The sequence below is a fragment of the Anas platyrhynchos genome, chromosome 1 (assembly GCF_047663525.1).
Source record: "Anas platyrhynchos isolate ZD024472 breed Pekin duck chromosome 1, IASCAAS_PekinDuck_T2T, whole genome shotgun sequence".
In the NCBI taxonomy this organism is placed as follows: Eukaryota; Metazoa; Chordata; class Aves; order Anseriformes; family Anatidae; genus Anas; species Anas platyrhynchos.
Genome location: NC_092587.1, coordinates 199407357 through 199686431, shown reverse-complemented (window position 1 = coordinate 199686431; position 279075 = coordinate 199407357). Strand labels below are relative to the sequence as shown.

At 45.7% G+C, this 279075-nt stretch overlaps 8 protein-coding genes, 3 long non-coding RNA genes and 1 pseudogene across 41 annotated transcripts in view; 9 read left to right on the top strand and 3 right to left on the bottom strand.

Moving 5' to 3' along the window:
* Nucleotides 1-7954: 7954 nt before the first annotated feature.
* On the top strand, nt 7955-13460 carry LOC119716501 (coiled-coil domain-containing protein 90B, mitochondrial). Of its 2 annotated transcripts, XM_072032824.1 has the most exons (7): nt 7955-8058; nt 8989-9090; nt 9793-9834; nt 9916-9987; nt 10093-10146; nt 10929-11043; nt 12169-13460. In XM_072032824.1, the coding sequence occupies exons 1-7, from the start codon at nt 8038-8040 to the stop codon at nt 12222-12224; spliced, it is 462 nt and encodes a 153-aa protein (XP_071888925.1). In that variant the 5' UTR covers nt 7955-8037; the 3' UTR covers nt 12225-13460. The 2 variants fall into 2 exon arrangements, with proteins under 2 accessions (XP_071888925.1, XP_071888926.1); XM_072032825.1 differs by lacking the exon at nt 9793-9834.
* Nucleotides 13461-36815: 23355 nt separating this feature from the next.
* Nucleotides 36816-64669, top strand: LOC119716481 (uncharacterized). 4 transcript variants are annotated; one of them, XR_011806569.1, is made up of 16 exons: nt 36816-39036; nt 41607-42456; nt 42637-42698; nt 43120-43276; nt 43768-44024; nt 44342-44427; nt 44755-44873; nt 45609-45729; nt 45927-46050; nt 46152-46298; nt 46673-46851; nt 47160-47288; nt 47618-49675; nt 51123-51396; nt 52777-52896; nt 54184-55780. XR_011806569.1 is itself a non-coding variant. In XM_038177250.2 (12 exons), the coding sequence occupies exons 1-12, from the start codon at nt 59302-59304 to the stop codon at nt 64639-64641; spliced, it is 1560 nt and encodes a 519-aa protein (XP_038033178.1). In that variant the 5' UTR covers nt 57520-59301; the 3' UTR covers nt 64642-64669. The 4 variants fall into 4 exon arrangements, 2 of the variants coding, with proteins under 2 accessions (XP_038033180.1, XP_038033178.1); XR_011806570.1 differs by lacking the exon at nt 36816-39036 and having other exon boundaries at nt 40329-42456; XM_038177250.2 differs by lacking the exons at nt 36816-39036; nt 41607-42456; nt 42637-42698; ... (11 more) ...; nt 52777-52896; nt 54184-55780 and adding exons at nt 57520-59377; nt 59558-59619; nt 60041-60197; ... (7 more) ...; nt 64081-64209; nt 64539-64669.
* Nucleotides 64670-64809: 140 nt separating this feature from the next.
* Nucleotides 64810-72257, top strand: LOC140001557 (uncharacterized). The gene is made up of 4 exons (XM_072033338.1): nt 64810-64867; nt 66536-66596; nt 69695-69814; nt 71102-72257. Exons 1-4 carry the CDS (start codon nt 64810-64812, stop codon nt 72255-72257), a joined length of 1395 nt encoding a protein of 464 aa, XP_071889439.1.
* Nucleotides 72258-72356: 99 nt separating this feature from the next.
* On the top strand, nt 72357-73551 carry LOC119716487 (non-selective voltage-gated ion channel VDAC2-like). The gene is given in 3 exon segments (XM_038177263.2): nt 72357-73235; nt 73237-73281; nt 73283-73551. Coding segments are annotated over 3 exon segments (1008 nt in total). The 5' UTR covers nt 72357-72407; the 3' UTR covers nt 73418-73551.
* A 1289-nt stretch (nt 73552-74840) lies between these two features.
* Nucleotides 74841-79611, top strand: LOC113841423 (uncharacterized). The gene is made up of 3 exons (XM_038177228.2): nt 74841-78291; nt 78464-78611; nt 78743-79611. The coding sequence occupies exons 1-3, from the start codon at nt 75808-75810 to the stop codon at nt 78859-78861; spliced, it is 2751 nt and encodes a 916-aa protein (XP_038033156.2). The 5' UTR covers nt 74841-75807; the 3' UTR covers nt 78862-79611.
* A 10838-nt stretch (nt 79612-90449) lies between these two features.
* On the bottom strand, nt 90450-99568 carry LOC140001377 (uncharacterized). The gene is made up of 3 exons (XM_072032812.1): nt 96843-99568; nt 93377-96241; nt 90450-93204 (listed from the first exon to the last, which is right to left on the bottom strand). The coding sequence occupies exons 1-3, from the start codon at nt 96909-96911 to the stop codon at nt 92950-92952; spliced, it is 3189 nt and encodes a 1062-aa protein (XP_071888913.1). The 5' UTR covers nt 96912-99568; the 3' UTR covers nt 90450-92949.
* On the top strand, nt 99353-99598 carry LOC140001378 (dynein light chain 1, cytoplasmic-like; annotated as a pseudogene).
* A 6069-nt stretch (nt 99599-105667) lies between these two features.
* On the bottom strand, nt 105668-228980 carry ME3 (malic enzyme 3). 5 transcript variants are annotated; one of them, XM_072032810.1, is made up of 15 exons: nt 192975-193102; nt 192476-192572; nt 163408-163541; nt 162171-162320; nt 143773-143848; nt 138746-138907; nt 134804-134907; nt 120358-120467; nt 110334-110431; nt 109543-109656; nt 108733-108838; nt 108013-108155; nt 107548-107721; nt 106800-106898; nt 105668-105943 (listed from the first exon to the last, which is right to left on the bottom strand). In XM_072032810.1, the coding sequence occupies exons 1-15, from the start codon at nt 193085-193087 to the stop codon at nt 105782-105784; spliced, it is 1842 nt and encodes a 613-aa protein (XP_071888911.1). In that variant the 5' UTR covers nt 193088-193102; the 3' UTR covers nt 105668-105781. The 5 variants fall into 5 exon arrangements, with proteins under 5 accessions (XP_071888911.1, XP_038033072.2, XP_027322844.3 ...); XM_038177144.2 differs by having other exon boundaries at nt 192476-192560; XM_027467043.3 differs by lacking the exons at nt 192476-192572; nt 192975-193102 and adding an exon at nt 228628-228980.
* A 209-nt stretch (nt 228981-229189) lies between these two features.
* Nucleotides 229190-234479, top strand: LOC110354162 (uncharacterized). Of its 2 annotated transcripts, XR_005264588.2 has the most exons (4): nt 229190-229953; nt 231504-231737; nt 232966-233133; nt 233705-234479. It is a non-coding gene; the product is annotated as an uncharacterized lncRNA (long non-coding RNA). The 2 variants fall into 2 exon arrangements; XR_005264587.2 differs by having other exon boundaries at nt 229190-231737.
* Nucleotides 233757-273256, bottom strand: LOC101789609 (uncharacterized). 17 transcript variants are annotated; one of them, XR_011806563.1, is made up of 8 exons: nt 272264-273254; nt 254538-254761; nt 248842-248964; nt 238712-241784; nt 235713-238217; nt 235564-235638; nt 234486-234729; nt 233757-233895 (listed from the first exon to the last, which is right to left on the bottom strand). It is a non-coding gene; the product is annotated as an uncharacterized lncRNA (long non-coding RNA). The 17 variants fall into 17 exon arrangements; XR_011806559.1 differs by having other exon boundaries at nt 234486-235638; nt 235713-235760; nt 236053-238217; XR_011806565.1 differs by having other exon boundaries at nt 234486-236125; nt 236228-236311; nt 238157-238217; nt 272264-273252.
* On the top strand, nt 242258-259285 carry LOC140001376 (uncharacterized). The gene is made up of 3 exons (XR_011806568.1): nt 242258-242921; nt 244965-245034; nt 258085-259285. It is a non-coding gene; the product is annotated as an uncharacterized lncRNA (long non-coding RNA).
* A 4124-nt stretch (nt 273257-277380) lies between the features above and the next one.
* The window catches only part of PRSS23 (serine protease 23), an 8250-nt gene continuing 6555 nt past the window's right edge, over nt 277381-279075 (top strand). Inside the window, exon 1 of one of the 6 annotated variants that reach the window (XM_027467066.3) lies at nt 277381-277687. Coding sequence is in view for 2 of the 6 variants with exons in the window: in XM_005027768.5 (XP_005027825.1) it covers nt 278383-278471 (89 nt within the window). In the remaining 4 variants the exon portion in view is untranslated. Of the gene's footprint in view, nt 277688-278262; nt 278648-279031 lie in introns of those variants that run through there. The other 5 variants (XM_005027769.5, XM_021277653.4, XM_005027770.6 and 2 more) reach the window with 5 other exon arrangements.

The following is a 279075-nucleotide window of genomic DNA, read 5'->3' as shown; positions in this document are numbered from 1 at the left end:
GTGATGAAATGTGACCTTCTGTCTTACATACCCTTGTATATTCGCCAATGATTTTTCCGGTGCTCTTCCTTTACTAGTGACCATAGCAAATCAGAGGGGATGACTAATTTCCCTTTCCCTTCTTCGGTAATAGCGCATCCCTCTTGGTTATACTCTCCCTTTTGACTTTTGATTAATTTTCTGTCCTTTTTGTTGTATACTGGCTCACTTTCAAGGGGGATCTACCCATCTGGGATCAGGGCTCCCTCAGTTGCTACCCCATCTTATGCTGCTTCTTTTGCCTCTCTATCCGCCAGATTGTTTCCTTCCTCCAATTCTGAACTCACCTTCTGGTGTGCCTTAATATGCATGACTGCTACCTTTTCAGGTCGTTGGACCGCTTCTAATAAGAGCGTTATCTCCTTCGCATGTTTGATGTTTTTCCCTTGTGAGTTCGACAGTCCTCTTTCTTTCCAGATGGCTCCGTGTGCGTGCACAACACCAAATGCATACCTTGAGTCCGTATAGATGTTTATTTTCTTTTCTTTTGCTATTTCTGAGGCACGGGTCAGAGCAATTATCTCGGCCTTTTGTGCAGAGGTATCTGTTGGCAAAGGTCCAGATTCTATTACCTCTTTGCAAGTGATAATTGCATACCCAGCATGTTGTTTTCCGCTGATGATGTAACTGCTCCCATCAGTGAACCAGATTTCCACATCATCAAAAGGAACTTATGGCTGGAGTAGGTAGCTTCAATGGTCTCCAGGCAGTCGTGGTGTACTGGCTCCCCTTTGGTTTCCGCTGAGGAAAGAAGCTGGGTTGACAATGTTAGTTACCACTATTTCTATATCACCTACCGGGATAGCATGGTATTTCAGGAACCTTTGTGGGGAAAGCCAGTGACCACCTTTCGCTTCTGGCGCTACGGACACTGTGTGAGATACCAGCACAGTTATTTTCTGGCCCAAGGTGAACTTGTGTGCTTCCTGGATATTTTGCACCACTGCTGCAACGGCTCTGAGGCATCCCAGCCATCCCTTGGCAGCAGCATCCAGCTGCTTCGAAAAATAAGCAACTGCCCTCCGCTATGGGCCCAGGTCCTGTGCTAGTATTCCCAGGGCAATCCCCTGTTTCTCATGGGAGAAGAAGAATGGTTTATTCACATCTGGAAGTCCCAGAGCTGGGGCTGACATGAGAGCCTTCTTTAGTTGAAAGGACTCCTTTGTCCATTGGAGGTCCCTGTTCCCATTTGCAATGAGCACATACAGCGCTTTTACAAGCAGTTGTGGTGGTTTTACTGTGCTGGGCAGCTAAACACCACAACCGCTCTCTCACTCCCCCTCCTTAGATGAGGAGGGGGAGAAGTAAAGCAAAGAACAACTCATGGGTTGAGATAAGGATAATTAAAGGGAAATAATAATAATTAAGGAAAGATTATTATGAACTAAACAATTTAACTAAAGGGAAATAAAAAGGGAAAGGGGAAAAGGGAGGGGGAAAGAGAAAATAAAAAAAAAAGGGGAGGAAAACAAATGAATAAAACAAATGAAGGCTGTGTGGAAGTGCAGAGGAAAGAAATTACTCTCTACTTCCCACAAATGAGCGATGATTGACCATGTCCTTGAAGCAGGGCCTCAACGCACGTAGCCAGTGTTCGGGAGGAGGACCGACGTTTTCAGGAGAGCCCACCCCTCCCTTCTTCTTCCTGTTTCCACCTTTTATTGCTGAGTGTGACATCACATGGTATGGAATATCCCTTTGGTTGGTTTAGGTCAGCTGCCCTGGTGATGTTTCTCTTCTCACTTTTTGCCAACCCCCTAGGAGGGTTAGAGAAAGGCCCGATGCTGTGCCAGTGCTGCTCAGCAGTAGACACAACACTGGTGTGATAACACTGCTGTTCCAGCTACAAGTGCAGAGTACAGCTCTGTATGGGCTGCTGCAGGGAAAGTTAACATTCCAGCCAGACCCAGTACAGCAGGCCATAATTATAGATCCGCAATCTGCACCACCTCGTCATTCCCAAAAAAGGTTCGCAGTTCCTTTATTGTCTCAGGTTTCAGGGTTTGACATATTGCTTCTTTGTGGTCTTGCCCCAAGGCCCATTGTCTGGCACTAACTTCATAACCCAGGTAAATCACCTTCTGCTTTACCACCTGAGCCTTCTTCAATATCCTGTACCCCTGAAGTCCCAGAAAGTTTAAAAGGCTTACTATCCAGGCCACACAGGCTTCTTTTGTCTGGGTGGCTATTAGGATGTCATCTATGTATTGCAACAGTCTTCCTCCCCCAGGTGGGGCTTCCCACGGCTCCAAGTCCTTCATGAGTTGGTCTCCGAATAAGGTGGGTGAATTTTTAAAGCCCTGAGGCAACCTTGTCCATGTGAGCTATGTTTTGTGCCCGCTTTTAGGGCTTTATGTGCGGAAAGCAAACTCCACAATCAGTAGGATTGTAAAGTAGGTATGTTTATTTAGTGCTGGGCAGCACAGGGGGTAGTCCCACCAAAGTCGTGTGCACCCCAATGCAGCACTTGCCTTGGTTATATGTGGTGAAGAGTTACATATGCATGAAGTTTCTCAAGATGCCTATACATATGCATGACCTATCCCCGCTTTGTATTAAAATTAGTTCCAGGGATTTGTTTTCATAGATTTCTCCTATCCGTGCTTGCGCAGTGTTTTCTGGTAGTGGTCGCCAGGGGTCGTGGGGATGAAGATTAGTGAGTCTTCCTCGTCACCGCTGGTTGACCTCTCATCTCAGTGCAGACTCATAAGCTTCTCAGCTTCTGCTTAAACTGCAGATTCGGTTTCAGTTGGTTCTTGAAACGTGTTTCCTGTTTTCTATCAGGATCTGTTTTTCGTGAGGAGTCCCAGAATTTCCTGCCTCAGTTTCTTTGCACAATAGGGAGCAGAAGATACAGTACATGTCCTTTACCTGCCTTATTTACTAAAATTCTTTTGGCTTCCTTTCATATGCTCATTAGCCTATCTTATCTACTAAAATTCTTTCAGCCTCCTCTCAGTCCCCCCTTTTCGAGAGGATTAGTAAATTATTTCACTATTTTAATACAGTGTTTCTTTTGTCCGACATTCTCTCAAAGTATTCATTGGACTCCAATTTTTGTCTTAATTGATTCTTCTTCCTCACTATAGGAGTCTCCCGTATTCTTAACACCACAAGGCACATCGTAGTGGAGGACTGGTTAGTATTAGGTCAGAGGTTGGACTAGGTGATCTGGGAGGTGTCTTCCAACCTAGACAATTCTGTGATTCTGTGTGATTCTGTATTACTATGCAGAGTGCAATGGACAAAATCATGATTATGATTATTGTGACAAATAGCTGTTTCAGCCAAGTTAAATTTGGTAGCCAGGAAGCTGATTTTTCTAAAAAACCTGTAATCCCGCAGGAGGAAGCATTCTGAGCTATTACATGAAGGATTTTATTTTTTCCTAAATCTGTCTTGATCTGTTTTTGCTTGTTTACATATACACAACAAGTCTGATTTATTACTGTACATAGTCTCCCTTTCTTAGCTAAAAGCATGTCCAGTCCCATTCTATTTTGGAGCATCACTTTATGTAGGGACGAAACCTCCTCTTGCAATGCTGAAAGAGCATCAGCTGTAGCATTCTTAATGGCTTCTAGTGTGGCTGAAATATTTACAATAGCTTTCTCTAATTCACTCACTCCCAAAGATGGGATCAACCATCTAATGAAACTGTGGAACCCTGTGGGCCTTATTACAAGGGGATTATCTGGGGACAGCATGGGTCTGCCTCCATAAAGTCTGAATTATTCCTGGGGGCAGGTCAGTACCTCCTCATGGGTTAAGATAGCCTCCGATACAATGACCTTCCCAATTTGGGAGGAGGCTTTTTCCGGGCGTGTCTGTCTCCACACAACCAATAAAACCCCTTCTGTAACTTGAAAATTTGTGTGACTCTTGCACCCGACTCTTTAATTTCAGTAAGAATAAAAATTCCCACGTTCTGACATGTTACAACTATCAGGTTCCTGGGCTAGCCAACTAAGTGGACCTGTACCCAGGCATGGGAACTTGTCATTTAAGCATTAACTTTCCCACATACGAGTAATTCAGATTTCTCACCTAAATATCCATGATCATCATCCTTACCAAACGGACATGTTCCATTTCTTGGGTGTGCAAAGGTTAGCGTCCAATTCGTACTGGGTATTCCCCATACAGGAAGTTCCAGGTTACCCTTAGTCAGTTGTGTACATACCTAACAATCAGAAAGGTTAAAGCTATTGCTTACAGCTTGGGTGAGTTTCACATAAGTCACACTGTTCAGTTTCCTGATTCAATAATATCATTAAGACCACAAAAAATGTATTTTTCCAGGCATTACCTGAGTAACCTTCCATGGAGTCCTGGGAGCCTTTTCCACTCTGGTGTGATGAATCCAGGCATTTTGCTCCTTAATCTTGATGGCCGTGAAAGAAGTAAGGAGCACTTGAAATGGTCCCTCCCACTGTGGTTTCAAAGTTTTTTCTGCAAGAGACTTTACATACACACAATCCCCAGGCTGTACATCATGCACCGGCCCGGCTAGTCCTCTACCCTGAGTCCCACTTACATGTTTTCCAGTCTCATTCAGCTGTTTGCCCAAGGCCACCATATAGGATGTCATAATTTCATCCCCAGCTTGCATGGATATTCCTCTTTGTATTCCATAGGGTCATTCATATAAGATTTCAAAGGAGCTTAGCCCTTCCTTTGCCCTTGATATACGCAAAAGAGCTAAAGGAAGAGACTGAGGCCAGACCAAATTTGCTTCTTGTCCCAATTTCACAATTTGCTATTTGATTAAGTGGTTCATTTTTTCTACTTGGCCATTCGACTGAGGGCGATATATGGTATGAAGTTGCCAGTGTATACCCAAATGGCAGCTAATTTGTTGTACCACTTTTGCCCATGTCAGAAGATATAGTTGCTGGAACTCCAAAATGAGGTATTATTTCTTGTGTCTTAGTTACCTCCCGAGCCTTGGCTGTTCTAGTCGGGAATGCTTCTGGCCATCCTGAAAAGGTGTCAGTTAATACCAATAAATACTGGTACTGTCTGGAGCTTGATTCCTGTCTGTGGTTTACTTTTCAGCTCCCCAGGATGCTTTATTTTGTTCTCCAATTACATTTCAATTTAATATCACAACTCTCTCATCATTCATTTGCATTAAACCTGTAAGTAACATTTTCCGTTTACATCTTAGAATATTCTACTTCATTTTCTAAAGCTTTTGTTAATGCCTGGTTTTCTGTTCCTGGTACTAGTGCCAAAATTTGACTCTCAGATGCCCATTCTGCCACCCTTTTGGCTCCTGCATCAGCCAATCTATTTTCCCTTTCAACATCAGTATCCCCTGCTTGATGTCCGTTAATGTCAACTTTAGTAGGCAGGTATACCACTTGGAGTAATTTCAGTATATCTTCTGCATGTTTAATTGAGGAAGATAAAAGTCCTCTCTCCTTCCAAATTGCCCCGCGTGCATGCACCACACCAGTCATATTTCAAATCTGTTCAAATGTTTACCAGCTCAAAAGCTCTTATCAAGGCTTCAAGATCACAGTGCCCAAATATGGTGGGGCTGTTCTTGAACCGCTGTGGTAGCACAGTCCAAGTAAGCTGAGTTTTCCGTCCTTTGATAGGATTTTCCCATTCAAAGGCAAAGAGTTTCTGGTTTTCAGTTGCCACAGGCAGGCAGGAAAAGGCATCCTTTCAATCTAGTACCATGAACCAAACTTGACTGTTTTTGTAATTCCATTCATTTTTCCCAATTTAAATTTCAAGCATTGCAAAAAATGCCTTTTCCTGTTGGCCAGTTGCTCCTATTACATTTATAGACTAATTAACACAGAGAAAGAAGCTCCCTTAACCAACAAAAAATTCAAGCCTCTCTCTTCGTTCCCTAGCTTTTTTTCAACCAGTGGACCTGGTAGGCTAGATGCCCCAGGTCCCTGTCATTCCTGACTGTTGTAAGTTTATCCTGCAACCTAAGACAATTTCTTTCTGACATCAGGGGCTGATTGCCCTAGAAAGAGGCTAGCCGATTGCTTCTGTTTGTTTTCTGAAGCCAGGTCCAAATTTCTGTTTGTTTGCTTTTCTGTGTGTGTGGTGTTTTTATATATATATTGATTATTATTATTACTTTTTCTTCATTACATTTCAAAGTTGGTCCAGAAATTCCATAGGAGTTTCTTTTGGACCTTGTTGGAACACATTCTCAATTCCCAATTTAACCAGATTTTAGTATTTAATTTCCAGGATGATTAGGGTCTCAGTGGGAGTTCGGTCAGGGGGATACAATCGTTGACAGTTCCCTGAGCGGTCCCATTGGCAATCTGAGCTCACACATGAACTCAAGTTGTTTTAAGAGTTAGCTGTTCCATGACAACTCTCTCAGACCCATCATGATCCTTCTGCCCCAGAAGGCTCACACCTGTGATTTTGAGATTTCCTACATCCTCTTTCCCTGCTCATTCAACTACAAACAGCTCTGTTAAATACTACATGCCACACCTTTAACACCTTCAACAACCCTTTTAACACTTCTTTTATCTTTCTCCTGCCTGTAGTTTTCTAATGCCAACACCAAAGGCTCAGTCAGGGGCCAACTTAATTCCATACCTTTTCCCTCCAAGATACTGAAACAACAGATCAATCAACATACCATATTTCATCCCATTTTCCTTCTTTCCACAAAAACAACATTGACTGTAATATGGTGTTATAATTAATAGTTCCAGTGACAGGGCTGTAAAGTTAACAGTTAAAAGAAATCACAAAAAAAGGTAAAAAAAAAAAAAAAAAAAAAAAAAAGTGAAAAAATTCTTTTACCTTTAAAAAGGTAAAAGAAATCACAAAGCTAAGGGATGCTTTTAATGTTTGTCAGACTTGCTGCAGGCAGTTTTCAGGCTCCAGAGTCTTAACTCTTGCACGTGTGAATTTCTTCACATTTTCTAAACTTCCAAGCAGCAAGTAAGAATAGAGGAAAAACAAAAGAAATAGCAAGAACCTAAGCAACCCTGAAAATTCAGAGAAACTGAAGCAATGCAACCACACCTCTTAGTGGAAGAAAAATGTCATAAAGCATGAGAGCTTTTGTAATACAAGTAATACAAGCCAGTGTTACAGTTCGAGTCCTGTACTTCAGAAGAGTTCACTGTTGTTTTTCTTAATAATTTGCCTTGAAAGCATATTTCAATGAAAAGTTAATTGATCCCAAGCTGGGAAATGGAGCAACTGAAATACAACACATCAAAGAGATTGCTGGAAATAGATTGTTAGGGTCCAAGCCCACAGCACTGAATCAGATTTAATTGACATGGCAGCTTTTTTTTTCTACTCTTTACCATACATCATCTTCAAACAGTTCAAAATTGCACTGAGCTATCAACAAAGTGTAATTTTTATCCTCAGAAAGCACACATCTTGTAGCCTGAATTGTAAAGTCAATGGATACAGCAGTTTTCAAATCAGTTTTACATGTATTCACAGCTGCACAGGAAACTTTGAATATATGCAGGTGAATATAAACTCAGCTTTTAATTTTATTATTCTGTAGGATACGTGGTGCATGGCCAAAGGTGAGTTTGGGTTTAGTAGAATTTGCAAAGGTTTATAATAAGGTAAAATTTTGCTCAATTATTTTTATAATGCATGAGCAGTTAAACACGGTACAGAAATTTGGTAGACCCATCAGCTGCTTGCAAAGACTGTTTCAGTGTATTGAACGTTAATGATCTTCAGGTTTTTGCAGCATTGTCTGTTTTTTACGTAGTAACATGTCACACCGACCAGCTTTCACCATCAGTTTTCAGTGACTGTGTGACTTCCCATTTGCTACTGTAGCTAAGTACAGCACTTGAGTGTCCCGATTTCTTATGGACCTCTTGCCCTATTCGTCACCCAGCTTTCTAATGTTACCTTAATTTCTCATCCTTCACCTGTTTTTCAGGCTTTGCAAAAGAACAAGCAGAGACCATCGTATCAGCGTTAATCACCCTGTCAAATGTCAGTTTAGACACAGTCTATAAGGATATGGTTACCCAGGCTCAGCAGGTAAGAACTTATTTATGGTGTGTATAAATAAATACTCAGCACTGTATAAGCACAATGGCACATGCTTGCATATTTGAAGGACAAGTGCAACTCTCTTTAGTACTACAAATACCTTACTGAGCTAGGTCTCAAGGTGATGCTACGAATACCCTCTGTCCACCTCTGCTGTGCTCTCATGAGACCCCACCTGGAGCCCTGCCTTCAGCTCTGGGGTCCGGGAAGGATATGGAATTATTAGAGCAAATCTAGAGAACTACATGGATGATGAGAGGGCTGTAGCACCTCTCCTGTGAAGACAGGCTGAGGGAGTTGGGGTTGTTCAGCCTGGAGAAGAGAAGGCTCCAGGAAGACCTTACAGCAGCCTGCCAGTACCTACAGTGTCCTGCAGGAAAGCTGGGGAGGGAATCTTTGTCAGGAGTTGCAGTGATAGGACAAGGGGGAATGGCTTTAAAAACTACAAGAGGGTAGGTTTAGATTAGATATAAGGAGGAAATTCTTCATTCAGAGGGTGGGGAGGCTGTGTAACAGGCTGCCCTGACAGAGAAGCTGTGGATGCCCGTAAGTGCTTAGTTAGGAGCTGGATTCAAACTGCCAACTTGTTTGATAGGCTACTGAACGTTCATTGAAAATGGAAGGACAAATCTGAATTTTTTTTGTTTCACTTCATAAATGCTTAGACTAGATACCTCTGGCTTTTTTGCTTAAATTCAGAGTTAACATAAAAGCAACTGGAAAAAACACTGTCTGCTTTTCTCAAGTCTGTCAAAAAACAGTTGCAGCTATGAAATTCTATGATTCTGTCACTTTCCTGTTGGAGACTCTTCATGTTTTAATGCTTTGCTGTAGCTAATTCCGTAAGTTTAAACATGAAATCTTTTCTTATTGGAAAGCGTGAAACTTAATCATTGACTTTTTGTTGTTGTTTCTAAGGAAATAACTTTACAGCAGATAATGGCACATTTGGACTCCATTCGAAAAGATATGGTTATTCTGGAAAAAAGTGAATTTGCAAACTTGAGAGCTGAGAATGAGGTACTAATAAATAAACATTTTTAATTACACTAAATGAACTGCAATTTAACTGTTTAATTAAATTGGATTATATCTGTTGTACATTTCTGTGGTGCAAAATATTTACGTAGAAGTAATTATGGATGGTTTTACCAGGAGTTGAAATGTTTATATGTTGCAACTCCTGGGATCGTATAAAAGTATATTTAATTCCATACAACTTGTTTAATTCCTCTGGAAGGAAAAAAAAATGTTCACATCTTATAATCACCTTCTGTATTTTTATTTAGGGGTGATTCCATTAGCCTTGTCACCATTAAGGGCATAATCCAGGGAGAATAGTCAGCCATTTCTTTGCAACAATTTAATTAAACTGGTGATTTAGACATGTTTCAGTTTTGCCTGACAGCATTTTAGTGTTTTTCTGCTCTCTTTAGTCTGAGAATCACAAGATCTTCATTGTATGTCTTCACAAAATGATTCCTTCGCTTTATGAAAAATTTCCAGCAGATCACATCTGGCTGTATAGATATACCACACAGAATATAGATAATCTATAGGATATAGATTAAATAGCCTAAGTAGCGTAGCTAGGAACAAATTGCTCTGCTGGGAGAAAAATTGTGGAAGAGTAATCACTTATGTGCAGCAGTAACACAGAACTGATTGGCTCGGCCAGCATTTTTCTGACTTTACTAAAAACTTTTTTTCCTCTTCATCTAGAAAATGAAAATTGAATTAGATCAAGTTAAACAGCAGTTAATGGTGAGTAAACAGCAAGTAGCTATACACTCATGCTGGGGGAAGTAAATAGTTATTTTCTTGATCTTTTTTTTTGTTCTACAGAATGAAACCGGTAAAATCCGAGCTGACAGTAAGCTAGATATAAACCTGGAGAGGAGCAGAGTGACAGATATGGTAAGCTGGTCAATGAAGATACTCTGCCCAGTTTTATGTCATTTTGTAATGACATAAATTGTAATTTATCTTTATCTACAATTGTAATTTATCTTTTATCCACAGTTTACAGATCAAGAAAGGAAATTGATGGAGGCAACTACAGAGTTCCATAAAAAAGTAAGTAGTGAATAAAAGCCATTTTATATTGAGCAGGATAGTTATACATTACATGTTGCATGAACACACAGCTTTTGAGAAGCTTAGTAAATACTTGAATGTAGTAAAACAAAATGTCAGCATGTATCACATACGCATGTTGTACGTGATTATTGCTTCAGTGTGGGGGATTTGTGCAAAACATCACCCAAGCAGAAGGCGTACGAGACTTGTTCCCTCCCTTCCAGAGTGCCTTTGTGTAGGCTGTTACAGGTGGGCATGCACCAGCATGCTGCTCTCCCCAGTGCTAAGGGATGAGCTGGTCAGCCCTGCCAGTGGGATGGTTCAGCCAAGCAAGCCAAGCAAGTTTCAAGGGCTGGCAGTCTTTAAAACCTCCTGGAAGGCACTGAAGTCTAAGAGGCTGATGATGGACGTTTCCCATCTTCAGCATCTCATCCATTTCCCAGATATGGCTCGTGAATTCTTAAAACTTTGTTCAGCAAAAATTCAGGGGTACTATCTGCACGTTGTAGAATGCCTCCTTTAGGAGGCACTTGGCAAATCAGAGATAAAACTTAGGTCGTACAGATTTTTTTTCTCTTTTTCTATCTCCATCCTTAATATCCTTCCTGGAATGTATTAAATGCTGTTCTGTGTTTTCGAAGATCACTTAGGTATTAAATATTTTACTTCACTGATAGGTTGGAAATTTCTCTTTCTTCTTGCTGGTAGTATGGTATTCCTGTTTGGTTTTGCAAAGCTTGAGATCATTGTCAAATATATGCCCTGTCTTAATGTTTCAGGATTCAAGTACCAACAGCGTTATTTCAGAAATCAGTAATAAAATTGACACTGAAATAGCTTCCTTAAAAACACTGATGGAATCAAATAAACTGGATACGATACGTTACCTGGCAGGTATGTGATAGGCAAGGAGGTGAGTGCCAGTGGAGTATTTTGGATGTGTACGTTTTTTTTCAAGACTTACTCAAGATTACTCGCCAAGTGAATTCAAAAAGTCAGCTGCGCAGCAGCTGATAACTCGAATTTGGTGGGGGCTTCCCCCCCGCCGTGATTGAAAGAAATGGAACACAGAGCACAGAAGAGGTGAGAACACAACAAACGCTGCAGTTGGTGTATGATTGTGCCCCAAACCGGGATTAGGAGGACCATGGACATTAAAATAAATAAAGAGATTGGGAAAGAAATCAAAATACCCTGTCTAGTCTGACAGTTTATGTGGCAGGGTTGCTTCAAAAGTTTTCCAGAGATTGCTTGAGAATGTTAGCAAGCTTTGAGGATTAGCCTGAGAGTGAGCAGTTCCATCTCCCATTCCGACTTCCACACAGTTTCACTGTGGCAGTACTTTGTAGAGTTCCTCTACAAAGCAGAACAAATTTAAGTCTGATTTGTGATGGAGTTTTCAATGTGTAACCAATGAAATCTGTATTTCATTTGAGCTGGATAAGAAGACAGTTACACATTATATTGGGAAGTAAGAACAAGTTCAGAGGGAAACCTACTTACATTTGGAAAAGAGAACAAGTTCAGAGGGAAAACACTGGTTCAACAAATCTGGAAGACAACTCATCAGACTTCAGAGATGATACCCTAGTGTCATGTGAAATGCGTGTTGTCGTTTTGCTCAGTGGAAAATCTTTTTAATCATGTTTAATGAAAGACTTGATACAGCCTTCTATTCTGTAATACAGTTACTGATAGATGGGCAACAACAGTAAAAATCACTGTAGTCTGTTGTGCTCTGTTATCCACCGTGACTCAGATGTGTTCCTGAAAAAATGGTTCTGCAGGCTGCTGAGTAGTTTGATCTCCTGTCTCACTGCCTAGGCAGTGCTACCATGCAGGATGCTGCACCTGAGACAAGTCATTGTTTTCCAGCATTTTCACTACTGTAACAATAGAGGAAGTTTCAGAAGCAGTACTTTAGATATCCTTCTATATGTTTGCAGTTAATTTCCTGTATTTAAAAGGTGATATGATTTAACATTCATCTGATTACTACTTTTTTTTTTTTTTTAACAGCTTCAGTATTCACTTGCTTAGCAATAGCACTGGGATTTTACAGGTTCTGGAAATAGATCTGAATGGAACGAGTGCATCAAATACAGCTGGAGAAAAGGCCACCCAAGCAACATCAAGTAGATGATCACAGTTGAGCTAAGATAACTTTGGTACCTTTTTGTTTTGATACTCTTAGTGTGCACTGAAGTGTTTTCTGACTTTGTAACACTAAAGATCAAAATAATTGAGTGCGGAGTAGGCAAATAATAGTAATATTTCATTGTCCCCTATTGAATAATGTATTTATTTCAAAAGATTCCCTATATAAAATCAGCAAGTGTTTCCTAATAGGTTTTAGAATCAAGTCTGTTGTATTTTAGAACACTTCCAGTGCTCTCAGCTCCACTCAAACTAGAGATACTACTTTAGTCTGTGCTTGTTTTTTGTGATGGGTTGAAGCTTGGCCCTTTGGTTTTCTATTTTCATAATTAAATATAAATATATATATATATATTTATATATATATAAACACACTCCAAGGCCTGTACTAAAGAATCTTTGTTCTTCTTGAAAAATGGTTTACATACAGTTAAAATCTCATGTAAAATGAAAATGTATCTACAGATGTAGTTATTTTTAATATCTCTTACAATCTCTGTAACCCCAGTGGCCAGTTCTCCAGTGGGATAATTTCTGTCCTCCTCTTTCTGAGGGGAAATGCCTCTGTTCTCACCAACTGCATACAGCCCAGGGGCTGACAAGTGCTCTTAACTCCTCCCTTCAAGGAGTACCAAGTATTTCCAATAAAAAGTTGTGTGTTTTCTGGATATCAGATCAGGCTTGTGGCACAGAAACTCAGCACCTCAGGTAGTGCCGTTGTGGCTCTGGTTGTCCTGCTCCCATCTCCATGCTCCTCTGGAGTGGTCCGTAATGCTGTGAGGCAGGCTCAACCTTCAGGTGGTGATGATCCCTCCTCTGCTTTCTGCAAGGCCTTCACAGCTGTAGTTCCAGAGATGGGATGTAAAGGGTGGATGCCTTCCCTGAAGCAGTCACATCTTGAGTACAAATGCCTATGCTTAGGTAGATTTCTTTTAATAGTAATAATAAAAAATAAAAAAGCCCTTGCTGGACTAAACTTTATCAGAGTAAGCCCTTTATGGGGTACAGAGTTTATAGTGCTGGTATAGTGGCAACTTTTGTATTGCGGTTCTGTTTGCAATTGAACTTGCTGCTATCCTGCAAGTTCTTGTATTCTGTGCATGACATTATGTATTTACCATCTACATTTATGAAAATAAAATTAATCTCTTATATTTGCTGTCTGAGAGACTTTAATACAGATTACCAGATTGTAAAAATGTGGGGTCTATAATGAGCACAGTGCTGTTGTGTTGAGACATGAGGCTGTTTTTTCTGTTGTGCTAGTGACATAGGCACAGGAGCCAGCAGCAAGAACTTCAGGCAGTGACTTGTCTCTTGTAACTGTTGCATATACAAATCCATCCTAGTATGAGCTATAACTATTTCTGAAGTTCGCTGAAAGACCTGTGTTCATCTTTTGCACTGTTCCTACATGAGAATAGCTCCAGCAGTGATGTATGAAATTTTATCTACTACAGCTTCCTACCACCATCACCCCCCTACACCTTGAGCAGGGCTCTGGAGACTGTTTTTCTCCTCTTTGTAACAAGGCTTAGGTTGTTCTGTTGCATGCCTCTCCCCCAGTCTCTTGTGTATGCACACAAATACAATTTGATTTTTTTCCAGTAACTTCAAAACTTGCAGAGATTGTTCCTTAGGTAGCTAAGAAGACAGATGAGGATTCAAGCACTAGCAAATTACCGTCTATCATACAAAGATTTATTGGAACAGAGACAGCCAAAATGTTAATGCATGGTGGGAGCTCCAGAGGAAAATAACTTCACAATAGCATGCAGATAAGAGAAAAAAAACTGTATTATATGTAAAGCCATTAAATGTTTTTTTAGGCAGGGATGTCAGGATTGCTATTTCTAACCACAACATGCCCTGTAACCTAGTGACATCCTCAGCCTTGATTTAGAGTCGGGGGCCCACCGCTGCAGTTTATCTGGCACCTCACAAAGGAATAGCTTCAGGGCTTATTTAGGAATGGCTTGAAGGTGGAAAGTGAGGGGCCTGGCACCTGTCCCCGCAGTTCAGCAAGTACTTGCCCCAGACACTGCTTCAGGACCATGTTGCTGCATCTGACTGAGGTCCCATGACATGGCTGCAGTTTTCTCTCAAATGCTACAGTTTGTAAAACTGTTAACTACTACCTGGACAGGAACAGAAGTCTGACAGTGTGGGGTTTTTTTATTATTTTATTTTTTTATTTTTTTTGTTTCGGTTTGTTTTTTATGCTGTTGCAGTGAACTAACAGTATATTCTATGCCAGAAAACTAGGAGAGTAGTTCAATGAAATTCAGTGAACCACAGCACATCTGTGGAACTGGGCTTCGCAAACACTTTGCACGGTGTAAAATATTGCCACTACCTCCTCAGGTCTTCCAGCCGCTTGTCTGATGTTCAGTCCTCAGCGCGGTCTCACAAACACTCTGCCAGAGTTGCAGGCTGGTTTCTTCTTTACTTTTTTTTACTCTTTTTTTTTTTTTCTTTTTTCTCTTTTTTGTGAGGATTGGAGATAGTTTCAGTTTTCTGAAACAAAGGATGTTACAGCCATTAAACAGCCATCACTGAAACTTGCTACCTCCCAAGACAGGCTTTAGAAATCCATGGCTTTAATAACCACAGAATACTGTATTTGTGCTGAAGCTGGGGTAGAATATAGTGGCAGGGCATGAGGTAGCAGTCACAGCAAGGATGCTCACACCTCAAACTGTCATCCATGTATTAACCAAGAACTACATGCATGTATTAACCAAGAACTATTTAAACTGCTTGTGCTCTTATCTGTGGGATAATCTGACTAACCACAATTCTTGTGCTTGTAACCTCTCTGCACTGAGATGTTTCAGGGTACAAGTTGTTTTTTTTTTTCTTTTTTTTTTTTTTTTTTCCCTGCAGTTCAGAAGTCCTGCTCTTCAGCCCCATTAGGCAGAAGAATCCAATACCCTGGAGGGAAACTGGGTTCCTTTGATGGGGCCAAAAAAGCACTCTGCATTTGAAGGCCCATTCCCAAATCAGATTTACAGGTGTGCACTGATAATTACATCTAAATAAAATCCATTTCGAGCTTAATTATCCTTGTTAGAAAGTTGCTGTCAATCCTCTTACTGCACAAGGATGTCTCAGCCTACGCCTTGAAACCTGAGTGAGAAGACTGGGAACATTGCAACTAACAGCACATTCACAGCTGATTTTCTACTTACAGCTGATTATTTCTGTTATAAGTTGCCCCCTTAATTAATTTTCAGAGAGCATTGCATTAATTATAGAAAGGAATTTATTGAGTAAGCAACAGCAAGCAAAACAGCGCTGGGTGGCCGGGGAGTCTCAGCTCCGCCAACGGCGCGCACCTCACCCCCGCCAGGGTCCCTTTTTATATCTTGGTAATTCCGGGATTACGCGGCACATCCTGGTATATTCTGCGACTGCGCACGCTGTTGCTAGGGGGTCGTCTCTGTCCCTCTGGTGGTCGTGAAGATGAAGGCCGTAGTCTTCCTCGGCGTTGTGGTCCAACTTCTTTTTTTATTTGGTCATGTTGGCCCAGCGTGAGACAGGAAGGCAGGACGTTGATACACTAGTTTAACAACTTATCAGGAGATGGTTACATGAGCTTTGCAGCAGTGTCTTTAAACAAAAGAGACAACTGAGATGCAGAATGAGAGAAGGGGGTGGGGGGGGTGTCTCTTTTTTTGTTACATTAAGCAAAAGAATTTTCATAGTGTCTAGCCAAGCATTATACAGCTCCTTACTTCAGCAGGGAGTTTTCACAACTCCCGTTCCTCAAACAGAACTCCTTGTTTTTATAATACAAAAGACAATGAACAAACATTTATTGTGTATTACAATCCCTCCTTTTTCTTTTAGTTACTCATTTTGTTCATTGAATCTCGGCAATGCCTGGCTACTAAGAACTAATGTTTCCTCGATTCCTTCGTTGGTACTTATTGGCTCGTATCTGGCATGTATGAGCATTATATGTGCCGCTTCTAAATATCCCTTTACAATCGCAATCAATTTATTAAAAATACATGGTCCAAAAGTTAGTGCTATTATTAAGAACAACAAAGGTCCTGTTATTGTTGATAATAAAGTAGTAAGCCAAGGTGAATAATTAAACCAAGATTCATACCAGTTCTGTCGGGCTTCATTCTCCCGTTTCCTTTTTTTTTTCAGCCCTTCCCTGGGTCTTGCCATTGTATCTCTTACCTCTCCAGTGTGATCAGCATACACACAGCATTCCTCTTTCAGGGCTGCACACAGCCCGCCCTGTTGTAAAAAATACCAAATTTAATCCCCTACGATTTTGTAACACTACCTCTGAAAGCGACCTGATAGATTTTCCAGGGCCGAGATGGATTGTTCAATTTGGGTCAGGTCCTCGTCCACAGCAATGCATAAGGAAGTAAATTCTTGATTTTGTTTAACCAATGAGGCTACCCTGGTCCCCACTCCAGCTCCTCCCAGGATTATTAGGGTGGCCAAAGTTAGAGCCGTGAATGGTTCCCATCTTTCCAGATGATGACTTTCCACTGTGTCTGGGTGTACATATAATCCTCAGGGTGGTATAGAATCCTTGGTATAATTATCACCTATATACAGAAATCACGAGACACATTAAAGAGTTTTAGTGATAGACAAGGAGTTATGCCCACTCACAAACAAACCCACCTAGCGTTGTTGGCTGGGATTAACCACTCGGCTGATTGTTTTCCATTCTCCATGATATTACATAGGTGACACTTCCCACTAGGAACCGTGCACACACACCTACCACCTCCAGTGACTTGTGTTAGTGTTACCCTTATGTCTTTTCCCCAACTGCATTGTAGAGGGTTGTTCTCGTTTGTGCGGGTGGGCTCCCCAGGATTCCCGATAGCATCATAATATGAAGGCCTTATACTAAAGCATAATCAACAGTGTTTTGTTACATTTGGGTTTGTTTTGTTTAATAATTGGTAGCTGGCATTCATGACCCCCCCATATGTTATTCTCAGCTATGTTATCATTCTCGGCTTTACCTGAGCTCGTAGGGCTGCCGAGGGTTGGAAGTGTAGTATTTTCCGCAGGCTGGATTCCCTGGACATTTTCTGACAATACCTCATTTGGTCCTACTGCCTGGGGCCTATCGGCATCCTCCTTTTTATTAGTATGAGTCCTCCCCTATCTGTTCTGTGTTTGTAAAATCTGACACCTCACATTTTTCCTAGTACCCAGCTAGTATCATCCAAGTTTGTTATATTTATATATAGAACCTTGCAAATTTCTTTATTTCCATGAAAGGTTCCTGTATACCCTATACCATGCCCTCACCACCTGTAACGGGGACGTGCTTGTTGGTTACAACCTTGCGGCCCATATCCCACTTGTAAGAATTTATTCCGACCAGCCCCGAGTGTCCAGTCCATAGCAATGGTTTCACACCCCCAGTATGCACAATAATACATGTTCGGGTAATTACAGTACCCCTTTCCTGGGTTAGAACTTGGGCAGAAATAAAATCCTGATCAGTTAAAGCATGGCTGCACTGACACCAGGTCACATAATGTGATGCAGAAACTGGGAGCACCTGCTGTCGTTGTTTGCTGGATGACGAATTGATCCTTCCATCTGATCAAGCTCCATTTAAAAGGCTGATGGGGATGCGCAGACCCATAGCTGACCAAAATGATGATACTGACTCCCATGTATCGTAGGAGGTGGTTGGAGCCCATCTAAATTGTCGGCCCCTCAGTCCCCCACCGTTTTCACTTCTCTGCCTCGCTTGTTAGTTCGGTTGCAGCAAACTACAAGGTATCGGTTCTTCTTAGCAGCAGCAGTGTTCTTCAGGGAAACCTACTAGGGAGCTTTTGAAACAGGGCCTCCTCCCCTTCCCACGATACACAGATAATATAAAATACTTATCGAGTCCGTCTTAGTGTCAGCTTCAAGTCGTCAGGGCCTGGAGCTGCCTCCCATTTACCTTCCCGGATTGGTCCTTTCACACGGCTGGCATGCGTCCATCCTTTCTCCGCAGTTCGAATAGCCGTTTCTGTGGTAAGCAAAACAACATAGGGGCCTTCCCCATCGTGGTGTTAAAGCAGTCTCTTTCCAAGTCTTAATTAGAATTGAGGGTGATCAAGTGGCAATTCCAAGTCATAGGGCATACCATACAGCACTTCAAAAGGAGAAATTCCTACATCAGTTCTGGGCTGTGTCCATGTCCTGGTTTCAGTTAGCACAGAATTAATTTTCTTCCTAGTAGCTGGTGGAATGCTGTGTTTTGGCTTAGGATGAGAAGAGTGCTGATAACACCCCGATGCTTTAATTGTTGCAGAGCAGTGCTTATACTAAGCCAAGGACATCTCAGCCTTTTGCTCTGTCCTGCCAACGGGCAGGCTGGGGGTGCAGTAAGAGCTGGGAGGGGACAGACCCAGGACAGGTGACCCAAACCAGCCAAAGGGGTATTCCATACCATCTGACGTCATGCTAAACAATATATAGGGGTGGCTAGCTGGGGGGAGGGGGCCGGACTGCTCGGGGTTAGGCTGGGCATCGGTCAGCGGGTGGTGAGCAATTGCATTGTGCATCACTTGTTTGTACATACTATTACTTTCGTATTATCACCATTGTATCATTATTATTATTATTGTTATTATTATTTTGTTATTATTATTTTCCTGTCTTATTAAACTGTCTTTATCTCAACTCACGGGCTTCACTCTCCATTTCTCTCCCCCGTCCCAGAGAGGGAGGGGGGAGGGTGAGCGAACGGCTGCGTGGTGTTTAGCTGCCGGCCGGGTTAAACCACGACAGTCCATATGTTTAACAGTGCAAGGGGTAAGCATTTTACCCAAGAAGTTTTAGTTTCCAGCACAAGTTTTGTTAGTTGTTTCTTAATTTCACCATTCATTCGCTCTACCTTTCCAGAAGAGGAGGGGTGCCAGGGGCTGTGAAAATCCCACTCAATCTCTAAGGCCTGCTTTAATCCTTGCAGTAAAGCTTTACACCCATTCAGTCACGTGGTCAGTTAGGACAAACAAGTAACTCAGTAAAGTCTACCTGGATACTTTGGAAAGGTCAAAGCCCTGGCTCCCATCCCCCTCTAGATAGGTTACAGAAGACCTTTTTATTTACCCTTTGACATATAGTAGTACATCCTCTACATGTGTGCTTCCCTAAAGTATATATTCCTACATAGACATGTTTTCTTAGAACAACATCACACATTGCTTGCACCTCCCAATGACTCTTCTGATGTAAAACAGTTAATATTTGCCTCATTATCACTTTATTCAGCATTTCTCTCCCATCAGGGAGTATCGATTTTCCTTAAAATGATCCACATATTTGTAACATTAATACCTCCTTGGGAAGTTGTAATTGCTCCAAAATATTTTTTTAGAATTTACCCAAATAGATAGGTGGCCCTGTAAACCCCTGAGGTAAAATTGTCCATCTATATTGTTGCTTTCACCCCCATTTCAGGGTCTTTCCAGTCAGAGGTGAATATACATGTATGTTTGCTCTCAGGGCCAGAGAGCACTCCATTAATAACACTGTTATTCCAGTCTAACAATTTACTAGTTGAATGCCCAATTTAATCATCAAATCCCTTCCCAACAAGTTAGTCTCTGCCTTGGATACATACAATAATTGCCCAGTGATCATTTTATCCCCTAGTCTCAGATTGGTATCCCCCAAAAGTGGCACTGTTATCCCAGTCCCTTCAACCCCCATCACATTTAGGGTTTCATTAGTTAATTTAATCCCTGATACTTTACAAGTAACAGCAGTTGGGAGAGCGAGAAACCCCCCTTGCAGACACCAAAGTCAGTGCAGAAGGAGGGGGAGGAGGCGCTCCAGGCGCTGGAGCTGAAGCCCCCCTGCGGCCGCTGGAGAGGCCCCTGGTGGAGCAGGCTGTTCCCCCCTCCCCGATGCTTGGGAAACTGAACAAACACCACAGCAAATATGCAAATATACCAAAACTTCTAGACTGTTGCTTAGATAATGCCTACATCACCTTTCCCTGCTCATTCAACTTCGAATACCTTTAACACTTTCAACAAACCTTTTAACACTTCCTTTATCTTTCTCTAGCCTTTACTTTTCTAATGCCGACATCAAAGGCTCAGTCAGGGTCCAACTTAATTCCGTACCTTTTCCCTCCAAGATGCTGAAACAACATCAATATACAACATTTCATCCTGTTTTCCTTCTTTCCACAAAAACAACATTGACTGTAATATGGTGTTATAATTAATACTTCCATTTAGGAGCCACTCCGCTCCATCCTCTAGTTTATAAAGTGGCCACCACTGATTACAATATTTGATAAGAGTTCTTTTACTTTCTGTACCCTTTCACCCCACTATATCCCTCCAATGTGTTAGTACACATCCTAGGAGGCTTTTCCTCGGGATTTCTTTGCTTTGAACTTTTCCTATTGTAATCTACAGTGGTTAATATTCCACCGTTTTCCTAGAAGCTCTTTACTAGTCAATCCCAATCCCTCCAAAATCCACAATATATAGATACACAAGTAAAATCAGACCACTGTAAATTAACTGCCTGTTGACAATTACACTGAGGACATTTAAACCTAATGAGCTGATAATATGCCTGGGCAAATTTTGTTCCCTTAGACATACACCTCAATGGCAGTTCTTATATTTACATATTTACATATTAACATATGTATAAAAGAACACTTTAACAAAAATGCCCGGGCTTTTATATATACAATATACAATGTACAGTTATTATTCCAGTTAGAATTATTCCTCAGCAGCTGCAAACATTATGCCAGTTGCCATTAAAGCTCGCTTACCCTCCTCCTGTCTCTTTCTTAAAATATCGGACATCCCTGGAGTTAATGGGGATGGCCACATATTCCTAGTCACTGGTCCCTGAGTGCTAGAATCAGAGTTGTCATTGGCATCTCCCTGGGGTTACAGATTAAGAAGCCCGGGAGTCGGAGGGGCTGCAGGCGGGGGTGGTGGAATATAGGGAGGCAGTGGGGCTGGGATCTCTAATTCTCGGTTTTTACTTACGCCTCCCATCCCCTCCTTTTCCTTTTAGAGGATATAAATTGGATTGAGTTTCCGAGCTGATCCACAAACGTGCATATTCACTTTCTTCCAAACTAAAAGGTTCCTTTGAGTTTACACAAATATTTAGGCCTGACAAACACAGTCTTCAAAAGACCCAAATACAGGCCAGTTAAAGGTGGTCTCCTCGAATCTGTTTACCACCCCAAACTTCAACATAATAATGTATCATTTTTACTTTATTCCTTCCCCACCTAAAAGGGGACTCCTGCCAATTTTTAATCATTAATCCTGGGGTAACCTAACATCAGACGTTACCCCACCCATGGGACCAGAAGGCTTACTCTTCTTCTCTCCCATCTTCCGGAGTGCCTTCACACACACACGCACGGATCGCTTCCCCCTTTTCGTGGCCCAGTCCCTCGTGGGATGTGGGAACCGCACTACCGAGGGGTCCACACTCGCTTCGTCCGCAATTGGACGTCTCGTTTGTTGTGTTCCGGGATACCCAACCCCAACCGACCGGATCACTGGCCTATACTTACCCACCCTGTGGGTCTTCGTTCCGGCTTTGTGCACAAAGGTTGCCTGAGGTTTACCGGTTTTATTTGCTTGTGTCTAATTTTGGGTTCATCGGTGAAGGATTTGAATGAAAGTAGTCCTAGCGAAGGCCGCTGAAATCAGCGGGGCGCCCCCTCCGAAGGTCTTTCAATCAGATTGCCTTCATCCGAGTCACGGCACCAAATTGTTATAAATTAGACCACACAATTTACTGGTCTATTGAAATTATTTTATTAATCAAGTAAGCAGACACAAGCAAAACAGCGCTGGGTGGCTGGGGAGTCTCCGCTCCACAACAGCACGCAACTTCCCTTTCCAGGGTTGCTGTTTTATAGCAGTTGAGTTCCAGCTTATCGGGACTTGTTGAACTGGCTGAGGCTGCGCAGTCTATTGTTGAGAGAGGGGGTCATTGTTCCTCTGCTGGTAATCACGCGTTGTGCTCGTGTTCAGGTGGGGGAAGTGAAGCGGCAAGCAGGATGTCTGGTTTCACTCAAGGATGTTTAGCCAATACCCCCCCTGCTATCTGCTTGCTTAATCCTCCCCTTTACCAAGGCCATTAAATTGTACAACCTTATCTCCTCAGTAGATTCTCCAAATTCCTCAAAGACAATGAACAAACCCCCACTAATTTATCACATTACTAAACTCAGATTGAGTTGAGACTTCATTTATAACACAGCCATGACCAGGTTGAGAGATTGTGGCTGAAAATCAAGGATCAGTCCAGTAAAGGACATCCAGTGGCTGGGGTCTGCTACAGGCCACCTGATCAGGGGGAGTCTGTTGACGAGGCCTTCTTGCTTCAGCTGCAAGAACTGTCGCGCTCGCAAGCTCTTGTCCTGATGGGGGATTTCAACCACCTGGATACCTGCTGGGGGTCTGCTGGTGGCAGCAGCACGGCGGGTTCCAGACAATCCAGGAGATTCCTCGAGTCTGTTGAGGATAACTTCCTAGTCCAGGCAATAGACGGACCGACCCGAGGTGAAGCCTTACTAGACCTGGTGCTCACCAACGTGGAAGAGAGCTTTAGAGAGATTAAGACTGGAGGCTGCCTGGGCTGTAGCGACTATGCCCTGGTGGAGTTGTGATCTTGAGGACTATGGATCTGGCAAAAAACAGAGTCACGACCCTGAACTTCAGGAGAGCAAACCTCCAGCTGCTTAAGGAATTACTGGCTGGGATCCCCTGGGAAACTCTCCTGCAGGGTGTAGGAACGGAACAGAGCTGGTGGTTCTTTAAGGACATGCTTCCGAGAGTGCACGAGCTCTCCATCCCCCAGCAGAAGAAATCGAGCAGAGGAGGCGGGTGACTGGCATGGCTGAGCAAGGACCTGCAGCTGCAACTGAGGGAAAGGAGGGAAATGTACAGGAAGTAGAAGCAGGGTTGAGTAGCCTGGCAGGAATACAGGCATGTCATCTGAATGTGTAGAGATGGGATCAGGAAAGCCAAGACTCAGATGGAGCTGAACTTGGCACGGGACATGAAAAATAGCAAGAAGGGGTTCTACAGATACATAGGTAGGAGGAGACAGGCCAAGGAGAGTGTTCCCCCGTTGATAAATGAGACGGGAAAGCTGGCCTCCTCAGACATGGAGAAAGCTGAGGTACTCAATAAGTGCTTTGCCTCCGTCTTCACTGGTGGTCAAGTTTCCTATGTCTGTCAGTACCCTGAAGCTCCAGGAGAGGGTGAGAGGAGCAGATTCCATCCCACTGTGACAGTGGAACAAGTCCAGGACCGCCTAATGAAATGGGATGTGTATAGAGAGGTGGCTGATGTGGTTGCCGAGCTGCTCTCCATCATATTTGAAAAATCATGGCTGTCAGGTGAGGTCCCTGGTGACTGGAAAACATGACTCCCATTTTTGAGAAAGGCCTGCAAGGAAGACCTGGGGAGCTACGGGCCGGTGAGCCTCACCTGTGTGCCTGGGAAGATCATGGAGCAGATCCTCCTGGAAGACATGCTAAGGCATGCACGAGATAAAGAGGTGATCCAAGACAGCCAGCACGGCTTTACCAAAGGCAGATCTTGCCTGACCAATCTGGTGGCCTTCTATGCTGGAGTGATGGCATCAGTGGACAAACGAAGAGCAATGGATATCATCTACCTGGACTTGAGCAAAGCCCTCACCACATTCCTCTCTCTAAATTGGAGAGGTATGGATTTGAAGGATGGACAGTTAGGTGGACAAAGAATTGGCTGGCTGGTTACAACCGAAGCGTTGTGCTCAACGGTTCTGTCTGGGTGGAGGCCGGTCACAAGCGGTGTCCCTCAGGGGTTGGTCTTGGGACCGGTGCTCTTCAACACCTTTATCAATGACATAGACGATGGAATCATCCACACCCAGGCCCAGGCTCAGTACTATTGTCCCGGGAGTTTCTGTCGACATTGTTTAAAAAGCTCCTTTGATAACACATAATATTGTAGACAGGATTATGTGTAGGGAGCTCAACTTCAAAATCTATTCCTTCTTGGGAGTGAGTAGGATCCAATGTTTTTAGAAACCTAGAGAATCCAGACACAGTCGCTGCTGCTAATAGAATAGCAATCAGAATCAGGGCTGTTTCTGTCTTTCTAGCCATCAGGGAGCAAGTCCAGCAATCCTTTTGAAATAGAACTCGAGAGATCTTGTGGCTTAATTGGAAATGATGATTTCCCCTCCTTCCCGGCTCACCTTCCCCCGTCCCTCTCTGGAATGGGGGAGAGAAACGAGAAAATTGAAGCTTGTGTGTTGAGATAGAGACAGTTTATTAGGACAGAAAATAATAATAATAATAATAAAGTACAAAACAAGTGATGCACCATACAGTTGCTCACCACATGATGACCGATGACATGCCCCCCCCCACCCTGGCCAGCCACCCCTATATATTTTTTCTTATATGTTGTTTATTGGTGCGTGATGTTGGATTGTCACACTTTGAAGCCCATTCTTGTTCCATCACATTGCTGTGCTTGTCCAATTCTATCAAAATTCATTCATCAGTATTTGTGTGTTTGTTACTGTGATACCATTAATAGGACATTGACATAGAAATCATAGTAGTGATGACATACAGTATTATATGATAATTAACATAACACAATTCAACTCGTGTTATTCTCACCCAGTATTAAATCCCCTTGAAGTACACAGCAGACCTCCCCATTCTTTTGCATTACCCACCAAGTGCATCCAGGTCCCTGAGCAAAAGCAATCCTAAGAATGTGTTTGCCTTTTCCTGAGGCAGGAGTAGCCCAGACTGTCTTCCCCAGCATGTTTCTTACATGCACTACAGGAACCTTATCCCCTTCTACAGTATATAAGTACGTTTGATTGGGCAGGTCCAGCTCGGTTGGCAGATCTGCTAACCAGGTGGCCTTTGCCAAATGTGTGTCCCAATTTTTGAATGTCCCAGCACCCATTGCTTTCAGTGTAGTCTTTAACAGTCCATTGTATCATTCAACTTCCCCAGAGGCTGGTGCATGATAGGGGATGTGATACACCCACTCAATACCATGTTCTTTGGCCCAAGTGTCTATAAGGTTGTTTCGGAAATGAGTCCCATTGTCTGACTCAATTCTTTCTGGAGTGCCATGTCGCCATAGGACTTGCTTTTCAAGGCCCAGGATAGTGTTCCAAGCAATGGCATGGGGCACAGGATATGTTTCCAGCCATCCGGTGGTTGCTTCCACCATTGTAAGTACATGGTGCTTGCCATTGCAGGTTTGAGGGAGTGTGATGTAATCAATCTGCCAGGCCTCTCCATATTTATATTTCAGCCATTGTCCTCCATACCAAAAATGCTTGGACTGTTTGGCTTGCTTGATTGGAGCACATGTTTCACAATCATGAATAACCTGTGCTATAGTGTCCATGGTCAGGTCCACCCCTCAATCACGAGACCATTTGTATGTTGCATCTCTACCTTGATGGCCCGAGGTGTCATGGGCCCATCAAGCTATAAATAATTCAACCTTATGTTGCCAGTCCCGAGCCACTTCAATCTTAGCAGCCTGATCCACCTTCCAGTTGTTCTGATGTTCTTCAGTAGCCCGATTTTTGGGCACATGAACATCTACATGGTGTACCTTTACAACCAGGTTCTCTACCCGGGCAGCAATATCTTTCCACAATGCAGCAGTCCAGATGGTTTTGCCCCTGTGCTGCCAGTTGTTCTGCTTCCATTGCTGTAACCACCCCCATAGGGCATTTGCTACCATGCATGAATCAGTATAGAGAACTGGCCATTTTTCTCATTCAGCAATATCTAAAGCCAGCTGGATGGCTTTCACTTCTGCAAACTGACTCAATTCACTTTCTCCCTCACAGTAGCTTCTGGAACTCTTCGTGTAGGACTCCACACAGCAGCCTTCCATCTCCAATGCTTTCCCACAATACGACAGGACCCATCAGTGAACAGGGCATATTTCTTCTCATTTTCTAGTAGCTTGTTGTACAATGGGGCTTCTTCAGCATGGGCCATCTCCTCCTCTGATGATATCCCAAAATATTTGCCTTCTGGCCAGTCCATAATCATTTCCAAGATTCCTGGGCAACTGGGGTTTCCTATCCAAGCCTGCTGAGTAATCAGTGCGACCCACTTACTCAATGTAGCATCAGTGGCATGATGTGTAGAGGGGACCCTTCCTTTGAACATCCAGCCCAGTACTGGCAGTCAGGGTGCCAGGAGGAGCTGTGCTTCAGTACTGACCATTTCCGAAGCAGATCAAACTCCCTCATATGCTGCCAATATCTCCTTTTTGGTTGGAGTGTAGTGGGCCTCAGATCCTCTGTATCCCTGATTCCAAAACCCCAGGGGTTGACCTCGAGTTTCCCCGGGTTCTTTCTGCCAGAGGCTCCACGTGGGGCCATTCTCCCTGGCTGCAGTGTAGAGCACATTCTTTACATCTGGTCCTGTTCGGACTGGCCTAAGGGCTACTGCATGAACTATTTCCTGCGTAATTTGTTCAAATGCTTGTCATTGCTCAGGGCCCCATTTGAAATCATTCTTCTTACGGGTTACTTGGTAGAGCAGGTTTACAATCAGACTGTAATTTTGAATGTGCATTCTCTAAAACCCCACAACACCTAGGAAAGTTTGTTTCCTTTTCGCTAGTTGTTGGAGACATAGCTGTTATTTTGTTTGTCACATCCATTGGGATTTGCTGATGTCCATTTTGCCATTTTATTCCTAAAAACTGGATCTCTTGTGCAGGTCCTTTGACTTTATTTTGTTTTATGGCAATACCAGCCTTTAGAAGGATTTGAACTATTTTCTTCCCATTCTCAAAAACTTCCTCTGCTGTGTCACTCCACACAATGAGGTCATCAATGTACTGCAAGGTGTTCAGGAGCTTTCCCCTGATCCAGCGCAGACTGGATCAGTCCATGGCAAATGGTAGGTCTGTGTTTCCACCCCTGGATTTCAGGTGTATTGGACTCCCCTCCAAGTGAAAGCAAACAGTGGCCTGCACTCTGCTGCTAGAGGGATGGAGGAAAATCACAGAATCACAGAATCTCTAGGTTGGAAGAGACCTCAAGATCATCGAGTCCAACCTCTAACCTAACACTAACAGTCCCCACTAAACCATATCCCTAAGTGTAGAGGAATGGCTTGAGGGTAGAGGTCACATAAACATTGAGCAATTAGATGAGGGCGATCTTGCCAAATACCGCACACCGCTAGTATAAGATTAGGCTAACCGTAAAACATAAGGCTTGCAGCTGACAGCTGTAAAAGGGATAGAAGAACAGTGTCCTTGGAGCAAGGAATACAGTGTCCTTGGGGCTATAGTTAGCTCTAAAAAGAGAACTTGTGGTTATAGCTGTCTGCACTAACAGGATATAGCAATAATCAATCATGAGCTTAGCTTTTGTAACATGTATGAGCTAATTATCTTGTACCGAATATATATCGACTGAGCTATCTAGTAAAGTTGAAGCATACTGATCACTCATATTGAGTGCTTGTGTCTTCCTTCCGTCGACAACAAATGGCGCCCGAACAGGGACCCTGCCGGACGGGGACTCAGTACGAATAAGCCGGAATTATAAGTCGACGGAAAACAAAGGGAAAGCCGGTCCTGATTGAAGAATTTAAGGAGTACTCGGATTTATAAAAGAACTGTACAGGAGGTGACGAAGAGAGGATCACCCGGGACGAACCCATAGTGGGTCCCGCCGGAACGCCGCAACAGGTCTGCCAGAAGTTTTGCAAAGGAGCAACGGTACCGTGAGTAAAATGGAGAGACAAGCGGCTTATGATTTACTTAAATGCTTTTTAGAAAAGCGTAAAGTGTTAGATATAGATTGTCCAAAAGAATTACCTGGATTGTTAGCATACGGGGTGGCAAAGGGTTGCTTTATCAATCCTGATACAGTGTTTGAACAAGCGGAGTGGCGAAAGTTCGGGGATAAGTTGTTTGAGGATGTGATTAATGAGCAGAAGGCAGCTAAGAAATTAATGAAGCCATGGAGGGCTGTGATAAATGCATTAGCAATACATAAAGCAGAACAGAAGGTTGCTGCTGCTGCGGCAGAGCGCTTAGGGGGAACTAACAGTCAGAAAGAACTGGAAATTAATCAGTACCCGCTTCCACCTTCAGTGAGAACATTTACAATAACCCAACAAGGTGGGTCAGTGCCCAGTGCACCTCCACCTCCGCCAGAAGCTCCTGAAGCAGAGGGTTTAGAAAAGAAAACGAGCATGAATCCATTTGTAGACGACGTGCAAGGACGAGGTAGAGAGGGACTATGGGCAAAAATAGCAGAAGAAGCCATGCAGGAGGGTAATTATGAGACAGCGGCACAATTAACTCAGGCGTTCCCTGTAGTCTATTCTCCCCCTGATGCTCAGGGTAATGTAACTGTTAATATGACCAATTTAGACTGGAAATTATTAACCCAATTGCGCTCTACAGTGAGTGATTTTGGAATAAAGGGAGAACCTACACGACAGATGTTGGACTATATTTGGGGAACGAATATACTGCTGCCAGGAGATATACGTAGCATTATGAAATTAATATTGACACAACATCAGCAGCTATTGTTTAATGCACACTGGCACTCGGTATGCCAGGAGTCTGTCGCTGTGGTACGACAACCAGGGGATCCACTACATGGGGTAACCTTAGAAGAGCTTATGGGCCTGGGACCCTACTTTCGTCTTGAAGCGCAGGCTTTGCTGGGCCCCGATAAAGCTAAAGAATCCATGGGGCTAGCAAGGAGGGCCTTGGATCAAATCAAAGAACCAGGGGGAATTCCATCGTACATGGGAATCAAACAAGGTAGGGAGGAGCCTTTTGGGCTGTTTATTGATCGGGTTGCGAATGCCATACAAGCGGCAGGGGTGCCAGACTATCTCAAAGGCACGATTCTTAAACAATGTGCATTGCAAAATTGTAACCCATCTACGCGTAATATACTGGCTACACTGCCGAGTACATGGACAATAGAAGAGGGACTTGAGAGAATGGCACAAGTGCCGGTAGGACCACAAGCTATGTTAATTGAGGCTATTAAACAAGTAGGGGAGAGTATCTCCAAGGGATTGAAACAGAATCAGGAACAAGTTTTCGCTGCCCTTGCTCCCTTGCAAAAACCGATGGGACCCCATGCATCAGGACGCCAAGCATTACGATGCTATAGATGCGGGATTGTGGGACACATGAAACGACGGTGCAAAACGGCAAACGTTTGGTGTCCGTCATGCCGCTCGAATACGCATAATGAATCCGCATGCCGCAAAGGAGGACAGGGAAACGGGAAAGCCAGCGGGAAGAGTCGCCCCGCAACGACACAAAAAGCGGCTTTCCCCACCACGGCAGCGACAACAGCAGCACCAATCGGAGCAACGAACCCTTTTGTCTCCAGCCAGCCACAAGCGGGAGCCTGGGACTGGACTTGGCAACGGCAGTAAATGTTACATTATGGGACTCTAAACCAACAAGAGTTAACTCCGGTGTGATAGGACCCGTGAAAATTAACGGCGAGCCCGTGGGTGCCTTGCTTATCGGAAGATCATCTGCCACTTTAAATGGAATACAAGTGCTAACAGGACTAATCGATAAAGATTATACCGGGGATATACAAATAATTGTTTCGGCTATGTTTCCGCCGGTATTTATTCCAAAGGAGACGCGCATAGCACAGCTAATACCACTACCCCATCTAGCGGCCAGCATTCCACCTGCAAGAGAAGCGCCGCGCAACAAAGGAGCATTTGGATCCACAGGTGGAATGGCCATGCTAACGGTGGGACTACAGCAAAGACCACGAAGGCCTGTCACCCTTAAATACAATGGGGAAACTATAAGAGTCAATGCCCTATTGGATACTGCGGCTGATATATCAATCATCAGCACAGAGAACTGGCCTCAGCACTGGCCAACAGTCGAGACAAGTACAACCATCAGCGGGGTCGGCGGAATGACTTTTGCTCGTCGATCCCCACCCCTACAATGGACATTGGGGGACAAAACAGTGGAATGTACAGTCTCTATATTACCGCTCCCGGATGGAGTGCATGCCCTGGTAGGTCGCGACATCCTAGCACAAATGGGAGTGGTGTTAACCACTGATCACATGAATGCCTGCCCTTTATAGATGCGGCCATTGCTTGGACTTTCCCGATCCCTATCAGGTGGAAAACTGAGAAGCCTGTTTGGGTGGAGCAGTGGCCTTTAAAAAGGGAAAGTCTGATACAGGCACATGAACTGATAAAGGAGCAGTACCTGCAAGGACACTTACAATTATCTACCAGCCCCTGGAATACTCCGATTTTGTAATAAAGAAGAAATCCGGAAAGTACAGACTGTTACATGACTTACGTACACACCATAACAAAGATCAGTCCACATGACAATATGTGGGTCACTTGGGCTAATCAAACAGGTCAATCGGCATTTTGTCTGTCCCTGGCTACTGCCAGAGACCCCTTCCGAACCTGTCTTTTTGGGGTCCCCATTGGAGATCCTACGGAGTTACAATCATTGTTCAAAGAATATGTTAATGTAAGCGCGGGTTCCTTTTACTATTATTGTAATGGCACTAAGTTTACCGGAGATGGAACAATTGAGAATCTGATTTGTAAGAATGATTCGACAGCAAACAATGTGGTGACACTACTAAAAAGATTACATAAAACGTTGCCCTGGGACCCGCAAGAATTAGACCTTTTGGGTTCGGTGGCCGTTGGTAATAGCAGCCAAAACTGGACTCGAACATGTTTTATACTAAGGACTGGAGGCCAGCGAGGACAGTGGACCAATATTACAAGCAAGACATATGGGTTTGATCCAGAGGGACCATACTGTGGGTATAATGACAGCAGCGACAATGTCACTGTGTTTGGGGCCAGGGTAACCGCTCGGGTTGGTCTTCGGGGATCTAAGGCATTACCCCCGGGAATATTCTTAATTTGCGGGGACAGGGCATGGCAGGGAGTACCAGCTAACCCAATGGGGGGTCCCTGTTACATAGGCCGACTAACACTTTTCGCTCCTAATCTACACGATCAACAATGGTTAAATTTAACTCGAGCAATGCAGATTTATAAACGATCCAAGCGTAGTCTAACGACATTAGGGTCTGACTGTAAAGATGATGTGCAGTTGTGGGGCCCCGCAAAAAGGATTTTCGCTGCGGCTTTAGCGCCAGGAGTAGCAGTTGCTCACGCTATGACTAATTTAGGAAAGCTTGCTTGCTGGGCTGTTAAGCAATCAAATGTTACAACAGAAATAATTACTGAATTGTCACAAGACATGGACAGCTTGCGGCATGCCGTACTGCAAAATAGAGCTGCTATTGATTTTTTGCTATTAGCACAAGGACATGGATGTGAAGACTTTGAGGGAATGTGTTGCTTTAATCTTTCGGATCATGGCCGATCAATCCATGACCAGCTAAAGTGGCTAAAGGTTCACACTCAGAAGGTTACGATAGAGAATGACTGGTTTGAAGATATATTTAGGAGGTTATTCGGCAATATCGGAGGTTGGTTTATGGGACTGATCAGAGAAGGTTTACGCATCTTGCTAATAATCATACTAATCATAATTGCCGCGAAAATAATCTTTAGTTGCTTAACCAGAAAGCTTGAACAGCTATCGGAGAAGGTTTTTCTGATCCAAAATAAAAACGGGGGAATTGTAGAGGAATGGCTTGAGGGTAGAGGTCACATAAACATTGAGCAATTAGATGAGGGCGATCTTGCCAAATACCGCACACCGCTAGTATAAGATTAGGCTAACCATAAAACATAAGGCTTGCAGCTGACAGCTGTAAAAGGGATAGAAGAACAGTGTCCTTGGAGCAAGGAATACAGTGTCCTTGGGGCTATAGTTAGCTCTAAAAAGAGAACTTGTGGTTATAGCTGTCTGCACTAACAGGATATAGCAATAATCAATCATGAGCTTAGCTTTTGTAACATGTATGAGCTAATTATCTTGTACCGAATATATATCGACTGAGCTATCTAGTAAAGTTGAAGCATACTGATCACTCATATTGAGTGCTTGTGTCTTCCTTCCGTCGACAACACCTAAGCTCTACATCTAAACGTCTTTCGAAGACTTCCAGGGATGGTGACTCCACCACCTCCCTGGGCAGCCCGTTCCAGTGCCTAACAACCCTTTCAGTAAAGAAATTCTTCCTAACATCTAACCTAAAACTCCCCTGGTGCAACTTTAGCCCATTCCCCCTCGTCCTGTCACCAGGCACATGGGAGAACAGACCAACCCCCACCTCACTACAGCCTCCTTTAAGGTATCTGTAGAGAGTGATAAGGTCGCCCCTGAGCCTCCTCTTCTCCAGGCTGAACAAGCCCAGCTCCTTCAGCCGCTCCTCATAGGACTTGTTCTCCAGGCCCCTCACCAGCTTTGTCGCCCTTCTTTGGACCCGCTCAAGCACCTCCATGTCCTTGTAGCGAGGGGCCCAAAACTGAACACAGTACTCGAGGTGCGGCCTCACCAGAGCCGAGTACAGGGGGACGATCACTTCCCTAGCCCTGCTGGTCACAGTGTTTCTGATACAAGCCAGGATGCCGTTGGCCTTCTTGGCCACCTGAGCACACTGCTGGCTCATATTCAGCCGACTGTCCACCATCACTCCCAGGTCCTTCTCTGCCTGGCAGCTCTCCAACCACTCGTCTCCCAGCCTGTAACTCTGCTTGGGGTTATTGTGCCCCAGGTGCAGGACCCGGCACTTGGCCTTGTTGAACTTCATGCAATTGACCTCAGCCCATCGGTGCAGCCTATCCAGATCCTCCTGCAGAGACTTCCTACCCTCGAGCAGATCGACCCACGCACCTAACTTGGTGTCATCTGCAAACTTACTGAGGGTGCACTCAATGCCCTTGTCCAGATCATTGATGAAGATGTTAAAGAGGACCGGCCCCAGCACCGAGCCCTGGGGGATGCCACTAGTGACTGGCCTCCAACTGGACTTGGCTCCATTTACCATAACTCTTTGGGCCCGGCTATCCAGCCAGTTTCTAACCCAACAAAGCGTGCACCAGTCCAAGCCAAGAGCAGCCAGTTTCTTGAGGAGAATGCTGTGGGAGACGGTATCAAAAGCCTTGCTGAAGTCAAGGTAGACCACATCCACAGCCTTTCCCTCGTCTACCCAGCGCGTCACTTTGTCGTAGAAGGAGATCAGGTTCGTCAAGCAGGACCTGCCTTCCATAAACCCATGCTGACTGGGCCTGATCGCCTGCTTGCCCTTCAAGTGCCGCATGATGACTCCCAAGAGGATCTGCTCCATGAGCTTCCCTGGTACTGAGGTCAAACTGACCGGCCTGTAGTTCCCTGGGTCAGCCCTCCGGCCCTTCTTGTAGATGGGCGTCACGTTTGCTAGCCGCCAGTCAGTTGGGACCTCCCCCGATAGCCAGGACTGCAGATAAATGATGGATAGGGGCTTGGCCAGCTCCTCTGCCAGTTCTCTCAGTACCCTTGGGTGGATCCCATCCGGCCCCATCGACTTGTGCACATCCAAGTGCCGTACCAGGTCACCAACCAGTTCTTCGTGGATGGTGAGGGCCACATCCTGCTCCCCATCCCCTTCCACCAGCTCAGGATACTGGGTATCCAGAGAACAACTGGTATTGCCGCTAAAGACTGAGGCAGAGAAGGCATTGAGCACCTCCGCCTTTTCCTCATCTCTTGTAACTAAGTTTCCCCCCGCATCCAGTAAAGGATGGAGATTCTCCCTAGTCCTCCTTTTTGTGTTGATGTATTTATAAAAGCATTTTTTGTTATCTTTAACGGCAGTAGCCAGATTGAGCTCCAGATGAGCTTTGGCCTTCCTAATTTTGTCCCTGCACAGCCTCGCTACATCCTTATAGTCCTCCCTAGTGGCCTGCCCACTTTTCCAAAGATTATAAACCCTCTTTTTTCTCCTAAGCTCAAGCCACAGTTCTCTGTTGAGCCAGGCTGGTCTTCTTCCCCGCTGGCTCATCTTTGGGTGCATGGGAACAGACGGCTCCTGCGCCATTAGGATTTGCCTCTTGAAGAGCGCCCAGCCTTCCTGGACCCCTCTGCCCTTCAGAACCGCCTCCCAAGGGATTCCACCAACTAGTGTCCTGAGCAGCCCAAAGTCAGCCCTCCGAAAGTCCAATACAGTGGTTTTACTGGTTCCCTTCCTGGCCTCGCCAAGAATAGTGAACTCCACCATTTCGTGGTCACTCTGCCCAAGACAGCTCCCGACAATCACATCCTCCACCAGTCCTTCTCTGTTTGTGAAGAGAAGGTCTAGCAGGGCACCACCCCTGGTAGGTTCACTAATCAGCTGCGTCAGGAAGCTATCTTCCACTTTCTCCAGAAACCTCCTAGACTGCTTTCTCTGGGCTGTGTTGTGCTTCCAGGATATGTCAGGGAAGTTGAAGTCCCCCACGAGTACAAGTGCTGAAGATTTCGCAACTTCTGTCAGCTGCCTGTAGAACTCCTCATCCGTCTCCTCATCCTGGTTCGGCGGTCTATAGCAGACCCTGACCAGGACACTAGCCTTGTTGTCCCTGCCGATCCTAACCCAAAGGGACTCGATCTTGCCATTCCTAGCCCCGAGTTCTACAACATCGAAAGACTCTCCAATATAGAGAGCCACACCGCCACCCCTTCTGTGCTGCCTGTCCCTTCTGAAGAGCCTATAGCCAGGCATCGCAGCACTCCAGTCATGAGACTGGTCCCACCACGTTTCCGTGATGGCAACCAAGTCGTAGCCTGCCCGCTGCACGATGGCTTCCAGCTCCTCCTGTTTGTTACCCATGCTGCGTGCATTGGTGTAGATGCACTTCAGCTGGGCCTTTACCTTATCCTCCGGCCTTGCCATTGCTCCCCCTGGCACAGCCCCAACAATCCTTGCTTCAGCCCCATCCCCCTTCTTATCTAGTTTAAAGCCCTCTCAATGAGCCCCGCCAGCTCCTGGCCAAGGATCCTTTTTCCCCTAAAGGATAGGGACCCGTCTACGGCCATCAGACCAGGTGCTGAGTAAACTGCCCCATGGTCGAAAAACCCAAGATTTCTGCGTAGGCACCAGCCCCGGAGCCACGCATTTAACAGGTGGGCTTTCCTTGTCCTCTCCGTACCCCTCCCTGTCAACGTAGGGATATGCATTGGTGATATCAGTTTTGGCTCTCCAGTTGATGAATTAGCTTATGGATGGTGATGATCAGGTAGTCTCAGTTGGTGCGTTATTGCCGCCAGTGCCCAGTTGTGGTAGCAATTGGCACTTGTTGTTCTTTGCCCTTCAGCAGCCCACAACAGAAGGGTCCTCCAAGAGACCGGGCAAGGTAGACAATTGTTTAATGTCCGCTGTCTCTAAGGCAGCTATGCCAAAAGCCCAGCAGAACCCTTTTGGGTCCCTGAAAAATCCTCTCCTGAGATAGTCTATGCCAAGGATGCATGGAGCATCCGGGCAAGTCACAACATGGTGCTTTTGCCACTCATTCCCAGTCAGACTCACTTCAGCCTCCAATACAGTTAACTGCTGGGATACCCCCATCAACCCATAAATACAGATGTGTTCTAGCCCTTCAGGGTCTGATGGCATTACAGTACACTGTGCACCGGTGTCTACTAAAGCTTCATACTTCTGTGCATCTGATGTGCCAGGCCATCGAATCCACACAGTCCAATAAACTCCATTGTCCCTTTCCTCCCCCTGGCTGGAGGCAGGTCCCCCCTAGTACTTCATACAGCTGGATGAGGGTATCGAGTACACCCTCAATAAGTTTGCAGATGATACCAAGTTAGGTGTGTGTGTCAATCTGCTCGAGGGTAGGAAGTCTCTGCAGGAGGATCTGGATAGGCTGCACCGATGGGCTGAGGTCAACTGCATGAAGCTCAACAAGGCCAAGTGCTGGGTCCTGCACCTGGGGCGCAATAACCCCAAGCAGAGCTACAGGCTGGGAGACGAGTGGTTGGAGAGCTGCCAGGCAGAGAAGGACCTGGGAGTGATGGTGGATAGTCGGCTGAATATGAGCCAGCAGTGTGCTCAGGTGGCCAAGAAGGCCAACGGCATCCTGGCTTGTATAAGAAGCAGTGTGACCAGCAGGGCTAGGGAAGTGATTGTTCCCCTGTACTCGGCTCTGGTGAGGCCGCACCTCGAGTACTGTGTTCAGTTTTGGGTCCCTCACTACAAGAAGGACATGGAAGTGCTTGAGCAAGTCCAGAGAAGGGTGACGAAGCTGGTGAGGGGCCTGGAGAACAAGTCCTATGAGGAGCGGCTAAGGGAGCTGGGCTTGTTCAGCCTGGAGAAGAGGAGGCTCAGGGGCAACCTTATCGCTCTCTACAGGTACCTCAAAGGAGGCTGTAGTGAGGTAGGGGTTGGTCTGTTCTCCCACGTGCCTGGTGACAGGACAAGGGGGAATGGGCTTAAGTTGCGCCAGGGGAGTTTTAGATTGGATCTTAGGAAGAACTTCTTTACTGAAAGGGTTGTTAGGCATTGGAACAGGCTGCCCAGGGAAGTGGTTGAGTCCCCATCCCTGGAGGTCTTTAAAAGACATTTAGATGTAGAGCTTAGGGATATGGTTTAGTGGAGGACTTTTAGGGTTAGGTCAGAGGTTGGACTCAATGATCTTGAGGTCTCTTTCAACCTAGAAATTCTGTGATTCTGTGGTTCTGTGAGAGTATCTGTTTATGCCAAGTGCTTTCAAGCACTCCAGAAGGAACCTTTCTCTTCTCTCAGGGGACCATGTGCGCACTCTTCCCCTTTGAGCTCTACCAGGAATCTTCTCTCCAAGAGAAAAACCTGCCCTTTCTGAGCCTTGTTTTCCTTCGTGAAGGATGAGGGCTCCTGCAAAGCCCGCTGCCCTGGAAGTGTTCTTGCCCTTAGCTTCAGAGGCTGTGGGCTGAGGCCTTTCATGCTGCCTTTCTGAGAGAAAGCAGGCTGCAGGGAAACTGCCCTGAGCCTGGGGAAACCCTGAGGGGACGACTGCCCCACTGCCATGGGACAGCTCCCACATTAGCACCTCCACCTGAAAACGTTCCTTGTTTCTGCTTTCCTGTAGCAGAAGACGCAGATGGAAATGCAGAGGCTGCAGACAGAGAGTGCATCCTCCATGGCACTTGTGGAACTGAAAAAGTCTCTGCAGATGGTACCAGTGGACATGAATCAGCAGCATGTCCTCATCCCTCACTCCCCCGAGAAGGCTGTACCAGCTCCATGTGCAAATCAAGTGCCAAGGAAGTGTTGGCCAGCTCCCACAAAGGCTGGGAAAAGCTGAGCTGCAGCAGGCTGCCCGAGGGATCCAGCATGCGGGTTGCTCAGCTCTGGGCTTTGTCCCTGACCTAGCTGCCTCGGGGAGGCAATGACCATGCAGAGGCCCTGCCTCCAGGCTTCCCTCTGCAGATCCACAATCCTAAAGCTCCCCTGCAGCTGACAGTCACGCATCCACAACGGAAGGAGGCTGTGCTCCCAGCTCCTGGGACTGGGGGAAGGCAGAGTAAAGAGCCTTTTCCCAGGTGAGGCTGAGAGGGAGCTGGAGGATGCAGCCCCTGGGCTCTTGTCCGTGAGTCAGCGAGCAGCTTTCTTTGGGCACAGAGTCTGGGTGAACTCCACAGGTGTTCTGACACAGGTCCATCTCATGCCTTGTTCCTTGCTGGGTGTCTGGTTAATAAGCAACAGCTTTTGCCACCAAATCCTCCACTTGTGTGCTTGCAGATTGCAAAACAGTGTTAGGGATTGCCTTCTGCTCTTGGCAGCTGGCACAGCTGCAGGTGTAGGGCAGCAGCAGGGCATCAGATGCTGTGGCATCAGTGACACACCATGATTGTGCTGCACCAGCCTCTTGGAGCTCTGCCTTTTAGGCATTTCCTTCTTTCCACAGGAGCCATCAGCCAGCCAGCTCTTTCACAGTGCTGGTGGACCCAACAGATGCCCATACGTGACTGCCCTCCTCTGCAGGCCAGTCTTAGTTACTCAGAAGCTCCTTGCTGCTTTTCCCTTAGGTGTACCTTCAGTTGGTGTCCTGAATTATGCCTGCCTGTCCTTGGACACCAGGACATGCTCCTCCGCAAGAGCAAAGTCCAAGCACAGTTTTCCACAGCCTGGAAAAACCATGGGCTGGGGGAATGGCTCTTCCCTTCCCAGCCCACAGCAAACCCCTCTCGGATGGCACCAAGACCAGCGCTCTACAGCATTGAAAGCGGTGCCCTGGAGTCACACTGCCTTAGTTTTGCTTCCATGATTGGGCTCCACATACCTCATGGAGGAGTTGCAGGGGAAGCTCCCCTCTGTGTTGCAGAGCACACACTTGTCCCTCAGGACACCTCAGAGACCATGCGTGATGTGGCCAGTACGCATATGGAACCTACACTAATGATTCTTCGGAGACCTGATGAACATACAAGAGACTTACAGGAAATTAATTGAATATGTATTTGTCCCACTACTATAAGCATGCTGCCAGTAACTGTTGGTGTGCAAGTGAGGTGGAGCTATCCCCCTTGCATCTGGCGTGTGTGCACAGCACCGAATAAACATACCTACTTTACAACTTTACAGGTTGTGGAGTCTGTTTTCTGCAAGTCAGTTTGTCAAGCCAGCCAGGAGACACTCTGCTCGGCTGCGGGATCGGACGCCCCTAGGCGCGCCCTGGGTATTTTCCTCAGAGGAGCCTCCGCTCCCAGCCGCTCCCTGTGGGAGCAGACCATGACCTCCTGAAGCTGCAGACAAGCGGTATGTTTAACAAAGGGGGCCAGTAAGTCATAGGGGGCACCTGCTCTTGGCCGGGGCCACCAATAAACCTTGCTGAGATGTCTGGCGTACGGCATAGTCCCTGTAAGGGAGGAGGGTACCCTACAGGCTGATCGACAGAATGGTCAGAGGGGATTTGCTGACCGATAGGGTGGCCGCTAGCAATCTTGGGAGCAGACTGAGCAAATCCAAGGTCACCGCTGCGTCCTAGTATTGGGAGCCAGGATGTACCTGCTAATGACTGTAGAAGAAGCAGGAGAAGGGTAAGCGGGCCTCTCCCAGTTGTGACAAGGTTACCTGGGTGAATTTTGCAGCTGCTGGAGGGATATGAACTGGAGTGGTAATACTGTATGTCTTATTTGTAAATGTCTGGTGACTGAGTCCCAAATAGGACTGCAATTAAAGTTTACAATTTATTAAAAGAACAGAGGCAAGCAAACAGCGCTGGGTGCGCCAGGAGTCTCTGCTCCAGCAAGACGCACACCAGTTACATCAAGCAGCTGATTTTTATGCTACCAGGCTAATACATATTCATTATTACTTCTAGAAAAAAAAGGGTTATTATAATTAGTTTCCGGAATCCAAGCCCTCCTACTGGAGCATGTGTATCAGTCTCCAGTGGTGTCTCTGGGGGTCTCTGGGGGTCTCTCGTGCTGAAGGCTCTTAGTCTTCCTCCCAGGGTTTTTTTCTTGTCCTTCTCCTTTGTCCATCTTGGCCGGATGTCAGACTTGCGCAGCGTCCCATGCAAACTTTGTCTTTTAGTTGTCCTTTGGCTTTCCCCTTCTCCTTAATCTCTTGGCCAGATATCAGAGACTTGTGTAGTATCCTAAGCAACAGTCATCATAGTTAGCAGTTATTCTGAAACCCCTTTGTTCTCTTATCCCCTATTGACACGAATTGCTGGACCATTCCTTTGCAAGATACAAGATCTATATACATTAACCACTCTGTTCTTCTTAGACTTGTGGTTATACAAGGGTATGTAAGACAGAAGGTCACATTCATCATACCATGCGGCCCTAGCATTTTTCCATATTGACACAAATCTGATGAACACATTTCTCAGGTGTGGAAAGAAAATTCTAGAATTTGCTTTTATTTTTTTTAAATCTTGAAAAGAAATAAGAAAGAAGCAATGTACTGTCTACAGTGCAGAAGCAGCACCACGAGAAAGAGAAGAGGCTTCTCCCTTGGATGTAGGCCCTGTGTGGGATGCCAAATAAGCCATTCTCTCTGAAGCAGCAGCTTCAGCGTCCTCCTCACAGGCCTCTCCTGAGGAAGTGTGCAGCTCATCCATATTCTCTCTGTCACAGGGTGCCTCCTCCCAGAGCAAAGACTGTAGACTGTACTTCCTCAGCCTCTTCCTTGGCTGGAGGCCCTGTGGGGGAGCCCAGCAAAGCCCCTCTCACTGCAGAAGCAGCACCATAAGAAGGAGAAATGGCTCCTCTCTCGGCTGGAGACTCTGTGTGGGATGTCAATCCTCACCACCCTCTTTGTGAAGAATTTTTGTGGCCACCAAGGAGCAGCTCTGACTAGCCTTGTCGTATTCTCTTTACAGGGATGCCTCCTGCTATTAAGAGCCGGCTGCTCACACACCAGAGTCTCTCTCCAGCCAGACTCTCCAGGGTGACAGGGGAGGCACAGCTGGGCCAGGCTGCTGGGGAAAAAGAGCCTTCTCCCAAATGAGGCTGGGGGGGGAAAGCCATAGAAGGCAGCCTTTTACTTTATAAATAATTTTACTTTATAAATAATTTGTATACTTTTGCTTTCCTCAAAGCGGACGGTTGTTCATACATTAATAGCATTTGAGTTGAGGTTCCAAATTCTAAGCAAAATATTGTTAGGGTACATTCTGTATGGATTAGGAGCCTGTGGAATACGGAGAGGCAGTGTCACAACAGTGACTCGGGACGTGTGACAGAAGAGGGACCATGGACCCAAGAGCAGATTTACAAAGGTTCTACTGAAGTTTGTTTCACGATTGTGTGACCCCTCTGCCATTAGGGAAGTGAGAGGTCACCATTAAAATATTCAGCAGTTCATATAAAATTTGCAACAAAATGCTGTGTGAACATACACAGTCACATTGTTACAGCAGTCCTGACTCCACCAATCGTCTTCCTCATTTCCATGCAACGCGGTGCTTTGGACTGAGGCCTCGGGTAGACACCAGTCCTTCATTTATGTCTCCCTGAGAGCTTGCTCTTCTCCAGAGTTAAGCTTTCTCAAAACAGGATTTTTGGTGTTTTGTCACCTAATCTGCTTGTTGCTCCTAGCATGTCCTGCAAAAGTTCTCAGGCGGGTATGTACAGCTTTTGCTAAGACCATACTGGGTGTGCCAGTTCTGCAGGCTCCACCAAGTGCCATCACTCCACGTTGTGGTCTGTGGCAGTTAACAAGCTACCTAAAGAGTCTGAGCCTGGTGTGGGCACTTGGCCTCATTAATATAGAAAGAACTGTCTGGAGCCCATTTTTCACGAGAATGCACACCTGGCTATGTAACATTACATTTTCCTCACCACTTTCCTTTATTTCATTTGTTTTATTTATAGTGGGTAGCTGCAACCACTTGGAAGAAAAAGCAGAAGAGGAGAGAGAAATGCTGCCCAAATCTTTGCAGTGTGATCAGTGTTAATAAAGATTCTGACTGACCTCTTTTAAAATGCACTTGCGTTATTACACATTTGGAGTCACAGTATTCCCCAACACTCTAGTGCAGTCTTTGGCCATCCACCCACTGGCTGCTTCAGAGAAGGAATGAAAACGAAGAGGCTCTAACTCCAGTGGTCACCCTGCTGGCTAAAAAATCACCAGAGCTGAGGGTCACGCACAGAAAGTGGAAGGGGACGGTGCTCCCTGCACCTATAGCTGGATGACGTGGGAAGGTTCAGCCCAAGGAAAAGTCCTGGACAGTGCTAAGAGAAGTTGCAGCCTCCTTTCCTGCTCCTGGGGCAAGGCCTGGGGCCAGTACCCTGCAGTGACCCTCACAGCCTGCGGACTGCTCTGCCCGAATCTCCAGGGTGCAGCAGTCTCCTTGGGGAGGCAGCTCCCTGACAGGGCAGGCTGCAGCCCCTGTTGTGACACGCGATGAGGCAACAGCGGGGCCGTCTGTGACATCACACCACGTCCTGCTCAAAAGCCCTGTGCGCCGCGACCTGCCCTCACTTGGCTGCGAGGCCTTCAGGAGGCAGTGGCTGGTGCTGCTCTGCTGGGGCTGCCGCTGTGATCTTGAGGAGCTGCCTTGCAGAAAGGAGCCAAAGGCACTGGGAAGCAGCGTCCCCGCGTGGGACAATTCCTGCTGACGAGTGGAGGAGGCCCGGAGCGAGATGGAGGCCAGGAGTGCTCCCATCCTGTGCAACGGCCGCCTCATGTGTCCAACACTCATGCACCTCCAGGACGATGGTGAGCCCAACAGGAGGTGCCTGAGGAACAGGCAGCAGCGCAGCCCACTTGAGCTGCAGTTTCTTGTGGGGAGAGAGAGGGAGGGTCTGGGGACATAGACACTGGCCCCATTGGCCACGAGGACTGTGCTGGACGAGAAAGCTGGCTTGCAGTATGACGTCTCTTGCCCTTGCTTTTCAGAGATTGTGAAAGTTTGGGATGCAGTATCCCACTTCATCCGCAGGCAGTTTGCGCTGAACAAGGTGAGCTTGGCAGCCTCATCCTGCCCTCTTACTCTGCTCTTTCCCACAGCCCGCCTCCTCAAGCATCAGAAACACCCCAGCGGTGGCCTGCAAACTGCAGAGGTGTCAGGGGCCCCTTGCTGCTCTGGCAATATGCACAAAAGAAGAGCCCAGCTCCAGCAGAAGGACGGGGTCCATTCTGCCTGGTGCTTGTGTGTTGCCCGTGGCCAGAGTGGGCAGGCCAGCATGTCGCTGGTGCTGGCACTCAAGGCTTTCCCTGCTTGTTGGGAAAATCCGTGACATTGAGGCCATCTCCAGGGTTCTGCAGAGTGACACTGCCTGGCACCTTCTCGTGAGCAGTGGCCAAGGCATGAGGGTCCATCTTCTTGCTTGGAGAAGCCCCAGAAATACTGACCCGTGTTCCTGATTTCTTGCTTTTCAGGGTGTCACAGTACCTGGGCTGGGCACCTTCTTTGCTGTTAAACAGGACCGGCCCATGGCAGGCGTTAAGCTCCTTGATGCAAAGAAGCCCGTCTTCCAGGTTTCGGAGCACTTTGCCAATGTTCATGGGCTCCCTTACAAGAAAGAAACTTTTCCTGGTAAGAAGAGAGATGATTGTCTGGGCTCCCACGCGCGGGGACTTTGGGCTGCATGCTCAGCTGCTGCTGGGAGGGCAGTGGAGGGGTTCCACAGCTCCTCCAGGAGGTCCAGAGAAAGGCCTGAGCTCCTCTCAAGCCAAGGCCCATCAATGCCTTGCACGTCCCTCCAGACACCAGCTCCCAGAAACGTCCCTCCCCATCCTGTTGGCACCCTGATGGCTGCGTTGGTGGTTGACTTCTGCTCTAAGCAGTTCGGACAACAGCAGGTGCAGGCTGACACTGGGCATCAGCTTCTATGGCATCAGCGATGCCCCACGACTGTGCTGCCCCAGGCTCTTGGAGCTCTGTCTTTCAGGGATTCTCTTCCTCCAGATGAGCAGTCAGCAAGACAGCTCTGTAGCAGTGCTGGAGGGCCCAGAAGCTACCCAAATGGGACTGCCCTCCTCTGCAGGCCTGTCTTAGTTATTTTCTCCTTGCTTCCTCTCCCTCAGGAATACCTCCATTTGTTTTCCTGAATTATGCCTGGCTGTCCTTGGACATCGGCATTCCTCGGGACACCGTGCAGCGCTGCATTCAGGAGACCCTGCTCTTTCTCTCCTACAGCCTTGCAAAGAAGCAGGCTGTGGATTTCATCTTCAAGGACATCGGCCGTCTGGTCTTCCGCAAGAGCAGAGTCCAAATGCACTTTTCCTCCGACTTTGTTCACAACCTGAATAGCAACGGCCAGCTGTTGAAATGCCGCCTCACTGTAAGTTTCTCACTGCACCAGCACAGCCCAGGGCTCCTGGGAAATGCCCCGAGAGGCCGTTGGGAGGGACTTCTCCTTCTGGGTCAGACGCGTCTCCTGATGAGGCACAGGAGTCTGGCCCCTGCACAAAGCCAGGCAGTGATTTGCCGGGTGCAGGCACTTGCTGGGCAGCTTGTGCTGCTCGTAAAGGAGGGGTGAACACTAAGCCCTGCAAGCTCTGCCTGCGGGCTGCTTTCTGCCTGAGCAGCCGCGATGCCTTCGTTGGCAAGGGCATCCCTTCCTGGCCATGGTCTCACCCACGACTGTCTCTCCTGCAGAGGTTAAGCACAACGGATTTGGCCACATCGGAGAGAAAAAGCATGGTCCCACACCCAGCTTCTCGAGGTGTCATCATCTTTCCCAGGTGGGTGCATTGCTTCTGCAGCCCTCGGCTGAGAGTTTTGGCAGCTTTTCAGCTCCTCTCCGGAAGGTCAGCAGTGCCAGGGCTTGCCCAGTGCTCATGGAGGAGCTGGAGGGGGACTTCTCCAAGCACTGTTTCCTCCTCCACTTCACACCGATTCTTGCTTGTTTTGGACGAGGGGTCATTCTCTTTGTGTAGCTAGGGCTGGGGGAATGTCTATTGCCTGCCCAGCCCACAGCAAGCCCCTCTCAGACGCTGGCACCAAGACTAGCACCCTACAGCCCTAGAATATGGTGCCCTGGAGTCACACTGCCTTGGTCTTTCTTCCAGGATTGGGCTCTACATACCTCGGGGAAGAGCTGCAGGGGAAGGGTCTCTCCAAGCACCCAAGGGTTCTGCTTTGGAGAAGAAGGGAGACGCAAGTGTGGAGGGAGAGTCTACCAGAAGAGGTAATGTGAGAGCGGGCTCTTGGGAGTGACAGCCCCTGGGAGACCTCTCTGCCCTTCCCTTCTGAATGTCCTCCTGAGGGCAAGGGGTACAGAGGCGAGGCTGGAAGGCTGCGCTTTGCACAGGATGTGGCCCCTGCTCTGACCCCAGTTCCCTGCGGCAGTAGCTCTGCTGGGCCTTCGTAGGAACCAGAATGGCAGGGCAGCCCAGAGCTTCCCGTAGCATTCGACAGTGCTCAGGCCTCTTCCACGCTGGCCTCCTGGAGCTCCTGTCTACTGAAAGCCCCACTCTGGATGAGATGTGTCCAAAGGTAGAATGTGGGGTACAGTGGCAGCAGGGAGTCCCAGGACTCCCATCCCCACCTGAGCAGTTGCGAGCCCAATAAAGACTGTTACTTCCTGCTGGAGGGACCAGCACGGGCTTCGTAGTGTGCCGATTTCACAGAACACAGAATGGTTTTAGGATGGGAGCTACCTGAAGACGTCAGCTTGGCCAAACCCCTGCTCAAACTGGGCAACCCAGCACCAGTGTCCAAGGAGCATGTCCTGTGCAGATGACTCCCATCCCCACCCGTGAAATGCCAGTGGCCAAGGAGACTCCCTTCTAGGCCAACCCATCTCCCAGCTTGCTCTGCCTTTTACAAGTAGCACAGGATCCAGCAGGGAGGCTCATTCCCTGCCTCTTTGTGTGGCCACCAAGGAGCAGCACTGACGAGCCTTCTCGTTTCCTCCTTACAGGGATGCCTCCTATTAAGAGCCAGCTGCTTACACCCAAGAGTCTCTCTCTATCCAGACTCTCCAAGATGAAAGGGGAGGCATATCTGGGCCAGGCTGCAGGGGAAAAAGTGCCTTCACCCAGGTAAGGCTTGGGGGGAACTGGAGGAGGCAGCCCCTGGGCTCTTCTCCTTGAGTCATTGAGCGGCTTTCCTTGGCTCAGGGACTTAGTGAACTTTACAGAGGTCCCAACACATGTCCCACCAACTGCTGTTTCCTCGCTGGGCACCTGGTTGTTGAGCAAAATCTCTAGCAGCAAATCCTCCTCTTGTGTGCTTGCAGAATGCCAACAGCAAGTCAGGAGAGCAACTCAAAGATGGCAGAAGAGGGGAAGGGCAAGCACTGTGCTGCAGCCTGGCCCCAAAATCAAGCCCCTGCCTGTGAAGGTCAACGGAGAGCAGGACAGGTAGCCACTGGATCTGTGTGCCCATTGCCGGGTTGTTTCACGGGTTGCCTTTGTGGAGATTTGATGTTTCTCTGATCGTTGCATGCCCTTCTCTCCTGTAGGAAATACGCTGCCTGTACCGCCAAGAAGATGAGAAAACTCTGCAGGCATTGTTGGTTGAGGAGCAGCTGAAGAAAGAATGGGAGAGACAGAACATGTGGGCACAGTGCAAGGCTCGTGGCAAAACGAACGGGGGAGAGAGTATCTGGGTATGCCAAGTGCTTTCAAGCACTCCAGAAAGAACCTTTCTCTTCTCTCAGGGGGCCATGTGAACACTCTTCCCCTCTTAGCTCTGCAAGGAAGCTTCTCTCCAAGAGAAAAATCTGCCCTTTCTGAGCCTTGTTTTATATTTTGAAGGGCGAGGGCTCCTCCAAAGCCCACTGCAGTGAAAGTGTTCTTGCCCTTAGCTTCAGAGGCCGAGGGCTGGGGCCTTTCATGCTGCCTTTCTGAGAGAAAGCAGGCTGCAGGGAAACTGCCCTGAGCCTGGGGAAACCCTGAGGGGATGACTGCCCCACTGCCATGGGACATCTCCCACGTTAGCACCCCCATCTAAAAATGTTCCTTCTTTCTTCTTCCCCTGTAGCAGAAGACGCAGATGGAAATGCAGAGGCTGCAGACAGAGAGTGCATCCTCCATGGCACTTGTGGAATGGAAAAAGTCTCTGCAGATGGTGCCAGTGGACATGAAACAGCAGCATGTCCTCGTCCCTCACCCGCCGGAGAAGAAGGCTGAGGCAGCTCCTCTGAGCAAACCAAGTGCCAGGTAAGTGTGGGCCAGCTTCCAAAAAAGGCCAGGAAAAGCTGAGCTGCAGCAGGCTGCCCGAGGGATCCAGCATGCGGGTTGCTCAGCTCTGGGCTTTGGCTCTCCATCCCCTGGCTGCCTCGCGGAGGGAATGACCATGGAGAGGCCCTGCCTCCAGCTGTCCCCCTGCAGACCCAAAGTCCTAAAGCTCCCCTGCAGCTGACAGTGACGCACCCACAATGGAAGGAGGCTGTGCTCCCTGCTTTTGGGCAGCCAGAGGTGGGGACCTTCAGAGCCCACCTGAGAGTTTATTTTCTCTGTTGCTGCAGCTGCCTTTCAGTGCGGACTGAGCGCATCAGGAAACAGCTGGTGAAGAGAAAAGAGGTCCTGCAGAAAGACAAGACCAAGAGCAGAGTTGTCCACATCCCTGGAAATTCTGCAGAGGATCTTCTGATTTGGTAAGCCTCTCCTGCAACAGCCTTCATTCCACTAGCAACAGTCCCTTCCTTGGGCAATGAGTCCCCTGGGCTCACGAGAACCCTTGCCCTGGCCTTCTGTAGCTGCTTGGCCAAAGGTCTCCAGCCCGGTCTCACACAGCGCCTCGGCCTGGCGCTGCGTAGATTCCCTGTCACTGGCTGGGACTCGAGGGGCCCCCGCAAGGCCACACAGAGCCTTGGGACTCCTGCATATGCACTCTGCACAGGACTGGGGCTGAAGGGAGCAGGGAGTGTCACTCCGCTGCCCTCACTGGAACAGAAACTTGAACCCTTTCTTTTTCTCTCCCTAGCGTTGGTGAGAAAATCCCTGTGCTTCCAATGCCAAAGATGACACGAGCATCAGGGAAACCAGCGAGGACCCCTCGCAGCTGTGAGCAGCTGCGAGCCCAATAAAGTCTTTTGCTTCCTGCTGGAAGGACCAGCACGGGCTTTGTAGTGTTCTGATTTCACAGAAACACAGAATGGTTGAGGTTGGAAGGTACCTGAAGAGGTCAGCTTGGCCAACCCCCTGCTCAAACATTGCTACCCAGCACCAGTGTCCAAGGAGCATGTCCTGTGGAGATGGCTTTCAAGTGTCTCCCCTTGAGGAGGGAGACTCTACAGCCTCACTGGAGAACCCGTGAGAGGACTCGCTCACCCACACACTACAGAAATGGATCCTGAGGTTCAGATGGAAGCCACTGTGTTTGCTTCTGTGCCCATCGCCTCCTGTCCTGTCATTGGGCTCCACTGAAATGAGCCTGGCTCCATTGCCTTTGCACCCTGCCCGCAGGCATGCAGTTATCCACTGATCCCCCCCTGAGCTTTCTCTTCTCCAGGCTAAACAGTCCCATCTCTCCCAGCCTCTCTTCATAGGAGAGATGCTCTGTTCCCTCAATAATCCACCTCACAATTTTTGTGGGACTGTTAAACAGTTCAAGTAGCACCACTCGTGGCCTGCCAAGACAGCCACGAAGGCCTCCTAGCTGAGGCTGCTGATTCTCCCTTGCTGAAAGCCAGGTGCCCTTAGGATCCAGCATCAGATCCTGCCTGTGCCTGGAGAGCTGGGAAGAGCTGGGAGCTCTTGATCCTTCCAGGGTGGAACTTCCAAGGTAACGGCTCACTGCAACCTTCCCTTTGGTCCCAGGAAATAAAAAAAAAAAGCATCAAGCACCTGCCCTCACTCCTCACTCAGCCCAGAATTAGCAACAAGTCTTCCTTCCCTGCTGGTACTGCTGCCAAGGGAGCTTTGGAGTTAAGAGCCTCTTTTTGGGAAACGGCTTTTCCATGACCTCTTGGGTCTGCACATTGCCAAAAAACAGAGAGAGAGAGAGAGTTTGAAACTTGGGAGAAAGGAAGGAAAGCCAGCAGGGCCAAACACTATCCCAGGGACTTTAAATCTGCACAGCACAAAACTGAAGGACAAGTTGATTTTTTTTGTCACATCACTCATACAAGAAAGTGAAGAGCTCTCTTTCTCTCACATGCTCTCACAATTTTCATTCTCTCCTCCTAAAACTTTCGGGGACTTTGATCCCTCATCAGGCAGCCTCGATGCAAGTTGCTGTCAATTCCACTTGGGTGGAATACCTCTTGCTGAATTGCTGCCTTTGGCCTTAGAGATCCCAATCTATAGGCATCCTTTGAACTGATTTCCTCAAATCCCTTTTAAGCACATCATCCTGAAGTCTACTGAACCCGGCCCATGTAATCTGCTACGTCACATAATGCTGAAAGCTTGTGACCGAGTGAGGGTGCCACGGAGAAAACCTCCGTGTTGTGGGGCACACGCTCGTCCCTCACAGACCACGTGCGACGTGGCCATCTGACACATGGAGACACTGAGGGAGGGTGCCAGGCACAAGCTCTATATTAAACACTCGTGAAGCATTCCTTCTTCCTTATTCCCTTTCGAGATTTCATGAATAAACAAATGGCAGTTCTAGCATTTCCTTCCCACACCCAAATGGATCACCTTGCACACCCCCTGGGGCACTCTCGAGGATTGTATGGGACTGAAAGGAGAGAGTTTCCTTCTCAGTGCTGGCATGCTCGGCTCAGCTGTGGCCCTACAGGAAAGGGGATCTACAGGAAAGTGCTCCCTGAGTGCAGGGAGAGAGAGAGAAAAGCTGCTCCCTGACAGGGCGGCTCCAGCCCCACCCTCTGACAGCCCTGGCAGCCATTTGGCAGTTCTGCCTGCCCCCCGCGCCACAAGCTGGCTGAGGCCTTGGGCTGTCCCCAGCACGGCTGTCAGTGGTGTCGGGCGGCATCTAGAGCCAAGAGGCCTTTCTTCTTCTTTGTGCTGAAGGAAACTTTGTGCTGTCTGGAGCGAGCAGTGCCGCTTTTCTCCGCATTCCGGGGCTGTCATGGTAAGTGACATGGCCTCTCACTTTGAGGGCCCTGTTTTTCGTCAGCATTTGTGAGGGGCTTCTGCATCCCCCCCGCTCACTTGTTGCGGCCAGGGCTTCCCCCCAGGATGTCTGGGCAGGCCCATGCCGCTGGGCAGGCTCTGGGTGGGCCTCGTCCCCTGCAGGGGCAGGCGTCTGCCGCTGAGCCCAGAGCCCAGGAGCGGCTCCTGCACTCGCGGCTGCCCCTGCGCGGGCTGCTGCCGCTGCTTCTGGAACCTTCCTGCAGCCTCTGGCAGCTGGCGCCTGCTTGGCGGCCGCACGTTGGGCTTGTCAGCGTGGGATGAGCGGGCCGTGCCAGCCCGCAGCGTGGCATTGGCGGCCTTGTTGCCATCCCCAGGGCACGGCTGAAGGGGATATTGTGGGTTTGATTTGCAAGGACGGGGAGAATTTGGGATGCAGTATCCCACTTCATGCGCAGGCAGTTCGCACTGAACAAGGTGGGCTTTGCAGCCTCATGCTGCCCTCTTCCTCTGCTCTTTCCCAGAGCTGCCACCCCACAGAACACACTTGTGGACCTGAAATCGAAGTCTCTGCAGATGGCAGCAGTGCCTATGAAGCAGCAGCATGTCCTCATCCCTCACCCCCCAGAGGAGGACACTGAGGCAGATCCTGTGAGGAAATCAATGCCAAGCAAGTGTGGGCCAGCTCCCACAAAGGCCAGGGAAAGCTGAGCTGCAGCAGGCTGCCCGAGGGATCCAGCATGCGGGTCGCTCAGCTCTGGGCTTTGGCTCTCCATCCCCTGGCTGCTTCGGGGTCAGGCAATGACCATGGAGATGCCCTGCCTCCAGCTGTCCCCCTGCAGACCCAAAGTCCTGAAGCTCCCCTGCAGCTGACAGTCACACACCTCGTGTGGAAGGGAGCTGTGCCCACTTGTCCTGGGACCAGGGGAGGCCGAGTTGGCGTGTTAGGAAACAGCTGGGGAAGAGGAAGGAGGCCCTGCAGGAAGGCAGGACCAAGAGCAGAGCTGTGGACAGCCCCGGGAAGACTGTGGAGGAGCTCCCGCTCTGGTAGTCCTCTGCTGCAACAGCCTTCTTTCCACAGCCCCTTGTTCAGTGAGGCCTCTGGGCTCTCACTGGCACCCTTCTCCCTGAAGGGAGCAGGGAGTGTCACTCAGCTCTCCTCACTGGAGCAGAATCTTGAACCTTTCCAGAGAATCACAGAATGGCTTGGGTTGCAATTGATGTTAAAGATCTTCTATTCCCTCCCGCCCCTTGCCATGGGCAGGGATGCCATTCACTAGAGCAAGTAGCCCAGTGCCTCATCCAAACAGGTCTTGAAGACCTCCAGGGATGGGGCATCCACGGCTTCTCTGGGCAAGCTGTTCCAGTGCCTCACCACCCTCTGTGTGAAGAAGTTTTGTGGCCACCAAGGAGCAGCTCTGACTAGCCTTCTCTTTTCCTCCTGTCAGGGATGCCTCCTGCTATTAAGAGCCAGCTGCTCACACCCCAGAGTCGCTCTCCAGCCAGACTCCAGGGCGACAGGGGAGGCACAGCTGGGCCAGGCTGCTGGGGAAAAAGAGCCTTCTCCCAAATGAGGCTGGGGGAAAGCCATAGAAGGCATCCCCAGAGCTCTTCCCCTTGAGTCATCGAGAAGCTTTCCTTGCACGCAGGGACTTGGTGAACTCCACAATGGGCCTGACGCATGTCCCACTGACGGCAGTTTCCTGCCTGGGCACCCAGCAGGTGAGCAAAATCTCTTGCAGCAAATCCTCCTCTGTAAGGTAGCCGGTGTGGTCCGCCTACCTGGGTTGTTAGAAGGGAAATGCTTCTGGAGATGTGACATTTTGACAATTATTGTGCCTTCTTCAGTGCCTTCTTCATGATTAAAGAGGAGCTCCCCATGGTGGGCTTTGAGCTCCTTGATGTACAGAAGCCCATCTTCCAGGTTTCAGAGACCTTTGCCAGTATTCATGGGCTCCCTTACAAGAAAGAAACTTTTCCGGGTAAGAAGAGAGATGAATGTCAGAGCTCCAATGTGCAAGGATGTGGGCTGCATGCTCAGCTGCTGCTGGGAAGGCAGTGCAGGGGTTACACAGCTCCTCCAGGAGATCCAGAGAAAAGCCTGAGTACCTCAGAAGCCAAAACCTGCCAATGCTTTGCACCTTCTGGCAGGCAGCAGCTGCCGGAAATGTCCCTCTCCATGCTGTTGGCACCCTGATGGCTGCGTTGGTGGTTGACTTCTCCTCTTGGCATCTGGCACAGCTGCAGGTGCAGAGCAGCAGCAGGGCATCAGTGCTGGAGGGCCCAGCAGCTACGCAAATGTGACTGCCCTCCTCTGCAGGCCTGTGTAGTTACTTTGCTCCTTGCTTCTTTTCTGTAAGGTGTAATTCGATTTGTTTTCCTGAATTATGCCTGGCTGTCCTTGGACACAAGGGCACATTGCAGTGCTGCATTGGGAGGGCCTTGTCCTTCTGGGTCAGACGCGTCTCCTGATGAGGCACAGGAGTCTGGCCCCTGCACAAAGCCAGGCAGTGATTTGCCGGGTGCAGGCACTTGCTGGGCAGCTTGTGCTGCTCGTAAAGGAGGGGTGAACACTAATGCCTGCAAACTCTGCCTGCGGGCTGCTTTCTGCCTGAGCAGCCGCGATGCCTCCGTTGGCAAGGGCATCCCTTCCTGGCCATGGTCTCAGCCACGACTGTCTCTCCTGCAGAGGCTAGGCACAACAGATTTGGCCACATGGGAGAGAAAAAGCATAGTCCCACATCCAGCTTCTGGAGGTGTCCTCATCTTTTCCACGTGGGCGCGTTGCTTCTGCAGCCCTCGGCTGAGCGTTTTGGCAGCTTTTCAGCTCCTCTCCGGAAGGTCAGCAGTGCCAGGGCTTGCCCAGTGCTCAGGGAGGAGCTGGAGGGAGACTTCTCCAAGCACTGTTTCCTCCTCCACTCCACACCGATTCTTGCTTGTTTTGGACGAGGGGTCATTCTCTTTGTGTAGCTAGGGCTGGGGGAATGTCTGTTGCCTGCCCAGCCCACAGCAAGCCCCTCTCGGATGCTGGCACCAAGACCAGCACCCTACAGCCCTAGAATGTGGTGCTCTGGAGTCACACTGCCTTGGTCTTTCTTCCAGGATTGGGCTCTACATACCTCATGGAAGAGCTGCAGGGAGAAGAGCCTCTCCAAGCACCCAAGGGTTTTGCTTTGGAAAAGAAGGGAGACACAACGATGGAGGGAGAGTCTACCAGAACAGGTAAGATTGACTCTCGTAAAGCTGACTCCACAAGCAGTAAGATTGTAAAGTAGGTATGTTTATGCAGCACTGGGCGGCACGGGGGGTAGTCCCACCAAAGTCGTGCGCCCCTAACACGGCAACTTGCTTTGGTTATATGCAGTAGAGATTTACATATGCATGAGGTTTCGCAGTATGCCTATACATATTCATAACCTGTCCCCGCTTAGTATTAAAATTAGTTCCAAGAAGTCATTTCCATAAGCTGCGCTTTCCATTCCCTCTGCGCTTGCGCGGTGCCTTCTGGTGGTGGGCACTGAGGGTCGTGAGGATGAAGTGAGATGTCTTCACCAGGGTTGAACTTTTCACCTCGTCTCCTTGCGCATGCTCTCTGAGGCCTTGGTCATAATCTGGGCCATAAGGTTGGTTTGGTCCAGTTCTCCGGGCCTGAGGGGCTCCTGTTATCTGGAGGCCTTGCATGTTTGACATTTTTTATCTTGTCCTTTTAAGAACAGTGCTCCTTTTCTCTGAGCCCTTGGTCACAGTCCGAACCATAAGGTTGGTTTGATCTGGTTCTTGGAGTCCCAGGGGCTTTGCCGATATTTATGGACTCCCTGAAAAGAAAGAAACTTTTCCTGGTAAGAAAGGAGATAACTTGCAGGACCCCCACGCGCGGGGACTTTGGGCTGCATGCTCAGCTGCTGCTGGGAGGCTCAGGGAGCGAGATAGGGACAGCAGTGTGACGGGATGGCACCGAGAGCACCAGGATGAGGAGAACGGTGCTGGAGCGAGTCGGCCAGCTGGCCCCGAGCCCCTCCGACCTGGACACAATTATTCCCAAACCTGGGGCTTCTCCAAGAAGAGCCCACCCCCAGGACAGCCAAAGCCCACGTGGCCCTGGCAGTTCTGTGCCCAGAGGCACAAAGAGCAGCGTGGCCTAATTCAACCTGGCTGTGCGCAGCCAGGAGCTGCCTCCACCGTCCCTCCATGCGGACAGGCTGCCGGTGCGGTCGTGCCCAGAGAGCGTGCGTCACACTGGCAGCTGCCACACGGAGTCGGGAGCCCCAGGAGGGTTCGGTCGAACATCTTTGGCAGCCCTGGCAGCCTGCGATGAGCAGGCAGCACTCGCAGGAGGAGACAGGCAGGGCATTACCCTGGCAGGCTGAGCCCCGCTCTGCGTGGGCAGCTGCCAGGGCGTGCCGGGGGCCGCTGCAGGGCAGCTCACAGCAGCACTTCTAGGGGGGACGTGGAGGGAAATGGCAGAAATGGCCCAAATAACTTGGACTTTCTCCTCGCCTTCTCTTGCAGATGGAGAAGAAACTGCCACACCGTGGGTTGCGGGGGGCCGAGAGAATCCAGCTGCCAGCCGTGCCGGCTTTCCCAAGGCTGGCAGCGACTCTCAAGCAAGTGCCTAAAGCAGAGACATCATCATCTGAAAAGGCCACTTGCAAGCTGCCCCCTCTGCAAGCAGCAGCCTCTGCAACTTCTGCCAGAGGAAGAGCAAAGGCATTGGGTACAGAGGCCCTCAGCCACCGAGAGCTTCTGCCACCTCTTCCATGCGTCTCTGCTGAGAGGGAGAGGGCAGTGAGGGCAGAGAGGTGGGAACGTGTCCCACACAGCCCTGTGGCCCCTGCTGAGGATGTGGAGTACTCAGTACGGTCCTTCGTCTCCACAGTCATAAGAAATGCTGTAGCCGAGAGCAAGGCAAGGCTTGCTCCATCAGGCAGAGGTCCCAGGACCACAGGCCACAGAACTCCAACTCTCCCCACAGCAGTGCCCCGGCATTTGAAGAAGAGCCGGCACCCTGCCCCACACAGCCCCACCGACTCTTTTACGGCGCTGCAGGACACAGCACTGTCTGTTGTGTCTGAAGCCATGTCAAAGGCGATGGCTAAAATGCGGCAACAAGGCCAACGACCAGCAGCAATGCTTTCTTTGGGCACAGAGTCTGGGTGAACTCCACAGGTGTTCTGACACAGGTCCATCTCATGCCTTGTTCCTTGCTGGGTGTCTGGTTAATAAGCAACAGCTTTTGCCACCAAATCCTCCACTTGTGTGCTTGCAGATTGCAAAACAGTGTTAGGGATTGCCTTCTGCTCTTGGCAGCTGGCACAGCTGCAGGTGTAGGGCAGCAGCAGGGCATCAGATGCTGTGGCATCAGTGACACACCATGATTGTGCTGCACCAGCCTCTTGGAGCTCTGCCTTTTAGGCATTTCCTTCTTTCCACAGGAGCCATCAGCCAGCCAGCTCTTTCACAGTGCTGGTGGACCCAACAGATGCCCATACGTGACTGCCCTCCTCTGCAGGCCAGTCTTAGTTACTCAGAAGCTCCTTGCTGCTTTTCCCTTAGGTGTACCTTCAGTTGGTGTCCTGAATTATGCCTGCCTGTCCTTGGACACCAGGACATGCTCCTCCGCAAGAGCAAAGTCCAAGCACAGTTTTCCACAGCCTGGAAAAACCATGGGCTGGGGGAATGGCTCTTCCCTTCCCAGCCCACAGCAAACCCCTCTCGGATGGCACCAAGACCAGCGCTCTACAGCATTGAAAGCGGTGCCCTGGAGTCACACTGCCTTAGTTTTGCTTCCATGATTGGGCTCCACATACCTCATGGAGGAGTTGCAGGGGAAGCTCCCCTCTGTGTTGCAGAGCACACACTTGTCCCTCAGGACACCTCAGAGACCATGCGTGATGTGGCCAGTACGCATATGGAACCTACACTAATGATTCTTCGGAGACCTGATGAACATACAAGAGACTTACAGGAAATTAATTGAATATGTATTTGTCCCACTACTATAAGCATGCTGCCAGTAACTGTTGGTGTGCAAGTGAGGTGGAGCTATCCCCCTTGCATCTGGCGTGTGTGCACAGCACCGAATAAACATACCTACTTTACAACTTTACAGGTTGTGGAGTCTGTTTTCTGCAAGTCAGTTTGTCAAGCCAGCCAGGAGACACTCTGCTCGGCTGCGGGATCGGACGCCCCTAGGCGCGCCCTGGGTATTTTCCTCAGAGGAGCCTCCGCTCCCAGCCGCTCCCTGTGGGAGCAGACCATGACCTCCTGAAGCTGCAGACAAGCGGTATGTTTAACAAAGGGGGCCAGTAAGTCATAGGGGGCACCTGCTCTTGGCCGGGGCCACCAATAAACCTTGCTGAGATGTCTGGCGTACGGCATAGTCCCTGTAAGGGAGGAGGGTACCCTACAGGCTGATCGACAGAATGGTCAGAGGGGATTTGCTGACCGATAGGGTGGCCGCTAGCAATCTTGGGAGCAGACTGAGCAAATCCAAGGTCACCGCTGCGTCCTAGTATTGGGAGCCAGGATGTACCTGCTAATGACTGTAGAAGAAGCAGGAGAAGGGTAAGCGGGCCTCTCCCAGTTGTGACAAGGTTACCTGGGTGAATTTTGCAGCTGCTGGAGGGATATGAACTGGAGTGGTAATACTGTATGTCTTATTTGTAAATGTCTGGTGACTGAGTCCCAAATAGGACTGCAATTAAAGTTTACAATTTATTAAAAGAACAGAGGCAAGCAAACAGCGCTGGGTGCGCCAGGAGTCTCTGCTCCAGCAAGACGCACACCAGTTACATCAAGCAGCTGATTTTTATGCTACCAGGCTAATACATATTCATTATTACTTCTAGAAAAAAAAGGGTTATTATAATTAGTTTCCGGAATCCAAGCCCTCCTACTGGAGCATGTGTATCAGTCTCCAGTGGTGTCTCTGGGGGTCTCTGGGGGTCTCTCGTGCTGAAGGCTCTTAGTCTTCCTCCCAGGGTTTTTTTCTTGTCCTTCTCCTTTGTCCATCTTGGCCGGATGTCAGACTTGCGCAGCGTCCCATGCAAACTTTGTCTTTTAGTTGTCCTTTGGCTTTCCCCTTCTCCTTAATCTCTTGGCCAGATATCAGAGACTTGTGTAGTATCCTAAGCAACAGTCATCATAGTTAGCAGTTATTCTGAAACCCCTTTGTTCTCTTATCCCCTATTGACACGAATTGCTGGACCATTCCTTTGCAAGATACAAGATCTATATACATTAACCACTCTGTTCTTCTTAGACTTGTGGTTATACAAGGGTATGTAAGACAGAAGGTCACATTCATCATACCATGCGGCCCTAGCATTTTTCCATATTGACACAAATCTGATGAACACATTTCTCAGGTGTGGAAAGAAAATTCTAGAATTTGCTTTTATTTTTTTTAAATCTTGAAAAGAAATAAGAAAGAAGCAATGTACTGTCTACAGTGCAGAAGCAGCACCACGAGAAAGAGAAGAGGCTTCTCCCTTGGATGTAGGCCCTGTGTGGGATGCCAAATAAGCCATTCTCTCTGAAGCAGCAGCTTCAGCGTCCTCCTCACAGGCCTCTCCTGAGGAAGTGTGCAGCTCATCCATATTCTCTCTGTCACAGGGTGCCTCCTCCCAGAGCAAAGACTGTAGACTGTACTTCCTCAGCCTCTTCCTTGGCTGGAGGCCCTGTGGGGGAGCCCAGCAAAGCCCCTCTCACTGCAGAAGCAGCACCATAAGAAGGAGAAATGGCTCCTCTCTCGGCTGGAGACTCTGTGTGGGATGTCAATCCTCACCACCCTCTTTGTGAAGAATTTTTGTGGCCACCAAGAAGCAGCTCTGACTAGCCTTGTCGTATTCTCTTTACAGGGATGCCTCCTGCTATTAAGAGCCGGCTGCTCACACACCAGAGTCTCTCTCCAGCCAGACTCTCCAGGGTGACAGGGGAGGCACAGCTGGGCCAGGCTGCTGGGGAAAAAGAGCCTTCTCCCAAATGAGGCTGGGGGGGGAAAGCCATAGAAGGCAGCCTTTTACTTTATAAATAATTTTACTTTATAAATAATTTGTATACTTTTGCTTTCCTCAAAGCGGACGGTTGTTCATACATTAATAGCATTTGAGTTGAGGTTCCAAATTCTAAGCAAAATATTGTTAGGGTACATTCTGTATGGATTAGGAGCCTGTGGAATACGGAGAGGCAGTGTCACAACAGTGACTCGGGACGTGTGACAGAAGAGGGACCATGGACCCAAGAGCAGATTTACAAAGGTTCTACTGAAGTTTGTTTCACGATTGTGTGACCCCTCTGCCATTAGGGAAGTGAGAGGTCACCATTAAAATATTCAGCAGTTCATATAAAATTTGCAACAAAATGCTGTGTGAACATACACAGTCACATTGTTACAGCAGTCCTGACTCCACCAATCGTCTTCCTCATTTCCATGCAACGCGGTGCTTTGGACTGAGGCCTCGGGTAGACACCAGTCCTTCATTTATGTCTCCCTGAGAGCTTGCTCTTCTCCAGAGTTAAGCTTTCTCAAAACAGGATTTTTGGTGTTTTGTCACCTAATCTGCTTGTTGCTCCTAGCATGTCCTGCAAAAGTTCTCAGGCGGGTATGTACAGCTTTTGCTAAGACCATACTGGGTGTGCCAGTTCTGCAGGCTCCACCAAGTGCCATCACTCCACGTTGTGGTCTGTGGCAGTTAACAAGCTACCTAAAGAGTCTGAGCCTGGTGTGGGCACTTGGCCTCATTAATATAGAAAGAACTGTCTGGAGCCCATTTTTCACGAGAATGCACACCTGGCTATGTAACATTACATTTTCCTCACCACTTTCCTTTATTTCATTTGTTTTATTTATAGTGGGTAGCTGCAACCACTTGGAAGAAAAAGCAGAAGAGGAGAGAGAAATGCTGCCCAAATCTTTGCAGTGTGATCAGTGTTAATAAAGATTCTGACTGACCTCTTTTAAAATGCACTTGCGTTATTACACATTTGGAGTCACAGTATTCCCCAACACTCTAGTGCAGTCTTTGGCCATCCACCCACTGGCTGCTTCAGAGAAGGAATGAAAACGAAGAGGCTCTAACTCCAGTGGTCACCCTGCTGGCTAAAAAATCACCAGAGCTGAGGGTCACGCACAGAAAGTGGAAGGGGACGGTGCTCCCTGCACCTATAGCTGGATGACGTGGGAAGGTTCAGCCCAAGGAAAAGTCCTGGACAGTGCTAAGAGAAGTTGCAGCCTCCTTTCCTGCTCCTGGGGCAAGGCCTGGGGCCAGCACCCTGCAGTGACCCTCACAGCCTGCGGACTGCTCTGCCCGAATCTCCAGGGTGCAGCAGTCTCCTTGGGGAGGCAGCTCCCTGACAGGGCAGGCTGCAGCCCCTGTTGTGACACGCGATGAGGCAACAGCGGGGCCGTCTGTGACATCACACCACGTCCTGCTCAAAAGCCCTGTGCGCCGCGACCTGCCCTCACTTGGCTGCGAGGCCTTCAGGAGGCAGTGGCTGGTGCTGCTCTGCTGGGGCTGCCGCTGTGATCTTGAGGAGCTGCCTTGCAGAAAGGAGCCAAAGGCACTGGGAAGCAGCGTCCCCGCGTGGGACAATTCCTGCTGACGAGTGGAGGAGGCCCGGAGCGAGATGGAGGCCAGGAGTGCTCCCATCCTGTGCAACGGCCGCCTCATGTGTCCAACACTCATGCACCTCCAGGACGATGGTGAGCCCAACAGGAGGTGCCTGAGGAACAGGCAGCAGCGCAGCCCACTTGAGCTGCAGTTTCTTGTGGGGAGAGAGAGGGAGGGTCTGGGGACATAGACACTGGCCCCATTGGCCACGAGGACTGTGCTGGACGAGAAAGCTGGCTTGCAGTATGACGTCTCTTGCCCTTGCTTTTCAGAGATTGTGAAAGTTTGGGATGCAGTATCCCACTTCATCCGCAGGCAGTTTGCGCTGAACAAGGTGAGCTTGGCAGCCTCATCCTGCCCTCTTACTCTGCTCTTTCCCACAGCCCGCCTCCTCAAGCATCAGAAACACCCCAGCGGTGGCCTGCAAACTGCAGAGGTGTCAGGGGCCCCTTGCTGCTCTGGCAATATGCACAAAAGAAGAGCCCAGCTCCAGCAGAAGGACGGGGTCCATTCTGCCTGGTGCTTGTGTGTTGCCCGTGGCCAGAGTGGGCAGGCCAGCATGTCGCTGGTGCTGGCACTCAAGGCTTTCCCTGCTTGTTGGGAAAATCCGTGACATTGAGGCCATCTCCAGGGTTCTGCAGAGTGACACTGCCTGGCACCTTCTCGTGAGCAGTGGCCAAGGCATGAGGGTCCATCTTCTTGCTTGGAGAAGCCCCAGAAATACTGACCCGTGTTCCTGATTTCTTGCTTTTCAGGGTGTCACAGTACCTGGGCTGGGCACCTTCTTTGCTGTTAAACAGGACCGGCCCATGGCAGGCGTTAAGCTCCTTGATGCAAAGAAGCCCGTCTTCCAGGTTTCGGAGCACTTTGCCAATGTTCATGGGCTCCCTTACAAGAAAGAAACTTTTCCTGGTAAGAAGAGAGATGATTGTCTGGGCTCCCACGCGCGGGGACTTTGGGCTGCATGCTCAGCTGCTGCTGGGAGGGCAGTGGAGGGGTTCCACAGCTCCTCCAGGAGGTCCAGAGAAAGGCCTGAGCTCCTCTCAAGCCAAGGCCCATCAATGCCTTGCACGTCCCTCCAGACACCAGCTCCCAGAAACGTCCCTCCCCATCCTGTTGGCACCCTGATGGCTGCGTTGGTGGTTGACTTCTGCTCTAAGCAGTTCGGACAACAGCAGGTGCAGGCTGACACTGGGCATCAGCTTCTATGGCATCAGCGATGCCCCACGACTGTGCTGCCCCAGGCTCTTGGAGCTCTGTCTTTCAGGGATTCTCTTCCTCCAGATGAGCAGTCAGCAAGACAGCTCTGTAGCAGTGCTGGAGGGCCCAGAAGCTACCCAAATGGGACTGCCCTCCTCTGCAGGCCTGTCTTAGTTATTTTCTCCTTGCTTCCTCTCCCTCAGGAATACCTCCATTTGTTTTCCTGAATTATGCCTGGCTGTCCTTGGACATCGGCATTCCTCGGGACACCGTGCAGCGCTGCATTCAGGAGACCCTGCTCTTTCTCTCCTACAGCCTTGCAAAGAAGCAGGCTGTGGATTTCATCTTCAAGGACATCGGCCGTCTGGTCTTCCGCAAGAGCAGAGTCCAAATGCACTTTTCCTCCGACTTTGTTCACAACCTGAATAGCAACGGCCAGCTGTTGAAATGCCGCCTCACTGTAAGTTTCTCACTGCACCAGCACAGCCCAGGGCTCCTGGGAAATGCCCCGAGAGGCCGTTGGGAGGGACTTCTCCTTCTGGGTCAGACGCGTCTCCTGATGAGGCACAGGAGTCTGGCCCCTGCACAAAGCCAGGCAGTGATTTGCCGGGTGCAGGCACTTGCTGGGCAGCTTGTGCTGCTCGTAAAGGAGGGGTGAACACTAAGCCCTGCAAGCTCTGCCTGCGGGCTGCTTTCTGCCTGAGCAGCCGCGATGCCTTCGTTGGCAAGGGCATCCCTTCCTGGCCATGGTCTCACCCACGACTGTCTCTCCTGCAGAGGTTAAGCACAACGGATTTGGCCACATCGGAGAGAAAAAGCATGGTCCCACACCCAGCTTCTCGAGGTGTCATCATCTTTCCCAGGTGGGTGCATTGCTTCTGCAGCCCTCGGCTGAGAGTTTTGGCAGCTTTTCAGCTCCTCTCCGGAAGGTCAGCAGTGCCAGGGCTTGCCCAGTGCTCATGGAGGAGCTGGAGGGGGACTTCTCCAAGCACTGTTTCCTCCTCCACTTCACACCGATTCTTGCTTGTTTTGGACGAGGGGTCATTCTCTTTGTGTAGCTAGGGCTGGGGGAATGTCTATTGCCTGCCCAGCCCACAGCAAGCCCCTCTCAGACGCTGGCACCAAGACTAGCACCCTACAGCCCTAGAATATGGTGCCCTGGAGTCACACTGCCTTGGTCTTTCTTCCAGGATTGGGCTCTACATACCTCGGGGAAGAGCTGCAGGGGAAGGGTCTCTCCAAGCACCCAAGGGTTCTGCTTTGGAGAAGAAGGGAGACGCAAGTGTGGAGGGAGAGTCTACCAGAAGAGGTAATGTGAGAGCGGGCTCTTGGGAGTGACAGCCCCTGGGAGACCTCTCTGCCCTTCCCTTCTGAATGTCCTCCTGAGGGCAAGGGGTACAGAGGCGAGGCTGGAAGGCTGCGCTTTGCACAGGATGTGGCCCCTGCTCTGACCCCAGTTCCCTGCGGCAGTAGCTCTGCTGGGCCTTCGTAGGAACCAGAATGGCAGGGCAGCCCAGAGCTTCCCGTAGCATTCGACAGTGCTCAGGCCTCTTCCACGCTGGCCTCCTGGAGCTCCTGTCTACTGAAAGCCCCACTCTGGATGAGATGTGTCCAAAGGTAGAATGTGGGGTACAGTGGCAGCAGGGAGTCCCAGGACTCCCATCCCCACCTGAGCAGTTGCGAGCCCAATAAAGACTGTTACTTCCTGCTGGAGGGACCAGCACGGGCTTCGTAGTGTGCCGATTTCACAGAACACAGAATGGTTTTAGGATGGGAGCTACCTGAAGACGTCAGCTTGGCCAAACCCCTGCTCAAACTGGGCAACCCAGCACCAGTGTCCAAGGAGCATGTCCTGTGCAGATGACTCCCATCCCCACCCGTGAAATGCCAGTGGCCAAGGAGACTCCCTTCTAGGCCAACCCATCTCCCAGCTTGCTCTGCCTTTTACAAGTAGCACAGGATCCAGCAGGGAGGCTCATTCCCTGCCTCTTTGTGTGGCCACCAAGGAGCAGCACTGACGAGCCTTCTCGTTTCCTCCTTACAGGGATGCCTCCTATTAAGAGCCAGCTGCTTACACCCAAGAGTCTCTCTCTATCCAGACTCTCCAAGATGAAAGGGGAGGCATATCTGGGCCAGGCTGCAGGGGAAAAAGTGCCTTCACCCAGGTAAGGCTTGGGGGGAACTGGAGGAGGCAGCCCCTGGGCTCTTCTCCTTGAGTCATTGAGCGGCTTTCCTTGGCTCAGGGACTTAGTGAACTTTACAGAGGTCCCAACACATGTCCCACCAACTGCTGTTTCCTCGCTGGGCACCTGGTTGTTGAGCAAAATCTCTAGCAGCAAATCCTCCTCTTGTGTGCTTGCAGAATGCCAACAGCAAGTCAGGAGAGCAACTCAAAGATGGCAGAAGAGGGGAAGGGCAAGCACTGTGCTGCAGCCTGGCCCCAAAATCAAGCCCCTGCCTGTGAAGGTCAACGGAGAGCAGGACAGGTAGCCACTGGATCTGTGTGCCCATTGCCGGGTTGTTTCACGGGTTGCCTTTGTGGAGATTTGATGTTTCTCTGATCGTTGCATGCCCTTCTCTCCTGTAGGAAATACGCTGCCTGTACCGCCAAGAAGATGAGAAAACTCTGCAGGCATTGTTGGTTGAGGAGCAGCTGAAGAAAGAATGGGAGAGACAGAACATGTGGGCACAGTGCAAGGCTCGTGGCAAAACGAACGGGGGAGAGAGTATCTGGGTATGCCAAGTGCTTTCAAGCACTCCAGAAAGAACCTTTCTCTTCTCTCAGGGGGCCATGTGAACACTCTTCCCCTCTTAGCTCTGCAAGGAAGCTTCTCTCCAAGAGAAAAATCTGCCCTTTCTGAGCCTTGTTTTATATTTTGAAGGGCGAGGGCTCCTCCAAAGCCCACTGCAGTGAAAGTGTTCTTGCCCTTAGCTTCAGAGGCCGAGGGCTGGGGCCTTTCATGCTGCCTTTCTGAGAGAAAGCAGGCTGCAGGGAAACTGCCCTGAGCCTGGGGAAACCCTGAGGGGACGACTGCCCCACTGCCATGGGACATCTCCCACGTTAGCACCCCCATCTAAAAATGTTCCTTCTTTCTTCTTCCCCTGTAGCAGAAGACGCAGATGGAAATGCAGAGGCTGCAGACAGAGAGTGCATCCTCCATGGCACTTGTGGAATGGAAAAAGTCTCTGCAGATGGTGCCAGTGGACATGAAACAGCAGCATGTCCTCGTCCCTCACCCGCCGGAGAAGAAGGCTGAGGCAGCTCCTCTGAGCAAACCAAGTGCCAGGTAAGTGTGGGCCAGCTTCCAAAAAAGGCCAGGAAAAGCTGAGCTGCAGCAGGCTGCCCGAGGGATCCAGCATGCGGGTTGCTCAGCTCTGGGCTTTGGCTCTCCATCCCCTGGCTGCCTCGCGGAGGGAATGACCATGGAGAGGCCCTGCCTCCAGCTGTCCCCCTGCAGACCCAAAGTCCTAAAGCTCCCCTGCAGCTGACAGTGACGCACCCACAATGGAAGGAGGCTGTGCTCCCTGCTTTTGGGCAGCCAGAGGTGGGGACCTTCAGAGCCCACCTGAGAGTTTATTTTCTCTGTTGCTGCAGCTGCCTTTCAGTGCGGACTGAGCGCATCAGGAAACAGCTGGTGAAGAGAAAAGAGGTCCTGCAGAAAGACAAGACCAAGAGCAGAGTTGTCCACATCCCTGGAAATTCTGCAGAGGATCTTCTGATTTGGTAAGCCTCTCCTGCAACAGCCTTCATTCCACTAGCAACAGTCCCTTCCTTGGGCAATGAGTCCCCTGGGCTCACGAGAACCCTTGCCCTGGCCTTCTGTAGCTGCTTGGCCAAAGGTCTCCAGCCCGGTCTCACACAGCGCCTCGGCCTGGCGCTGCGTAGATTCCCTGTCACTGGCTGGGACTCGAGGGGCCCCCGCAAGGCCACACAGAGCCTTGGGACTCCTGCATATGCACTCTGCACAGGACTGGGGCTGAAGGGAGCAGGGAGTGTCACTCCGCTGCCCTCACTGGAACAGAAACTTGAACCCTTTCTTTTTCTCTCCCTAGCGTTGGTGAGAAAATCCCTGTGCTTCCAATGCCAAAGATGACACGAGCATCAGGGAAACCAGCGAGGACCCCTCGCAGCTGTGAGCAGCTGCGAGCCCAATAAAGTCTTTTGCTTCCTGCTGGAAGGACCAGCACGGGCTTTGTAGTGTTCTGATTTCACAGAAACACAGAATGGTTGAGGTTGGAAGGTACCTGAAGAGGTCAGCTTGGCCAACCCCCTGCTCAAACATTGCTACCCAGCACCAGTGTCCAAGGAGCATGTCCTGTGGAGATGGCTTTCAAGTGTCTCCCCTTGAGGAGGGAGACTCTACAGCCTCACTGGAGAACCCGTGAGAGGACTCGCTCACCCACACACTACAGAAATGGATCCTGAGGTTCAGATGGAAGCCACTGTGTTTGCTTCTGTGCCCATCGCCTCCTGTCCTGTCATTGGGCTCCACTGAAATGAGCCTGGCTCCATTGCCTTTGCACCCTGCCCGCAGGCATGCAGTTATCCACTGATCCCCCCCTGAGCTTTCTCTTCTCCAGGCTAAACAGTCCCATCTCTCCCAGCCTCTCTTCATAGGAGAGATGCTCTGTTCCCTCAATAATCCACCTCACAATTTTTGTGGGACTGTTAAACAGTTCAAGTAGCACCACTCGTGGCCTGCCAAGACAGCCACGAAGGCCTCCTAGCTGAGGCTGCTGATTCTCCCTTGCTGAAAGCCAGGTGCCCTTAGGATCCAGCATCAGATCCTGCCTGTGCCTGGAGAGCTGGGAAGAGCTGGGAGCTCTTGATCCTTCCAGGGTGGAACTTCCAAGGTAACGGCTCACTGCAACCTTCCCTTTGGTCCCAGGAAATAAAAAAAAAAAGCATCAAGCACCTGCCCTCACTCCTCACTCAGCCCAGAATTAGCAACAAGTCTTCCTTCCCTGCTGGTACTGCTGCCAAGGGAGCTTTGGAGTTAAGAGCCTCTTTTTGGGAAACGGCTTTTCCATGACCTCTTGGGTCTGCACATTGCCAAAAAACAGAGAGAGAGAGAGAGTTTGAAACTTGGGAGAAAGGAAGGAAAGCCAGCAGGGCCAAACACTATCCCAGGGACTTTAAATCTGCACAGCACAAAACTGAAGGACAAGTTGATTTTTTTTGTCACATCACTCATACAAGAAAGTGAAGAGCTCTCTTTCTCTCACATGCTCTCACAATTTTCATTCTCTCCTCCTAAAACTTTCGGGGACTTTGATCCCTCATCAGGCAGCCTCGATGCAAGTTGCTGTCAATTCCACTTGGGTGGAATACCTCTTGCTGAATTGCTGCCTTTGGCCTTAGAGATCCCAATCTATAGGCATCCTTTGAACTGATTTCCTCAAATCCCTTTTAAGCACATCATCCTGAAGTCTACTGAACCCGGCCCATGTAATCTGCTACGTCACATAATGCTGAAAGCTTGTGACCGAGTGAGGGTGCCACGGAGAAAACCTCCGTGTTGTGGGGCACACGCTCGTCCCTCACAGACCACGTGCGACGTGGCCATCTGACACATGGAGACACTGAGGGAGGGTGCCAGGCACAAGCTCTATATTAAACACTCGTGAAGCATTCCTTCTTCCTTATTCCCTTTCGAGATTTCATGAATAAACAAATGGCAGTTCTAGCATTTCCTTCCCACACCCAAATGGATCACCTTGCACACCCCCTGGGGCACTCTCGAGGATTGTATGGGACTGAAAGGAGAGAGTTTCCTTCTCAGTGCTGGCATGCTCGGCTCAGCTGTGGCCCTACAGGAAAGGGGATCTACAGGAAAGTGCTCCCTGAGTGCAGGGAGAGAGAGAGAAAAGCTGCTCCCTGACAGGGCGGCTCCAGCCCCACCCTCTGACAGCCCTGGCAGCCATTTGGCAGTTCTGCCTGCCCCCCGCGCCACAAGCTGGCTGAGGCCTTGGGCTGTCCCCAGCACGGCTGTCAGTGGTGTCGGGCGGCATCTAGAGCCAAGAGGCCTTTCTTCTTCTTTGTGCTGAAGGAAACTTTGTGCTGTCTGGAGCGAGCAGTGCCGCTTTTCTCCGCATTCCGGGGCTGTCATGGTAAGTGACATGGCCTCTCACTTTGAGGGCCCTGTTTTTCGTCAGCATTTGTGAGGGGCTTCTGCATCCCCCCCGCTCACTTGTTGCGGCCAGGGCTTCCCCCCAGGATGTCTGGGCAGGCCCATGCCGCTGGGCAGGCTCTGGGTGGGCCTCGTCCCCTGCAGGGGCAGGCGTCTGCCGCTGAGCCCAGAGCCCAGGAGCGGCTCCTGCACTCGCGGCTGCCCCTGCGCGGGCTGCTGCCGCTGCTTCTGGAACCTTCCTGCAGCCTCTGGCAGCTGGCGCCTGCTTGGCGGCCGCACGTTGGGCTTGTCAGCGTGGGATGAGCGGGCCGTGCCAGCCCGCAGCGTGGCATTGGCGGCCTTGTTGCCATCCCCAGGGCACGGCTGAAGGGGATATTGTGGGTTTGATTTGCAAGGACGGGGAGAATTTGGGATGCAGTATCCCACTTCATGCGCAGGCAGTTCGCACTGAACAAGGTGGGCTTTGCAGCCTCATGCTGCCCTCTTCCTCTGCTCTTTCCCAGAGCTGCCACCCCACAGAACACACTTGTGGACCTGAAATCGAAGTCTCTGCAGATGGCAGCAGTGCCTATGAAGCAGCAGCATGTCCTCATCCCTCACCCCCCAGAGGAGGACACTGAGGCAGATCCTGTGAGGAAATCAATGCCAAGCAAGTGTGGGCCAGCTCCCACAAAGGCCAGGGAAAGCTGAGCTGCAGCAGGCTGCCCGAGGGATCCAGCATGCGGGTCGCTCAGCTCTGGGCTTTGGCTCTCCATCCCCTGGCTGCTTCGGGGTCAGGCAATGACCATGGAGATGCCCTGCCTCCAGCTGTCCCCCTGCAGACCCAAAGTCCTGAAGCTCCCCTGCAGCTGACAGTCACACACCTCGTGTGGAAGGGAGCTGTGCCCACTTGTCCTGGGACCAGGGGAGGCCGAGTTGGCGTGTTAGGAAACAGCTGGGGAAGAGGAAGGAGGCCCTGCAGGAAGGCAGGACCAAGAGCAGAGCTGTGGACAGCCCCGGGAAGACTGTGGAGGAGCTCCCGCTCTGGTAGTCCTCTGCTGCAACAGCCTTCTTTCCACAGCCCCTTGTTCAGTGAGGCCTCTGGGCTCTCACTGGCACCCTTCTCCCTGAAGGGAGCAGGGAGTGTCACTCAGCTCTCCTCACTGGAGCAGAATCTTGAACCTTTCCAGAGAATCACAGAATGGCTTGGGTTGCAATTGATGTTAAAGATCTTCTATTCCCTCCCGCCCCTTGCCATGGGCAGGGATGCCATTCACTAGAGCAAGTAGCCCAGTGCCTCATCCAAACAGGTCTTGAAGACCTCCAGGGATGGGGCATCCACGGCTTCTCTGGGCAAGCTGTTCCAGTGCCTCACCACCCTCTGTGTGAAGAAGTTTTGTGGCCACCAAGGAGCAGCTCTGACTAGCCTTCTCTTTTCCTCCTGTCAGGGATGCCTCCTGCTATTAAGAGCCAGCTGCTCACACCCCAGAGTCGCTCTCCAGCCAGACTCCAGGGCGACAGGGGAGGCACAGCTGGGCCAGGCTGCTGGGGAAAAAGAGCCTTCTCCCAAATGAGGCTGGGGGAAAGCCATAGAAGGCATCCCCAGAGCTCTTCCCCTTGAGTCATCGAGAAGCTTTCCTTGCACGCAGGGACTTGGTGAACTCCACAATGGGCCTGACGCATGTCCCACTGACGGCAGTTTCCTGCCTGGGCACCCAGCAGGTGAGCAAAATCTCTTGCAGCAAATCCTCCTCTGTAAGGTAGCCGGTGTGGTCCGCCTACCTGGGTTGTTAGAAGGGAAATGCTTCTGGAGATGTGACATTTTGACAATTATTGTGCCTTCTTCAGTGCCTTCTTCATGATTAAAGAGGAGCTCCCCATGGTGGGCTTTGAGCTCCTTGATGTACAGAAGCCCATCTTCCAGGTTTCAGAGACCTTTGCCAGTATTCATGGGCTCCCTTACAAGAAAGAAACTTTTCCGGGTAAGAAGAGAGATGAATGTCAGAGCTCCAATGTGCAAGGATGTGGGCTGCATGCTCAGCTGCTGCTGGGAAGGCAGTGCAGGGGTTACACAGCTCCTCCAGGAGATCCAGAGAAAAGCCTGAGTACCTCAGAAGCCAAAACCTGCCAATGCTTTGCACCTTCTGGCAGGCAGCAGCTGCCGGAAATGTCCCTCTCCATGCTGTTGGCACCCTGATGGCTGCGTTGGTGGTTGACTTCTCTTGGCATCTGGCACAGCTGCAGGTGCAGAGCAGCAGCAGGGCATCAGTGCTGGAGGGCCCAGCAGCTACGCAAGTGTGACTGCCCTCCTCTGCAGGCCTGTGTAGTTACTTTGCTCCTTGCTTCTTTTCTGTAAGGTGTAATTCGATTTGTTTTCCTGAATTATGCCTGGCTGTCCTTGGACACAAGGGCACATTGCAGTGCTGCATTGGGAGGGCCTTGTCCTTCTGGGTCAGACGCGTCTCCTGATGAGGCACAGGAGTCTGGCCCCTGCACAAAGCCAGGCAGTGATTTGCCGGGTGCAGGCACTTGCTGGGCAGCTTGTGCTGCTCGTAAAGGAGGGGTGAACACTAAGGCCTGCAAACTCTGCCCGAGGGCTGCTTTCTGCCTGAGCAGCCGCGATGCCTCCGTTGGCAAGGGCATCCCTTCCTGGCCATGGTCTCAGCCACAACTGTCTCTCCTGCAGAGGCTAGGCACAACAGATTTGGCCACATGGGAGAGAAAAAGCATAGTCCCACATCCAGCTTCTGGAGGTGTCCTCATCTTTTCCACGTGGGCGCGTTGCTTCTGCAGCCCTCGGCTGAGCATTTTGGCAGCTTTTCAGCTCCTCTCCGGAAGGTCAGCAGTGCCAGGGCTTGCCCAGTGCTCAGGGAGGAGCTGGAGGGGGACTTCTCCAAGCACTGTTTCCTCCTCCACTCCACACCGATTCTTGCTTGTTTTGGACGAGGGGTCATTCTCTTTGTGTAGCTAGGGCTGGGGGAATGTCTGTTGCCTGCCCAGCCCACAGCAAGCCCCTCTCGGATGCTGGCACCAAGACCAGCACCCTACAGCCCTAGAATGTGGTGCTCTGGAGTCACACTGCCTTGGTCTTTCTTCCAGGATTGGGCTCTACATACCTCATGGAAGAGCTGCAGGGAGAAGAGCCTCTCCAAGCACCCAAGGGTTTTGCTTTGGAAAAGAAGGGAGACACAACGATGGAGGGAGAGTCTACCAGAACAGGTAAGATTGACTCTCGTAAAGCTGACTCCACAAGCAGTAAGATTGTAAAGTAGGTATGTTTATGCAGCACTGGGCAGCACGGGGGGTAGTCCCACCAAAGTCGTGCGCCCCTAACACGGCAACTTGCTTTGGTTATATGCAGTAGAGATTTACATATGCATGAGGTTTCGCAGTATGCCTATACATATTCATAACCTGTCCCCGCTTAGTATTAAAATTAGTTCCAAGAAGTCATTTCCATAAGCTGCGCTTTCCATTCCCTCTGCGCTTGCGCGGTGCCTTCTGGTGGTGGGCACTGAGGGTCGTGAGGATGAAGTGAGATGTCTTCACCAGGGTTGAACTTTTCACCTCGTCTCCTTGCGCATGCTCTCTGAGGCCTTGGTCATAATCTGGGCCATAAGGTTGGTTTGGTCCAGTTCTCCGGGCCTGAGGGGCTCCTGTTATCTGGAGGCCTTGCATGTTTGACATTTTTTATCTTGTCCTTTTAAGAACAGTGCTCCTTTTCTCTGAGCCCTTGGTCACAGTCCGAACCATAAGGTTGGTTTGATCTGGTTCTTGGAGTCCCAGGGGCTTTGCCAATATTTATGGACTCCCTGAAAAGAAAGAAACTTTTCCTGGTAAGAAAGGAGATAACTTGCAGGACCCCCACGCGCGGGGACTTTGGGCTGCATGCTCAGCTGCTGCTGGGAGGCTCAGGGAGCGAGATAGGGACAGCAGTGTGACGGGATGGCACCGAGAGCACCAGGATGAGGAGAACGGTGCTGGAGCGAGTCGGCCAGCTGGCCCTGAGCCCCTCCGACCTGGACACAATTATTCCCAAACCTGGGGCTTCTCCAAGAAGAGCCCACCCCCAGGACAGCCAAAGCCCACGTGGCCCTGGCAGTTCTGTGCCCAGAGGCACAAAGAGCAGCGTGGCCTAATTCAACCTGGCTGTGCGCAGCCAGGAGCTGCCTCCACCGTCCCTCCATGCGGACAGGCTGCCGGTGCGGTCGTGCCCCGAGAGCGTGCGTCACACTGGCAGCTGCCACACGGAGTTGGGAGCCCCAGGAGGGTTCGGTCGAACATCTTTGGCAGCCCTGGCAGCCTGCGATGAGCAGGCAGCACTCGCAGGAGGAGACAGGCAGGGCATTACCCTGGCAGGCTGAGCCCCGCTCTGCGTGGGCAGCTGCCAGGGCGTGCCGGGGGCCGCTGCAGGGCAGCTCACAGCAGCACTTCTAGGGGGGACGTGGAGGGAAATGGCAGAAATGGCCCAAATAACTTGGACTTTCTCCTCGCCTTCTCTTGCAGATGGAGAAGAAACTGCCACACCGTGGGTTGCGGGGGGGCCGAGAGAATCCAGCTGCCAGCCGTGCCGGCTTTCCCAAGGCTGGCAGCGACTCTCAAGCAAGTGCCTAAAGCAGAGACATCATCATCTGAAAAGGCCACTTGCAAGCTGCCCCCTCTGCAAGCAGCAGCCTCTGCAACTTCTGCCAGAGGAAGAGCAAAGGCATTGGGTACAGAGGCCCTCAGCCACCGAGAGCTTCTGCCACCTCTTCCATGCGTCTCTGCTGAGAGGGAGAGGGCAGTGAGGGCAGAGAGGTGGGAACGTGTCCCACACAGCCCTGTGGCCCCTGCTGAGGATGTGGAGTACTCAGTACGGTCCTTCGTCTCCACAGTCATAAGAAATGCTGTAGCCGAGAGCAAGGCAAGGCTTGCTCCATCAGGCAGAGGTCCCAGGACCACAGGCCACAGAACTCCAACTCTCCCCACAGCAGTGCCCCGGCATTTGAAGAAGAGCCGGCACCCTGCCCCACACAGCCCCACCGACTCTTTTACGGCGCTGCAGGACACAGCACTGTCTGTTGTGTCTGAAGCCATGTCAAAGGCGATGGCTAAAATGCGGCAACAAGGCCAACGACCAGCAGCAATGGGGGACCCGGCACACATGGGGTGCCCAGTGACAGCAACAAGATCAGCCGGCGTCCAGACTGACATGGAGAGCAGGTGGACCGCTGCTCTGCCAGCGTTCGATTGTCGGGGAGGTGCAAGAAAACCAACTGCCAGCAGAGACCATGCACCAGCCAGCCCAGGCAGGGTTGAAAAGCAAGAGCGCGAGAGAGCCCAAAACATCAAACCCAGGCAGGGGAGCAGCAAGGAGGGGACAAGCCAGGGCCGAGGCAGGCAAGAAAGCGGTCCTGTGGGATGGGACCAAGAGGAAGAGATTGTCGTCATCAAGTCCGCGATCAACCCCAGGTTTGCCAGACTCTTCCAGGAACCACAGGCTTTTCCCCCGGAAGAAGGCAGCTCATCCAGCACCGTGGACAGGGAGGCCGCAGAAGAAGAAGCAGTAAACCCAACAAGCGCCTCTCTTGACTCATCAGAATCCACGGACACTACACTGTCAGCTGCTTCCCTGGCAGAAGGTCCTGGGGAAGAGAGGCACGGCACGCAGCTCGGCCTCTGAAGCTAAGGGCAAGAACACTTCCAGGGCAGCGGGCTTTGCAGGAGCCCTCATCCTTCACGAAGGAAAACAAGGCTCAGAAAGAGCAGGTTTTTCTCTTGGAGAGAAGCTTCGTGGCAGAGCTAAGCCGCCCTCCCGCGCCAGCCAGCTCCAATGGCAATTCCTCCGTCGTACGCAGACCTTGGCAAATCTGCCAGAGATATCTTCAATAAAGGATATGGGTTTGGGTTGGTGAAGCTGGATGTGAAAACAAAATCTGCAAGTGGAGTGGAGTTCACAACATCTGGTTCTTCGAACACCGACACTGGAAAAGTTAATGGGAGCTTGGAGACCAAATACAAGTGGGCTGAGTATGGGCTGACTTTCACAGAAAAATGGAACACAGATAACACTCTGGGAACAGAAATTGCAATTGAAGATCAGATTGCCAGAGGCTTGAAGTTGACGTTTGATACAACTTTCTCACCAAATACAGGAAAGAAGAGTGGTAAAATCAAGTCAGCATATAAACGTGAATGCCTAAACCTCGGTTGTGATGTTGACTTTGACTTTGCTGGGCCTGCAATCCATGGTTCAGCTGTCTTCGGTTATGAAGGCTGGCTGGCTGGTTATCAGATGACTTTTGATAGTGCCAAATCAAAATTGACAAGGAACAACTTCTCTGTGTGTTACAAGACTGGAGACTTCCAACTGCACACTAATGTCAATGATGGTTCTGAATTTGGTGGGTCAATTTACCAGAAAGTGAGTGACAATCTTGAAACTGCTGTAAACCTGTCCTGGACAGCAGGTAGCAACAGCACTCGCTTCGGTATTGCAGCTAAATACAAGTTGGATTCCACTGCTTCTATCTCTGCAAAAGTGAACAATTCTAGTCTAGTTGGAGTGGGTTACACCCAGACCCTGAGGCCAGGTGTGAAGCTTACTCTGTCTGCCCTGATAGATGGGAAGAGCATCAATGCTGGTGGCCATAAACTTGGTCTTGGCCTGGAATTGGAGGCTTAAAAAGGTGAAGAAACTGCTGCAGAGAAGGGATATCAGAAGAATTTGGCCTTAAAATGTATTTCCAATGTGACCAGCAGGCTTTTTTTCCCAAGAAGGATGACCTAGAACAAGAGCTGTATTTGAAGTATTTAGACAGTTACTTGTTAGCTGGTTTCTAGTTAAATTGGTTACCCATCTAGTTACAATTCTGCATTAGTGCAGTCACTTAAACATTATTTAAATGTATTTAACTGTTGAATGCGCTACCCACAAATAATGAAATAGACATTTATGAAAACTGTAAAAAGAATAATTACCCAGTACCCAGAACTGGTGGAAGGGGACGGGGAGCAGGATGTGGCCCTCACCATCCACGAAGAACTGGTTGGTGACCTGGTACGGCACTTGGATGTGCACAAGTCGATGGGGCCGGATGGGATCCACCCAAGGGTACTGAGAGAACTGGCAGAGGAGCTGGCCAAGCCCCTATCCATCATTTATCAGCAGTCCTGGCTATCGGGGGAGGTCCCAGCTGACTGGCGGCTAGCAAACGTGATGCCCATCTACAAGAAGGGCAGGAGGGCAGACCCGGGGAACTACAGTCCGGTCAGTTTGACCTCAGTACCAGGGAAGCTCATGGAGCAGATCCTCTTGGGAGTCATCATGCGGCACTTGAAGGGCAAGCAGGCGATCAGGCCCAGTCAGCATGGGTTTATGGTAGGCAGGTCCTGCTTGACGAACCTGATCTCCTTCTACGACAAAGTGACGCGCTGGGTGGACGAGGGAAAGGCTGTGGATGTGGTCTACCTTGACTTCAGCAAGGCTTTTGACACCGTCTCCCACAGCATTCTCCTGAAGAAACTGGCTGCTCTTGGCTTGGACTGGCGCATGCTTCGTTGGGTTAGAAACTGGCTGGATAGCCGGGCCCAAAGAGTTGTGGTAAATGGAGCCAAGTCCAGTTGGAGGCCAGTCACTAGTGGCGTCCCCCAGGGCTCGGTGCTGGGGCCGGTCCTCTTTAACATCTTCATCAATGATCTGGATGACGGCATTGAGTGCACCCTCAGTAAGTTTGCAGATGACACCAAGCTAGGTGCGTGTGTCGATCTGCTTGAGGGTAGGAAGGCTCTGCAGGAGGATCTGGATAGGCTGCACCGATGGGCTGAGGTCAACTGTATGAAGTTCAACAAGGCCAAGTGCCGGGTCCTGCACCTGGGGCGCAATAACCCCAAGCAGAACTACAGGCTGGGAGAGGAATGGTTGGAGAGCTGCCAGGCAGAGAAGGACCTGGGAGTGATGGTGGACAGTCGGCTGAATATGAGCCAGCAGTGTGCTCAGGTGGCCAAGAAGGCCAACTGCATCCTGGCTTGTATCAGAAACACTGTGACCAGCAGGGCTAGGGAGGTGATCGTCCCCCTGTACTCGGCTCTGGTGAGGCCGCACCTCGAGTACTGTGTTCAGTTTTGGGCCCCTCGCTACAAGAAGGACATGGAGGTGCTTGAGCGGGTCCAAAGAAGGGCGACAAAGCTGGTGAGGGGCCTGGAGAACAAGTCCTATGAGGAGCGGCTGAAGGAGCTGGGCTTGTTCAGCCTAGAGAAGAGGAGGCTCAGGGGTGACCTTATTGCTCTGTATAAGTACATTAAAGGAGGCTGTAGCGAGGTGGGGGTTGGCCTGTTCTCCCATGTGCCTGGTGACAGGACGAGGGGGAATGGGCTAAAGTTACACCAGGGGAGTTTTAGGTTAGATGTTAGGAAGAATTTCTTTACTGAAAGGGTTGTTAGGCACTGGAACGGGCTGCCCAGGGAGGTGGTGGAGTCACCATCCCTGGAAGTCTTCAAAAGACGTTTAGATGTAGAACTTAGGGATATGGTTTAATGGGTACTGTTAGTGTTAGGTTAGAGGTTGGACTCGATGATCTTGAGGTCTCTTCCAACCTAGAGATTCTGTGATAGCATGGAGCAGCACAATAAGGATGACTCCCAGCCTGCTGAAGGGCAGCGGAGCGTAAAGGAGCGGCGCCAGGTGAGGCTCAGGGAGCGAGACAGGGACAGCAGTGTGACGGGATGGCACCGAGAGCACCAGGATGAGGAGAACGGTGCTGGAGCGAGCCGGCCAGCTGGCCCTGAGCCCCTCCGGCCTGGACACAGTTGTTCCCAAACCTGGGGCTTCTCCAAGAAGAGCCCACCCCCAGGACAGCCAAAGCCCACGTGGCCCTGGCAGTTCTGTGCCCAGAGGCACAAAGAGCAGCGTGGCCTAATTCAACCTGGCTGTGCGCAGCCAGGAGCTGCCTCCACCGTCCCTCCATGCGGACAGGCTGCCGGTGCGGTCGTGCCCAGAGAGCGTGCGTCACACTGGCAGCTGCCACACGGAGTCGGGAGCCCCAGGAGGGTTCGGTCGAACATCTTTGGCAGCCCTGGCAGCCTGCGATGAGCAGGCAGCACTCGCAGGAGGAGACAGGCAGGGCATTACCCTGGCAGGCTGAGCCCCGCTCTGCGTGGGCAGCTGCCAGGGCGTGCCGGGGGCCGCTGCAGGGCAGCTCACAGCAGCACTTCTAGGGGGGACACGGAGCAGAATGGCAGAAATGGCCCAAATAACTTGGCCTTTCTTCTCGCTTCTCTTGCAGATGGAGAAGAAGCCGCAAGACATCAAGACACTGCCTCACTGTGGGGTGAGGCAGGCCGAGAGAATCCAGCTGCCAGCCCTGCCGCCTTTGCCAAGGCAGGCAGCAACTCAGGCAGCGACTCTCAAGCAAGTGCCTAAAGCAGAGACATCATCATCTGAAAAGGCCACTTGCAAGCTGCACCCTCTGCAAGCAGCAGCCTCTGCTTCTTCAGGGGGAGGAAGGGCAAAGTCATTGGGAACAGAGGCCCGCAGCCAGCAAGAGCTTTTGCCACCTCTTCCCTGCATCTCTGGCAACAGGGACAGAGCAGTGAGGGCAGAGAGGCGGGAACGTGGCCCACACAGCCCTGTGGCCCCTGACGAGGACGTGGGCAATGAAATACGGTCCTTTGTGTCCACCGTCATAACAAATGCTCTGCTCATTTGCAAACGATCAGCAGCACTTGGGGACCTGGCACAAACGGGGTGCAAATTGAGAGCAACAAGTTCAGCCTGGGTCCAGACAGACCTGGAGAGGACGTGGACGACTTCTCTGCCAGGGCCTGATTCCCGGGTATGCGCAGGAGCAAGGGCTTCCAGCAGAGACCCTGCAGCAGCTAGCCCAGGCCAGGGTAAGAAGAAAAAACAACAGAGAGAGAAACACATCAAACCCAGGCAGGGGACAGGAAACGAGGGGACAAGCCAAGGCCGGGGCAAGAAAGAGAGCAGTCCTGGGGGATGCGATGAAGAGGAGGAGATCGTCATCCTCAACTCCTGGATCAACCCCAGGTTCGCCAGCCTCTTCACAGAGGCACAGGACGTTCCCCAGGAAGAGGGCAGCGCAGCCAGCAGTGTGGACAGGGAGGCAGCACAAGAAGCAAAACACTCAGCAAGCGCCTCTCCTGGCTCGCTGCAAACCATGGACACTGTCCCATCAGCTGCTCCCCAGGAAGAAATTCCTGGGGAAGAGAGGCACAGCACGCCTCTCACTTCAACAACAGCAGCACAGAGCAGGCCAGCAAGTCCTCCAGCAGCCCCTGCTCTGGAAGATGAGGGACACAGGACGCCTCCCCTGACACGTGGGGCTCCACAGTCAAAACCAGCAGCCTCTCCAAGCCCCAGTGAGCACAGCACTGCAGTGACGGTTGAGAGCCAGGGACGTGCCCGACATGCCTCCAGTGCCTGTGATGACGAGCTGGATGAAGGAGTCAAGACCATCGTTTCCACAGCCATACGCCGTGCTGTAGCCATGAGCCAGGGAGCCCCAAGCAAGGCACCAAGTGCTCCCTCGGCCACAGGACCCAGCGTGCCTCCTCCCACAGCAGAGCCTGCAGACTCTACATCCTCAGCATCTGCCTTGGCTGGAGCACTGGGGGACCTGGCACACACGGGGAGCACAGGGAGAGCAACGAGATCAGCCGGGGTCCAGACAGACCTGGAGAGGAGGCGGACCACTGCTCTGCCAGGACCTGATTCCGGGATATGCGCAGGAGCAAGGGCTTCCAGCAGAGACCCTGCAGCAGCTAGCCCAGGCCAGGGTAAGAAGAAAAAACAACAGAGAGAGAAACACATCAAACCCAGGCAAGGGACAGGAAACGAGGGGACAAGCCAAGGCCGGGGCAAGAAAGAGAGCAGTCCCGGGGGATGCGATGAAGAGGAGGAGATCGTCATCATCAACTCCTGGATCAACCCCAGGTTCGCCAGCCTCTTCACAGAGGCACAGGACGTTCCCCAGGAAGAGGGCAGCGCAGCCAGCAGTGTGGAAAGGGAGGCAGCACAAGAAGCAGAACACCCAGCAAGCGCCTCTCCTGGCTCGCTGCAAACCACGGACACTGCCCCATCAGCTGCTCCCCAGGAAGAAATTCCTGGGGAAGAGAGGCACAGCACGCCTCTCACCACAACAACACCGGCACAGAGCAGGCCAGCAAGTCCTCCAGCAGCCCCTGCTCTGGAAGATGAGGGACACAGAGCGCCTCCCCTGACATGTGGGGCTCAACAGTCGAAGCCATCAGCCCGTGCAAGCCCCAGTGAGCACAGCGCTGCCGTGATGGTGGAGAGCCAGGGACGTGCCCGACATGCCTGCAGTGTCTCTGATGAAGAGCTGGATGAAAGAGTTGACACCATCGTGGCTGCAGTCCTACTCCACTCTGTAGCCATCATCCAGGGAGCGGGAGCCCCAAGCAAGGCAGCAAGTGCTCCCTGGGTCACAGTGCCCAGGGTGCCTCCTCCCACACCAGAGCCTGCAGAATGTACATCCTCGGCCTCTGCCTTGGCCAGAGGCCCTGTGGGGGAGGCCAGTGAAGCCCCTCTCGCTGCAGCAGCAACACCACAAGAAGAAGGTGGAGAGGGGGCTTCTCCTTTGGCTGCAGAGCCTCTCCGGGAGGCCATCACAGATCTCCGCCCAGCAGCAGCTGACAAAGCAGGAGCAGCAGCCACTCCCTTGGTTCCTGGGCACCAGGTAAGCACAGCACACGTGGTGGGCACCAGGCATCCAGGGCGGCCCCAGGCAGAAGCAGTGCATTGGGTGTGCGTGCCGGGAACTGCTTGCTGCTCTGCATTTCCACATGCCCCAGGCACAAGGGCTGACATCCCTTTCCTCAGCTGCCTGTGCTGTTCCTCTCCCCATGCAGGTGGCCATCGAGCAGGGAGGCCAAGCACAGTCCTCCTCCTGCACCAAAGATACGCCAGCGGATGAGCCAGCAACGTCCCAGACACAAGCGCCGTCCCAGGATCTGTTGGCTGGGCCTGTTCAGCGCAGCGAGCAGCACCAAGCACAAGGTTGGCAGCACCACGCGCAGGGGGGCTGGCTGGTCCTGTGCCACCCCTTCCCGGGGAAAGGCCTTGGAGGGGGGGACAGGCTCGCCCAGCACCCGCTCAGGCCCTAACCTACACCTCTGTGTCCCCCACAGGCATCCTTGACCTCGCACAAGCCCCGGCGCGCCAGCCACGGCCCTCCCGCATCAGGAGGGCACTTCGTGCTCTGCGCAGGGCTTTCCGCTGCAGCTGCATCGCAGGACAGCGAGAGTAGCCGCGCCCGGCTGTGCCAGTCCCAGGAGGATGCTCGGAGCTGGCAGCTGGCCCTCAGGAAGCTTTGCAGCGCCCACGGAAGCATCACTGCGAGGCACAGGACAGCGCCCCAGGAATTCAGATGCCCCACCACATCCTGCCCCCAGCCTCAGCTCAGCTGCGGCTGCTTTCTGCTTTCTGCTCTGAATAAAAGCTCAGGCAGACTTTTGCCCCCAGTGCTCCTCTCTGTGCCATTGATCTCAGGAGAAAGAGTGGTGCAGGCCATGCCAACCCGGGGCCTCTCACAGTCAGAGAAGTACAGAATCATAGAATCTACCACTGAACCGTGTCCCTCGGCACCAGATCTACACGGCTTTCGAATGCCTCCAGGGATGGTGACTCAACTACTTCCCTGGGCAGCCTGTTCCAATGCTTCACAACCCTTTTGTTGAAGACTTTTTGCCTAAACCTAAACCTAAATCCACCTAAACCTCCCGCGGCCCCACTTTTTCCTCTTCTCCTACCGCCTGTTGCTTGGGAGATGGGACTGACCCCCACCGCACTACAACCTTCTCTGAGGTCCTTGTACACAGTGATAAGGTCTCCCCCAAGCCTCCTTTCCTCTAGGCTACATAACCCCAGCTCCCTCAGCACTCCTCACACGACTTGCTCCCTGGGCCCTTCGGCTGCTCCTTTCCCCTTCCTTGGACATGCTTCAGGACCTCCACGTCCTTCCTGCAGTGAGGGCCCCAAAACTGAACAGGGTATTCATGGCGCGACCTCACCAGTGCTGAGTACAGGGGGAGAATCAGGTTCACAAACCACGTGATGCTTACTACTACACCATATATGTACAATTTTATTTGACCAACCTTTATTTTCCCCTTTTCCTTTTTTTTTTTTTAATTATTTTTTTCTTCATCTCTCGTGACCAGAATGCCCGTGATTTATTTATTTATTTATTTGTTTGTTACTGATTTTTGCCCTGATTCTCCTGCTTTTCTTAGCTATCCTCCTCATTTTGCGACTGTGGGACATTCCCCTTATCTGCTTAAAATACTTCACCTGGTATGCTACTGCCATGCCCGCACAATCCCTTTTGAAAATGCAAGGTTAGTGGAATTTTCCACTGCAAGAACCTGACGTGCTGTCTGCAGCCTGCAAGCTCTCCTGACGTGCTGTCAGCAGCCTGCAAGCACACAAGGGGAGGAAGTGCTGCAACAGCCGTTGCTCACCAAGCAGCTGCCCGGCAAGGAAAAGACAGTCAGTAGGACATGTGTCAGGACACTTTTCCTGCCGATGCGGCCAAATTCACCTGAGAAAGAAACAGGAAAAGTCTCTTTCTTTCTTATGTGGGACTCCGGGAAGACAGGCAAAGTTCTCCGAGAGCTGAAAAGTGGGCTTCTTTACCTGGAGGAGCTCAAAGCAAAAAACAAGAGCAGCCCCACTTTAATAAGGAAGGAGGCACCCAGCCCAGGTACTAAGACACGCTGAAAAGCAAGAAAGGAGGAACAGTATTTAAGCATTTCTGGCACTGGAAATGCAGCGCGGGGCTTCCCCAACAAAGAAGATGGGCCCTTGTGCTTTGGCCACTGCTCATGGGAAGGTGCCAGATGGCGTCACTGCGGAGAGCCCTGGAGATGGCCTCAGTGTCTGGGAGCTTCCCAGCTCCCTCCTTTTTGCCCCCTACAGAAGAGCTGGGCTAGGAAGAGCACAGCCAACACCCTCAGCTCAGGAAAAACCCTCCACGGGGTTCCCAACTAATAGGGAAAGCCTTGAGAACCGGCTCCGGCTACATGCTGGCTTGCCCACTCGGGCCACAGGCAACGCACAAGCGCCAGGCAGTACGCATCCCGTCCTTCTGCTGGAGCTGGGCTCTTCTGTTGTGCATATTGCCAGAGCAGCAAGGGGCCCCTGGCACACCTGCACTTTGCAGGCTACCGCTGGGGCGTTTCTTCTGCTTGAGGAGGCGGGCTGTGGGGTGGCAGCTGCAGGAAGGAGCAGGCTACGAGGGCAGGACGAGGCTGCAAAGCCCACCTTGTTCAGTGCGAACTGCCTGTGCACGTGGTGGGGTATTGCATCCCCAACGTGCCCAGCCCCTGGAAAGCAAATGCCCCAAATCCCCTTTCAGCCGTGCCCTGGGGACGGCAACAAGGCCGCCAATGCCATGCTGCAGGCTGGCACGGCCTGCAGATGCCAGGCTGCCAAGCCCAACGTGCGGCCGCCACGCAGGCGCCAGCTGCCAGAGGCTGCAGGAAGGCTCCAAAAGCAGCGGCAGCAGCCCGCGCAGGGGCAGCCGCGAGTGCAGGAGCCGCTCCTGGGCTCTGGGCTCAGGGGCAGACGCCTGCCCCTGCAGGGCATAAGGCAAACCCAGAGCCCAAAACCAACCCCAAGGGTACTGCATCCCCAACTTTCCTAGGCCCTGGAAGCAAATCCCCTAAAAGCGGAGCAGTGGCGACGTGAGCAGAGCCCCTGAGGCAACCGCGACTGTCTGAAAGGCAGGCATCAAGAATGCGGACATGTCAGAGAAGAAGCAGCAAGATGCTGTTGATGGTGCCACTCAGGCCTCCCTGCCCACGCTGCTGGATGAGCTGCCCTATGTGAGAAACACTCCGTAGCCAATAACTTAGGCTCAGGCGAGGATCTCAGTGAAGTAGTAATTTATTTGCGATTGCAATGGCGGGCGCCCCACAAGCAGGAGAGCGTGCCTACTAGTTCCAAAACACAGTTTATATACCTTTTGGTGACAGGACCCTCCCCTGTTTCCCCACTGAGTGAGTAATCCAGGTTCACAATCTATCTGATGCTTCACAAACAACGCATGGCCTTTGGTTGCCGGCCTGTTAAATTTCAAATTTCTTTTGACGTTTTTACTGCTTGAAGGGGTAATGTTTCTTCCCTTATCTGACTTGACTTAACACTGCAATTTTCACCTAATATTGTCCTAAGGAGTCTGGTTGTCTGCATTTTACAAGGTCGCCTGCTAAGCTTTCTCATCACTGTAAGCATATCTCAGTACCACATTCCTTCCCTCTAAACAATGTAACTCTGCAAAAACAACATTTCTATTCCCACAATTCCCCCCTTTTCTTCTTCATAAACTGTTGATTTTTGCAAAACCTTTCTCTAAGGTGTAATTTGGTAGATTTCTTCTTCTTTGCTTTCTTTGCTTTCCATCTCCTCATTATCACCTTATCTGAGTAAGGTGGTGGCTCCATGGTCATTTGTTTCAGTAGTGCGGTTTCAGTTAACCACTGTACTAGTCCTCTTACACAGGGGATAATGCAGCAACCAATGGCTGTCAAAACTCCTACTACAACTGCAATCAAGGATGTAAATATGCCTACTTTTTCTGCCAATTCACTGGCAAGGGTGGTAAGCCTTTGAAGTGCTTTGAAGTGAGGCAGGATGCCATGGAGTATGAAATTCCCATTTTATTCCCAAGGCTTTTCCAAGTTTCCACTTGACCAAGGCCTCCTCTGAGAGGTACACAATTAATAGTTGATTCTTCCCTATCATCGTTTTTTAACCTTAGGCTTCCAAATAATTATTAATACAAAGAATAAGATGTACACTACTACTATAATAAACTCCTCTTGGGAGCACTTCAATTTGTTATAGGTCTGTCCTTTTTAGTTACCTGTGAAAATAAAGGGTTAGTTTACAACGGTAAGCTTTTATCCTGCTCAGAGTCTGTTCCGAGATTTTTCTTTTTGATTTTAACTTTCAACAAGTCGTCTGTAGGAACAACTTCCCAGGCGCTAGGGTCGGTAGATGCTTTCACTCGAGTGTAGTGAGTCCAACCTTTTTCCGCAGCTCTTACAGCTGTTTCAGTGCTTAGCAGTACTTGGAATGGTCCTTCCCATTCAGGCCGAAGTTTTGATTCTTTCCAGGTGCGTATCAGGACCCTATCTCCTGCATGGAATGAATGTACTGGGAATTCCAAAGGCGGAGTTTGAGCCAACAGTCCACGAACCCTGAGAGATGCTAAGGAAGAAGATAATCCAGGCATATAATTTTTGAGGAAAATATCTTTAGTTTCAAAAATAGGTATCTCACCGTTTCTACCCAGGTACGGTAGTCCAAACAACATCTCATATAGTGAAACTCCTACATCTTTTCTAGAAGCAGTTTGAATTCTGAGAAGTGCTAAAGGTAAACACTTTGTCCAGGGAAACTTAGTCTCTAAAACCAGCTTTGACAGATGTTTCTTTAATGTCTGATTCATTCGCTCCACTTTCCCTGATGAGGAAGGATGCCATGGAGTATGAAATTCCCATTTTATTCCCAAGGCTCCCATGAATCCTTGTAAAATAGATGAAGGGAAATGACTTCCTTGATCTGAATCTGTATTTTCAACAATCCCATATCTAGGGATTATTTGTTCCAGGATTACCTTTATCACCACACTAGCTGTTGCTGATGCTGAAGGAAAAGCTTCTACCCATCCTGACAAATGGTAGTAACAGACTTTCCAAAATCTGTCTAATTAATTCTTCATGAACCAATTCCTTTCCCTTCCTGTTTACTAAGCCCTTTTCTTCCCATATTTTTCCAAATGCATGTACCACCCCATATGCATATTGTGAGTCAGTATATATAGTTCCCTGTTTCCCTTTTAATTATTTTAATGCTTGATTTAATGCATATAATTCACAGGTTTGAGCTGACCAATTGCTAGGCAGTCTTCCCATTTCTTCGACATTCCCATCCGGTCCTTCAATGATGCAATAACCATTACATCTCTTTCCTTGTACCACCTTAGAAGATCCATCTGTAAACAATATTTCCCCTTCCTCTAAGGGCACCTCTTGCAAATCTAATCTTACCTTTGTCTGGTAATTTATTAAATGTAAGCAGTTATGTTCCGTATTTATTGGATCCTCAATTCCCTTTGACAAGAAGGAGGCAGGATTCAAAACAGACTCTGTAGTTATAGTTAAATCATCCTTTTCAATTAGTATAGCTTCATATTTTAGTATTCTGGAGTCTGTCAGCCACCTTCCTGCTTTCTGAGTGAGAATAGCCTTCACTTGGTGAGGGGTAGCAACAATCAGTTGTCCTCCAAAGGTGAATTTCCTGCTCTCTTCTACTAATAAGGCAGTTGCTGCTACTGCCTGAACGCATTCTGGCCATCCCTGGGATACAGGGTCTAATAATTTAGACAAAGATGCTACAGGTTTCTTTTTATCTCCCTGTTATAAATGGCTTAAGTTTATGGAACACTCTCTGTACACTCTCCACAGGTCTTGTCTCCCAACCGTCCTTCAGCTTCTTTTTCCTTCCTCTTAATCTCTTGGCCCCCCCGGCCAGATACCAAGGATCCACATAGTATCTCATAACAGTCACCAGCAGTCACCAGTTATTATCAGTTGTTCTGAAACTCCCAAACAGCTTGACGACTCACGAGCAATTAAAACATTCTTTCCCAGCTATTCACAGTCATCTATATAACATCTATAGCAGTGTTAAATCAATCTCAAAGAAGACAGAAAAAAATTGTAACTGTTAGAACTAGAAGTCAGGAATAACAAAAGCAAACAGGTTCATAAATTTAAGGAGTGTTTTCTGAAGACGTGATAAATTGACTAGAATGAGGGGGAGACTGGGACACACTGCATCTGTGGTTCAAGAGTTAAATTGCCAGTGCAGGGCCCAGAGGCAGACAGGATTCAAACAGAATTGTTCTTTATGGACACGAATTTATGGACACGAATTGGAATTGTTAAAACATTCCTCACATCCCATTCTTGGGTTAACACCCCCAAAGCAGCACCCTCACTTACAGTTATAAAAAGATAAAATGATTTCTTTAGGGCAGGAAGAGCTAAGACTGGTGCTGTAATACGGTCTTTTTTTTTTTTTTTTTTTTTAATTTTCCATTACTTCTTCTTCCTCTTTAATCCAGTTCAGTATATTAGGTTCTTCCTCCAATAATTTGAGATATAATTTCTCTGATTTCTGTGCATATGCTTCTATCCACAGTCTGCAATATCCAGTTCAACCCCCAAATTTTCTCAACTCTTTCTTTGTTTTAGGGAGAGGAAGTCGCACAATTCCCTGAATCTCCTCAGGGTTTATTCTCCGTCTGCCCTCAGAGACTACATGTCCCAAATACTTAACCTCTTTTTCTACACACTGTAATTTATCTTCAGATACCCTTAGCCTGTGTTCTCCTAAAAAATTCAGGAGTTTATTGGTGGCTTCTTTTACCTCCGATCTTTCTTCCCCAGATATCAATAAATTATACACATACTGTAACAACATCACCCCTTCTGGAATCTGAAATGTTTCTAAAATCTTTTCCAATTCTTGCCCAAACAAATTGGGAGATTCAGTGAATCCCTGAGGCAAAGCAGTCCATCTATATTGCTGTTTACCACCTGTCTCGGGGTCTTCCCATTCAAATGCAAAAATGTATCCACTTTCAGGATCTAGTGGGCATGCCCAAAAGGCATCCTTTAAATCTATACCATTGAACCATTTGTGCTCATAAGGGATTTTACTCATCAGGGTATAAGGGTTAGGAACCACAGGGTGGTGCTTTCATGTTATCTTGTTAACTTTTCTCAGGTCTTGTACTTACCGGTACGAACCATCTGGCTTTCGTGCTGCTCAAATTGGAATGTTATATGGTGACATACAGGGCTCCAAAAGACCATCTTTAACTAAAGTTTGCACTGTAGGTTTCAGGCCCATTTTTCCTTCACAAGAGATAGGATACTGTCGTTGTCTAACTCTTCCGCTCCCTTCTTGAACAGTTATCTTTAAGGGAGTTATGTTAAGCCCTCCTCGATTTCCTGCCCTTACCCATACCGTGGGATTTATTTCTTTTTCATCATTTTCTGTTAATAATTTCATTGCGACTGTTCTTCCTTTTTCACAGGGCTTCAATCATAATCCTAATTTGACTGTTAAATCTCTCCCTAATGTTATATATGGAGTGGTAATTCGTGTCGAGAAAATGGTTGATATTAATAAAGAAGGGGGAGATTTAGGAATGTGGCCATGGGGGTTGGAAAACCCCATGAGTGAGATAACATTAGACTCTTAACGATGAGGCCATCAGGAATATCAAAGAGTTTAGAGGGAACACAGGGTGATTCAGGAGACTCTGTGCAGTCTCCGGTTTCTTGTTCTCCAGCTGGTTCTCTTTTTCTCCAGCTGGTAAGGCATGGATTTTTTTGTGTGTTTGCTGTTGTTGTTACATTCAAAGTTGTTTGACCAATGAAAAGTTGTTTTGAAAAGAACTGCTGTGGGGAGAAGGGTATAAGAGGGGAAACCGCCCTCAAGATAAAAAAGGCAGCACGATGAAGTTACATCAATAAAGAAGCAGGAAAAAGAAGTGAAGAGGAACAGGCTGGCAGAACGCAGACCAGGACGGTCTTTTGACACTTTGCTGTGCTGCAGGAGCGGGCTAGCTTGCAGCTTAACCTCCCTTGCCCCTGCTTTCAAGGGACTGGGAGGGTAAGGGGTGCATTGTCCCAGTGCATCCCAGCAACTCCTTGCACCTTCTGGCCGCTAGCAGCTCCTGGAAACTTCCCTCTCCGAGCTCTTGGCACCCTGATGGCTGCGTTGGCTTTCTGCCTGAGGAGCCCTGATGCCTTTGCTGGCAAGGGCATCCCTTCCTGGCCATGGTCTCAGCCAGGACTGTCTCTCCTGCAGAGGTTAGGCACAACGGATTTGGCCACATGGGACCGAAGAGGTGTCCTCGCACAGCCAGAGTCTGGAGGAGTCATCGTCTTTCCCAGGTGAGTGTGCTGCGTCTGCAGCCCATGGCTGGCGTCAAGGCCAGGGCACTGCAACTACTGAGTGTGGTGGCCTGGAATCACACTGCTGTCCTCTTCTTGCTTCCAGGATTGGGCTCTACATTCCATCTGGAAGAGCTGCAGGGGGTAATCCAGTTCAAAGTCCTGAGAAGCAGGCTGAAAAGAAGGGAGAGTCAAGGATGGGGGAAGACTCCAACTGAAAAGGTAACATGAGAGCCGTCATGCCCAAGACACCGCCAAGGGTTTCTCTTACCAGCCCTCCTGTTGCCTCCTTACAGGGATGCCTACAGCTGACAAGAGCTAACTGCTCTCACGGCAGAGTCTCTCTCCAGCCAGATTCCCCAGGGTGACAGAGGAAGCACAGCTGGGGCAGGCTGCTGGGGGAAAAGAGCCTTCTCCCAGGTGAGGCTGGGGGGCAGCTGGAGGAGGCAGCCCCTGGGCTCTTGTCCTTGAGTCAGCGAGCGGCTTTCCTTGGACAGGGGGACTTGGCCAGCTCCACAGGGGTCCCGACACATGTCCCACCCACTGCCCTTTCCTTGCTGGGCAGCCGTTTGCTGAGCAAAAGCTGTAGCAGCAAATCCTCCTCTTGTGTGCTTGCAGAATGCTGACAGCATTCATTCAGGAGAGCTCCTCGAGGATGGGAGAAGAGGGTGTAATAAATGGCTCAGTCTTCAAAATAGGACTATAATCAAAGTTTACAATTTATTAAAGGAATAGAGGTAAGCAAACAGCGATGGGTGCACTGGGAGTCTCTGCTCCACCAAGACATACACCAGTTACATCAAGCAGCTGATTTGTATGCTCCCAGGCTGATACATATTCATTACTACTTCTAAATAAAACAGGGTTATTATAACTAGTTTCTGGAATCCCAACTGGAGCATGTGTATCAGTCTCCGGTGGTCCCTCTGAGGGTCTCTGGGGGGTCTCTCGTGCTGAAGGCTCATAGTCTTCCTCCCTCTTGTCCTTCTCCTTTGTCCAACTTGGCTGTATGTCAGAGACTTGTGCAACATCCCCTGCAAGCTTTGTCTTTTAGTTGTTCTTCAGCTCTCGCCATCTCCTTAATCTCCTGGCCAGATATCAGAGACTTGCATAGTGTCCCATGCAATAGTCATAATAGTTAGCAGTTATTCTGAAACCCCCCAGATATCAGAGACTTCAAGGAAAAGCCTACAAATGCATTGCCCTTCAAGCTCTCTATTGACACGAATTGCTAAACCATTCCTTTGCAAGATACGAGAATTATATACGTTAACCACTCTGTTCTTCTTAGACTTGTGGTTATACAAGGGTGTGTAAGACAGAAGGTCACATTCATCATACCATGCGGCCCTAGCATTGTTCCATACTGACACAAATCAGATGAACATATCTCACAAGGGGAAGGGCAAGCGCTGTGCTGCAGCCTGGCCCCAAACTCAAGCCCCTGCCTGCGAGGCTCACCAGAGAGCAGGACAAGTAGCCACTGCATCTGTGTGCCCATTGCCGGGCTGTTTCACGGGTTGCCTTTGTGGAGATTTGATGTTTCTCTCTAATCGTTGCATGCTCAGCACAAAGCATGTTTTTGCAGGCATTGCTCTCCTGCGCACACTGCCAGTGTACAGCCAGGGAAGCAGCTGCTGCAGCAGCTCAGAGCAGAAGGCCACGGTTGTTCACTCACCCAATGCAGCTGCAAAGGAGCCTCCATTTTTTCGGGGAACTCCAGGCCTCTGGGTACAGCAAGGGACAGGGTTCCCCTATCTCTGGTTCTCTCTTTGCTGGGAGGGTCTGGATGAGGGCATCTACTTCTCTGATTTGGCAGGTGGCTGCCACAGCTTGCACCACGGCTTCTCCTTGGGCCAGACCTCAGAAAAGAGACACTGGTCCTCGCAGAGAGCTGCCGCCTGCTGGAAAAGCAAGACCAGGTTGTTGAGCAAAAGCTATAGCAGCAAATCCTCGTCTTGTGTGCTTGCAAGATGCTGGCAATGCATCAGGTGAGCTCCACAAGGATGGCAGAACAGGGATAGGGTTGTTACAAGGGTAGTGCTTCTGAAGATTTGACGTTTCTCTAACCACTTCATGCCCTTCTCCCCTGCAGGAAATAGGCTGCCTGTGCCGCCAGCAAGACAAAAGAACTCTGCAGGAACTGATGGTTGAGGAGCAGCTGAAGAAAGAGTGGGAGGCAAAGCACATGTGGGCCCCGTGCAAGGCTCATGGCAAAAGGGATGGAAGAGAGAGGGCCTGGGTATGACAAGTGCTTTCAAGCACTCCAGAAGGAACCTTTCTCTTCTCTCAGGGGGCCAAGTGCACACTCTTCCCCTCTTAGCTCTGCCACGAAGCTTCTCTCCAAGAGAAAAACCTGCCCTTTCTGAGCCTTGTTTTCCTTCGTGAAGGATGAGGGCTCCTGCAAAGCCCGCTGCCCTGGAAGTGTTCTTGCCCTTAGCTTCAGAAGCCGAGGGCTGGGGCCTTTCATGCTGCCTTTCTGAGAGAAAGCAGGCTGCAGGGAAACTGCCCTGAGCCTGGGGAAACCCTGAGGGGACGACTGCCCCACTGCCATGGGACAGCTCCCACATTAGCACTCCCCTCTAAAAACGCTCCCTGTTTCTGCTTCCCCTGTAGCAGAAGATGCAGGCGGAAATGCAGAGGCTGCAGAGGGGGTGTGCTTCCTCCATGGCACTCATGGACCTGAAGAACGCTCTGCAGCTGGTACCAGTGGAGATGAAGCATCAGCATGTCCTCATCCCTCTCCCTCCAGCGAAGAAGGCTGAGGCAGCTCCCCTCAGCAAATCAAGTGCCAGGTAAGTGTGGGCCAACTCCCACAAAGGCCAGGAAAAGCTGAGCTGCATCAGGCTGCCCGAGGGATCCAGCATGCGGGTTGCTCAGCTCTGGGCTTTGGCTCTCCATCCCCTGGCTGCTTCGGGGAGGCAATGACTGTGGAGAGGACCTTGCCTCCAGACGTTCCCCTGCAGACCCAAAGTCCTGAAGCTCCCCTGCAGCCGACAGTCACGTACCCACAGTGGAAGGGGGCTGTGCTCCCTGCTCCTGGGGCTGGGGGCAGGCAGAGCTGGGGACCTTCAGATCCTACCTGAGAGTTTTTTTCTCTGTTGATGCAGCTACCAATTAGTACGGAGTGTGCAGGCGGGGAAAGTGATGGAGAAGAGAAAGGAGGCCTGGAAAATCACTGGGCTGCGGCGCACTGCCTCTGTCTTGCTTCCGCGATTGCGCTCTACACACATTTCTAATTTCATTTCATTAAGATGTAATATTTATCTTTATTTCAATAATTTTTATCTTTATTTCATTAAGATTTAATAAACAAATAAACGGCTGTTCTACAGTTTTCTTTCCACACCCAAATGGATCACTGTGCACGCTCCGCGGGGCCTGCTCGAGGTTTGTACGGGCCAGAAATGAGAGAGCTTCATTCTCGGTACCGGGTTGCTCAGCTCACTGGTGGCCCTACAGGAAAGATGCTCCCTGAGTGCACAGAGAGAGAGAGAAAAGCTGCTCCCCGACAGGGCAGCTCCTGACCCTTCCTCTGACAGCCCTGGCAGCCATTTGGCAGTTCTGCCTTCCCCCCCGCGCCACAAGCTGGCTGAGGCCTTGGCCTGTCCGCAGCACGGCTGTCAGTGGTGTCGGGCGGCATCTAGAGCCAAGAGGCCTTTCCTTTTCTTTGTGCTGAAGGAAACTTTGTGCTGTCTGGACAGGCAGTGCCTCTTTGCTCCAAGTCTTGCAGGGTTGCCTCTCATTTTGAGGGCCCTGTTTTTCGTCAGCATTTGTGAGGGGCTTCTGCATGCGCCCCGCTCACTTGTTGCGGCCAGGGCTTCCCCCCAGGATGTCTGGGCAGGCCCATGCCACTGGGCAGGCTCTGGGTGGGCCTCGTTCGCTGCAGGGGCAGGCGTCTGCCCCTGAGCCCAGAGCCCAGGAGCGGCTCCTGCACTCGCGGCTGCCCCTGCGCGGGCTGCTGCCGCTGCTTTTGGAGCCTTCCTGCAGCCTCTGGCAGCTGGCGCCTGCGTGGCGGCCGCACGTTGGGCTTGGCAGCCTGGCATCTGCAGGCCGTGCCAGCCTGCAGCATGGCATTGGCGGCCTTGTTGCCGTCCCCAGGGCACGGCTGAAAGGGGATTTGGGGCATTTGCTTTCCAGGGGCTGGGCACGTTGGGGATGCAATACCCCACCACGTGCACAGGCAGTTCGCACTGAACAAGGTGGGCTTTGCAGCCTCGTCCTGCCCTCGTAGCCTGCTCCCTCCTGCAGCTGCCACCCCACAGCCCGCCTCCTCAAGCAGAAGAAATGCCCCAGCGGTAGCCTGCAAAGTGCAGGTGTGCCAGGGGCCCCTTGCTGCTCTGGCAATATGCACAACAGAAGAGCCCAGCTCCAGCAGAAGGACGGGATGCGTACTGCCTGGCGCTTGTGCGTTGCCTGTGGCCCGAGTGGGCAAGCCAGCATGTAGCCGGAGCCGGTTCTCAAGGCTTTCCCTATTAGTTGGGAACCCCGTGGAGGGTTTTTCCTGAGCTGAGGGTGTTGGCTGTGCTCTTCCTAGCCCAGCTCTTCTGTAGGGGGCAAAAAGGAGGGAGCTGGGAAGCTCCCAGACACTGAGGCCATCTCCAGGGCTCTCCGCAGTGACGCCATCTGGCACCTTCCCATGAGCAGTGGCCAAAGCACAAGGGCCCATCTTCTTTGTTGGGGAAGCCCCGCGCTGCATTTCCAGTGCCAGAAATGCTTAAATACTGTTCCTCCTTTCTTGCTTTTCAGCGTGTCTTAGTACCTGGGCTGGGTGCCTCCTTCCTTATTAAAGTGGGGCTGCTCTTGTTTTTTGCTTTGAGCTCCTCCAGGTAAAGAAGCCCACTTTTCAGCTCTCGGAGAACTTTGCCTGTCTTCCCGGAGTCCCACATAAGAAAGAAAGAGACTTTTCCTGTTTCTTTCTCAGGTGAATTTGGCCGCATCGGCAGGAAAAGTGTCCTGACACATGTCCTACTGACTGTCTTTTCCTTGCCGGGCAGCTGCTTGGTGAGCAACGGCTGTTGCAGCACTTCCTCCCCTTGTGTGTTTGCAGGCTGCTGACAGCACGTCAGGAGAGCTTGCAGGCTGCAGACAGCACGTCAGGTTCTTGCAGTGGAAAATTCCACTAACCTTGCATTTTCAAAAGGGATTGTGCGGGCATGGCAGTAGCATACCAGGTGAAGTATTTTAAGCAGATAAGGGGAATGTCCCACAGTCGCAAAATGAGGAGGATAGCTAAGAAAAGCAGGAGAAACAGGGCAAAAATCAGTAACAAATAAATAAATAAATAAATAAATCACGGGCATTCTGGTCACGAGAGATGAAGAAAAAAATAATTAAAAAAAAAAAAAGAAAAGGGGAAAATAAAGGTTGGTCAAATAAAATTGTACATATATGGCGTAGTAGTAAGCATCGCGTGGTTTGTGAACCTGATTCTCCCCCTGTACTCAGCTCTGGTGAGGTCGCGCCATGAATACCCTGTTCAGTTTTGGGGCCCTCACTGCAGGAAGGACGTGGAGGTCCTGGAGCATGTCCAAGGAAGGGGAAAGGAGCAGCCGAAGGGCCCAGGGAGCAAGTCGTGTGAGGAGTGCTGAGGGAGCTGGGGTTATGTAGCCTAGAGGAAAGGAGGCTTGGGGGAGACCTTATCACTGTGTACAAGGACCTCAGAGAAGGTTGTAGTGCGGTGGGGGTCAGTCCCATCTCCCAAGCAACAGGCGGTAGGAGAAGAGGAAAAAGTGGGGCCGCGGGAGGTTTAGGTGGATTTAGGTTTAGGTTTAGGCAAAAAGTCTTCAACAAAAGGGTTGTGAAGCATTGGAACAGGCTGCCCAGGGAAGTAGTTGAGTCACCATCCCTGGAGGCATTCGAAAGCCGTGTAGATCTGGTGCCGAGGGACACGGTTCAGTGGTAGATTCTATGATTCTGTACTTCTCTGACTGTGAGAGGCCCCGGGTTGGCATGGCCTGCACCACTCTTTCTCCTGAGATCAATGGCACAGAGAGGAGCACTGGGGGCAAAAGTCTGCCTGAGCTTTTATTCAGAGCAGAAAGCAGAAAGCAGCCGCAGCTGAGCTGAGGCTGGGGGCAGGATGTGGTGGGGCATCTGAATTCCTGGGGCGCTGTCCTGTGCCTCGCAGTGATGCTTCCGTGGGCGCTGCAAAGCTTCCTGAGGGCCAGCTGCCAGCTCCGAGCATCCTCCTGGGACTGGCACAGCCGGGCGCGGCTACTCTCGCTGTCCTGCGATGCAGCTGCAGCGGAAAGCCCTGCGCAGAGCACGAAGTGCCCTCCTGATGCGGGAGGGCCGTGGCTGGCGCACCGGGGCTTGTGCGAGGTCAAGGATGCCTGTGGGGGACACAGAGGTGTAGGTTAGGGCCTGAGCGGGTGCTGGGCGAGCCTGTCCCCCCCTCCAAGGCCTTTCCCCGGGGAGGGGTGGCCCAGGACCAGCCAGCCCCCCTGCGCGTGGTGCTGCCAACCTTGTGCTTGGTGCTGCTCGCTGCGCTGAACAGGCCCAGCCAACAGATCCTGGGACGGCGCTTGTGTCTGGGACGTTGCTGGCTCATCCGCTGGCATATCTTTGGTGCAGGAGGAGGACTGTGCTTGGCCTCCCTGCTCGATGGCCACCTGCATGGGGAGAGGAACAGCACAGGCAGCTGAGGAAAGGGATGTCAGCCCTTGTGCCTGGGGCATGTGGAAACGCAGAGCAGCAAGCAGTTCCCGGCACGCACACCCAATGCACTGCTTCTGCCTGGGGCTGCCCTGGATGCCTGGTGCCCACCACGTGTGCTGTGCTTACCTGGTGCCCAGGAACCAAGGGAGTGGCTGCTGCTCCTGCTTTGTCAGCTGCTGCTGGGCGGAGATCTGTGATGGCCTCCCGGAGAGGCTCTGCAGCCAAAGGAGAAGCCCCTTCTCCACCTTCTTCTTGTGGCGTTGCTGCTGCAGCGAGAGGGGCTTCACTGGCCTCCCCCACAGGGCCTCTGGCCAAGGCAGAGGCCGAGGATGTACATTCTGCAGGCTCTGGTGTGGGAGGAGGCACCCTGGGCACTGTGACCCAGGGAGCACTTGCTGCCTTGCTTGGGGCTCCCGCTCCCTGGATGATGGCTACAGAGTGGAGTAGGACTGCAGCCACGATGGTGTCAACTCTTTCATCCAGCTCTTCATCAGAGACACTGCAGGCATGTCGGGCACGTCCCTGGCTCTCCACCATCACGGCAGCGCTGTGCTCACTGGGGCTTGCACGGGCTGATGGCTTCGACTGTTGAGCCCCACATGTCAGGGGAGGCGCTCTGTGTCCCTCATCTTCCAGAGCAGGGGCTGCTGGAGGACTTGCTGGCCTGCTCTGTGCCGGTGTTGTTGTGGTGAGAGGCGTGCTGTGCCTCTCTTCCCCAGGAATTTCTTCCTGGGGAGCAGCTGATGGGGCAGTGTCCGTGGTTTGCAGCGAGCCAGGAGAGGCGCTTGCTGGGTGTTCTGCTTCTTGTGCTGCCTCCCTGTCCACACTGCTGGCTGCGCTGCCCTCTTCCTGGGGAACGTCCTGTGCCTCTGTGAAGAGGCTGGCGAACCTGGGGTTGATCCAGGAGTTGATGATGACGATCTCCTCCTCTTCATCGCATCCCCCAGGACTGCTCTCTTTCTTGCCCCGGCCTTGGCTTGTCCCCTCGTTTCCTGTCCCTTGCCTGGGTTTGATGTGTTTCTCTCTCTGTTGTTTTTTCTTCTTACCCTGGCCTGGGCTAGCTGCTGCAGGGTCTCTGCTGGAAGCCCTTGCTCCTGCGCATATCCCGGAATCAGGTCCTGGCAGAGCAGTGGTCCGCCTCCTCTCCAGGTCTGTCTGGACCCCGGCTGATCTCGTTGCTCTCCCTGTGCTCCCCGTGTGTGCCAGGTCCCCCAGTGCTCCAGCCAAGGCAGATGCTGAGGATGTAGAGTCTGCAGGCTCTGCTGTGGGAGGAGGCACGCTGGGTTCTGTGGCCGAGGGAGCACTTGGTGCCTTGCTTGGGGCTCCCTGGCTCATGGCTTCAGCACGGCGTATGACTGTGGAAACGATGGTCTTGACTCCTTCATCCAGCTCGTCATCACAGGCACTGGAGGCATGTCGGGCACGTCCCTGGCTCTCAACCGTCACTGCAGTGCTGTGCTCACTGGGGCTTGGAGAGGCTGCTGGTTTTGACTGTGGAGCCCCACGTGTCAGGGGAGGCGTCCTGTGTCCCTCATCTTCCAGAGCAGGGGCTGCTGGAGGACTTGCTGGCCTGCTCTGTGCTGCTGTTGTTGAAGTGAGAGGCGTGCTGTGCCTCTCTTCCCCAGGAATTTCTTCCTGGGGAGCAGCTGATGGGACAGTGTCCATGGTTTGCAGCGAGCCAGGAGAGGCGCTTGCTGAGTGTTTTGCTTCTTGTGCTGCCTCCCTGTCCACACTGCTGGCTGCGCTGCCCTCTTCCTGGGGAACGTCCTGTGCCTCTGTGAAGAGGCTGGCGAACCTGGGGTTGATCCAGGAGTTGATGATGACGATCTCCTCCTCTTCATCGCATCCCCCAGGACTGCTCTCTTTCTTGCCCCGGCCTTGGCTTGTCCCCTCGTTTCCTGTCCCTTGCCTGGGTTTGATGTGTTTCTCTCTCTGTTGTTTTTTCTTCTTACCCTGGCCTGGGCTAGCTGCTGCAGGGTCTCTGCTGGAAGCCCTTGCTCCTGCGCATACCCGGGAATCAGGCCCTGGCAGAGAAGTCGTCCACGTCCTCTCCAGGTCTGTCTGGACCCCGGCTGAACTTGTTGCTCTCAATTTGCACCCCGTTTGTGCCAGGTCCCCAAGTGCTGCTGATCGTTGGCCGTGTTCCCAGCTTTTTTGCGTCTTCTCCAGTACTTCAGACACGCGGGAGTGTGCTGTGTCCTGCAGTGCCGTGCAAGAGTCTGCAGGGCTGTGTGGGGCAGGGTGCCAGCTCTTCTTTAAATTCTGGGGCCCAGTTGCGGGCTGAGGTGGTGTTCTGTGTCCTTTGCTCGTGGGAGGTCTGCCCACGGGAGGAAGCCTTGCCTCCCTCATGGCTCCCTGGTTCCAGGCAAGGCCATTTCTTATTGCAGTGGAGACAAAGGCCTTTATTTGGTCTTCCATTTCTTCGGCAGGGGATGCAAGGCTGCTTTTGGACGACTGCCGACTCTTGCAGTTTTGGGCCGCTGCTGTGGCGAGAGGTGGTGTTCTGGGGCCTTCGGTCCTGGGACCTCTGCTTGAGGGAGAAAGCCTTGCCTTGCTGCTGGCTCCCTCATTGCAGGCTAGAGTGTTTGTTATAACAGTGGACACGAAGGACCGTATTGCATTGCCCATGTCCTCGTCAGGGGCCACAGGGCTGTGTGGGCCACGTTCCCGCCTCTCTGCCCTCACTGCTCTGTCCCTGTTGCCAGAGATGCAGGGAAGAGGTGGCAAAAGCTCTTGCTGGCTGCGGGCCTCTGTTCCCGATGACTTTGCCCTTCCTCCCCCTGAAGAAGCAGAGGCTGCTGCTTGCAGAGGGGGCAGCTTGCAAGTGGCCCTTTCAGACGATGATGCCTGTGCTGCAGGCACTTGCTTGGGTGCTGCTGCCTGAGTCGCTGCCTGCCTTGGCAAAGGCGGCAGGGCTGGCAGCTGGATTCTCTCGGCCTGCCTCACCCCACAGTGAGGCAGTGTCTTGATGTCTTGCGGCTTCTTCTCCATCTGCAAGAGAAGCGAGAAGAAAGGCCAAGTTACTTGGGCCATTTCTGCCATTCTGCTCCGTGTCCCTGCTAGAAGTGCTGCTGTGAGCTGCCCTGCAGCGGCCCCCGGCACGCCCTGGCAGCTGCCCACGCAGAGCGGGGCTCAGCCTGCCAGGGTAATGCCCTGCCTGTCTCCTCCTGCGAGTGCTGCCTGCTCATCGCAGGCTGCCAGGGCTGCCAAAGATGTTCGACCGAACCCTCCTGGGGCTCCCGACTCCGTGTGGCAGCTGCCAGTGTGACGCACGCTCTCTGGGCACGACCGCACCGGCAGCCTGTCCGCATGGAGGGACGGTGGAGGCAGCTCCTGGCTGCGCACAGCCAGGTTGAATTAGGCCACGCTGCTCTTTGTGCCTCTGGGCACAGAACTGCCAGGGCCACGTGGGCTTTGGCTGTCCTGGGGGTGGGCTCTTCATGGAGAAACCCCAGGTTTGGGAACAACTGTGTCCAGGCCGGAGGGGCTCAGGGCCAGCTGGCCGGCTCGCTCCAGCACCGTTCTCCTCATCCTGGTGCTCTCGGTGCCATCCCGTCACACTGCTGTCCCTGTCTCGCTCCCTGAGCCTCACCTGGCGCCGCTCCTGCACGCTCCGCTGCCCTTCAGCGGGCTGGGAGTCATCCTTATTCTGCTGCTCCATGCTATGCTCCAGGTCCTCTGACCAAGAACTCCAACAGGCACCCAGGGGAGCTGCTGCCTCCTGACAGAGCTGCTCTCCTGAGAGTGAGTGGGCAGCCCGGGGCTCGGGCTTTATAAGGGACACCGTTGCCGTGGGTACCCCTCCGTGTCACAATGGCCTTTGGGTACGCATCACAATGCCCCGGTGGTTGCCATGGGGCCCTCAAGCCCATATTCTGGCAGACACCCCAGGGACACCGTCTCACACACCCACAGCAGGATCTGCATTGGCAGGTACCTCTGGCTCCTTCCAGCCAGTGCCCCCGGCTCAGCCCCAGCTCAGTCTTTCTCAGGGCAGTCAGCTTAGCTCCCTAACTGCTCCCAGGTAACTGCGCGTTACCTGCTCTGCCAGGAGATGCTCTGCTCGGTCGTCCGCGTAAGCTTCCTGGCTCTTTTGCCTGACTGCCCACACATCAGCAGAGACTGCACTCGAGCTTGGACGCCCATCAGGCCACCCTGGCAGTGCAGCTGGAGCAGGAGCAGGAGCAGGAGCAGGAGCAGGAGCAGGGATTCCTCCCGTGTCCGGGCAGCCAGAGGCCTGTGGCTCTAGGCACTGTGAAGTGCTCCCAGAGAAGGTGGGCTCCAGGGAGCCGGTGGAGCTGGCAGAGAGGTGGCTTGAGGTGGGCTCTGGCAGGGCTGCGAGAGGAAAGCCCTGGGCAGCCGCAGGACGAGTTCCTGCTCCTTGCTTTAAGAGCAAGCTGTGGAGAAGCTTTCAGCAGCAGAGCCACAGCTGTGCCATGCTGCTGTTTAGCCCGCAGCTTCTCTGGCTGCTGAAGCAGGTCCTATGCTTTGAAACAGTGTTGGTAACACAAGGGCGTCTTTGCTGGAACAGGTTGCCCAGAGAGGCTGTGGCGTCTCCATCCTTGGAGATCTTCAGAAGCACAATCCTCGGAATTGTGCGTAAAGCTAGTCCTTTGGGGAGAAAGGAAGGGAATTGGAAAAACAACCCCAAAACTAGGGAAAAGGATAAAAAAGCACAGGTTAGATATTGTCCAATTGTCTGGCCTGAAAAGCCATTAAAAGGGACTTTGCTCCTTTGGCCACAACACAGGTCCGATGAAAATTCCCGCTTCAAGTTTACAGGTAAACAATAAGACTCCTTTTCCGCAGGAGGAATCAAGTTATGCTCCCTCTAACCCTAACATTGCAGCCGAGGCAGCAGGAGCTGCACCAGCAAGGAAGTATATGTGTAAGTGTATGTGCTTGAGACAAAGTATTGGATCTGCTTGAGACAAAGTATTGCTGTGAAGGGAGTGACTCCTCACTCTAGAGTAACACTTGTAACAGTAACAGTAGAAGTTGTTGTACAGCAGATACAACATGAGAATCCTGTAAGGGGATGGCCTGTCCCGAATGGCAAGGAGTAGTACTGGCTCTGCGGCAATAAATGCAGGAAGGTGCTGCCCCTTGGCTGGAAGGGAGCTTGCACCCTGGGGGCAATAATTCCACATGTACCTATTACTGAAGACCCACAACGCCAAAGGCCCCCTGAGACCACACGCAGAATTACGAGGACTCCAGATAATCCTCTAGGAAACCGAACCAGGGAGTTTCTCTCACTGGAGAACTAGAAAATAACACTCTGCACACAGTCCAGGCACTACGAGAGGAGCTAAGAAGCTTCTCAGAAACAGTACTTGTGTTGGGTCTGTCTGAGCTGGAGTCACCTTTTCCCTGCAGCAGCCCACACAGTGCTGTGCTCTGCACTCGTAGCTGGAGCAGCACTGATATCGCTCAAGTGTTGTGTCTGTTGCTGCGTAGTGCTGGCACGGCATCAGGACTCCTTCCAAGCCCCCAAGAGCCAGCAGGCTGGGGGTGGGCAAGCGATGGGGAGGGGACATTGCCAGGGCAGCTGACCTAAACCAACCAAAGGGATATTCCATAACACCTGATGTCACACTCAGCAATAAAAAGGGGGGCTCTCCTGGGGGAGCGGGCTGTTCCTCCTGAACAACCACTATGCGTTTTGAGGCCCTGCTTCCCAGGACGTGGCCGAACATCGCTCGTTGATGGGAAGTAGAGAATATTTTTTTTCCCTCTCTCTGTGCTTCCGTACTGACTTATTGTTTCTTTTTTTCCTCCCCATTCCCTTTCCCTTTAATTAATCCTTTCTCACCTCAAACCTCGAGTTCTCTGTGTTGTATTTTCTCCCCCTGCCTCTTTGAGGAGAGGGGGAGTGAGAGAGCGGTTGTGGTGGAGCTCGGCTGCCCACCTGAGTCAAACCACAACAGGCCAACAGGGCTGCTGGTATTGGCTGTGTTCCCTGTTCGCTGCAAAGTGCCTGTGCACGTGGTGGGAGATTGCATCCCCAGCTTTCTCAGGCCCTGGAAGCAAATCCCCCCAAAGCGGAGCAGTGGCGTCACGAGCGGAGCCCCGGAGGCAACCGCGACTGTCTGAAAGGCAAGCATCAAGAATGCGGGCATGTCAGAGGAGGAGCAGCAAGATGCTGTTGATTGCGCCACTCAGACCTTGGCGAAGCACATCGAGAAGGGCATTGCTGCGCACATCGGGAAGGAATTTGACAAGAAATAGAATCCCACTTGGCACTGCAACACAGGAGGGAACTGCGGCAGCTACGTGACTCCTGAGAGCAAGCACTTCACCTACTTCTAGCTCAGCCAGGTTGCTATTCTTTTCGAGTCTGGTTAGAACCACGGACTCCCACTGACACTTGCATCTGGTTACAGGACTTTGCTGGCTCCTATGGCTGGTTACTTCAGCCTTCCTGAGGAAACAAACCTTGGTCTTCAAGGGCAATGGCAGGGATTATGCTATAGCAGAAGGTGTTACATTGTGGAAATAAAAAGGAAAAATACCAACAAAATGTATTCATTGTTTTTTTTTGTTTTGTTTGTATTTATTGTAATAATTGTAATATTGTATAAATTGGGCCAAGCCCCAATTTAAAATGTTGAAATTAAAAGAGTTGGATCCATACAAGTCCATGCATCTGGATGGGATTCATCCCAGAGTGCTTGGAGAGCTGGCTGACATCATTGCGGGACCTCTCTCAATTATTTTTCTATGGTCTTGGCAATCTGGAGAGGCCCCAGTAGAGTGGCAGCTGGCAAAAGTTGTACCAATTTTCAAGAAGGGCAAAAAGAAGACCCCGGTAATTACAGGCTTGTCAGTCTCAGGTCAGTGCCTGCTAAAATTAGGGAGAAGATTATCCTTGAAGTTATTGAAGAGCACCTGGGGGACAGTGCAGTCATTTCTCCCAGCCAACATGGGTTCACGAGGGTTAGGACCTGTTTAACAAATTTCATTTCCTTTTTAACAATTTTGATTTCCATGGGCAGGCACGGCCTGCAGATGCCAGGCTGCCAAGCCCAACGTGCGGCCGCCACGCAGGCGCCAGCTGCCAGAGGCTGCAGGAAGGCTCCAGAAGCAGCGGCAGCAGCCCGCGCAGGGGCAGCCGCGACTGCAGGAGCCGCTCCTGGGCTGTGGGCTCAGGGGCAGACGCCTGCCCCTGCAGGGGATAAGGCAAACCCAGAGCCCAAAACCAACCCCACGGGTACTGCATCCCCAACTTTCCTAGGCCCTGGAAGCAAATCCCCTAAAAGCGGAGCAGTGGCGGCGTGAGCAGAGCCCCTGAGGCAACCGCGACTGTCTGAAAGGCAGGCATCAAGAATGCGGACATGTCAGAGAAGAAGCAGCAAGATGCTGTTGATGGTGCCACTCAGGCCTCCCTGCCCACGCTGCTGGATGAGCTGCCCTATTTGTGGAGAAAGGTTTGTGGTTCCTCGCAGAGGCTGAGGAACCTGGGCTTGATCCAGGAGTTGAGGATGACAACATCTTCCTCTTCATCCCATCCCGCAGGACCCTTTTCTTTCCTGCCCCGGCCCAGGCTTCGCACATCCTTGCCTCTCCCCTGCCTGGGTTTGACGTTTTCCTTTTCTGTTGCTTTTGCTTCTCAATGCAGCGTGGGCTAGCTGGTGCAGGGTCTCTGATGGCAGCCGTTGTTCCTGCACATACCCGGGGTCATGCCCTGGCAGCGCAGTGGTTCACCTCCTCTCCATGTCTGTCTGGACCCCGGCTGATCTTGTTGCTGGCACTGTGCTCCCCACGTGTGCCAGGTCCCCCCGTTCTGCCCGTCATTGGCCATGTTCCCAGCTTTTAGCCATCGTCTTTGCCAGACCTCTGCCATGGGGAGAAAGCCTTGTCTTCTTCGTGGCTCCCTCGTTGCAGGCTAAGGCACTGGTAATGACACTGGGGACGAAGAACTTTACTTGGTTTTCCCTTTCTACGGCATGGGCTGCAGGGCTGCTTTTGGCAGGGTGCTAAATCTTCTTCAGTTCTGGGGCCCTGCTGTGGGGAGAGGTGGGGAGCGGTGGCTTTTGGTCCCAGCTTAGTCAGCTCGCTGGTGGCCCTACGGGAAAGATGCTCCCTGAGTGCACAGAGAGAGAGAGAAAAGCTGCTCCCCGACAGGGCAGCTCCTGACCCTTCCTCTGACAGCCCTGGCAGCCATTTGGCAGTTCTGCCTGCCCCCCCGCGCCACAAGCTGGCTGAGGCCTTGGCCTGTCCGCAGCACGGCTGTCAGTGGTGTCGGGCGGCATCTAGAGCCAAGAGGCCTTTCCTTTTCTTTGTGCTGAAGGAAACTTTGTGCTGTCTGGAGAGGCAGTGCCTCTTTGCTCCAAGTCTTGCAGGGTTGCCTCTCACTTTGAGGGCCCTGTTTTTCGTCAGCATTTGTGAGGGGCTTCTGCATGCCCCCCGCTCACTTGTTGCGGCCAGGGCTTCCCCCCAGGATGTCTGGGCAAGGCCCATGCCGCTGGGCAGGCTCTGGGTGGGCCTCGTTCCCTGCAGGGGCAGGCGTCTGCCGCTGAGCCCAGAGCCCAGGAGCGGCTCCTGCACTCGCGGCTGCCCCTGCGCGGGCTGCTGCCGCTGCTTCTGGAACCTTCCTGCAGCCTCTGGTGCCTGCTTGGCGGCGGCTCGTTGGGCCTGGCAGCCCGGGATCTGCCCCTTGCTGCTCTGGCATATGCACAAAAGAAGAGCCCAGCTCCAGCAGAAGGACGGGATCCATTCTGCCTGGTGCTTGTGGCACTTTTTTTTTTTTCCGCATTCTTTACACACATCATCTTCAAACAGTTCAAAATTGCACTGAGCTATCAAGAAAGTGTAATTTTTATCCTCAGAAAGCACACATCTTGTAGCCTGAATTGTAAAGTCAATAGATACAGCAGTTTTTATATCAGTTTTACATGTCTGGACACCTGCGCAGGAAACTTTGAACATATGCAGGCTCACCTTTTAATTGTATTATTCTATAGGATACATGGTGCATATCTCAAGGTAAGTTTCGGTTTAATAGAATTTGCCAAAGTTTATGGTAAAGCCTGATGTGACCCCATTTACTACAACTCTTTGTGCCCTGCCCGTCAGCCAATTGCTCACCCATCCTATGATGTTTTTGTTTAGCTGTATGCTGGACATTTTGTCCGGTAGGATCCTATGGGAAACCGTGTCAAAAGCTTTGCTGAAGTCCAAAAAGATCACATCAGCTGGCTTCCCTTCATTGACTAGATATCATAAAAGGAAATCACATTTGTTAGGCAGGACCTACCCCTCATGAACCCATGTTGGCTGGGACCAATGACTACATTGTTCCCCAGAAACCTGCTCTTTGTTTATAGTAGGAGGGACTTTACTCCCCCAGCCTCTATCTACGGGTTCAGGGAAATGAAAGACTTGGGATGCCTGATGGACAGTGAAGACTGAGGCAAAGAAGTTGCTGAGTATCTCAGCTTTCTTCATGTTTGTCGTTACCCGCTCACCCTTATCATCCTCCAGAGGAGGTACACTCTCCTTGGCCTTTCTGCTCCGAGCAATGCACCTATAGAATCCCTTCCTGTTATTCTTCGCATCCCTTGCCAAGATCAGTTCCATCCGTGCCTTGGCTTTCCTGATGTCATCCCTGCACATCCAGACTTCATCTCTGTACTCTTCCCAGGCCACATGTCCCTGCTTCCACTGCCTGTGCATTTCCCTGAGGGCAAGGTGTATGGAGGTAAGGCTGGAAGGCCGTGCCCTGCAAAGGATGAGGCTGATCTGACCCCAGTTCCCTGCGGCAGTAGCTCCGCTGGGCCTTGGTAGGGACCATGATGGCAGAGCAGCCCAGAGCTTCCCGTAGCATTCGGCAGTGCTTAGGTCTCTTCCGCACTGGCCCCCTGCAGCTCCTGTCCACTGAAAACCCTGCTGTGGGCTGGATGTGCCCAAAGGGAGAACGTGGGGCTACGATGGCAGCAGAGTCTCCCAGCACTCCCATCCCCACCTGTGAAATGCCAGTGGCCAAGGAGACTCCCTTCTAGGCCAAGCCTTCTCCCAGCTTGCTCTGCTTTTTAGAAATAGCACCCGACCAAGCAGGGAGGCTATTCCCTTCCAACTTGCGTGGCCACCAAGGAGCAGCTCTGACTGTCCTTCTCGTCTCCTCCTTACAGGGATGCCTCCTGCTATTAAGAGCCAGCTGCTCACACGCCAGAGTGACTCTCCAGCCAGCCTCTCCAGGGTGGTGGGGGAGGCAGTCAGTCTCTGCCTTGGACCAGATGAGTCAAATCATCCCATGACATCTGCCCACACTTGATTGCAAGCCATCTGAGCACTAAGATACTTTTTGCCTTGCTTCTTCACTTTCCTGGTTGCTCCTCTACTTATTCTGCTGAATTATCCCTTACTGTCTTTGAAGACTCATGTTCCTCAGCACACCGTAGTAGAGCAGCAGGAGCCTGACTTCACCTTTAAGGCCACTCGCTGTCAGGCCCTCTCACAGATGAGCTCTGGTAGCATTGTTATCTTTCCCAAGTGAGTATGTTTGCTTCTGTGGCCCCTGACTGACCACATAGAATCTGGAGGGGTTGGAGATGAACAGCTCCTCAGACAGCCCAGGGGACATACAGAAAATGAACAAGGGAGTAGTAGTGAGGATGGAGAAAGACACTAAGAGCAGGCAGTGTGAGAGCTGGCTCCTGGCAGTGCTTGCAGGTCCAGCTTTTGCTCTACCTATAAAAATGTCGTCCCATTAACCTGCAGCTTTTCTCACTTTGACCCATCTGATTCTCTTACTCACCCCACTGCAGGGGAGTGAGCGAGCAGCTGTGGGGCTCATTTTATGACCTATTGGGGTTAACTGACAGGAGATGGCAGCAGTGTTCGGGGCTGAGTTCATGAGGTGAGGACAGGTCTAAGGAAACCTCAGTTTTGGGGTGTCTTGCTGAAAAAGGCAAGTATTTGTGAGTATGTCTCCATCAGTTTAAAGCCTTCCTCCTTTCTCTTCCCTTCCTTAGGCTGAGTGAGAAGACTTGCATATGGAACGAATGTGAAAGGTGCTGGCATGTACAAGCTAAATATTACTGAATAAAGGCGGCGGTAACCAGCCTCAGCCGTGCCGCATATGGGCTGTGAGAAATGGGAAGAGAAGAGCTGGCAGCTGTCTCCTCTGTTCTTTCCCATTTCTGGCTAGGAACACAATTAGCCCATTGGGACAGTGTTTGCAGGGGCCGTGACAATTTTGCTGGGCTGGGGGAAGCGTCCCTGGGCCTCTGTGACACACGGAGACCACCCCCAGAGGACCAGAGCCCCAGCAGTGCCTTTGGCTGTGGGCAGCACATCCTTGCAGTGCACAGCAGGAGATGTGGTGATGCAGTATGGGGTGGGCACGTGTGCGCTGGGGAAACTTGAACCCGAGTGAGGTTAGAAGAGACCTTCAAGATCATCTGGCCCAAGCATCCCCCTACCACCAGTATCACCCACTAAACCATGTCCCTAAGCACCATGTCCAACCTTTCCTTGAACACCCTCAGGGATGGTGACTCCACCTCCTCCCTGGGCAACCTGTTCCAATGCCTAACCACTCTTTCTAAGAAGTTTCTCCTAATTTACAACCTAAACCTCCAATGGTGCAACTTGAGGCCATTCCCTCTAGTCTTATACGTGAGAAGAGGCCAACCCAAAACTACTGATACTCCCCGGGGGTTGAAAACTATGGATATTCCCTGTGGATATTCATGGCATGGTACCAGTTAAAGAGGTCATTGGAACAAACCCACACACCCTGGACCTGCTGTTTTAGCATAATTCTTGCAAGAACAATCCTTTCAGTCACAGATCACTGTCAGTACCTTCCAGGGGGTTCTCCAAGCACTTTCTGTTTGGATTCCAGCTGTACTTAAATTACTTAGTTAATTACTTAAATGTTAGTGGGGCTTTGGAAGCGTGTGGGGTGAACAGTACCTCTGTAACTACAAGTGCTAGGAGACTCCTGACAGCGGCAGGTTTCAGAGAAGACAGCCCGTAATGTCTTCCAAGAGTGGTAGGAGCTACTCCTGTCTTATGTGAGGGTGACTGGTCAGGGACCAGAGTGTTAGAAGATAATGACAATGTTTTGTGAGATTCTTGGTTTTGGCAAGAACTCATTGAGCGTTCTTGCTGAGAAAAGGAACCACATGACTATTTTCAGCCTCCGTCCTTCCTTGGAGGAGTCCCTGCCTCCTCCTGTACCGGTTGTTACACAGCTGAAACGTAGTGTTTTCAAACCTGTAGAGGGAACATCAGTGTTCATGGGGTTCATGGGACTTTAAATGATGGCAAACCCTGTAGTGCAAACTGACTGGGATGGGCTGGAACTATACTTTGCCTTTCTCCGTGGAGTACTGACTGCCCAGTGTGGACTTTATTTTATCCCGTTCATGTGATCCCACAGAGAAAAGGCAGTAGCAAGTAAAAAAGTACTTGGATTCATTTACTTTTATCGTTCTGCAAGGCTGGAAGTGCATTTATATCAGCAATGATATGGACCACGGGAACTGATGGAAAAAAATGAGAAAACAGTTCTCATGAATCTTATACATCTTGTGTTTGCATGGCTGCGGGAGGCCATGTGTAATCATCAATAATGAACGAATCGTAATCGGGACTATAAATAAGCTGTTTCACAAAAGCTTCTTTGTCTGCTGGCTCAGGGTACCAAGACGCAAGACCATGCTTGTAGGCCCAGTTAACAATCTGTGAAAAGATAAGCAAAAAGATCCGATGAAATAACATTGACATGTTACAAAGTTAAAACCAACTACAGTTCAGCACTGGCTGTGTTTCCCCCCCCCCCTTTTTTTTTTTCTTTTTTTTTTTTCCTGCCCTTAAAATTGTGCCCGGTTTTGAACATTATTTCTCTTTAAGCAACCCCCTGAGTAGGCTGCACTTCAACCCTTGGGTGAGGGAATACAAACTACCTGCAGTTCCTGGCTGTTTAGAAATGCTTCCACTGCCCTAGCAAAATGGTTGTGCTGCTCAGTTAAAGAAGGTGAGCAGCCCATTAACCACCTCTGCTTGTACTCTTAAGCTCCTGAGTTACGCTGTGCGTCTCTCAGTAGCTCCTAGCAGGCTAATGTGATTCTCAGTGGGTGTCCCTTGAAAAGGAATTACAAATTTCATGTATGCAGGGCACGAATCCCATAATTAGACAACAAGCCCAGATCTGGAAGAGTATTTAGATGCTTAGATCCCTATCAAACTCAAAAGGAAAGGTTCCAAAATAGCAATTTGGAACCTAAAATCTTTTGGCAACTTGCTTCATGTTTGATGTCGACCCTAAACCTGATTTTTGGAAGTGGTGAGCAGTCACAGCTCCAAGCAATAATGTAGATCTTTGTGAGCTGTGAGGCATCCAAAATCAGGAGATACTTTTCAAATGTGGCCTTTAGTGATAGAAGAGATAAAAGAAGCACTTCTGTCTGGAAGGATTCCCAAGAATCATTGTGTTAGGCTACAGAATAAGATGATTTTAAAAAACACAAAACAAGAACAATGCCAGGCCTATTTATGCCCTCCCTACCACAAAAAGTGGAAATAAATGAGTACTTACTTTGACAGCGATTTTGAAAGACACCTCTCTGATACTGTCCAAGGGGGGATAGAGTCTTCCTTCTGCAAGATTCTGTTCTGTCACCTCAGCAGCAATAGACTAGAAAGAAGAGGAAGACAGTTTACGGAAATGGTCTCAAGTGTGTGCTACCTTCACTAGGATCACCCAACACATGGTTGAAACCTTGGCAACAATGGAGCTGGGGTTAGTTCTCAATCAAACTTCTGAACTACTCAAAATACCTGTGTGTATATACTTCGTTACAGACTTAAAACTGCAGCCATAACAATGGAAGTGCTGTTTCAGGGCAGGTAATGAACAAAATCAGAATCGCAGAATCACGGAATGGTTGAGGCTGGAAGGGATCTCTGGAGGTCATCTGGTCCAACCTCCCTGGCTCAAACTGGGCCACCGAGATCAGATTGCCTAGGACCATGTCCAAAAACTTTTAAAAATCTCCATGGAGTGGAGATTCCACAGCCTCACTGGGTAAAATGCTGCTATAAAGGGTAGCAGCTGCGGTCAGTGAGGGGAACCCTGTTGCCACTCCTGCAGGTGCCTTCACAGGTGCAATGAAGGATGAACCTTGCTCAGGACTTCCTTCCCATGGGAAAAGCCATGGCTTTTTGCTGATGATGTGCAATTTCCATGCAATACTTCACCGGGTTAGCTTCTTGAAATTGCCTTAAGTAGGCATGTGCCCCTTATAATAATTTTTAAGAACAGTAGTTATTTGCCACTTGGAAACCTCTGCTGTGAGGAGGAAGATATCATCAGAGATGTGTCGGACTCCGCAGGCAATGACTCCCAGTGCCACTCCTGGGAAGACATAGGCGTTGTTTCCTTGGCCAGGGAAGAAGGTCTGTCCATTGGGCAGGGTAACCTTTGAGAATGGGCTCCCACTGGCAAATATTCCTCGGCCCTGATCAAAGAGAGAGAAAGAAACGTCCAAGTTCAGAAGAGACATCTCATATGTCTGCTGCTTTCTATGATGTATACTCAGGAAACTCTGATGACCAGGTAGACGAATGTCCAGCAAAGCCACCCCCTGCTCATACTTCAGAAAGGCCTGGTCTCCAGAGCCATAAATAGTGTCATGAACAAAGCCACTGAGCACTGAGGGGGTGTTTGCACTACCCAACTGCAAGTCATGCTGCAGGCATGGCCAGAGCGTGTCTGGAGCCCCCATCTTCCCTGTGCTGAGATCCAGTACCTCAGTGAGGCGATAGCACTGCTCCGCTGTGCACTCTGCTTTACTTGTGGGGTTGCTCAGGGCAAACACGATGGGCCTCTCATTGAAGGTTGCCATGTCCTTCAAAATCTTCTCAGTGAAAGCTCCCGCGATGGCTGCGACACCTAAAACAACAGAGGAGTGAGTGGGTGCTTTCTGACTGAGAGCAGCAAGCTGCACCGATCCCTCTTAGACACCTCTGTCACAAAATAACTGTGGGAGGCCTCCATCTCTGGAGATGCAGATGGGAATGTTTCTTGTGTTATAGAGAGATTAAAAGGCTGTCTCAAAATACATCCATTTGCTCCTCCAGATCTCCTCCTTGCAGTGCAGGGATCAGGGTTTGGGCTGGTTTGGATGAAGCTCTCAGCACTTTGCCTCCTGAATGTTGTCTTCATCCCTGCCCCGCTTCCCTGGGTCACGCTCACTGCTGAAAGCCCCAGATCCTGCCTGCAGTGGCATCTCCACCTGCAGCCCATCTGGGGGTCTCCTACAAAGGGGAAACCTCTGTCCCACAGTTGAAGGGAATGATGTAGAGAATTCAACTGATAAAAAGGGGAAAAAAAAAAAAAGAAAAAAAAAAAACTCTTTACTAAAACCTCTTTACTTTTTGACTGAGTACAAAAGGAGGCCCTGGAAGAAAGACAGAAACTCTCCTAAGAAGTTCATTGACATGAAAAGGTCATGTTAAGGGAACTCCACCTATAATTGCTGTAGGCTTCACTTTCTGTACAACCTCTTCCAGCGTGTTCACACTGGGGTGGTCCTGGGCAAACGTTTCTTTCTCATGGTTCAGGTGGCTCCTGCCCTGTGAGGGAAAAGGAGTAATTCATACTTCTGGCAAAGGGTGGAGACACAATGTAGTAACTCATCAGTTTGTTTCATCTCTCTGCCCTCCTCTTAAACCAGGCTCCTCAGAGCAAGCCCTCAGCATCAGACAGCCAGGCATTGAGCAGTCAGTGTAATGTCATGTGGGGCTGGTCTCCGCTCATCTCACCCTCCAAAATACACTCATTGTGTGGAGAAAGGAATTTGGCTGCCAGGGCAGAGAAGTCATGCATGTAGCACAAGTCTCCTCCAGTCTTAGAAGGGATGGGGGCAGATGCCCTGAGGTCCCAGAGAGTGCAGAGCAGAGCTGAGCCAGGCTGGATCACCAAGCAGGGCACAATACTGCTGTTGTAATGCCCCATGTATCCAGCACGCACGACTTCCAGTGCTGCTTGAGGCCGTGATCATGTGCAGTTGCAATGCCACTGAGACAGCAGTGCATCACCCTACCACTTTTAGGGGCTCATCCCAAAGCATTGCCTTTGGGATAGCCAGTGCTGTTGGTACACTGTTACCACCATGAGATCCAGCCCTCCGAGAGCTGGAACAGCTCTGCTGCCACCAGTGAAACTGCAGCCCTTGCTCCAGGGCTGAGCAGGGTTCAAGGTGTCTGCCTGCTCTGGCCTCTCTCTAGCTTGCAGGAGGTGCTGAGGAAGTGGAGATTAGCTTTGGAGACAAATTTACCTTGACAATCAGTCCCTTGGAGTCCACCATCCAAATTTTTTTGATGGCATCCTCTCGTGAAATTCCTTCCTTTTCCATGGCCATGAGGATGAGATGAGCTATGCCCATCGCAGCCTGGAACAGAGTAAATAAACATTTCATTGGGGTAGTAACATCTGATCGTAGCAGATTTTGAATGAGAATTGTGTTGGGTCCTCCCACTGCACTGCACAAAGCTGGGAGGCTTTCTACTCTGCGGTTGTATAGTGACACACCTTACCCAAAGTCCCGCAGATGGGCAACAGCTGAGCCAGGGCCTGGACCAACTCCTTTTGTTCACAGTCCAGGCTTCAGACAGTTTTTCCTCCTCTTCTTTCTTGGTGCACACCACCAGACAGACTATCTGAGTGCTACCTGACTTTCTGGCCTGCAGGCAATATGACTGACTCCACAGAATGAGGTTATGTTCTTACAATTCTTTAAGTCTCAATTCTTGCAACTGTGTTGCTTAAATGCTCTGGTTTACCCTAAATACCAACCCTGAGGATTCAAGCTAGCCTCACTGACAGCCTCGGAGCATCCAGGAGGACTGTCCAGGACTCACAGGTCAAGATGTCACTGAAAAATTCTTGGCAACTTCTATGCAGCAGCAAGATCCACCTGTAGGCCCCACTCCTGACCAGTGACAAGGAACCTGATTCTGTGCTTTGCCTTCAGGCGGATGGGCCTTGCAGGAAGATTCATGGTTGACTTTTCCCTCACTAAATTTGACTTTAGGTGATATTTAAGGACAAACTCAAGAACATTCCTACCTCTCCAGCTCCCTGGAAAACAAATTTGTGGTCTGAGAGCTTGTTCTTTGTGATCCTTAAGGCTGCAAAGATGCCAGCGACTGCAACAGACGCAGTGCCTGAAAAGAGAGAAACACCATGACATGGGGATTTGGCAAGGGGATTGTCAGTCCTACTGATACACTGGTAGAAACCTTGTGGGAGGGATTTTGGCATTAACTTTTTCTTAGACTCAGTGTCCTTTTGACTCCATGTAGAGGGAAAGTGGTATTCTCCTGTCTTGCAGGAGTCTTTGAGGGTTAATATTTCAAAGTAGGGAAGGCACTCTGGTCCTTTAGTGACAGAGTCTAAGGTGCATGTGACTTGTCTAAGATCAGACAGAGATCACACAAGACATCTGTAACAGAGCTGCAGACTGAACTTGGGCACCCTTGTCACAAAATCTTTTATGATCATGGAAATACCATCATCTTCTCCTCATTCACCTTCAGATCATAGCACTTTCTGCTCTCTTTTTACTTCCCTGACTCACCCCTGACTCAGAGGCATCACATCTACCTGCCAAGCATTAAGGAGTGTCTGGGAACATGAGTTTGTCCCAGATTGGTGAGAAGGAATGCAGTATGTGGAGAGCAGACAGTCCTGTGATGTGTACAGCTTTCTATCCATCCAGGGAGGCAGATGGCTAGAGTGAATAAATCTGCCTTTACCCCACATCAATAACATTTAGTGTTCATCTAATGTTCTATCCCAGGTGACAGAAAACAGTAGAAAGAAATCAGTAAGGCACAGGGTAGTGAGGGTTCAGGCACTGGTGGTATCAGGTCACCTGGCTACAGCGTGCTAGAGCTGTAGCTCAGGTCACCTGGCTACAGTGTGCTACAGGCACGCTGGCTACAAGTGCTAGAGGTGGACTAGGAACAAAGGAGGCAGTTTTACCCCTCTGCCTTTCAAAGGATACTACTTGGGATCCGTCCCCAGCTCTGATGCTGCTCTCTCCATTCCTATTTTCAGAGCTTTGTGTGAAGGGAGACCACAGGTAACAAGTTTTGTGTTGTGCTGGGGGGACAAGGAACCCTTTTAGGCTATCAGGCTATTCTGGTTTCACCAAATTTCCAGCATTTCCTCTTTTCCTGGCCATTTAACTGTTCAGCACGCCACTGAGATCCCTCGCAGTCCTGGGGTGCTGCCAGGCACCAACCAACAGCCAGGGAGGGAAAATCAGAGCCGCTCACGAGCAAAGCGTGCCCATGACCAGTGAAGCCAGCAGATGGTGCTGCTGGATCTGCTGAGGACAGAGAAAATAACAAGCTTTACGGCACCTTGTCTTTAGTGTGACAGTCACAGCTTAGGAAAGCCTACTTTACACAGCTTTCCTGGTATATCATGGTGTTGGGGAAATGATTTTCTCTCTCATTATTCCCATGCAAACACAAAACCTAGCGGGAGCACAGTTGTTCTGGACGAGAAGTAACTTTTATTAACATAGCCTATTTTGCATAAGGAACCCATTTAAGAACAAATTAAATCTTTTTCCTTTTTTTTTTTTTTTTTTTTCTTGGCTAAATGAGACTTTTTTGTCAGTACCACCATCTCACCAAAGTCTTGCTTTTGTAATTCAGGTGAGTTCAGTTCTCTGAAACTGAATAATTGTTGGACCTAACAGGGACTCTGGTTTAGCAGAGGTGGCAGTGGCCATGGTCCTGCAGCAAACATTAGCACCATAATGTCTATGCACAGGCACCCAGGTACAGAATGGCAGCCGCACTGTTTCTTACTCAGGAGGGCATTGCAAGTATCCCTGTATTAGACAGAAAATGGACTAACCTAACAGTTTAATATTGCAGGTCGTGGTTTCTTAAACCTCTTTCTTGGAAGGAACCACTCGAGACACTCACTTCAGCAACAAGGATGAGTTCCCTTTGCTAGCTCACAAAACTGTTTGCGTAAGTTTATTTCCAGAATCAGACCATCTGGGTCCAGTTTAAAAGGATGTTGATACCAAAGGAACCAGTCACTGAAAGCTCCCCTGCTTCAGTGTTAATGTTTGCCAGCTCAGACAACTGAAGTATACATGTGAAGGATTTTCTCCTGCTTCTCTTGCTCTAAATCTCTGCCTCTTTAAGCTATATATAGAGTAATATATTTACCTGGAAAAATGCAATGCCATATGAGTAGAAAAATTAGAGTAGAAGACAATGAATATACAAGGAATTTATAGGAATGACAGATAATTGCATAGATGCATTATATTAGATTTTGCGTTTTTGGGGTGTCACACAGGTAGCCCATGATCATTCTCTGCATTTCAGTAAGTCTATCAGCAGCAGCACTGCTTTGCTACTGCTAGGGACAGGGGCTCCTCTGGAGAAGGCATGAACCTGTCCTTGCTAAAGCAGAGACCTGATCTGGGTCAGATGAAATGCACCCTGAAAGTGTCTCTGCCACCACTGTTTTTTAAGAGATGAAATAACCCACCCTGGCACTCAGAACTGCAAAGCAGTGGGGAGAGATCAGGGTCCCACAGTTCTCAGCAGTGCCAACCTTGTGGTATACAATAGAAAACGAACACCTTTGTATATGCTTACACATGCTCCTGCACTATCTCCCAGGCTTACTTCGTATAGAAATCCCCAAATCCCTGTATGGGTAAGTGATCAGAGGGAAAAATCCCAGGATGGAGCCATTACAGTTCAACAGTGTGTCAGGTCAAAGCCTGAGCAGCAACGGATGCCTGGGAAGTATTTAAAAGAAACAAATGTAACTGGAGAAATACATTTCTCTTAGTCCCGACCCAGGCAAAGTTGTTTTATATCCTATCATTGTCCAGAAGTCTGATGGGACAAATGCTCATATCAGCAAACCCATTTAAACAAGATGAAAATACTCGTGGGACTTTCAACAGAGGGACTCTGAGTCTTTTTAAGTGTGTCAGTAGTAGGAATTTGAGGAGCAGGGTGTGGAGAAAGACAGGGTGCACGGATCCAGCGTGCGGAGCAATGTGCGTTTTGTGGAGCAGAGCCGCATGGGACAGGGCACGCTGTTGCTCATTCCCCCATGCCTGCATTGCAGAGCAGACAAACAGCAGGGCTCTGCCATTCCTAATCCTCCTCCTCTCTCTCCAAAGTGCTTATAATCCTTCCATGTCTCCTAAACTGCATCAAACCCCATTACTCAAGTAACAAAGTTACGGTACCTTGGCCTTAGTTCAATATTTTTCTTTGATAATTACAATTTCTGAGCATGTAACAATAGAAGCATCTCTGTGGAGAAGAGTTCACAGCTGGTTTGTATAAGGAATTGGCTAATCACTGTAGTGCAATTCCAAAAAGACCACAAAACGAGATGGGGGAAAAGAAAAACCCTCACCATGAGTTGTGGCAAGGGAAAAACAACCACCCTTCAACACATCAGCATATCTGTTTTCCAAAGAGATTGAATGCTGTTATTACAGATAACTACTTCCTAAGTAATTAGCAAGAAGCAGCTTGGCTGATCTGCATCCGAGGTGAGATATGGAAGGGCACAGAGAGAAAAAGGAATATGCTCACAAAGCATCCCATCTGTCCAAGAGTCAAAGTGAATGCTAAATAATATCACAAGCTAGCAAGCAGACCTCAAGAGTCTCTCCATGGAGTCTAGACAGAGGACCAGCAAAGAAAAAAAGAGCCCTTTAAAAATACAGTGCATTCAGGAAGATGGCTATTCCAGTAGGAATTAATCTCTGACAATCAGGCACACTAAAAATATTGCAAAGATTTCCACTGCCCCGAGGCTGATCATCTGCTTGCACTAGTGTAAGGCAGAACTAGCCCCATAGATGTCAGTGGAGCAACACCAAGGGGAAGGGATCTGCTCCAGAGCTTCAAAATGCAGCAGAGATGGGAAAGGCAGAGGCACCCATGCATTCCACACTGCTGGAGGGGATGGCCAAGTTTATCCCCATATTTTCATTTTTCACCCTTGCTTTGCCTGCTTATATTTCACCCCATCAAAACCTTGCTAAAGTTAGGGCCCAGGAAACAGCAAACACCTGTTCAACAGTTCCAGCGAAAGGCAACCAAGAAAATGTATCTAAATTTATGAATGCAGAAGAAGCATAGAGCTTTTCCAAATCCTGGTTCACATTAACTCCCTAGAGCCATTCAGCTTGTTACTGGAAAGAAGAATGGAGCTCGTCCAGATGCACTCCAAATACATGTACATAATCAAAAGTCAAATAGAAGAAAGCTGAAGCAAAAAGCTGCCGAAGTGTTTGCAGCACAAGGTCTTCACCTCCATGGCTGTCGGCTATTGTTATCCTCCCCCCAAAGTGCCTCTGTAAAACATTAAGGAAATAAATCTAGAAATGGCATGGAGCAAGTCATCCAGAACAGCAGTAAAATGCAAAGCATTGATGCTCAGGGAAGGAATTAATTTCCACCATTAACAGATCTAGGGGCACTGGTGACCCAGATCTTCTCTGGAGGTGGTGGCATGGTGAAGAGCTCCCTAATGATGGAGCTTACCTTAAGTCAGATGCCTAATGCTGGTCATCTCTAGGTGCCTGCTTTTTCTCCTTGCACTGTAAAGTGCTTAGACTATGCAGCGTGGTGCCTTAAAAATATGGCACAACCCTGGCCTGCAACACAGGGCTATGCACCAAACACCAAACAAGAAAAGCAGGAGAGGAAAGGGGGGCAAATGTTATAATCCCCCAAATGACAGAACGTGATCTTTAGGGCCCTGCACTAAGCCCAGGGCCTTGCAGCCCATTCCCACCCAGGAGTCCAGGCTGTCCTGATCTGTCTTGTTTAGCAGTCAATGAGTTATTTAGACACAAGTCTAGGAACTGTCCCTTGAATCATTCATGTATTAGCATCAAAAGGAAATACAGGAGCCTCTCCTGCTCTAGGGCACAGCAGGTCCAAAAGGGCCTGGTAATGGTGAACCCCTACAGGACTGAGAATATCTCCACATCTATCTTCAGGCTGGGTGAATCCCCACAGAGAGAGCGTGCTGCTCAGGAGCTGCCTGGCAGGACACAGCCTGCTTTGTCCTGCAGCGAGACATCGTCCAGCGCTCCCTTCCTATTGTGCTTCCCCCCCCCCCTTAATTTCCTGATGATAATTACTGATGCATTTTCCACGCCAGCTGAAACAACAAAGTTAGATACTGCATCATTTTAATCTGCTGAAATTTGACAATGCCTTGCCAAAAACTAACCCTGCTTCTCAAAGCACATGGAAATGTGCAAAATGGGCCATGTTTGCATGGGACTGATTTCTAACTTGTCCAGATGCTGGAAGCTGCTCAGATTTGCAGTGTTGGAGTTGGTCTGTTCCCAACCTCAGCTAAGGTCTGTAAGCAGTGCTCCTCCAGGCTGAGACACTGCTGCCTGAAGCATCCTGGAAATCTTATGGGAAGATTATCTGCTAGGATAATGATACAAGGTGCCTGGTGGGTCACGATAAGTTTGGAGGCTTAGCAGCAGTTGTACAGACAAGAACAAAAGGAAACCATTGTTCTAATAACTGGGAAAAGATTGAGAAGTTCTTCAAAAAGTGGTTCCCCTCTATGCATGATTCTAGGCATGGAGGAACCATGGAAATAAAAGGACTGAGTGTTTTTAACATGGCTAGTGATTTGGGGATTCCCATCTTGAAGTGCCTTGAGGAAGTCTCATTTGCATGATGTTCAGCCTATTTTAGAAACCCTGTCTGTTCTCAAATTGGACATGGGGAAATCTAAAACACACAGATGAGTGATTCTTTGAGAAACTGTCAATGTTATTAATGTTACCAGGTTTTGTGTTAAGACACTGCTACAGGTGCCCAGAGACAGAAGATTGTAGGCTTTATGTTTCTGTGCACCATTCTCTCTGCCTTGCCTATATGTATGAAAGGCATTTGAATGACATATACAGATACAATTAATTAATTAAAATGTTAGAGATATCTTCATTTTTCTGCAACTCTCACTTAACTTGCAGAACAACTTCTGTACTGGGTAAGCACTTTGAGCCCAAAAAGTTCGTGTTTATTATGTGAATATGGAAAGTGACACATTGATCAATGAGAAGGATGAGCTTTTCATAGAAAAACTACAGTTGGAATATATGTCTGGAGGTTGGTCAGTCCAGTATTGGTTTAAAGCAGGGCTAGCTTCAAAGTTAGGTTAGGTTGTTTAGGGCCTTGTCGAAGGATGAAAGTCCCAAGGGCTCTCTGTACAACAACTTTCATAAAGAATATTTTTTGTGTCTTACTGGGTCATCATACTGAAGGATCTCTGTAGGAGCATAAAGATTCCAACTCAGCAAGCCAAGCAGTCCAACCCCAATCACAGGTTGATGGGTCTGATGCCATTTCTGCTTAGTCCAAGCACAAACTGCTCCTGATTCTTGTGGGCACTCAGTGCACATCTCTGATGGCTGAAAAGCAGCTCTGCAAGAAAGGTCTTGGGGGTCCTGGTGGACAAGAAGATAAGCCAGCAATGTGCCCCTGTGGCACAGAAGGCCAACAGCCTCCCAGGCTGCACCAGCAGAACTGTAGGTCAAGGAAATAGATCATTTCTCTCTATTTCAGCACTTTTGATGTCTTAATTAGACTACCATATCCAGTGTGGGGCTCTCAGCAGAAGGAATTTATTGACAAACTGGAGTGAGTCCAGGGAAGGGCCATCAACATGACCAGGATGTGCAAAGAGGACTGAGGGACCCGTGTTTGATTAGGCTGCAGAAGAGTAAGAGGGCATCTAATTTCTGCCTACATTACCTTCTGGGAGGTTATAGAGAAGACGGAGTCAGATTCTTCCCAGAAGTGCACAGCAAAAGAATGAGGGGCAATGAACATAAGTTGCACCCAGGGTAATTCCAAATAGATATTAGGGGAAAAAAAAATGCACAAGGGAGATAAGCAAACTTTGGAACAGGTGCCATGAATAGAATAGAATAGAATAGAATAGAATAGAATAGAACAGAACAGAACAGAACAGAACAGAACAGCTCAGTTCAGAGGTTTCAAATCTCCATCCATAGAGATATTGCAATTTATTTGTCTGGACCAAATAATATTCTCTGTGAAACCTGATATAATGTCTAAATTGGATCTAACTTAGAAATCACCTTGGCTTTGAGTGAAGGGCTGGACTGGGTGATGTCCAAAGGTTCGTTCCAAAGTGACTTCTTTAATAATTTCATATATTTTCTATTATGAAGCAGGAAGGCACAGATGGTTATTGCAGGGGTACACAAGACTTGACACTTCTGTAAGACTTCAGTTGCCTACATTCTGTTTATGACTGTGCACAGTTCAGTGGAGCAAAGTCGCAAAAGGAGGACAAAGAGAAGGATTCAAGGCATTCTCATGCCCCTCCAATTTCACACGTGCTGCATTGCCTGCCCTGGTACTTCACTGGGAAACAGGGAGAAGGGACAATCAATTTTCTCCCACGTAGCTGAAATTGAAGCTGTTGCCCCTTGCATGAACCCAGATGGAGCTGGGAAAGGACTGATGTCATCACCCCCACAGAGGAAGGAGAAGCTCTCCCTTAATGGGGAGCTCCCACGCGCGGGCACTGTGAGCCAGCTGCTCGCTCCCAGGCTAATGGCTTTCAGAATAAGAGCAATCACCTCGTCCCGTTTGTGGTACCTGGCAGGCATCCCACTCAGCATCAGCAGGCTGGCTTCAACTGGAAAGGGCCTGAGTCATTTTAACTTTGCTGGGTTAGGATGGATTTGGCAATATAGTAATTTGAGTGACCAAAAAAAAAAAAAAAAGTAGGCGTTAATATTATAAATTGCTTTCTGTTTGTATAAGGCCCTGGGATAGCAAGAGAGAGGCCTAAGGGAGATGAAGTGGAGCAATTTATATTTTCTTCCCACACCTTGCCTGTGTGTGTAGGCATACTGCATTCAGACTCCCATTTACCAACGGACAATGACTTTAATTAGTGCAGCTCAGGCCTGACCTACCTTGCACTGTTTGTGCCTAAGATGTGTTTTTAAATCAATATACCTAAAACAGTGCCAGCTCAGAAGCTAGGATAGTTCAGGCTTCAGGAGGTCTGTTCTTGTCTGAATGGAGCAAAATGAATCAGGACTGCTGCAAGGCATTGCACAATTCTCATTAATCATTTAAAACACATTTTGCATTTAACTCTCCCACTTTTTTTTTTTTTAAGTAGGCAAATAATGAAACATCAGCATGTTATAAAAGAGAGAGCCTGAAGGAAAAACAAAGAACAGGAGGGTGTAAATGAGAGAAGGGCACTTTCTACCTTTCTGATATCATTTGGGGAATGGAGGGATATATTAGTATGGGTAAATTGTCTACTTATCCCAACTTCAAATCCATTTATCTCTGACGTTACTCCAAGACAGAGCTAAGTGGGTCCAAGTTGTTTCAGCTTCACAAAGGTCCCTAAAACTCATTTGTGACCCTGGCTTGGACTCCCCTTTTCTTTCTGACAGCTACATAAGAAAGCCAGAAAAAGTGGCTTGCTTCCCCTGACTCATCACTTGTCTGCTCAAAGGATCAGCAGGATTTATTTCTTTATCTGCTACTGTGGAAACAGTGCCAGCTAGATGCTTTATTTTAGTGGCTTTAGTAAGACTTAAAATCCTATCAGTCCCTCCAGAAACCTCCATCCAGCCCCACAGATGTGCCATGTCACCTGGCCTCCTTTCCATTCAGCTGCTGGGTCCCCTTCCACCTGCAGAGAGAGCAACTAATCCCAAGTAAGTTTTTACATCATCTGCTTCATATTATGGACTTCATCTGTCCACCTCCAAGAAAGTTTGAGTTCTTGGTTCTTTCCTTCAAAACTTCCAATCAAAAATGTATCCCCTGGACTCTGTTTTTCTGTGCTTCTCTTGCACTGGAAGCTTTTCCAGGTGCCGAGAAGAGCTAGCAGTCTGCTTGTACAGCGTTATATACCTCACCTTCTATGAAATGCCTGAAGCTCCTCTGCTTCTAAACCCTCTTCATGAAAGTGTCTTTGAAAAGGGACGACGCATCTGTTTACACCAAATGTATTCCCACAAGCCAAGGTCTTACTGACTCTTGTGTCTTCACAGATATGAACAATCTATTGCACACTGCCAAATGTTGCTAGATGGGTGGTTGATACGGAAATACTGCTGCAAAATTTGCTTACAAAAGGGCCATCATTGTGTGAAAAACAACATCAGTAACTTTTTTTTTCCAATCTTTTTCAAATACAAGTGAGGATAAGTCCTACTGACTGCAAATAATTAAGTCAACAAACTGCCGACATTTCTGCATGTTGCAAGGGGGACCAGACAAAAGAAGAAAAAGCAAAGAAACTCACAGAAGAACTGGTTATTTTTAATCACTTGGGAAGATCCTGTCCCTGCGGGATGGGCAAACAGCCCTTCCAAAGGTTTAAAGCAAAGTCAGCATCAGGCAAGGATGGCACCAATATGCTGCTTGCATCCCTCTGTGCATTTGAGCAATTCTGCTGACAGATGAGCCTCACAAGGCCTGGTAGGCATGCTGTTTCTAACCCCAGCTTTGCTGTTGCCATTTCTCTTTGGTGCTGGAAGAGTTATGTTAACCACCCTAGGAGACAACATCTGTTCTCAGACTACCCTGGTGTTAGCATCCATGGAGAGGAAAAAAGCTGGTTTTGCCTTATCAATTGTGCATATAATGGAGAGGATAACAAAAGAGGGACATTGCCAGGATCAGCTAATAACCACGTGGCTCATGGAAACTGAAAGCCTTGCACAACTGATAAAACACCAGTATTGTTTTATCTAGATTGTAAGAAATTTAATGGAACTCTCTAAATTATATTAATAATCTAAAGCACATGATCCATTTTCTGCACAGAACATTGCTGCAGTCAACAGCTAAATTACTAAAAACAATGGAGACTCACTTTTCCACTCTGACTGCTGTGCTTCTTTTTTTTTCATGCTTATGAGTAAATGCTAAAACTTATCACACATCTGAGTATTGTGTAATAAACACTCTTGTAATCTTAATTGCTTTTCCTCGTAAGAAGGTGAAGGTTAAGTCTGTATTTTCCTAACTGTACTTACCCTGAATATCATCATTGAACGTACAGTATCTGTTGCGGTATTTATTGAGGAGACGAAAAGCATTAGCATTGGCAAAATCTTCAAACTGGATTAGGCAATTCATACCATACCTGAAAGATAAAGGGTAATTTAAAATGGGTAAAAATATTTCTACAACACAGAATGATATAAACACCTTTATCAGGACAATGTATCTAGAGACTCAAGTGCTAAGATAATCACAAGCACTGATTCTCAACAGAAATGCATCACATACCATCAAACAGGATCACCTCCTTCCCAAGCTCTGTACATGCAGAAATATGGAGTCTCTAACTAAGAGTAAGTTGTATTCACAATGCCTACTCAAGGGACACAAAGGGTTTCCAGATTTATCTATATATGAGTGTGCATATATACACATATGTATATACGCATCTTTGTACTATTGTATGACAAATTTTCAGTGGTATATTTACCAATGATCTTCTCAAAGCATTGGAGATGCTCTTTTGGAGTGGATATTGCAATTGTCATGTTGCAATACAGCAAATCTGACTGCAAAAAAAATCACATCAGTTAAAGTAACATCACCAAATGCCCACTTCAACCATAGGTAAGGGAAAGATGAGAAGAAAACTGCTTGTAGGTTCACATGGACCCAACTACTTCACTGTGTGATTTCATAGCCACATTTGTGTGCTTTGGAAACACATTTCTCTCCAATGAGTTGATTTGCAGATTTGCAGGAAACCAGCATATGATGACAGCCAGTGACCTGGATAGTCAAAAGGCAGGAAATAACTGCAAACCTTCCATAATTATCCAATAATATCAGAGCAAGTGTGTAGTTTCTAAAAAATGGGTAATACTCAAGACTGCTCCATAAATATTCCTTTCTCTTACAGAAACGTGATGGACAGTGGGAGAAGAATGGGGAAAGAGTATGGCAAAAATTAGCAACTCCCGTGCTGCAGTCTGGTGGCAGGGCTCTCAATAGCCGCACTGTATTAGAGACATGAGCCTCTCTGAGACTGAAAGCTGTGCAGAGGCAGCATCACCTTACATCCCTCCCATTCAGGCTTTCCTCCTTTGCCACTGAAATCTGAGGTAGGGTACACCCGTGCTTTAATCTATAAATGAATACTGGATGAAACATGTTCCATTTACAAAACATGGCTCCTGTCATGAAAAGCTCTTCTCATGGCATTTGCAGTCTGGGCAGTCAGGCTCACCTAGCAGGGCCCTGAATTTTTAATTCTTATTATTTCCCATTTCAAGTTCATCTGTCAGCAAGAAGATAGTGATAAGTACAAGGATTGTGCTCCTTTAATCATCTATCATGAGAAACTCGTCCTTATAGACACTCTGGTCTCACAAAGGGAAACAGGTCGCTGCCAGCTCTTGCACTTACTTCACCTCCTCTGCATGCTTTTTAGAGAAGTAGCACAGTGATATAAGAGATATATTTGACTCTTTAAACAATTTAGATGTAAAAGCTCAGATCCAACTCAACACCTTGCTTCAGTTCAGTTTCCTGTAAGGGGTAACATGCCACAGCAGGAGGTTTTCTTCCCAGTTAACCTGAAATACAATGACGAAGGTCAACTTCAACTTATCTCGTGTAGTCTATATGCCTTCCTAGTACCTGGGTACCATCAGATATGGTCTGCCTTGCCCAATATTTTCTTCTGAATGAGAATACTGTGCAGAGGGGTTAAAAATTACTTTCAAGATGAGTCTGTTTCTGTTGTGTGCTCCTACTTCATGAGGTAGACTTACTCCATGCTCTGCGATGTCAGAGTCCAGCAAACCTTCTCTGGGTAGACACGCAAGCATTACTGGTCATATTGGCCAGCAGGGCAGCAACTTCTTGTCTTTTTTTCTGTGCTGGAAGGAGCAACACCAGAGCAATATCCCTGTTGTGGTTACACCACTCCTCTCAGCCTGGATATGTGGGGTTAGGCTTGGATTTTTCAAGGGACCAACAGACTTTACTATTCAGCAGGATCTAGATGCTAAGGTGGAGGAATTCCAGCTTGCTACAATTTAAGAGGGGAAACAAAATTAGGCTTCATGCCATTTCCAAAAGGGGCTGCCAACTGCTCCCACTGGTTTTGTAACTGAGCAGGACAAAGTCTTTCCTGCACTCTGTACGACAGCCCATGTTACATGGCTCAACAACAAGTGGAGTCTATTGAAATTTTTCATTTCTATAAGATGTTCTTAAATTGTTCTTGGTGTGCTGCTAACGCCAAGTTACACTGAATATTTGAGGGACAGTTTGCTTATACACTTCAAGCCTTCACACTGCAGATTCTGTTAGCTATCAGAGTCATCCAATACCGACATTTCCTTTGAAATGCTAAGCAACACCCTGAAGAGCCATGTATGAAAATTTCCAGATCTCTCTGTCTCTGTAAAATCTTGAAAATCAAAAGAACACTTTGAACATCCAAGGAATTTGTGTAAAGAAAGAATACAAAAAGTATCTCAGAAAAAAAAAAAAAAAAAGTTTTCTAATGGATGGTCCTCTTGACCACAGTTTCGGATGTGTAAGGAAAGCATGGCTAACAGGGAGATGACACACCACTCAGAACATCTGCTAACATCTCACAGCAAAGAATTAGCAAATCTTGAAGCAACCTCAGTTGCTATAGAAACTAACACCAGTCTTACTATTTATTTGTATCACTGAGGAAGTAAAATTACTGGCTTGGTGAATAAAATCAATGATCTCAGCCAGCATGAATGTGTGTGACCAGCTCTCCAAAGAGTGTTAAGGGTAGATGGGTGTGTTTCCCTGACTACAGAGTCAAGTCTATAAGAATATTAATCAAAATACTTTTTTTGTTTGTTTGTTTAGAGCACAGAATCTTTCCTCACTTCACATATGTGGTCTGCAGCATGTGACAGTGCAGAGTAACTTCTATCTTTTTTCTCTTTGATCATTTTTATTAAGCAGAGCACAAGAAAAGCATGGTGGCCCATAAACACTTCATTTCTCTCATGCCTCTCAGTATGATGGGACTGTGTTGGAATGGAAAAACTGCTCATTAAGCTACTTTTTGAAGATTAGTTTCTTTTCCTCTGCTACTGAGCCTCTTTAAAGTGTAAACCACATTTTTGAAATTTATTTTTTAATGTGAGAACTAAAGTTTTCATTAATAAAGATTACAAATTGCTCATGGCAAGACCCTAAGACCTGATGCTTTAAATGAAACATTCACAGCTAAATCACAGATTAAAATCTCGGGATGATGTTAAAGTGCCAGTCCTTAAGGACTACTCATTTTACTGGGGTTTTGAGAGGATTTCAAAGAAATTGTGCTGCTCCAAGTCACTGAAATTAAACATAAACTGGGCAGCTTGCTGAGCCCTGTCTTTGAAATCAACCAGTTCATTTTTACTGCTCTTTCTAACATTACAGCGGTGGCTCTGTTTTCCTTTTTAGGGTGACCTGATAAATCTAAGGATAAATTCAGCAAGGAGAATGAACAAAATAACTGCTGGAGCCATTTGCAATAACATCCTTGTAAGTAGCAACATGATGAGTCAGTTCTACTGCCCATTCTCCACAGCACAGTAACTCAAGATTTGTGTAACCTATTTTATCCCCCGGGAATTCAGAGAACTCTACAAGGAGTATTTGGGTAACATCCAAGAGCAGAACGTAGCCAATTTAGGATTTGGGGATAGAAGTGTTTTAATATGTACCAATGCTTAAAAAAACATCCAGCTTAGGAGGCAATGTGGAGAATAGCTGGTATTGCAAAGGGAAAGGGTGGTCAGAGAGCTGCTACTTGTACAGGAATTCAGCCAAGAAAAAGCAGTGCAGACGGATTTCTTTCACTACCTTTACATATCTAAAAGTTCGCTGGGTAATGCTAAGCTAGATAATTCTGGCTGCCTTCACAGACAACAAAGAATAAGAGGCACATCCAGCAGCAAGCTCTTTGAACTAGTCTAAATGGAAAGTAGAAGTAGGTAAGTAACAGTTTTGGAGATGCCTCTTTCTCCACATTCTCTGTGAATGCAGTCTAAAACAACCACCTTAAATTTAGGCGTCTACCTTTAAACACCTAAATTAGGAGAGATACCCCTCTCCCCATGTTATCTAATCATCACAGCTGCTTAGGAAGATCTTAAATATATGTTATGCACCCTAGGTCACTGTCTTATCATGTTTTCTACTGCAATGCTTTGGTTTCCTTCAAAGCCTCTAATTTATTTCCCAATCTTCTCTAAAGAAATTTCCCTGCTGCATCCCACATGGATAGTATTCAAGTGGTCCTCTACCAGGCAACATGGAAGCACTTCAAGATGGAATGAAATGTACTGGTCAGTGTCACTCCTTCATCATATTTTTAAACATGAAAACTGTAATTTAACAAAACTGGTTTTGTAAAGTTATTGTGCTTCACTGAAAGAATTGTAGCTTCTATTAAGAAAACCAAATTAATAATTTCTAGTTTAAGAAATCATTTTTAGTGAGGTGTCTAACAGTTAAGAAATTTAGCTCTGTTTAACTTGTGAGATCTGATATGAATGCAGCCCCACTTAGCACACACCTACGCATTTACAACATGCTTGCTGTCTATAGGCCAAAGATGCCTCCTTATAGAAAAACTGATTGTAAAATGAATATTTGAACAGGGATTTCTGAAGATCCCCTCCACCACATTTACGTATCCTTAAATTTATAGCTGTAGTTGAGTGGTCCTGCAGTGAGATCTTGCAAAGTTCTCTGTTGGAGGAGGCTCCTGAGGTCAGACTGTTCAGTCTGTTGCCAGTACTCATAGGTTCTTCTATGCTTCTACCAACACATGTGACTCATCTCCTAACTTCGAGCTCAGAGCCTGAAGCAGAGTTTGAGGCCAGAAGCAGCAGGTCACATCAGGCCTGAATGTTTTCCAGCCCAGGAAAGTCATGGCCAGCTAAGGTTGGCTCCCTTCAATAATTTGATCTTGTCTCTCAGTGACTCATCCCTTCTAGAGCATCATTTCATCTTTTTGGCATCCTGGACATTAGCATTCAAATACGCTGGATCTAATTGTCTTTATCTGAAAGGAAAGCTCCAGTGGAGACTATCAGCATTTCACATGGACAAGGTACATTGAAACAGCAAGTTCCTTTGTCGTGTCTGGTTTCTTCCATCTCCCAATTCTTTTCCCCCCACTTTCAGAATATGAAGGTTTTAGTTTTTGACTTTCTGATATTGGAATCACATCTGTTCTTACGTGCAGATCCCTTGGGATCTCTGCAGCCCTATGTCTCCTAGTGAAACTGGAGCTTTCCACTCAGTTTGAGAAATTCTTATCTTTGCTGTAAGTAATTCTTATCTTATCAGGCTGTGGAAAGGGAAGCTTGGTCAGTTAATTTCTATGCCTCTCTGACAGAGGTGGTTTTGAAGGAATTCAGGCACACTGGATATAAATCAAGAGATACTATAACAGCAAAATGGTTTACTGACACTAAATATCACCCAGGTTGATGTCTTAAGCCCCTTGTTCTGTTACACATTTTTCAGTAAACATGAGATCTTTGGAGTTATAAGTTTCTCAGATAAAACACTCAGCCTAATTCCTCTCTAAAAACAGTTCCTCTCTTCTATCCTCACTCTATCATGGCTACAATAGCATTAATACTGAAAATGGTAACTGCTGACATTATAAGGTCATTATTTCCTACAGTTACCTTGTCTCCTACCTCACTGTTGGCTGCCAGACCACCATCTGTGGACCCTGTTCTCTACCCTCCCTGGAATTAATTTAGCCATTTTTTAGAAATGGAAACAAGAAGATGTACTTTGTCAGTTCTTCCTCACTGAAAATAAAAAATAAAAAACTGCAAGTCTTTCACCGTAAATTTTATGATTCTATCTCATTAGTTTGCATATTTTGGGGGTTTGTGCCAGAAATAACTATGACCCAAACTCTGGATTTCACACCCATACTTTGCAAAAAAGCTTCCTGTAACAATAACTTCACTGAGAAATGGTTTATGGAATGTTCCTATACATTAATTTTAGTCTGATCTCCAAAGCTCACCAAAGAGATTTTGCACAAACAAGATTTTTAATGAAATAATTTATTATTGATAAAAATTGTGGTATAAGACTGTCACCCTGACAACAAATGAGTTTAGGTGCCAAATGCATACAGTGGTACAAGTCTGTTGTAAAAATTACCACCTGAAACTCTTTATTATGAAATTATTCCATTTCCTGGAAAGTAAACAAGTATAGGATCCGTGCCTTGTTTATCACTGCACTGTTGTTCTGACACTGTTACTATCCACTTAGAGCTATGCTAACTCAAAAGATGCTGTTAGTAAAGTCTGTATCCCCTGTAGAGGATGACACACAGCTCTCTTCGAAAAGCAGAAGTATAGAACAAAGGAGTGTGAATCCCAGAAGTGGAAGGCAGATGTTTTCCTGATGATATTGCACTTAGCTTCTTTATTCAAGAGAGTTCTCAATTGCCTGAACAATCTCATTATGCAACTTGCTTCTTTAATTTTCATTTGTATGTACCTCTTCGAGTTCATCCAGCCTCATTATAAACCATGAGGCCACAGAATAAAAAAATCATGAGGCTGCAGTTGCAATCTGAGAAGCATCTGAATGAATTGCACAAGTCAAAACTTCCAGGGTGGCCTGAGGGCCTGTGCAGCACGTTTGCCAACCAGTATGAGAAGGGTTTTTTTATTCACTGTGAATAAGGACTATAAAAAGTTCCTACATGTATATGCATATATATAAAAGGTATTTGCAAGAAGGCCCAGTTCCTTTATGGAAAGAATCACAGGAAGGGCATTCCAAGCCTTGTCTGAATTTATCATTTTATAGCACCACTTCCACTCATTCATGACGTAAGGCATTTGCTTCAATGCACTGCAACTCCTACTCAGTCTTGTATGAATCTAGGCAGAAAAGAGCCAAAATGTCATTGCCCTTGTCCTTGACATTTTATTACTGCAGCTTGATGGGCCAAAGTTGTGATTTCCAAGAAAACTGAAATTTTCTGTAAAAGAACCCATCATCATGCTGGGGAAGTAATCAGCAGACAGAACTGGGAAACCAAAGTCCACACAAACAAATTCAACAGCACTAGCACCCGAGTCTGGTCAGTGTCCTGAGGCCGTTCTTACTGTAAAATTGTTACCATGACCCTTGGCAGGCTTTTGGGCTGACCAGCACTGTTCTGCCACACAATTCCTGGTCACAGGTTAGGGATGGGTTTAGTCAGGCACCTACTGAAGAAATACCATGCCTGTGGCTTTATAGTGGTAAGAGAGCTAAGCAGCATGGCTACGAGCTGCAAGCACTATGCACCAGAATATGAGCTTTGACCTCTCTTTGTTTTACCAGTAGAGATGCAGATAGCAAAGAAGTAGCTCAGAAGTGGGCAAAGCACTTCCCTCATTCAGCTCCAGCCAGGATTGAGCTCTGCCCCTGGAGAAGACGAAGGCAGTGACTTAAGAATCTGTATTGCCCTTGTGTATGAGTGGGAAGCACCTGTGCACCTCAGCAGTGTTATAGGGGCTTCCCTGAGGATGCCCCAGCAGGGCAGAAACAGGGTCGTGGGCCAGCTTGGGCATCCAGAGAAAAGGCAAGTCATTTCCATAAGGTCTTTGCAAAAGGATTTTCACAGAGCGGAAAAAAGCTAGACCTGTCCCATATAATGACAATGGTGAACCTGACAGAACAAGATAAGCTTTTATCTACATTAGAAATAGAGATGGAACCAGCAGACCTAAATAAGCAAACACTAGTGCTTAGCTAAGAAGAGGCTTAGAAGGAAGAAGTACTTTTATTCACTCCACATAAAGATGGTGCAAAACCTAACAACATTCTTCCTATCACAGACCCAATTCCTTCTCCCTTCTGAGTATGCTGAGAGTGTCAGCTCTGGGGTGGTTTTGCGCTCTTTGCATTAGGTAGGGTAGACAAAAGCATAAGTATGCCCCAGAAGGCTCAGCCTTTTCTAGTGTCATTCATGCCTGGGAAATCTCACTTCAGGATTGCACTGTTTGCATATTTGCATGTGTTTCTGGCCAAGAAGAGGAAACCCAGATAGGTGAAGAGACAACAGAGAGACAGGTTTACTACTTGGAGGCACAACGCCAGGCAAGTGCACTGCTGGTTCGGGAGGAGCTCTTCTCTTACAGGATGTAAACAGATGTTACATTTAGTGTCAGAAAAAGCCCTTCATTTTTAAGTCTTCCATATAAGTGAGAGGAAGACAAGTTTTCCCTTAAAAAATGACAATGAAAAGTAAAATTAAAATAAAAGTTGACCTGGTTCTGAAGCCAATGGAAAAAAAATTTCAAACCCTCACTTTATAATGTGATATGATTTAATGGCACCATTTATATCTCCCATTAAATAGTTCTAAAAGTGCTAACGGGAGAAGAGAGACATTAGAAAGCATGATCTGTTTTATTACTTGAAAAGTAATTTGTTTAAACTGAATTGTTTCAAAAAATTGTTTTGAAAAGAAATGACATGAGTCAGGTTTGTGGATTGCCATGTTAATCACAGCACAGGGAAAGCTGGACCCGAAGATCCACATTAAGAGGTCATGACTGCAGATGTAGCAGTTATGACAGTTGTCAGAGTGAGACAAAAATGCAGTTGATTTTATCCTAGAATGCGAGGTTATGAGCCAACAGATGGGAATTTTGCAAAACCAGATCAACCGCTGCCAACATAAAATTTAGAGCTGTAGTTACTGGGTTTAGAAATTCCGCGCCAGAGAGCTGCATCACAGACCAACAGGAACTATCTCCTTGAGCCGCACAGTACTTCTAACACTGGGTAGGAGTCTCACCAGCTTTCTGCCAACATAAACACCGTCACGCTCTGAGGCAAAGAGCCTGCTGTGGATTCAGTCAGTGCTAAATCAATGAAAGTGACCCTTGAAACACAAAGATAGCAGGAAATCCCTGAATCTCAGATTACTGGAAGCTGGGGAGTATGCCAAGGATGTACTATTGCATGCATGCCTGTTCTTAGTCATATCCCTGGGCATCTGCTATCAGCTACTGATAGAGAGAGGATATGGGGCCAGACTGAGCCAAGCTCCATCACAAAGCTCTTGGAAAAGAATCTGGAAAAATCATGGTCAACATTCATTATATTCCTTTAAATAAATAAAAAAAAAAAAAAAACAAACAACTTTTTGCAGAGCCTGTCTCAGTTTCCAAGCACTAAGACCACTACTAATGGCTTCTGTGCCACTCTTGTGCTTTTATGATAAATGACTTCAGGTTCCTTGCACTGGGTCTGAGAAAAGGCTGCAGCTGGAGGTACAAAGCTTCTTGGGGACAGGGCACAAGCAGGGGAAATGACCGTGTTAGTGCTCACCCACAGACGTAGCCCTGAGCTACCTCTGACAGTCAGCAAGGAACAGAGCCTCACCACCTGCCTTACACCCAGACAGATCTTCTCCAGCTATGTCTTTCTAAGCCAGCTGTGGTAAATCTGACTTAGGTGAAAAATCACAGACAGAACGCCCAGGGCAGAGAGCTTTTCAATGTCCATAACTGCATTATCCCAAAGGATTTGCAGGCAAGTTGTTAAAGTCTGTTACAGCAAGGATCCTACAGCAGCATGTTTGGAACTCAACTGTTTCTCAGCAGCAGAAAACCAAGCTAATAAAATCTAAGTATTTTATTTTGGCCAAAGGCAGATCACAAAAGCTGGCTGATGAGTTCATCCCACACCAAGGCAGGACAACAGGGTTGGCTCTTCCCTTCACCATTACCTCTCCCTTCTGCATGCTGGCAGAGTCTCCCTGGCCAGATGGACAAGGAGACAGACGGACAAGGAGAGTATCCACTGCCTCCATGAAGTCTGGAGTTGCTCTACACCATCAGCTCCTCCAAGGCACTGGTGACAGTGTGCAGGTCTCCTAGCAGACACACAGATGCTGAGGGGCTTTAGGTGTCAGCAATATTACACAAGGGCTTTGTGAAGGCCAGTGGTGCCTTGTCTTTCATGACCAGCACCTGAATAAACAACACGGGGGAACAGGTAGTGGTGATTTTGTTTCTGAAAGATGCTGGTGAATTTGTGATCCAAGTCTCACTGGAGAACTGCTGAAACAGAGGTGGCCTGTGTGGAGCAAGCTTTGCTTGTTGGAGAGCACGTTGACCTGACTCAGTATGTGTGTGGGTAAAAGTACTGGGAAGGGACTGGACAAAGAGAGATCATGTATAGGACAAACACGGAAAAACAAAGTCAGCAGAGCTATTTTCTCTCCTTCTTCTCCCATTTTGAGAAGCCGAACACTTGATCTGACGTCTTCTGTGCTTTGCCATATGGCAGAGGCTGATAAAAGAGAGTGTTTCTGTCTCCCCAGTCACCCTGTTAATAAGTGCTGATGGGAAAGGAAACGGGAGTGAAGTTATGACAGTTTAATGAGGCTTCTGCACCATGGTTTGCTGAAGAGTGGAAGTGCCTCTCACAGCCCCAGGCTGCGTGCTCAGCATCTGTCAGCGAGACACGGGGGCCAGCACTCGAAATGGAGGCTGGAGCCTGGGGACAGGACGTCCATCGTCACCTCTGGCCGCTTGGAGCCAGCAAGCTGCACTGTTCCTGTACGATGAGACTACAGAAGCAGTGACTGGCATAAGGCAGAAAGTCTTACATCAGAGAAGGAATTGGTCTATACCAGTTCCCACATCAGTTAAGGAGAAAAAGAGAAGAAGTAAAGAAATCTCCAGTGGTAGTTTGCTTTGAAAGAGAGTCTGAGGATTAAAGTACACTGTTACTGGAGAGGCTGGGCAGAAGCTCTGCAGAGCACAGAGAGTACATCCCAGCACAGCAGCAACTCTCATGGCATTTTCCTTAATTTGCCCAAATTAACCTTAATTTGCTCATATATGCATTCCCCAGAAATTCTGTGGGTTACTCTGATATGATCCTTGTACACATTACATGAATATTATTCCAGACAGAAAAAATGTACCAGTTCAAGAATGAGACTGACTTACCTTTTACCATGGTAACTGAGGAGAAGGAAAACAGAAGTAGTGTATTTTCCCATACAAGCCCTATTACTCATTGTGAGAAAACAGCAATTTGTCAGTCTGTTTCATTCAGTCATGGGCTAGGTTCAATGGGCCAAATTTTGCATGTGGTTGCCTCCCAAGAGGAGCACAATTTGGAGCCCTTATTAGAAAGCTCAGTCATTTTATGCATTTTAGGTGAAAGAGTAATGAATGGAGATTTAGGCACCATGAAAATGCAGAAATTTATCCATGTGCTTCAGGAAGGGCTTTCATTTCTAAAACTGCCCAGAAGCCACACTTTATTTCAACATACTGTAAGCACTAATTCTGAAGTCTCTGATGCTTTCCTTGTTTCATTATTAGGTGGCTATTACAAGACCAGAAGACACTTCTTCTGACTGTAGGAGTCTCCAGCTATAGAAATTCGACACCTGCTTAATATTATTATTCCATTAGAATAGTAACTCTTCAATCCCGTGGCATTCTTGTGGGCTCAGACACATTCCACTTCAGTGACAAATGTCCCTTGAGTCAGCAGTGATTTGGCAGGGTGGGAAGTGCTCATGCAAAGGAACTGATAAATGGTTTCCACGAGAATTTGAAGTGTCCTCAGGAAATGGTCAGAATCTCTGCGTGAACATCAAGCTGAAAAGGAACCCTCCAAACTGCAAGAGATTTGTGGTAATCCAAAAGAGAAGGAGGAAAGATATGATTGAATTCCCAAATAACTGAATTTGTGTGTGACATAGACTTACATGTGAAATCAGAGCAGACCAAAGACCACAGCAGTTCATGCTCGCAGGTTTCCTCACACATGGAACCATGCTACAATACAGAAGCACATTTTTGCCCTTCCAATCAATTTCTCCTCCCTTTCGTAACAAAAGAGAGCTCCTACTGGGTTGCATGCAGTCATTCCAGTGGAAACTTGAGACCAAATGAATCTGTTTCAGATATGTTGGCTGATAGCAGGCTGATAGCAGTAATATTCATCAGCCCAGAGCTCACAGGAGATCACGCTCCAACAATGCTTTAAAGTATGATGGCAGTCAGGATGATAGTATAGGTTAATGTCTCCTTTCACATGAGCATCTCCAAATACTTTACAGATGTGAATGGAGAGGTGCAAAGTGGGATTTCCCAGCCCCACTTTGTAGATAACTTTTTGGGTCTTGCTGTGTTCAAACAATTCATTCCAGCTGAGAGAAACAGAAAGGTTGGTATAGCGACCCCAGGAACTTGATTCTCAGTACCCAGAGGAAAGGATTAGATATGACATCGCCTTCTCAAAAGATAGGAGCTCATTGTTTCATGGGTGAGTGTCTTCTCCTTTCAATGTGAAGATTAGTTCTTGTAAACTAAACACAGGAAAGTAACAGCCAACCCCTCTTCTCTAGCAGCAAGCACAGAAAAGGCAAATTGTCTTTCTGGCCCTCTCACTGACATCACTGGAGAAGCAGGTGCAACCAGCTTAGCATTTAAAATCACAAGTGTAAATCTCAGAGCCATATTTCTGCTGGCTGAGACCACAACCTGGGTTTTTGTTCCATCATTCTCATTCCATCATCAGCAATGACACTGCAATACCCCTGTGGTCTCCTGGCCAGAAGGAAGTGGCACAGTTTCCTTGGTGGATTAATTTTAATTAGTGATTACAATCAAAACAGGAAAAGAAAAAAAAAAAAAAAAAAAAAAAAAGAAACACAAATCAATTTTGACAACTCTTAAATCTTTTCTACTTCTAGAGCCTCCTGTAATTTCTCAACTGTGTTTTACCAGTTTTGCTAGCCTCCAAGATTTTTTCCGCCTGAATACCCCATAAGTTTCTAATGTAAAACTACATTGCAATGAACTGACATTTAAGTCAAGCTTTCTTATCAAATACAAAGAAGGGCAAACTGGATTACATGCACAAAATTCTCTCCTATGCAGTCATCCTTAGGTATTCTGAACCCAACAGGCAGAGCAGTGTTGCTGTGTTTATTCTCACAGATATAGGAGCTACAGCAGGGATCAATTGGGACTATCTTTGCAAAGTATGGGGCACCTGCAGCTGGAAAGGATGATGTACTGGCCTGCTGTTATATGGGACATGTCTACTTCATGCTGTTGAGCAGCGAAGGAGAGACTGCTGCCCTAACAGCAGCATTGCACATGCACAGTGTGCAGCACAATGCTGCCTGGAGCTACCACATCAACAGATGCTGAAATTCTCCATGACAAACTCTCAAACTTGGTTCATCAGCTGTGATTGAATCATCCTCAGCATTACAGCCCCTTGTTTCCTACATCCTTCCATGCACAGACAGCTAGGCAGTTGGATTGTATGTGTATATTATATGCTTCTCAGTGGACAGGAAGGTGCTGTCATTAGACACGGGACATTGTGTCTCCTACCTCAAGGGAGACATGATGGCCTCAGTGCGGATGACACATGTGCCACCCACTCCCTTCTATTTATGCAGGAACACACACGTGCAGCTGGCTGGAGACACAAGTAAAGATCAAATGCAGCTCCTTCAGCTGGCAAGACAAGACCCTACAATATAAGGATGTGCAGCAGCCCATGAATCAGGTGCAGGCTCTGCTCTCTGCCACTCCTCATCAGTGTCATCTTGTCATCTGCTGCTTTAGGAAGGCAGAGGCTGCTCAGGGGCTATGGGTTTTCTGATTGTTATTATTTTCTGTTTAAAGCGTTGTTCCCACCTTCATTCTTATGGAAATCCCTCCAGATAGTCATACAGATTTTAATGTATTTTCATTTTTCCCAAAGGAGGAAATCAATGCAGTGCAAGAGGTGCACACACAGCATTGAGGTGTAGCTCTGTTCTTTCCACATCTTTCCCTGCTACAGCAGAAACCCCATATCCCTGCTAGTCAGTAAGAGGAAACATGCACTCAGTCTGTCTCAGCATTCAAAAGACAGTGCTTATAAACCTGGCCTCCTCACTCCACAGACTTAAATGCCAGCAGGGAAGCTGCTATTTTTGCTAAGTGATAGACAGGCTGTCTGTAGGCTCACGCAGACATCATCACAGGGAGTAACACGACATTTCCAATTAGAAGATTTCCTTCACAATGGTGAGAGCTAGAAACTTCCTGTACAAAATATAAACAAAGCTTAGATTCTGCCTGTGCTGAATGAGTCTCATAAATGCATGATGGAGACCAGATACAGCCCACAGGGCGTATGTTTGACACCTCTGGCCTATATGGACAGGAAATGGTTATAAATAGTCAGTCCCATTTCAGTTCTCCAAAGACATAAATAATTTTGACACAGAGTGCTCAAGCACAAAGAGTCATTTGTAGACCACCCAGGAGACTTGCATTTAAATGACCTTTCTTTGCTTGTACAATCAATTACACTAATGTTTATTTCAAGAGTTGCAACATTTGTTCTTAAATGGAAGCAGCTCAGAGAAGCCATGTATATAATCCCACTTACTTGTTGGTAACTGCCTGCATAAACTCATCAATCAGTTCGTCGTATTGTTTCCCACGAACCCTCTTGTGTTTCAGTCCAATATAGAGTGGATCACTCAGGAGAGCCTAGGACACAAAGCAATTCTGTTGACAGCGTCTCTTCCACGGCTGGATGGAGATTTATGTGCCAGCCTACCCAAAAAGTTTGCCTGTTGCAGTCATATAAATTTTACTCACTTTGCAGTGAAGGCAAGCTCACTTCGATTCTCCTGAGCAGAAAGTGTTTCTGTAAGAAGTAAGCTGCGCTGTGGACTATCTTTTTGTGGAAATAAAGTCGGAGGCATTTAATGCTTCTTGACTGCAGTAGGAAATGAGGCTCTGCATCCACAAAACAGCACTACCAGGAATCCCTGCTGAGGTGTCTCATTCCCACTGAACAAAGCTGATCTTGTGTGGGGCTGTTCACTGTTCAGTCAGCACTCGATTTTGCACTGAAGGTTACCAGGAAAGGTGCTGGCCATAAACAGAACTTTGAGAAATGAAGATTGCCTGAAGTAACCTGAAATGACAAGTGTCACGTAGGCCTCTGGGTGCTAGCCCAGAGCTGACAAGAACCTGAGATCAGATGCTCCTCAGCCTTTCACCTAGCTAGCACTCAGCTCCAGCTATCTGCAGGTGTCAGTCAGGAAAGGGTATTTTCATACCAGATAAGTTTATTTTTCAGTGCCTGCCGTGAATATAAAACCAGGCCGCCCCTCCAGCCGGCCCACCAGGTGGTAAGTCAGGACCCCTAAGCCAACTAAACAGGACTGGCTCAGCATGGAAACTGCACGTATTTTGGGAAAAATCACAGGACAAACAGTGGCAGGAGACAGGTGGGCCAACACCTAGGTTTGTCAGCTGCAAAACAGCTCAATTTCCCTTCTGATTTCAGGAACTGAATCATCAATATGAGAAGGGGATGAGCCATCACAAACCTATTGTCCTGACGCTGTACGGGCCCCAAATATTGGCAGGTGGGCTAAAATTAGATCTGTTTTTACAGCCACAGCTGTTTTGCTTTAGAAGGAAATATGAAAGAGGTTTTCCTCTGAGTATGGTAGTTTAACTCTTCAGGGCCATGAAACGAGCAGACCATTAGCATCACTTTGCTGACTGTTCCTTTGGTGCCATGGGCCTGTTCATGGAGTACAAAAGGGTCTCTCAGGCAAGGTGAGAAATGCCAAGCTTTGAAAAGACTGATTTGCTGAAAGAGCCTACAAATTGTTATGGACTGTCAGAAAGACAAGCTGTTGCTAAAAATGCAATATGTGTTACTCCATTCTAGCTGAGATGCCTGTGTTAGCAAGACAGTCACCCTAGGCTGACCCTGTATTAACAGGCAGAGATGAACAGGATGAATGCCTACAGGAGATGCCGATTTCTACGCTGATAAATGAGTTTATTCATGGGGCAGAGTGTTGCTAAGATGTGCTGAGGGTTGGGTTAGGCTGGGTGTATGCACATGAGAAAATCATTAAACAAATAAACAAATTACTTGTATTGTGAGTAAATACATTGCTTACATTGCTGGAAAACAGCAACTTCTACATTGCAATCCCAACTGTGAAAAATACTTCCACAGAGATGTTCCTGGTCACAAGATGCACATAACCTTGGGCAGAATCAAAGTGCCCAAGAGACTGATTCTGGGAGTCTCTTTCTCTGAAAATAATTGACTTTTGGAGATGTCTAAGAAATTGCTGGTGCCACTTTGGTTTTCAGTGGTCCCTCCCCAGATGCTGTAATAGAAACAGATGGTTATGCACGGTCAGAAGCTTCCCATGGGTGGGGAAGCACTTACACCCAGGTCTTACACCCAGGAGCTCCAGCTGGGAGGCTTAGAGCATGCCAGCAGTTGGTGATGCAGACCAGCATGGAGGAGGAGGAAGAGATGAAAAGATCGCTCTTGGTAAATTTGCAGACAACTCCAAGTTAGGTGCCAGTGTTGATCTGCTCAAGGGTAGGAGAGCTCTGCAGAGGGATCTGGATAGGTTGGACTGATGGGCTGAGGCCGACAGTATGAGGTTTGAGAAGGCAAAGCGCTGGGTCCTGCCCTTGGGGCACAACGACACCATGCAGTGCCACAGGCTGAGGGAAGAGTGGCTGGAAAGCTGCCTGTCGGGAAAGGACCTGGTGGTAGTGGTTGATAGCTGGATGAGTATGAAGTAGTGGTGTGCTCAGGTGGGCAAGAAGGCTGACAGCATCCTGGATTGTATCAGAAATAGCATGGCCAGGAGGACAGGGAGGTGATTGTCCTTCTGTATTCAGCTCTGGTGAGCCACACCTTGAACACTGTGTTCAGCTTGGTGCCCACCACTATAAGAAGGACATTGAGATACTGGAGTGTGTCCAAAGAAGGGCAACAAAGCTGGTGAGGGGTCTAGAGAACAAGTCTTGAGGAGTGGCTGAGGGAAGTGGGATTGTTTAGCCTGGAGAAGTGAAGGCTCAGGAGAGACCTTACCGTACTTTACAGTTACCTTAAAGGAGGTTGTAGAGAGATGGGGATTGGGCTCTTCTCCCACACAGCATGTGATTAGCTGAGGGGAAATGGCCTGAAGTTGCACTGGGGTGGTTTGGTTTGGATATTTGGAGAAATTTCTTTACTGAAAGGGTTGTGTGGCATTGGAACAGGCTGTCCAGGGAAATGTCTGAGTCACCATCCCTGGAAGTCTTCAGGAAAGGTGTAGATTAGAGCTTAGTAGCATGGTTTAGTGGTGGACGTTGGTACTAGGTTAAAGGCTGGACTAGATCTTAGAGGTCTTTCCCAACCTGACTGATTCTATCATTCCACGATTCTAAAGAGTTAGGCTGAAGTACAATGCACTATTGACTGGAAATTCCAAAAAAAATATTTCCTTCCATAGCCTCAGAAGGTCCAAACTCTGAGATCCAACTCTTCAGGAAAGACTATGGATCAGGCTGAGATGGGTACACCCTGTATTCCACCAGTCTCCGACAGGTCACTATATCAGAGCGATAAAAGATTTGGATCCAAGGACCGAAAAGGTAATTGGGAATCTCATCCTAGATGTCATCTATGGTCACTGATTTTTCTTTCTTTCTATACAATGTCCAGTGAGAGACACATGGGGCTCGAGTTAAAGATGTACATAAAATCTAGCTTTCCAGCAAACACAGGCTTATCTGAAAACACCAGGCACTCATGCTAACATCTGTCTTCATACACAAGCTTAAAGCTTTTACCCCCCCGATTTTTTATTTCTCTCAAGAAACATGTGTTTGGTTTACTTGGGGTCAAGTGAGGCACAAGCACATTTTACATCAGTGGACAAAGCCTGGCCATCACAAATAACTATAGGATATTCACTTTTAAAAAATACATCCTCCCAGATGTCCATTCTGGCATTGCTAAGATGTTGCACTTCAGCCTTTCTGAGCCAGATTCATAAGGCAAAAATCTGCAAACAGATGGAGTCCTCCTGTCTGGTTATCATGTGTAGTAAAGAGTGCAATCTGACAAAACACTGAAATTAATCATTCCCAAACCACCCAGCAGGGATTCTCTATTTTCTGGCATATAGTCATCTCTACGCAAACAAGGGTATCTGTCTATTTTCTCACAATTACCACAAGAAGAATAAATCTTGATCTTCCTCTCCAAAATCTTTTAACTCACATTGCCATACTGAAAGGTGGAGCTGATCCTTCAGCTCCAACTGGCAACCCTCTTCTCACCATGGGACCACAAGACTATTCAGAGTTCATTGCAGTTCCCCATAAAAGTGTCTCGAGTATCAAACAGGAATGCAACCTGGTCACTTCCCTGCAGTGCTGGTCTAGCCATCGTCTCATGTTGGATATCTCTGGCTCTGTCTCCACATTTAGGGAACTGGCCTCAGTTAAGTATTAATCTCAATTCCTTCTCCCCCCTGTCATATTTACGAAAAACTGTAAGTCTTACCTCATTGTCTGTACCAACATCCAGCAGGACAGGGAGACACTGTTGTGGGTGAACTCCACCACAAGCTGTGTACAAAGCAAGCTTTCCCACTGGGATACCCATGCCATAGCTTCCTAGATCTCCTAAACCGAGAATCCTCTCTCCATCTGTTACCACGATAGCCTAGGAAGATGAAAAGAGAGTGGTGTATGGTGTTGTCAGGGCTTGATCAGCAAAAATACTTCTACTGTCTTCATGCCAATGCCATATTGCAGTTGTATTGTGCAGTGGATATTTGCTCCTTCTACGTGACACCACATAAATTGGCTGTCAGTGACACAGGGCTGGTCATTTTGGGGTGGAGGCAATGTGGCTGATGGGTTGCTTCTCTCAGCGTGGGAGAGCAGCATCTCTGCTTGCCAGCACTTCAACCCATGTGTAGCAGAACCCACCACCCAGCACAGCTCTTTCCACATCCTCACCTGTACAACCAGGAGCTTCACAAAACAGATCTGGCCTTGACGGCCTCTCCTTTTCTTTTTTTTTTTTTTTCTTTTTTTTTTTTTTTTTTTCTGGAAAAAGAGCCCTGTACAAAAGTGTTCCTCTGTCCTATAGCCTTCTGTTATTCTCATTACTGCATCATTTCTTTTTGACAAGAAGGGGAAAAAAAGCATACTTAAAGATTTCCAAATTAGAATCCCAAAGGTGAGCTGTTCAACCCACCCTGTACAGCACTGGGACCTTATCAGGCAAACGACCAAGCAGATTTCACTTAGTTTCACAAATTTTAGGCTAACTACTGTAGTTGTCAGTTTAGTCCCCAGGGTGAGGCACTTATTTGGGCAGTTCTGAAATGCAGTAAGAGCAGGAAAGTACTGGAATCCAGTCCCTCTGTGGGAGAAAAGCTGCAAAGACCACAACAAACTTCCACTTCCATCACTGTCCCAGCACTTCAAAGAACAAGGCACTCACATTAAATAGACTGTGGGCAACTCTAGCGCACAGTCTGGCCTGGGTGTCAACGAAGAAGATGCAGAGAAGTTCTTTTATTTGCTAATGAGCAATGTTAATGTCAAACTGAAGACACATGCGTGTGCTTTATTAAGAAATAAGAGAATGGGGGATCAGCAGCTATCTCAACAGATGTGCTTCCTTTTTGGGTGTGGATAATAAAGATGTGTTTAGAGTTGGGATGAATCAGCATTGCCTTGTTTAGGAATGGAGTAACTCTCCTTATGGACTTTTCTATTTCAGGGAGAAGCACACTGGTTTCTTTTGGTGTCCTTTCCCTGCATACTTAGATGATTAAAGGGAGGAGACATGGAAGGACTTAAACTTTTGCACTGTGGATTTACAATGAACAATCAGATGCTTTTATTCAACATAAACTATACACACCTCCCTAGGCTATTTTCTCCCTCAATCTAAACCGCTGTTTGTAACAGGAGAAGAGAATTACATTACTTTACATAGTTAATGAGTAGGCCTGAGGATAAACTAAAAATACACAGGACACACATCTATTCTGCTTTTAACATTTATTTTGCCCTTTAGCAAAAAAAAACACTCCGGTAGTTTCATGGTGGTAATGTGCGTGATGCATTCCAGGGCTGTAGTGTACATAGTAATAGTGACAACCAATATGTAATAAGGATTATTTTGAAATGTTCCTCCTACACGCTGAATATTTGTTGTTGTCCTGTTGCCAGTCCCTTGTCACTAAGAGTGAGAATTCCTAAAGGTAAATGAAAATTTAATGTAAAGACTATTAAAACTAGAATGACTATATATACCTATCAGGCCAGAGGCTGAACAAGCCCTGCCACAGGGAATTCACATTCATGACAGTGATACACATAATTACTCCATTTGGGGATGTTTTCCTATTTGTTTTTCTTTCTGAGTCAATGCAAAGTGTTAGTCAGTGATGGGAAAGTCTCTTTTTGGGTGTACTCCATCTGTTTTTGGGTGTGCACTCAATTCTTTACCACACCCTGGATGCAATTGGGACTGGAAAGCAGTGCTGGTAATAGGGAAAGCAACAAGCACAGGCACTGCTACAGGTTTATCCAGAAACTGATGCACATTACATGAAAAGAAATCAAAATTCTAACTATGCAGATTTTTTGTATTTTTTTTTTATATTAAGTTATATTGAACCAAAATATTTCTCTGGAGCACAGATTCCCTTTCATCCAAATAAATACGTGTTTTCAGGCAAGCCTAAAAACTTCTCCATAGCACTTATATTCTCTATTGGTCCCAAAGATCTCCAAGGTAACACTAAAAAATACAGGAGCAACATTTTCGTTGCTGCCTGTGTCAGAGAGGGGAAACTGGATTCACATTTGTTTGTGGTTCTTTGGATTTAAAAAACAGAACAACAACAACAACAAAAAGCAAAGCTTCGGTGGATACCTGATGCACAAGCACATTAAAATAATGTTTTTGATTGCTCTTGTGATCAAAACTCAACAAACATGACGTTAATCTCTGTCTGGGCAGGACAGACCCCACGGACTGCACCACTGGTTTACCAGTTAGGAACTTGCTTTCTGCTTCCAGCTGTGTTACAAATTTTCCTGATGGTTGTAGTCAAGTCTTTGGCTGAAACTTAGGTGTGTGTTCAAGTCAATCATCTAAGCAGTTTCTAAGATTCTTTCATAGTTGATGGGGAGAGATGGAAACCTCCAGAGTGCATCTCATCCCTCTGCTTTGGGAAAGCATGAAAGGAGCATTTCCCTTTGAAGATGCTTGTCTCCCTCTTCATTGTTCAATGAAGTACTAACAAGTGGAGATTACGCACCAGGTTTTCAGGCAGCTGATGTTAACTGAGATGACTGTGGACCACAGGCTGGGTGATCCAGAGCACTACGCTGATCTCCAAGCTGCTGAGGCAATGCCAAAAGCTAAGTGCCACTGCTGGCATCCCCACTTCTGTGCAGTGATTGCATGAGGACAACTTTCTGAGGATGAACCTATACTCTGCTTTGAGTGTGCCAACAGAAAACACTATGTAGAAAGGTAAGTGTGAGTATCCTTGTATAGCAGTAATACTGCGTGGGACTCTAGATGGTGAGTGTGCTTTTCAGGGGAACACCCTACGGAAAGGAAGAAAGGAAGGAAGGAAGGAAGGAAGGAAGGAAGGAAGGAAGGAAGGAAGGAAGGAAGGAAGGAAGGAAGGAAGTCAATCCAGTAGCTTGCAGGGCAGCACACTTGTCTTGGAATAGGACATTTCTAGATTATCCTCATTTTGAAGTTGTTTGAATCCATTTCCCAGGATAACATCCTATCATAATGCTATCTTGTATGATTCCCTGCATTCCTCCTGCTCTAGCTGGGCCATGGTGCAGAAAAGAGTGCAAAATTAATGAACCAGAGGGAAAAACAGCAAGGGGAGGTACTGATAAGTGCTTCCCACATTTTATCCAAAGTTTCTTCATAGATTCATTAGCCACCCTGGAAGAGACACACAAAAGAAACACTGTCCCACATGAATATGCTCAGAAATGGCTTCTTGCTCATTCCACTTCTGTCCCTTTGATTCTTTCAGAGCAGACCAGCTTCAATAGGAGGGGTGGAGGTGGGGCACATCAGAGCATGGCTGAGCTTGCTAAGCTCAGCAGAGAACTATTCCAGCCCTTCCAGGCAGAGGACTCAGACATATAACTTAGATTTCCCATTGCCACAGTCAATGCTACTGCCATGAAGCTCTAAGGAACCACAAAGGAAAAAGTGGGACAGCATCTCCAGATGTTTCTTCACTGCCTTTAATGGCACTTACTGCCGCTAGTGTTCCATGTGGTCTGAGCCTGTTCAAATACTGGGTTCCTCCGGGGACTTAGATGCAGTTCAGGTAACTCCCTACTTATCTGAAAATCTCGAGTGTTTAAATGCCTACCTGTTCAGGCATGGAGTATTCTCTGTATAAACACATAGGGAACCCTGCAGCCCAAAACACAGATAGTGATGTAATTAGCTATCTTTGTAGTCTGGCAAATTCATAAAGTAGATAGTCTGAATCTCCTTCATGGACTACTGCCCTTCCTATAGTCTGGTTTGGGTGCCAGAGAGCGATGTTACAACAACAGACTAATCTTTCTGTGCCAGTTTCCCCATCTGCAAAAACATACCTATTGGCCATAATGAGTTGTGCTCTCAATCCTGATCAGAAACAAATGGAAACACTGAGATTTTTGGACAGAGCAAGGACAAAATATCTAGTTTGCATTTGTTCTCTATGGTTCCAAAGACAACAAATATTTTTTTCTGGAAACATGTTGTTTCTTTCTTTCTTTCTTTTTTTTTTTTTTCTTTTTTCTTCTTAGAAATGGAGTGTGCTTAGAAGATTTTCACTGCTTCCAAACTTTCTTCCTGGAAGAAACAGCTTATTGATAGGAGACTGAACCTCTGTCAATAGCCAGGGAAATTCCCAAGCACATGTACTTTCAAACTGATGGAAGGAGGCAATTGGCATGACCTTTCTTAAGTGTTGACTTTATTTTATGCCAGGGACTTGCCCAGCCCTGAGCCCTACAGAAAAACACTTCACAAGATCACTTGTTAGGTGGGGTGTCAGTAATTTCTTCAGCTGCTGGATATCAAACGTTATTTGCAAAGTTGGGAGTGTTCTGGATGCTGCATGACTCATTGGGTTTGGGAAGAATCCTACAAGCAAGTCACTTACAGAGATATCTTAAAGACCTTTGTATATCTAACAGGTTGTGAGTTAGCCACAGTATTCTTCAACACCTATATCTCAAATCTTCACCAAGGCCTTGATTCTGTATGAATTTATTATCATGCATGCTGTTTTTTTTTTGACCAAGGCTCTGCTGCCTTTAATAAAGATGTTCTTTACTACATGCACACATAAGAGATTCTCCTAGGTCCAACCACTAGCCTGGAAACTCTTTGAAGCAGGGAAGACTTTTTATCTTGTCCTTTCAAATAGGTAATTCTGTAATAATCCCAAATGGTTCCATTCAATATCCACTTTGCACCCAACTCCTTTGAATTTCCAAGCCCATAGAAGACACGCCACATACCTTAATATTTTCTTCAGGCCAAGAGTTTAGCATTGTTGCAATATGGCCTTTGTCATGGATGGTGATAAACAACCCCCTAGGGAAGAAAAAAAAAAGAAAAACACTTGTAATAAAATTAGAAACTCCAAGAAAAAATAAAACAGGTGAAACTCAAAAATTCAAGGAAATGAGCTACAGAGCACAAAAACAGGCTATTTGCTTTCATGGAAAGGAGACAAGAGACTGCCAATATGAAGTTTAATTAGTTTAATTCTCATTTCAGAACCCCAAGGCTCAAAACCCTTAATGGCAACTTTACTCAACAGCCACTGGTGTTACACATTTCACCCTTGTGAAATGTCATTGTTTTGTGGAGCAAACTCTGCTGTAGTTCAGAAGAGCTTTCTTGTTAAAATAATTCTGGTAACTGCAAGGGAGCCTGATGATTTTACCTTAAGCCTTCTTATACAGTCTTTCATGAGGAGTTTATTGTTGGCATTTCAAACAGTTGAAGTATCATCCTTCTCACCCAGCTACCAATATCAGCAACTGCAGAGCTAGACATTTTGGGTCCCCACTCTAGTCAACTGAGCTCCAAAAATTTGTAAGCCCTTCCAGAGTTTGACCACCTGGCCTATATGAGAGATGGCTCCAGGATGGAGCTGAATCACCAGAAATACAGAAATTGCTCCAGAACACAGTCTATATCAACAGACAGTACCGGGAGTTCAAACGACATCTTTTGGTATTAACTATACTGTAAGGAACTAAAGTTAAATCCAGCCTGAGCCAGTCTAAAGCACAGACCCTCTGGGTCTGGGGTTCTCACCAAGCCTTTGCCACGCTATGCCAGGTGATCTCAGAGAAGTCTGTTTTGCTCCTGGCAACTGTATCCCCTTTTGATCTTTGTCTCAAGGGACTGTAAACATGTCAAGAAAAGTTTGGCTTGTTCTGTTCATCTAGCCTGAGCTTGATAAGTAGCTGTGGCCTTGGGGCCAAGTCTGCAGATACCTTAAAAAGGGCTCATATTTAAGAAGTGGAGATAGTGGCCGTCTATAACACAGGCTTTATTTATATTTATATATATTTATATATGACTTCACTCAGTAACAAAATGCTATACCTCTGCTGTCACTGCAAAATCAGTGGTCATTGTGAACCCATGTAATGTGAACATTCCGACCACATCAAACTTACCCTTGCAACACCATATTTTTCCTGAATATCTCACCCCAGTTTTTGATACTTGCATTCACCTTATGAAAAACACCCAAAATTACGAGAAATGAAACAGAAAAATAAATCTTTGGATGAAGCCTCTGTACAAAGTATCAGCACTGGCAATAGCATACTTGACTGCACTACAACTAAACATTACTCAACACAAAGGTCATCATTATTTAAATGAAAATGCCCTCTTTTTAATAAAATTAGGAACTAGAAGACAACATTCTTGGAACATGCTTTAGATTTGTGGCTTACTTTTCTCCTCTTTGCTGTTACTACCATAAACAGTATCCTTACCAGGGATTCTTCCAACATCCAAGATAGTATTATTCACACTGACTGATCTCTGCTCAGATAGTATGAGATTTTTTGATGCTGTTTTTTAGTAGTGCTAACCCCAAAGCAGCAGCCTCCTCCATATGTGTCTCAGGGTAAATTGCTTATGTTGCTCATCAGCACAAATCAGGGGCTCTAACTTGATGACTTCTCTTGGCAGGCCGAGGCACACATTTTCGTTGCCTTGTTATCTGCTCACAAAAGCAAGAGTTGTGCTGGTGATTAGCGTTGCGTTGGAAAGCAGCTGGAACAATGGAGAAAGGCGTTTTGCTGCTTCCACGTCCCTACTATTGTTCAGCCCCTGTAAGTTCAGATCAGGTCACAGTTTGGGGTTCTAAAGTGAAATGTGAGCTGGTAAAAGTCTTATTTTTAGAGAATTGAAAACAACTTCCATTGTAAGTCCCTATAAGTGATGAATAAACAAACATCATTAGGTTACTCTCTCTGGCATGGACTTCTCTCATACAACTCTTCCAGGAGGGCAGATATCTTCCCACGGTCAATTGTGGGAATCCTAATAAAAAAGCCTTTTTCTCTGAAAAGAAGAAAAATAAAAGTGCTGACTTCAACACTGAACAAGTCACAATCACAGAGAAAGATCAGAAATGCAAAAAGGAAAGTAATGGTTCATTTATTCAGCATAAAATAAACAGTTAAATCTGTGCCCAGTAACCAATGAACTACATGTAATCACATACGCATGGCCTATCTCAAAGGCATTATTCACAGATGTTAATCTTCATAAACAAGGGGTGCTGTATTGCTGCCATCCACATTTAGAGGAGTTATTAACCAAGACTTGAAAGCACAAATTAGTAACATCATTGCAGATACTTCAAGTTACAACATGCTTGTAAAAAGAGTGGTATGGTTTCAATAAGCATTTTCCATACACAATAAAGGCAACCTCTTAGTTGTCTAGCTGTGTGCCTCACACATTCAGATTGCTTCAGTACTGCCACGAGTACACCAGCTATTCAACCTCAGGAAGACACTCACTGTGCACAGCAGAAGCTGAAACCCAACTGTTTGCCCACCACCAGTCTTGCTGCTAGGTGAGCAGTGAACTGTTTCACACAAAGTAGAGAGGGCAAATGCCCACTGCCTCAGAAGAGCTCCTGACTCTGTTTCCTTGGGAGGACAGTGGAACGGTTTCCACTCCTGCTGGACCAAGGAGAAGAGAGTCTGGGCCTTTTAAAACCTGAAGTCTGCTCTGTGTTGCTCAGGAGAAGGGCCCTGCCTGCTATCACCATGGTATGTTTTGCCTGAGGAAGGACTGGCTTGGCTTTGATAGCTGAGAACCAAGCACCCCTCTCGAAATTTGCATTCCCTTTCTTAATATTATGTTTATTTGATGTTAAGCAGGACCCTCCATTGTGTATGCTGGCTTTCATGGACCCTTTTCTGGAAAAAAAATGGCTATGACATATATTGACACTGCATTCAGACCGTGACATGGACCAGGTTCTCAGTCCTAGCTGCTTCTCTCTGCAGTTACATGCATAGAGCACTTCAGAAGAAAAACTGCTCCTTGTTTTACTCTGGGCAAAACTGGATGGCTTAATTTAGACTAACAATTAGCACACTAATGGCACTACCAGCTTTGGAAGGGAAGCCTCTAGGAGCAGAAAGGGCCCATCCATTAGGGGAATGTGATGTCTCTCACTGACACAACCGCATGGGGAACTGGGCACAGCCTCATATATTCCTTCATCACTGAACCAGAGAGCCAAAGGCCCAGTTTCAATAAAACACAAAAGCTTCCAGTGCCTCTAGGCACCCAGCTGGAGCACATTCCTGAAGCTGTTCCAAGCTCTCTGGCCTCTACTTGGTGTTCAGGCATTCAGAAAGTGACTCTGGTAGTGGTGAGCTGGAAGATGCAGGCACTATGAAATAATGACTCTGACAGCCAGCTCAGCAACCTCACCGTGTTTTAAGAAGATGGCACATACCAGATTTTAGTCAAAAAGTGACTTCTTGCATTCAGGGGTCGTAGGTAAGTCCTCATTCTGAGTGAGCCCCATAAGAGTCATGCTCGTGCACCTGACAGTAATGGTTACCCACAGAGATGAGCTGGCCAACTTATCCACTGCAGTGAGATATCTGAAATTGGCTGAGGGTTAATCTATCCTAAAATCTCTTCTGCAAGCCAGGCAGAAGGAATAAACAAGCTGTGCACGCTGAACTCAGCAAAAGGTTTGCTGATGACTGAATAGGCAAGAGTAGCAGCCAGGTTTCTCTCATGGGTATGTAGTTTATAGGAGAGGTAGCAGGAGCAAAAGCTTATTTGTGCCTCGAAGGACAGCAGGTAGAGCTCTGAATACTAAGAGAGACAGGCTGGTCCATGTGGACCACTAGTAAATAAGAAACATTCAAGTGGAAAGAAAATCAATTAACTTGATTTTCTTTTACTGAGGAAAAGATGCAGGCTAAGCATTCTGAAGAAAGAATGCAAACTAAACAACAAATTCTGCCTTTACCACTGTATCTTCTCTATCTCTCTTGAGATTATGTTTGATAAAATGCTTCAGATAAATGAAAAGTCAGTGAAGCTGTTTTACTTGAATCCATTTGAGATTCAGTAAAAATGATTCAATTAATATAAAATGCTAAAAAGGTAAGTGGTTTCAATCAAGTCACATAACATGGGCACTGTGTGAGGTGCACAAACATCCTGGTTTTCCGGCCCTCAAAACTCACCTATGCCAAGGCACTTGCCATTTTACATGGATTTAGCCATTCTCCCTTGGAGAAGAAGCTATGTGTACAGCTGGAAGCCAGAGAAACATAAAGGGGTAAAAATACAAGAAATAGAGCATAGTAAAAATGAGAATGTACAAACTGTACTGTTATTTCTGGCTAAACAGTAGCTTTTGTGGAGCTGTTAACTTTGTACAGGTAATTCAGAGTTGGGAGTGCTTTGCTCTGCATTTGTTAGGGTTTCAGAGCTTCAGTCTCCTTTTTTTTTTTTTTTCCATTAATATCATTGGTTTCACTACAGCCTTCCTTAGTTACGGTGGAAGTCAGACTAGGTTTCATTGTGCCACTGAGCACATCTGTAAGGATCCAGGAAACCTCAAGGAGTGTTACTACTTATTAATTTGTCACAGAAACAATTCTGTATGGATTTCAGCAAGTCAAGTCAAGCTGTCTGAACTGTACTGCTGGATTCTGCAGACTGCTGGCCATCATTGCAGAATCTGTCAGAGTGGTTGGATATGTTCACCCACACCACACAACACATTTTCTCATGCCTAAACCAGAGAGATTTTATTTTCTTTTCTGGTTTTGTTCTGGCTGCGTGAAGTGCTCCAAGAATTATAAAGCTACACAGCTTACCATGCACACAAGTTGAAGAATCCTGCTGTAAGGGTTAAATCTTGGCAATTCTGATGGCATTATGAAAGAGCCACAGTGAAGACAATCCCAGAACTGCAAGGCTCATTTTAGAAAGAGTTCAGGGACAAGGGAGACAGGACAGATTGGATTCAAGGATGCAATACCAGATACTGGTGGTAGCTTTTTAGAATAACATTAATTTCTTTTAGACATTTTGGAAAGAGCAAATTGTAACATGCAAATTTTAACAGGTATTAGGAAACAAAAATATATTCTGTAATGCTTTCACTCAATGAGAGGTTACTTCTTCAAAAAGGCAAAGTAACGTTCCCCTTTCTGATCTTCATGGTTAGCAATGCTGCATTGTGAGCTATTTCTCCTTAGAAGAAACAGTGTGTGGTGGAGCCAGGAGTGTTACCTCTAAAGCACTGTTTATTAACAGAGAATGTGCAAAGCTTCATTTCCCAAAACACAGAGTGGAGTCAAAAAGCTTACGCAACTTATTTCCTCACAGCTCCAAATCTCTCCTCTTTTTCTACCCAAAAGTCTCTCTCCTTTTTCTTCAGCAACTGCTAGTGCTTTTGCGGTTGTGCTTGCAGCACTCCTGGTGTTGCCTCTTCCCACTTTTCTACCCTACTGCTGCCTCTGACATGTAATCAAACAGAAATCCACTGCAATCCATGCCTTTGCTTTTCTAGGCTCCATGTAAAGCTCTTTGGCCACTGTTGTACTTCTGTTACAGTGTTGTTCTGTGCTGTGGTTTTGGGTAGCACTGATGACTTTAGTTGCCTGTTTATACCCAGAAAATTAATGGCCTCTCTACATTATCATAGATGATGACAGACAGCAATTATATTGATCAACGTTACCATCCTGGTCAAAAGGCATAGAAGAGCAGAGCAGATGATGGCACTGGCTCACTGATCTGTATACTGGCATGAAGCTAGCCTTTGTTCCATGTGTACTTACCTTACTGACTGAGATAGGAACATATTTCTATGGTATTTATGTCCTTGTGGAGGAAAAGAAACACCTCTAGAAGGATCTAAAAACCTCAGGAGTTGTAACGAGTTGAAAAGCACAAAGAAAACCACCCAACCAACGCAGCTTTATCTTTCTTTTCCTCCCTCACTCATTTTCTCCCTCACTACTTTAGAAGGACTATTCTAAGAAGAGGAGGATACTTTCTCAGTAAGGGAGGAATGTATTTGCACACTACTATCCAATTTTTACAGATATTGCAATGGTCAGGCTCAGTCAAGGTTTGGTATCTAGCAAGAAGAACACAAAAAAAAACAAGTGCAAATTCCAAGTGCTGTATGCACAGTAATCCATCCATCAGTCTTCTTTACCAGATCTCAGAAGCATCAAGAAGCATCAAGGATGTTTTTTTTTTAATTGTCTACCAACATTCTTTGTATATAACTACTTGTTCCTGAGAAGAGGGACTGACGAAGGGAAGAAAATGAAAATGGTAGCCAACGTCCCTAATACACACCGCTTTTCATCCAAGAAAAGACAGGGACACTTGCAAGGAGTCTTGTTCTGTGTGTGTGCATGTAATGAACTGCAAGGCTAAATCATGAATATGGCAACAAAAATCAAACTTTTGTTACATTTTTTTTCCATTTCTTAAATTCTAGTCTGGGTGCTATGATGAGAATTTGCTCCACAAGTAAGGACTGGACAAAGACGACCAGGTGGGTCAGCATTAAGAAAACAAATATACTCAGAATAGTTAAATCAGACACGCAGGCATCATAATTCAGTGCTTTCATCCAGACAGGAAAGGCTCATTCTCAGAATAAAAATGCTCAAGACAAAGGTTAAACATCTGAAAACCTGCAGGTCATAAAGACCTGCCCACATTAAAGTCCCTGACTGTTTTGACTTGGTAGGGCCTGAACTTCCCTCAAAATGGGTAGGAAGTCCCCGGGAAGCCATTATTTAAAGAAGCAACAAACAAACGAGATGAGTCACATCTCTGCCAGCATCCACTGCCTGCATGAGGCTGCTGCTGAACAGCAATGAAGAAGTTGTGAGACACTGATCAGAAACCTGCACTGAGATATCATACACTGTAAAAGGCTCTGGTTTGGAAGATCTTACCTCTTACCTTTGAAGATCACCCAAATATCACCTTTGAAAGGCATGGGACAAGCTGGCCCTCTACAGTGATCACAGCCATTGCCTCGCATAAAGGCACAACACTCCTGGAAAGCTTTGAGCAAGACTGTCTCGGAATGATGCTGAGATTCACCTGGCAAAATTATCTTCATGCTCAGGAAAGAAAACAAGTTGGCTTGTCCTTGTGGAAGGATGCTGACTGCTCCTGTAAGCCACTCTGTGCTGTTTTGGGTTTGGTTGCACTATACCTGAAGCCCAGATGACTGCTGCAACAGGGACATACACACAGGAGGGATCAGCGGACGCCTTGTCTTTCATTGTCTGCTAACCACAGAAAATTGTCCCTGCCTTGCCAGAAGAATATGCTAGATGACACACTCTGTGGATTCAAGGCTAGTCTGTCCTAGAGATGCGGTAAAATGTGGTTACAGTACAGCCCTACATTTGGTTTTATTTATTTACACCTTCAAGACTCATATACAAAATGAACAGGTTGAGCAACATCAGTTTCTAGAGACGTTTCCACCAGCTGCACCCCTACTGTTGATTTTTTGGTTCACGTCTCTGCCAGAACAGGATAAGAGCCTTCAGGAACAACAAAATAAACTTTGAAATTGCTTGGCTCTTTTAGGAAGCTCAAGATTATAAATGCCTGAGGGCTACAGGCTTCGGAGAGAAAGTATGTGCTAGCATGCACTGATTTGTCTAAATACAGTACAACTTATCATCACATTGGACAAAATCTCTGTGGTGATTCACCAGTTATTTTTACAGATTTGTTTACAATAAAAGCCAAGAAATTTCTGTTGGTTTAGATAATTTCGTTTGTAAATTGTAGGGCACTGAGCAGTGCACTGAGGTGCTATGGAAAAATAACAGAAATAGAGTACAGTCAACTACTGATGAAATTTATAGAGATCCATAAGGCAAAATCCTGTAATTTAAGTATGCTATGAGATTTAATTTTAAATAACCTGTGAGGTGAATGATTGCATTAGTACTATAAGTGTTTTTAAACTTGTCATCATATATTTTAGGCAGGAAAACCAAAATTTAGGCAGGAAAACCAAAAGTGTGGGAGCCAGAAGATGCGGGCTCCATGGTACACTGATAGAAGATTCACTCTCCATAACCCCCTATACACACACAGGGAACTCTCTGTGATCCTAAGGGAAGGCAAGCAGCTACGCTGTAGGAAACTGCTGAAGATCAGGAACAGACTGATTTGCATGTGTCAATAAGGGTGAGAGCAATGCGCACAGCCTTCAGTGGAAGCTGCAGTGCTTCAAGTTCTTTGGCATAACCCAAACCCTGCCCCAGCAGGATGGTTCAGATCAGAGCCTAAAGCTAAGCTTTCATATCCATGTCCTAGTCTTTCATGCCAGTAACACTCAGCGCTACTTTTAGCTGTTTTTCCAGGAAATGGGAGCTTATGCAATCATTCTGTGTCCCCTCTTACCTGCTGGTTCATCTGAAACAAATTTATCAGAAAGGCAAAGGTCTCAAAGATGTTTGTTCCTATGCTGTTTTATAGAAATCACTGTTGAGATTAAGGGAAAAGATAAAGGGGTTCATGTCCCCAGCACTCTGGAGAGGGTAACACAGACCTGCCCCTGACAATTACTTTGACAGCTGGCCAAAAAGACAGCTTGCAGCCAGACACAACATGCGTTCCTTCACACCTCATTCCTACTGAGCCCTCACTAGCCCAGCCCTAGCAAAGCCTCTCAGCCTGTCTCGGCTATAGGAGTAAGCAGAAAGCAGAATAGCAGGAGAAAGCTGCCTGCAGGGAAAAACAAATGAAAAAAGAGGATGGGTATGGGGGTCTCAGGGTCAAAAATGCAGAGACAGGGAAACAGGGGGGACCCGAAGCTGTGCTCACTGCTCCCTAGAAAACTGGTGATGGAAGGGGAGAAGCACCAGCTGGTGGGTGTATATGGTGGAGCACAGGCAGATATGGGAAGAGATCAAAGGGATGTGGAAGGGAACAGAAGGTACTGAAAATGGGAAGTGTAAGGGGACAGTGGACAGTGTTTGGAAGCAATTCTGGATTCATTGGCTGTGCTAGTCAGGAAACAGCCTGAAGAATAAATAGCCCTCTCTTCTTCCCCTTGGGGACAATGGTGGAGAAAGACCATAGTATAAGCACTGATATTGGTCATTACACAGCAATGTAAAAACATGGAGGGGTGGCATTAGGTTCCCAACTTATCTCTGCTACTCATAGTCTAGGACTAAGGGAGGAGGCGAACAAACCCACATCGCTTCTGGCTTGTTACAAGTTGCTTGTTCCTACTGGATTCTCAGGACAAAAAGGTTTAACCAGAGAACTGTCATAGCATGGCATAATTCAACAGATACATTCTGTTTGTGTTTCAAAGCTTCAGAAAACGATTCTTTCCATGTCATTTTCATCATTGGTGTTTCAACAGTGGTGTCTAGGAGGAGCTCTGAGAAGATCTGTGTAGGGATTCAGCCCCTCGAGCCAAGGGCAGGGAGGGAGCCAAGCAGGTCTGCAGTGTGGGGGCTGATTCTCGCTGACCCTCAGCACCCAGAACTCCCTTTTTGCTCATGAATCCAGGACACTCATAACTCCTCTGACACCTATGCATAAATTTACAGATGCACATGGGTAAAGACAAGTGCTTTGAGGTGAGACATAACACCACCCTAGGACCCTACCAACCAGCAAAAGTAAGCACTTCTCAAATTCAGCATCCTTTGCTCTATTTAAACTCATCATGCTTAAGCAGCTTGAAGCCACCATCTGAAAAACAACTTCAAGAACAGGAAAAGCTGGCTAACCCCTGTTATTTTTTGCCGTTTGGAGGCTAAGTCCTAGAGCAGCCTGTGTGTTGGACCCTGGCAGTAACTCAGCAATTGGAAGATTACAGGATTTCAAAGAGAAATGTGTTGGGATGGGCAACCAGTGCTATTGCCCACGGATGTTGACCAAGGAGCCCCTATCTTTTGTAACTGCTGAGCACGTAATGTATTCTATTTTCCTTCATAGTAGAGGCTAAAGTGGGATCAAAACTCTCTGGGAAGCTAAATTAAATCCTACCCTGATTATATTTCCTTCCTGCGCTGAGAAATTTCTTCCAAGACCCACACCTTTGCTTTTAAAGTACCCTGCAGGGAACCCCAAGATTGAACACAAAATCAGGACAAAGTTTGACCAAAAAAAAAAAAAAAGTATTATATTGACAGTAGCAGAGCAATGAACTTTCAAATAAGTTAAATCTAACCTGGCATGTTCTGTCTTAGTGAATCTATCTATTTTATTTTATTTTATTTTATTTTATTTTATTTTATTTTATTTTATTTTATTTTATTTTATTTTATTTTATTTTTATTTTTATTTTTTTTATTTTTTTTTATTTTTTTTTATTTTTTTTTATTTTATTTTATGTCCCATAAATTGTAGCAAGTACAGAGCCTATTAGGAGCTTTTACAGTAAGTCGTCCACAGTCATATACTGAAGATGTGTTTGATTTGCCCATTGTCTGAGTTGTGTATTTGACATACATATTCAGACATACAAATGTCTGAATTGTGTATTTGAATTCTGTATTTGCATGCAGAGTTTTCCCTTTGGTGTAAGTAAAAAGGCACCTCTGAAAATACAGAAGAAATCAAGGAGGTAAGAATTACCTTATCAAAACACAGAACCCTGCACTCTGTGTAGACCGTAGACCTGTTGGGAAAGTCTGTGGCAATTGCAAAACACCTCTTTATGTTGCCTGTTGATTTCTCTTCTATTTCAGACATGGATGCCCTGCTACTAGAGGATGAGAGTGCTCTGGCACAGCTATTATACAGCAGCATGACAGAAAATCTCATAGTTGCCTTGCAGTGAAGCAAAAAATACAAATTCAATTAAAATTTTATAATAAAAATGCAACATTTAAAAATATAAATATATAAATGACCAGTTAAAAAAAAATTGTTCCTTTTTAAAATTGTCCCCAAGTCACAATGCATGGTCTATGGAAGGCTGTTATACAGCCCAATGGATATTGCTATCAAAGGTTTTCATGATAGTTGGTGTTATTTCCCCTCCAATTTACATCCTGGTATTCATTATTCTAAATATTTCTTCTTCCTCCTCCCTGCCTTTGACATTTTTTGTTTAAGGTGGGGTTGTTCCTTGTGGCAGCAGCACAGATTTATGCCAGATTAAATGTGAACACATCCTCTTGAATTTCCTTCTCCAGGTCAAATGCTTCTTTTGGCCAGCTCCACCTCTTCCTTTGAGCTTCTCCTGGTAAACCAGGGAATTTCAACAAAATCCAAATCATCTCTGGCAGCAGGAGAATGCCTGACCTTCACAAGTTAATTTGAGATTTTGCTGCTAACTATAGTGGGCCCGAGACTTTATGTCCACAGAAGTGTCTCTTCAGTGTCAGAGCTTTTTGATGTACATTTTTTCTTAGGAAAAGTAAGGGAGAAAGAGAGAAGAATGGAGATATGGAAGGAAGAGCACTGACAACTTTTCTGATGAAGAAACCTATTTGAATCCTTCTTCATCTCCATCCCAGTGTAACAACCCTGGTAGAACCTCATAACCCCAACAATATCCATCCTATGCCTCCAGTCTTCACAGTACCTGAGATCACAGGTGATGCAAAAGCCTTTCTGTCCTTATGCCCAGGAGCTCCTTTAGCTTCTCTCCCCATTTTGTGAGCCACTTTACTGAAGCGAGAAGAGAGCTGGGACAAGGATGGGGGTAGAGCATGCTGAAACAACCTGCCAGGAAAAAGCAGGGTCAGCACATGGGAAGCAGTGGGAGCTCCTGAGCCACTCCGCCATCTCTCAGCAGGGTTTTGAGACAGGCTGAGTGTTCACAGCAGCCCTGGGCTCCCTCTGTGTTTGGTGTTGCTCCTCACCTTCTCCATCCACGCTCTTCTTGTTGCTCCATAAGCTGGTCCCAAACGTAGGACTGTCTCCCAGCTTAACCCCTGCCAGCCTCTCAGGGCCTCCTGACTGCACACCATGGTCCTTTCCACAGATCCCTACCTTTCACCTGTTACAAAACCAGCCTGTTGTTCATGGTGGTGTTATTTAAACACAGACCATAAAACACATCAAACTCCTCCTGCACTGATTTCAGCTATTTCTGGAAGCAGTCTGAACCTTGCTGGTGGCAACAAGAGATGTTATGACAGCCAGTGTTTTTGCAAGAATTACGGACCACCTAGAAGGATTTCAAAACACGAGTTTCAGGCCAACAACTCAAAATCCATCCTTAGCACTCACTTTTGGTCTTCACTGTTTTATAGAAGAGGGATCGCAGACAATTCACTGGTTAGTGACAAACCTATGAGGTTTACGCCTTTGTTCCAACATCTGTTTGTTCTGGGGTTAACGTGTCCAGAAATGGCAGGTAACTTTATTTCCTGCTGCTTTGATTGAACAACACAATTGAAAAAAAGCCCTCAGCAGAGCCAGATCTGTTGACAAGACAGTTCTGTAGATTGACTGATGTTTCACTTGCTCGTTTTTCATCAGGGACAAAGATCATTATTCTGTCAGACTTAATTTTAGCACATCTGCATCCTGTTAGCTTTCATTCTCTGAACTCAACTTCATCCCAACATGTTTTGCATTGTTCTGCAGCCAGTCCTCGAGGACATTTACATACCCAGAAAAGGACAGTGAACCCAGGTAAGTTTTGTCTGTCCCCCTAGCTTTCTTCTGGTGTTGATGCACCAACCTGTTCCAGTCCTGCTCCCAGGGGATGCCAAAAGCTTTTGCAGAGCAACTGACAGCTCTGTATTTTTGAATACCAATATGCTTATGAATTATCTGCTGTCTCAATAGGCTGTGGGCTTATGCCATCATAATGAACTGTTTCTTACTGTTACAAAAGAACTAAAACCCTGATTCCGTGCCCTAAAGTAAGTTCTCTACTCTGCTTTCTCTTTGTGAAAAAATATGGAGTCTCTTTTCAAAGATTCTGTCACTATTTTTTAATAGTGAAACTGATCCTCCAGCTTAAAAAAATACCTTTTAAACTGCATTGCACTTGTTCAGTCCTGTGCTGTATAACGAACTCCACAATATTAATTATAAGGACATTTTACACTGAAAAAGAATGAAAAAGCAAAAGGGGAAAAAAGTCATAATACTATGCACTTATGCATTAATATGCTTAATATTATGCACTTTTCTTTGTAGAGGACTTTGCTTCTTCAGTCTAAAGCAAAAAGGACTCCCAACCACAGTCTCAAGGCTTTCAGGGCTAGTGGAAGCATTTAATAGGATAACAGTGACTCTGCTAATGGGATCAATTAACTAAGATTCCTCCTCTCTTTCTTTGTTTAGTGTCTCAGAAAGCTGCAAGCCCTGCTCTCTTATATTTAATTCCCTCAGTCTAGAAAATTTCTGATGAGGAAAAAGGATCCCCAGGCTTTGAAGAGCAAACACTACGGCCCACGTTCCTTAGTACCTAAGGTAACATCTCCCTTGCATCCAGATACAGTAAGGCATCACCATGAGCAAAGCTGCCTCCCCGAAGCCTTCAGGCCTTCAGCAACTTGTTTTCCTGCTTCTGCACATCCCTTTCCCCTCGTCAGCACTACTCTTCGTGCAGCTGACGGTGAACTGGCTATCCAGATTACTGCTAGCCTGGCCCAAAAAAGACTTGGATCTACTCCCGATTTACTCCTGAACCTGATCAAAGAGCTGCACGGACATCTGTGCAGGCACGAGAGCAGTGGAAGGGAGGAGTGAATAAACAGGGATGGATCAGGTGGGGCTGCTTCCTTCAGGGCCCGTGACCACAGCAGCCCTGTGCTGGGGACCCTGGCACTGCTGGCAAAGCTGTCACACGAACAACGTCAGGGAGGACCACAGAGCTCCCTCTCCAAGGAGGGACAGCATCTGAAGCTGTACAGCTCCACAAAAACCTCTCCCAGGGCTGGGTCACCCTGAGCATCTACACGTCTTACACTTCTTGTCACCTTGTGACACTATTTCCAGTACTTCTGAAGACAAACATGGCAGCAGGTTTTCCTAAGAAAACTACAACCCCAAGCCCCCACGACACCAACTGCAGAGGAGCATAATCTGAGAAGCCCCCAAAAAGTGAGCACATGTGCCTACCCTACAGTTACACTCCTCTTGTACCTGTTACTGGCCACTGCTGCAGGCAGGATCCACAGCTAGAAAGACTTCCCTTTGGACACAGTTGCTCTTCTCTTGTGCTTGTTTAATGGTCTGCTTTAGCACTGAGGAGAGATTTTGACAGTGTCCTTATCACAAATGTGACAGAGGTGCTATAGTTTGGTATTTCAACTTGCACTCAACTTGCACTTGCAGATTACACAATTTCTTTTTTTTTTTTTTAATTTAAAAACACAGAATAAATTATTATAAAATAAAACTGTACTTTGGCTTAAAGATTTTAATGCTTATGGCATGACTTTGAATAAGTGAGTATTGGTAGCTCAGCAGGGAGCTGTCTGGGAAACAAGATAGGAAAAAAGTGATTCAACACAGACACCTTCCAGCAAAAATTTCAGCGTTCTTAGGGGACAGTGCCAGAATGTTCTTAATATTTTGATAGTTCCAACGTCTCTTCCAGACATTCTAAAAACCAGAGTTTCCACCACGCAGGAAAAAGTCTGAGGCCATAGAAGACGAAAAGCCTGCTTGGAGAATTTAAAGGGACTCTTATAGAGAAAGGCAAACTCCTGCATATGGGGAAGGCAGAGACAGGAACCTGCTGGGGCACCTGAAGGCAGGGACTTTATCCAGGCAGACTACAGGCATCACAGATAAGGATGTAAAGAATTGGATGTTTGCAAATGCTTTTTTTCTAGTAGCTCTTTTCTACTGCTAAACAGAGCAAACCTGTGTTTCTAGACTGCTGACTGCCTGGCTTTAGAAAAGGAAAGGACAGAAGGTGCCAAATCCCACTGGGAGCAGGTAAACCTGCTTACCTGTACAGGATGCTGGAGCCCCAACGTGGGAGGAAAACCAAACACCAGCTGTATAGAAGTGCAGGTAAAAAGCTTGTCCTTAAGAGATTGTACACTCTGATCAGAAAGGTAAAAGAGGCATCGAGCCCCGCGATTATGACAGCAGTAGATGGCAGACAAAATCTGCAGCCATGCCAACACTGATAAATGTATTCTGATGAGAGAAGCCCTGCTGGACCTCTTGGGGATAATTTCGGATGCTCTTATATGAGACTTGCTTTGTAAGCAAGTTACTTGTGCTTTAATCTTACCAGGTTCAGCCTTCAAACATAAAACCAAGCACTAATGGGGCTAACAGAGACCTCAGCGCAGGAAGAGGCTTATTGCATTCACAGGTCACTAATTTCTGCTGCTGAGGCTGCAGAAAGACTGCATAATATTCTAGAGACCTCCCTCCTCAGCATAAGCTGTGTTGTATACAAGTCAATCCACGTTGGAGCACCATGGGATATTTTAAAACTGAGACATCTTTCATCTCCCCTGCCCGCTCAAGAGCATTAAATGTGACAGTTTAAATGAAAAGGTAATTGCTTCAGCAAACATTCAAACTTTCCTGTTGCTCAAAGAGTTGAGCTGGGAGGTTTTGAGAGATTTTGATTCATGGGAGAGATGATCCAAAACCAACAAGACAAAGTTCACAGCAGAACATCTAGCGAGGAGAAGTGATGAGCACAATTATAAATTTGCACGTATCTGGAGGGGTAATCACATCAAAAAAAGGATTCACAGGGAGAAGACAAGGAAGCAACCAGCCACTGTGTATGACTCAGCAGAACGATGAGGGCACGCTGGGATGTGTTAGCAAAAGCTAGAAGATAACTGCTCCGCTCCCCTCAGCGCTCCCTCGTGAGGCATGAGGCGGTGCTCACTCTTCTGTGATGTAAATGTAGCCAAAAGGGAGCCTCCAGAGTGGGACAACCTGCATGTAGCAGCAACAGCTACAGGCAAGAAAACCACCAGGCTGAACACGATCCCAGCTTTCCATTCTGAAAAGGCTATTGTAGAGGGGATTACATCTGCAGAGAACATTTAGGTTATATGTTAGTGGAAAAATACTTTCTGCTCATATGAGAGTTAAGTAGTGGAATGGGTCATGTAGGACAGCTTTATTGCATATTTAAAATAAAATGCAATCAGCTAATGAACAGGATTATGATAAGGCTTCCTGTGACAGCAAAACAAAACTGAGTGGCTTGGAAAACCTCTTCAGCTCGAGGCACTATGTTCTTCCTAAAACAATAGTGAAATATATCAGGGTGTAAGTTTTATGTGGTCATCATTTTGTTTTAAAAACCTCCTGGTACAAAAAAAAAAAAAAAAAAAAAGGTTAGAAGCATTACCTTCTCTATCATCAATGCAGCTTAGGACAACTAATACGTGAAAAGCTAATAATTTCATCTTTAATATTAATTCCTGAGCTCTCCAAACCTGCAGGTCCCAATAATTTTAGCAGAAAGTGTTGGCATCCTACCCTGAGGTGCGTGCCTTGCAGGTAAGCTTCTGATGTACGTTACATGGTCCAGGAGGGAAAGTATTTATTGTAGGACAATTAGAGACAGATCTACAAAATAAGCATGTATGAATGCTCATTTTAATCTCATCACTTTGCACAATAGCTCTTTTCTTTTTGGAACAATACCACTAATTTGCTAAAACGACTTTGATTAAAACCAAATCTGAGGCTAAACTGAAATTCACTCTGCACCATCAGAGAAACAAACTCCCTGCCGTGGAAACTCGGTGTACTAAGGGCATGAAGCTCTGCCCTTTTTGCTGAAGCCATGGGCTGCAATCCAGAGCATCTCCAAGCCCAAGTTCAGCAGCAAAACTGCCTGGCAAGGGGAACAGATGTTCTTACCACAATGGTAAAATAATGTGGATTTAAAACATGAGAAAGAAGGGGAATTCTTGAATAGTCACAAATTCAGAAAGAGTTCAGCATACAGAAAGACACCTCTGCTTTCCCCAGGATAACAGCAGGGCTGGAAACAAAAAGAAGTAAAACTCCCAAATCTCATCTGAACTTTTTGCGAGGTAAAGGCACGCTGAAGGCAGAAATGTAATGGCTGTGCATGGGGCTGTGGGTCAGGAACTGGCTGCTGTGCATCTAGTACGTTGACAAGTGGTGGTGTGCTCTTCCCTACCTTACAGAACTCAGAACTTGACACATGGGGACAGAGCCTGGGCTCTGGTCTCTCTGTTACCTTTTTCCCCTGCCCAGAGGAAGCAAGTGTCCTCCCTCTGTAAAAAAGGCAACTCCTTTGTTTTCTTCATATGCACTGAGGAAGAGGAGGAGAGGATGTGTATAAGACTTGACTAGATGACTCACTTCTCCACAGCCTAGCATATCCAGAATTTGGGTATCAGGGAGCAGGGCACAATTATCTGGGACAGATGTAGGCCCAAAAGCAGTCCTGATGTTAAGCTCTGTGAGAGAAGCAATTCAGCAAGGAGGATGAAAACAGATTTACTAGAAATTGTGATGACAAGCAAGATGCAAATGTATTTGCCAAGGCAATTTTATCTATATGTGCTATTCATTATCTCTCTACACAGCCCTCACACCTTTTACATCTGCCTCATGGTCGCCACTGTGACCTTCAGTCAGTTAGTATGACTTTCCTCAGTTTCCCCATCCATCACACTACCATCAGCTGAAACTGCAGTTAAACCTCATGCATGTGAAAACTTCTAGCAAAAGCTAAAGCATTTATCTGCCTACTGGTACATTTCAAGGACAAAAAAAAAAATAAAAAGCTTGCAAAGAAAACTAAAACCTGCTGTTGAATTTTCAGGATAGACCTAAAATGTATTTCAGAATGGTAATGAGAGGTTTATCCAAACATTAATCATTAAAAACCATTATGCAGAACAGGGCCTTCCAACATGGTACACAGTGTTTAATGTTGCATGAATTTTCTCAGTAACTGTTTGGAGCACAGAGGAAGGCACTGATGCAGAGCATCATCTCCTATGAAAATGATTTTTTGTGAGGTGGTTTGTGGAGGTGCATACAAAAGTTCAAAATCAGCACAATGTATCCAAAATCCAACAATTGCTAAAAAGCCAGCACTGCAGAAAGAGCTCAGTGCTCCCAAGACAGCAGACAGGGAGTGGTGCAACCATAAGTTCAGAGAGACATTTGGAGCTAAGCTATACAGACTGTACAGTACTGTTTGAGAACAAAACCACTCTGTTCACTGTTTATAGGAAGAAGGCAGAGCTATTCTCAACTCCCCAGCTCATCGTCAGATGTACACACATGAAGCTGCTTGATAGCCCATCTTTTGATTAGGGATGAAGTTTCAGATGTTTCAGGCCACCCACAAAAAGATGGACAGTCAATACAAAAGAAACATTCATAGAAATCTAAAAAAAGGGCCTAGCACAGCCTTTTCACTCACCGTGGTCTCCTGAAAGCCAAACCATACTGCTGGCAAGCCAGGCCAACTGTTGGGGTATAAACGATGGGCATGAATCTCTCAATGTCTGAGGTCAGCACTCGGTAAAAAAGCTTCTCGTTCCTGTCTTGTAATGTCATAAGAACAATATACCTTAAAAAAATAAATATATGTATATATATAAACCAAAAGCAAAACAAAATAGATATATATCAGTATTTCTAGATGATGACAGTTTCATAAAGAGCAATAGTCTTCTCACTCTGTATATACACAGTTCTCCAAAGCCCTGATATATCTAAGTACTGATACATTACAAACTGAGACTTTGAGCAAAATTTCTGGATTTGCAGTAGACACAAATGCGATGGAAACAGAGCGGGGCATAAACTTCATTATCAAAATCTGCTATGCAATCTGTAAGATTGTATATACACACATGTGCATATTAATATGTAAATTTCAAAGCACTGTCTTTCCTAAAATATTTCCACAAAACCTCTCTTCATTATCCTGCTTCCTCAACTACTAAATCACTAAACACAGGATAGCTAAATTCCATATTTGAAAAACAGAAGACAAAAATATCAATATACGACATGGTTCTTGTATTATATTTTTTCCTACCAGTTGACAGGTTCTTTCTGCTCTTCTGTTCCGTATTTAAGTGAATATGTTGAGAGCACACAGACAAGTGCATGCAGCACACGAGACCACTCCAGTGCTCTGGGGCACGAGCTGCCTTTTTGTTGTGCTTTTGTACACAAAGGACAGTGAACCAGTGAACCCCTAGGTTAACATCAGAGCTCTCCAGTAGTATGGTAGTAGAATAGCAAACACTGGTGCTATTTGCACACTGGAACAGGCTCCCCAGGGAAGTGGTCACTGCACCGAGCCTGTCTGAATTTAAGAAGAGATTGGACTGTGCACTTAGTCACATGGTCTGAACTTTTGGGTAGACCCGTGCGGTGTCAAGAGTTGGACTTGATGATCCTTAAGGGTCCCTTCCAACTCAGGATATTCTATGATTCTATGATTCTATTGTGGGACCACGACAGCATGTAACTGAGGTGACAACGGACAGGCCAGAATAAACACTCCTGGTATTGACAGGTGGAAAAAAAGTGACTCTGAAGGAAATCTACGTGCCTTGAAACAGCATCCTCAAGTCCTCTCGAGGTCTTTAAAGAACTGTAAATTAAGGGGGAAGGAAGGAGGAAATAAGATGTTTTTGACATACTTGTCCAGATCGTTCGATTTGTTCTCGTAGTTTTTCATGACACGGAGAACCTGGACATCTTGGCTCAAGAAGCAGGGAGGCAGGAGGCCGTGAATTCCCAGCTGCAGCCTCTCTTGAAGTGTAAAAGCCATTCCCTGGGGAGAGAAGAAGGCACATTAAGCTGGCAAAATACACACTACCATGTGCACCCCAACGAAAAATGAGGCAAGGATCCAAAGAACATGCCCTCATCTTGCACAAATGCCTGCTCCCAGATCGCAGGCATCCTGCCATTCACACGTGTGATGGCAGTGGGTTGGGCAGGCAAGGGGCTGTGGAGGCATGGTGTTTGCCAGCAGCTCCCATCTGCAAGGGCACCCCTGCTTCCAGCTGCCCCTGTGTCCCCAGGCATGCTGCCTTAGGTTTGTTCCTGCTGAAGGAACAAAAAACGTGCCGTTTTTTATCACCCTCATGCAGTTGCTCTCCATGTCAGAGCAACTAAAAATAGACCTTACAAATATAGACCAGTAACACCTTGATTATAGAGCCAGAAACAAGGGTGTCTGAGAGGAAAGCAAGCACGGACACAAAGCCATGGAGGCCCCAGGATAGTCCTGGGGTGCAGGTAGCATTGGGCTGTGCCAACCCAGACCTGCAGGTACATCCCCCAGAATACCACAGCTGCTGGGCTTTGGTGATTCACGCTCTTCTGCATGAATTTGGTACTGAATCTGTACTTATACAGTGTATATATCTACAGAGTGTATAAAACCTACTGTGTATACAACCTCAGGGTTTCTCCCAGTTTGCATTCTTATGGTATTAATTAATTAGCCCATGCCTACTAGATTCATTGGCCTGAAAACTCCACTGCCACTGCTTATCCTTTATAAACCACGTATCAGGTTTAGATTTAGATACAAAATACTCTTATCAAACTCATCAGCTCCACGTAGTTTCTGTTTCCACCAGGCACATCATTCCATACTACTCCATCAGGCACACATTTTTCACTGTTTCTATCAGATGACAGATATTAATGGCATATTGACAGCACAGAAGACAGGTCTGATGTGTAGAATGTTTTCTCAGTGCCAACCTCTCTGCCCACAGCTCACCTTTTCAAGGAGCACACAAAGTGCCATAAGGCAGCTCCTGCTGGCCCATAACTGAAGCTCAAAATGCTAGACTGCATGGGAAATCCCTGCTTTTAAAGGACAATTTGGTCCTTCCCAGGTAGAAACCTGAGTGCATCCTGCTCCCATGTGTGCAGGGGCTGATGTTCAGAGGAGCAACACCATCATGTGCTGGACACAGCTCTGATGAACAGCACTGGTAAATGCATTCTGCAGTCAGGGAAGATTATGAAAGGTCTTAGACCTTAATTAATAGGATTTCTGCTATCCTGATACCAGATTAGACAGCAGGATAGAAGGAAACATTTTCAGAAATGTCTAAAGAGCTTAAATCCTAATGAAAACTTTACCCATAACTAACCAACCGATTTGTATCTCGACAAAGAGCTGGCAGTAAAATATTCAAGATCGGTAATTACTTCACTACATCTACTCAAGCAAACAGAGAAATGCTTGAAAAAATCCTAATGAGCAGCTTTATGAGTACATAGCTGTTAAACTGCTGTTTTCTTCCATGGCTTGAGTGCTAATCTACGACAAATAGCTGTCATTAATGCCGCACAAGAAAAACCAAGCACATATCTGGATGAACTTGTTTTTGGCAGCCTTCCATTGCCTCCCATTGCTTGTTCCTGTCCCTGTGCCACCCCAACACTTGTGCCAGCACAAGCATTTGTGTGGTCACATGGTTAATGAGGGGGAGGAAGTACCTGGATTAAAAATAACCAGGTCATTTGAGCTCAGAGCAGCTCCCGTGGCCCATACACACCGCTGATGGCTCTGCACAGCCCCAGGGGACATCCAGCTATGGGAATGGGCCGCTGGAAGAGCCGTTTGCTTGTACGTGGTGTGGCTGCTGCTGAAAATGTTTGGCAAACCACCCGCAGAGATAAAGCAATGTAGAATAACCTGGAAAAGACCACACAGTGATGGAGGCAAGGACTAGAACTGATTCTCCTGCTTGCTAGATCCACGCCTTCTACATAATGTGACACTTGTTCTATTACTAAATAGTGTGCTAGCACAAATTAGGAAAAGTCTTCGTATATCTCATAAAAGACATCCATCCTCCAGGAGGATCTAAGAAAAAAAGTTCCTTATCCCACAAGCATTTTCTTACTTTTCTTTCTGCTCTGTATCAGGACAGAACCATGTACTTTCCAAACCTTTGATGCAAGAACATGGCAGAGAGAAATCATTCCTCCTGCAGTCAGCAGACTGCTGGGAGGCAGGAGGTCAGGGGTTTGGTGTCAAACACAGGAATGGCACCGTGGTCTCTGTGGTCGTTGATGGATGTTGTACCAGGACATGGCTGGTTCCATTAAAGTGCCTGACATTTTTGACCCAAATTTCCTTCCTGGACCTGAGAAGCCTTTCCCCAAAAGAGTTTCCCAGCAGAATTGGTACATTCCCACAAGATAAAGCTGGAGTTTTTGTGAGTCATCATTTTTCAATGTAAAGAAAAACATTCTCATCAGAAAACTTGCAACCATCTGTATTCTCTAGAACAGGGACTGCTGAAATACTAGGCTAAGATCAACACTGGACATCAGCTGTAAGGCACTGTTTGGCTATGAACTGACACTGCTGTATCACTGCAGGGAAAACAGAGCTACTGTGAATGTCAAAGTTTATCTGCAATGAAAGGCAAAAAAAAGATACAATCACAATTTCGAGCCATTTACTTCCTGCAACCTTTGAACGGGGAGGATAGATAAGGGGAGACAAATATTTGGCACTAAATACTCCACTTGCTTGTCTAGAGAGTCACATCACAGGCTTGCTGATCCGGGTCACAGCCTGACCCTCGCTCATCCCCTGCAACAGAAACAAAGCTCGGCAAACACACAAACAAGTGGTGTTCACTATAAGAGAAAGTGATAGAAAAGGCAGAAAGATGACATCCCAAGTATTTCTGCCCCCAACCACTACAAATCATCTTGAAGCATTTTTTTCAATAGGCAAAAAAAGGATTTCAGTTATTTTCCATCAATTAAAATAGTGGTTTTAGTATTTCATCAAATGATCCCACACCTAATACCATTCTTTTTCTGATTAAACCCAGCACATTTCTATGCAAGATACTGCTATGATGCCTTGCAGAAGCAGCAGTCATCCACCAGTACCTCCTTACTTATTTTTTTTAATTCTTTTTGAATTGGTTGGGAGCTGCCTAAACAGTATCTCCTACATCATCATCATCAGTGTAGCCAGGAGTATCCATCTTTACCCAGGAGCAGCATGAAGTTGTAATCAGTTTACAACTGCTGTGGAGGTGAAGCACTTGTATTTGGGCACTTGCACTCCAGTCCTTTTGTGGCTTTTTTCTCTTTTTTGTGGGAGCTCACCAGGATGCTGCTCCCTTTCCAGGTTTGTCTGCTGTCATCCACCACCTTCCTGATTTATTGCTTTCCTGAATAGCGAAAGGGCTGAAAAGTGTTATATATTAATTCCCAATGCCACTTCAAGAGGTGACCCAGCACGCCGGGTCACCTCTTGAAGTGGCATTGGGAATTAATATATTAAATAGGTTCAAAAGGGAGCATGGGGTTCTAGAATGGTTTGTCTCTGTAAGTTGGACTGGGATGGATGTTCATGCATGCCACAGACAAGACGCTGCTGACTGTTTAAATTGTGGCAAGTTTTTATGTTTGCACAGTGCCAGGGCTCTGGTCTTCAATGCCAACCCATAAATTTCAAGACAAGGCAAACTGATAGAATCATATAATAGAATCATAGAACCATTAAGGTTGAAAGACACCTCCAAGATCTTCTGGTCCAACCATCACGCTACCACTAGTATCACCCACTAAACCATGTCCCTAAGCACCACATGCAACCTTTCCTTGAGCACTCCCAGGGACGGTGACTCCACCACCTCCCTGGGCAACCCATCCCAGTGCCCGACTGTTCTTTCTGAGAAAAAATATCTCCTCATTTCCAACCTAAACCTCCCCTAACACAATTTGAGGCCATTCCCTCTAATCCTGTCACTGGTTATCTGAAAGAAGGGGCTTACCCCCAACTCCCCACACCTTCCTTTCATGCACTGCTCTTGAATGTTAAGCATTCTGGAGATCTACGTGCATGGAGGTAACTTTTTGGATTGTGAGAGCAGATTAAACTGTTCATTTAAGCACAGCCACAGTGGAGCTGTTGATAGCCTAAGGGCAAGCACAGTCACTAATGCCCCACATTTCCAGCTCACTGCACTTATCGCATCCAAATGAGCTATACCAACCAGTATAAGCAGTTTCATACTGGAGAAAATATAATCACATGTGATGAGAAGTTGCTGCCTCCACAATCACTTAAATCTCCAAAACACTTCTAAGTGCAGAGCTGGTCCATCACAGAGTGGCTCCATGGTGCGGGAGCAGAGCAGAAATTGCCTGCCCTGCCTCTGAAGGCTGCTTTCTGAAGGTCCAGGAGAGGGACCCCTGGGTGAAGTGGTTACATTCACCGAAACAGCACAGCGTGAAATGAATTTGGAAACACATTCTGCCTCAGATCAAAAGCTGGAATTCACAGAGGTAATGCTATGTTTAAGATTAAAGCTTTTGGGGCTAGATTTTTTTTTTTTTTTTTAAGACTGCCTGAAAGCCATATTGTACCACTCTTTTTCTGGTCTTAAAAGGTCTAATGATTAGATGGCGAGCCACAGCCCTACAGAGCTGAGGCCAGGTGCTCCAATTCATTTTAAAATGTGTGGGAAATGAGTTGTCATGGAGAGGGCAGATGCTATGTCACTAACCAAAAACAAAGGCAAAAATATCAGCTGCCCACAAGGCTTTGCACTGCGTGGAAGGCTAAGTGAGGGGTTTTGTGCTGAAAATGAACCTCCTGGTTCCTTGGGCTTGGAAAGAGATGCTACTGCAGGCAGCAAGGTGCAAGAACAGGCACCTTCTTTATAATTAGGAAACCAACAGTCACGTTGAGGACGTCCTAATAGTCACGGAGCTTAACAAACTTGTTATTCTCTACTGATTTTTCCTGCAACGTGTTTTCTGCAGATATTTGCACCTTGCAGATTTATAGCAGGGACACACCTTGACTATCTGCAAGCAAAATTTCCTCCCAGCAGGGTCCATGCCAGTGGTTAAAGTAACCCTTGGTGAGACTGCAGGCAGTGGCTGGGGAGCAGAGGGCAGCAGCAGATAACATGCATTTCTTCTACTGTGCAGGACTTTTCTACAAAGGTCAGGTGCTGTTGCGGCCTCTTTGGCACCAGTTGACTGGAGAACCCTCTTCAATGAGGAGCAGTGCATATCCAGATGCTCCTTGTGCTTCCAAGCTGTGCTGGCATGGAGAGCCAGCCCCAGACCCTGTCCTGCATAGCGTTTCCACCCTGGAAAAGCTGTATTGAAATTATTATTTGCATTAAAAAAAAGAGGGAAGGAGACACGTGATGTTATGGGGTAGTTGGAAACCATCGTTCAGCAAGTCCTCTCGGAAACCTGGAGAGATTCCCCACTGTGTCTTCTCAGCAGTTATTGCTGAGCAAATCTTTTGTTGACCATGATTTACAAAGTCTTCCTACAGTGTCTATGCCTCTTTCTGGGTTCAAAGTCACAAGTCAAAAAATCCCACACTCTTGGCCATCCCCTTTGTTACAAAGCGATATAATCATGGATTTCTAATCCTTTCATATCGTTGTTCCTTCCTCTCCCACGGAGCCTGGGAATTCTAAAAAAGCCCTCCAAGACAAAGATAATTAAGCAATTCAATTCAATATTTGTTTCAGTTCCTGGGGAAACACCTTCAGTGAGGTTCACTAATTCAGTTACAACATAAACTGTTCCGACTGTAATGAGGTTTTGCCGGTAACTGTTTTGCTTTGTGTGAGTAACATCATTTTGCTGGATTAAAGGGATATATTTCCATTACTGTTCTCATCTCTACCTTGTGCCTTTTGATTTACATCAATGTAAGAGTGACCAGAACTGGACTGTAACAAAGCCCTTGGGCCAAAACACTTACTGTCCAGGGACCCAATCATCCCCAATGGGCCTGTCACAAGGTCACAGGCAAGAAGCAGCAGAGCCGTGGTGTTCCCACATGTTACTGGAGGTTTACCTCAATTAATAAAACTCATAAGCCTAATGTCTCCAGGGTTTTATTCACTAATCCATAGGACCAACTTCAGCTCTAAGCTCCTCTAGGCCTGCACTGTGTTTTTGAACTGCAGGGGTACGGCACTATACTGAACTTAGCAGAGAACTTGTTACTATTCCCACAGCTTGCCAGCCTCCAGGGCACCAATTTTTGCTCCATAGAAAACAAAAGAAATCCATATGCTAGAAATTATGTGTGTTTTGTCTGCAAACAAGATTCTGTGTCATTAAGAAAAAGATTTTTAAAACTGCCCTAGACAAACTTCCCCAAGGAGCAGCTGTTTTGGCAGACTGGTTTTGTGAAGGCTCTATGAACTTTACAGATAAGATAAAAAGGAGGCTATTTTTAACAACCAGGAAAGGTGGAGATAACCAGTTAATGCCAAGTAAGAGGCAATGAGATATAGTTGGTTTTTGTTTTGTTTTGTTGTAAGAAACTCAAATCTGGGGCTAAATTCAATGCTTTGTTTTCCTTCCACAAAAGCAATATTAAGATGCACACAGACTTCTACCCAAGTTAATGGTAGTACTTCTTTGGCTTTAGTGAGAAATAGATTAGGCTGATTTTTTCCCCTGACTAGATTCAAAAGTTTCTTTATAAGCATGAAGTGTTTAAATGCAAGCCACAATGTCTTTCAGTAAAGTCACAGCATGGAGGATAGGACCACCATGCTACAGAAAAACACTTGGTGAAAGCGGAAAAAAATAAAATCCAAAGAAATTATTACAAGCAATATAGCAGCAAAGAATACTGAAAGAGAGTGGGAAACATGATAGATGCACACACATAAACAGTAGAGGAGAAGACAGTTCCTATCTGGATGAGCGTAAAACCTGAAGTGCTCGCTGGTTGCCCCTTCCTTTATAACAAAATTATTGATAGAGAAAGGAGGACTGATGGAGCATATAGCAATGGTATCAGGTTTTGTGCTACTGCTAAGCACATAGGTGGATGTGCCTCCTATCAAATGATCTTGGCATCCAGATCCCAGTGGACTGCCTTTCCCAACTCCCAAGAAAATGAAATCACCTTGGTAGTATATACATGATTCCCTGCCTCCCTGTGTAATTCCATGTTTTACACATAATACTGTCACATTTTTTTATGCCAGTTAGTGAGAAAAGCAAGCTGGTCCAGGACAGTTTTGTGCTTACAAGCTTCTCTTTTCTACCTCAGCTGTGGGGGATGCTGTTCTTTCACTGCCTGCAGAGAAGGAGCAGGGTGCAATCAGTTTCCGTAAGAGCTTCACCAAGCACAAACCCCAATATTTCTGTCAGAGCATGGCAGTTCCTATGATGTTGCAGACACACACTTCTCCCAACTAGGATGTTTTCCCTAGACAGGAAGAATTCTGCATTAAAAAACTTGCATTCCTGAGTCTATGAAAAACAGCCCTCATCCTCAATTCAAACAACCAAATATGTCTGAGAACAAAGATCAAGGCAATTTTAAGGTTTAAATGTGATCCAAAACATTGAGAGAATACAGTTTTAAAAGCCAGTTTTACAATGTCTGGAAACTTCTCTCATTGTACACACAGCTGGTCATGTGAATTGTGGTTGCATATAATTTGGGTTCAGTGCTACAGAGAGCACTGACTTCCTTCTGAGGTTCCAGCAAATTACATAAAATAAGACTTGTGCACTTACTGCTCACACGCAAACTGCATCACACCATGGTTTTGCAGGATGGGTATCTCTCTGCAATTTATGTCTCATTTGCTGGAAACCTTGGAGGTTACTCTGAAGGTAGGTTGGAGCTAGATGACAGGGCATGGATGATCGCTGATCATCTATGGCTGTACTTGGTCACTGATGTGCACTGCCTAAGCTAGCTGCTTCACAAGATCACTTGGATGGAAGTTTAACCTGAATGAAGCCAAAAGTGGTTTTGTTACTGATTTTATCAGAGCTGATTTCTCCACTGTTCCTATGTGCATGCTTCTTCTGACAAGGGCTTGTGGAAAGAAACCATCAGGAGTGGCTTCCTGAGCAGTACCAGCTGCTCTCTGCTCCATCCCATCCAATCCAGGACCAGCAGGCTTGGCTCCTGAACCACTATTTTGATAGCTGTTTAATGAGATGTTATATATGCCTGCCTCAGGGCCCAGTGGGTCATTTGAGATGCTTGCAAAACATTCAGATACTCCCTCAGATGAAAGATTCTTGAGAAAGGCAGTGTTTTTCTGTAAAAATTAGGAATATGAGAAATAAAGAAAGCCCTAAGTAAGAAATATGTCATCTCGGTAAAACAAATGGAAAAAAAAAAAAAACACCAGCAAACTCTCCTCCAATTATAAAACCGCCACTTGAAAAAATAAATGTAGAGGTAAACACAGAGCATCCCACAGGACATCCGTGTGAGCCTCCACTTCCCATGTGAGGACTTCAAGCCACTGCTGCTTTTCCCTTGCCGCTTGTGCTCAGCAGAGAAATTGCAGCAGCCGTGATGTCTGTAGGGCCAAGGCACTTTTTCCTCCAGCAGTTCTGTAACAGTATTTCCCAACCCCTCTTTTTAATGTTGTCAGGGAGCTGAAGCTGTATGTGCACACATAAATATAAGTGTGGAGTCTCCAGGCAGCCCTGCGATGATCTCTGGGCTGACCTCAGGGGCTGCTGTTTCGCCAAGCACATGTTTTGCTTCAGTGCTGAGATCAGTCATCCCACTGTCCAAACTACTTCTGGCATCACTAAGGAGAGCAGCTAGCCTACCGTGACTACCCTCTGACCTGGCCCCTCGTTCTCCTCCTTCCTTGAATATTTTACTTCATTTTTTTTTCTTCCTCCTTAATACAGAGAGGAAAAGGGAAGATGTGTGAAGTGCTCGCGTATGTGTGATTTGACCTTTCAGGTCTACGTCTCTCATCACCTTTGCGTGCACTCTCCCTGCTATCTTAGTCTATTGTCAACCTGCTCTGAGCTGTCTCTAAATCACACACAGTCGAATGCACGCCTGGCCCTGATACTGGAGCATCTGGACTGCAATTTGTACAATAACACAAATACAAAACGATACATCCTTTCTACCAAACTTCCCCCCCAGGACCTCTAAATATTCTTCCAGTGATATAGTCCTTTTATTTCCTATTTTCTTTGCTCCTCAGATGTGTGGCTCTATTTCTTCCACATGGTGTGAGCAGAACTATGTCCAAATAGTCCAGGTGACAAAATACCACTAATTTCATACAAGTGCTTTAATTTTTTTTCACTTTCTTGAGATTGAGCTTAACCACTTCCAGTTTCAAAAGCACCCACTGCACTAGAGGGATTTTTACACTAGACTATAAATCAAATAACTAATAAAGTTCCTGAGATTTTTCCAAAGAAGTTCAAAAATGAAAACTCCCATCCTCCTCTTCCAACTGTTTTTAATCAAGGGCAGTACAAAAGAAGTTATCCAAGTTCAAAATGAAAAAAGAAAAAAAATAGTACAATTACTTTGAGATTAAATTTAAAGATTAAAATCCTTTTGATTCCATGAGCTGTTTGACAAACATTTCAGTGGAACAGGAACTGCAGCGACATGTTATAAAATATTTATGTCAGTTTGCAACATGCGTGACCACATGTTGGTCAAGGCAGCTGAAGTGTTCATTATTACTAGGAAGTCGTAAATCGCCCCTTTGGCAAACCTTCAAATGAGATTAGAAAAAAAACTGGCTCAGTTCTTGCTTCCATTAGATGCTATAACTTAAAATGCAAATAATATTGTTCTTGGCACGGCCGCTGCCTGTCCACCTCAGCACAATTACTCCAGCCTCTCCTAGCTCAGACGAAGATCGGCCGAGGCCAACACGGCAGCTTCCTTCCTCCAGCAGAACATCTATTCTTCTGTAACTGAAACAATTTGGCTAAATGACGCAAAGATGAAACGTGACTGCAGGAAGGCTAACAAACACAGTCCAGACTCCTTGAATACCCAACTGTTAGCCCAAAATAATTTGCCCACTATCTGGGTGATTGGGAAAAGGCAATGGCTAAAGCATGGCTTGCAGTCATGCACCTGCACTTTTAGGAGACACCAGCTTGTGCTTCAAATCTTCAAACCTGCCATTCAAAGCCTGATTTCAACTAATTCCCACCTTGCTGAAAGACCATGGTGCAGTGTGGGGAGCACCAGAAGAAAAGCTCACCAGAGTCTGGAAAGACTGGGAAGGTCGCAGTGTTTTTCACTTATGACCTGCTGTGAAAGACCTGCATTTAGGACAAAGGGATGGCCACCAATTTTGTTCTCTTCAAAGAACGAAAAGAAAAGCCTCTGAGGCTCCAGTTTCAGTCCAGGATTCTGATTCTCCTCTATCTGGCACCACAGTCACGTAGTGACAACAGAGTAAAGCAAATGTAGAGTGTTTTTGAACTTTATTAGTATTTGAAATAATTTAACTGAAGAATTAGGTCCTGGATATTCAGAACTGAAGAGCTAGATGTAAATTACGGGGAAAACAAAGCCACACTTCGACATCAGTGTTATTTTGTCAGTTCTCAACGGCTTGATGTATTACAATAGCCTTTCTCCTAGGGTTCAAACCCAGATATAAGAAGTTATCACAATATCCATAAAATCTGGGTAAGAGAGCACTCACTCCTGAAGTTGCTGGGTTACCATTACATTTAGTATTGAACAAAAGCTAGAAATTAACAGCCTGCTTTATTATCCCTTACAATAAAAGCACATTTGTCAGAGCATACATCCATGCGGCACATCTTCTGTTCCATCAGAAATTCTGACTTTGCCCGGCCAGTCGTTAACCAACACCATTTACTTTCTGGCCATGCCTCTTGCTGCCACAGACAGCATCCTTTTCCAACACAGGAGAAGAGGTCAGCAGTTTTAACTGACTGATTCATTATTCATGATGGTGAACTAAAGAATGGTCTCACAGGGAAGGCGTGAAGCCGAATGGCACCCTAGGGAGTTATTTAGCAGTTAGTTAAGGATGCACATACAACTGCATCAACAGCCTCTTCAATAAAAAGAGTGTTCTGGACAAAGGTCTGGAATCCCTAGAGATGGGACCCCAGTTATAGTGTCTGTGTAAGCAACCTGAAAGCCTTTGTTAGTGGTTTGAAGAATGCCTAAGAGCAATTAGAGAATGACAGCATGTTTTTTTTTTCGTTTTTTTTTTTTCTTTTTTTCTTTTGCCTACAGACCTCTGTGTAATTGTCTCAGCGATACTAAATCCTTGTGTTTGAGATCCTTGTGTCTGAGAGTAACAGAGCAGGTGGCAAAGCCCAAGTGATCCATGCCTGAGGAAGTGGCAGTCCCTCCATGAGGGTGCTGGCCCTGTCCCTCTGGACCCACAACCCCAGTGCACAGCAAAGTGTTGGTGAGAGGCAGCAGGCTTCTCCTCCACTGAGGTGGTGCACAAGCTGGTAATGCTAGAGTGTGGTTCAAGAAAATGTTTTCCACTGGAAAGCCCTAATCAGGGCAGCAAGAGGAGTACCTGAGGTTAGGGTCTCTTGCAGATTTTAAAGCTGTTGTGTCTTATGGTCAGTAATTGCACAGGATCACACCCTGCACTCAGAAAGGCTGTAACGAGAGCAGAAGTAGCACACAAACCAAGTGAGTCTGGCCAGCAGGTTAAGAACCAAGGCTGACAGACATCCTAGACCTTTTTGACAAGAACAACCTAATGAAAAAAAAGCAGAATGGCCTGGGTATGGAGAAAATGAGCAGTAAATGACTTTTGAACTGTGCAGCACTCCAACATCACATGATGGTGGCCAGGAGAGAGCCAGAGGGATGTCCCAGCCCCAGGCATGGCCATGAAAATGCCAAGACGTTAAGTGGCAGAGCTGATACTTAATTATCACTATTACAGCATTAAAGTTGCTATTTCCAGGATTTAACATTTGGAGCTTCCAAGAATGTCAGTGAACATTTTGTATGGACCGCAGCAGTCATACACTGTTATTGTATTTCCTTTGATGATTTCCTGAAGCAAAGTTTTTGTTTGTTTGTTTGTTTGTTTGTTTTTGGTTGGTTGGTTGGTTTTGTTTTGTTTTGTTTTGTTTTTTTCCCTATCTGGTGTTAGACCAGATACGTGCGTGTCAGAACCTAAGGAAATGAATGCTACTGATCTGGTGTTAGACCAGATATGTGCGTGTCAGAACCTAAGGAAATGAATGCTACTAGAGCCAAATCTGTAGGACAAACCTTACTACCACTTCCTCAATAAATAAAGAAAACTCACCGCTAAAATGTGTTTATTTTCAGTTATCAGTAACTTGGCTACTTCCATGAAGATGTTCTGTGTACTGATAATGCTAGTGATAAGCGCACACAGGGCTCCTGCAAATGCCCACCTCATGACAGTTCCCATCCGCTTTTTGCTCTAGGCTGTGTCAGGCAACTCTTGACCCACAGCACCAATTTGAGGATCGCGAAGTAACTCCAGGGGGCACAGAGGGGCTGTCTGCTTTTGTTGGGATAGCTGTGAGTCTATCAGCCTTATGTTTGAGTCTATACACTGCTTTCCAGACAGCTTCTACTGTAATGTTAAATCTCGTGTCTTGCTTTTTTAAAGAAATTAGTGGACTGGGACCTTGGTTACACAGACTGAATTCTGACTTAGCTCTTGGGCTCTGAACCATTGCTGTGCCTGGTCTTTCAGGGAAAGGGCAGATACCACAACCCAGGACAAGACAGTCAAGTAGACCCTGAGTCTAACCTTCTGGGAATGACCAAAAGCCCCTCCCTTCAACAGCTACACCCCTCACAATTCAAAACAACCTTTTATTCCTAAAGCTCTGGCAACTCAACCCTTCAAAAACACAAAGAAGCAGAGCCTAACCACAAATTGAGTGCGGACTCCCTGAAGGAAGGAGGGCAGCATTCCCATGGCTCAATCCCAGGGATAGAGTGAGGATAAAAGGCCTAAAGATGAGCAGGCAGGAGGGTCTGCAGTCAGAAGGGCTGAGTTACTCCTCCTAGAATAAATTTCAAACATGAACACTTTAAAGACAACTTTATATTTGTCTGACAACCATCTCTTCCGCCCAAGAGATGCAGTTTTATTCTGAGCCTGATGCAGGCCTTTGTTCAGCAGTGGGCTAGGGTGGAAATTATGAAGATGGCATTCAGGCCATGAAAAACCATACCCTGCATGTACTGAAAGGGAAAGCAAAGTGGACTAAGCTTTCTTTGTTCCTTAGCCGGAGGGTTTGGCGTAGCACTCAGTCTAGCCCATCTTTCCAGCTCAGGACAATTTGGATTCCAGTGGTAAAACCCTGGCTCCAGCAAATTAAATGGCTAAACTCCTGTTGATTTCAAAGCAGATGAGATATGGTAAGTCTTTGGGATTTGCTTGCGAGACAAAAACATAAGTACAAATTATGACAATTATCTCATTATTATTTAAAAATAAAACCTTCTTTAAATGATATTTGAAGTAATAGCAAGACAGAGCAAGGCTTAATCACATTATGGTTTTAAAATCACTTATGGTTTTAAAAATAAATATAACTTCTGTAACAGCAACAACACCAAGTTAGATTATTAAGCTACATTTCTTGGAAGGAAAACTGGGGCTTCTTACTATACATACAACCAACTAAATCCAGTATCAGATACTATATATAACAAATGCAAATAAAGTACATTCTTCCAAACATAAATTCTTTCATTTCTGATACTCTGAAATGTCTCACCTTATTGCCTTTGGATTTTATTTTAGGTAGCAGGTACAGAATTTTTTCACCAGTTGGGTTAACCATGCAAAGTTGGAAAACCAACTTGTATTTGATAAAGAAGAACTTACTTTCCTTTTCCAATCTCTCCAAAACCAGAATCAAGAATCAAATTTATCCATTCAAAATGAAAGTGAAATTTCCATTTAATGAAAATGGAGCCATATTTTCCAGGGCTCCTTATAGGTGCAGAAATATACCTACTGTGATTATCAAACGTACATATATCTTTGTTCAGAGATTTCATTTTGCACTGGCTAAATACCTTCACACCTCTAATCAGAAAGGCAACAAGAAACTAAAGATTATCTAGTGCCTCTTCATATTTAATTTATTTTATACATTTGCTTTTCTGTGTAAAATACAATCATCCTAAGAGGGCCTGGCTACAACGTTAAAAGAGCCATTTAAAATTGTTTTCAAAGGGAGGTCTAATTTCTAGCCAAATAGCCCTAATATAAAGTCAAACTAAAAGCATCTGGAAAAGGAAAAAAGAATGTGTACGAATGGATCCAGACAGGCTATGGGATTGCTTAAGAGAAAACAAAGTTGCGAGGCTTCCTCCTGATAACAACTTGCTTACAGACAAACACATGCGTAAGGATTGCCAGACAAAGGGAAAAAACCTTTAGGAAAACAAGAAAAGAATTCAAAATCAGCTTTCTTGCTTGTTAATGGAGGTCAGCTCATCTCACCTCAGTGAACCAGCTCCTCCCTCCAGATAATTTAGTCCAGCTGGAAGCTGTTTCTGCATCACTGAATTGTACCCAGCGAGTTGCTTCCACTACAGGGTTTCACCTCATTCTGAGGGCTAGGTGAATTTTTTTCTGTCTATCTAACAGACTGAAAACAGTCTGTTAGATAACCAAGTTCCTCACCCTCACGTTTTGCAAGCATCTCTGCAATCTCCAAGGCTTAAAGCATCCCAACAGATGATGTGCTTGTACTTGGCATTTATTGTTTTGTTAATGAGAGAGTCCAGAATGACTAATTAGGATGTTAGTGTCCCTAGCAGAAGCACAGGGGATGAAATGGCACTTTTCTGGAAAGCCTCTAGTAGTTTTCTGCTATTTAATGATGAACAGCAAAAAAGCAAAGAATTAGAAGTAAATACATAACACACCTTTCGCATGGAGCCATCTACTTGTACTTTCACTGTCAGCTACTTATTTGGTTTAGAGGAAGAGGAAATAACGATACGCAGGTATTAAACTGGATAGTGGAGACAGAAATTCTGCGAGCGTGGTTTGTGTCAGCAACTGTTTGATTACTTGGAGCTGTCTTAGAGCCTGGAGCAGAGCCCGGTGGTGCCTATTAATGGCACTGAAAGAAGAGAAATGTGGTGGAGGTCAGTCACCAGAAGAGACCTTTCTGCTTCCACACTGCCAAGTTGCTTGACGAGGTGGCTGATGGAAACTGCTTCTTTTCATCAATAACAATGCGATTCTTTCAAGCTCTTTCTCATCCCAGCCTTATTGTCAGCAATGCACACAGGCTAGGGCCGAGCTCTGTAACGAAGTCACCATAGAAATCCCACAACGAGCATTTACTGACCTCCCAACTGCATTTCCTTGTCCTGAAATAAATTTGAGCTCAGTTATTATGGTGCCTCTGATTTAATAATTGGCACTTGGGAGATGCTCAAATGCTTTAAATGGAATCTTTTCTTAGGGTTAAACCCTGTCCCTTTTGTAGCCTATGGGAATTTTGCCATCAGACTTTTATGAGACAACAATCTGGCCATTAATCCATGAAAATTTGCTACTGTAGTTCACACTGCACTCCCATTTAGGAGCCTGTTGTTCAGTTTACTCTGGACCAGCTTGTTTTCACTTTAAAGAGCATTGCATAGACTACAGAGAAATTTGAACACCAAATTCTGCAATAGCGGGCATTAACAGCCTTAACTATATGACTGCTGGACGGACACCACCAAACCAATTGCAGAACATTCCCCAAACGCTAACAGTCACCAAGCTGATGAAAATACTGGAGAGGAGTCTTCCCACTCATTTCAACAAAAAGAAAACAAAAGTGCCATAAAGGAGGAGGTTCAGTGGTGCACAGCCTGGGCCCATGAAGGCCTTTCACTTCCAAGGGAAGGAGCTGGAACTGGATGATCTTCAAGGTCCCTTCCAAACCAAACCATGCCATGATTTCTTAGATCAGGGAACACTGAGGACCAACTTCTGTTCTAGATGGAAGTCAGGGATCACAGTAATGGCAGAGCACCTTAGGGCAGGCCTTCCAAGTCACCACTTCTGCATTGTGGCTGACTTTTATAACACATTGCATTTTTGTAGTACTGTTTGATCTATAGGTCACTGAACATTTTCCAGCAAGAGGCAATTATTTATTTTTTAAAATGCCAGGCACATCACTTGCTGTTTAGCGTACAGGCATTAAGGTCCCTAACCACCCTTCATGGGCACACATAGAAGCACTTCACGGACTCCACGGGTTCACTAGGTGAACACCAGTAGTACAGACAATACAGCAGCAGTTTCAGAGGTGACCAATGCCAGGGTAACTCTCACTAATTTTGTCTGTTAGCTGACTTTTCCTACCTCGGCAATTGCTCCTTGTGCTCATTGACAGCTAATTCCAAGTTACACTCCTGCACTTTGTTCCTACAACATTTTGCAGCACCTGGAGAAATAACTTTAGGAATACAATGGCAGATTTTTTTTGTGTGTGGAAGGGGATTAAATAAGACGATACACAGGTTTCTGTCTTTCTTGTTAATAAAACATAAAATTTCTCTCCTCTTGCCTCTCAGCGAACTTATTTAAGTGATCTGGCACACTCTGGAAATGTACAACAAGGGCTCTATTATGTACACGCACTAGGTGCAGCAGGTTTCACTGGACTGTAACTGATTTGTTTCAGATGAAGGGATGCTGTTAACCACCACTGTGAATATAATTGCTTAGTTGATTTCCACATTCTTGTCATTGTTGGCCTGGCTACTGCAAGAACAAGCTGGTAAGGAATTCCCTAATGCTGGTTAAAAAAAAAAAAAAAAAAAAAAAAAAAAAAGTCTTCAGGTCAAACCAGGAGTTCATCCAGACTGCACCAGAGGAACAAATGACAGTGTGAATACCCCTTTTCACCTCTTCTCACACTCCTCCTTTATAACAGAACCAACTCCAGGAGAAGAAACTCGGCAGGTGAAGAGGGAAAGGGAACTTGTCAGATGGTCAAAATACTGAGCTGCCACCTCTGAGCAAACCCTGGGGTGCACAACATCCGATTCCTTTTGCTGGACGTGGCAGGGGGCTCAGAGGGTGTTAGCAGAAATCACTGCGGCTGCTTTGCGCAGAGAACAGCTCTGCTCCTGACACGTGGCCTATGCAGCACATAAGGACGTGCTAGTCCCTTTGTGGGGAAGCGCCCAAATTCCAAATGAGACAAGAGCTGCATGCTCCAGCCATGATGGAAAGAAAAGCTGCAATTAATTCATCACACTGGGACTTGCCAGTTCTGGACTCCGTTCCCTCCTCTGGCACAGGCTCGGAGCACAGGGCTTCCAGTTTGGATGCTGGTAGCACCTGGAGCCTCCAACAAAGACTGATGCCTGCCCACACTAAATACTATATATACATTATATATACACACATACATATACACATATATCCTGATTTAAAGCTTGTTGAGCACTGTCAGGTGGGATTGTTGTATGGAAAGCTTTTACAAAGGCATAATTGGAGGAGTCTGATAGTCCACGGGAACTGAGTATGAAAGTAACCTTAGCATCTCTCTACTGCTGTTTCAAACTGTATTTCTAATCCAGGTTCTTTGGTTGGTTGTTTAATAAATCTTGAGTGAGGAGAATATTTTTTTTCCATTGTTCTCACCACTGAAAGTTTCTTCATGGTCATTTTCTCTCTTGCATGTGGAAAACTTCCCTTCTTTGACTTCAGTCTTTTCCAAACACCAGAAACGAAGGCCTCCTGACCTTACAAAGGCTTTTTTTTCATTTGACACACTGTCAAGTGTACACATAATTCTCTAGAGAATGAGAGTCCTGTGCTTGTTTTCTTACTTTGTAACTTATCTCTCTCCCTTTGTCATTTATTATCTAAATCTAGGGTGTACTGTGTTATTCATTTATCAGTAAGATTCCCCTTTGAAAATAAGGAAGACACACTATGGTTTATAGCATTCTGAATATTTTACTTGTTTTAAGTAATTAATCAATGTAAATTCTCCTTATGAAAATCATCAGCAGTGAGACATAGTCCTTTATAGAAACAGCTTGGCAGCATTTAGTTTAGAATGCTACACTTCGGAGTATTGCTTAGCAGCATGGACAAATGAGCTCAATAAACACCAGGTACTAGGAGAAGATTGTCAGTTGTGGACAGAATGAAAGAGTGGGAGCATGTTGTTTTTCAATAAATTTGAACAAAGTTTTCCTCTGTTCTATGAACAAACCCTCAAAAATATTTGTATTAGAATAGCTCCTGTCATGTGTCACATCCCTAGGGCCCAACGCACACTGTAAAAAGAGATCAAAACAAACCAAGAAAACAAAGATAGGCTCTGTCCCAAAGAGACAACTGCTAAAGAGAGGCAGGAGACAACTCAGGAGCAATACTGATGAGCAAGATGAGTTTCATCCTTTACACAAGTCTTGCAGTACTCTCAGCACGCCGGCAGCCAAGTCGGTAAGTCAGCCCAGAAATATTTGTTATGTTAAAGTAATACTTCTGTGCAAGTAGTTTTCCTCTAGGATGACATTCATCTCAGAGGTAAAACACAGAGGATCTTTGGCTGAATTCTTATTGTGAGTGACATGGATTAAAAACCCTCACCATAGGACACTGATTTATTGCCTATGGCTCCATTGAATTGTCTGCATAGAAAATCAGGCTACTCCCAACGGGCTGCATAACACCCAGCTGAGCATGTGGTGCAAATTAGAGAAGCTCACAGCGCCAGCACTGGCAATAGCTGGGCCTGTTGGGGAAAGATGTGGCTAAGCAGGAAAATCAAGCTATAGCATAACAGACAGCCAAGGAATGCCTCCTCAGAGGAACGGCAGATCTATCAAACAGACACTATGGATCTGTGGAGCAGAGAGGAAAAGACAGCTTGTTGTTCTTTGTAAAAGCAAGAAACAGTCCTTTTTTTTTTTCTTTTTTTTTTTTTTTGGCCTTGCTTCACGTAATTGGGATGCATTACCAGCAACAGGATGTATGCAATCAGAATAAATTACTTGTTCATTAGCTACCTAATATGCAACAGTTGCCCCCAGAATTAATTGGGTGAACCCATAAGGGCAGAATAAAAGTAGAGCTGACAGTAACACCGTATGTGATTTTTCCTGTTCATTCCACTTACCTAATAGATGCAGCAGACCAGCCTTAACTGCACCTCCAAACATTTTCTTAGGGACATTCAAATAGACAAAGGCTAGAAAAGTGTAATTGTGTGATGCCAACAATGATGCATGCGGTTCTTCACACTAAGACCCTCAAAATGAGAATTACAGAACTGGTGTAAACTGGGGAAGATCCTAAAGTGGAAATTGTGGGGCTAGAAAGAGCTTGTGTTTCTTTGGTGGAAACATCATCATATGCCTGGAATATAATTTCATGGCATTTACCTGTAACAGGCATATTTCCGCTGAACACTTGTATATATATATTTTTTGGCTGACCAGACTTAGCTTGTAACAACACTACATATGTTATAGATCATCTATCTATTTATACTAGCAGGCAACAGAAATTCAGACAGATATTGGAAACCAAACGTTAAAAGATAGTTACTGTTCCAAGCAGGGTATATTTGCATGCTCAGAAATCAAATATTTGAATCCCTGAGGACATTATTCTTATCACTTAATCATTTCTAAAGTAAAAAAAAAAAAAAAAAAAAAGGCAACATAAGGGCTCTTCTTAGATCTCAAAGAAGCACAAACTCTTCCACGCAGCACCCTGTGTGTCAGTGGCAGACCAGGGTAATGCAGGTCACGAGGCTGTACGGTGTTTGGGATGGCACTGCATTGAAGGGTACAGGAGGCTCATGGTAATACTCCATCTCCATGGAGGTTGTACATCAGTCCTACTACACTCATTCACAAATTTTGTGAATGCATCATGATCCTCTGAATCTGACATGCAGTAAATAATAAGTTCAATATGATCTCAATTCCCCCAATAGCTCACTTTCCATATACATTTTATTGCGAACACAAAGACACTTCAGCTTTCCAACGCTGCTGCCATGCAAAGTTCACAAGTTGAATTTCATGGTCTGTGGCTGAAGCGTGCAAAATGAGTTTTCAGTTTTACTGCACCAAAGGGAAGTTTTTTTTCCAGACTGCAAAGGAACTACAGCCAAACAGGGATGTTTAGTTTCTGCCTTGCAGGAAGGACTGAGAAGCACGCACAAAGTATGCTCCTGCCAGCACAGCTCTTCAGGGAGGTCATAGGCTAAAGGTTTACAGAATTTTCCCTAAAATGAGAAAGGAATTAATTCATTGTTTCCATACAGGACAAAAGGTTAAAGAAAGACTCTCAAAGGCCAGGGCTCTGAGGTAAGCAGATGGAGCCTACCAAATATTCAGCAAACTTCTTTCTCTTCTTGAATTACGATAGCACCTTAGGGTGTCTGAGCCAGTGAGGGGAGGGAGGTTGTTCTGGTGGTGGTACTGACAGAGCAAATACCTGCCCCAAATAGCTCGTAAAGCATACAAAGTGCTAAGTGGTAGAGGCATGCAGGAAAGCACAAATACATGCCTGCAGGATAAGCAACAATTTTGATATATCAGTAGGCTAACTTGGTAAGGTTGGTTTTGAAAGCTTGTTAGTGTAGTAGCTTTGGTGATACTCAAGGGAAGTTCCTTCTAATGTCAGGGGAATGGGGAGGAAAACGGAAAATATAACAAGGGAATGATTGAGGCTCATGTTGCAGGCTGGCTTGAATAGGGAATCAACCTCTTGACAATAAATAAAAAGAGCCATGCAATGATGATCACCTGTGAATGACTCATACAGCAATGACTGCTTTGATTCACTGCAGAAAAGTGGAGAAAGTACGTAGAAAGGCACAGAATGAGGCTGAAATGCTTTGGGTTAATTCAGATACAGAATGATAAAAAGCGTGTATGAAATGATAGCTGTGTGAAATGTTTGTGTTAGAAAAACCATACAGCAGAGATGCTACTCAAAAAGCAGTTGCCAACATGCAGACACACTGAGTGCAACCCTTGGAGAGACCCAAGGTACAGGTCAAGCATCAGGAAGGAGGATGCTGCTGCTTACCGGGATCCAGAAAGAGGGTAGGGGACAAAATATCAAATTCTCCTTCTTAGGCACACAGGGGCAAGCTAATGGCTAGATATCTCTTAGGATATTTCAGGTAAGACTGTATCTGAATTAGGCTAAAACTGTAGTTTGGAGAAAAAGGGGAAAAGGTTGGAAAGAAATATGCATAGGGAGAAATATAACTATAAGAGATACACATAGTGATAGTAGTTGCATTTGTAGTTATAGTTAAGATCTCTCAAAGATCAAAGGAAAAAGAGCAGAGAAAGGAGCAAATGACAGAAGATCCTCCACCAAGAAACCAACTGGTGAAAAGAAATGAAGAAAGAAGTATGAGTAGAAGCAACTAGCCACAGAAGACAAAGAACTTTAGAAAAATAAGATGTCATGGACTTGTTTAAGGTGGTTGACAATAAGATAGAGGTAAGTAGGACAGGTAAAATCCTGACTTTGAACTGCTCCTAAGGAGAGGTCATTAAAAACATTGCTTCCAGCAGTAGAACACAGAATGTATCAGATGGTTATTTAGAGCGCAAAGAAATGATGCATTTGAACTTTTATTAAAAAAATCCCACATCATCAGGATCTGGTCCACTAACTTTCAATTCCTAATGTTACAGCCATGCTGTCTGAAAAAATAAATAAATAAAAATATCTGTGGGATTTATGCCTTTCCTAAGGGCACAGCTTAGTTGCAGGTTGGAGATAATGAGAAACATGGATGAAAACTCCAAGAAAAGCACAGAAAGGATGTAGTAGGTGTACTGCAGCCAATGGAATAAAAATACCCGAGGAGTGCCCAACTCCTGTCCCATGCAAACAGGTCAAACGTGAATGCAAAAAGGTTGTGTCAGCCTTGAAACAGCCATAAGGTACAGGGTCTGGCTTAGTCTCTTTTTCTCTGAAGTTCTTCTACTCCTTAGAAGTAAATTCTTAGTTTTCAACAGCCCTGCTGAGGAATCTGCCCTGTCCAAACCTACACATCTCTGCACTGGGCTCTACATGGAGCCTGCAAACGAGGCAACAGCACCATGTGGGGATGGGTCTGGTAGGAACTGGAACAAGGTCACAAGTGGAACCAGACCCTCACGCAGCTAAAGGCAGCCATCAAGACAGGAGATCCTCTGCAGTTCAGGGTCCCTGCCTGTTTCTGTCTTGCTCTTTTGATTCCTTCTGAATCCTGCACAGCTCATCACTGTGATTCTTAGATCCAGGGCCAAAGCAATTTGAATGTTCCTAACACGCAAGTTATTGAACACTTCTCCCAATAGCACGCATCCTTCTTTATAGTCCCCTTGACTAACGTAGGCCCTTCCCAATTCACAACCTATAGGACTGCATATTTTAAAAGGATATTCATCCTGTATTAGAAAAGCATGCCATAACTGTAGCCAGATGTCAACTGACCTCTGCAAAAAGCTTTTTCTACCGCTGCCACTTGGTTTACTCTTACATCTGTTGCGTAGCTCAGGAATTAGTAGAATGTAAAATGTTTTATGAATTCCCTCCACTCTCATTCAGCGTTAATATATACAACATGTTTTTCTGAAACCACATGCAGGCACACACATGCACACTTTTTCCCATTTCTTTTAATTTATTTGCATAGCTTAAATCCCAAAGCTAACTTGGAAAATTCATAGAAATTGGAGACAAATTCCAACCACCTATATAAAAGTACAGCTTATTTCTAGTTCTAGAGAAGATCAGCTCCAAAGGGTGAAATCTGACCTTCCTGAAGTTAGTGGCAAAACTTTGAGGGGCTGCGTTAAAAGCAAGTTTGACCCAAAACTACCCCCAGGACTCTTCCCTCATCCCTTTTATTTGTGGTTGAGGCATACTATCCACTTTATATGAACGTGTTTGAATTAGTATTCAGGATGTTAAAGCTCCTTGGACTGTACTTAAGTCTATATATACTGTGATGGCATCACATTGGAATTATTAGCATCATTTTTTTCCCCTTGATGGTTCTTTTTTGCCTGTGACTAAACTTTCCAATTTGTTTTCTCTCTTTCAATCTCAGGAAGTAAGCACAGGTGTCAAATCTACCAAAATAAATCCCAAATCATCTTGGTCTTTTATTTTGTAGAAATGAGAAAGAGAAAAAAGACAAAGTGCAATTACCATCTTATTCCCTACTGTGCAAAGCCCCAATGGCTTCATATTCTGCACAAATAGTAATTTTTTTATATTTATTTTTTTGCTAAAGTAAACTCTGACCTGATTCCAATTTTTTCCTTGGTTAGAAAGGTGGTTGTTTGATGCATTTAAGGACAGAGAAAGCAAGTGCTCAGAGCTGTTTATAGAGCCCGGACTTAACAAGAATTGTTATGAAAATCACCAAATAGGAATTTGCTCTTCTGGGTGCTGCATTTCCATCATTCAGATCTCAAACTGTGCTTGCAGCGTGAGCATAAATCCACAGATAACAGCAGCTTCTGCAAATCCGATGCTTCGAGCTGAACTTGCTACTTTAATGAACGAGAATTCCCTTTGCAGTTACCCCAGCTGAATGCTTCAATGGGCAAATCCAGCTCCCCTCTCCTTGCCAGTGCTCTGCTGGCATAGACTGCATAATGTCACTGCAAATCTGCACAGGGCTGGAAATACATCTGGAGGGAGATCTATGCAAAATTTTGCAGCCATGAACCAATTCTTTTGCCTGATACTGCCTTCTGTTATTCGTTCTTCTCCTGTGGTAGGGAGAAGGAAGCACACATATCAGTGATCTACTCAAAGAGATCACATTCCCCGTCAAATTACCTTAGGAAAGGATTCATTTCCTTCCCACTCACTCAAGCCTCCATGAAAATATCCCACAGCCAACACACCTTTGGGGGCTTGGGGGCTGAGGTATACTCAGCTCAAAGCTACTGGCATAGAGTCACAGAACAGCTTGGGTTGGAAGGGACCTTAAAGATCATCTAGTTCCAACCCCACTGTCCTTCAGTCCCAGAATCAGAAGAGGAAACAAAAGGGAAGGGGGGTGAAAGGGCCATCATGCTCAACCCCTTACCACAAAATAAGCTGCACTTAGGTCTCCCTGAATAGACCTTTGCTTTAGCCCTAACAGTCTCCTACCTTACAAAATTCATATTGCCCATTCAGTTCACTCCAGACTTTCTTTTTGTCCAACCCTCACTGCAGTGAAGCTCAAAACTTCCAATTGTGTTTCCCACAGCCACAAAATACAATTTATCCCATAGTGTTACTACATTTTATACATCTGAAGACCACTGTCATGTCACCCTCACTCATGTCATGTCACCGTCTGGCCAGGAGGGCCACATCTTTTCTGCAAACACAGTGCCCCAGTTAAGGCACAGCACCCACGCAATGCGACAGGACAAAGAGAGGAAAAGGTTTACTAAACGTGTCTTGCAAGTGACACCACAGTCTATACATCCTAGTATGAAGACTGTTGTTTTTTCCACAACAGTATGACATTAGTGTCTTGTGTTTGGTATGAGATCCATCATACCACACCCTCTAGTTTCCTGCAGAACTGCTCTCTGGCTGGGTTTCTTTCCTCATTCTGAGCTTGCGTTGTTAATTATTGCAAATCAACTTTGCATGTATGCTTTTTTTCACTTAATTTCTCCAGTTTGTGCAAATTATTTTGAATTCTAGTTCTGCCCTCTGATGTGCTCACAGACCCTCCAGAGCTCATTACCATCGTCAAGTGTAATAAGCAAATGCAATGTTCAATTGCTTAACTTCAGAAATAACTGCTAACTTTGAGCCTAAAATATGCAAAAAGCAGTAAAAAGCAGAGAAAAAGAGACCTCTTTTATATCACTGCTAGCATCTGAATTTCTAACAACTTACTTAGAGGAATAATTTCTCAACTTCTGTGTTCTAGCACAACAAAGTGTGTGGGAGCATGATGGGAGGTTCCTTCAGTTTCAGTAAATTCAGGAAAGGGAAGCATTGCTTTCAGTACCAACAGCATTCACATGATCTCAAGCAGCAGTCACCATCAGCATCTGATAAATGCACATTGCTTAACCCTCCCCAGTGCATGAAGGCCTGGAGAGAGAGGTAGGTAGAGTCATATGGAAACTGTAGTTTGCTTTACTTTGTGAGTCAAGATCATTATAAAAGTATAAAAATGAGGTGTTTTTATACTTTTGTAAAAGAATTTAAAAAGTTGCACACTTCAGTGCTTGTTTCCACTTCTCCCTCTGTCTCAGGGCTGCCACTGCTGCCTGTTCAGTGCCTGGCTCTAGAGGCACAGCACTCACACATCAGCCCTGGCCTCACCTCCTCAGCTCCATTCCTCCAACCTGTAAGCAAAGCTCTGTGCTACACTCTGATTCAAGCAGAGACTATAATGGACTGTACTTCTTCCCGGAGCCAAGGTTTACAACCCTATAGCCTTCCAAACCCATCTCATGTGACTCCAAATATTTTTTGACCATTTTTGATTTGACCATCAAGTTTTAGCTTTAACAATGTCCAGAGTTTCATGGGGTTTAAAAACAAATACAAGGTTTTGCAGGTCCACTTCTGAAACTATCTCACACTTGTGTGTGTGTGTGTGTGAAAGGGCAGCAACAAATATGTTTAGAAGCCTCACTTTATGATGAGTCACAACAGGATTTTTATTGCACCGAAGTGAGAGACATAGCTAAAACATCTGAATACTTCAGATTTCTGTGTTCCATGGCGTAGGAAGAAATTTGCAAACAAATCAGGTACCTTACCAAACAAAGGACAGAGCTGGGTCAGGGCAGGTCAAATAGCTAAACCTCGCTTTTCAAGCCAAACTGATCTGAATTCAAACCAGTGATGTCCAATTCTGTAATTTACAGCTTAGTAGTATCTCCCACTGGAATGTCAAAACAGCAAGTCAATGCATAGTCCAGTGTTTTCACATTTCCCTAATGGAGCTATTCACATGCTGAACAAAGCCTGAAAGGAAGCAGGGTAGGGGAAAAAAAGTATGAATCTCACTAAATATTCAGTATTTAAAATGCAGGTCAGAGAACACAATTGAGTTTAATTAGAAAAATAAAATGGGATCCTGCATGTTAATGCACTTGCTCACTGCTTGGGTTCATTTCAAAGTGTTTCTATTTGATTGTCCTTGGAGACATTTGTGTTTGTATGTAACAAAGAAGATAAAAAATGACAGGAAATGTTTGTTCTGGGTGTATCTGTGTAAATCTGCTTGCAGCAAAGATATTATTGCAGCCCTCCATTACAGCACTGAGTTCATGAAACAGGAATGGTTGGACACCCAGTGCTGCACGAACCCTCTTTCCTGGAAAGCCCTTACCAACTTGCATCTATAGCAAAATTAAGTTTCCAGTGCACTGGCTTTTGGCTTCCACAACTTCAGAAAACAGTGTGAGAATTAGAGCAGTAATACAGACCTGTGCCACCACATGCCTGGAAATAAACTTTCCTTTGAAGAAATAAAAATTAAAAAGAAAACACCACAAAACCAAAACTGAAAAAAAGGCTTTTCAGTTCTTGCGGGCCAATTCCCTGCTGAAATGCACACAAGCAGTCATGGCAGGCTTAAAAAATAAAACTACATGCTTTTTATCATTACAATAATATCATTTCTGGAAATCATTCCATGAAATACTGGAAGGAGAAAGTCCTACAAATGTGAGGCATATCAACATAAAGCTGATCAGCTACTCCTGTTGATGTTACCTGAGTATGACTATAGAGAAACAAATTGAATATCATTCCTATAAATATTTTTTCCCAACCCTCTACTGCTCTTCACTATCATCTTTACAAAAGTTATCTTATTTACAAAAGTTATCATAAGACATAAGCCAGCAATTCTTACAGCTTGATTTAATACAATTTCTGTAATCAATAAATAAGGATCTGTTATGCTTCTATTTCCTTCAATTTCTGACTTCTTTGGAAAAAGACAGGGAGCAGAAATCACAGCTGCATTTAACACTATGAAATGAGTCAAGAAATAGTTTCAGCTATTTCAAGCCAGAACTGACCTGAAGGGAAAATATGAGAGGCTGGTTCTTAGTATCTGTATGAAAGATTGCTCTCTTTCCTTGACTGCAGACACATTATAAAAAAATACACATATGGGTACAAGGAAAAGAAATGAAATAATGACTTAAAGCAAACAATATCTGTCTAGGTTTGCAGCTGATCTGGAAAATAGACCAACAGGAATGGTCTGAAAAATCTGTTTTCAGAGTACTCCTGTTTTCCTGTTGCCTGTCTAGTTCAAAAGTTTCAATGCTAAACTAATGCATTGCTTCTCAAATTTTCCACATGGAGATCTCCGTGTCCACACCAAGACCTTTCCTGGTTGTCTTCTGTCTTCCTATTTGCACAGTGCAGGAAGGGATGGAGAGTTGGAATCGCAGTGCTGATGCACGCAAAGAATTGATTGGAATCAAAACAGATTATGAATAGGAGATTGACCATGGAGATACTTATTATTTCAGCTCAGTGAAATGCAAATATACCAAGAGGCAGCAAACATACACACACGGACAATAAGCTCATTAGCAGCAAATGTAAGATGTAAATCAGATTTCAGAAGAAACCTTCAAATCCATTTTAAGGAATTACCCACAGATCATAGAATATCCTGAGCTGGAAGGGACTCACAAGGATCATTGAGTCCAACTCCTGACTCCACACAACACCACACAAAATCAGACCCTATGCCTCAGAGCGCTGTCCAAACACTTCTTGAACACCAGCAGGCTCAGTGCTGTGACCCTGGGAAGCATGTCCCAGTGCCTGATCACCCTCTGGGTGCAGAACCTTTTCCTAACCCCCAGCCTGATCCTCCCCTGTCCCAGCTCCATGCTGTTCCCTCGGGTCCTGTCACTGTCCCCAGAGAGCAGAGCTCAGCGCCTGCCCCTCCGCTCCCCTCGTGAGGGAGCTGCAGGCCGCCATGAGGCCTCCCCTCAGCCTGTTCTTCTCCTTTAGATATAGACATAAAAATTAAATACACATATCAGAGAAACATATTGGGGTGAACATCAAGAAGAACACGATCTTCACTTCTACATGACTGCCTCAACCTCAAAAGCAAACGTGAGGCTGGGATATGGACAAGGGATTGTCCTGTTTTGTGTAACAGCCACTTGTATCATGGTCAGCATACGGTCCATGGAAGTCTTAGCTTGTGTTGCTTCATCCTGGAAAAAGCTTGCTTACTGAAATAACTGAAGCCCCACTTCAATGCATTTGGTCAGCAGTGGTGGTTGGCTCATTCCCCTAGGTGTGACCCAACACCTTGGGAGGGTCCATTGCTTGCTGGTGTCCTACCCATGATGAGTACATTGTGGAAACAGCCACAGAGACCTTTCTGAGTTTTAATTTAGAGGACGACTCATCCTAGACAAGATCAGATGCAGCTAAAGGCTTTCCATGAAGGCCATTCCCTTCCCACACAGACTTCGCACACTTGAGATGCCTCAGAAAGGACTCAACCAAGGCTTAAAACTCTGCTTCCCATCTTCTTCCCCTCATTCTCTCCTGTGGTCACCAATAAATCCCATGACATTGGAGGAATCATCTCAGACACCACAAGGGAAATCCCAACTGGATTTGCCTAGCTGCTTCCCAGGATAGACTCACAGAGCTGAGGCTCTCTCCAGGCACCCTCATCAGCTCACTCTTCAGATAAGCAAAATAAAACCTGAGAGAGATGTTAACCACCTCATTTGAGTCAAGCCTTATCAAAGGGTACTGGCCTAAGCAAAATCAGAATCTGCTTCTACATCCCTCCCCTCCTCATTTATGACTGAGGATTTTATTTGGCTTGCAGATGACTGCATTCTTGTACTCTCTCTGTATAAGAGAAGTTCCCCTGCCTGCCCATACTGATGTACAGCTGTGGTTCAGGACAGATTTCACTCACCAGCAGCACAGCAGGAATCTGATGACTGCATTTTTCCTTCCCAAATGGAAGACAAAAGCTACCAAGTGTTTCTGCCGCTTTGAACCTTGCAGACAAACTGAGAAAAAAAAATCTCATTACTTTGGACATATTTTACCTCCTGCAAAGGGTGAAACAGGTCAAGTGCAGAGACAGTTAAGAAAAAGGCACGAAAAATAAATAAATAAATATAAATAAATAAATAAATAAATAAATAAATAAATAAATAAATAAATCTACCCCACCCCTGTAAACTCGCTCAAGCCTAAAAGCCTAAAGCATTACCCAGCATTTCCAGAGATCTCCCACTATGGGGAGCTACAGACCACAGCGCCTTCAACTCACTCAGACTGGAAGAAAACAAGGAGGCTTTAAGACTTTAATACAGCAGGTAAGAGCTGGATGTTAGGGTTTCCTCCTGGAGAATGTATAACAAATGCTGTGGTGAACAGGGAGTCAAAAGAGATGCAAACCCACATACCAGAGCCAAACGGGTCCCCTGAGCAAGCTGCTGGCATGTCCAGTATTGCATATCCTGAAGACAGCCTCAGGTAGCTGATGCCCTGGAGGAATGTCAGCTCTTTCCTTCTTCATAAATGCTGCTGGCTCTTTGTGTGCTGCTCCTGATAGCGGAATTCCCTTCCCGACCCCCAGCAGGCGATCGGTTTAGGCATGTGCCCTGAATGGCAGCCTGCTATTCCAGCCAAAACAGGCTTTTTAAAATCGTTCACATTGACACCAGGTCGTGAGCAATTGCTAAGAAAAAATGAGCTTGTTTTTAAGCTACTGCCTTAGTAGAAAAGCTCATAGCTATAAACAGATGACCCTTTTACACCTGGTAGAGAGCAATGAGAAAGAATAAATAACTGCCAGAGGTACACTTGAATGAAGTGAGACGAAGTAGCACACGGATTTCAGCATGAGATGAATGCATAACAGACAGCTGAACGCAGACACGGCATTTAGGGGTCCCAACAAAAAGCCTTTACAGAAACGAGGGATGGTGAGCACAGAAAGCCACAGCAGAGCGGCAGCAAGTCAGCCATAAGCAGAAGAGAAGACGTTGCTCCTTACGATACCTCCAGGGCTGACAGGCATTTGAAGATTTAGCTGGAATATCCACTCACCTACAAGACTCTAGGGTGCACGATGACACTGACCTCTCAAAAGGTCAAATTCTTAATAAGCAGCAGAGTGAAGAAAGCACAAGAAACAGCCTGTTTCTCAAATTCCAGGCAGGCCAAATTCATCCCTGTCAGCAGCAGAGCTGTGTCTGCTGGTGCCAACCTCAGCCCTGCCTGGAGTCGGTGTTGGCTGAATTGGATCCAACAGTTCCAAGAAGGTTTTGTTGGTTCTTACCCTCTACCCCCAAACTGCTATTATTTTTCCACCTTTTGGTCTAATAATAACAAAATAAAGACACAGTGCAAAGAACAAATGCCAAATAAATGAAAGTTGTTCCATCTGATATGGATGCTGATGGAGATGATATGTATGGAGACCTCACCTTCTGGCAGGAAAGGCTGTTTAAGTTGGTTTGTTTAAATTCAGAATACAGGCCACAGGTATACAAAAAGCATTCACAGATACAGTTACAAAGGCATTATGATCCCCATAGCTTACCAGCTTGAACAGGTAAGTACTTTTCTGCAGAAGGTTATACAAGCATAAAATCCTTTTTTCCAGTATGTTCACTGTGTCTGCTGTATTTTCACAGTCGGTGTATATTTGTTGAAAATATGAGACCCTATGATTCAGCAGAAGCACTAATGCTATGCAACACACAGGAGGCTGAATTTATATCAGTTCCTCCGTTCCATCTGCTATACTGCCTCTCATGTCTATCGCCTACTCCTACTTCAAAACTTCTCCTCTCCCTCTCTTTGCAGCTGATTTAGGTAGATTAGCTGGTGGCATCAACTTTCTGTCATTTTAGGTGGTTCAGTTTATACAAGTCACAGAACCATGACCTAACAATAAAGCTACATTGAAGTGTTTGCTCATTACTTCAGAGAGATTAAGCATCTTGAAGCAAAGAGGCTTTTTCTAAACACCTGCAGAGCTTGGTGGACCACAGCACTGAAGCACCAAAACACTAGCTCTAAGCTTCTCTCAACCACTGTGGGAATGGCTCAGAGCTTTATTGAGTACATATAGCCTAAAATAGGATAACTGCATTCCTGGCAATAGCTGAAGAGCTCTTAAGTAAACAGTTTCAGGGGAAAGTTGATGAAAGGAGACAACAAACGCACATTTCAAATCTCTGGACACTGCTGTCCATGTTTATGATAAGCTGCAGCAATTTCTTTTTTGCTCTCCTCCCATCACTTCTACAGCCTCGTGTTCAGTTTCCTTGGCTACATTAACATCACAGAAGATGCAGTAGGTACTTATCTGTAGGATGGCCCCAAAATCAGGAAATATTTGCATAAAAGCATGCACAAACGTCTCATTAATTTCAGTAGAACTGAAATCATGCTGACATGAGGCCTCAGTTTACATCTTGGTCTGGTTCTAACTAGTGCAAGTAGTTTTTCTTCCATAATTGTATACAGGCACATAGACAGCTGTTGAAATGGATGTGGATAGGAAATATGTGAACTGTAAAACTCTTTAAGAAAAAAAATGGTTGGTTAATAGTCATTTATCTTTGAACAGCAATAGGTATTTTAGCCTAGGTTTTAGATAAAAATTACAGTATGAAGATATTAGAGATTTATTACCTTTTGTTGTTAATGAGTTAAACTTTCTGTGTCCTATACATTAAAACAAACAAACAAACAAACAAACAAAACATTACATGTTCATATAAAATGTACATGGCCAGAGTGGATGGCAAATACAGTGGCAACTCACAGACAAGTCTGAACTCACAGAGTCCAGACACCAGAGTGGCACTGTGAATCTTCTAGATTTCCCTGTAGAAGTCCCTGTAGGAGCTGCCTTCCTGGAGATTCTGAGTTTTACTCTAATATAAATGTAGCATTCACAGTGCGTATCAAGCTTCTGTATTTTCATCTGCAAAAGGAAACAAACTGTGGAATTGGCAGAACATAATCTTCTTATGCCTTTAGGAGAATACACTCAGATGCAACAAAACAATCCATGGTTGCTGTAACAGCAAAATCCCCAATGGAATACAAAGGGAGGGTGGGCAGATGGGGGGAGTAATTCAGGATGGGACTCAATGCCAAATCTGTCAAATATGTTACTATACTGCGTGTGAAGTATTAAATGTTTGCAGCAAGCTCCACACGATAAATCCAAAGACATATGAGTGCATTTAAACATCCTGAGTCTTCTGAAGACTGTAAACAGGAAAAATCAGCTTAAAGCCAGAAAAGATATGGTAACAGAAGAACACAGTGCAGAGGATGTTACACAAGGTCAGCAAGGCTTGGAGGCTTGGAGAAGCCCAGCCTAGAAGCAGAATGGAAGAATGGTACCCTCCCAGAGCCCAGATGCAAAGGGAAGAAAAGGTATACATTTTCAACACATATTTAATGCAAGTCCTAAAGTAGAATTCCTTTGGGAAAAGACTGAAACAAGAAGCCTAAAAGAACAGAGAAAGAAGGAAACATCATCCCATCTACAGAAGGCCAAGTCTCACCCCAAGTGACTTCATGGTCCTGCAGCTACCTCAGGTAACAGAGAAGACAGACAGCTCTTTGGCAAACCAGCAAGGTCAGCTGCTTTGCACCAAGACACAGGCACTGAAAAGGAAGGATGTTTGTTCAATACTCTCTACAAGTACATTTTGTTATGATTTTCTTTTGTAACTATTCATAGGACAGTACAATCATAACGTGATTATCTTTATCTAACCTGATCTTGTGAAAGATGTCCCTGCCCATGTCAGGGGGACTAGACTAGGTAATCTTGGGAGGTTCCTTCCAACCCAAACCATTCTGATTCTATGAAGAATCTCATATGGCCAATCTAATTCTTACCATTTATTTTCATCTGATAAAAAAGCTACCTCCCAGTGACTTGACAGTCACAGGGCACCTTTGGGAGACATAAATGAACTAGTTCTTTAAAGCTGGAGATAAGCTTTGTACCTTCCTGCAAACAGCTGTTTTAGGGACTGGTGAGACAACAAACTTCTTCAGGTCTCCTCAGTGAGTGACAAACCATGGCCTAAAGGCAAAGAGCAGGAGTCTGAAATCAGCTACTGACCCTGAAAACACTGTCTCATTCCATCATTCAGAAATTAATATGTTTAAACTAAATGTCCTGGGAAGAAAAAGTCATTTGAAGGACAGATTTAAAAGCTTGTTTTTTTTTTCAGTACTTCGGGCTGTTTTTTAAATTACTTGCTGGGCATCTTATAAAAATACCCACAGAGATAGTGCACTACTGAGCCTAAAGTTGGTGTGTGCTTCAGAGACCTAAGTCAAGAGCCTCTACTAGTATTTTAATGACAAGTACATTGCCCTGAGGCAAGACAAACATTTATTTGCCAAGTGCAACCAACCTCCACATTCTGACTGCAAAATTTCATTTTTTTTAGCATTTCATGGTCTTCAAACACAAGCGTTTGTGATTATTGTATTATCTACATCAACACGTTAGTATATAAATTAAAATTAATTAGTTAAGCTCAGGATCTTGCCTAGCAGCATTTCCTGTTCAGTGATTCACATCAGCATGGGCTGATCCTTATTGGAATGCCTGAAATCTTTAATTGTGTTGCACGTGAACACATCAGGATCTTATGTTCATGGCAGTGATTTAACGTCCACTCCCCTTTAATGAAGTAAGTCTTTGAAGTGATCCACGGAGAAAAAGATAACAGTCCTAATACTTTGGACAATACGGCTTAAGGGAGTCCCTTTACTGATCAGCATAAGCCCCGATACTTCTGCAACAACTCTCATAGCAAATAAATGCCAGCAACAGTTGGGCTTGTTTGGAAATGAGTTCTGCCCTCCGTCTGGCAACAAACAGCTAAGGGACCAGTTTTTTCTTGAAATAGTGAGCTAGCTTCTTATCAACAGATTTTGGTACCACTTACCAGCAACACCTGGAGCAACTCCACTAACATCAATAACATAACATCAGGGTAAAATCAGGCTAAGTGAAAATATAGACTCAGGACCAGAGATTAAAAGTTTTGTGTCTATTTCTAGGAGATCCAAGCTTGGCCTGGTTGATCTAACTCTCATGTGTATTCATAAAAAGCAAGTAGGTACAATGCAGGAGATGAACAACGTGAACTTGAAAGAGAATGCACACTGAAATATTTTTGGCTGCTTCTAATCTCGTCATCTCTTATTTACTCAGTGAATGCAAATTGCTTTAATATTATTTTTCCCTCAATACCAATAAACTTGAAAATGCCTTTACTCACTTAAGCACTTCCTTCTTTTCTGCCAGGTTTATAACATTCTTTAGAAGAATACAAATGATCTGCAAGCCGTACCATATACCACCATGAAAGAGCACAACTTTACTGTTCTTGCATTCCAATCTAAATGAACCCAAATCTGCTGCACTCTGTAAACTAAGAGGGGCCATTTAATCAGTAACGAATATGGCCACAGGCTCCTAAACTGGAGCAACACTATTTCTGGCTAGTTTTCTAGCACAAGCAGGTAAACTCCAGTCTCTCTAAAGCCAATTGTTTAGATGCAATGTAGATGCAATATGTGTCTACCCAAAAAAAAAAAGGAAAAAAAAAAAAAAGGAAGAAGGGTCAGATAGTCAGTTGGTGAAAATATCCAACTGGAAACCTGGAAACTCCATCCATAAAGCAAAGTTTTCTTGAACATTATCAATAGCAGGAACAAGGTAATTCTTCCATCAGAATGATCAGAATGCAAGAAATTCTTCTTCAATAGCAGGAACATGGTAATTCGGCACCTTAACTCTCCTGATCCATTCCAGTTTGCCATCTCGTTGTAAGAGCACTAATCTGGTATGCAGGGGATCCAAGTTCAGTTTGGTAGGTACAATAACAAATTCCCTGATGAGAAACTTGGACCAATTTCAAAATCATCACTGATTTTGAGTGCCTATATTGAAGCACTATGTGTCTGAATTTTAGATACTTTTTTTAGAAGCTCAGGAGATGGCAAGGACTTCAAAAACAAACTGAAAACTGAAAGGCCAAAAACAAACAAATAAACCCACCCCATGTCAATTTAGGGGCATGGAAAACTTGTGACTTTTCATCTCCTTGTTTTAATTCCACGGGGAGTTCTTCCAAGAAATAATCCATGAAAATTTTATTCTACATTTCACAGATGCTGGGAAAACAAAAGTTATCTTTGCTCATCCTTTCCATGACACTCACAACTCTGTCAACAGAATAGTCCCAGTTGGGTCAATTGTTCCTTATGTGGAAGCCATTCTCCCTCTCGATCATCCTTACTGCCCTTCTCATGTACCTGTGCCAGGCATCCCTTTGTGCAGGGCATTTATGAGCAAGCAGAGTAGGACAGATCTCAGCACAGACCCATCCATAACTTCACTGGCAACTTCTCTTCATTCACTCCAAGACTTTGTTTCTTATCTTGTTAATTACTGACATAAACACACCTGGACCTTTCCTCCTCTATCACTGCTGCTTTGTCACCTAAAAATTCTTTGTGGAGGGCAGCATCAAAAATCTATCAAAATCCAATTAGACTGTATCAACCAAACCACATTTCCCAGGTTATTTGTGATCCCTTCAGTGATTTACAAACCATGAGGTTTACAGAAACCTTTACAGATGCCATATGGACTCTTCCCCAGTAGATTTTATTTGTCCAAGCATCCGCTCATTCCATACTTTATGAGATAGTCCCTGCAGGCTGATGCAGGTGTTGCAAGCCTGTAGCTCCCCATATTCCTTTGGAATCTTTTTACAATTGACATTGTTGTCTTCAGATACTGAGGAAGTTTTAAGTGGCATTAAGTATTACTGTAAGCAACACAGCTACTTTATTATAAAATTTCCTACAGCTCAAAGGTGAACACCGTCATGATTGCGGACTCTATTGTATCATACCTTCTTCCTTAGTACTTCATTGTTGGGCATCTTTCCTGAATTTACCCCAGAAAACACTATGACACCTGTTTCTCACCTGTTTCTTCTATAATGAATAGCGGTAAAAATAATTTAATTGGCTTCCCTGCAGTTGGGTGCCTATCATCTCCAACAGCTTCTTTTTATACAGAGGTTGTCAGCTGACCCTACAGACTCTCAGGCTGGCTTTTGCTGTTTTGAATCCTTTAGCTAATTGTTCCTTCTTTCTTTCTCTTTCTTTCTTTCTTTCTTTCTTTCTTTCTTTCTTTCTTTCTTTCTTTCTTTCTTTCTTTCTTTCTTTCTTTCTTTCTTTCTTTCTTTCTTTCTTTCTTTCTTTTGCTTTGTGTATCTCTTCTGCAAGATATTAGGATTTATTCCATTTTTATTCTTTGGATACTATTTCATCTTTTCAAAGACTGCTTTCCTGTCTTTACATAACCTAAGTTACTTTGCTGTTCAGCCATACCTGCTGCTTTTGACCATTTTCCAAGCATTTCTTAAGAGGTTTTATAGAGGATTTATATCAGTGATTCCGGTGTGGTAGTGTTCAGCATCCCCAGACCTCCTGTAAGGATTTAATTCTCTTAAAAGCCCTTTTTGCCATCCTTTTACCAATTTTCCTCACACACATTGTTAATCTTATAAAAGCTGAGCACAACCGTGACATGCTCAACTGTGGGTTTTATCTATGTAAGGACACTGGATCTAAAATACCTCATAGTCACTGGTACTGAGCAGCACTTAAAAATGCAAAATTTTCAGCCTGACCTGGCATATTACTTAATGCCTAGCAAAGGACTGTATTTTCTTTTGTAGAGTACCTTGATGTGCATGAAAGAATCACTGGTAGTATCTCTACATTTAATCTCTGGACAAATGCTAGACAATACATAAAATAGCTGATGTGGTGGTAACTGGAATCTCCACATTAAAATACTATTTTCTGCCCCTGTGATCTCAGTACGTGCAGACACTGTCCCAATCCTAGCAGAAGAGCAAATTACAAGGACCAAATATTCTATTTTTCCTATTTAAACATGAAATTTCAATTCACATTGTCTAGAATCCCTGACAACTCGTGCTACATTGCCTGATCTTTATTTTGTGGGGTTAGCCTTTATTACTTTGTTTTGGAATGAGGTCAAACACCACAAATTCATGTCCAGACTTGACCATACCATGAATTAAGCCTTTCCTGGTGGCAGGTGATATCTAAGTACTGTAAATACAGTTCTTCTGTTTTCTCTTATGTCTAAAATAAGCTACTGACAAGTCTTCCTGATGTAAGGAAACAAGTCCCCTATTTACAAATCATTTTAGAGTAAAAACGAGAAAAAAGAGTCTGAAAAAATGCTGGAAAATATAGAGGCAGTTTGGTTTAAAGATGCTATTTGTAAGCATTTTAACTGGAATAGAAATGGAGAAATGAAACAATTTTCCTTGGCAGAGATTTAAACAAAATATGCCTTCTGCCAAAAGTTGTAGTTTAGTTCTGGTCTCATTTGAAAAACAAACATCACAGAGCATTAAAATCCTCCATTTTATATCCCTTAAGCAGCAACAAAGCATCAATGTCAAGCTAAATAAAAAGGAATGAACCTTTTAATAGTTAGAGTTCAATGGCTAGAAATAAGTCTTCAAGCCCCTGAGCTCACAGCCTCAAGCACAAGGACATACCTGCTGTTCCAGATGTGTTTTTCTGATACTCATGGCAAACCAAGTTTTGTTGTTGTTTTCTTATTTTGCGTTTCTTTTTGTTTGTTTGTTTAAATATGCCCAACACCAGACAAAAACCAGGTTTTTATTGTTGCCCAGATGCAGCAGGCTTTGCAAGGTGACCCGCACCATGCACACCAGCCTTCCCCATCCTGCACTGACACTCACTGACCATGGCTCTGCATCGTTCTTCACCAAAGCCAGGTACCTCCTGATCCTACACTGCTCCCTCTCCCATCTCCTGCTGTAGAACAGAGTCTCTCACTATCTAAATTAAACATAATTATCACAACAGGACCCCAGGTCACATATGCTGTACAACTCTAGACAATATAATTACGGAACACATTTATTTTAAGAATTTTTCCATGCACGTATTCACCTTCTGCCTCATTTTTTCCTCAGACGGATTATTAAAAATCTCAATTGGTTGGGTTCAGTGAGTTTATCTTTACCTGCAGGACCCTTGGAGGAGGCTGAATTTTTTATTTAAAATGTATTCCCTCCTCTCTCTTCTGTCTTTCTAAAAGATCTATATGTATAAATTCCTTCCCCCTTCCACATTTTAAACTCCCTTTTCATTATTCTAGCTTCTTAAGTTTGAGCTATTAAAATAAAAAACTCTGCAATATGGTAACAGGAGGGAGAGCAAAGAACAGCAGGTAGCTCAGGTAGCTGAGTTTTTATTGTACTTAGTGATAAAAAGTAAAGCTTTCTAAAAATATAGTAAATGAAATAAAAATTAGAGCACTCAAAACTCTCATTTTAACTGAAAACTGGAAAACTTTTAAAAGTTTATCACTGAAAAATTTTGAAAGAGATTTTTTAAAGGCAAAAAGTTTTAAACAGAAAAAATAAATAAGGAAACGAACCCCCAAAATTCAGTTTTCACCTTAGAACTGAAGGGGTATTTCCAGCTGTTTCTGTTCCTGAAGACCTGGGGCTGACTGCTTGCCCAGCTCTACCAGTCCTACTGGAAAAGATGATGAACAATTCTCAGAGGGCTTCAGGACAAATTCCTGTTCTTATGCTCTGCCACAAATCAACAGAGAGCCACAGAAAGAATTCCAGGTTGAATTCCCTGGTTGCAAGTGGGATGAATTATGGCAACCACAAGACAGGCACCAACTACAGCCTGAAAGACAATAAAACAAAATAAAAACCAGAAAACCCAACCACAGTGACAAACAGCCAAGACAGATGAAACCACTTCTTGGAGGTTCTTGGACAAAGAAGCTTGAAAGCATGCAAGGAGGGCTGCTTAGTCATCTGGGATGTAAAACCTGACAGATTATTGTAACAAACGATGCAGTTAGGAAAAAAAAATGTATTTTAGAGGCAAAGTTGGAGAGTGCTTTACCAGAGCAGCATCTCTCCAGGCAGCAGCTGAGCACCACTGGTTGTACTGGTCCATGCAGGTGATTTTATGGACACTGATGCTGTGAGGAAGATGCTGAAGGCCATCACCACAGTCAGCCCAAGTCCCTTCTAGCCCGCAGGTCACCCTCCTATGTCATCTCCAGCATTTAAGTGCCATAAACCTCCCCACAATATTGAACAAAGTGACAGAGCTTTCCTTCCCATTTTTTCCCCCATGGTTCTAGCTTTCCATTTTATCTTCTTTCACATTCTCTGCACAACCAAACCCAGTATGAGAGGGCTCTGGGACACCCCTCAGTGAAGCCGGAAAAGGAGTGCCCAGGAAGATCAAGTGCATGGACTGGGAGGTTACATACATGAGCATACACAAGCTTTCAGGTTCGCCCTCACAGCTCCACATCGGTGTGTATCACATCACAGGGAGCCCCTACGGATCATCTGTATAGTTTTACCACCACGGTATTGCTTACTCTTTGAAAAAGCTATTTGCATTGAAATTCTAACATATCAATTTATTAAATATGTTCTGAAGCTGTGGAGTATGTGCTTATGTGATCCACTTGAAGTTACAGCTTTGGTTTATAGAAGTAATTTCCATTGCAGAGTTGTTTACCTTAGTACTCTTATTTTCTTATGAAGTGAGAAAATTGACTTCATATAACTGCACATTTCAAATTCATTTTCTAGCTATACTCCAATGCATCTGGGCTTTCCACTATCAATTCTCCATTCTCTCTATTCACAAACCTTCTACTGATTTCCGATACGAATTTAAGCATCTGGTTAAGAATAAATTACTTTTTAAAAATCATTGATCTTAAATGCACTGATTTTTGGTGATCATCTTGCATGAATATCAGTGGGGGCTGGCTTTTGTGGTTGTTGTTTTTATTTGTTTGTTTGTTTTGTTTTTAACCTCAGTGTGATTCAAAATTCATCCACTTCAAAGGGAATCCATATCACCTAACTCTTAGCATTGTTCTCTCCTGACACACACTGGAGAAAATGGTTTTGACATTCTGGAGGCATTAACATCTGGACAGAATTAATGTACTAGATAAAGTAGAAAACTTGATAATAAAGAAGAGATATCCACCCTACCTAGCTAGCACTAGTAAGTGGTCCTTAAATCTGAGAAACCACATCAGGCTAATACACACTGTCCTACAGCAGAGTCTTTATCTCAGGACCATGAGGCCTTCATCAATACTGCCTCCATCCCATCATCATTGAAGGCTCTGAGATTATCTAGAAATGTCTCTTAAAAAGCTGCTGGAAATTGTGGTTCTCCTGGAGTGACACAAATCTGTCGTTATACAGTCTTTTCTAATAGAAGAACAAGGAGGCATGAAACAATACCACCAAAGTGCAGGTTCGAAGTAAAATGAGACATTTCTTTCGGCAACAAGCGGTCACCTTAAGGAACGTCTTCCCTTCTATAATACTTCTTCTAATACGAAGTTTACTGCTCTCTTGCTTGTCCCCATTATTCACTGAGCATCTGCTGTCGGGTGGTAGTAGTAACTGGGTGCTAGAATCAATGGTCTAGTGTAATTCAAGCCACGTAGACATATCCAAGCAGCAAAATTATCCAACTACCTGAGACACAAGAGCAGGCAGGATACAAAGAGCCATTTCGCTGGTAGAATAGAAAGAAACCCCAAGCCCGTTCAGATTTCTCATGTTTTTTTTTTCATACTATTTCTTGCTGTGGGGCTCTCCGCAAGCATCTTTAGCATTGATGCTCCCAGGCCAATTCATTGCAGCCCTGAGGCATGTGCCAGGAGATCTTACCGCAGTTTGTCCAGAAACTGGAATTCTGTAACTATTAAATAGTGGTTTGTAACAAGATCCCCTAAAAAGGCAAAAGTATGTTCTAGTAGTTTACAAAGCACTGAAACAGCATTGGGAACAACTCAGGCAGCTGCACATCACGGAATTGGTTCTTAACACCAGCACAAGGTTGCACTTTCTCTACAGTAAACTTTGGACTGTTTACACTGAGGTGCTTATGATTCCGGGGGAACTCGATTTCCTAATGGCAGAGGACTGGGAATGAAGTAGTGGAATCTCTGAGATTTCTTCACTTTCACATTTTTCCTTTCCAAGCTGTGGAACAGGGGAAAACAAATCAAAGGGTGGGTGGAAGAAGGACATAATAGAGTCAGCTTGACCAGCCAAACCCTGCTGACAGAGCCAAGTATCATCTAGCATCAGTTATTGGCCAAAAATCCCCACTCTGACTTGAATGTGTTCTGTAATTGAAATGCACATAGTTCCAGGCACAGCAGCTAGGCAAAAATGCTGAAACCAGCCTAAGTGTGGTAGAGGTAGGGCTGTGGAGACAGCGCCCTGAGCACAGCACCTCGAGTATGGATGGCTTTGGATGAACAGGCTGTAAAGTAATGATGAGAGGGTGTGTGAAACTTAATATAACACCACTTAAGGCAAGGCTATCCAGAAAGAAATTTTACTTCATAGAAAGCAGCTCCATGTTCCAGAGGTTTGTTGCTGTTGCTGTTGTTTTTCTCTGATGCACACACAAGGAGAACACCTAAAAAAGATCAGCATGTCTCAAACTTCTGCTGGGGGGAACTCTGCCCACAGGAGGTTTTCAAAAACAGACTGAGAAGCCTAGCAAGGCACAAGCATCCTTTGGAAAAAGAGCATAAAACCTATCAGCCCCCCACACTACCAACGTGTTTACATGTAGGCCGCTAACAGCACTTATAGGATTTATGCATGTTTCCCTCAGATAAACAGTCAAGACAAAACTGGTGTCTTACAAACCCGGGAAGCTAGGAACTAAAATGCAATGCCTCTTGAAAAATGCTTAATCCATCTAAACTGAATGCCTTTCTGAAGTGCTAACACAAAAAGTGCGTGTCATTCATGCCCATGCCAGATCTGTCTGACCCCCTCACAGACACCTCACAGTGCCTTTGAACTGAGGCATGCTGAGCGTGAGACAGCTGGCTTCTCGCGGTGATTTAACCAATGAGATGGCTGAAAAAAACATATCCCCAAACGTCCTTTTCTCTTGTTATACAGAAACATATTCTTTATTTTTAGAAAGGAGATGTGATGGCACTGTACAAATTAGCAGAGCCCTGTCAGGGCTCACAGATGCAAGAAATTCTTTCAGAACAAGAACATCCACATAGAAAGGGTTGTGCCATGACAGATATGGGTCTGTGAACTACTACGACTGCAGAGGTTTATACTCATGAATGAACATTGGCTTTTAGGGCAGAATATGAGCAGCGAGGCCTGCAGATAGCCGCTGGTGAGTGCAGCTCCAGCCCTTCCAGCCCCTGAAGGCCCAGCCTGCCCCCTCAGCCTTAATGAAGCTTATTCCCTCTGCAGCATCCACACAGAGCATGAACCAACCACCTTATAACAACGAAAAAGGGACAAATTGGAAGCAAGATAGACCTAATTTTCAAATTCCCTCTGAACTTGGCTCATTAATTCATGATATTCCTGATTATTGAACATCAATCAAGATACTTTCCTTGACGAGTATCTTTTCTGGAAGGGATGAGCTACGATTTGAAACACAAGTCATCACTTATTGTGGGGCTTGTGAAGTACCACTTTTTGGAAGTCCATCAGACTACTTGCCCAGTGTTTAGGACCTCTTTCACCCAGGTATCTCTAATGGAAGCCAGGAAAAAAAAAAAAGCTTTTGGGGTCACAATGGTTTTTCAAATACTGGAAGTTTTTGTTGATTCTAGACCACTTAACCAAGCTATAATTTGTGGCTTTAATTCCTCATGATTCACCAACGTTGAGGTAACCCACAAGAAATATAATTTTTGAAGAATTCCTTCCAAATATGTGAGTGGGAAATCCCTGTTTGTTGCACACGGGCTTTTCAACTCTTTGACTCTGTTTTAGACCAGTGTAAAAATCAGCAAGCAGCTGCCACGCAGAGCACATGGGATTCACACTGAAAAGGTGCAGACACAGAGGTTTGTGGAAGCGGAGTTGTGCTGACACCAAAGGGGTCAATGAACTTTTCCATATTGTAAGCTTTTACCCACCATTTTGCAAGCCTTATTAAAGCAAGACACTGTAACACACACACACGCACAAAAAAAAAAAAAAAAGGAACCAAGCAATTTTTACTTTAATTTATACACCCTATTCCAAAGAAAAGAAACAGACATAACAGCACAACCAAGACACATTATCAGGGGCGGTAAGGTAATGTGAAGTGCATTTGCATTTTTGGATTTTAAGACTAGAAATAGACACAGGTTCTAAAATCACACAGAAATTCTACTTCTATCCTTAAGTGATTCACACTGGGATTCATACACCAGTCCCTAGCAAGTATGTTACATGGCAAGTATGTAACACAAGAAACGAGTATCTGGGGTCATCACTTCCAAAAAATAATAATAATCATCAAAAAAACACAGTATGAAAAGTATCCTAGCTAAAAAATGGAAATAGTAAGGTGAAATGAAAGACAGTAAATCAGTCTCAGAAAACCCTTGTCTGTATTTTGAGACTTGAAGAAAACTTTGCTAAAGAGAACTAAATTGTGTTTATTCATATTAAAAGTAGAACTGCACTTTTCATAAACAATATTAGAGAAAACTGTAGGGGAATAATTAAACAACAGCTGCTGATTATCAAAACCAGTAATTACCAATAACACATTTTAACAGAAAAACCATGATGTCTCCCAATAACAGCTAGAATCAAAACTTTTGCAGCAGTCATTTATTGTACTGCTGATTCCTGGATGGCCATCTGGGAGCTACGTGTCACAGACCATACCCAGGGTCAGCAGACATGCTGTGCTGGATGGTAAGAATTCAGTAGTACGTACACTGGCCTCAGCAGCAAATGGTCTTGGGTAGATTTTGTTAGTACAGATACTGCCTACTTCTCTGCTGCATTTTATTTGGAGTTTCTTGAGTTCTTACTTAGGCAGGAATGCAGTACAATACAACATTCAAAGTAGCTCCATCCACAGAAAGTGTTGACTGAAGTATTACCATGAGACAGGAATGAACTCGTGCTGTAAAGCCTGTATTAAGGGATCGCAAGCAGATTATGCATGCAAACATTTAATTATGTCATTGAGACCAGCTCTCGCAGCAAGGCATGTCATCAGCTGTGGTTTTAAATGAATGTCAGGATATGTTTGTCAATTAATATTCTAAGGAAGGCTGCCAGTGATCACAGCACAGTTGAGATCTGGCAGATTACCTGGAGGTTGAAATAAGTAATCATCATAGTTTGATTGTAGAGGTCATGCTACATCCTTCCTGGGTATCACACACATAAACCTCTGACCACTTTCAAATACCTTATGGCTCCCACTTCCACAGGAGTTTTTATGCTATTATTTACAGTGCCTACACTTTACAATTGTCAAAAGATTACAAATGCCTCTTCTGACACCATCATATCACCAAAATTCAATGTCTGATGAAGCATGGTGAAGATAAATATTACCAAGGGAAAATCCTCGATTCAAATCAGGCATTTTCCTTGTGTCTTTCTAGATGTACTAGAAAGCTTGGTAAATATGACCAATTAAATGGGTCCAGTGAATGGGTTGATCTGTGGCAAAAAGTGCCTGTATTAAAAAGTTTCTCTTTTCTTCCCTTGTTAGCTGAAATGGTTGCCAGATGAATAGGAAATCTCTAAAATCCTAAACTTGACTGTAAATTCCCACCACATTTTAAGTTCTCAAAGGGCAAGAACGGAGAGTCTGATTAGAGCCAGTACTGCTGTGTCTGAGAGATGAAGCTCTCCTTTGTGGTTTCAGTTCTTAATGCCAGTTCATCGCCACTCCAGCTACTGCAGGGTGACCCAACCAAATCTCTCTGGAACAACAGACCCAGGTGCTGTTAAGTGATTCTTTAGCACTTGCTAATCCAAGATAAATTAATCTTAACCAGTAGGATAGAAACCAGAGCACTGTTAGCATTAGCAAACAATCTCCTTTTTAATGTTGATTGAAAGAAATAGCTGTGCTAAATCCATCAGATACCACACATCAATGCGTTGACCAAATATTTAAATAATCCTATGATTAGTCTCAAATCCAGTCTTTTTGGAAATGTCAAGGGGCAGCACTCAGCAATTACAGATTTGCCCATGGAACTGCTGGACTCCAGAATGTTATCTAATGATGAGAAAAGTTGTGCCCAGCTAACAGGAACTTTATGTTTTGATATTTCTATATACATGGAGAATATTCCAATTCAGTCTGAGCAACTTGCTCAGACTGCATAGTTTTATTGAACCCATAGTGAAGATGGCTCATATCTAATGGTGATAATGATCAAGAGATTTGAAGGGAAAGGGAGAAATAAACCTAAGAAATTATTAAAATGACATGCAGTTTTGCAAGCGTTTATCCTCATTATTATATTCTTAATGATTCAGCATAGCCGTAGTCATAAAGACTAATTTGTAACAAAATAATTACTTCAACACTAGAGCCAACAAGTCTATATGTATTCATCCCACCTTTGCTCTCCTGAAATATATGAGAAAGCAGAAATGAATAATCCTCTCCTTGAGTTTAGGATAGCACAAGACACCTGTACCTGTACCAATTTGCTGCGAAGGGCTCTTGGCACAGAATGAAATGACCTAAACGGATCATCTTTGAATAAACAAAGCACACTGTGCCGCAGCTACAGGGTATTTTGCATTTGAAAACCATGCAGACTTCAATCCCTTCCCTCCTGTACAGCATCAGTTTTGCTTTTCCACAATCTGAGAGGCTTACTTTTATTCAAAGATGTATAGCAGTAAACTCACTGGAAACAGAAATACTGTATATAAGACTTCAGAACAGAAATATCACCTACTTCTACAAAGTTTTCTAAGTGCTGCTATAAAGCCAGGTTCAAGGCTTGTTTTACTGACCGTCCATCCTGTTTACCCCTCAAAGCCATCTAGGGAATATTTCCAGGGTGACCAGGCTGCTATGACTGGAGAAAGGTCCCAGGTACAGTCTGCTCAAGGATCTTTGAATTTCACAGATAATCTGAAGTTGGGCAGCTTACCAGAATAAATAGACAGAACCAGGACCTGGGAGTGCTCCAAGTCAGCTCAAGCACAGTACAGATAAAGGCACCGCAACAAACTGCTTTTGGTATCATTCTTCATTTTACGTTAAAACAGAGATTTTTACTTCCCATCTTCTTATTTTGTACACCTGACAGTAAAAAAACAGTAATTCCTACTGTTACCTTCAAATGCCTTTCTGACATGTATCTCAGTGTATCTTATTCAAAATAAGATCACAATAATAACATGAAATGTTTCAGATTTCTCCCAGAAGTGTGACAGACTACCCACAGAAGGTATATTCAACCTTGAAGCTGTGACTTCCCCAAGCATTTCCATCCAAGATCTACATTCCCCATTCATAGGAGAGCTCTGCAAAAGCTGGCTTGTGCAAATACATTTGGAACGTACTAAAGTCAGCATTTGAAAGCTAGTATTGCTTCACAGAGATGTTTTTAATTGTAAAATATAGAAAAGCACAAAATAATGGGTTAATACAAAGTATACAAAGCAGACATTTCCAACAGCAGGATAAAAGAACAGGAATGTGGCTTAATAGCTGATAAGAAACACCATAAACTGGTGCCCACTGAATGATTTGCTAATATGACAAGACATACTCAATCTCTTAATGTCACTGTTTAATGGAAGCTAAGGATATGCCCTTGAATATTCTTTAAAAGTCATCAATGCTAAGAGGTCAGAGTGATTTTAGCGTGATGTAAAAGACGCTGATGCTTTGCAGATGGCAGTAGCAATGCCTCTTCCTGCAAGAGGATCAGAAGGTTTTAATTTCAGAGAACAGCAGGGGTGAATTAGGACTACGCAAAATAAAGAGGCCAGATTCTGCCAAAAAACATGGTCTAGGCACAACCATGTGCTTGCTTATGGGAAAAAAAAAAAAAAGCGGTTTCAGACAAATTTTGCGCAAAGTCCTACTTTGATGAGTATCCAAATTATATTAAAACATAAACGTTGCCCTGATGCTTCTCCAGGTTCCCCCACTTGCCCCACCAGAAGAAAGCAGCTCTGCAAAGCTCAAGGTTACTTGAATAACTTAAAGACATGAAAAATTACTTTTTTCCAAAAACCACCAAATTCTAAACCACGTTTTTCTTGGAACAGCATTACTAAGACTCAGCATGAAGCAAACATTCTTTTTTTGTTGTTTTTTTTTTTGTCCTCACTGAAAATCCATGCCTTTGAGTATTTTTACACAGACCAGGTCATCCATGTTCTTATCATTTGTAAATCCCTCCACCACTGAATTTTCCCACCAGATCTCAGAAGAATTTGTGAGCATTGTGTGTCATCCTGAACATGCCATCAGGAATAAACCTTCCTATGCCCCACTTCCTGACTGTAAGCATTTAAGGTCCTACAGGAACAAAAACCCCAAACATTTACACAGTGTTGCTTATCTCAGCTTTCTTTTCAAGCAATACACATCCTTCTTGGTTGTGAATGGCCTGCTATCAAGAAAAGAGAGAAAGTTTGCCATGGCTTTAGTTCCTTGTGTCATGTTTCACAGGCAATCCTCACTATGTTCTTTCTTATTTCTACTTTTGCTTGGTTCCCCCAGCTTCCAAAACCAAGGGAACTGGGACAAGGTAATAGTGAACCAGAAGGGCAAATGTATCAAAATATTAACTTTTGCACCAAGACTAGATGAACAAGAATTTAACATCTAACTATTTGTGGGTAATTGCGCTTCTATGGAGGAAGAAAGGTTTGTGCTCTATGGCTTAGGGGCAGACCCCAGCTCCAAACACCCTGCATGTGTCTTTTTCATCAGTCCTACCTTAGTCAAACTGCTCAGTTACTTCATGGTGCATGAGAAGGACAGCTCAAACTCCTGTGCTAGCATGAGAATGCAGGATAAGACCAATATTAAAATAAGGATCTGTCATACTGCTTCGGGCCTAACTTTCCTCATTTCTTTCATCCATTACTCTTCTGAATTAGAAGAAAAAAGTGAATCAATGAAAAGAAATTCATGTTACTTCAACAGTGCAAAGCTGAGAGTAAATTTATAGCACTCAGAAGTTTTAATACCTGAAGTGACTGTCACTTTGTACAGTATTACTTGTTTTTATTTAATAAAGTAAACTCCAACTGAAGACATTATAGGCTGTCTGAACCTCATTCTGTAAGTTTAGTTTGCCTTTGCAGTTGTTTTCTTCTGTCTGGGACTCACTGACATAGAGATGTTATTGTTTATTTTTCTTCTCTCCTCTCTGAATGCAGAGCAGAAGTGCGTCGTCCTTTGTTCCCAGCCCAGCTGTGCTCCCGTAGCACCACTCCTCAGACAGACTTTGGCCAGAAGACACTCAAGTATAGAGTCTTACAGCAGTGGGATACTAAATCAAAAATATATGCTCCATTTCAGCAACGCACTTTCTTAAACAGTATGAAGCCAACAAGACAACAACTCTGAATACTTTACTGCAAAGGGCTGCAATTACTCATTTGTTTCCCATCAAATTCAATTTGCTTTGGATCTTGTCCTAGACATTTGCTGGAAGGTGTCATTAAATAAAATGAGAGGCAAATCACGCCAATAATCTATTGATTTCTAAGAAATCACTGGCTGTAGGCTGCCCAGTAAGATGCTCAAGCAGCAGCAAGAGGCAGACCACACATCACACCCAGATCTCTGTCCCACTAGCTCTAAGTACTCACCTTATTTTTTTTCCACCTTATTACTTTTATTATGTAGATAAGGTAATTACTCCAAGTTTACAGGTGTTGGTGCCTGTAATACACACAGTGTGCAGATTTTGAACTGTCACAGTATACTGACAGAAATTTTAAGTGATTAATTAAGCATATTAACGGGAAAAAAAATGAAGCAAATTCTGGTAAACAGAATTAAAAAATCTTCCTAAAACAGCTGCTTACCAGAGCTTGCTTTCTTTGCACATAATTTCTGGGAAATATTTCACAAAATGCTTTCCATTTTATAAAATGCCAATTTGGTGGCAGGGATGGGACATACCAGTTGACACATTACCTGTGCTTCTAACGTGCTGGGGCTGAGATCATCACTGGTAGATGAAAGGTGCTCTGACAGGGGAGCTGAGCAAACAGGTATGCTGGCTGCGTGGTTAAGGAATTGATTTTGAGAGACTTGTGCTCACTTACTTGGTCTGCCACAAACACCCCACGTTACCTTGATTAAGTTGAACGCAGTTCCCCACTTAAGTGAGAATAAATGCATTTCCCACAGAAAAGTGCTCCAAAACTAAATGTGACTGTAGAAACATATGGCTCCAACATGATGCCCCTGACTCCTCTATCCTTTCTCGTAAATATACCAGACTGATTCACAGACTGCCTTTGATAATTATTTGATAATAATTGCAACAGAGCTCAAAATCGGCAAAATTTAATGCAGCAAACGTGTTAGGACTCCAATAACATGAACGTCAATGCCTCAATGAATCTCATTAAGGAAAAGTAGAAGCTGAATGACACATAGCTTTAAAGTCATGTCATGTACTGAATGCCTCCAAGAATGAGGAAAAAATAAATAAACCACGAGTACTTCTTCACATTCATTTCATTTCCCCACACACACATCTTGATGGTCAAATTTAGTAGTTCCTACGTCTTACCACAATCTGGCAACTGCAACGAAGGATGATACATCTAACCACAGTCTCACTGGAGTGAAAAAGCGCTTAGTTTCCACTTCATGCTCAAGTTGCAGAAAATTCTAAGTTTAAGTGGTTCATTCTTGATAATGAAGATATTTCTTAATTTGTGGAGCAATAAATAAGTATCTTTACAACTTGTTGTATGTTGTTCCTTCATCTACTATTTGTGAATTATCCAACACTTATATAGATCTCCTCTCTGAAGAATGGAATTTCATATCTACTCTCTCACATACCAGTATCTCAAGGCATACTCATCATTTCCACATAGATCTTTTATTGGGAGAAAAAATCTTTGCCCCAAGATTTCTGAAAGTCCGGAAGCTGTCTCAGAGCTACAGTCTTACCCAAAGAGTTAACAAGTTAATGTGCAAGTGGACACTAAATCCAATGCATCCATAAGATGATCTGCACCTCTGCATATGTACAGACTACATCCAAAGCAATGATGCCTGGAAATCCCAGGTACATGGCCATAGAGCGCATGTTGATCAGCTCCAAAATTCCCAGATGGAAGTTATTCTCATGATCTGAACATATCAGACCTCTGCGAATGCACTGCCCAGAAGCATCCTAACTGTGCTGCAGAACCATACAAGGGCACTGTAAAGCCAGCACATTATCTGTCACATTGCTCTCACCATGGAGGTACTTCGTATTTATCTCAGGGAAATCGTGCATGCAAACATAAGAACCTTGGAAATAACCACAAACTCTTGATGGAAGAATGTAAGCTTTTGGTGTACAGAATATTTTACCTATTGTTTTGCAGCTGATACCTTTAAACTTTAAATTATATATTTATCAGAAAGTTAAAAGTATCCCGGAAAGGTGTCTGATTCCCTCCCTTTTGTGCTTGCACAGTATCCCTTACCACAGCATGCACACAGCACTGAGAATTTAATGGTATGCAATTAGGAGATACTTTCAATCCACTCTGAATGTGAAGCCAGGTACACTGTTAGGTACTAATGTCTGCATCAAGATGGTGTCACTAATTGGTGACAATCTTCAAATAAGGTTCAGCCTAAGAAGCTCAGTTGCCCAAGGAAAAGGCTATACAAAAAAGGAGGAATAGCTTTTCTACAGATCAGTCTCAGTTTTCTCAGCCTTTCTGGAGCGCTGGTTTGCACTAAGGATCCAGAGTCCTGTCCATTCCTCTCAGTCACTGTGATAAAGCTCTCGATATGCAGCCTGCATAAATGAAAGAAGAGAGATTTAAACATTATTCTCAGCCACAAACTTTTAACACTAGTGTACTAAAATAAGAAAGTTATCGTACAGAAAAAACTGCTACTGATCATGGAAGGAGCCTGAGTGACTCTGGGTCTTAAGCTCCAAAGCTCTGCAGCAACAGTAAGAAGCAGGAAAAAAATAAGAGAAAGAATTTATTAAGAGTTTGCTCTAGTACAAACCAAACTGCTGCTGATGAAGAACCTGGGGCTTGGAGACCACAGGAGTGGACATACGTAGCCAATTTATGAAAGGTGCATCAGTACCCACCACATGTCAAGGGGGTGACAATTATATGGGAGTACACATCGCTTTACATCCTGCATTTCGAGCTTGGAGAAGACAAAGGTTCTAGAAGGTGCAATTTGTGCTACTCATCCCTAAATCTGAGACAGTGTCAGATTTGTAACCCTTAGCTTCAGAAAACATCCTTTCTGCAGTCAAGACCCACACAGGGCCCAGGTTGGTTCCCTGATCCTCCAACCTGTCCCCTACAGTTACCCAACCACTGCAATATAGTCATGAGCTATCAAATGTTTGCTATGGCAAAATAAGTCCTTTGGGACAGTGTGAAATCAGTGCAAACACAGCGGTGGCAACTGACACTGGTAATCATTTAACATCAGACTAAACCAGAGATTTTCTTTTACCTGAAACTGACACCAAATTCTCAATCTGCAGAAGGTTGAAAAATGTGGAGACTTTGGCAAACATTCGATAGGGCAGTACACACAGAACCCATACAAGTTAAGCACTTCAAATATGTACATGTAAACAAAAGCTTCAAGACCAGTTTTAACAGCAATAATTTGTCTATAAACAGTATCAAACATATTTATACTTGACAGGAAGCAGAGCTGCAACAGGCTTTCGGGATTTTAGAGCATGCCAATTGAGAGAGGCTTTTGTGGTAACCTTGGACAATAGCTTGCTCAGTCTTACAAACAGCTCAGATTAAACATTTTCCATCCACCGAGCCAAACCTCTGGAAATAACGGGCACTGGTAACAGCAACTGTGAAGACACAGTACCTGAATGAGGATCTTCTGCACATTTACCAGCTGCCAGGGTGTTCAGCATACTCAAGCTCTGCGTATAGAAATAGCAACCCTTAATAATATTAATATTGTCTACTGATAACAGACTGGAACAGTGAGAACTAAAAGCAAATTAAAACCACCTTCCTCCATCCACCCTCTTCTACCTCCTTCCCCTGTGTGGCACAGGAGAATGGGGAATGGGGGCTGCGGTCAGTCCCTGACACTTCGTCTGCACCGTTCCTTCACGGTCCCTCTCTGCCCCTGCTCCCCATGGGGTCCCTCCCACGGGATGCCGTCCTTCCCAAACTGAGCCTGTGGGGGCTGCCCACAGGCTGCAGCTCTTCAAGAACTGCTCCCACACGGCTCCGTCCCACGGGGTCCATTCCACAGGAGCAAATTGCTCCAGCACAGGTCTCCCATGGGTGGCAGCTCCCCCCACACCCCTGCTCCTGTGGGGGCTCTCCATGTGCCGCAGCCTCCTCCAGGCCATATCTTACTGGCTCTTATCTAACGTGGGGCAACTTCTGGACTCCTCACAGAGACCACCCCTGCAGCACCCCTGCTACCAAAACCTTGCCACATAATCCCTACACAAGCCTCCTCCTCCCAAAGCAGAGAGCTCCAGTACTTCCCCTTCTGTTCCCTGTTTTGCTCTTCCCTCTCTGTCCCTCTCTCCATCTCTTTTGAGTAAGGCCAGGACCAAAACAGGCAACCCAATGACACCGGTTCAAACAGACCAACTGCTCCTTCTGTTGCACCATTTCTTTGTCCTTGGGTATCCTGTTGCCCACAAGGTCCTGCAAACAGGCGGATGAAGCCGGCCTTCCACATACAGCCACGCAAAGCAATGCTCTGGGCAGGAGACAGGTGCACTGAAGCATAAAGGTGAAATTGTTTGCCAGGGTGCCTCAGATACTAGCGACAGAGTAGCAGCTCTGGCACAAAGCTCCATTACTGCATCCAATATGTGCATGTTCACAGGATTAATTCACCTCGGCTACCTCAGGATACCCACAGTGCAGGTGTCTGTGGCGAACTGATCACCTCAGGTTCTCCTTACTCAAGGGACAGGAGTGTGAGGCACCTCACCCAGAACATGCCCTGAAGAGTCCCCATCTCCCAAGTACCACTCGTCCCGATGGTCCCACTGCTGCATGCACACCACAGCTCTGGAAGCTCACACATACATGGCCCTTCAGACCGTCTTGGATAGAAAAAGCTTGTGCTGCCTCAAAATTAAGTTTTAATCTTTGCTTTCAAAACCATAAAGGATTTCCCATAGTCTGAAATTACTAAAAATATTGAAATTGCTAAGAACCTGAAAGGGAAGAGGCTCCCAGGACTTGAAGTAGATCTGGCTTGGGCCCCGTAGCAGGGTTCACTGCAAGCAGCCCAGACCTTCAGTGCAATTTTTTAATGCTAGGCAAATCAAAACCAGCACTGAAGTGACCAAGTGACTATTTTATCAACAAGACTGAGGTTTGTGCCTGCCCCAAGCACACTTGATCCAGTGCCACAGTTCAGAGATTAAATAATGACGATGCCAAACAAAGGCACTGAGGAAGGTTTCAGCTGTTCATTGCTTCCTATCTGTAACCCCATTCACTGCTCTTCCCTGCTCCAGCACTGCAGAACACTTAAGGTCCTGTGAACCGCTTTATTTATTCTCTGACAAAAAATAAAAAGTTAAAAGCATCCACTTCACTGAATTTGCTGTTCCTCAGGAAACACTAATTGAAAACTTTTTGCCCTGCGTTACAAATTGCAGTGCAAATATTATGATTCTGCAAGTCAAACAACATTAATATCCCTTTTTCCCTGCTGGAAATCCTAATAAATGCTACGGGGGTTTTCAGCTTTGCAGGAAGTGAAACTGCTGGATTCTCGTATACTTGTGTATTTGGCTGCAGTGGGAAACTCATTTTGCAGCTCCACCAAATCTCAGTTACATTCCTACAAGCAAAGCAGTTCAGCTGCCAGTCAATAGGACATTTGACCTTGCACAGAAACCTGAAAGGCACTTGTACAAAACAACAAGATCTGATTACAGTTGCGCTCCCACTGCCAAATCCATTAAAGCTTATCTTTAAAATGCAATTAGCTTTTAATAAGTGCCCAATGCCAGAGGTATTTTCCAGCAGCAGCCAGAGTCTTGCTGTTGCTTTCCAGCACCTTTGCATCACTTCTTTTCTATTTATATGACAAATGATTTAGTTAGCTCTATTTGAAGATATAACATGCTACACCCAAAACACCTACTTGCCTTTAGGGAGTGTGGCCCAGTTTCAGTGCCAGTCATGCATTTATTCGGGTTTCATAATCCCAGTTACCCCTGACCAGTGACCACTTGCAAGGTCATAATTCAAAGGCACTTTTGTGCGTTTTATGGAGCAGCTACAAGAGCTGTGCAGGGCAGCCTCAAGCTCTCCATGGGATCTCATGTAGTGCACGTCTTTCATTCAGTCCAGCTCTTGCCTGCGTGCCAGAGGACAGATTTTGGCATTGGAAAAGTAACACTTTAAGCTGGTTGTCCCAAAGCTCAGAAGGAAGATGCAGCTTGGACAGATGAGGCCAAGATAAGGAGCACCACAAAGTACTTTTAATTTTTTGGGACACGTTAACTATGGAATCAGCTGAAGCCTTCAGTGATTCTGTATCAACAGAAATTGATTATATTGGCAAATTCTATTTTTTTCTTTCAGATTTTCACTTAAGCAATTAGTATGCACAAATTTTTATGTTTCCATTTTAGTTACTATCTCTTAACAGAGCAAGATGGTAAAATTTCACACTACGCTATCTTTAATCTTATCCTTCTGTGATTAAACAGTCTTGCATCTTGAAAGGTGCAGTTGGTTGGTCCTAAATTTAAGCAAGGCTCAGTGCAAAGTTGACTGAAATCAGTGGAAATTCTCCCAATGGCTTAAGCCTATGTTGCCTTTCAAAAACCAAACAGCAGTGTTCAGGGATACCTCTGTGCTGCAGCAGGCATTTTTTTCCCCAGACATAAGCCAGTAAAAGCTGCTGGCATCAGCACATGAAGTGAAAGGCATGTCACACATGTTTCCTTCTAATAAATACTGCTGCACATCCCAGCCTAGGCAATCTACCAAGCCTAAGAGGAATCTATTGCATGTGTGAAATGAGAAACAAGTCCCAGTGGTATGTGCACTGAAAATCCTCCAAACTTAAGGGGGAAAAAAAAAAAACAACAACTTTTATTATTCTTTGAGCAACTGAATTTATGTTTGAACATGGTGTACTTGAGAAGCTTGTAAGACGCCAATGTAAGCAAATTCCCTAGTGAGTATAAAGTAGCAGATACTGCAGAATGCAAGCCATCTGCATTGGGATCAACATTAACTTATGCTTGAGAAATTTTCTGTGCATGTAACTACCTGAAGCACATGGTTGGATTTAATCATCTCTTTCTGGCACCATCACCCAGCCTGCCAAGCCCTCTGCCTGGCACTGGGAGAAGAGAGATGACTTTTCAATTCTTCTTTTCAACATCCTGCTCACTTCACACATTTTCAGGTCCCCTTGCACAAACTCCGTCTCTCACCCAGAAACCACCTAAACAATTCTGGCAGAAGGATGAGTGGTTTTTAAGATCCTACAACTGTTGTACAGCTCTTTTCTCTTCCCTACAGGAGTCTCTGCAGGAATTCAGCCTTTGTGCACATCACACTAGTCAAATTGTTCACCCTCTCAGCTGTGGTATGTTTTTTTGCATTGAAAGAACATCTGTTTAAAACAAACAAACAAACAAATCTAAACCAATGTACCAATGACACCTTTTTAGACTACATTTATATTTATAAACCCTCATATAACATAAGGGAAGAGTGTCCCTCCAGTAACTGTGATCTGGGGATCTGATTTACAGAAGAGGTTGTTTTATGCCAGCAATTAGCTATGGAAAAAATGGCAAGATCAACTCATCTAATTACCTGAAAGGTAGAAAATGGCTCACTGGGGAAGTTTAGGTGTTTTTTTGCTTGCTTGTTTTTTAAATTGGATCAACTGATGTAGTTGGGGATAAGAAAAAATTTCCTAGAAGAAAGGCTGTGAACATGAAAATCCCAGGTTTTACCTTTTTGTCCCCCACATAAAACAGTTATAAAGTACATCATCTCTCCCTCCAGCCCCTGCCCTGCCTACATGCTTAGATCAGCCTGACAACAGAAACTAATAATCTGGACACTTCCAGAAATGACAGGACTTGGCACGTATAATACATGCGCTCATTTGCAACTAATCATTGCTAAAATTACCCATAGGTTTAACATCAAACCCTGTAAATGAAGATTAAACAGAGTTTAATAGTTTCCACAATGAATTTAACCACATGGGGAAGTGACAAATCCATTAGCCAGGCCAAAGAGTTAAAGTTCAAGATGTCCTGTCCAGGAGAACATAACACTGCTGGATTTAAAATAACTAATTCCTTCCTCTGTTGAGAAACACAGTAAAGCCTAACTAACTACATGTTTTATGAGGCTGAACAGAGTTAATCCATATGGACAGATTACAAAACAGAGTTATCACTTTATAAGCTGGACACAGATTTTTTTTTCTCTGAGATGTGGAGCTAATCTTCTTTATAGAATACAAAAATTTACTGAAAATCTGTTTTGGTTCCATAGCACATGTTAAAAAAGGATCAATGCACAAACAAGAACTGCAAAGGGAAGCGAAGCAGAAAATTTTGATATGCAGAAAACGTCTGTGTTGGTGTTATTTTCTTTGTCAGAACCCTGGTCTGCAAAGTTTATGTCTGCGCTTTGTGTTTGGCAGCTGCAGAACTATAAAAAGCTTTGTCATTTAAAAAAAATAATAAAAGAAAGATATTGTATTAGGCTGACAATATATGTCATTTATCAAAATGTCATGTTGTTTGGGGAGACAGATAGCAAGTAGGCCTCAAAGAGGAGGTTAAAAATTAAAAGCATGCTCATCATCTCTGCTGGAGCACATTATGAGCTGGAAGTAGTGAAGTTTGCTGTTGTGCTAGGTCTTCTATTGAAAGGGACAGAATTCCAGAGCAGTGTTTATTCTTCCCCAAGAATCAAGACACGTCTGACCCACTCACAATGGCTCTAAAGCTAAGTAAGTCCCAAAATAATTTATTTGAGTAAAAACTACAATGGGCTGCCCAATGTTTGATAGCAGGTCTGATAAGGTTGTGAGAAAAAGTCCGAAAATTAAGTAGCAGCCAGAGGGAAAACAAAAGACAAAGCAAACACTTCTGTTTTTCAACATGACCTGTCTCCTAGATTTTGCCTTTGGATCTCTGGATCCAGAACCCCTGGGATAGTTAAAATAACCATTTGCAACTTAGCTTCCTGCACCCTTGATTAAAACCAAATGAACAAAAACAACACAAAACAGGACAATCTGTACTCCTGCACACCACTCGCTTGATGCTCAAAATGCCTGGATGCTGTCTGCATGGGGCATATGCTGGCAGTGGCACTCTTGGAACTGAAGACCAAGTAAAACCCTGAAAGCACAGAAGAGTTGCCAAAAGCAGAGGTTTGCACAGCACTTGCAACAGCCAGGCAAGTCTGAGTGCGTGTGGGGAGATTCACGAAGGCAAACCAGCATCATCGATAGGAAGTCAAGGAAAAAAAAAAACACCCCTAAATAACAGAGAAGCCGAAATACTACAAGCAGTCATAACTTCCCCATGCAGCTACAGGTATCAGTAAGTCCAATTGCTTGTTGCAAGCTCACAGACTGAAGGACATCACTCACAGTCAGACCAAATTGGGCTCTCAGGCACATTTATGGAGCCCAAGTCTTTCTCTGTAAGCATAAGGCACATTTGTGGTCACCTTAACCATAGCACTACAACAGCACTGCAGCACAAGCAGAACATGCCTAGTGAACAGAACCATGACTCGTGTTCCAGTACACTTTCTTACTAAAGAGAAAAAAAAAATAGTTTATCAACTTCAGGGTTCTGTAGCTGCCATGAAAACTAAGAATTATTTATGGAGGAAGTGCAAGGGGATAAACAGGCTATGGCAAGATGAATACTAAAGTGCTTTAATCTGAAAAAAACTACTTTTTTATTGTGGTGAATTCCATTTATCGTGCTCTAAGTTTCAAAATATACAGTACCATTTGTAATCATTATGCCCTGTTACATGCCACATAAAAGCTATGGAATTTCTGCTGATTTAAAGAAACTGCAGACTGCGCTTGATTGTGCCAGCAGATGAAGCACAGAACAGAAACAAGGTGTAATATGGTGATTAGACAGAGAAGATTAAGGGTCAAACTACCCAGCTGAGGTCATCTGGTAATTTTATAAAATGAGCTTGCATATTGAATCCCACTGTAAGCCTAACAAAACCCATTTTTGACACTCACCTATCACCAGTATAATTCAAGTGGTAAAACTGGGGCAAAGCAGCACTTTTTATATCAAACACTCTCAGTATAATACTTCATAGTAAAGGAATTGAAATCCATGTGCTGCTCCTGCTAAAGTAAAACTGTAAGAAAACTGGGATTGGTGTAAAGGACTTTCAGGTATACAGAACACAAAGTCCCACCAGCTAGGGGACATCTCTCCCTAGCAGAAGGGACCTTGTGGACTAAGACCCAAGACCCTGAATCCCAACCACCCAGTTTATCATACCACCAGGTTTACAATCAGACTACAGAAGTCACTGACCAGTTTCCACCTCTCAATCTTGTGAAATTGCTGGGTTGGTTTGTTTCTTCTTTAAAGGCCCTACTTTTCCTTTCTCAGTTCTGAGCTCATGCCAGTAAGAGCAGGTTGAGTGTTCCCCTGGAGGTGGCTGCTCTAGAAGGTAAAGATTAATTCAATTTATGGGCTTTTTATCCAAAACCAAATCAAATTGAATTTGCCCTAGGTGCATTTTTTTTTGTTCAGCCAGATCTAAGACTCACGATAAATAAACAAATACATAAAAAATAACCACTCAGAGGTCAAACTCTGCCATGAAACACTACAAAATTGCTGAGACCCATCTCTGTTAGTGACCAACTGCATGACAAATCCATCTCAAAACAAAAGCAGCTTACAAAATTTTGTTCTTTGCTTCATCTTGCAAGTTAGCACTGCCTTTCAGCAGCTTTAGCCAGATCACCACCCGTTCTGACCAGCATCAGTAACTCATCTGTAGCACTGCAGTACCCAATTGCTAACGTCAAGGCCATATAACGTCCTGCTATTTATGTGGGGCAAGGTTTGAAGCCTGCTGAGGTCAGCAGAGTGAAATGTTTACAGGACCCACATATAACATGCTCAGCCTTACCTTCAATATCCACAGGGTTTCCAAAGTAATCAACTGGTTGGTTGCCACACACTTCACTAGAAGCAATAAACAGGAATGCTGAACAAGCTGCACCGTTCAGCCCTGGATCCCTTGTAACTGCAACAATATCGATTTTCATAGTATTGATCAAACAGCTTGTGTTGCTTCAAGGCAATTCTTACTCAAGTGCCAAAAAAGCCCGGTGCACCCCATCAAACAAGAACTATGCTCAAGCTCGGCTCTGCCCCTACACCAAGCCATGGCTGGTGTAAGCATTAAGGCTTCTCTTAGGGAAAGGATATGATAAAGGGAAACCAACATAGGCAGCTGCCAAACTCATAAAATTCCACAGCTTAAAGGCAATTTGAAAGGCATTTTTATGATAGAAACTGCTCAGAAGACAGAAACAAGTATTTTGGTCCGAGTCCCATTTTCTCTCTGTTAATACCTTATGGTGGCTATGAGCATAACCCCAGCACCTATAAGAGCTGCCTCACCAATATGTCCAAAACCCCTCACGACATTTACAAGTGCTGAAGGCAGAACAAGCCCTGAGGTGCTACAGGGCTGCTGCAACACAGACAGGGTCAGGGGCTGCACGAGCACCCCTCTTGGCAGCAGCAGCCTTCCTCGGCATTTCCAAGCCCTCCCACTCTGCTCCCGAATTATTACCAGGCTGCCAAAGCAGACAGCAACTCTTGGCAAGGGATTAGGCAGTGGGACAGGAAGGCAGATGGCCTCCTGGTTTGGGAATGATCAGGGAAAGGGACTGGACTCTAAGCTGGGCAAGCAAAGGGACTGTTGTAGGTTGCTGCCAACACCAAAAGCACCACCAACAGATTTAGTTTGGGTGTAGTTTGCTGACAGGCCGAGATGTCTTTAAATGAAATGTCATTGCCAAAAGATACTTCAGGCTCCAAAGAAAAATTGCTTGACATTAACAACAACCAACCAATGAAACTCCTCACACCAGGATGCAGGCCAAAAATCTAAGCTGTCACATTTCCAGAGCAACACATATGCCAAAATACGGGAGCAAAGCTCATCTCTTCAGAGTCCACTTCCCTTGAAATCAATGGAGATGTACCCGATGAACTGAAGAGCAAGAGCAAACATGAGAACAGCCTCTCTGCCCAGGACACCACTGAAGGTGCACACTGTGATCTGCACCAGCTCACTCCTGTTGCAGCTTCAGAGCAGAGCAGGGTTGGAGCAGCGTTTGCCACAGAGCTGCTTCTCAGCTGGGGCTTAGCTTGGGTTTGGGGTGACCTGTGTGCTGTAGGGGTTGGCCAAGAATGTGTCTTCTTTGCTGTCCCTGGCACCAGAGACCTAGCAGGTTTCACCATAGTTGCTGGGTACAGCCATGTGCAAGGCTATCATTTTGTCTCAGCTGCATCGGCAGATCACTGACACCGTGTTCAAAGAACCCTCAATTAACTTAATTCTGATCCCCACAAAGCTGAAGGACAAACAAACCTTCTGCATTGTAATGCTGTGTGCAGCAGTAAATTCCAAAGCTGCTGCAGAAACCTACAGCAGTTAGTTGTCAAGTTTCATTCTTACAGTTGCAGACTGGTATTTTTGTTTTGATAATTCTTTATCACACATTTCATGAAATCAAGTGTGTATGTGCACTGAAGAAGTACAGGTTGTTATCCAGATGTATACAGAAGGCCCCACACTCTTTGCACTGCAGCTTGCAGAAAAATGTAGTGTGTTATCAGTTAAACATCTCAGCCCTTGACATGCAGCAATACCCCGCTACTTTGAGAACTAACTGACCTCCAAATTGGCATCTGCTTGTGATGGCAGCTCTCCCAACAGGCATGATTTACTCCAAAGCTAGGACTTCTAGGAAAACACGTGAAGTGCCATCCAACCTTCCAAGTGAACAGTGCAGATCCCATGGCAGTCTGATGTCATGAACAAAATTATAGATGATTTTGGACAAGGTAAGATTTTTTTGAGTCCCTACAGGTCTGTAGTCAAACTGGGAACTGTTCAGCTGGTGAGTTTAAACCTCAGCTTAGTCTGTGTTTGTTAAAACACAGAGAGGGCACGTGGATGTGACAGAGCTCCTGGCAGAAGTGGGGAGTCACGAACAGCACATCCGAGATGAACAGAACTGCACAGACACTAAGAACTAAGAGCAGACAGTGCAAAGAAAGGAGACAGCATGGCCATGACCGTACCAACCACAAGGCAACTTGGAGAAAGACAGCCATGGGTAGGATGTGCCTCATCCTTCCTTCCAGGATCCGAGTGTTGAAATAACTTCTCACAAGGCTGAGGAGAGGCTCATTTCTCAGCGCGCCCGGTACTGCTGCTGCTGTGTCAGCAGGGCACTTCCTTAAACTTGTCCAAGCTTCCAATAAATCTTCTTGGAGCTCAGTTTACACTTGGATCTCCACAGAATGGTCTCACCATCTCTCTGGGGTTGTCTGATATCTTTTTTTTTTAGGATTTCCACTTCTGCAGCATTCAAAGGCAGGAAAATAGGAACTACTTTATGAAGTGCTTCACAAAAACGTGTGACAAGCTCTTCCTTCTATTATTTCTGTGACTCTTTCGTCAGCTGAGAACAACTGCTATTGCCTTTTAGGTCCACAAACACCCTCTGAGAAGAACACTGACAATTCCCGAGTCCTGCCCTTGGGTCAGACAGGGGTTGTAACGCTTCAAAACACAAGGAAGAGCAGTGTTTGAATTGTACAGGAACATGCAGAATGCTCATGCACAACATAGATGAAGTTCTGTCTTCAAAGTTCTTCCGACTGCCAGAGGATTTAAGCTACATGATTCCCTTGCTCGTGACTTCCCCAGCGTCACAGGAAGTCAGAGACATAACTGATAATTGAGCCAACTCTCAGAGGTGGAACCCAGTCTCGCCTTAACTGCAATTCAGTTTTTCCTCTAAATTTACTCCAAAATTTTAAGCAATTTACTCCAAAATAGTTAAGCAAGCTCTTATACACAATGCAATACATAGACTGGCCAAATAATTTAAGAACTGGAGGCCACTCATTCATAATCCATGCTTACTATGGTGCTGGCACTCCTTACATCACAAAATCCAGCTAACTCCATAGAGTAAACAATGACCAAATAAAAGAAACAAGTGCATATTTCTTATGTCCATCACCAGCTTTTTTGATTTTTTTTTCATCTCAGGCAGGTTTGGAAAACAGATGAGCATCTCAGAAGACAGCTTGCTTTTAGTGAGAATTAGACAGGACCTGGCAGCAGTGACTTCTAAGTTTGAAAAGCTTGTACAAAGCAGTTCCGACCTAGTAATCAAGCAAAGACTTGAATCAATAACCTCAGACTGGAAATCTGTATGTGATTCTGCTGGAGGGACACAGGCAACTTCATTCAATAAATCAACACATACTTCACTGCTTTAGACTGAGTCTTTAAACTTCACCCAGAAGCTATAAAATAGCCAGTGCATTGAATAAAGAGGTAAAGCACTTGCTGCCCAATGCCTTACTTAAAAACAAACAAACAAACAAACAAACAAAAAAAACAAAACAAAACAAAACAAAAAAACTTTTTCAGAGGTTCTTGGAGAGATGTGAGGACTATGCCCCACACTGAAGCCTTCGATCAGATAAAAACTTAGATAAAAGCGAGAGCCACTTTAGAAAAATGGCAATGACCCCCTGCTACTAGAGGTGTAAACAGTAACTGCTATGTGATGAGATTACAACAGCTGAAAATCTATCAAGATCCCTAATTCTGATTTACAGTACTGCAGCAAGGCAGAATGAAGGGCCATCAATCACACCTTGACCACATACAAGCTGCCTGAAATATCCCATTTCAGCTGAACACAGTTAATCCCTTAGCTACTGCAACAAACTGTAAAGAACAAATTGAAAACAGTTCACAGCTTTGGGAACAGGCTGAACGTTTACCCCCAACTAGTTACCTAGGTGCATAAACTGGCAGTCCTTATCTCTTACCACTGATGTCAGCCTTTCTTCCTCACGTGGATATTCTCAGTATGACATACTGATGATTGTAAGGCCTGTACTGACAGAGGAACGTAACATAAACAGCAAACATCCAGGCTGGAGACCAGCTGGGAGATTTCTCATGGCCAATTAAGCATGGCACACTAGAACGTAATTTACCTCCAACAGAAACAGTTTTGTTTTCTTCTCTTTACATGGGCCAAAATTTGAGTTAAAGAGAAATTCTTTCACTGATAGGGGAAAAAGCCTTCAGAAAAGCACCAAACGCAACATTCCAAATCTTTTTTTGTCGAAGTTAAGTCAGTTTAAGAAACGTGATATTCAACCAGTTATGCATTATTACTGCACTACATGGAGCAAAGGTCAAAGTATTAATTTTTCAGTTCATGTTGTTCTATGTACTGCTACTAGAAGCATTAGCAATGTTATGCCATAACTATCACTGAATACCCAAGAGAACAAGCCAGATTCTGAAGAAAAAACTCTCTAAACCACATAAACAATTGTAATTCATCAGCATTAAGATGATAGTTGACAATTCCTCTTCTCTTCAGTCTTACAGACTTTCGCTGTATGATTCAGAACAGATTGCCTGCAAAGCTGTTGCATATTCAATAACATCCTGCGACACTGTCCTTAGGGGTGCACCTCGATGAATGCTGCAATGGCACTAGGAGACAGGAGCTCGGCATGTCCCATACTACATAAAGTTGTGATCTGAACAGCCTACAGTCCAAAAATTGACGCAGGAGGCAGATAAGTAGTCTCAGCCCTGTCAACGATCAACACAGTCTTTAATACGTGCATATTTTTAAGATACCTGTCCTATTTGAATTTATTTCTAGCAACATTAACACAAGAAACTGGAAATCCAACATTCCTGAATTATGTATTTCTGTAATTCCAAAATTCATATCCAGACTTTTTGGGTGGCTCAAGCTATGGAAAGGGATAGAAAAGTAGTATGAGGCTAAATTATAGGATTTCATTTTTGCTGAACACTCTTCTCCTAAAATTTCTATTTTTATTAAATATGAACAAACAAAACCCAACATATAGGTTCAGCAGTCCTGAGGATGACTCCCTCTAAAATTTACTGCTATGGATGTGCAATGAAAGGGAAGCTTTACCAGAACAACCAAATACGCTTGTCTTAAGACGAAGATGATCAATTCCACTACTAACCACAAAGTATATCAAAATAGGTTGGTATTAGATTTTTAGGAGAGGACATGCTTTCTCCGGCTCCATTAGCTCACTGTGAGTTGGAAACGAGCAGCTTTTGGTCCTGGCTGATGGCACTTCTGACCTAGTGGGGCTCTTCCAGCACCACCACGGCTGGATGGCGCAGCAGGTGAAGAGAAGCAGGGTGACCGGCTATGAAGGACAAAATCAATGCCAACCCAGAAGGCGACAACTTACAAAGCCATCTCTGTTCGCTGTTGAGTTGAACTGAGTGGGAGAGGTCCCCACACCTCCATCCAGCACTTCCCCGCAGTTTGGATCAGGGCTGCTCCTCAGGGATGGGTGGTCGAAGACAGAAGCACTTTTGGATCAAGGCACCTGCCACCGAAACCAAGCACCTTCCCCACCACCCACCCACCCCAGAAACCACTTCCAGCCGCCGTACCCAAGCCCTTTACCCCTCTGCACCCCAGCTGCCATCCCCCGAGCTCACAGCCCCCAGACCCTTCCTCCAGCCCCCACCTCGCCCCCCCCCACCACCAGCACCCGGCCGGCCGGGGAGCGGAGGGGAGGCAAACAGCATCTACCTTATTGAGGTGGGGGTTCCTGGTGATGTCGTAGCCTCGCTTTTTGACAGCCAGGGCCTTGCCGCGGGTATAGGGGCTTCCCCCAGCCTGGCTGCCGCTGCCCCGGGCGGCGCTGAGGAGAAGCAGCCTCCGGACGGCCCCCGCCATCCGCAGCAGGCGAGCTCCGGCCCCGCCGCCGCACAGCGGCACCATGGCGACCTGCGGCACGGGGACAGCGGGGACCCGGCGGAGCCCGGGGCGGGCAGGGCGAGGCTACGGGGCGGGCACCGCCTCCCGACCCAGCCCGGCCCGGCCCAGGTGCGAAGCGAAAGGAAACCCAGGAAGGAGATGTCGGCTCGACCCCGCGGCGGTCGCCTCCTCCCCCGGCTACCTGGGAAGGCTCGGCCGCCGCCGGCGGGAGGAGGAACGGGGGGTGCCCGCCTGGGCCCCGCCTCTGCCGGGGAGAGCGGGGCTGCCCGCCCCTCGGCTGCATGAGGAGCGGGGCTGGCTCGGCCCCGCTTCGCTTTTCCTCTAATTAGGGGTCTGAGGGAGCCCCCAGCCCCTCACGGCTCTGGTCCCAAAGCTGGGAGTGCCTTCGTGCCCTTGGGCTGCGAGGGGTTGAGGCCCAGCCTGGGTCCCAACCAAATCCACCCCACAACCCGTGGAAAGACATGACCATTCGTTGCTAAGGATAAAGTACTTAATCTCCCAGTAAATTAATTTTTCTAAAATTACTCTCAGGTACCACAACTGGAGGTACTGCCTGTCGTGGAGCTGGGGGCATCTGCTGCAGCAAGAAGTCTGGAGCCGTGAAGACCTTGTCGGAGAGGGTCACGGATTGCTTGCCCTTGCCAAACTAAACAAGGATATCTCTCCCTCTGGATTTGTATTTTCTCCATTAAACTTAACAAAGTGAATAATAAGAAAGAAACTAGACCCATAATGTGAAGAGCACAAAGGCACTGCGACCTTGTTCGCTTTTAGCATTCATCTTGTTTCTGGAGTTGAGATACCCAAGCCTGTTTGAGGCACAAGAACCTCTTTTCGGTTTGGGGTGTGTTACAGGCACTTTTGAAACCCTCAGACATCATTGTACTGGCAGAGGCATCAAAAAATATATGAAAAAGTGAAACTTACTTTCTAAAAACAAATCTTTTTATCTAACTGAAGCACAAGTGAGGCAGAGCGACTTTCTGATTTTACCTATGATTACATACACCCATAGCAACAGGGCCTGCAGACTTAAAATCTTTTTACAGTTACCCTTTCCCAGCATCCCAGGGATGTACCCAGATGCTGCTAGAACTTTTCAGCAGACAGGGAGTTTGCTGCAGGGGCCCTGACAAGGTAGGTGCTGCAGAACCTTGTTTTCATGCTGTGGTCCCTGGGCAATGTGCAGGATTGTCTGCATGGTGTGGACAGAGCGTATAGCTTCTTGGAGGAGTTGCACTGAGTCACTAGAAAGTAATTAATAAGGACTTTTATGTTTTGCCTCTTCCTGAAGTGTGAGCATGGGTAGTTAAGCATTTCAATCTGCTTGTTGTCTATATAGTCTCTCTATATACACTACACTGTATTTATGTTTTGTATATATGTATCCAGTATACATTATGTATCTTATATATTTTATATATACATTTATATAACACAGGAAGCTATAAATACTAAATACTATAGAGGAAGCATAAAATACTAAATATGAATGTTATCTAGAGAAAACAACTTTTTTTTTTTTTCTTACAATAATGGTGTTTTATTGAGAAAAGTGTTAGCACGGAATGTTTTCATTCCCTCATCGGTGTTCCAGTTTTTCAGAGAAGCTAAAATCCAAATTAATTGATTTTGATAAAAAAAAAAAAAAAATCAAGTATAAGAAAGTAATTTACTCGGAACAGATTTGATAAGAATCTTTTACTGTGTGAATTGACTTTTGAGTTTATTTTACTACATCTAATGCATTAAAAAAAAAAAAAAAGCTCCCAAGTTTCATCTGAAATAAATTAGAATGTTTAGATCAACCCAAACAAAAACAACTTTTACTGGGTCTTTGCAGAATTGAATGCTGAAATTTATCTGTAGCAAATAGTGAAGATATTACACCTCCCTGTTTGGGAAGAGTGCAGAACATTGATGGCTTCTTTATCTACAGACCATATTGCCTGCAGTTTCCCAATCCTTAAAAATAAAAATCATATTAAAGACAAGATGTGAAAGCACAAACATCACCACAGTACCACAGAAAGCAGACAGCAATATTGAAAAATAAATTTATGGTCCATGCTTGCTTGATAAAAAACAAGGAAGCTGTCGGAGAAGAAAACAAAACATTGGAAGGTTTTTCCCACGCCATGGGACTGCTGGCTAGTCTGATAGCTTTGGTCTGTTCCAGGATGGTGTAGGGAATTGTCATTTCCTGAATTTGTATCTCAGTGAGGGAAGGTAACTGTGACACCTCATCAGGTTGGGCTCTAATTTTCTGATCACCACAGGAATTTTATTCTGTTTCTTGGTGTTCCTTAATGTGCCTTCTCAGAACTAGTGAATCTCAGCTTCTTTTTGTATGAACATGGGCAGAACACCTTTTCTGCTAAAAATGCCCATAAGATAGCACACAGTGAGCTAAATGAATGAACTGATTATGACTGAAAGGATTTCACATCGTTTTCCCAGAAATAAATCATTTTTTCCTGCCTAATGCTGTTCCAAAATACATTAAGATAAAGAGGCTTCGTAGTTTGTTTGGAAGGTTGTCAGACAACATCTTCCCAAAGCAGCAATCTGAAATTAAGAAACCTCCCCAAGAAGTTTGTTCATCGTCTGGCTGGGGGCTCATTTTATCCTTGGGATGCAGCTGCCACGTCAATCTGGACTTTGTACATCTCTCTTCTTCCCATCAGTGCTGGATCAACAGTCATGTCAAAACTATAAAGCTGTGTGTGAACTGTCAGAAGAGAAGCCTGGTTTCTTTTCTGGATCCTGGATTGGCAGAATTATTGTCTTGACTTGAAGAGTGCCTGGAGATACCTCAGGGGCCTTGCACAGTACCTCCTCAGTAAAAGCTTATGGTCTATTGCGCAAGAGGGACAAATGTGGGCAGGAGAATGGAGACATCACTTGTCCTGGGCTACACGGTAGGTCAAATGGCAAAGGTGGGAATTCCCACACTCCCCTTCCACAACCAGCTATAAAAAAAGCATGAGATGGGATGTGAGGAAAGGGCTGTAGCTTAGTATCTCAATTCTAAATGGGCTACAGAAATGGCTTCATGTAGGGTCTCCCACTGTTGACCATGGAGGATATAGGACAGGGTTTTAGAAAGGTTATTTTTAATCAAGCTCACAGAATTTTGTGTGTATTTAGCCATGTACACATACATACACTGCCACACAAGAAAAGATGATGTACATACGCATGTATGTGCGTTTATCTGGTGCTGCTGTGTAGACTCTCACATACATTTGTATTTTCTTCATTTTAAAATTCTGGCTTCTCTGCCTCTTGGAGTATTATGTATTTCTAAAGGTAAAAATAAGATTTTCTCTGCAGCCATTAATTGTCTCCCTACTGCTGTACAAACACTGAGCATTGCCTTGCCAAGGGGTTTCTCATTTTTACCTCCTATTGGTTGACAGTAGCCTTCAAACGTTTTTTTGCATCTCGGTGAGAAACAATTACAAATGCTGGGTTTCCAAAATTTGCCTGGCACTGCAAAATAAAGAATCTGATTGCGATTCTTTATATCCACAGATGCAAAGTGCTTACTGTCAGATGCACATGAATGCACTTTGTATAACATGCAAGCCTTTCATGAATGCAAATTTGATCGAAGCAAAGGTTAAATTCTTGATTAAAAAAAAAATGAAAAGAAAGAAAGAATGTTACAAAAAAGCTATAAAAGCAATGAAATGCACACTTATATTCCAGATTGAACTCTTAGGATTTTATTTAAGCTATTTTTCAGCAGCAGGAAGGAAACAATTGTTTGTAGAATGGGATTCTATATACACTTGGGGATTTGCTAGTTGTTGCAGAATGCACTTGAAGTTTCAAAGCATGTTATAAGAGCTAATTTATTCCTCCAGTAATTTACGAAACCTCTTTGTGCTGTGGCCTTGCATTTAGCAGTTTGGCATCTAAGAGAACACCAATGAAATAAACTTGAAATGAATCCCTGCCATATAAAGAGGGACCTTATAGTGTCTATTTATAGTGTCTATTCTCCTGCAGCATTATCTTTCCTCTCAGGAAATGAATTGACCTGCAATTATAAACTTCCATTGTAGTGTTTTTCAAATCACATACCTTGAGAATTCTGGGCATTGTGCAGCTGTGTGTCTCCTGGTTTATTAAATTTTGCAGATATGCTACCCATTCATGCCAACTGTTCATTTAAATTCATCACAACACAAGAAAGCTTACTGCAACAGAGGACATGCATTTGATTGGGAGCCTTCTGTACAACAAACAGAGACAAGGAGAACTGAAAGTGCAATGGAAGAATCTGGAGTCAGACGAACCACAGTTATGGTGAGTTCCCCATATGTAAGGCAACATCATCTCCATGTGCTATAGCATTTGGCCTGTTCTTCTTTTTCACACTGCTAAATAGAATGCATATCTATACATAGAGAGAGTATCTGTAGTGTAATGCTTATATAGTAAAATACATGTGCTTTAACCCAGTTAGAAGTTATGGGCTCAGTTTATATGGCATACACAGGGTCTGACTGTGTCAGACCATGGAGTTTGGAGTCACCACATCATGCAAGCCTTTCCCATCTACAAGCAATTTTATACTTGATGCTTAATCCACAAGGATTCACAAGTCTGCTCCATGTGCAGCAGCCCCGAAACCCTCCTGCTCACCTCTAGCAAATACAAGATACCAGGTTACTAACAAAAAGCCACAGATGATCCCATGACACCATAAAGTAGCAGGTCCCTGCAATGGGATAACAATCCTCTCTCGTCTTAAAAATCTCTGTTACTGCAGCTTGTCCAATGCATCAAATTTCAGTCTTTTTTTTTTTTTTTTTTTTGAATATGAACATGGTGAACGCCCTTGTGCTAACTCGATATTGTTTCATGGACACTACAGATAGATGGACACGCAGAGGGTTCTTGTTCATGGCCATTTACTCAGACAGTGATGGAGCTGGGAAGTGGATCCATATGTCTTGGCTGCCAGTCTTGTGTTCACTTGGTCATCTATCACTGGTCTCCTTTTGTCGTAGTTTATTTCCCTGACATATGCTTCTCATGATATTATTCTTCAGCAATGAGAGACTTCTGTAACATCAAGACAAAAACCATCTGTAGTTGTGCAATTAAAGCCTTAATCAGACCTTTGGACATCTTTCCTGGCTGTGGCTAGTTTTAAATGATAATGATGATGGTTTATGCTTATACCTCTTAAAATGAAAAATGAGCATGAAATGAAATAACACATTTCAGTCAATAAATTCTGTCCTGTCTAATATAAATGCTGGGTTGTTTTTTTTCCCTTTTCCTGCCATCTTATTACTGATGTCCTAAGCATTCCATTAACTCTATAGTGTACATGCATGGTCCTCAATATCTAAATACTTGAAGAGAAATGAATAGCACAGCAAAGAAAACACACTATTTGGCATCTTGATTTCTATTAAACAGAATCAATTTATGGTGAAACATAAGCATATAAATATTTTGATTTGTTTCAAAAGTAAACTGTTGTTTATAGGCATAGGTTTGGAGCTTTCTCCCGTGAAGGTTTCACAATTAGCTTCAATGGAAGAATAGAATTCAGTTGCATTGAATACTGCTATAGTCCAGCTATAAATTTCAGTCATTTTTAATGCAAAAAATGTTCTCAACACAGTACAAGAGTACATTCTTACTTTTACCATGATGATACTGCTTTTGATAGTAGGTGCATAGTCTTTTTCTTTAGAAGTCAGTCTGTCATCTGAAGAAGCCCAACTGACCTTCCAGCTAGTAACGTGCCACAAGTCTGATCTCAACCCTTATTTTTGCAAGAAAACTCCGTGCCATTGAAAGATTGCATTAACAATATGGATTCATTAAAAAGATGCTGAGTGAGACTTTGCAGCCCGCAGAAATGATGAGATGTCCTGATAACACCTTGTGATATAAAAGAAGTCAAGAAGGCGATCAAAGACTCAGGCACATGAACAAAAGCTGTTATACAAGTTACTGAGGGGTAAAATTACTATGCCAGCTGATTCACCCATGCACATCCTCACTCGCTGCTGCTGTGAAGACAGTTTGAGGCAGCTTAATTACAAGTGAAAAAATATGCTACAGCAATTCTAATTACCTAGAGCCTGACTGAGGCGAGCATACAGACCCTTGGGTTAACCCACTTCTGAACACCTCACATCTGCCATGGCATGGGAACATGTCACGTACAGCTGATGTGCAGCAAGTTCGTAATAACAAGAGTTTTAACCTACCCCTCTGACTTTAAGCCAGTAAAATATTTACCACCATAACAGCATTTGCAAAAGAGTTTGGCAAAGAAGGGTTCAGCAATGAGTGACTTGCCACAGATGTAAGCATAATGTGTTTCTGAGCAGTCTTTTTTGATTGTGCAGGACTTCAATTAGCACTTGACTTTATCACTTGAATTATTTTAGGTCATGTACTGACATTTTTGCATCTTTTCGGGCAGCACAAGTCTATATGATGAAGGGACAAAACAGGGTGACAAGTTTTTAATGAAGGATGATAATTTATACTTCATAAACGTATTCACTGCCTTCTTAGCCAAAGTAATTTTTACAGTTTTACTTATAAGTGTGAAAAGGTGAGTTTTAAAGATTGCTATTTTTTAATACTGCATAGTGAGATTAAAAAAATTTAGGTTCTATATAAATGAACATTATAAAAATACCTGCAAAGCCAAGTAAACCTGTGTTCCACAAAAGAGAAAACACCCTAAAGAAAGTTACATGCCTGTGCACAGAGCATATCTTCACCCTTCTCTCCATGAGCGGGCAGTTGTCATCCCCTCAGTTTTGAATCTCATTCCTAGAAGACAAGCTGTATTAATGTCAGGTGGAACGTTTTCCAAGTGCTATATTTATGTATGACTCTATACTCACCCTGGTCCCAGCAAGTGTCTTTCTTAACAGACGAGCCTCCAATGTGAGCTGTAGTAAGAGTAAGGAATGGAAAATTCATCTGTTTGAGATTTCTCAGGCTCTCAGTAACCGGTGGCTGTATGGCACAAGGCGCTTTTAGAAATTCACTCTAACTCAACTGGCTGCAGTATAATTACATTAGCTCTGCAATTATCAATCAGTAGCTATAAAGGGAATTGCAACCACCACCTCCTAGTAAAATTATCTGTATCGGAAAGTATGCTTTCTGTAAGCTCTGTGGCAAGGGGAAAGTGACTGCACTGACTTCCTGACAGATAACCAGGTCACAGAGGGCACCAACCTCTTCCTGCACTTCTGTGCATCCCGTTCCATGCTACAGACTTCTCTTAGAGCTGTATTGGCAAGGTTCAGGGCTGATAAGGAGAGCAAACAAATTGAGAGTGAGAAGTGGCTTGAAAGGTCAGCGGCAGTGCCGATAAGCACAGCTGGAGCTGGCCACTGGCACGCTGCTGCACCTGGAGCAGCACTTCCAGTCTGCGCTGTCTTCCTGCCACTTGACAAAGCTGTGCATAATGTCCTCATACATGTTTTGCAGTGTCCTGTGCAGTGATAAAAGTAAAAAGCATCAGCTTTCATAAATCATGGACCATAAAAGCATGCTATGTATATAGCTAAAGCAGAAAATGTTGCTGGTTTTCTCATTAAACACCTTTTTTTTTGGCAACGCAAAGGTTTGCAAAAATTTTATCTTTCCATCAAGTCTTCAGTCAGTTCTGTAACCTCTGAGATAATCCTCCGAAAAGCCTTTGGGTCTGATTTTAGGAGACTTTGAATCTCTTATGCCTATTAAAATAAATGAGGACAAACATTTTTGAAGACAGCAGGCCTGTATTTTTGACTGATATAAATCACTTTGCTCTTTTGAGATCAGTGTTCCTCTTGTTTACGCTAGCAGAAATTTAACAGACATATCACTGACTTGATTATTTCATTCCAGACACAAAGCATTTTTCCAGAGTACTTGAACTTAGAAATGCATATTTACTACAGAGACAAGAAGGGCCAAAAATAGGAAATTAACACTTAAAAAGGCCATTTAACAGGCGAGCAGGAGATCTTAGAGTGGTAAAAGCCAACTAATTTAGATAGTCTGCTGAGAAATAATACTCTGCTGAGAGGAAGGGGATAAGAGTTTGCGCAACGTACTTTATGTCATACAGTCTGCATGCATGATCCAGCTGTAGGACTCGAGTGAAGGAATTTTAATGAATGTGATCATTTTCTAATCAGAACTGTTGCCTATCATTAAAAATTTGTGGCCAGACAAGTTCCAGCTGAAGCTGGGCTTTGCGCTGAAGCTGCTGGGGACTGGGCGTGTGTTCGCTTCTGCTGACTCTGCTCTGGGAAATTAATTTTTGGCAAGGGGGGCGGACAGCTGGCTCTGCTAACATCTGAACTTCTGCAGCACCCACTGCCAGAGCTGGTGTGTCAGACTTTTTTTTTTTTTCCTAAAGTATGGAGAGAAACATCAATCATAACACTGTATCAAACAGACAAGGGTATTTTTTGGCAAACAGACCTTCTTTAAGCCACAGTGGGGGGTTTTGACACTGAAATGAGGGTGTACAAATGAGTAGGCAAAATAAGAACGCCCATCATTTCTAGCTGTAACGTGCAAAGGTTGTCAGCACATCAGCACAGGCCGGAGCCATGCAGAAGCATAGGAAGCTTGCAAAGGCATTTTCAACCCATGAAAAATGCCGCATGGGAGAGTTAATACTCTATCAGTTGCCATCTACTGCTTGGGAAAAGCCTAGTTCATTGTAATGGTGCATTGTGTGAAATGGCTGGTTGACGCTATAACGAACCTTCAAAAATGAACTAATTTGTATTGGTTATAAAATAAGAGGAAAGGATGCAGCGAGCCAAAAGTCTGTCCTGAGAGAGCTCAGACTACCACTGTTATCACCTCGTGGCACATATAATGCTGATGAACAAGCTCATGCTCCAGGGCTGAGCAGAGGCAATTCATCACAGCACAGAGAGATCTGCAAGCAGCAGGGACTGCAGCGAGGAGACACTCCCTTGGAATCTTACAGAGCAACCTGATGTCAAAGTAATTTCATGTCCAAAGCTCACATCTAAATAGACGTGTAACTATGTCTGTATCCCAGCATCACTACAGACAGCAATAAAGGGAGTAACAGGAAAAAAATACAGAGGCACACCAGGTTCAAAGTGCATGCACAAATTACAGATCTTCTCTAAAATCTGAAGACCTGCTAAAACCAAAATATTTCCTTGGGTTATATCATGAATCTAGAAACCGTGTGTGGGTGGGGTGTTTGTTCATATTGTGCGGTAGTGGATATTTCACTGAAACTGAGCTGTGAGTGCAAGCACAGCCACAAACAGCTATTAGATACCCTCCTCTCCTTTGGTACCTGATTAGCAGAGTTCATAAGGGTTCAGAGCAGTGAGTATCCAAGTGTTATGGGAACAAACCTGGAACAAACGAAAGTGACATTATCTCTTTATCCCAAGGCAGACTATCACCAGTTCAAGCATGGAATTGCCAATGCAATGTAATAACGTTTTGTGTAATGGAAGACAATGAATGAATGATCTTTTGAAACCCAAAACAGGAAAAATGCTTCTCAGACCATTAGCTGCTGCCAAAAAGTGGTGGCTTAGCAAGAAGCTAGCAAGGTGACTTAGCAAGAAGCTAATCCAAGCCAGGTAGTCACATCTTGAGCCAACAGAGAAAGATGTCTCTGGAGGGCACTTTCTCCCCTGCTAAGCTGAATTTCAGGGGCTGTGGTTCACCTGATAGAGGTGCCTGACTGATCCTAAAGCATATCTCAGAGCTGGTGTCTTGTATTCAGACAAGCAAAACTGATTAGGATTAATCCTGCCCCTAGAGACCTCTTGTGACAAGCCCGGTGTGAGTGCCATGCTCATTACCGTTCAGAAACCGAGTAACAACAGAGATTAGTTACCTTTTGTGGAAGATGTCTGCCTCCTTCAGCACATGTTTAAATCAGTACTCATTGTGAGAAGCTAAGCTTTTCATGCAGCCAGAGAAGGGCTTCTGCTGACAGCTAACTCCTCTTGAGATGTTACATCTCAAGCAGCAAAATCTTTTTAAGAATTAAATTGGGGAAAGAGCGAGGTGCACACACGTGTGCTGCAAGAAGGGTGGAAAAGAAGACAAAATACGTAAGTGAAATGCCTTCAGAGCACTGAACATGCTGTACCCTCTGGTACAAGAGGCTTCAGACTAGCAGCTGTAACTGGCGCACACAGGTACCCTCCAGCCGCCCACCTCGCCCACACGCAGCCAGCCACACACACACACACACATATTGCCTTCCCCTTCCCACTCAGATTTTTCTAAAACCTGGAAGCTCAGCGGCATTTCGGGGCCCCGCGTGAGTCACCGCCGAGCCTGAGTTTCTGACTCACTGCTGAGCAATAGCTGAGGAATTAGGAGCTGCGGGGGTATGTGCTGTATGCACTGTGTTAAACACGTCTGGTATTCCTGGGAACCCTCCGAGCCACCCCTCTTTTCCTATTTATTTATTTATTTATTTATTTATTTATTCATATTTATTTATTTGCTTTTCAGCAGGGTTCATAGACGGGGTGCTCCTACTTTCTGCATTATTTTGTTACCCTGGGGTGAAAAAGCAGACAAATGGCACAGGAAAATGGATTTTGTTCATTGTGGGAAAGTGAGTGTGTGTACAGGAGAAAAAAATGCGTTCCACATTCCCTCCACATGACGAATTTAAGATTCATGTGGAGATAAACCAAAAATACCCATGAAAGGGCTTTGGGTTTTTTTTGTGTGTGTGTGTTTCATTTCCACAGGAGATTCCCAGAGTTGTTTGTTTGAAATAAACAACATAAAAGGAGACCCTCTGCCCACTCTCTGATGTGGAGTAATTAATGGCTGGATCAGCATTTCCATTCTTAATTCAGCTTTTCATATGGTTTGTTTTAAAAATTTGCTCCAGACATGAACCTAGCATGTAGTAATACTTTGCATTTAGGGAAGTCTTTCATCTGAGCAACTAAAAGTGTGTTGAAAGTATTAACCAATTAAGATTCCCAACATCACTGGAGATGCAGGCATTTTTTCAAAGAGAAACTGAGGCATTCAGGGTCAAACACCGTGGTGACACTTTGCCTAGCAATATGACAGAGGGAACAGCAGAAACTCAGATTTTGTTCATTAGTTCTGTTAATCATTTGAATCCATCACTGTTTCCAAGTCCTAATTAAAGATGGCTTTCTTATTTTTCACTCTGAACAAATCTGAAGCAATTACATAACTAAAAATTAATGTAGCTAGATACAGCTTAATGATATGAGATAATCATTAACAGATAATAATAAAACAGATCTCGTGGTTTGTAGAATCATCCGGAAGGATTGTAACAGACCTCATTAACAAAACAGTGGGAGCCAGCCACTGCTGATTTGCAGCCATCTGATGGGTGTCGAGCATCAAATATTAACAGCACAGTACAGCTGCACTGCAGCAGAGTTTAAAGCAGATAATGCAGATGGGAAGAGGGACTGTAAATTGTCATTACCTGTGACAGAATTGGCCCTTAGTCCTGGGACTATTGAAGGTCTGGATGAGGTTTAGTCGGGGTAATGTGGGCAACTAAATTACACCATAGATTTCCAAAACCTCGTACAATTCTTCCCCATTCTAGGTTGGGTTTCCTGTAGCAGGAGCTATCTGCTGGTGGAGATCTCTGGTCAAAAAACCTGACTAAGTTTAGGCACCCAGTTTAGGTGGAAAGGATCTTCCTCTGGAGTTTCCCAAAGACACTTACCTCTTTCTGTTGACCATGCGGAACACATGGATTCTGACCTTTTAAAGACTGTTTCAGAGGTGAATAAAATTCAGAGTACAGCTAGATGTTTCCTTTAGACAGAGTGGGTACATGTCTCCTTCTGATGCTCTACAAAATCTGCAGTTGAGTCTTCAATACTCAGGTGCCACCCTCAATCCCCAGCATCATTTCAGTATTTGCTACAACATCTAGGGCTGACTTGAGGCTGTCTTACTCCATTTGCTGGAGCTGGCCTCTTCCATGAGAATATGTAAGGTCATGACACAATACGACACAATATTCACAACACAGAAGAAAGTCTTATATTTACGGGACAAAGAATTGAGTACAAAATGCTCAATAATTTTATTTCTTGCTCATCCTGCTTCTGCTCAGGCAGAACAGCTGCTAAAATGCTCTGTGCTGTGGCAGGGAAGATTTCTCAACCCAACTTTGCATGATGGGACTCTGGGACTAAGCCTGTGGGTGCTCTGTGCATTATGGGAATGATCTAAAAAGGATCAAATCAGAAATGATCACTCTCCCCTTCTAACCTTGCCATCTGATTTATGGAAAATTGCAGAAGGTGGTTGTAACAAGCAATCAGAAGGAACTGAAAAAGGAAAATTGAAGTTATAGGAAACCACAGGATTACATAGCCCTAACAAATGCACAAGCAAGGTTTCAAGTCACGTAATTACAAAGAATAAATGACATAAGTGAAAAATCAATGAAAGAGGGATGAGGTGCCTCTCCTGCCCAGCTGCAGTTGGCATTTCTCTGTACACATCATGGAGCAAGTTGGCAAAAAAGGTAGCAGCAGGTGTTCAAAAAGCTAACAGACACGGTGTAGGAGCAGAAGCTGGGCTGGTAAGGTCCTAATCATCTCCCAAGTCCTGGAATTCATGAAATCAGACCAATCTGGATCAGTGCTCTGATATTCTTGTCTAAATATCAAGATTTGTGACTTCCAGTTTGCCACTGATACTTGGGTAGACAAATGGTCTGGAGAGACAATGGTGTTGTCAGTGTCACATCGGAGGTGCGAGCAGTGCCAGGTGCACTCTCTGTGCTTTACCTCAAGGAGCTGATCCATCTTGAAGGCCTGCTGAGCTGACTGGTCCTGGTGAGAAGCATCAGGCTGTGGCATGTAAATATTTCATGCTGTCAGAAACCATTCTGGGACAAGGCAATCCAACACTTTAGGTGAGAAGCATAAGTCCTGGAAGGGAGAACAAAGATAGGCTCTGTTTGTGGTACTGCAGAGAGACAGGTTGGGGAGTAAGACCTCATTAGTCCTGTCGGTTTCTCTTTCTGCACATTTACTCCATCAGTTAATAGAAACATGAGGGTTATGTCTTCATAAGTCCTGTTCATCTCCATTTCTTTTTCTGCACAAATTTTCTCCAGCAATTTCAACAATCAATCATGTTTCAGTAAGTCAAGGACCATCCCATACACAACCACGTCTGCTCCTCTCATGGTCTGATCTCCAGCGCAGGGATTTTTCCAGTTACGACATAACTGGGACCAAAGAGCATTGGTATTTCAATTCAGCTTCCCTTCAACCAAATTAATTTAAACTTCTTATTGCATTCTGTTGAAATTCCCCAAAAGACTGCAATGCCAAACTTTGCATACAGGACAGCAGACCTTTATCAGGAGAACTTGTACTTCAGCTGTTACCCTGAAAAAGCAAGGGGCAGGAATATACTCGATTGCTGATGATTACAGGGTGCACAACATGCTGGAAATATTGCAGAGTCATGCATTACTCAGTGGCTTCGAGGGAAGTGACAGCCCAGCTGTAAAGTACATTGATCACCAAGGCAGCTGCCCAAAACCAGCAGTGAAATAATAAATGTATATTGGACTTGGCCCTTTTTCATAGTATCTCTTTCCAGAATTTGTAACTGAACAACTTGAAGCATGAAATGATCCTTTTTGTGTTATCAGTGTATTCCCACCAAGGAGCTCTCTGTAACCCAGTCTTTACCCTGGAAATTCTTGCTGCAGTCTCCTCCGATTCCCATGTTTCTGTATGGTATCTCCACCATAACTACACAGTGGCTTTGTTAGGATTACATGGAAAGTCTGCATCAAAACAGAGGAGTTTCCTCTGCACAGCCTAGTACCCTAAATATGTTTAGATTTTTTATAGGGTCTTGGATGTAATCATCTTTTCTGTTGCAACACTGAGTGTAATAGAGCTTCTGACTGCAAGTGCAGTACATACAGACAGAAATAATCCTCACGGCACTGTGCAAGAAGATGCTGCAAACAGCGAGAGGAGGTGGCACTAAGCCAACATTTGGCACAGACAGCAAGAGCGGCACTGTAGCCTGAGGTAGCTCCCAAGGTGCGTATGGGGTGTAGACTTTGGTTTATGTAAGAGCATGCAAGGTTGCATCTTTTTTTTCACTGGTTTCTGTTCTGTCTGGATTCACCCAGGGCCGCTGCTGGTGGTATAAACACCCTTTTAATAGGTTGCTTGGGGCATGGCCCACTGTGATCAAGGGCAGCACATTCAGTCCCTGTCATTAAATAGGGCTCCCTTTAATCCCTGGAGGTGGATGACGTTCTGCATTTTACAATGTGGCAAATGTATCTGGCAGTGTTCAGATATGGGTTATGAGAAAGGCACATATGCAAACACATAAAACTGTTCCAAGCAAGGTCAGAACAATTCACAATACGTACTTTGGCTCAGCTTTCTGATCATCCTCAAAACCTATGTACAGAGAATTGCAGACGAGGCTAATAAAAACGTAATGAGTCCTGACCAGCGAGAATAGTTTATTATGATTTGCTTTAACAGTCCTCTCACTGCTCTTCCCTCATGCCAGTAAATATCTGCCGTTGCCTGCAGATGAACCTTTTTCAGACTGCCATGAATCATGCTGCAGGAGAGGCACCACATGGGAGGTGTGTTTGGGTAAGCACTCCGTGGGCTGGAAGGACCAAAGCCAGATTTGGCATTTTATGTCCACACCCGGGGCAGTTGCCTCAATGTCATTCTCTGTATAAAAAGCTGGTTTCAAAACACAGCCTGGTTTATAATGGACTATTCCTTTTTAAGGCCAATGCCAGAAAATTGGATGCCTTTGGATTGTTTTACCTGTTATTGGAAGTTATTTCATTTGGATGCTAAAAGTCCTTCTTGAACAATTAGGATTTATACTGGGGAGCACAGCAACAGGATACGGTCTCCCCAGCAGCCAGCTGGGAGCTCTGCTGGGTGTGAACCCGTAACACTCCAGCTCTCTCAGGGCAGCAGCCCTAAGCACTCTTCATCCCCTGATGCTGGGGAAGGAGCTCACTGCAGTCGGGTCGTGCTTCCCACGAAGGCTGAGTGGGCACCGTTGCTGTTCCCAGGGCTGATGCTCTGTGAACCAGCGTCCCAAACAACCACCAGGAACTTGTTCATGGGCTGAAGCCCCAGACGTTCACATCAGAGGATAACAGGGGCCCTTTGGCACTGGAGGAAGAATGCTTTCAACAGGCAAAAGATTTGGGATGTTAACAGTGGGTGGGAGCGACAGCCTTAGCAGTGAGTGGGTGTTCAGAAGAGCTTTGAAGGAAGGGGAGGGAGAATTCTTGGAGTGCAGAAAGCCTGAAGTGCTAATATGGCTTTCTTTTTTTTCCCTCCAAATAACCAAGCTGTGACCACAGGATCTGCCCAGCCCAAGTCCCTGAGACACTGGAGGGAGATGATGAATGATTAGAAACAGCTGAAATATTGCTTCAAATCCCCATTAATTAATCCTGTAGCAATTCCGCTGTCTTCCTTGCTTCCGTTAGCAGGAAACTTTCCTTCCACTGTCTGAATGTTGAAGACATTTCTTTTTTCTTATTATTACACGTCAAAAACTTGTTTTGAGATGGATTTCTCAGATTGCCCTGAATGACGCGGCACCTACTGAATAACCTGCAAATGTGAAGAGCAGCCACGAAGCATTAAACAAATCACTCCACCTATAGGAAGCAGCTTGTAGTGCATAAGCATCCCCTTGGGCACGGCCACGTCTGGTTCCCTGTGCCAGGCATGGCACCAGACTGGGCATCGTGCTCAGGTGCTGGGGCTGAGCTGGGACCCCAGCAGGACGGTGGCACGGGCTGTCCCCACGGCCAGCTTTAGTGAGTCTTCCACGGCTGGAGCTGAGAAGCAGCCTTTGAAGAGGTGCCAGCAAGATTTTTCCTAATCCTAATGTTTGGGCTAGTCTTCAGCAGTGAAGGTGTGGGTACCTACGTGCTGCGCAGGTAGGGCACTGCCTAGGACACCTAGCAGGACACGTGCTGAAAACCCCCAACAATTCAATCAGGAGGCAGGAACACACATGAAATAGGTGTTAATCGTGCTCTCGGTCTGCACACCACTGACTCATTCCTTCCATTTTGACAGGCAACATCTGGAAAAACAGTGCTGGATGGTGGCTGCGCATTGCCCACAACCCTGGCAGAGGCACAGCAGGGTAGATCACACTTCTTTTTGTTGACGTATAAAGGCCGACAGTGGGAAACAACCACGGTGCAAGAAGGTGTTTTTGGTTGCTGCACAGTGCTGTTTGAGAAGCAGCTATGTCCTGGCCTGTCCTCCCCACCCTTTCGTCTGGTTTACGTAGGCACTGGGGCAGATCCTCATCTCATCTATCTGGAGGCAGAAGCATGGGGTGGGTGAAGGTCACCAGGCTTTGCATCTGTGAGCTCGGCTTGTGCTGGACTCGCTTTCCTCCTGAGTGTGTTAGATAAATATCTGTCATCTGGGAGAGTCAGAGGATTTCTTTGACACAAAAGTCACAAGGGAGTAATTCCTTAAATCACAGCCATATCCTCTTAATGGAGCACTGAGCAGAGAGGGGAGGAGTGCGGGGAGGGTTGAGAAGTGCTCTGGATCAGGCTCAACACCTGAAGGATGTGCCAGCAGGAGGAGGTCCCAATTATCTTGAAAGAGCTCATGTGAACCTCAGCTGCCAAAAAGTCTTGTGCTGATCTGTTTTGAGGATAACCTGCCTCAAATGCATGAGCCTAAGACTGGCACTTAGGCTTCAAAAAATATGCAAGTGGCGGCAAGGCCCTCCAGGAGCTTAGGGGTATAGAGTGAGAGGGGCAGTACGTGGAAGAAGGGAGGATGCCGTGCCTTCCACGGTTCCCCCATGGTTGTGTAGGAAGCTGGGGTGGAGTTGGACCGTGCTCATCTGTTTCTGGAGCCCTGGTACCTCTCTAACCCCCAGTCAGCCTTTTGTGGTGATGGCAGGTGCTACGCTTTTCTTATTTACTGGGCAAGGCCTGAATTACACACATCTATACGTGCCTTGGTACACTACACTGCTATTTCTTCAAGTAATGAAACAGAGAAGAGCACAGGCACATCTCATACAAATCCACAGGGTTATGAACACTTATAAGCAAACAAAGCTAACCTCAAAACCTGACCACATTCAGTCCCAGCTCCCCCTGGAGCGTGCTGCAGTGTGTTTGCTCTTACCCATAGGGAAGGGATGGGAGAACAAATACCAAGTGCCAGACATTGTATACATTGTGTAATGTATTACTGGAAAATAGTATAGGGATTAATTAACAGATTAGTAGTGAAAAATACAAAATAAATAATAATGTAATATATGAATGCAAAGCAGAACAAACAACTCTCAGGCAAGAAGGACTGCTAGGCTGGGAATTTGTTACCCAAAAGGACCAGAGGAAACTCCATCCCCTGGTTCAGTTTCAACCAGACTGGACCACTACCACACACCCACAGGGAATGCTCCTCGGAGACCGAGGAATCATATATTCTGGATCACTTTCCTGTTCTTGGATAATTATCAGATGATAGAAGTCTTTTATAATGCATTCAATTCACATACAGATGCACTTTTTTTTTTTTTTAATGTATTTTATTTAGTAAGATAACTTGTCAGAAGCAAACTTCCTTACTTATTTCCTTGAAGATTTTACTCATGCTCTAAAAGAAAGAATTAAGAATGGATCTTTCTTATCTTACTGAAGGAAAAAAATCTCCACTCTAATAACACTTACTCCACTGCTTTCAAACACTGGAATTCATTGTCAAATAGGCCTGCAGTGAATAACTACTCATGTTTGTCCAGGCCATCAAACCTAGCTCTGAGCGCCACACTCTAGCAGCTATCTAGCAGCTATCTAGCAGCTATAAGTGCTGGGGCTGCCCTCTCTCTCTGGGGCAAGGCTCTGAGCTACATCTTCCTTCATGGGGTGCAGTGTTACCTACAGCTCGAGGACATCATCTGCTCGAAGGGGTGAACTTCTGGGAGACTTCAGTGTAAAGGAACCAGCAGGTGCTGAGACTGCATTTGGACCGCCGGCTCCCTGGGTTAGGTTGCCACTCATAATGAGCAAGGTCCTCTGCATGGTTTAAATCCTGAGATGGGATTTACACAAAGAGCCTCGTGCTGTATCTTTTGGCAGCACCATTGAAATCCATCGGTTGTTGTCCTTGCCTCTAGTTTTCTTCATGCCTTGCTTCTTCCTACTGTTTCCTGGCTCCCATGCAACTATCTGAATATGCCGTGAAACTAAAAGCACACTGAGCCTGAGCCCATTTCCTAGAGAGATGCCTATGAGATCCCTGGAGAAAGGGTACAGCAGCAAGAGGAAGGTGACAGATGGCAGGAGGAAGGCATGGAGAGGGAAGAGGGAAGGAGAAAGGCACAGGAGGTTATTTTCTATACCTTGCCCTTTATGAATCCAACAGAAACATCTGAAAGGCGATAGGGCCTGGAAAGAGTTGATACAAAGAAGCAGTGGAAGTGAGTGCACAAGGGCCAATCAGTTGAGATACACCAAGTAGCTTCATCCTGACACTGGGAAAAAGCAGGGAAAGGAAAAGATAAATGAAGATAATGGTATCTCTAAGGCCTCTTTCATGTGGGCATCCTTGCAGAGAGGCCAAAGGATGTGGTTTCAGGGTGTAGAAGGGAACTGAGGCTTTGAGGGTTCTGGGGGAACAAGAGGGCTGCCACTTCAGGCATCCTATTGAGAGGGCCAGGGTATGACAATTTCACCTGCAAGACAAGATGCGTTAGCTGGCCCTGACACGTGAGTGGATCCCTTACAAGGTTCTATGAAGGGAGTTTCAGCAAATACACGTTGCTAATCTATATGGATGGTCTTAAAACAACCCCAGGATAATTACTGCATCTTGTCTGACACATGGCAAAGTCACGGTAGTCATTTTCCTTTTATTCATGTAGCCTTGTAAACCATTATGGTTTTGTTTTTGGACAGTCTATGGCCAGTTATTTCCCTATATATCACATGGGCTGACTGCTTTCCTTGTAACACACCCCAAGCCAATTCCCAGAGCCATATTTCCTCCCTTCTTCTTTGGAACATGTATTAATAAGAAATATGAATATTATGAAATTGCCTCAGGAACAAGTGAGAAGACTGAGATGCATACCCACAGCTGCACTTTTTTTTTGGTGTGTGAAATCCAAGCCCAGATCACAAGGTATCCCTTGTGCATTATAGAACACACAAATGAGTCATAAATCCCTAAGCAGGGGTGGAGTTAAGGATTGTTAATCCAGCTTGTCCAGGACCATGTCCAGGTGATTTCTGAAGATCTCTGAGGAGAGTCCACAGCCTCTCTGGGCAGCTTGTGCTTTTGCTCCATCACCTGCGTCGTACAGAGCTGATTCTTGGTGTTCAGAACCTCCTGCATTCCAGTTTGTGCCCACTGCCCCATATTCACTGTGTTAGTGAGGGATCAGGTGAACTGGGGGGACCCTACAGAGCCAAAAAGCCCCAGGTGGGTTGGACCAGATGACCTCCAGGGATCCCTTCCAATTTCACCCATTCCTGGATTCTGTGAAAGTCCTTGTCTTTGTATAACCTATGTCTGAAAGGTTCTCCAAAATGTACCCCTTTACCTCTTAGCTAGTGAAGGAGATATTGACTATGAGCACAAGTTTCAAGCCCTTGTCATCACTCTCTTGGAAAAAAAACAAACTGCCTTCTATCTCATACAACAATTTCCTGCCATATTCCCCCACTGCTCTTGCACTGGAGAATCACAGAGCCTATTTTTGACACCAGCTGTCCAGAGGTCACACATTTTTTACAAAACCATTTCAACACAGAGTCTTTTCCTAAGAAAAAACAGCTCAGTGCCACTGAGCCTTTTAAGATATGATTGCTCAGATTATGATGAAGAAGTAATTTTTTAAAATAATTATCGCATTGTCCCTGAATTTAGGGAGGTACCAAAGGTGCAGGATACCCAGTTGCCCAGTACTTACTCTTCTTATGGCTGAACCACCAAGCCTTGTGTTTACACAGCATCATCTGGTATGAAAAAGACTCTGTCATTCTGTTTTCCAGAAGTTTGATCCTTACCCATGCAAAGAACTCTTCTGATTGGGCTGTCAGATACAAGAGAAAATGTGGCCAAGTGTAAGAGAAGATATGTGAACTTTACACACACACACAATGTGTAATACGTACCTGTAAAGTGTGCATTTGAGGCATATCTCTGCTTAAATAGTGTTTCTGTGTGCTCTGAATAGGGTACCCTGGAATGAACTTTCCCTCAGAGCAAAACTGTAGTTGTTTTTTTTTGTACTCATAAGTTTTTTGTTACTGTTTTTGTTTTTCCCCTAAAATATTTTAATGGTTTAAGTCCCATAAGCCCAAGAGCTCAGATGCATTTTTTCAGTTGTTTGTCATAAGGACTACCCGACATTAAAAAAAATTACCATCCTTTCAATCAGAATGAGCTTGCACAATGCTTAATATTAAAGTGAAGTAGATTCTTTTGTTCATTATAGTGAAATAAATCTTCATAAAAGTGTCATTTGTGCAGTTTTAACAGCAGCAGTGATAAATTAAGATTTTTGCCATATGAAATGCTTTCACTGGTCTCTAATAGGTTAAGCCTAGTTCCTATCAAAGACAGCAATAATCTCTCAGTTGATTTCAGCAGTTCTTAGTTTTTACACAGATGCAGCTTTTGACCTGCTGGAGTCCTGAATTAGTTCAATCCTACCAGTATCTCTTTTACCTACCATACATTAACCAAGCTCTCCTGCAAGGTAAGTTAATAAAAGACATTTTTCCTAAGATCATAATAGGTTAATAAAACTAAGCAATAATTTTTCGAGAGGGCCACATGACTCTGCACACCTGACTTGTTGCTAGATTGTCAAGGCATGGAACTACATGCCCAGCTTCCTATTTCTTCTCCTGGGAGCATCCAACTACTTTGATAAGGCCTGGATGTGTACACAACAGAGGAATCCAACAGAATCATGTGTATGTATGAAAATATATACACGTATTTAAGTCCAAACCAGAATTGCACTGATTTCAGGAGGCAAAATTTGATGTAACATTACTGGACACAGAAATTGGATTCATCTCATATGGCCCTTTCTTCCAAACATACCTATCTCCTTGTGGAGAGTGCTTGCAGAGGGATCTGCCAGACTCTTTCAGGTCAGACGTGACTAATAGAACATCCATCTCTCCTCTCTCTGTAAGACAGTGTCATCAGTTATCTAATTCTTTTTCAGAGTGCTTATCTTTCATTCTTTGTTAATGATTTTCCCATAAGCAACACTGTTTGTTTCTGGAATTACTCGAGTGATACCCACTTAATTGTCTTTTGTCTGTTTCACCTTGGGATGAACTCAGATAGGAATAGTGCTTTACCTAAAAGGAAAAGTACTTTTGGTCTTCAGTTAAAGATTTACTTATTCCTTTTTTGGCTTGCCTTGGTGACTTATTCCCATGCCCTTTGAGACATCACTATCAATTCCCACTGACTTTATAGACACTTCTCTGCTCATGCAGGGTTACTCAATATTGTTTGGACTCGTTTTCTACTGCTTGACTGCAAAATATTCTTGTATTTATGTTACAAAGGCCAAGAGAGACTTTGCAAACAACTTCCTTCTGTTCTTAGAAAAGTACTTGCACAAGTGGCTAGGATTTAGACATTTCAAACTAGGTTCAGATTGGGCTCTAATTCCAGGACAATATTAACCTATAACTCAGGGTGATTAAGAAATTACAGAATGAAGGAGCTGGGCCTCCCTTACATCACCAACGCATATGTACTGAGTATCAGTAAAAGGAAGACCAGTACTGAGGCACCTTGAAACCACTTGGTTTTTCATAAGAGTCAAAAACAGAGAAGAAAGAGAAAATAGGATAGCATCACAGGCCCCAAATTTGAGTGAATTGAGATCAGATTCAAGGTAGTATGTAGATGTGGCTGACCAATGAGCAGCCTACATCCCCTTATCTCTGTAGCACCACAGTAGTTATCTAGACTGCCCATTTACTGAGCAGGGAGCATTTGGAGTCTGTGAAAAGGTAGTTTGCTGAATGGGGAATTTCACAGCACCGTAGTTAGGGGAATCCCTTGGAACCCACAATGTCTGTACTCAAAGATCTTCTCACACCGGGGACTTGTTCTCCAGCTGCTGTTACCTTTGGTGACTGCTGCAGGCATCATTTTATCTGTTCTTATGAAACTGGTCTTTATTCCACACTCTTAGTTGCTACACTGTATTAAATAAACAAAGATTTTCGGGTCAGACAGAAGTGTCCACTCTGATATATGATGAATAAGTTGTACAGAGTGGAGTGGTTACAAAATGTTGGAATGCCTGAAAGCAGACCCTGGTGAGGATATCTCTCACCTGGTACATGGATGAATTCAGACAGAGGAAGAGATTGAACAGGGGTTTCCCTCCTGCCCCAGGTGAGTTCTGCTGAGGTGTTAGATAGTGGGGGAACGTGTGAAACAGGGGCACTTCCCAGATGTCCCAGATGTGGCCCTCTTGAAAAAAACCCTGGCTGGTTTTTGTACCAGACCAGGTGGGTTGATATGGTCTGGGCACTGAATAGAAATGAGAAAAGCCCACCCTGAAGGTCCCACCAGAACTTCAGCTTTAATAAAGACCCCTAGCAATGAGGCAGTGGTAAGATGTAGAGGCTTGCTCCAAGGCTTCCAGTGGAACTCACATATTGAACTTCTGTACCTAAGTAAGGATTTTGATGTTTGAAGTCCACTATGAACCTTGATTTTAATGTCTGTACTCCAGAAAACCATTTTTGTATACTCCTAAAACCACTGTATACTCCTAGCCTGTTGTAGCTGAACAGAGAAGCTTTTCTGTGTTTTCCACTCTTTCCCAACAAGCATCCCCAACTCCATTCAGTTTTAGCTAAAGACTGGATATATGCATGGGCAGCATTTCGGTAGAGGTTGATGGCTTGGTCAGCTTTCTGCCAATTTCCACCTCCCCGAGTGATTTAGCATTGCCAGAACTGTTCATTGCAAATGCCCAGGCTTTCTGAAATGCTAAGTGTATTATTTTCGCTTGTCCTTTGTCTATAACTGACATTTATATGGCAAATATATAATACCAAAAAAAAGCAGAAATAATACAGAATTCCTCTAAAATGTTCATGAGCTTTATTCTGTGTCTTAAATATAGCAAGCCCAGCCATGCATGTTTTTATCTCAATATTTGATTTTCCAAACCACAGTGATGTTGCTTTGTCTTTTTGTCTTTTGCTGTAAGTACCCTGACCTCTAGGTATCTGCATGCCCAGCCTATACCCCCAGATTTCTTGGTTCAATGGCCTTCAACAGATGAAATGAGGGAATAAAGAGTGCTGGCAAGAAGCAGAGTTCTCAAGCTGATCCTTTCCAGCATCCAAATTCTTTACACAAATGGCTGACAGGGGCAAAAAGGTATTCTCTGTCTCTGTGAAAACACTTGTGTACTGTCAATCTAAAGACCTACCTAGGGTGGTGGCTGGCCTAGGTAATCCAAACCCTCCCATTTGGTTACTCACACACAAGTGCCTCAGGTTAGGAGATATTTGTGTTTACCTTGAAGATAACAAGCTGTCTTGAACAAGCCTTGAACATGCCCACAGGCATGGAAAGGTATTTGGGAGGGACAGTGCTGAGTCTTCTTTGTGCAAGTTTAATCTTAGGTTGCTGATAAAGTTTGGGAAGCTGTGAGGAAAACCTCACAACCTGTGCTTTGACACGGCACCAAGCCCTCTGTGGAACTGTTCTGTTCTTCCACTGGAGGGGATCGAGCCAGTATCCACATGATTATGGGCTTTTTTTCAAAAGGTACCCAGTGATGTTTTTTACAGATTGTTTAACTGGTCCTTGGAGCTTGTTATTAAAAGGTCCCATTGGCTTCATCTATCATACTAAATGCAGCGGAGCAGTGACTGCTGCCTGGCATGAAGCCAAAGGGCACGTTATGACTCATATCCACATGAGTAAACTCTTTTCACCCCTAAGAACAGAGTGGCCACACCCAAGCTGCCTATTGGGAATGGTCCCAGGAATGTGCTGTTCCCTGTGCTGGGCTCAGGTATTGTCTGCTAGCTGATGCTAATTCGTGTCAAGAGACCATTAAACAATACAGATGGTCACAAGCCAGTGTTAGAGCTAGTGTCATAGCCTTGTTTAACTTACTGGTCTAGACATAGCCATTAATATCAAGAGTTTAGCAAGATTCTTGAAAGGGACAATGTATTTATATAGCTAATAAGAATATCCAGAGGAACAGGAAAAAATACGTCAAAAGGAAAAAAACAAAATTAGAATAGCTTTTTTGGAAGTGATAAAGTGTGAAGTTCCTCTGGGAACATTACACAGAAATGCTCCTTACATGGTTTATGGTATCCTTCCCAGCAACATCTGGTTCTGCAGGCGCTTGGGAAGAGGATGCTGGAGTTGGTGGCCCTCTGCCCACACTGTTACGGCAGTTGTATAAGTGCCATGCAATATTAAAACCTTTAGCAAAAGACATGTAGAGATTGTGAAAATAATTCTAAGAAACCTCCAATTTTCTTGACTTGCCCCATGATCTGCACAGGGTAAAGCTTGGAGCTGGAAGCTGACAGCTAGCTTTCGCTCAGAGCTGCATGTTCACAGGACACAGATGTTGAATGAAGCTGTGCTGCTTCATACCTGGGCTGGCACAATGACACGGTGCTGCACTGCACACTGAAGACCTACTGCCTCATCCAGACCTGTTGTAGGGGTGATTGCCGCATGCTGCAATATGCTGTGTGCATCTCCCCAGCTGCCCACATGGCATTGACTTATGTGACACCCCCCATCTGCCTTGGGTGATGAGATTGAAGCTCTGTCATCTAAGTTCCCAGATAAAGCTGTTTTCATTCGATTAATTTATTAATTCATTTGCTTCTGATACAACACCTGAAAGCTTTGGTTCTCATCTGCGCAGCCCAAAGAGGCCCAGGACCGTTTTAAACAAGCAATTCCCTCCTTCTGTGTGCCACATGGATATTGAAATAACACTGAAGAATCACAGCAACATGGAGTAATTTAGGTGGGAAGGGTCCTCTGGAGATCACCTTGTCCTATCTGCTGCTCAGAGACAGGCTGACCGGACCAGGTTGCTCAAGAACATGCCTGGTTGGGTTTTGAGTATCTCCAAGGACAAATTCCACCTCCTCTGTGGGCAAAGTGCTGCATTGCTTCATTACCTTCACAGAGCAAAAGGCTTTGCCAGTACCAATCTGGAATTTCTGCATGGCAATTTTCATGCTCAGATGCCAAAAAAAGCTATTAGGACCACTGGGAATCCACTGCCCTCCTTGATCTGAGCTACCTCAAATGGGCAGTAAAGCTGTGCTTTTGCATATCCCTTTGGGAAGGGCTGGTGTGGCTGGGGCAGAGTCCTTGGGGGAAGCTGAGGGACAGGGAAAATGTCGATTTGGTTTGTAATGCAGTTTTACTGCCTGACATTTTTATACTTCTGGGAAGTATACAGCTAAGTTCTCTGTCATGGGTTTTGAGCTGAATTCTTTAACTGATCTCCAGCTTAAGCTTTTTTTCTCTGTTTTCTTATTTAAATGCAAATAAACAAAGACATTTTGTCTCGCATGCACACATACCATGGCTTGTCTCCTGGGTCCCTTCTCTTACCTCCAGGAACTCCTGCAACTCAGGATCATGTTCCAAACATGCCTGTGGTGTGATGGGTTGGGGCCTTTTAGCAGCTTCCACTTGAGTTTTCTTTTGTGAAAGTCCATGAAAAGCAGCAGCTGAAGAAGAAGGGGTCGAAGCAGCTGTGTAGCAATGGCAGCATGGGCAGGCTGCGCCAGCCAAGGCACTGATTCTTCACAGCAGCCAACCCACGATTCCCCTGGCTGGAAATGGCAATGGATTACAGGAAGTTTGGAGTAGTCACAAACATCTGCACCCCCTTTCCGGAGGGCAGAGTCTGGAGCACAAATGTGGCCATTATATGAAAAAAAATACAGGGATGCCTAAGTGAAGAATCAATCTTAGAAAACAATCTGCACAGGAAGCCTTGTTCCTGCATGGAGCTCCAGTGATGCCTGCCGCAGGATCCCAGGGGATCGTGTGCGTGGGTCTGTCTGCATGGTGAGCCCCAGCTCACCGCTGTATGGACACAACACAACGCCTTTTAGTCTGGGAATGAAGACCCAAATTGCAAAATCTCTATGGGAGACCCTGAGCCAAAATGACTCATGTCACAACATTGCCTTCAGATGAGTGGCACTACCTTTGCTGGGTGGTAATTAGTCTGTGGATATTTTATTTGCATTGTCCATTTACGCCGAGGAAATATTTCCCATATGCCCCTTGCATCACAAAAGCAGGTTTCATGTACAAAGCAGAAAGGGAAGCCACATCTCCAGTCTCCAAATTCTCATCAAAAAAGGGCTGTGGAAATACAGAATCAGGCCCAGGCAAAATCCAAACGCGGTTTGTTCGTGTTCTTTCTTGTGAGTGATATTCAAGCCACATCTCCAGTCTCCAAATTCTCATCAAAAAAGGGCTGTGGAAATACAGAATCAGGCCCAGGCAAAATCCAAACGCGGTTTGTTCGTGTTCTTTCTTGTGAGTGATATTCAAGCCGTTACTGAGGCTTAGCACAAAGCCTAGCCAACACTTAAGCCCCTCGGCAGGATGTTTAAGTGGCGTCTAGGCTTTGTGCTGGTCTCATGCACTAGCATGAATTTTTACCAGTAGGTAGAAGGGCTGCTTTGTCCACATTGAAAAGTACACAGCCAGCCTTCCCTGTAGTACGTCTCTTAATTTCTTTTTGATTTAATCCTTTGCACTGAGGGGATGCTGGTTGCCCTAAAGGAATGAAAGCTTCCCCTCTGAAGCATGTGTCTTTTACTATCCGTGCAATCCAAATAGTTATATTCAAATCAAATCAAAGCACTTCAAGAGCCAAATCTAGAGCAGCTTTCTTAATTGGCATATAAAGATTTAGTTCCTTTCCTTAATATTTTAAGACAAGTTAAAAGCAATATTTTAGGTGCTAAGGATTAAGCCCAGTAGGCTTAGACGTGCAAATATTCCCACACCTCCTTCTTCTTAGGGTCTACCTGAGCTCCAACTAATTGTAACCGCAAGTCTTTGAAGATAGCACCTAATCCTTAAAAGCTGCAATAGCTGTATTGGATATGGTTCATCACAGAAATATTAATATATGCAAACAGATGTCCACTCACAATGCTAAATATATCTTCACTTTGGAAAATATATGCAGGTTTCCATTTGCTTCTGTTCAGCTGCTACTAGCTGTTGCTCTTTGGATGTCAGGACACCGCATACTGGCCTTGTTGCCTTTGCACGGTGTGTTTCTAGTGACAGTCAAGAATTTGGGCTGTAAAATGGCTGTCATGTAAAAAGAGGAGCTGGAAAGCTCTGAAAAACAGTCAGCTGGACTATAAAAGCAAAGCTTTGTTTCAGTGGCTTGATAAATATTCCAGGAACTACTCTTCTCTCTGTGGCATTAGGGGGGCAGTCCTCCCCCATTTTCCCTGTCTCCTTGTGGAGGTGGACGTGTCTGGTACTCATCAGGGGCTGGTTAAAGCCGTGGGACCTGAAGGGCTCTGATTATAGCTGTGAGCCACTGTGATCTGCTGGTTCAGACACAGTCTTGTGACTCAGACATCCAGGCTTGCGCTGCCACGTCTGTCACACTGACCCATGGTCGGGACAAGGGCATGTGCCCAGGGTACCCATACCTGTATTTTGGTACACATGGCGTACCTCAGAAGAGGGCCTGAGGTCCTGGTGAGCACCAGACTGAACGTGAGCCAGCAATGTGCCCTTGCTGCTAAGTAGGGCGAGGGTATCCTGGGCTGCATGAGGCAAAGCATGGCCAGCAGGCCAAGGGAGGTGATCCTTCCCCTGTGCTCAGCACTGGTGAGGGCCCATCTGCAGTGCTGGGTCCAGTGCTGGGCCCACCAGTACAAGAGAGACCTGGGTATACTGGAGAAGGCCCAGCAGAAGGCCACCAAGGTGATCAAAGGCCTGGAGCATCTCTGCTGTAAGGTTGAGAGAGCTGGGGCTGTTCAGCCTGGAGAAGGGGGGGGCTCAGAGGGATCTCCTGAGTGTCTATAAACACCTGAAGGAACTGTGCAAAGAGGGATGGAGCCAGGCCCTGTTCAGTGGTGCCCAGTGCCAGGACAAGAGGCAATGGGCACAAACTGGAGCACAAGAAGTTCCCTCTGGCCATCAGGAAGCACTTCTGTGCTGTGCAGGCCCAGGCTATGGATCTCCTAAATCTGGACGTGGTGCTGGGCAGCCTGCTGTGGGTGGCCCTGCTTGAGCAGGGGTGGGACCAGATGGACCCAGAGGTGGCTTCCGACCTCAGCTCCATCCCTTCTGTGATTCTATGATTCTGTGCTGACCTGGGAGCATACCTGGGCTGGGATGGCTCCCAGCTGTGGTCCCTACGAGACACCTGGATCTGGGGAGCAGCAGTATTTACTCATCTGGATGGCGGCTGCATTGTGCCATCTGGCCTCAGGGCTGGAGCTTGGCCTCATTTATTTGCTAATAGAGACAAAGCCTAAGATCTGGAAAGATAAAGAGACTTCCAGAGACTGAGTCAGCCCACCCAGGATCTGAATCACTCCTGGAGGTGTCTGTCTGTCTATCTGCACTGGGAAATGAAGGTGTTACTGTCCTTTGTGGCTGCCTCAGCTGCAGGCATGGTCAGGTCAGCTCAGATAGCCAGGGGAAGCCAAGGCATATGGCATTGGACTGGGGGAATGCCATTTCCCTTATACTCCACTGGGTGAGAAATTAATGAAATGATTGTTATCATTTTTAATACTCCTATCCTGTGTCTTCAGTCACTGGAATAAAAACCTTTAATGCTTTGACAGCTACTCTGGATGTATTTGGAACAAGAAATTAATACTTTGCATTCACCCAAGATCACAGAATGCTGTATAAATCGTAATTAATTTCCACAATGTTCTGAAGAGGACTCTTGAGAACTGGTGCCCCCACTTGATGAATGTGTAAACTGAGGCACAGAGAGCTGAGAGGAGTTTTTGTCCTTTTTCCCATGCAGCTAGTTGGAGATGAAGCTGGAAGAGCAACCCCTGGGGCCTGATTCCTCCTCTCCCAAACCTGCCAGCTGAGATAGTGTCTTACTCTATTTTAATGAAGCTCTGTTTGCCATTTCATTTTACAGGCTGTTAGCCCAGAATAATGAAATGTTGGTACCCTGATGGATGACAGGAAGACTTTGCAATCTGTTGAAGTACAATTAATAGCTGGCAAGCTGAAGATCAACACAGTTTGGGCCAGACAGAGTCACTTCAAGGTTTCTGTCCTTGTGTCCCAGTCAGCTGCAGCTCAGCCTGGATTTTGAACCCCCAAGTGCAGAAGCAATCCTGATCCTGAAGCCTGCTTGTGAAAGGTATCCCAGGCCTGCAAGACCATGAGTCTTTTACATCTGGTCAGAATAAAGGCAGAGTGACATGCAATATGGGGCGAGGTTTGATGTGTATTTTGTACTGCACTTTTGCTGTCCTCAAGCTCTTCTCTGAGGTGAGTTTTCTTGCCAGACATTATCAGCTTCAGTGGTTTGGCTCAGAGTTTTCCTCCAGACTCTTTTGTTCTGTTGACTTTTGGATCAACCCTGCACTGGCTCTGTTTTAGAAGTTGCTTTACCCATATTAATGTTTAACTTAAACAAGTATTAAATCATAAGTCTAACATGGAAATGTTTTAGTCTCTGGACAGTTCCTTTCCTTGCTGCTTTTGAGCTGTACATGAGTACAGCTTCACTTGCCAGGATTTCTTCTGCTTGGTTACTGTTATTACTGCTGTTATAATGCAGTAGAAAATAAAAACAAAACAAAACAAATCAAAACCAAACCCGTTATGGTTTTGTAGGCAGTACTGTGGGCTCCTGTGAGTCAGAGTGGCCCAAGGGTAAGAAGGGATGGAAGCCTGAAACTCATTTATTTCGCATTGTATCCATCCTGCCTCCACAGGGAGTGTTTTGGGGTTAGGGAATTAGTGTGGTAGATCCCGAGGTTCTCAGAGGAAGGAAAATGTCTCTTACTGTTGTCATATATGTCTTCTGATTGTGTTCTGGACATTATAAGCCACTACCCATAGGAATGGCAGAGAAAAACAGATATAGGTGTATCAGAACAGTTATCCCAATCAAGAGTAAGTAACTTCCCATGCTCTGTGCAGACTTTCCAGGGAACATGCTCATAGAGTTGCTGCAGTTCCCACTGCACTTGGTTGCCTGTCAGATCTCAAAGAGGGACTTAATACAATCAATATCACGTGTCCTCTTCTGATGCTGCTTTGTTCCATATCCTCTCTGCGACTGCGCCACCTTACACAAAATATTAATGTATATTGGAGGAGGAGGCACTGTTAAAAGGCAAGGTCATAGTGGCTCTCCCTAATCAGTGAGAAGAGAAACATGGGCTTTCTCCTTTTCTCCTGCACCTTAGGCAGTTCTAGAGCCTTGGCAGAACCATAGAAATAGGAGCTAAGGGCTGTCCAAATGGCTACAGACCTGCTTTCATCCCTATTCACTTGGGGAGAAGGCTTTTAGAGAAAGAATGACTTATTTAATCTTCATTTAAAGCACGTTACAAACAACCCGTGATTTCAAGAAAATTAAACGTAACGGTGATGGTCATCTTCTGCCTGGTAGTTCTAGATCCCATGCTAAAATTTTCTTCCTCATACCACGTATAAAGCCGCTTCAGAAGAAGAGGACTAAGAAGATGGAGCAATTGCTGAGCCTGGCTGACCCGTTCTTTTGCTCATGCAGGTGACAGTGCCATCAGCTCACATTGCTTCAGCTTCCTCTCCTGATGTGTCTCCACTGGGGCTCATTTTAAAGGAAATGTTGTCTTTGCACTCAGCAGAAGATGGGAAAAGCAGCCACGGAGTGAGGAGAGGAGCTCCACAGCACAATTTTGCTTTTTTGTCTCTCTCTGCAGCCCCAGCAGAAAGGTCTGCCTAGCCCCATACAGCCTGCTGTACCTGCCCACCCACATCCTTGGTGTAGCCTCAGATGCTGCACATAAAGCACAGCCAGTCCCTTACATCATAACCGAGGTTACCAATCTGGTGACCACCTCTTGGGGCAGAAAAGCAGTTCAGGTGCTGAATGTCCACCTTGTTCTGATCAACCAGGACACAGTCAAAGGGCCCAGAGCTTCAGGGCAGTGAGCATGCTGGCCCCATGATGCTGGGGATGTCTGGGTGCACCAAGCCTTTTGACTCACTTCCACGTTCTGGGTGGTTCTGCTCATGGTCTGCAATAAGCTTGCAATTTATAGTGTGACATTCCAAAGGCATTTTATAAAATGTAATGATTAAAGCACCCTGTGCTTAATGCTGAGACACTCTTATCCAGGTTGGTGCACAGGAGAGCAACTATTCTAACAGCACTAAAGAGCTGATAAGGCCGGAGAGAGATGCATGTGTGTCCAACTGCTACTGTCAAAGCAGTGCAGATAAGCACATTGTGTTTACGCTGGAATTTGTCTAAGACTCAGAACTTTACAGCTCTGTCTTGAAAAAAAGATTGCAGGGTCTTTGGAGAGCATGGGTGGTTTGGTCCTCAGATCTGTATCTCCTCTTCCAGCAGTACATGAGCCATAATGTACAAGGGGATGTCTGCCTGCTGTTCAGTGAAACAAAAGCCACTTTCTGTGATGACTGGGAGGGGTTTTTTGAGCCTCTCTACTCCCTTCTGACTTATTCTGTTGCTTCTGACTGGAGCAGATCATAGGTTGAGGGTAACTCTGGCATCTCTGCCCAGTTTCATAAAACAGAGCCAAAAGCCAGCGGTATGAGTAAGGCGGGATCCCATGTGACAGCACAACCACTGCTTTCCATGGGAAGATATTTCTCATATTAGAAAGTCCAGTGAGTGAGAGGGGGAAATCTATAGCAGTGGTTTGGCTTGGGACTGTGGAAAAGATATGTGATGCAAGCTTAATCCTGGCCTCTCTCACCTTCATTTGGCATGGAAAAACTGTCTCCTCTTTCCACTGGCAAAGCCTGTGCAAATGGTTATCTGTTAAAAGGTGCTGTAGCTGTGTTCCTTGCTGTGATTTGCATTTTATTAGATGTAAAAACTTAAAAACTTTGGCTTTGTCAATGCCTATAAATAAAATGACTAGGCAGAATCCTTTCTCTAGCACACACCACCCAGTCCCCCAAAATAAGGAGGGAGGTCACTCTGTGGAGCAAATGGGTGGTAAATGGAGCTGTGCACATCATTCCTGGCTCCATTTGCCTTATTGAGATAGCTTGCCAGCCTCGCTCATCAAAAATAATGTATTTCATTCCCCCCCCTGTGACATGTGAAGTTTAAATTAATCAGAGCAGCAAACAGAGACAGAATCCCTATTGACTGATTTTGGCTGGAAGTACATTTTCTGATTTCTAACTAAATTTCTCATGGAAGTTAAGATCATTTTATGACACAAGCATGCCTCCCTGCTTTTATGAGGAGACAGCTGTATTTTACAAAACAGGTGTGAGTCCATGCCCTGAAAGTTTTAGTATATATTAAAATAATAAAGGGAATAAAGGACACTTTCCTCCCTTTCTGTGAAATTGATGCTGTTAGATCTAGCTGAAACCTCATTCCACAAGAAATGCCAACATTTTAATGGCAGCTCTATTATGGTAAAAACAAAGAATGCTATTCTAAGTTAAGCTTTATGGAGTATTAATATAATGTAATATAGAACAAAATATGTCTGGGGACAGAAACTCATTGTGAAGTGAAAAATCATTTAAAGGGCTCAACCCAAAATATCATCAAAGTCAGCATTGTAACAGAGGAAGTTTTCAATGTAGATGAATCAGAAAGAAAAAAATATGTTGTCAGAATAGTTTCAGGCAAACACAGATGCAAGTGATGCTGTAATTATAGTTGCATTATTTTATAGGTAAACAAAACTGAAATAAACCTGTGGCTCTTTTTCTCTCATAAAATCCAGATTTTAAGTCAAAATGTCTTTTGGTATCCTTTCACACAGTGTTGACAGAGTTTAATGAGAGCTGCAGCAAACTTACACCAGAGGGGCTTGGTACAATCCAGCAAATAGGTGGATAAAAACTTTCCACAGTTTTACACTTTCAAGATTGGGGTAGGAAGACTTTCAGCAAGAAAAACTCCAGCTTTGAGAAGACATGAGCATGACTACCTATGAGGGAAGAATAAGCCGTCCCTTGACAGTGAGGATTTTCCCAGAGGTGACTGCAGAAGAAGCTGCTCTCCTCATGAGCACTGCCCAGAGCTCATCCTCATCTCTGGATGAGACAAGCTGTGTATCAGTTCTGCTATCAGTCCTACAGACACCTGCACCCTTGCCTCGTGTTGTAGCAGGTTCACAGGGGTATACACAAAGGGCATGCAACCAGCTGAGCTGCCAGGCTTTGAATCACCTGTTTTCACCAGAGGGATATTTTCAGGCTGCCTGACCCAGAAAAGATAATGTATCCGAGCCACGGAGCAAGATAAATGCTGACATTTCAGAACAGTTGGCACAACCCCCTGCCTGGCCACTGGCTCCTTGTCCTTGAGACAACACTTCAAGTTCACCCAGGACTTGGATTTGATTGCTCTATCTCCGCAATTCCTTTTTGCCTCGCAGAGCCCTGGCTGCTCCCTGCACAAATGGCATCTCTCAGCTGCAGGCAACCTGGTCCCTCACAGTCATGGTGCTTCTTTTCTCCATACCACGGTCTGGATCCTATGGTGAGAAGACCAGAGATGGCAGAAATAAAAGATCAAAAGAATTACCTACTCATATATCATTTAACTACATGCTTGCTGCCATTCCCTTCCTTCTGCTAGCAGCCAGGAGTGGTGCCTGACTCTAACACTACACCAAGTATTTAAAGTTGGCTGCAGTCAGTTTTTGGGAAAAATCTCTTCTGTTTTGGGGAAAAAAAATGCTATGCTCTTGGCCACAGTGGGACCCCTAAGTGAAAAAGACTTTACCAGTCTACAGTCTCTCCCAGGTAAATGCCAAAGCACCTCTTCCTTAGAAATCATTGGAAAACATGACTACAGGACTAAGGTGGCATTCCCCCCAGGCTATTTCTGACCAGGTCTAGCAGGGCTGGACCCCAAATAACAAGGAGGCCATAAGAACTACCAAAAGCAGTAAAGCATGGTACTAGGTATATTTAAAACACAGAATAATAAAATTATTAACTGCTTCCATCACAGAACATTAACTTTTCACCTGCTGTAAGTTAATACAATTGAATAGGCAAAGTGATTGGTCAGAATCACTACTCACAAACCGTAAAAAAGGTTAAATATAAGCTTTCTAAATTTAATTTGTTGTTTCTTTACGTTAGGGCTCTGACAGTAATATCCCTTCAAACAATGGTTTGCAAAGCAGCTTTCAAAGTTACTTCTTATTCTATTCTTATTCCACGTCCATCATGCTGGGATGATGGAGAATGATACTGCCTGCAGCTGGACATGAAGGCAAAAGCTTCCTCTTCTGATGGCTCTTGGTTTGAGGGGGAAAGGCCAGAAGGAGACATGGAGGGCTAGTGGAGACACAATATCATGAGGTGCTTTAGGGAAGGTCCAGGTAAAGGTAAAGCAGCTGCTCAGTGTAGGTTTGATTCCCTTTATGCTTCCTGTCCCTCTGTTTTAGGGTAGAGGTATCCAAACCCATTTGTTCATGAGACCCACAGCTTTAAAATATTGTTCCTTAAAAGGCTTTTCAGCTTCTCATACTTGGCAGTAGTAAAATGCCTATTTAGACTGTACCTGTCCTGCTTCTCCTCCATCAACTAATCAATTGCAGTTTCCTATGCAGCCCTGTTTTCCTCTGCAGCTGCAATACTTGCAAGAAGCAATTGGATGTGAGTCTACCAAAACACAAACTAATTACTGCCTGACATTCCCAAACACAAGCGATTTTTTCAGCAGAGGATGTCAGGAACTTGTCTTCTTGGCAGTGTCTTTGCAATTTAAGTTTTATCACTGATTTTGGCAAGTGACCCAGAGGAAAAAAGTTATCTAGGAGAATGCAAGGGGAATGAACTGACAAGGGGGAATGGAAAATGTAGACTGCCTTCCTGATGAGAGGTCTGTGAGGCTGAAGAATGATCCTCCATGGGAAATGTGGTGTGGGGTATTGTGGAGAAATTCAGTTTGTAATGGACCTCTGGAGGTTTCTAGTCCCACGTCTTGCACGCTGAAGCTCTTCTCTGCACTGAGTACAGCCTTCTTCCCACCTTCCCTGTCTTTCCTAAAAAGTAAGTATGCACTGACTTCAAAGTCTTCCTCAGTAGCTTAGAAATGACAGCCCAAGGAGCTTTTTGACAGCAGAGCAACCAGAACTGGCACTTTGGAGACATGGGCTTGTAATCTAAATCCAGCCTTCCAGCAGCACCGCTTTCTGACATATTTATCAGCTGTCTGAGCAGAAAGGCTGGGGGCTGAGGGAGCGAGGAAGATCACAGCATCCCCCCAGGCTGGAACAGAGACTGCCACATACGGATGGAGCTGACTGCCGGAGCATCCTCCAGTTCTGCGGCACCACCGCTCTCAGAGGGAAATCACTGTGGTTGTTGTTACCTAAAGCGAGTCTCCTTTTAATTCCCATGCCAGCTGATCTCTGCCAAACTATAAAATGAATTGGCCACTATGAGGAAGCAAACAGCTCATGAGATAATTTTCGAGAAGAGAATCAGCTTAACCTCAAAAGCTGCTGTTTTCCAGCTCCACATTTCTTCTGCTTTCTGTCCCTCAAACATTTCCTGGAAGAAAGAAAATCAGCCCCACAAATTTATTTCTATCTCCTCATACATGTTAGAGTCAAATTAGAATTTCTGTCCTTCTTCACTGGATGTCACATGGGGTTTTATTATGGGATCTCTGTTGGTCTCCTGAAACTACTAATAAAAATATGGACTAGGAAAGAATATGAAATGTAAAGGTGAATTAAGTAGTAAGGTTAGAGGAGTAGCTGAGAACACAAATTCAATGAAAGTAATATTGCCTTCCGACTGAGGTTCAGGGGACCTCAGCTTTATTACAGGTTGCACCAGTAATACAGTGTGCAAACATAGGCAGATAAACTTTCCTCTACTTTAATTGCAAAATAGGACAAGAAAGCATCTTTTTTTTCTCTCTCTCTCTCTCTCTTTTTTTTTTTCTTTTTCTTTTTTTTTTTTTTTAATATATAGTGCAACTCCAAACTGAATTAGGATTTGTGGGTTCTGGGGAAATACAAATAATATATTCTGCAATATAATACAATACTGTCCTTAATCGGACAGAGCTCCCATTTATTTCGGTGAGAATACTGCCCATGGGATCAGGTCGTCAGGTCCTAATTAAGGCTGACTCAGCTGTCAGCTTTCCCCGCCGAGTTCAGTACAGGGGACTCAACTTCATCTCACCCTCCTTGTCCTGCATGCCACCCTCACAACAGAAACTCCATATTCGCATTCAGAACGAGAGCATTCACGACACACTGATTTAATTCTGACCAGGCCTGGCATTCCCCTGGCTTTGTTCACATCTGCGCTTGCTTCGGTGCCGTCCTTTATTGTAAGCCTAATAAGTACATAAAGGCCAAGGAACGGGGATCCGGGCAGGCTCACAGCAATGAGCTTTGAGGAGCTTGTTTGCCTGGGCAGACAGACTGAGTAAACAATTAGCTCCAGCTCAAACGTGCAGACCCTGTGGAAGAATTGGATGCTTGGCACCGGCCGCTCTCCATGACATTCAAAATTTGGCTTTTCTCCAATCCAATATTTAAACATTTCTGATCGTTTGTCCAGCCGCACAGGCTGAGCTAGGAATTTCTAGTGCATTCTGGTTTTGTAAATGGGGATCTGGCTGTTATTTACCAAGAACTTTCAAAAAATGGGCTTATCTTTACAGCAAGGGTGAAAGAGAGTTTGTCTGAAAGTCATACAATGGAACAGGTCAGCAGCTACCAGCATAATACTATAAGCAATGTACACTTAGACAAAGTATAACCTGTAGCACTGCTGCCACAGACTCTTCTATGCTCATTGCCGGTAGCAAACAGCTGGCTTTTAATGAAACATCATAGAGAAATTGTTATTTTAAAACTGCCTTTCCATTTATCATTATGCCTGCTGCAGTATAATGGAGAATTGTGTCCTTATTCCTTCATGCTGACAATCAAGGAAATATTTAACAAGTGCTTGGTAAGTATTTGTTTTAAAATACGTTAACAATGTGTCTCCAAATCCATGAAGTTAGTACACTGTGAGTCACACATGCATGTTGTAACTTTTGAAACAGGACATCACATTTATTACAATCCATAAGTTTCATAATTCAGATTGAAATAGTAAAGATGTAGAGGATAATCCAAGTTGCTTTCTTGTATAACACAACATTTCACTCTATTTCACTTTATCAAGCCCAGCTCTTAAGAGTAGGTAACTTGATTAAGCCCTTGGGAAATTGCTTTGCTGTATGCCACAGGTCTGCCAGCCCAGCTTCGACACAGTCAGTAAATAAATAATAATGTCTTGTAAAAAATTTATGAAAAATGGCACAACAATAATTTTGTTAAAAGATATTTGAAAAAAAATGGGAAAAAAGTGTTGCTTGTTTTCATTGTTTTTGACTTGTCTTTGAGAACAGAAGCAAGCCATTCTTGCATGTAACCACTAAACTTTGTATTGTTTTTTTCAGTCACGTATACACAAGAGATTTAGAAAAAAACAGAGGGGTCTGCATGGTGCAGATGGATGCAGATGTCTCAATCTGTGAGGCTGGACACATTTCCACAAAGAAATACCAACCTGCTCAAAGGCACTGGATTTTCCTTGCTGGATGTTCTGCAAGAGAGGAGCTTTATTGGGCTGAGGAGGTGAATCTGAGGCTCAGGTTTGGACTTGGTCCTCCTTTGATCAGGAGGTTGTACTGGATGCCCTCCAGAAGCAACCTAAAATATACCACAGTTCTCTAAATTGATTTCATGACTACATGAATACTACTGAGAGAGCATCTCATGTACTACTGAGAGCAGAGATCTCAGCAGGAAGCAGCTAAGAATAATGTTCATGTGCTCTGGAGGCCTGGTAAATGCTGGGCAAAAGCTAGGTAAAGAGCTTAAATTAGAAGCTTTGAGAAATGTTGGCCTATTTTTCCTATGGAAAGGGAGCAGTTTAGATGGCCTCCAAAAAAGGCATATAGACTTCTCTGGGACCAGGTTGTGGCATTAGGCTGATAGGAAAAGAGCAGAATGAAAAGGCAAAACAAAAATGTACTCCTAAGCACAAAATTAAAACATCATAAATTAAATGAAGACGGCAAACAAGAGACTTACAAAAAAGAAACTATCTCATTTCCTTTAGGCTAATACTCAGAGACCAGATAATAAGCAAGAGGAATTTGACTGTTCATTAATAAGCATAAATTTGACCTATCTGATATTATTGAATTTAATGGCAGGATTTCTGTGATCAGACAGTTAAAATCACTTGTTATAACTGAGCCAGCAAGTAATGACCTCAAAATAGCAAAACTGGAATTATGTGTCAGAAATGGCTTCGCCCTTTTCTGTCACTGATAAGGGAAACCATTGCTCTCAAATGTTGCTGAACCACACGATAAACATCTACTTGAAGCCCCTCTCTACAATGTGTAGAGCAAGTGACCTAGTCAGAATGATATATTCTGGATTTCCCACAGTGACTGTGGGACTTTCTAAAAATTACATATGACAGTTTCCTATACTGAAAATCAACACTGAAGGTATATATTAGCCTGGCCAGCTAACAAAGGTATCATTTCAAGAGTTAAATATAATTGCTTACAGCAGTTACTAAAATTAGACATTTTAGAAGGAGTTTTAAAGAGCTTGTCTAGAAGCTCTCTTGACCATTACTGCCAATTTTTAGTGAGTCGTAAAGCAGAAGGAAAACTATAAAGGTCTGGAAGAAAATTAAAGTGATACAAGTATTTGAATAGGATGTATGGAACTACCCAGATGACTGTGTGCTTCTTCACTTGATTCCAATCTCTGATTAAATAATCTGGTAGATGATGTATTTCATAAAGGGTTAAATGAATATAGTGAAGATTCATGGAAACAGCTCTTATCAAAGAACAATACTGCTTTTGATGCAATTGCAGGTTTTAGATTAAAAGGAATTGTACTAATACACTATAGTTAGACATTTAAGGCCTTTCACCATAATACATCTTGATAAACAGCTGAGGTAAAAATAGAAATAATTCATCCTTAGCCAATGATGAACCAAAGGCTGTAACATATATCTACACTGTGACAATTATTAGCTTCAAATTGACTGTTCTTTGAAATGTGTTTCTAGCTCAAGACTAGTGACCAGGGCAGAGAATTCTACCAGGGAGTGCAGGATGTTAGGGTAGATCACATTGGTACCTTCCAGCTATAAAACGCTCTTTGTGTGGATAACTTGACTTTATAGTCAAGTTATCAGACAGAAACAGACCAAGATGTTTTGTGGCACTGAAGGTACAACAAAAGCTGGTACTTCTGGCATCTGCCCTCGTAGCCTAGGTCCACTACTCCAAACACCAGTTATATAGGACCCCGTTACTCACCCACCAGGATGAGGGCAGTGTCAGGATCTTTATTTCTCCTGAGTGTGGCTGAACTGCCAGTCAGAGAGTATCTGTGAGGACATCTGTGTAGGATGAACTGCTCATTCCTTTTCTGCCACAGGAGGTCCTCTGGCCAAGGTGGCCATGGAACGATGCCTCTTTGAGTTACTGCCTTAGGCTGTTGCTAAATGTAGGCAGATACCTCTACTCTGCTTGTCTTAGTTCATGTTTTTGGTGAGGATGAGAAAGTTGTCTTAAATTCTAAATGACACACACATGTTTAATGCATAAGTCAGCTCTTGGTATTGATGCCCTAGACTCAGGTCTGTAGTACCCATGTATTTATCTGAGTTGGCTTCTATGAGGCTACATACTCATTATTAGGAATTGAATTTGTCCACATAAATCTTTCATCTTGTTTTAGAAGAAACTGAAGAAGACTGAAAGAACAGAAGACTGAAAGAATGCAGACCAAGTGTGTAGATTTGGCACTTAGAAAACAGACTGTTTTTCTGAGTACATTTGAGAGAGAAAATATTTACAGGTCACCAGTATGTACCTGGTACATAGTATGGAGTGGCACAAAGCTATTTTTAGACACTAATCTCTGAATTCTGGAATTCACTAGGAAGAACATTGTGTAGGAAATAAGTTATAAGAAATACAGGCTTGCTATAAATATTCCTTATGGGATGTGTTTCTTCAAGACATCATCAAATGATTTTCCTGTTCCTATTCCTATTCCTGGTCTAGTGGAAGCTGTCCCTGCCCATGGAAAGAGGGTTGGAATTAGATGATCTTTAAGGTCCCTTCCAACCTAAACCATTCCATGATTCTACAATTCTATCTGCTAGGCTTTGATCTAGGAATTGCAGTAATTAGTGCTAGGAAAGACCTATTCAATCACCTAAACTGCTATGTGATATTCAAGATCATTCCCTTTCCCAATTTTATTCCTCACACAATTTATATATTCTTCAGAAAAATAAATAAATCCCTTGGGATAGTATTTCACAAGCAGTTTGCACAGTCAGATTTTTTTTTCTGGTGACACTTAGCTCAAATACGTCTTTTCTTATCTCATTGCTTATACTCTTGTCATTACACTCTTCAATGCTATGTGAAATAATTCCTCCTTAGGGTCCTATACACTCTACACTCCAAGTATAGATTGTTAGATTCCTCCCTTGCTAAACTAAACAAGTTTTCTTTATTTACCTTTAATCTTTTTTTTTTTTCTTTTTTTTTCCTTAACTGCCTCCATTTGTCTATGTCTCACATGGAACTAGGTAGCCAGAACTGCATATGGTACCGCAGCTGCAGTCACAGCTGAGATGCATAAAATAGCAATTATTACCTTGCAAATGTAAGTTGTCATCTGCCACAAGGGAAGGGAAAGGATCATAGGTTAGTGAAACAGGTTGCCTATTTGGAAGAAAAATTTCCTTCACTGTTTTCATAGCTGGATACACAAGATTTGGAAAACAAACCAAGTTCATCTCAACAAGATGTGAAGAAGAGCTTCCCAAAAGCATTTTCTGGTGAGGAGCGCTTAACTCTGAACAGCGCATTGTCATCTAACTTTAAAACTGAAGTGTCCTCTCCACACGACACGTCTAGGCTGCCTCTACGGACAACCAAGAGAAAATGATTCCAGAGTGCAGCTCACCCCATAATAACTGCAGCATCAAATCTGGGTGGGATGGATTCCCCTCCTGAGATGCCTCCTCTCCTCTGATTTAAAGACAGCCTTGCTGAGACTACTGGCATAATTTTTAGGTGGCTAAAATTAGCTGAGGTTAATCTTGTTTACTTGTTCCCAAGCTAATCATAACTGACCTCTCCTGGTTCTAAGATGCCTCCTCTTCATGTTTCAGACCAGAGGCCCCTATCGCACTGTCCCAAGTGCCACGATGACTGTACAGCCTCCTTTAGCTCCAGGCCCCTGTGCTCATTCCCCTTGGGAGCTGATTCATGGGTGTTATGTGGACTCACTGAATTTCTACTAGCAAAGGCTTATTTGACCAAGAGACGAAGGCAAAAGAACTCAATTAAAATAGTCCCACTCCTTCTGTTTGTCGTTCAGTGAAAGTCAGGGTGATGCTCCTGCTTCAGGCATCCCCACAGCCCTGCATCTATCCCAGGATGACCTTGCCAACAGCAGTACCTTCAGTCCTTCCTCCCCCCAAAGGAAAGTTTTAACTAAAAGGCTCTGTCTGCGCTGCCTGGCCCCATGTAGCCAGAACATAGCTGAAATATGATGTGGCCCTCACTTATGAGTCACACTGCTAACTTCAGGGTGTCTCCATGTTGGGTGCAATGTGACCAGACGTCAGGCTAAGTCTGGGCTTAGGCGTCGTAAAAAGCCCACCAGTTCTTGCTGTACAAGAGGACAAGGAAAGGCCCTTCCCAGCATTAGCCACACGACTTCAGTGCAAAGGTTGATGGGCAGGTGGTGAAAGGTTTGCATCAAACACTGTGCCAAAACTTGCAGGCTCTCTCTAAGGGGTGACACAAGCTCTTGCCTTCTCCTTTGCTGTGCTCACTGAACACAGGCTTCTCTTTAAAGAAGCAGGGCACAAGGTGAGTATGATCCCAACGAGGAGCTGAAAAGCAGTCTATTAATACCTTCAATGACCTTATAACTATACAGTAACCTCATGGGCACATACAGCACTTAAAAAATATTATAGCTCACTATTCTTAGATGAGCACACTGCAGGTTCAAAACTTCCAGACAGAGCGGTGAAACCTAGAGAAGAATCTAAACAGATTCTGCAGAAAGACACAGCCTAGCATGAAAATAAAAACAGTAGTGATGAATGTGACCCAGCTTTGCACAAGACTGAAGATTCCCTTTTTCAGGAAATTCCTGAGGGTCTCAGTGAGTGCAGTTGCAGTGGATGTTTTATTTTGAAGGTGTTATTTTGCAGTTACTTCACTGTATTGATATGTTGTTTATCCAAATGGTGAAGATGCAGTGTCTTACAAGAATCTCAGCCTTGTTGGAGTAAATCCAGGTGCCTGTTTTATTTCAACGTGTTTTCACTATCATGAAATTAAAGGGGCACTGTTAGTTTAAATATCACTTGTCAGAAATGTTTTCAGTAATATGATTACCAGTAACTCCTAAGATCTGTAAAGTTTAGAACATGTTATATATAGCTGTGAACTTTGAACCAAGCTGAATACAAAATGTTATTCCTTCCTTGTTTTCTTCACTTAGTTTATGTATCTCACAGTTTGATCAAGAATTTCTACATAATAGACTCTATTTCAAGAAGATATTTAGAGAAACCCTGTCAGACTGATGTAGGCTCCCAATGAGCCTTTCAAATAAGAATTCTGGAAAAAGAAACTACAAGATTATTCCTAAATGTATGTGTAAATGTAAAAGGCCAGTGATTGGCCTTCACTGTATATTCAGTCCAATGTTACCTCTTGGGTTTCCCATGTAGTTGTAGTTTAGTTTCCCAATAATTTTAGAAATTGCAAAATCTTAGAAAATGCAAGAAAACCAAGCTTGGTTTGTCTCAGGCAAGGGTATTTATCGCACAGTTACGTCTGCAGATGGAATTGTGCAATTGAAACCTTCCCCTATTAGAGCAATTAGATGCTCAAATTATTCCCATTAACCCAGAAAAAAAAAAGATGACACATGGAGTGAGGTTGACCTCATGTAACTGTAAGCATCTAAAAATTCGATTTAACCCTTTCAAATAGACAGTGGAAGGAAACGAGCATTTTTAAAGGATGATTGTCTTACCTTAAATGCTCTTTTAGGATGTAAGGATATAATAAATCACGTTCTGAAGCAGCCCATCAAGGCCTGCAAAGGGAACCTAGAGTACTCATGTCTAGTTTGTAGTTGCTTTTGGTTGAGCAGAGGAATCCTCTCCAAGGGTTCAGAGACCTCTACCATGATCTGCTCCATCGTGCTGTTGATGAGATTTCTGCCAAGACAGGAAGGACATTGCATACATTCAGCTGCCAGTTCTCCTGCTTGGCAGTCCTTTTCATAACACAAACATCTGAGTCTGGGTCCTCATATGCTGCCAGTAAAAGCATATTGCTTCTGAGAACTGGGGCTAAATGCCTCTCCCCACACCCTTCTGTCCACAGTCTTTGAAAACTATGAACAAAATTCATTTTTTCTGGGTGGTGTCATCTTCTGGTGTAACATATCTGAGGTAAACGCACGGCCTTCCCCTTCCTGCCACCAGAGCACCCAGTCATGGAACAGTCACCCCTGTGTTATCATCACAACACTACAGAGAGATAGAACGTGCTCCCACACACGCTGCATGGATTGGGAACCAAGACAGCAAAAAAGCCTTCCCAGGAGTCCTGAAATGAAGTAAGAGCTGAAATAGGGATAGGACTTGCTTCTCCAAAGTTAATACTCATGCCCTCATTGTTCCATCATTCTTGCCTTCCAAATAACCTGTCTTCAAAGGGATAGAGTCTTCAAACTGAACTTCTTCCTCCCAGATTTGGGAAACAGGGCACCTGTGTGCAGGGGTCTCCATCCCACGCAAGAAAAAGGCAGCCTGCTGAATAGATGCTATTACAGTGGGGAGCTGCAGCCCTTTTCTGCTGCATTACATCAGCAGTGAGCAATGGGAGGACTCATTTGAGCCAATTGTGGGTTGTCATTCTTCCTTCCAGACTCAGTGGCCTCTGAAATCACTCCATTGTCTGCGTCGGAATCTGGCACAGGCCCATAATGCCAGGTTACTTCACTTCCCTGCAGAATAAAAGATTTCTTCAACCATGAGAAATTATCTCCTGACAGTGCCATTCATTAGGGCTCCCACCTGTAGACTGTTTCATTTTCAGCTTACTCGCAAGGTGCTGAAAAGTCAGCATGTGTGTTATCACTTGACAATATAGCAGAGCTAATACCTCTTCACCTTTATGTATGTTGTCACTTTTTGCTCTTTCCCTCAACAATGGCTCACAGTAATGCTCAGATCTTGGACTTCACTCTTTTTTTAAAAAAGCTTGTGCAGCCCAATTCTACCAGAATTCTTGGTTTTTAGGATATGTACACTTAGAAAAAAATAATCTATAATTCATATTTTTTCCTCTGTTGAATTGGAAAGCTAAAGCATTATATTTTGTTCAGAGCTGCTGCAGAGAGCTGTGCAGTAGTTCTTTTTTTTCTTTTCTTTTTTTTTTTTTTTTTTTCTTCTTAAGGCAAGCATTGAGATAGGCTAGGTGAACTGTCCTTTCTGCATTTATGGTTCAACTTACGCTCTAAAAATAATTGAGATCTAGAAGTTTTCTGGGGAGCAACTAATTGTCTCGTAATTCAATTTCAAACTAAAGGTTCTTCCCCACAAGTTTTGGCTTGAAAAAAGTTTTGCCCAGTGCCTTCTTTAAGGTTTCCTTCTCTGGAGAAGTCATGTACACACCATGCCTTGTGGCTACCATTCATCAACATGTATTGTACACAGAGGGACATTATGTCTGATAATCTCTGTAACCAAAATACTGTGGTCTGTTAGCTTCAGAATCAGAGAATCACAGAATGACTGAGGTTGGAAGGGGCGTCCAGGGTCCAATCCCTCCACTCAAGCAGGAACCCATGCAGGACACTACCCAGCATTGTGTCCAGGTGGCTTTTGAATATTTCCAGGGAAGGAAACTCCATAGCCTCTCTGGGTAAACTGTGCCAGTGCTCAGTCACCCTCACTGTAAAGTTTTTCTCATGTTCAGCTGGAACTTTCTGTGGTGCAGTTTGTGCCCATTGCCTCTTGTCTTATTGCTGGGTACCACTGAGAAGAGTGGCTCCATCCCCTTGACATTCTCCCTTCAGATATCTATAAGCATTGATCCTCAGTTCCTCTGAGCCTTCTCTTTTTCAGGCTGAAGAGACCCAGCTCCCTTAGCTTTTCCTCACGTGAGAGATGCTCCAGTCCCTTGCTCATCTTGGTGGCCCTTCACTAAACACTCTCTCTATTATGTCCATGTCTCTTTTGTACTGGGACATAGCATTCCAGGTGTGGATCATCTCCCTCAGCCTGCTGGAAATGCTCTTCCTAAGGCAGCCTTCTTGGCCACACAGGCATGTTGCTTGCTCATGGTTAACTTGGTGTCCACCAGGACTCCCAGGTCCTTCTCTGCAGAGGTCCTTCTCTCCAGCAGGTCAGCCCCCAGCCTGTGCCAGTGCCTGGAGTTATTCCTCCCCAGGTGCAAGACCCTGTACTTGCCTCTGCTGAATTTCAAGAGGTTCTTCTTTGCCCATCTCTCTTGTGTGTTCAGTATTCCCCCTGAATAGCAGCACAGCACTCTGGGGTATCAGCCACTCCTCACAGTTTTGTGTCATCAGCAAAATTTCTGAGGAGGTACTCTGTCCCTTCATCCAAGTCATTAATGAATAAGTTAAACAATACTGGACCCAGCATTGACTGTTTGGAGACACTGCTAGCTACAGACCTCCAGATAGACTCTTTACCACTGATCACAGCCCTCTGAGACCTGCCATTCAGCCACTTCTCGGTCCACCACACCATCCACTCATCCAGCTCACACTTCCTGAGCTTGCCTATAGATAGAGTGTCAAAAGCCTTGCTGAAGTCCAGTCGGACAACATCCACTGCTTACCCCTTATCTAACCAGCTATTTGTCCAGTCCTGGAATGCAATCAGGATGGTAAAGCATGATTTCACTTTGGTGAATCCATGCTGACTACTCCTGACCACCTTCTTGCCTTCCACATGCTACAGACCAGCTCCCCACAGTGGGAGGTGCTGCACAAACATAACACAAGAAGAAGATGATCTTTCCGCCCGTCAGATATAAAGAGATGGCTGCCAGTCACAGGATGATAAAGACACGCAGGGAAACCATGGGAAACCATGGGGGAATTTCTCTGACTAATTGCGGACATTTACGTAGACACTTCATTTTGGAGGGTGTCCTTCTCATTTTCCTGTGTCCTAAGAGTCCAAAAGAGGTCACACAATTAAATCCTGACAGTGCCTCTTTCTCTTCATTGACAATGAGGGCACACAGAGTGAACACCTCAGATGTAGACCTCTACATGCAAATGTTTATGGTTTGAATGAATTGAATTGAATGAAAGACAGGTTTCTAGTCTCATTTGAGATGCCTTAGGGCACCCTACCTGACTTTCATCCATTTCTCCAGATGGGAAAGATCTGTAGGCATATATTGTACTGTGGATCTGCCAGGATATCCCAAACCCTTACACTTATGTGAGGTGAATCCCACCACAGGTATCTCAGCAATATCTTGTCTCTGTATCTTATCTTGTCTTTGTATCTTATCTCTGCCTCCTTATCTGCTGAAAACATTTCAATCTATGTCATGCATTCTAGGACAGTGTCTATTTGAATTTGTGTCTGGAAGTCAAGCAGTCCTACAGTCAGTCAGAACTTATTCACAGTCACTGTAAAATAATGTGGAAACCGTACAAAGAAGGAAGCATTTATACTAACATTTATTCATTCTTCCCACTGATATTCTTGAAAACTGGTGTCACATAGAAAGGCTGATATAACTAAGCTGAAACAAAGAAGGGACATACAGAGAGTTTATTCAGTGGTAGATTTGGGGTTATCCAGAAATGACCGCTGGGCAATCAGTACTTTATTAGAAGAGTCTGAGTTGTCAAGAGGCCTCATCTGGCATGGTGACCTGCTATAGCCAGGAAGACTTGTGGGAGGAAAGCCGGGAAGTGCTCTGGAACAAACCTGGCAGTTGTGACAAAAGAAGCTGTGTGCCCATGGAATGCAAGAGCCTCCCTGGATCATGGCTGCAGCTCTGATTCCCCCTACATAACCAAACCTCACAACACTTTCACCCTCTGCAGCTGAACTAGTGTCACCAGCCCTGCTTCTCTCTGGCACATGTTGCATTCGTGATCTGGGTTTCTGCTGGAGGTGTTTGGCTTCTACCTCTGGGGACCTCTGCCTCATGTTATAATTGTCCTCTCATCATTTATAGTTGAGAATGATTAGTCTAAGTATTAATGATTTTTGTACCGCTTACATTTTCCAGCCATCTGTTAAAACCTTTTTTTGCAGACCCAAATGGGTTTGGTGCTAGGCCCAAGAAAATGCAAATTTAAAAATTCATGCCAAAGAATTTCAGGTCCCGCAACACCCCAGCTCCTCACACAGGGTCTGTGAGTGGGGTAGGGCTTTCACTGTGCTTCAAGCTTCACTGGCCCTTTGTTAGAGTAGCAGCAGGGAGAGGAGGTCAGCAGAAGGCAGCATATAAACTGATTCTTGTGAAATTTATATTTCCTTTCTGGGGCAGTGGTGATCAGCTGGGAATTTTGGCAAAACCTTTGTGGATTATTCCCTCGGAGTTAAAACACATTGCAGGATTTTTGCCTCCTTGGCTCCAGCTTCCCTTTTCCGTGCCAGGTGTCATTATAAAGATTCAAGAAGGATGAGTAATTAAAACCCATAAAACGAATGTTTCTGACAATTAAAGTCAAATATTTGATGAAGCAGCGGAGGTGACAGGCTGCAGATCTGATGGACCATCCACCTCTGGGCCCTGTGATGGCAGGAGGCTCCCCGGGTCAGAGGCTCATGGAGAAGGGACCCATCACATTGGGGACCCCAAACTCCCAGCTCTGCAAACACCTTGGCACCCTTGGTGGGGATCCCACAGAGCCACCCCAAAACCTCCCACCACAGGGCCACACCGGGGCTGAGGTGGCAGCAGCGCAGTGATGGGACTAAAAAGAGTGAATGGAAAAAAAGGTGTTTTTCTTCACGAAACTAATAAAAACAACAGTGTAAAGACTTAAAAAGCAGGAAAAAAAAAAAAGTGGGGCGGCGGCCTGAGTGGGGGAGGCCTGCGTGGAGAGAGGGAGGGGCCGGGCCCCGACCTCGGCTTCTCCCGCCCGGCCGGCCGGGGACAGGGCGCCTGCGCCGGGGGCAGCGGGGCCGGGGGTCGGGGCTCGGAGCTGGGGATTTGGGGCTGAGGGCTCGGAGCCGGGGACTCGGGGCACGGCGGCGGCGGCTTGGGGAGCCACCTGCGGGAGGCTCCGCTCCGCCCCGCTCCGCCCCGCTCGGAGCAGGCGGCCGGGGGAAGGCGCCCCCGAGCCCCCCTCGCAGGCGGCGGCAGGGATGGGACCGGCCCCGCCGCCACCTGCCTGAGCCGCTCCCGCAGACGCCGCCGCCGCCTCCTCAGCGGGGGAGCCCCGGTAGGTCCCGCCGGGGTGCTGGGGGGACACGGGGTGTTGGTGAGGGCTGCGGGAGGGGGACTGAATTTGGAAGCCCCCCTGAACGGGAGCGCGACCCGGCGCCGCAGACAAAAGGGGTGAAAGGCTGATGTGTGGCTAAGCGGCTCCGGAGGGGGAGGACAGCCCTTCCCCGGCTGCCCGCTGCGAGTTAGAGACCCCAAAGGGGGCTGCCGGGGCATCGGGGAGCAGCTGGTGCGAAAGGCGCTGGTGGCAGGGCGACTTGGTGGTGGTGCACGCATCGGGATGCACAGGAGGAGTTGGAAGTAGTCCTGCGAGCCCTGTGCTGGGCTTCGCATCCTTAGCTTGCTCTTGCAAGCGTGTGCAAGGGTCTTCTCTTTGAAGCTGAAGCTGGGACAGCTCTGAGGAGTGAGGTCTGTGGAGCACAGCAGCAGCAGCCACCCCCCAGCACATCGCCCAGGTGGCCAGATAGCCCCTGGCACGCGTGTCCCTGCCTGCCGCCGTGTGCTTTGCTCAGCTGTGCCGTAACCCCTTGCGAGGAAGCGGGGGGAGAGAAAAAGGAGAGGAGGGAGGGTGGAAGGAGGCAGGGAAAAATGTTTGACAGAAATTGGACCGAGAGGCGAGCAGGCAGAACACGAGCCCTCTGTGTGTGTGTGTGTGTGCGTGTTGCCGATGCGCGTGTCAGTGCCCGCTGTTGTATGTGCTGGCAGACGCCGTTGGCCTGCCGGTATCAAAGTTTGTTTCAGGGTTTTCTGAGACGTCTCTGCTTCCAGCCCTCCGTCTGGCGGTGAGGCTCTGTAACTCTTGCACCGCCTCAGCATCGTGGGCAGGCGGGCGGAGGTTGCAGGGTTATGGCAGTAACGCTCCCGCAGTTGTTGCAGCGCGACTCGATTGCTTCTGCTGAGCTTTAACAAGTTCTGCGACTAGGAAAAGCAGCTGAGGTGCTTTGGTACGGCGGTAACGGTAATTTGGTTCACCTCTATAGTTCGGTTTGAGGCAGGTTTTTCTTTCTCGTGCTCTCTTCCTTTTTCTTTCTCTTTTTGCAGTGTTAATCATTCTGGCTTCCAGTGCTGTGGAAAAACTTTGTTCATTTCAAAATGTAACAGAGACTGTTCCGTTCATGGGCTTTCATACTGTACATCCCAGGATTTATTGCTATTTAACCATCTATTACAAGAACCACCCTCGAAGCAGTGAACTCTTCCAGAAAAATTACTTACTTATAAGAAAATGATTCACATCCATTCTGAACAAGGCAGCTCTCTTTCACCAACATCTATCTCAAGGCATGAATGCCCATAGCAGGCAGGGAAATGTGTCTGCAAAGTGTTTTAGTGGTGTGGGGAGCCCCAGGGTAGCTGTCAGTGTTTCCATTCTCCAAACAATTTTAA

Excerpts from the sequence above, each read along its gene's own strand:
- LOC119716501 (XM_072032824.1), top strand. The coding sequence starts at position 8,038 with ATGGTTACCCAGGCTCAGCAG. Across the intron at positions 8,059-8,988 it reads TGGTTACCCAGGCTCAGCAG|GAAATAACTTTACAGCAGAT; the intron begins GTAAGAACTTAT and ends GTTGTTTCTAAG. Across the intron at positions 9,091-9,792 it reads ACTTGAGAGCTGAGAATGAG|AAAATGAAAATTGAATTAGA; the intron begins GTACTAATAAAT and ends CTCTTCATCTAG.
- LOC119716481 (XM_038177250.2), top strand. The coding sequence starts at position 59,302 with ATGGAGGCCAGGAGTGCTCCCATCCTGTGCAACGGCCGCCTCATGTGT. Across the intron at positions 62,651-62,847 it reads GAAAAAGTGCCTTCACCCAG|AATGCCAACAGCAAGTCAGG; the intron begins GTAAGGCTTGGG and ends GTGTGCTTGCAG. Across the intron at positions 63,773-64,080 it reads CTGAGCAAACCAAGTGCCAG|CTGCCTTTCAGTGCGGACTG; the intron begins GTAAGTGTGGGC and ends CTGTTGCTGCAG.
- LOC140001557 (XM_072033338.1), top strand. The coding sequence starts at position 64,810 with ATGGCTTTCAAGTGTCTCCCCTTGAGGAGGGAGACTCTACAGCCTCAC. Across the intron at positions 64,868-66,535 it reads ACAGCCTCACTGGAGAACCC|GAAACTTTGTGCTGTCTGGA; the intron begins GTGAGAGGACTC and ends TTTGTGCTGAAG. Across the intron at positions 66,597-69,694 it reads CGCATTCCGGGGCTGTCATG|GATTGGGCTCTACATACCTC; the intron begins GTAAGTGACATG and ends TCTTTCTTCCAG.
- LOC113841423 (XM_038177228.2), top strand. The coding sequence starts at position 75,808 with ATGGCAGAAATGGCCCAAATAACTTGGCCTTTCTTCTCGCTTCTCTTG. Across the intron at positions 78,292-78,463 it reads CCTTGGTTCCTGGGCACCAG|GTGGCCATCGAGCAGGGAGG; the intron begins GTAAGCACAGCA and ends CTCCCCATGCAG. Across the intron at positions 78,612-78,742 it reads CGAGCAGCACCAAGCACAAG|GCATCCTTGACCTCGCACAA; the intron begins GTTGGCAGCACC and ends TGTCCCCCACAG.
- LOC140001377 (XM_072032812.1), bottom strand. The coding sequence starts at position 96,911 with ATGGAGCAGCAGAATAAGGATGACTCCCAGCCCGCTGAAGGGCAGCGG. Across the intron at positions 96,242-96,842 it reads GCGTGCAGGAGCGGCGCCAG|ATGGAGAAGAAGCCGCAAGA; the intron begins GTGAGGCTCAGG and ends CTTCTCTTGCAG. Across the intron at positions 93,205-93,376 it reads CCTTGGTTCCTGGGCACCAG|GTGGCCATCGAGCAGGGAGG; the intron begins GTAAGCACAGCA and ends CTCCCCATGCAG.
- ME3 (XM_072032810.1), bottom strand. The coding sequence starts at position 193,087 with ATGAAGAAGGAAAGAGCTGACATTCCTCCAGGGCATCAGCTACCTGAG. Across the intron at positions 143,849-162,170 it reads TTGGCTTTCAGGAGACCACG|GGGGTTGTTTATCACCATCC; the intron begins GTGAGTGAAAAG and ends TTTCTTCCCTAG. Across the intron at positions 120,468-134,803 it reads ATGCAGGCAGTTACCAACAA|GTATGGTATGAATTGCCTAA; the intron begins GTAAGTGGGATT and ends TTTATCTTTCAG.